This window comes from Aquarana catesbeiana, linkage group LG01 (assembly GCF_042186555.1).
Source record: "Aquarana catesbeiana isolate 2022-GZ linkage group LG01, ASM4218655v1, whole genome shotgun sequence".
Taxonomy (NCBI): domain Eukaryota; kingdom Metazoa; phylum Chordata; class Amphibia; order Anura; family Ranidae; genus Aquarana; species Aquarana catesbeiana.
In genome coordinates, this window is record NC_133324.1 from 41,705,203 (window position 1) to 41,993,560 (window position 288,358).

Below are 288,358 nucleotides of genomic sequence, written 5' to 3' on the forward strand. Positions count from 1 at the left end.
ACTATCATTTGGGTCCTGTGCTTCAGCTTGTAGAGGGATCCCATGAGTATGGTATGTGCATTGGTACATTGGTCCAAGCTACTATACTTGGAATTCTTTTTTAGGACACATTAAAACCAGTAATTGGGACTACTAAGTCTTTGTTTTCTTCTTGCACAAGGATACATATCAGTAATTTTTTGGATTGCTAGTGCACACGTTCTCCTCCTCCACCCTTTTTCTGTGTCCTGTACTACACAATAGCAGGTACCCAACCATCATTATTTTGACCCAAAGTTCAAGCCAGTGCCATTATTTTGCACAAAAGGCCATTCCATGTCCATGGCATGTGGAATGCCCTAAGTCAGCAGGAGGTAAAGGTGTAATATGAAGAGGAAGAGTGTTTGAGTGGAAAAGTGTTGCACTTGAAGGAGGATAAGTGTTGGGTGATGAAAGATTAGGAGGAGAAGTGTTGGAATGCTGGCAACAGCAGGAAATATAGTGGGACATTTCAAGGGAGATATTTCACCCCTTCTTGATACAAGGGGAAAACTCTGGTAGATCTCCTGTCACCATTCCAGAAGAAGCCCAAGTAGAACAATTACTGTAGGAAAAGAAAAACTGTTTCATGAGCATAAATACAGAAGACATGGAGAAGCAGGTATTCACACACTTAAACATGTTTGCAGTTAAGGGCCACAAAAAAAGGTAAGTAAAGACAGACTTCTTTTACAGGCCTTGCTTACTTTACAAGGTCAGAACAATATAGAACAGTTATGTGCATTGTTAATGTGAGCAGAAATCATTATAAAAAAAAAAATGGTAATATTTGGATATTTTTGCTCCTTGCTGAATAGGAGTTTATTTTAAAGAAATTATGTGTCTTGGTTTAGAGTTGTTAAAATAATATGAATAATAAAGGACTTAATTTAACCACTCACAAATAAACTACCTGCACAAACAACTAAAAGTAGATAGAAGATGATGTCAATATATTGAGAACAAAGAGAAATGTATGGTACTGAACTATATAAAAGGAGGGGAGAGAAGCCATCTCATTGTATTGTAATTGTGATACCCATGCTGCAGAGGTCTGTGTCACAATGGAGAATGATAGGCTTTAATTAAAGAAGAACCCAGTGATCGGAGCTATGGTCATATCATATACCTACATCTTCCTCTTCTGTGTGATCCTGCAATGTATGACACTCTGGAGATCAGGAATGCAGAGTCCGGCCTCTACTTTTCATTTCACTGATGTATTTGATGAGTTCCAATATTTTCAGGATGGAGATTTGATCATTGGAGGAGTGTTCACTGTGAGGTCAAAAGGAGAAGATCAATATTCACCTGAAAAAAAGACATACAGGTATGTAACTTATTTGATATGGAGAGAAAAAAGTGATCAGGGCGACAAAGAACAACAAATCGGATTTTACAAAATGATTGTAAGAAATACATGTGGTGGAAATGTTATAAGAATGTATATATTGGATATAAAATGCCTCTTCATTTACATGCAAGCCAAGCTGAAAGTGTCAGGGGGTGGACTACAGTGATATGGGGTGGGTGACAGTAACAGTGGTGGGTGACAGTAACAAACTATAACAGTGTCAGGGTGTTGGAGAAGTTGCTGGAAGAGTCTTTTCTTTAAAGCTGAAAAGTGTGGGGATTCCTCCATCCGCTCTGTTTGTGTGGATGGAGCGATGTGTAATTTTTCATTTGTTGTACCTAGGGTTGCACCGATACTAGTATCGTTATCGGTGCCAATACCGAGTATTTGCACAAGTATCGGAACTCGTGCAAATGCACCGATACCTGAAAATACTTTCAGGCTCAGTTCTTTGACCTGTCATTGGGTCTATTTACACATTTCACATTGAAAAAGTGCAAAAAAAAAATCTATTTATTTAATTTGTAAATAACTTTTCAATGCTTTGTACCATTGCTGACAGCTTAAGTGAAAAAAAAAAACAGTTGCGGTAGGTATCGGCAATTGGTATCTGCAAGTACTAAAAAAAAAGTATCGGTACTCGTACAAAAAATAGTATCAGTGCCTCTCTAATTGTAACAGTGATCACTTTACAGCTGTCCTTGGACGATTTTTTTTTTTTTTCATTCATCCAGGTAGATGGGGGAATCCTCCTTTTTGAGACATTGTATTCTGGAAGCGGGATTCTTCACTGTCAGAATACTCTGACTTTTGTTCTACTAGGCCTCTGCCTTCAGAAAATATATTATGTTCTGGGGATTTAGGTAATTTTAGAACCAAAAATGCAGATTTTAAAATGTATGCAAAAAATAAAATAAATGTTCATAGATGGGACATAAAATCTCAGGGGGAATTTTTGGGGAAAGTGTGATGTGCACTTATGCTTTAATCCCAATTGTTATGTTACCATTCTTTATAGCATCACACATACAATCTGTGCTGTTATTTCCCTTTTTTTTTACAAACTCCAGCACAGGGCACAATGAAGGGTTCATATACTAAAGTCCTGCTGTGGATTGGCCACTCAGATTGTTTTCATGTGGTTTATGACTTATGTATGCTTTAAAGATCTTAAATCTGAACCCCAGACAGATATAAAAGACGCAAATGAATGTAGCTCTGTACTGAATAGTACATCATTACATGTGTTAGTGCTGACATTTTACTTGGTATCAGACACTGTCTGGGGGAGGGATAAGACCTACAAGTGTGTCTGAACTGCAGCAGAAAGAAAACAGGTCTCCTGTACTGTTAGACAGAGCTGTGTGGCAGAGCTGTGTAAATATCAGAACTGAATGGACAGACATACAAATTCCTTGGCAGTTAAAACAGCTCTCATGTATGCCTATCTTCTTGTGTATTTCATTATTTGCTTGGATTTTGATTTGAATGCTTTCTCTGCCAGAGCAGTTTTAGTTATCGCACTCCTGGTAAAATGCACATTTTAGGGGGACGTACTAAACTGCATATTGAGATGATGGGATTATTGGCTGCAATACTGAGAACTCTCACTAGTTGTCAGTGTACTTTATACACATATATATGGTAATGACTCTCAAAATATGTTATTCTTTCCTGCAGAGCTTGATACAATGTTGCAAGGAGCAGTTGCTAATGTTTAACTGTTCACTTGCTAATAGAAAAAATACATTTGACCTTTTTTTGATGGGAATATGGGTAGAATTATAATTTCTCATGGGGTTTATGGTAGGAATATCATGTTAACACCTGACAATGAACATATTTAACACATTACTGATAATAATATGCATATCATTATTTTTCTACATGGGGATTATGGGTGGAATATTATAGTTAAACATACATAGGAATATATTTAATCCATTACTGATACTAATATGCATATCCATATGTCTGGGGCTTTTGAAAACAAAAGGGGTTTTATGGCGACCTAAACTTTAAATTTATTATTTATTTTTTTGCTAGAAAGTTCCTTAGAACCCTCCAGTTGGGTTCACACTGTTGCAAATTGGATGTGGGATTCCCCACATCTAATTCACATAGCAGAAGACTGTGACCAGCTCTCTATGGAGCTAGTTCACATATCTTCGGGGCGGCTCCAGTGCAAATTGTGTCTTCTGGTCTATTTCAGGTCCAAATTCAGCCAAAAATTTGGGCTGAAATCGGACCTGAAGTGGTGAATGGGGACACAATGGACCCGTGCTGTGAGCGGCTCCGGTGTGCAGTGTGAACCCACCCTCAAACATTTTTTTCTTTTTAAAGCTGAGGTACTAGAGAATAAATTGCTGGGTGTTACAATTTTTTATGTCACATGGTATTCACACAGCAGTTTTTCAAACACAATTTTTTGGGAATAAATATACTTTTGTAATTTGGATTAAGAAAAATACACAATATACAGTATCTCACAAAAGTGAGTACACCCCTCACATATTTTATTCTATATTTTCATGTGACAACACTGAAGAAATGACACTTTGCTACAATGTAAAGTAGTGAGTGTACAGCTTGTATAACAGTGTATATTTGCTGTCCCCCCAAAATAACTCAACACACAGCCATTAATGTCTAAACCGCTGGCAACAAAAGTGAGTACACCCTAAAGTGAAAATGTCCAAATTGGGCCCAATTAGCCATTTTCCCTCCCCAGTGTCATGTGACTCATTAGTGTTACAAAGTCTCACGTGTGAATAGGGAGAAGGTGTGTTAAATTTGGTGTTATCACTCTCACTCTCTCATAGTGATCACTGGTAGTTCAACACCTCATGGCAAAGAACTCTCTGAGGATCTGAAAAAAATAATTGTTGCTCTACATAAAGATGGCCTAGGCTATAAGAAGATTGCCAAGACCCTGAAACTGAGCTGCAGCATGGTGGCCAAGACAATACAGCAGTTTAACGGGACACGTTCCACTCAGAACAGGCCTCGCCATGGTTGAACAAAGAAGATTAGTGCACATGCTCATCGTCCATTCCAGAGTTTGTCTCTGGGAAATAAATGTATGGGTGCTGCCAGCATTGCTTCAGAGATTGGAGAGGTGGGGGGTCAGCCTGTCCGTGATCAGACCATATGCCACACACTGCATAGAATTGGTCTGCATGGCTGTCGTCCCAGAAAAAAGCCTCTTCTAAAGATAATGCACAAGAAAGCCCTCAAGCAGTTTGCTGGAGACAAGCAGACTAAGGACATGGATTACTGGAACTATGTCCTGTGGTCTGATGAGACCAAGATAAACTTATTTGGTTCAGATGGTGTGAAGTGTGTGTTGGGGCAACCAGGTGACCAGTACAAAGGCAAGTGTGTCTTGCTTACAGTCAAGCATGGTGGTGGGAGTCTCATTGTCTGGGGTTGCATGAGTGCTGCTGGCACTGGGGAGCTACAGTTCATTGAGGGAACCATGAATGCCAACATGTACTGTGACATACGGAAGCAGAAGCATGACCCCCTCCCTTTGGAGACTGGGCTGCAGGGCAGTATTCCAACATGATAACGACCACAAACACATCTCTAAGATGACCACTGCCTTGCTAAAGAAGCTGAGGGTAAAGGTGATGGACTGGCCAAGAATGTCTCCAGACCTAAACCCTATTGAGAATCTGTGGGTTGTCCTCAAACGGAAGGTGGAGGAGCGCAAGGTCTCTAACATGGACCAGCTGTGTGATGTCATCACGGAGGACTCCAGTGGCAACCTTTGAAGCTCTAGTGAACTCCATGCCCAAGAGGGTTAAGGCAGTGCTGAAAAATAATGATGGCCACACAAAATATTGACACTTTGGGCCCAATTTGGACATTTTCACATAGGGGTGTACTCACTTTTGTTGCCAGTGGTTTAGACATTAATGACTGTGTGTTGAGTAATTTTGAGGGACAGCAAATTTACACTGTTATACAAATTGTACACTCACTATTTTACATTGTAGCAAAGTGTCATTTCTTCAGTGTTGTCACATGAAAAGATATAATAAAATATTTACAAAAATGTGAGGGGTGTACTTACTTTTGTGAGATACTGTATATACATATTTTTGATAAAATATAAAAGATAATATTATGCAGAGTAAAGAGATACCAAACATGTCATGCTTTCAAATTGTGCATGCTGGTGCAACGGCTACAAATGGCGTAAATGTTATTAGCCATAGGGAACGCTTTAAAAGCCTTTACAGGTTACCACTTTAGATTTACACAGAAGGTCCGGTGCTAGAATTACTGTCCATGATCTGATGTTCATAGTAATACCTCAGATGTCTGAGTTGATCGTTGCTTGCTTGTGTGCAGCACCGATGCATGCATTTGCCTTTGCGCATAAGCATGTGGGGTGGGGGTGCTTTATTACATTGGTGCTTTACATTTTTTACTAATTTTTTTATTTTATGTTACACTGTCACTTTAAATCTTATTTATTTTTTTATCACTTTTATTGCTGTCGCAGAGAATGTAAACATGCCATGTGACAATAATAGGCAGAGACAGATACTCTTTATGGAGACCCAGATCTCTCCTCTGCCCTTAAAAGCATTTGATCCCACCAAAATCAGTGTGATCAAATGCTTTCCATTTTTAAAACTAGCGCCGGGGAAACTGGAAGTAATGTAAGCTAATTGCTTCATGTTGCCTTTATCATAGAGGCGGCCAGAGCTGTTCCGGTCTTTGGCCGCCTCTGTGATCAGCAGCTGGAAGTGCTGGCTGGTTAATTGAGTGTCAGGACAGCCCGCTGAAGGCAGTGGGAAGGGAGGGACGTCCCCTACTGCTACTTGTAAAAGGGATCAAGTGGCTAGTTAGCTGCTTGGATTGCTTTTACAAGAGAGCCGACTGTGGGCTTTAAACCTTGCTGCTTGCAGGGCTAAATGTAAAAAGGAAAAAAAAGAAAAAATTCTTGCCTGGCACCCAGAACTGTATGTCCTGGTTGTTTGGTGATAGGAATTGAACTTCCCTGCAAAAAACACATTTGGCCCAGATTTTGATAAGAATATGGGTACAATTACTTTTATATATGGGGATTATGGAGGGAAATCTCATGCTTAAAGGGGTTGTAAACCCTCAAGGTTTTTCACCTTAATGTATTCTATGCATTAAGGCGAAAAACCTCCTGTGATGCAATAGCTCCCAGAGCCCCCCGTTTACTTACCTGAACCCGGTGTTTCCAGTGACGCCGACAAGCACATCAGCTCCAGCTGGTGTTTTGAGTCCTGATTGGATAGAGTGATAGCAGCGCAGCCATTGGCTCCGACTGCTGTCAAGCAAATTCAATGACACAAAAGCGGTGGGAGGGGCTGAGTCCTGCTGTCTGTGTCAATGAACGCAGCAGAAGGACATGGGTGCACGCCTGCATGAGTTCACCGAGGGAGAGTGGCTCACCAAAGGGGCATTTAAGAAGAGGAGGAGCCAGGAGCGCCGCTGAGGGACCCCAGAAGAGGAGGATCGGGGCCACTCTGTGCAAAACCAACTGCACAGAGGAGGTAAGTATGACATGTTTTTTTTTTTTTTTTAAACAAACCTTTAGATATCCATTAAACTTAACGAGCAATATATTTATCCTGTTTCTGAAAAGATTATGTGTATAATTGTTTTTCTGCATTGGTATTATGGGTGAAATATCATGGTTACACAAGCCAAGGACCACATTTGACCTGTGTCTGATACGAATATTGGTATAATTATTTTTCTACAAAGGGATTAGGGGGTTAATATTATCACACATTCTACATAACATATTTGACCTGGTTATGATAGGAATATGGTCATAATTATTGTTCTACATGGAGATTATGTATGAAATATCATGGATACACTTAAAGCAGATTTCCATCAAAAAATGGAACTTCCGCTTATCCAGTTCCTCCCCCTCCACTGTCACATTTGGCACCTTTCTGGGGGGGAGGGGAGCAGATATCTGTCTAATGCAGAATCCGCAGCCATCTATGCCATGTCCAGCCCCTCCTCTGTCCCCCCGCAGTCTTCTGGGAGACACACAGGTCCCAGAAGACAGCAAGGACCAGCACGACTCACGCATGCACAGTAGGGAACCAGGCTGTGAAGCCGCAAGGCTTCACTTTCTGATACACTTACTGAAGATGCCGGAACCTGCACTGGGAGCCGAGGGACAGGCTGGCTTCGGGTGAGGACATTGCGGTCACCCTGGACAGGTAAGTGTCCTTATTTTAAAAGTCAGCAGCTGCAGTATTTGTAGCTGCTGACTTTAATTTTTGGCAGAACTCTGCTTTAACAACGAACAAATTTATTTCTGAAACAAATATGCACATAATTATTTGTTTACATTGGTATTATGGGTGGAATATCATATTTACACATTCCAAGTAAGATATTTAAACTCTTTCTGATAAGAATATTGGAATAATTATTTGTATACATTATTATGTATTATGGGGGAATGTCATGGTTATGCTTAACAGGGAACATATTTAGCCTGTATCTGAAAAGATTATTGGTATCATTTTTTTCTACATGGGGATTATGGATGGAATATCATTGTTACACTTGAAAAGAAACATATTTATAATGTTATTGATAAGTGAATGGATCAGAAATAGGTTAAATATGTTCCTATGTATGCTTAACTGTAATTTTCCACCTATAATCCCCATGTAGAAAAACAATTATATGCAAATTCTTATCAAAAATAGGTTAAATATGTTCATAGGTATGTTTAACTATGATATTCCACCCACAATCCCCATGTAGAAAAATAATTATATGCAAATTCATATCAGAAATAGGTTACATATGTTCCTATGTATGTTTAACTGTAATATTCCACCCATAATCCCCATGTAGAAAAATAATTATATGCATATTCTTATCAGAAATAGGTTAAATATATTCCTAGGTATGTTTAAGTATGATATTCCACCCATAATCCCCAAGTAGAAAAATAATTATATGCATATTCTTATCAGAAATGGGTTAAATATGTTCCTATGTATGTTTAAGTATGATATTCTACCCATAATCCCCATGTAGAAAAATAATTACCATATTTACTTGAGTATAGGCCGACCAGAATATAAGCCGAGGCACCTAATTTTACCACAAAAACTAGGAAAACATATTGATTCGAGTATAAGCCTAGGGTGAGAAATGCAGCAGCTACTGTAAGTGGAAAAGAGGGTCAATAACGCCCATCTGCAGCCTCACTGTGTCCATCTGCATGCCTCACTCTGCCAATCTGCATACCTCACTGTGTCCATCTGCATGGCTCACTGTGCCCATCTGCATGCCTCACTGTGCCCATCTGCATGCCTCACTCAGCCCACCTGCATGCCTCACTATGTCATCTGCATGCCTCACTCTGCCCATCTGCATGCCTCACTGTGTCCATCTCCCTGCCTCACTGTGTCCATCTCCCTGCCTCACTGTGTCCATCTGCAGCCTCATGTACCTTGATCTCCAGAACACCGGCGCTGTGACATGCAGTCTAGTCGGCGGCCGTCCAGTGTAACAAAGCCCGCCTCCTCCTCGTCTGTGACGGAACACTGATTCAGTTTCCCAGCAGTGAGTCAGTGTTCCACCTATCACGGACGAGGAGAAGGCAGTCTTTGTTATACTGGATGGCCGCCGACTAGACTGCATGTCACAGCGCCGGGAGATCAGGCGCATGAGGCTGCAGATGGGCACAGTGACACGAGTAAAAGCCAAGGGGGCTTTTTCAGCATAAAAAAAGTACTGAAAAACTCAGCTTATACTCGAGTATATACGGTATATGCATATTCTTATCAGCAATAGGTTAAATATGTCCCTACGTATGTTTAAGTTTGATATTCCACCCATAATTACCATGTTGAAAAATAATGATATGCATATTCTTATCAGAAATTGATTTAATATGTTCCTGGGTATGTATAACTACAGTATGCCACCCATAATCCCCATGTAGAAAAATAATTATATGCATATTCTTATCAGAAATGGGTTAAATATGTTCTTATTAGGGATGAGCTTCGAGTTCAAGTCGAGCATTAGTTCGACTCAAACATCGGCTGTTCGAACGTTAGACGAAGATCGAACATTATAGGATGTTCGCGCCAAATTCGAGCATCACTCCCCAAAATGTGCTGCGTCATAGCAGTGCATTACTGGCTGATGATTGGCCGAGCATGCACTATGATCTGCATGCTTTGGACAATCACAGCGCCATAAAGGCAGGGTGCCTTCAGCCAATTATGGCTCAGAGGGTTAAGTCCACGCCCCACACTATATAAGGCTATATAAGGCCTGCATGTCGGCCTTGTGTAGTGTGTTGCTGGTGGAGAGAGAGAGAGAGAGAGTGTCATTTCATTTACTTTGAGTAGGCAGTTTTCTCAGTTAGCTAGATTTCACTGCAGACCGTTCCTGCTGTACTGTTTCTCATCTACTTCAGGCAGGCAGTTGATTCAGTTAGCTAAAGTGTATTTTGTATATATATATACATACCGGCTTTGTATATATATATATATATATATATATATATATATATACACTGTATCCTGTGTAGCTAGATCTCACTTCCGGCCATTCCTGGTGTACTTATTCAAATACACTTTTAGGAAGGCCAGCCAGGCAGGTTATTCAGTGATCCGCAGTGCATAAAATATATATACAGTCTCCTACATATATATATCCACTGCATTCTAGTCTAGCCAAGCCTATATCTGACTGCAGGCCATTGCTGGTTTATGTTTCCAAATACACTTTCAGGCAGGCAGGCAAGTGATTTGGTGATCTGCAGTGCATAAAATATATATACTGTCTCCTATACTGCAGACTATTCCTGGTGTAATTTTTCTAGTAAACTTCGGGCGGTGTTTTGCTAATCCAATTTTACAGCATGTCTGGAAGGCCACCAAGGAAAGGCAGACACTCACAGGCCAATAAAAGAGGGCAAGCAGGCACTGTGTCTACAGCCAACAGTGCTGGTCACGGGGCACGCTTGTCCTTTTTTTCGGCAGCTAGCTGTGTTGAGCAACAACATGCAGAAGTGTTGGTATAGCAAAGCCTATATCTGACTGCAGGCCATTTCTGGTGTAAGTTTTCAAAATACACTTTCAGGCAGGCAGGCAAGTGATTCAGTGATCTGCAGTGCATTAAATATATATACAGTCTCCAACATATATATATCCACTGCATTCTAGTCTAGCCAAGCCTATATCTGACTGCAGGTAGTTCCTGGTGTACGTTTTCAAATACACTTTCAGTGATCCGCAGTGCATAAAATATATATATATATATACAGTCTCCAACATATAGATAGATAGATAGATAGATAGATAGATAGATAGATAGATAGATAGATAGATAGATATCCACTGCATTCTAGTCTAGCCAAGCCTATACCTGACAACAGGACATTCCTGGTGTACGTTTTCAAATACACTTTCAGGCAGGCAGGCAGGTGATTCAGTGATCTGCAGTGCATAATATATATATACTGTCTCCTACATATATATCCACTGCATTCTAGTCTAGCCAAGCCTATACCTGACTACAGGTAATTCCTGGTAAACGTTTTAAAATACACTTTTAGGCAGGCAGGCAGGTGATTCAGTGATCTGCAATGCATACAATATATATACTGTCCCCTACATATATATCCACTGCATTCTAGTCTAGCCAAGCCTATACCTGACTACAGGCTATTCCTGGTGTACGTTTTCAAATACACTTTTAGGCAGGCAGGCAGGTGACTCGGTGATCTGCAGTGCATAAAATATTTATACTGTTTCCTACATATATATCCACTGCATTCTAGTCTAGCCAAGCCTATACCTGACTACAGGCCATTGCTGGTGTATTTTTTCAATGACACTTTCAGGCAGGTGATTCAGTGATTTGCAGTGCATAAATATATACATACAGTCTCCTACATAAATATCCATTGCATTCTAGTCTAGCCAAGCCTATACCTGACTGCAGACTATTCCTGGTGTAATTTTTCTAGTAAACTTCAGGCGGTGTTTTGCTAATCCAATTTTACAGCATGTCTGGAAGGCCACCAAGGAAAGGCAGACACTCACAGGCCAATAAAAGAGGGCAAGCAGGCACTGTGTCTACAGTCAACAGTGCTGGTCATGGGGCACGCTTGTCCTTTTTACCAGCAGCTAGCTGTGTTGAGCAACAATATGCAGAAGTGTTGGTAAAGTGGATGACAAGGCCGTCCTCATCCTCCTCATCCTCTGTCACCCAGGCTAAGAGAAGTTTGGCTGCCAATGCAGCTGCCAAAGCAGCCTATTCCATCTGCTCAATGCCATCAGTCACTCCTTCCCTAGCCCCACCATCATGTCCTGAGGAGTACCCAGAATTGTTCGACCACAGTGTTGGATTGAGGATGAAGGCAGTAACGTGAGCCCAGAGAGAGGGGGTGCTCAAGAAGGACAAGAAACTGGCAGTCATGTTCCCCCAGCTGCAGCATACTACCAGGTTTGCTCCAGTGGGGAGGAGGGAGGGGATGATGAAATCACTGACTCTACGTGGGTGCCTGATAGAAGAGGGGAGGAGGAGGAGGCACATCTCCAACAAGGCAGGATGCCCTCCAGGGGCCAGCTTAAGGACAACCAACCAACTGCATCACACCGCAGAGCTCCGCATGTGCAGGGCGCTGCTGACTCCACGTGTTTTTTCAAAAGTTCTTTGGTGTGGGCCTTTTTTGAGATGTGTGCAGCAGATCGCACCGTTGCTGTTTGCAACATATGTCTGAAGCGTATCAAGCGTGACCAAAACAGCAGCCGCTTGGGCACCACATGCTTGACTAGACATATGTCGAGCTCCCATGCAGTCCGTTGGCAACAGTACTTAAAAGACCCACACCAAACAACAAGGCAGACCTCTCCTTGCTCCTCATCAGCTGGGATCTCCAACCCCACTATACCTTCAGTATTCTCAGAGACCTGCACTGAGAGGAATGAAGATGTAGAATTAGGTGTCCCAAGCACTTGCGGGCAATCTGCTAGCGGTACATCTAAATCCGATTGTAGCAGGCAAATTTCCCTACCCCAGTTGTTAAACCGGCAAAAGAAATTTGGTCCCAGCCATCCACATGCTCAGCGTCTGAATGCTAGTTTGGCTAAATTGCTAGCACTCCAACTGCTGCCTTTTCAGCTGGTAGACTCTGCCCCCTTTCGAGAATTTGTGCAATGTGTGATACCTCAGTGGCAGGTTCCCAAACGCCATTTTTTTCTCGGAAGTCCATTCCGGCTCTCTACCAGCATGTGGAAGGTAATGTCTTGGCCTCATTGGACAGGGTGGTCAGTGGTTAGGTGCATATTACTGCTGACTCATGGTCCAGCAGGCATGGACAGGGATGTTACCTTTCTTTCAAGGTGCACTGAGTAACTTTGCTGGCAGCTGGGAAGGATGCAGGACAGGGTGCAGTAATGTTGTTCCGCCACCATGCCTCCAAAATATTGGTAGTGGTGATTCTGCCACACCTCTCTCCTCCACCCCTCCTCTTCTTCCTCTATGGCCTCTTCCTGTGCAGATTTGTCCTCGGAACCAGCGGTACATAGGGGCTATGCAAGCACGCAGGCAAAAAGATGCCATGCGGTGCTTGAGTTGGTCTGCCTAGGGGACAGGAACTACACTGGGGCAGAGATTCTGGGAGCTCTGCAGGGGAAGGCTCAGAGGTGGTTGACGCCATGCCAGCTTCAGCCACGAATGGTGGTTTGTGACAATGGCACCAACCTCCTCTCTGCCCTCCGACAGGGACACTTCACCCATGTTCCATGTTTTGCTCACGTCCTTAATTTGGTGGTATAGCAGTTCTTCTGCAGGTACCTGGGCTTACAGGATCTCCTGAGGCAGGCCAGGAAAGTCTGTCGACATTTCCGCCGGTCATATAATGCTAGTGCTCGGCTGGCTGACCTTCAAAAGGAATGCAACCTGCCCAAGAACCGCCTCATCTGTGACATGCCCACCAGGTGGAACTCAACGTTGACAATGCTGCAGCGGCTGCACACACAGCCATCAATGAGTACCTGTGCAAGTATGGCATCAGGACAGGGTCAGAGAAGCTTGGCTTTTTTTCACCATGCCAGTGGCTAATGATCAAGGATGCATGCACTATCCTGTCATCATTTTAGGAGGCCACAAGGATGGTGAGCAGTGACAGTGCATGCATCAGTGATGCTGTCCCTCTTGTCTTCCTTTTGGAGCACACACTGCGTGGAATAATGGACAGGGCACTTGAGACAGAACAGAGGGAGGAAGAGGAGAACTTCCTTAACTCTGAAGGCCCGCTTTATCCAGACAGTATTCCTGCAGGCCCGCCTATCACACAGGAAGAGGAGGAGGAGGAGAATTGTGTCAGCATGGAGGTGGAGCCTGGCACTCAGCATCAGCAGAAGTCTTCATGGGATCGTTTTCAGTACCCAGAAAACCATGGACTTGTACGTGGCTGGGAGGAGGTGGCTGCGGATTATGTCGTCCTTAGTGACCCAGAGGACTCTGGACAGAATGCCTTAGCAAACCTACGCTGCATGGCCTCCCTGATCCTGCAAAGCCTGCAAAAGGACATTCAGATTCGTGGTATCAAGGAGAGGGATCAGTACTGGCTGGCACCCTTTCTTGATCCACGTTACAAGGGTAAGGTTGTGGAACTTATCCAGGCGTCGCAGAGGGAGCAGGGGATAAAACGTCTTCGGGAGGCCTTGCAGAAAGGTTTGTGCAATGTGTTTCCAGAGCCTGGGAGGTTAAAATTTCCTGGTTCTCCTGGATAACGCATTGCTGAGGCTTCGGTCAGTCACAGAAGGAGCAGTGGAGAAGTTGGCCACCTGACCGATGTGTTCAGACAATTTTTTAGTCCACAGCCCCAAGGTCTGATTGGTTCCACCAACCATCGTCAGCATCTAAATTAACATGGTGCAGGAATACCTTGGGGCAAGATCAGACTTGGAGACCTTTCCAACTGAAAATCCACTGGGTTACTGGGTCTTGAGGATGGATCACTGACCAGAGCTTGCACAGTATGCAATTGAGCTACTGGCCTGTCCTGCATCCAGCGTTCTATCTGAACGCACATTCAGGTCTGCTGGAGGCTTTTTAACCGATCACAGAGTGTACTTGTCCACAGACTCAGTTGATTGGCTCACCTTCATAAAAATGAATACATCTTGGATCACCAGCTACCAAGCACCTGATGCTGATGTAACTGATTAATTTTTTTATGAATGAATGTGAGATCTCTTGAAGACTGCCTATGCTGATGCTGAGTGACTATCCTGTTATGCTGACTGGCTATCCTATTCCTCCTCAATGTTCATGTTGATAACTTCTAAGAACATTTTTGGTTCTGGGCACCAACTAGAGTATCTGTGAGGGGTTGCAGTGTTGTGGCACCAGTGCCTAAAGCCCAAATTTTCTGCCCCTGTTTAACAGGGGCGTGTAATTACAACTTTTGCTGTAATATTTTGCAGCAGGGCTCATTCCTGCGCTCAACTAAATTTTCTGTGACGGGTTGTATTGTTCTGGCAGCAGCACCAGTGCCTAAGGCCCAATTTTTCTGCCTCTTTTTAGCAGGGACATGTAATTATAATTTTTGCTGTAATATTTTGCAGCAGGGCCTGTTCCTGCGCTCAACAAGAGTATCTTTGAGTATAGTGTTGTGTCACCACCACACCACCACCACCGCCGCCTAAGGCCCAATTTTTCTGCCCCTGTTTAACAGGGTCACATAATTACAATTTTGTATCTAATATTTCACAGCAGGGCTTGTTCCTGCGCTCAACAACAGAATCTGTGAGGGTTTACAGTGTTGTGACACCACTGCCTAAGGCTCAATTTTTCTGACCCTGTTCAACAGGGGCATGTAATTACAATTCTTGATATAATATTTCACAGCAGGGGCCGTTCCAGCACCCACCAAGAGTAACTGTGAGGGCTTACAGTGTTCTGGTACCACCAACACCTAAGGTCCAAATTTCTGCAGAGTATATACAGGCGGTCCCCTACTTTCAAACATCTGACTTACAAATGACTCCTACTTACAAATGGAGGGAGACAACAGGAATTGAAAAGAAATCTACCCCTAGGAAGGGAAATTCTCTCCTGTAAGAGTTAATATGGGAAAAAGATGTCTCCACTGATTTTCAAAATCCAATTATTATTGGGACAGAAAACTTTAATTTGCATTGATACATGTCCCCTGGGGAAGGACCTGGGTCCCCAAACCCTTTTTAGGACAATAACTTGCATATTAGCCTTTAAAATTCACACTTTTGATTTTTCATGTTCGAGTCCCATAGACTTTAACGGTGTTCGAATGTTTGCTCAAACTTTCGGTCCGTTCGCATGTTCTGGATGCGAACCGAACCGGGGTGTTCGGCTCATCCCTAGTTCCTATGTATGTTTAACTGTAATATTCCACCCATAATCCCCATGTAGAAAAATAATTATAGGCATATTCTTATCAGAAATTGGTTAAATAAGTTCCTATGTATGTTTAACTACAATATTCCACCCATAATCCCCATGTAGAAAAATAATTATGTCCATAATCTTATCAGAAAAGGGTTTAATATGTTCCTATGTATGTTTAACTGTAATATTCTACCCATAATCCCCATGTAGAAAAATAATTATACGCATATTCTTATCAGAAATTGGTTAAATATGTCCCTGTGAATGTTTAACTACAATATTCCACCCATAATCCCCATGTAGAAAATAATTATATGCAAATTCTTAAAAGAAATAAGTTAAATATGTTCCTATGTATGTTTAACTACAATATTCCATCCATAACCCCCATGTAGAAAAATAATGATATGAATATATTATCAGAAATGGGTTAAATATGTTCCTATGTATGTTTAACTACAATATTCCACCCATCATCAACATGTAGAAAAATAATTATAAGCACAATCTTATCAGCAATGGGTTTAATATATTCCTATGTATGTTTAACTGTAATATTCTACTCATAATCCTCATGTAGAAACATGATTATGCATATTCTTATCGGAAATTGGTTAAATATGTTCATATGTATGTTTAACTACAATATTCCACCCATAATCCCCATGTAGAAAAATAATTATATGCATATTCTTATCAGAAATGGGTTAAATATGTTCCTATGTATGTTTAACTGCAATATTCCATCCATAATCCCCATGTAGAAAAATAATGATATGCATATTCTTATCAGAAATGGGTTTAACCCTTTCATGACTAAGCCTATTTTTGAAATTTGGTGTTTACAAGTTAAAATCCATATTTTTTGCTAGAAAATTACTTAGAGCCCCCAAACAATATATATATTTTTTAGCAGAGAATCTAGAGAATAAAATGGCGATTGTTGCAATATTTTTTATCACACGGTATTTGTGCAGTGGTGTTTTAAACGCAAATTTTTGGAAAAGGGACTCTTTCATGAATTTTAAAAAATCCAAACAGTAAAGTTACCCCAATTTTTTTGTATAATGTGAAAGATGATGTTACGCCGAGTAAATAGATACCAAACATGCCACCCTTTATAATTGCACGCACTCGTGGAATGGCGACAAACTACGGTACCTATGAATTTCCATAGGCGACGCTTTAAAATTTTTTTACGGTTACCAGGTTAGAGTTACAGAGGAGGTCTAGGGCTAGAATTATTGCTCTCGCTCTGACGATCGCGGCGATACCTCACATGTGTGATTTGAACACCATTTACATATGCGGACGCGACTTCTGTATGCGTTTTCTTCGCTGCGCGAGCTCGCGGGGACAGGGGCACTTTAAAAATTTTTTTTTTTTTTTATTTATTTTATTTTTTTTTTTTACTTTATAAATTATGTTTTAAAAACTTTTTTTTTTTTTTTTTTACTTTTATTGCTGTCACAAGGAATGTAAACATCCCTTGTGACAGTAATAGGTGGTGACAGGTACTCTTTATGGATCCCTCCTTTACACTTCAAAGTATTCAGATCGCCGAAAATGGCGATTCTGAATACTGTGTACTTTTTTAAATTCGGCGCCATTGGCAGCCGAGTAAACGAGAAGTGACGTCATGACGTCGCTTCCGCGTTTACAACAAGAAGGCTGGAACGAAGCCGCTCACAGCTTCGTTCCAGCCCGCCCCCAGCCGCCGAAAGTACCCGATTGGACACCGGGCCTCCCGATCGCACGGGAGGCCCGGTAACAGCGGCGGGAGGCGGCGAGAGGATGTCCCCTCCCGCTCCTCCGGTATAACAACCGAGCGGCTTTTAGCCGCATCGGTTGTTATACATGGGTAGCCGATCGCCTGCTGTAAACAACGGTACCGGGATGATGCCTGCAGCTGCGGGCATCATCCTGGTATAACCCCGGAAAGACGAGTATGCATATGTGCGTACGGTCGGCAGGAAGGAGTTAATATATTCCTATGTATGTTTAACTGTAATATTCTACCCATAATCCCCATGTAGAAAAATAATTATATGCATATTCTTATCAGAAATGGGTTAAATATGTTCCTATGTACGTTTAACTTCAATATTCCACCCATAATCCCCATGTTGAAAAATAATTATATGCATAATCTTATCAGAAATGGGTTAAATATGTTCCTATGTATGTTTAACTACAATATTTCACCCGTAATCCCAATGTAGAAAAATAATTATATGCATTTTCTTATCAGAAATGGGTTAAAGTGGAGGGCCACCTGAAAAAAAAAATACACCAAAAATCCTAAAAAAAAATTTTAAAAAACATTTGAAAAAAAATTTAAACTTACCTAAACCTTTGTTGCTAGGCAGTCTTCCTAATCTGCCTCTTCCTTTTCCGCGATGTCTTCTGCTCCTCAGTGAGTGGCCCTATTGTCTTCTGGGAACTGTATGTGTTCCCAGAACACCACAGGGCCATTCACAGAGCACCACGCCACTCGCGCGTGCGCAGTAGGAAACTGGCAGTGAAGCCACAAGGCTCCACTGCCTGTTTCCCTTACCTAGGATGGCGGTGCCGGGACCCGAGAGCCGAGGGACGGGTTGGCCTCGGGTGGCCGACATTGCAGGGACCCAGGACAGGTAAGTACTTATTTAAAGTCAGCAGCTACAGTGTTTGTAGCTGCTGACTTTTATTTATTTATTTTTTACGGCCAGAATCCCGCTTTAAATATGTTCCTATGTATGTTTAACTACAATATCCCACCCATAATCCCCATGTAGAAAAATAATTATATGCATATTATTATCAGTAATGGGTTAAATATGTTCATTGTCAGATGTTAACATGATATTCCTTCCATAAATCCCATGAGAAATAATACTTCTACCCATATTCCCATTAAAAAAAGATCAAATGTATTTTTTACATTACTTCTGTTTAATTTACAATGATTCTTATCAGAAATGGGTTAAATATGTTCCTATGTATGTTTAACTACAATATTCCACCCATAATCCCCATGTAGAAAAATAATTACATGCATAATCTTATCAGAAAAGGGTTTAATATGTTCCTATGTAAGTTTAACTGTAATATTCTACCCATAATCCCCATGTAGAAAAATAATTATATGCATATTCTTATCAGAAATTGGTTAAATATGTCCCTATGTATGTTTAACTACAATATTCCACCCATAATCCCCATGTAGAAAATAATTATATACAAATTCTTATCAGAAAAGGGTTTAATATGTTCCTGTCTGTTTAACTACAATATTCCACCCATAATCCCTATGTAGAAAAATAATTATATGCATAATCCTATCAGAAATGGGTTTAATATATTTACATGTGTGTTTAACTGTAATATTCCACCCATAATCCCCATGTAGAAAAATAATTATATGCATATTCTTATCAGAAATGGGTTAAATATGTTCTTATGTATGTTTAACTACAATATTCCACTCATAATCCCAATGTAGAAAAATAATTATATGCATTTTCTTATCAGAAATGGGTTAAATTTGTTCCAATGTATGTTTAACCGCTTGCTTACTGAGCACGTAAACCCCCTCCTGCCCAGACCAATTTTCAGCTTTCAGCGCTGTCACATTTTGAATGACAATTGTGAGGTCATACAACACTATACCCAAATGAAATTTTTATCATTTTTTTCCCACAAATAGAGCTTTCTTTTGGTGGTATTCAATCACAACAGGGATTTTTATTTTTTGCTAAACAAACAAAAAAAGATGGAACATTTTGAAAAAAAAAAAAGTTTCATAGTTTGTTATAAAAATTTGCAAACAGGTAATTTTTCCCCTTCATTGATATGCGCTGATGAGGCGGCACTGATGGGCACTGATAGGCTGCACTGATGGGCAAGGATAGGCACAATTAAGGCGGCACTGATGGGGACAAATAAGGCGGTACAGATGGCCACAGATAAGGCGGCACTGATGGCCACTGATGGGCCCTAATGGGTGGCACTGATGGGTGGCACAGATGGGTGGCATGCATGGGTGGCACTGATGGGCACTGATAGGTACCACTGATAGGTGGCACTGATGGGCGGCACTGATGGGCACTTATGGGCACTGGTAGGTGACACTGATGGGCACTGATAGGTGGCACTGATGTGCAGCACTGTTGTTGAGGCACTGATTGTGAGTACTGATAGGTGGCACTGTGCGCACTGATGGGTGGCACTGTGGGCACCGATGGGTGGCACTGATGGGTGGCGCTGGTGGGCACTGGTAGGCAGCAAGGCTGCCTATTGCTAGGTGGCACTAGCAGGGGCACAGGTGGGCACTGAGGATATGCAGCAGCTCGCCATGAGAGGGACTGATGTCCCTCTCACGGCAGCCAGTGATCTGCTTTTTCTTTCCTCCTCACGCTGTCAGCGCGAGGAGAAAAAATAGCCGATTACCGGCTCTATTGATATCACATGATCAGCTGTCATTGGCTGACAGCTGATCACGTGTTAAGGGGTCAGGATTGACCCCTTACTCCGATCTGTGATCAGGCAAGTCTCATAGAGTCGAGGATCACAGAGCGCTCTGCGCACGCCCTGCAGGGGCCGCACAGGCCGCTCGTGTACGGGATGACGTCAATGGACGTAGTCCCAGCAAAGTAGGTCCACGCTGTAGCCATCATTCAGCTATAGCGTGGATCTCAAGTGGTTAACTGCAATATTCCACCCATAATCCCCATGTAGAAAAATAATTCTATACATATTGTTATCAGTAATGGGTTAAATATATTCCGATGTATTTTTAACTACAATATTCCACCCATAATCCCCATGTAGAAAAATAATTATATGCATATTATTATCAGTAATGGGTTAAATATGTTCATTGTCAGTAGGGATGGGCTGCCTGAGTCGAGTCGAACATCGGCCGTTCGCTTGGTCGTCAAATTTCGAACATTATGGGCAGTTTGTGCCAAATTCAAGCAGCGCGTCATGGCCCATAATACACTGCGTCATCGCAGGGTGCCTGTGGCCAATTATGGCTCAGGGGGTTAAGTACACGCCCCACACTATATAAGGCCACCAGCACGTCGGCCTTGTGTAGTGTGTTGGTGGTGTTTGTTAAGAGAGAGACAGAGAGAGTGTCATTTCATTTTGTTTCAGCGGGCAGGCAATTTCTGAAGTTCTGTTGCTAATATACTTCAGGCAGGCAGGCGAGACAGTTAGATAGTTGCAGTGTATTGTGTGTATATATATATATATATATATATATATATATATATATAAGCATCCTGGTTTTGTATATGTATATATATATATATATATATACATATATATATATATATATATATATATATATATATATATATATATATATATATATATATATATATATATATATATATATATATATATATACACTGTATATAGTTTAGCTAGATCTCACTGCAGACCGTTCCTGGTGTACTGTTGCTAATATACTTCAGGCAGGCAGGCAAGACAGTTAGCTGCAGTGTATTTAGTATATATATAATCCCGTCTTTGTATATATAAATATATATACACTGTATACAGTTTAGCTTCATCTCACTGCAGACCTTTCCTGGTGTACTGTCGCTAATATACTTCAGGCAGGCGGGCGAGACAGCTGCAGTGTATTTAGTGTATATATAGGCTTGTATATATATATATAGATATATATATATATATATCTATATATATATAGATATAGTCTAGCGAAGCCTATGACCTGACTAGGTCCATTGCCTGAGTGCATGTTCAAAAACACTTTCAGCCAGGCAGGTGACTCACTGAGCTGCCGTTCATATAATTTTAAATGTAATATTTCACAGCAGGGCTCGTTCCTGCGCTCAACAGAATCTGTGAGGGGTTACAGTGTTGTGGTACCAGCACCAGTGCCTAAAGCCCAATTTTTCTGCTCCTGTTTAACAGGGGCGTGTAATTACAATTTTTGCTGTAATATTTTGCAGCAGGGCTTGTTCCTGCACTCAACTAGAGTATCTGTGAGGGGTTGCAGTGTTGTGGCACCAGCACCAGTGCCTAAAGCCCAATTTTTCTGACCCCATTCAACAGGGGCAGGTAATTACAATTCTTTATATAATATTTCACAGCAGGGCCCATTCCAGCCCCCACCAAAAGTAACTGTGAGGGCTTACAGTGTTGTGGCAACACCACCACACCACCACCAAAGGCCCAATATTTCTGACCCTGTTCAACAGGGTCATGTAATTACAATTCTTGATATAATATTTCACAGCAGGACCCGTTCCAGCACCCACCAAGAGTAACTGTGAGGGCTTATAGTGTTCTGGTACCACCAACACCTAAGGCCCAATTTTCTGCAGAATATATAGGGCAGGCCCCAACTTTCAAACATCCAACTTACAAACGACTCCTACTTACAAAGGACCCCTACTTACAAATGACTCCTACTTACAAATGGAGGGAGACAACAGGAAGTGAGAGGAAATCTACCCTATAGGAAGGGAAGTTCCCTCCTGTAGGAGTTAATATGGGAAAAAGGTGTCTCCTCCACTGATTCAAAATCCAATTGTCTTTGGGACAGAAAGTGAGGTGAAATCTTCTGAACAGGGGCAAAGACAGCAAAACAAATGTTACAGGGGTGATAACCCTTCCCTATGTTTTCCAAAAATCTTTAAAATAGATTTTTTGGCTGGAGCTGCACTTACAAAATGTACCTGTTCCAAATTACAAACAGATTCTACATAAGAACAAACCTACAGTCCCTGTCCTATTTGCACCGCCTGTATACTGCTGTTCAGAGTATATAGGGCCTGGGGGCCCAACACCTTTTCTTTTTTTAATTTGGGTGTGGGGTTCCCCATAATATCCATACAAGACCCAAAGGGCCTGGTAATGGACTGGGGGGGTACCCATGCTGTTTGTCTCACTGATTTTCATCAATACTGCTGGGACCCGACACTACATTAAAGCCGTAAGCAGTTTTAAATGACTTTTATTCCTTTAAAAATGTCATTTTGTGCAGGGACTGTTGTAAGCACGGGAAAAAACATGCGCCACTTTACAGGCATACTATAGACACCCCCCAGGTACGATATTTAAAGGAATATTTCACTTTTATTTTTTCACTTTAGGCATCATTAAAATCACTGCTCCCGGAAAAAGGGCCGTTTTTAAAACTTTTTTTGCATTGATACATTTCCCCTGGGGCAGGACCCAGGTCCCCAAACCCTTTTTAGGACAATAGCTTGCATATTAGCCTTTAAAATTTGCACTTTTGTTTTCTCACGTTCGAGTCCCATAGACTTTAACAGTGTTCGAATGTTTGCGCAAACTTTCGGTCTGTTCGCATGTTCTGGTTGCGAACCATTTGCATATTCATATGTATGTTTAACTGTAATATTCCACCCATAATTCCCATGTAGAAAAATAGAAAAATAGAAAAATAATTACAGTCAGGTCCATAGATATTGGGACATCAACACAATTCTAATCTTTTTGGCTCCATACACCACCACAATGGATTTGAAATGAAACGAACAAGATGTGCTTTAACTGCAGACATTCAGCTTTAAAGTGGAGTTCCACCAAAAAGGGAACTTCCACTTTTTGGATTCCCCCCCCTCCGGTGTCACATTTGGCATCTTTCAGGGGGGAGGAGGGAGCAGATACCTGTCTAATACAGGTATTTGCTCCCACTTCCTGGCATAGATCACCACAGTGATTGCAGTGACCTACGCCACTTCCGCCGCCTACACCATCCTCCCCCGTCCTCCCCCGTCCTCCCCCGCTGTATTCTGTGAGACACAGAATACAGCAGGGACCTGAGAGGACGCGCAGTGCGACTCGCGCATGCGCAGTAGGGAACCAGAAAGTGAAGCCGCACGGCTTAACTTCCTTATTCCCTTACCGAGGATGGTGACGGCAGCAGCCGAGAGCTGAAGGATGAATCGGCTTTGGCTGCCGACACCGTGGGCTCCCTGGACAAGTAAGTGTCCATATATTAAAAGTCAGCAGTTGCAGTATTTGTAGATGCTGGCTTTTAATATTTTTTTTTTTCAGCAAACCTCCGCTTTAATTTGAGGGTATTTACATCCCAATCAGGTGAACGGTGTAGGAATTACAACAGTTTGTATATGTGCCTCCCACTTTTTAACGGACCAAAAGTAATGGGACAGATTAACAATCATCCATCAAACTTTCACTTTTTAATACTTGGTTGCAAATCCTTTGCAGTCAATTACAGCCTGAAGTCTGGAACGCATAGACCTCACCAGACACTGGGTTTCATCCCTGGTGATGCTCTGCCAGGCCTCTACTGCAGCTGTCTTCAGTTCCTGCTTGTTCTTGGGGCATTTTCCCTTCAGTTTTGTCATCAGCAAGTGAAATGCATGCTCAATCGGATTCAGGTCAGGTGATTGACTTGGCCATTGAATAACATTCCACTTCTTTCCCTTAAAAAACTCTTTGGTTGCTTTCGCAGTATGCTTCAGGTCATTGTCCATCTGCACTGTGAAGTGCCGTCCAATGAGTTCTGAAGCATTTTGTTGAATATGAGCAGATAATATTGCCCGAAACACTTCAGAATTCATCCTGCTGCTTTTGTCAGCAGTCACGTCATCAATAAATACAAGAGAACCAGTTACATTGGCAGCCATACATGCTTACGCCATGACACTACCACCACCATGCTTCACTGATGAGGTGGTATGCTTTGGATCATGAGCAGTTCCTTTCCTTCTCCATACTCTTCTCTTCCCATCGCGTTGGTACAAGTTGATCTTGGTCTCATCTGTCCATAGGATGTTGTTCCTGAACTGTGAAGGCTTTTTTAGATGTTGTTTGGCAAACTCTAATCTGGCCTTCCTGTTTTTGAGGCTCACCAATGGTTTACATCTTGTGGTGAACCCTCTGTATTCACTCTGGTGAAGTCTTCTCTTGATTATTGACTTTAACACACATACACCTAACTCCTGGAGAGTGTTCTTGATCTGGCCAACTGTTGTGAAGAGTGTTTTCTTCACCAGGGAAAGAATTTTTTGGTCATCCACCACAGTTGTTTTCCGTGGTCTTCCAGGTCTTTTGGTGTTGCTGAGCTCACCGGTGCATTCTTTCTTTTTAAGGATGTTCCAAATAGTTGATTTGGCCACACCTAATGTTTTTGCTATCTCTCTGATGGGTTTGTTTTGTTTTTTCTGCCTAATGATGGCTTGCTTCACTGATAGTGACAACTCTTTGGATCTCATATTGAGAGTTGACAACAACAGATTCCAATTAGGGAAAAAGCCTCTCTAAAGTAGAATATAAAGGTAGCAAAGGTGCATATGTACCATCATCCAGAAATCAATATCAAACAAGCGGTTGGAAGCCTGATCCCCAGTCAGGCGACCAAAAATGGGGCATATTGGACTATTACGGTACAGTAATTAAGGGTAACCATAGGAGCAAGTAACAGCAGTAATAAAAATTATAATTCATTTATTGATGCAAAGGACAGGACATGGTAATACAAGAACATTTAATAAAAGTACAGGCATATCAACAATGGATTCGATAGTATACAGTACAGCACAAGATCTCAGATATCATATTCCTCGACTAGTTTCGCGGACACAATCCGCTTCATCAGGAGGTTATCTGGAGATAAGTTTTTCTGACTAAACAGTCTGAACCTGACAATTAAAAATATACAAGATTTATAAAGATACATTATCATACAATTATTATTCCAGCATCAAATTATACAAATAGGTAAGAAAATAGGGGAGGGGGAGGGGGGAGAGAGCGAATCTGCTTACCCAGGTCCCAGCAGACCCCAGGCGCAAGGCCCCAACACCAACGAATGATCTCCCACGGCAGCCTGGGGGAGCTAACAAGATAACAGGATAGTAAGGATAAGTGTATATCGGAATTAAGGTAACCCGGGTTGCCATATACAAAAAGGAGGTGATATGTCAATTGGTGAGTATAAAGAGGGGGTGATGACAAGGGGGGTTAGGTGAAATTGTGGAGGATATCAATAATTGAAAGCGTATTATGTAAGGCATAAAAAATTACAGGGTGACCAACCAATTAGAAAAAGGCAATGGTAAACGAGGCATAAGGTGTTATATGGGTGGAAGGGTAAACAAGGGAGGAAATGGGACCGTGGAAAGGGAGGGGAGTGGGGGTGGAAAGGGGGATAGGGGAGTGAGGAGGAAGGGTAATGGGGGATGGGAAGGGAGTAGGGGGGGGGGGAGGGGGAAGAGGGGAAAGGGAAGGAAAGGGGAAGAGGGGGGAAAGGAGAGGGGGCGGGGAAAAAAAAAAAAAAAAAATGAAAGGGTAGAGGGGGATGGAGAGAGAAAGGGGGAAAAAAAGAAAAGGGAGGGGGGGGAAAAGGGGGGGGGGGAAACAAGGGGGAGGGAAGGCAGAGGGTGGGATGGAGGGTAAGAGGGGGGGAGGGAAGAGTGAGGAGGGGGGGGGAGTGCAACAATGTAAACATGGGTGAATAGGGGGCAAAAAGTACCTGATAATAGTCAAAGCATGGAAGGGTTCCCAAAGGGGACACCCTGCCAGGGACTGGTTCCATAATAAGGTAGAAGAGAGGATAATAATAAGGACTGCAAGCGATGGGCAAACACAAACCAAGGCATGTAAACCTAAGCCTAGGCCAACTGCAAGGTAAAATACAGTAGTTTAGAGATACATGATGTTGATGCCCAGGGGTATGGGACTTAGGTAGACGGGTGGATGGGTACTTACCATAAACTTGTACTAGGCTGGTTGAGGTAAAGGCACCCAAGGGCAGCAGACCGAACCGTCCGGCTAGCAGGCATAGCCCGCTATAAATAGCTCCCAACCCTGCGACGCTGCGCCGTACGTCAATGGGACGCCAGCGCATGACGTCACAGGGTCAGAGGTTCCACACGGCGCGCGCGCGAAAAGATCGCGCACGCACGCATGCGCACCGGCCGCAAGGCCAAGGGGACACCGTCCCAGCCAAGGCCGGTGCAAGAGGAGGGGGCGGTCCCGTGTAGGAGGCCGATCCCTCCACCAGGGACCTCACCAGGCCGCCGCGGGAGAACACAGGGGGAGGGGCCCGCGCCGGCGCTGGAAGCCAGGACCAGGACTGGGGAAGCAGAGGTCTCAGTAGAAAAAATTGTGAAAACAACAATATAGGGTTAATAAAGCATAATAAAGGTAGAAACAAAATTGGAAAAAACTGAGAAGCTTTATTCAGGTGAACTAGGGATGGTAATACCCTAGATGCCGGTGCAGTAATCCCACAGAGACATAAACCCATAACACCTAATTGCATAATATGCATATAAGTTAAGGAGGGCCAAGGACAATGCCACATGATTGGGTAAAACCATGTGGATAGAGGGCGGGTAGCCAGGGTAAGGGTGTCTGGCCGACCTATTGGGCATCTGTCTCGGAGGGTTGCATCGGGGCTAAAATTTAGCCATAAAATAATATCAAGGGGTAAAAATGCGTATGCTAGAGGCCCCCCCAACAACACACAAAATTGTGTGTCAGTGGGGGTTGATTAAAATTGAGGGGTGGAACAGATGGGGTCCGCATGGTGGGGGGCATTGGTGGCCCTTCCACTAAGACAGCCTACCCAGGTGTCCCACTCGACAAAAAGACGGGTGTGTTATCCACCCAATGTATACAATTAGGGAAAAGGCCTCTCTAAAGTAGAATATAAAGGTAGCAAAGGTGCATATGTACCATCATCCAGAAATCAATATCAAACAGGTTCAGACTGTTTAGTCAGAAAAACTTATCTCCAGATAACCTCCTGATGAAGCGGATTGTGTCCGCGAAACTAGTCGAGGAATATGATATCTGAGATCTTGTGCTGTACTGTATACTATCGAATCCATTGGTGATATGCCTGTACTTTTATTAAATGTTCTTGTATTACCATGTCCTGTCCTTTGCATCAATAAATGAATTATAATTTTTATTACTGCTGTTACTTGCTCCTATGGTTACCCTTAATTACTGTACCATAATAGTCCAATATGCCCCATTTTTGGTCGCCTGACTGGGGATCAGGCTTCCAACCGCTTGTTTGATTTGGAACAGATTCCAAATGCAAATAGCACTCTTGAAATGAACTCTGGACCTTTTATCTGCTCTTTGTAAATGGGATAATGAGGAAATACCTGGCCATGGAACAGCTGAGCAGCCTATTGTCCCATTACTTTTGGTCCCTTAAAAAATGAGAGACACATATACAAATTGTTGTAATTCCTACACCGTTCACCTGATTTGGATGTAAATGCCCTCAAATTAAAGCTGAAAGTCTGCAGTTAAAGCACATCTTGTTCGTTTCATTTCAAATTCATTATGGTGGTGTATAGAGCCAAAAAGATTAGAATTTTGTCGATGTCCCAATATTTATGGACCAAACTGTATATGCATATTATTATCAGTAATGGGTTAAATATATTCCTATGTATGTTTAACTACAATATTCCACCCATAATCCCCATGTAGAAAAATAATTATATGCATAGTATTATCAGTAATGGGTTAAATATGTTCATTGTCAGGTGTTAACATGATATTCCTCCCATAAACCCCATGAGAAATAATAATTCTACCCATATTCCCATCAAAAAAAGGTCAAATGTAATTTTTCCATTACTTCTGTTTAATTTACAATGATTCTGTTGTACATCTCCATATATATCAGCAAGTGAAGAGTTAAACATTAGCAAATGCTTCTTTCAACATTGTATCAAGCACTGCAGGAAAGAATAACATATTCTGAGAAACAACCATTACCATATATATGTGTATAAAGTACACTGACATCTAGTGGGAGTTCTCAGTAGCAAAAGATTTGACAGAACACACGAACACCGTTAAAGTCTATGGGACATGAACATGATTAATCATAGGGTGCTCATTTTAAAGGTTTTTATGCAAGTTATTGTCATAAAAAGTGTTTAGGGACCCGGGTCCTACCCTAGGGGACATGTATCAATGAAAAAAAAGTTTTAAAAACTGAAGTTTTTTCGGGAGCAGTGATTTCAATAATGCTTAAACTGAAACAATAAAAGTGAAATATTCCTTTAAATTTCATACCTGAGGGGTGTCTATAGTATGCCTGTAAAGTGGCACATTTTTCCCATGTTTAGAACACTCCCCTGCACAAAATGACATTTCTAAAGGAAAATAAGTCATTTAAAAGTACTCGCGGCTATAATGAATTGTCGGTCCCAGCAATACAGATAAAATAAGTCATTGAAAAAAATGGCATGTGATCCCCCCAGTCCATTACCAGGCCCTTTGGGTTTGGTATGAATATTAAGGTGAACCCCGAACCAAATTTTTTTTAAAAAATTGTGTGGGGTCCCCCAAATTCCATACCAGGCCCTTCAGGTTTGGTATAGATATTAAGGGGAACCCCATGCCAAAATTTAAAAAAAATGGGGTTTGGGTCACCTCAAAATCCATACCAGACCCTTAAGGTCTGGTATGGACTTTCAGGGGAACCCTGAGCCAAAATTAAAAAAAAATGGTGTGGGGGTCCCCCCAAAAATCCATACCAGACCCTTATCTGAGCACATAACCTGGCAGGCCACAGTAAAAGAGGTGGGGACAAGAACTCCTGAACTGTACCAGGCCACATGCCCTCAAAATGGGGAGGGTGCTTTTGGGTAGTCCCCCAAAGCACCTTGTCCCCGTGTTGATGGGGACAAGGGTCCCCACAACCCTTGCCCAGTGGTTGTGGGGGTCTGCAGGCGGGGGGCTTATCGGAATCTGGAAGCTCCATTTAACAAGGGGACTCCCAGATCCCGGCCTCCCCCCTGTGTGGAATGGTAATGGGGTACAAATATACCCCTACCATTTCACAAAAAGTGGCAAAATGGTACAAAAGACAAGACACAACTTGGGACAAGTCGTTTATTAAAAAAATAAATAAAAATGTCCCACGAAGTCCATTCATCTTCTCTTGCTCAGTGACAGACCAAAAAAGAAAAAAAAACGTGACTGACCCGCCTCCATGGGAGGCTCCCGCCATATGATGCATCTTTACTTTGGCAGTTCTTTTATAACTGAGGGTGGGGCCACACAGTGACGTTCCTGGGTGACCCCACCCCCCTCTGACGCTTGGGGACTTCCCCATGGCTTTCCCAGGGCATCAGAGGGGGCGGGACCACCCAGTTACATAAACGGGTGGCCCCCATCTGATGCCCCGGGAAAGCCACAGGGAAGACCCAGGAACATCAGGGTGTGGCCCCGCCCTCAGTTATAAAAGAACTGTCAAAGCGAAGATGTGTCATACAGCTGGAGCCTTCCATGGAGGTGGGTCAGTCACTTTTTTTTTCTTTTTCCGTTTGTTGGCGGAGCAAGAGAAGAAGAATGGACTTCGTGGGACATTTTTATTTTTTTATTTTTTAATAAAGGTCTTGTCCCAAGCCGTGTCTTGTCATTTTTACCATTTTGACACTTTTTTATGAAATGGTAGGGGTACATTTGTACCCTGTTACCATTTCACACAGGGGGAGGCCGGGATCTGGGGCTAACCTTGTTAAAGGGGGTTTCCAGATTCCAAAAAGCCCCCTGCAGATCCCCACAACCACCAGGCAAGGGTTGTGGGGATGAGGCCCTTGTCCCCATCAACATGGGGACAAGGTGCTTTGGGGGGCTACCCCAAAGCACCCTCCCCATGTTGAGGGCATGTGGCCTGGTATGGCTCAGGAGGGGGGCCGCTCCCTCGTCCCCCCTCTTTTCCTGTGGCCTGCCAGGTAGCATGCTCGGATAAGGGTCTGGTATGAATTTTTGGGGGGACCCCACGCCATTTTTTTACATTTTGGCGCGGGGTTCCCCTTAAAATTCTTTGGATTTTGAGGGAGACCCCGACGCCATTATTTTTTTACATTTTGGCGTGGGGTTCACCTTAATATCCATACCAGACCTGAAGGGCCTGGTATGGAATTTGAGGGACCCCCATGCAATTTTTTTTATTAATTTTGGTTCAGGGTTCCCCTTAATATTCATACCCAGACCCAAAGGGACTGGTAATGGATTGGGGGGATCCCATGCCATTTTTTCAATGACTTTTTTATCTATATTGCCGGGACCGACAATTCATTATAGCTGCGAGTAGTTTTAAATTACTTTTTTTCCTTTAGAAATGTCATTTTGTGCAGGGACTGTTCTAAACACGGGAAACATGCGCCACTTTACAGGCATACTATAGACACCCCCCAGGTATGAAATTTAAAGGAATATTTCACTTTTATTGTTTCACTTTAAGCATTATTGAAATCACTGCTCCTGACAAAATCAGCCGTTTTTAAAACTTTTTTTGCATTGATACATGAAAATGAGCACTTTTGATTATTTATGTTCATGACCTATAGACTTTAAAGGTGTTCCCGTGTTACATAGTTACATAGTAGGTGAGGTTGAAAAAAGACACAAGTCCATCAAGTCCAACCTATGTGTGTGATTATGTGTCAGTATTACATTGTATATCCCTGTATGTTGTGGTCATTCAGGTGATTATCTAATAGTTTCTTGAAGCTATCAATGCTGAGACCACCGCCTGTGGAAGGGAATTCAACATCCTTGCCGCTCTTACAGTAAAGAACCCTCTACGTAGTTTAAGGTTAAACCTATTTTCTTCTAATTGTAATGAGTGGCCACGAGTTTTATTAAACTCTCTTCTGCGAAAAAGTTTTATCCCTATTGTGGGGTCACCAGTACAGTATTTGTAAATTGAAATCATATCCCCTCTCAAGCATCTCTTCTCCAGAGAGAATAAGTTCAGTGCTTGCAACCTTTCCTCATAACTAAGATCCTCCAGACCCTTTATTAGCTTTGTTGCCCTTCTTTGTACTCGCTCCATTTCCAGTACATCCTTCCTGAGGACTGGTGCCCAGAACTGAACAGCATACTCCAGGTGCGGCCGGACCAGAGCCTTGTAGAGTGGGAGAATTATCATTTTATCTCTTGCGTTGATCCCCCTTTTAATGCATGCCAATATTCTGTTTGCTATCTTTTGTTTGTTCAAACACATTTTTTGCCTGTTCACATGTTCTGCTGCAAATTGAACCAGGGGGTGTTTGACTAATCCCTAATTGTCAGGTTGGATAACCATAAACTCGGGGAACTGACTATTCCTAAAGTGGATTTCTAGGGAACCAGGCCTCTCTTCTACCAGGTGGCATTGTCGTTGGGAATGGGGAGTTTGAAGTCTTTCATATTTAATCGGGAGTTGACCTGTTACCATATCACTTGATTCTTGATTCACACAGTCAACAATTGTGTTGAGCCTCTTAAGGAGATCCATTCCAATGATTATGTGATGGTGTGGGAGATTTGCAATAATAACAGGGTGCCTAATTTCCTTATTACTTAATTTGAGTTTAAGCCAGGCAGTACCCATGACTTGCAGTGGCTCTCCCCCACCCCGATTAGTGAGCAATCAAAGCTCCTAAGTTTTGGTTTGTTGGGCATTGAATTTATTGCCTCATTAAATTGTTCCTGCAACAGGATTGTGGCTTGGGATCCCGTGTCAGTTAAACCTGAAATGGGGTGATCACCAGGCTCCAGTACCTTTACAGTAGTGAAATATCTTCCACCAGATTCAGTCAACTCACACATGAAATTGGTGGGGTTGAGGATCTGTGGGCTTTCCAACAATTTACAATTGGCATTTATCTCTCAGCATTTCACAGCTTCTTTGTGCTTATAATTCCTGCAGGATGGCCTACGGAGCCTACTCGAGACGGAAGCACATGGAGTAGGAGACATCCCTCTCGATTGGTCATTTACAACGGCTCCTGGTGGCTCGGCTACATTATAGGGGTTAGAAGGATACTGAAAAACATGAGCAGAATTAACAATCCCACACTGATCCCCCCCTGTTTAGGGGCATGTCAGGGGTGTGGTGTGTGTCTCCTGTCATTGCACCAGGATTGTTCCCTGCTGGAGGACTGTCTGGGGTTCTAAGCATTCTATGACCCTGGGTTGGTCACAGGAGTGGCCTCTAAAAAAGACAGGTTGGTAGACTAGCAACTAATCAGATGTGTCATTTGTTCGCACATCTGATTAATTTGTGCCTCTATCTGTTCGATTTGCCTGCCCATGGTACTGTGGCAATTTGCCTGACCCGGTTGCGTCCAGGACGGGACTGCAGCAATGCATCAGATTCATCACCACTCCTCTGGTCTTGATGCTATGGCCTTTCTCTCGGGGGTTCCTGTGGTTCTCCTTGATTTTGGGGAATTAGGGAAGCTACACCAATCCTGGGGTGATTGACGTGATCCTGATTGGGAGATGCTCGACCATTATCGGGATTTTCATTAAAAATAGGGTCTCTTATGAAGTTGGGGTCTCTGAAATAACCAGGGTGCCCCTGAAAGTTGGGGTTTCTGTTAAAGTGTGGGTACCCTTGAAAGTTGGGGTCTCTGCTAAAATTAGGGTTTCTGCCAAAGTTGGGGTTTCTGTTAAAGTTAGGGTTCCTGTTAAAGTAGGATTACCTATTAAAATTGGGATCTCGATTCAAATTTGATTGTTGGTTGTTCCAGGACCCCTGCAGATATCTCCTCTGGCTATTTCTGTACCCAGGGCCCCTTTCACCCTCACTACCATGGCAACCTTTGTCTGTCCTCCATCATCTGCTGTGGCTGGGGTGAAATTCTGGGAGGTCCCATGGGTTTCCCATCTCGGACTGCCTCAGCATATGATTTCCTCTCTGTTTTGTAGACCAGGAGGTTAGGGGGTCACAGTAGTGGCTGCTATGGTTTTATGGTTAGGTTTGGCTTCTCTTTTCTGCCCATGTAAAGCTCTTTCTACTTCCTCCTCTGTACATTCTGGGGAGTATCTTTGCAGCTTAGGGGATGACCTGTCTTCTGACCCTGTCTCTTAGTAACCTACCTGTGTCCCCCGGAAATATAAATATTTCTGTTTTTCCATTTCCCGTTCCTCTAAGCGATTTCGGCCTATAGATTCATATTCTAACTGATTCGTTTTTCTATCTGTCCCTCCATTGCTCTCTGCTCAGATTTGAGTCTCTCAATTTCTGCTTCACACTCTTTATCTCTAGCGGCAGAGTTTGCTTCAGTGAGGCCTTTTCTCTCGCGTTTGTAATATTCTATTTCTTGTTTACATTTTTGATTTTTCTCTTGTAGTTTTCTAAGTAGGTGATGGGATTCTTCATATAAGGCCTGAGCATTTTGGATTTGGCCCACTAACTCTTCCTGACCTTCTTTAGATTGTCTGAGTCTACTCTCAGCCTGTTGGATTTCGATTGACAGGGATTCTATTGTCTCTGTTCTGTTATTTAAGGTGGTGCGGGTTTCCAACAATTCTCTCTTTAAGGCTGGCATTTGTCCGGCAATTTCATTACATAAGATTGGCCAAGACTCCATAATGAGCTGGTCTCGACTTTTTGTGTCTTTTGCGCTTGCAAAAGCCATAATCATTTGGTAAACCCAACCATCTTCAATAAAAAAATGATCACTTAACCTCTGGGCCTGTTCTTTCCCCTCTTTGAAAAATTCCTCTAAATTGCCTCCTAGGTCTGAACTTTTGTGAATACACTTGGTCACACCATAGTCAAGGACCCACTTAAGTTTTCCAGAGGCCCAGTGGCCTTTTTCTGGTTTGGGGTAGCTACAGCTGGGGCGGTATTACCATCCCGGTTGTTTCCAGATGCAGTCGATTCATTATCACTACCTGTCATGTTATTATACAACAGATATTTTTCACAATGTATATGTAACTACAATCACTAGTATGTTCTGTAATGTGGTAAGATTCCCTCTTACAAAATATCTCAGCAGTGCTTGCCAATTTTTTGTTGTGAGTGTGGTATGGAATCTTAAGCACTGCAATACAGGGCACTTATACACCTTCCTGCCCAGACCAATTTTCAGCTTTCAGCGCTGTTGCAGTTTGAATGAAAATTGCGCAGTCATGCTACACTGTACCCAAACTAAATTTTTATCATTTTTTTCCCACAAATAGAGCTTTCTTTTGGTGGTATTTGATCACCTCTGCGGTTTTTATTTTTTTCTAAACAAATAAAAAAGACCGAAAATTTTGAAAAAAAATAAAAGTTTTGCTTTTGTTTCTGTTAAAAAAATTTGTAAATAAGTAAGTTATCTCTTTCACTGATGGGCACTGATAAGGTGACACTGACAGACACTGATACGGCGGCACCGATGAGGTGGCACCAATGAGTGGGCACTGACGATGGGCACTGATATACGGCACTGATGGGCACTGGTAGGCAGCACTGATGGGTGGCACTGATATTCAGCACTGATAGGCATTGATAGGCGGCACTGATGGGCACTCATGGGTGGCACTGGTTGGCAATGATGGGCACTGATAGGCGGCACTGATGTCTCCGTCTCTGTCAGAGACTCTTTACCTAGATCGGAGTTACGGTGTGCCAGACTGACACACCGCAAACAACGATCGCTGCGATGCGCGCCCCCAGGGGCACGCAGCGGCTTAATATCCTGATCACGTCATATGTCAGGATATTGAAACCACTTTGCCGCTGTCATTTTGCTATATGGCGGGCGGCAAGTGATTAATTAAGATCTCAGTGTTTTGTTTTTCAGTGCCTCCAACCTTACGGTAAATTTGTGAACTTGGTTCAGATAATCAGTACATACCACAATGCTTTCCTGAGTTGGTTAATTTATGAGGATTTCTTACCAATATATAAATATCTCCCAACAAGATTATTAAGTAAATAATTTGACTTTATTAATTAACAAGTATAGTTATACAATTTCAGACAGAACTGGAATTTCTGGTGATTAATATTTCACACACACATTATCAAAACATCAACATAGCAATAAACAATATTTCTTATTATATTACAATTAACTCAGAGGAGCCCAAATTGTTCTATTATGAAAAATATGTGCGGTAATCGCGTTCAAGAACACAATATTCCTTGTCGCTCGGGGGAACAGTCCTCTGAATTTCTCCGGCCGGAAGGAATCCCAAGTATGGAGTCAATAGATAGATATTGCTAATTTGAAAGAAATACTGTATTTATTGGCGTATAACACTCCTTTTTTCACCCTAAAAATTGGGTGCAAATAGCATGTGCGTGTTATACGCCAATACTACAATTTTAGATGCCTCGGAGAGGACGGGGGGGGGGGGGGGGGCGGGACAAGCGCTGTCAGATTACATACAGTGAGAATCTCCTGTTTACTTGGCGGCCTCTATAAAAGGAAGTCCCGTCTCCTGGGCCGCCCCTCTCCCTGTCCCCTCTAGGCTGCAGATGGGCATCGATCAAGCTGCACTGATGGCAATGGTGAGGCTGCTGCATTGATGTGGACTAATGAGGTTGCATTAATGGCACTTGTGAGGCTGCAGATGGGCATTGATCAGGCTGTATTGATAGCAATGGTGAGACTGCAGATGGGCACTGACCGTTATTTTGCTTCAAAGTTCCTTATTTAAAATTAAATTTTTTTCCTGAAACTTCCCTCTTAAAATTAATGTGCATGTTATACACCTGTGCGTGTTATACGCCGATAAATATGGTATTAATCCAACAGAGCTACTAAATTGAATGGGGCAATAAGGTTTCCCTGGGACCACAGTAATTTAAATTGATGTAATACAAGTTTATGTCTGAATTTCCCCAAAACACGGCTTCAATACACACAGCCCAGACAATCAGTATGGGCAAAAGATTAATGATAAACTACCCTATACTCTGCACATGATAATGTTAACACATAAAATATACAATACAATCCCCTCTAGGCTGCAGATGGGCATCGATCAAGCTGCACTGATGGCAATGGTGAGGCTGCTGCATTGATGTGGACTAATGAGGTTGCATTAATGGCACTTGTGAGGCTGCAGATGGGCATTGATCAGGCTGTATTGATGGCAATGGTGAGACTGCAGATGGGCACTGACCGTTATTTTGCTTCAAAGTTCCTTATTTAAAATTAAATTTTTTCCCTGAAACTTCCCTCTTAAAATTAATGTGCGTGTTATACACCTGTGCATGTTATACGCCGATAAATATGGTATTAATCCAACAGAGCTACTAAATTTAATGGGGCAATAAGGTTTCCCTGGGACCACAGTAATTTAAATTGATGTAATACAAGTTTATGTCTGAATTTCCCCAAAACACGGCTTCAATACACACAGCCCAGACAATCAGTATGGGCAAAAGATTAATGATAAACTACCCTATACTCTGCACATGATCATGTTAACACATAAAATATACAATACAATCCCTACAATTTTGAGAGAAAAAGATAATTAATATTCGTCTGATCTGTATCTTACCAACAGTTTCAAAGGGAAAGATATCCAACAAATTTTAAGAACTTCTAGAATTTTCAGTCACAAGGTCCAGCAAGATGGGAAGTGGTCAAATATCAGCAGGCTTCTTGATCGTCTAGGAGTTCATCCGGCGTGTGGGTCTGTCATCCTCTCTCTATGGCCCTCACATCCTTTATACCATCTGGGACAATAAGCTCATAAAATTATCATAAGCTCAGCCCAGAAGGTTTGGCTTATTCTTCATTGGTTGGAGAACTGAAAATGATTTACCTGGTAAGCTCAGGTAATATCATCCTCAGCCACTAGGTGTGTCTGAGGACAGAAAATGTATTATAAACTATTTGTTAAAGTAAAAATATGTTTTCTTTTATAATTGGCATATATATATATATATATATATATATATATATATATATATATATATATATATATATATATATATATATATATATATATATATATATATGAATATATATCTATATTGTTCAGGGTCCCCGGCAACTGGTACAAAATATAATATACTTAGTATAAATTTGAATCACTATCACACAAAATGGATGTTTATATGGATAATTTCATGACTCCTGCCTATCCTATGAAAACCTATTTGTCTTGGGATAACACATGTAATAAGGGTATTTTTATGTAGATGTGGTCATGGTTTCTATGTCTTTACAACAATGATGGGTATCTAAACACAATTCCTCATTTGTTCTATATCAAAATGTACAGTATATTTTTACCCTATGGCAGATTACTCATGGGGTCAGTGGATATTAAGATGATGGTTGTATTTGTGACCTGGAGTTTTATATAGCATTTGAATCACTTATGATCACATATATTTAAAATATCACATGTATACAAGAATTTTTCCTAGAGCATTTGGAATGAACCTTGTACAGGCTCAATGAAGATTTAAGTCAGGGTTTAGCCGTCCAAACAATTTCTCCATTCAGACAATTTAGGCACATATTTATTATCAGCTGTTCAGATGCTTAACCTCATATCTCAGTCCTTGTCTGAGGGGAGGCTGAGTCAACATTGGGTTCTTATTGGTGAGGTGATCTCACCCTTTGAAACAATAGGGTTATTTACTCAAGCTTTTCCTTTAATTAAAGGCTTTGTTACTTTTATCTGAAAACACAAATTTGACCATTGTCAGCCAGTTTTGTGTAATGTGGCATTATTATTCAGGTTTACTTTGTTTCGACATAAGTTTTGTCTCTTGACTTCAGCTCTCCTAGAGTGATGATTTAATCAGCCTGTTCTGTTGGGAGGGAGGGAATGCTCTCCTGGAGTAATGACTCCTAAGCTGAAAGCTACATGAAAAATATAATATTTTGATGTATCTCAGCCATGACAACTTCTAGCATTTGTGTACATGTCTTTTAGTTTTGTACGAACACATATTTTTTCCTCCTTAGTACTAATGCCCCCAGTAGCACCCTCTGTCCTTTGCTCACTGCTGGCTATCTCTTCCTCTGATCCCTCCCCCATCACCTAGTTTAAAAGCTTTCATTTTTGGCCATCTTCACTCCCAGCAGAACTGCACCCTACCCATTTAGGTGCAGTCTGTCCCTACTCTAGAGCAGGTAACCGACCAAAAAGACAGTCCAGTTCTCCAGGAACCCAAATCCCTCTTTCCTGCACCAGTTCCTTAGCCAATTGTTCAGTTCCCTAATCTCCTGCTGCCTCTCTGTGGCTCAATGTACAGGCAGTATTTCCAAGAATACCATCATGGAGGTCTATTTCTTCTGCATAGCTCCTAAATCCCTGAATTTTTTTAGGACGCTCCCTCTTCCTCTAACTTTGCCATTGGTACCAATATGTACCATGACTGCTGCGTTCTCCCCAGCCCCACCAATCAATCAAGCCCGGTAAACAACATACTTTTCATCAAACTTTGTGACAGATTGCCCTGTCTGTCCTTCTAATAATTGAATCCCCTACCATCAGAACCATCAGAATCTGTCTATATTTAATCCTTGTCCCCATCCTCCCTGGAGGAGTTGTTCCCCGGCAGCTAGGAGATTCACTCTGTTCCAGCACTGCCACTCCTTTATGGATGTCCCCAATATCAAGTAACCGGGTGTATTTTTTGGGATGTGTCAGCTCAGGACTGGCTTCCCTTATACTTTTTCCTCTATCCCATCTAACTGTTACCCAACAGCTCTGGAGTTTTCACCTCCTTATCACCACCCAACTGTTGGGTATGGTCCAAACTCGCTTTCAGGCTAATGATGCTTTGCAGTGTTGCCAGCTGCTTCCTTAGTGATGGGCCAAACACCCCCCTGTTGGATTTGCATCAGAACTCCCGAACAGGAAAAAGTTCTGACTCGCAATCTCTATTACAGTCTATGGGTGGGACCCGAACATGAAAAATCAAACATCCCCATTTTGAAGGATTATATGCAAGTTATTGGCCATAAAAAGGGTATGAAGGCCTAGGTACTGCCCTGGGGGACATGTATCAATGTGAAAGTGTGTATATATATATATATATATATATATATATATATATATATATAAAATATATAAAGGAGCAGTGATTTTATTGATGCTTAAAGTAAAACAATAAAAGTGAAAAATCCCTTAAAATTTAGTGCCTGGGGATCCCCTTAGTCTGCCCGTAAAGTGGCACATCTGTACTGTGTATAGAACCTGCTGCAGAAAAACTGACCTTTGTAAAGAAAAAAAAGACATTTGAAATTGACTTTAAACAACAATATACAATTTTAAAAAATACCAAAAAATAGAAAAAACTGTGCTCCCCCTTTGCATACCAGGCCTTTTGGATCTGGTATGGATTTAAGGGGAACCCCATGGCAAATAAACCCCTGCCCCCAAAATCCATACCATATCCTTATCCAAGCACTCAGCCTGGCAGGAAGGGGAGGATGAGCGAGCACCCCCCCTCCTGAACCACACCAGGCCACATGCCCTCAACATAGTGGGGTGTTTTGGTGCAGGAGGCTCTACCCCCCCACCCCAAAACACCTTGTCCATATGCTAATAGAGACAAGGGCCTCCTCCTGACAACTCTGGGCTGTGGTTGTGTCTGTGGGTCTCAGCACCCTATGTGAATGAGTATGGGGTACTGCTCCATCCGTGATGAAGACTAACCGGCAAAAAACTACTCCGGCATGTGACAGTTCTTAAATAGGTAAGGGGCAGGGCCATCTGGTGATGTCAGCTGGTGGCACCACCCTCTTGTGATATCACCAAAACAGCATGACTTTACATGACCCAGCATGACCCACCCATGCAACTCTTCCCCACAACCCTGGGAGGTCGGCATTGTGATTGATGATGGATCTACATCACAGGACATTGTTCTTTTTTTTTAATAAAGGAATGGTCAAAAACTGCCTCGCTATGGTAGACCAAAGAAGTTGAGTGCACATGCTCAGCATCATATCCAGAGGTTGTCTTTGGGAAATAGACATATGAGTGCTGCCAGCATTGCTGCAGAGGTTGAAGGGGTGGGGGGGTCAGCCTGTCAGTGCTAAGAACATACACTGTATCTAATTGGTCTGCATGGCTGTCGTCCCAGAAGGAAGTCTCTTCTAAAGATGATGCATAAGAAAGCCCGCAAACAGTTTGCTGAAGACAAGCAGACTAAGGACATGGATTACTGGAATCATGTCCTGTGGTCTGATGAGATAAACGTATTTTGGTTCAGATGGTGTTAAGCGTGTGTGGCGGCAACCAGGTGAGGAGTACAAAGACAAGTGTGTCTTGCCTACAGTCAAGCATGGTGGTGGAAGTGTCTTGGTCTGGGGCTGCATGAGTGCTGCCAGCACAGGGGGGCTACATTTCATTGAGGGAACCATGAATTCCAACATGTACTGTGACATACTGAAGCAGAGCATGACCCCCTCCCTTTGGAGACTGGGCCACAGGGCAGTATTCAAACATGACAATGACCACAAACACACCTCCAAAAAAGACCACTACCTTGCTAAAGAAGCTGAGGGTAAAGGTGATAGACTGGCCAAGCATGTCTCCAGACCTAAACCCTATTGAGCATCTGTGGGGCATCCTCAAATGGAAGGTGGAGAAGCGCAAGGTCTCTAACATCCACCAGCTCTGTGATGTTGTCATGGAGGAGTGGAAGAGGACTCCAGTGACAACCTGTGAAGCTCTGGTGAATTCCATGCCCAAGAGGGTTAAGGCATTGCTGGAAAATAATGGCGGCCACACAAAATATTGACACTTTGGCCCATTTTGGACATTTTCACTTAGGGGCGTACTCACTTTTGTTGCCAGCGCTTTAGACATTAATGGCTGTGTGTTTAATTATTTTGAGGGGACAGCAAATTTACACTGTTATATACGCTGTACACTCACTACTTTACAGTGTAGCAAAGTGTTATTTCTTCCGTGTTGTCACATGAAAAGATCTAATAAAATATTTACAAAAATGTGAGGAGTGTACTCATTTTGTGACATACTGTACTGTATATCTGTATAACACACAGATAATATTATTTCTATCTGTCAAATAACTCTCCAAGAAGACAATATGCAGTTGAGTTTTGATCACCAATCCTCAGGAAATACATTACTGAATTAGAAAGAGTTCAGCTTAGGGCAAAACAAATAATAAGATGGGTAGAGGATCTCAGCTATGAGAATCTATTACAAAGATTACAGTTATTCTCTCTGAAGAAGAAGCATTTAAGCGGGGATAAGATTACAATGTACAAATATGTCAAGGGTGGCTCCAATAACTGTGAGAAATTGTTTATTCTAAGGTCCCTGAAGAGGACATGTGGCCATGAGCTGAAGTTAGAATAAAGGAGCAGTAAAAATGTGAAACTCCCTCCCCCAGGAAATGGCACCAGCTTAGGGTGACAACTTAAAAAAGATTAGAAGATGTCTTATAAGGAAGCAGAATATACAGGCTATGAGAATTGTTAGAGAATAAATATCATACACACATACTCAGGGTTGTCTTTAATATTGATTGGACCCTGGACAAAAAAAATCTTGGGCCCCCCCTCCCCCCCTCCATGCAGTTTCGCTCTCCACCTGCTTTGAGGCATACAATAAATAGCAGCTAGACTCAAAATCCATTTAATGAATCAGATCAGGCAGCGATTGTGATTGGTTGCCAGAGGTTATAGTGTATTGTTAAGACTCACTGATTGGTTGCTAGAGGTTACAGCACATGATTTATGCTTGATTGGTTGCTAGAGATTACTGTAAATCCATACTGCTCACTGATTGGTTGCTAGAGGTTACTGCACATCATTACTACTTATTGATTGGCTGCTAGAGGTTACAGCACATCATCTCCTCACTGCCTGCACACCATGGACTGAGGAGGTGAGGGGACCCATTAATAGATAGAAAACACCTAGGGATCCTAGGACTCCTGTGATCAGTGGCAGTGCTGGGGGGAGGGGTGGATGTGATCAGTTTCCAGCATGCCCCTTTATCTCCCCAGTGGCAGCATTCCATATAAGTGATGGTGGATATGACCTTAGGGGGGCATGATATACATATGAATACTGCCTCTATTTACATATGAATGCTGCCGGTCCGCCACTATTTACATATGAATGCAGCTGTTATTTACATATCAATGCTGGTATTTACATGTAAACACAGGGTCTGCAGGTGAGTCATCTGTACACAACAATAGGGCAGAGCTGGGTGGCATTAGTAACAGAACTTCACACTGAGATATCAGGACACAGCACTGGACTAAAACCTCAAGGGACGAGAGAATTTAAGCTGGGATAGTTGGCAAGTATGGGGCAGCTGCTTTGGGCCCCACAATAATGACAGGGCCCAGGGTAGCTGCCCCTTTTGCCCTGCCTTAAAGACGGCCCTGCACATACTTGGGAAACTACATTGTCTATCCACTGTCAGCGTCCCTTCTCATGTGAAATTCGTTTTGGTCCGAATCCAAATTCAGAGAAATTTTTGGTTATATTGAGATTCAAATGTCTGCGAATCTCCACATGAAATAGTAACAATTTTCACTAAAAATCAATAAAATTTGTTTTTTTTATTCACTTTCAAATGGATTCCAAAACGATTAGCATTCGGGTTGATCAAAAAATGAATGACCGATTCAAATTCTGTGTGAAGAATAGCTGGTTGTAAAGCAGCGGGCCGGGAAGCCCCCCCCCACCCTTAACAAACAATGGCTCATCAGCTGTCAGCTGGCTTTCCCACTGAAAGCTGAAATATAAACATAACAATGCTGGCAATACAAAAACGTAAAAAAAAAAAAAAAAATGGTGTGGAGGTACCCACAATTTATATCAGGCCCTTTCAGGTCTGGTATGGATTTTAAGGAGAACCCTATGCCAAAATGAAAGAAAAAATTGTGTGGGGTCCCCCTCCCCCCAAATCCAGACCCCTATCTGAGCAAGAGCGAGCAGCCCCCCTCCTGAACTATACCAGGCCACATGCCCTCAACATGGGGGGGGGGCTTTGGGGTGAGGGGATACTCATTCACCAGGGGGTTGGGACTCCTTGTTAAAGGGGGCTTCCAGATTTTCAGGGGTTTTAGGGGGGTCTGGTAAGTACAGTATATCCTGGGGAACCTAATGCCTTTTTTGTTTTTTATTTTTATTTTTTTGTGAAGTACCCTCTTAAAATCCATGTGAAACCTGCTGAAGTTTGGCTGATCACTACCTGCCAGACCTGCCAGACCTATGCAGAATATACCAAAACAGTCCACAAGTAGGTGTTCTGGATCTGTAACCACTTGCAGACCAGCCAGTTTTACTGCAGCAGAATGACACGGCTGGGCGAAACGACGTTATGTAATGTTGCTTCACCCTGTGGCCACTAGGGGTGCGGGTGCCCGCTGCTCGCCTCCCCGGAGCCGATGCGAGTGACCGGCAGTTGCGATGACCGCCGGGCTCCCGCGATCGCTCGTGACACACCAAGAACCGGCCCCGGTTCTCTGAGGGGAGAAAAGACTGATCGTGTTTTCATACAAAGTATGAGCAGTGATCTGTCATCTCCCCTAGACAGTCCCATCCCCCCTTCAGTTAGAACACAGAGAGGGAACACAGTTAACCCCTTGATCGCCCCTTAGTGTTAACCCCTTCCCTGCCAGTGACATTTTTACAGTAATCAGTGCATTTTTATAGCACTGATCACTGTATAAATGCCAGTGGTCCCAAAAATGTGTCAAAAGTGTCCGATGTGTCCGCCATAATGTCGCAGTCCCGATAAAATTTGCAGATCGCCACCATTGCTAGTAAAAAAAAAATAACAATAATAAAAATGCTATAAATCCATCCCCTATTTTGTGCAAACCAATCAATATACGCTTATTGCAATTTTTATTACCAAAAATATGTAGAAGAATACATATCGCCCTAAACTGAGAAAAAATTAGCTTTAAAAAAAAAAAATGGGGATATTTATTATAGCAAAAAGTACAAAATATTTTTTTTTTTCAAAATTGTCGCTTTTTTTTGTGCAAAAAGTAAAAACCGCAGAGATGATCAAATACCACCAAAAGAAAGCTTTCTTTGTGGGGGGAAAAAAAGACATCAATTTTGTTTGGGTGCAGCGCCGCATAACTGCGCACTTGTCAGTTAAAGCGTCACAGTGCCAAATTGCAAAAAATGGCCTGGCCATTTAGCAGCCAATTCTTCCGTGGGTGAAGCAGTTAAAGGCCACATGATTGGTTTAAACATTCAGTGGTGAGACTTTCATTTACAGACTTTGGCGTTGTGAAACGTAGCATTAACTCAACATTGTTTCTGCTGTTTTATTCATTCCCCAGAAAACATTGCCCAGAAGCTTTTCCCTCTGTATTTAATGTTGATCACATGTATGATCACAATAATTTTAAAACATTTGACATATCTGTATGTAGCACTAAATCACGGTGGAGCTGTTGGTTTAAGCAAGTCTGTTACCTACACCTTGCTTCCCTTGGTTTCACCGGCACCGGGTCTAGGGGTTCCGTTGAGTTTACTTCTGGACGACACATGCAATGCTTTTTCAATGCTTTATTGAACAAACAAACTTTAGGAAGTAGCAGGAAAGAGGAGGAAAAGGAAACTTTCAGGAGAAACTCAAATATCTTCTTATAGAATCTTAGCGACAAATGTCCTGGTAGAATTCAGATAATTAGGTGGAATGAACTACCCTTGTGGGACACACTCCTTGCTCGTCTGGATAGGCCTCTCTCACTTGTTCTAGCAGCCAGTACGCAGCACAAATCAAAAGTCTCTGCCACAGACTCATTTGGGGGGGGGGTAAATCTGTATGATCCTCTGCCACAGGATGTATCAGATTTTCTCTGCAGTGAAAGTCAGTCATAGTGCCTGAACCTTTAAGTCGAACCGGCAACACTATGCTGTATAGTTACTTCTTTTGGATACGTCCTTCGACCGAGTCACCAGGCCCCTCTATAGACCAGCATACTGCGTGATCTCTCCAAGACGGGTCCTCCCCTGGGATCTCCTCGGCCACCCAGCTTCGTCACACAGGAACGACAGCTCAGGACCATTCCTCGGCCACAGTGGTAGGCCCCAGACAAGCCTCTGGGCCCGCCCCTGCGCCGCTGCATCGTGGGCCTCCTGATCGGAGGACCACGAGGTAGCTCCTTAACGCATACCTGATGGCCAGGAGGGCCAGCAGGTGGCTGTAAAAAAAAACCCTAGAACATGGCGTCTGTCTCATAAATACCCTCTTCCCAGAATGCAACTCGGAGGACCACCTCTACCGAGCTTGTCTCCGAGAGAGAGGAGCATCTATACACTTCGACACGTTGCTTTTCCAACACTGACCAGTGGTAACAGCGACACCCACTGATTTAGCACGGAAGCACACACAATGTCAGCCAAGCTGGAACAGAGGCAAACTTTTAACCTTCCTAACACACAATTTACTAAATTTACCTAACCTGCGGTAGATTGTAAATCTACCAGCGCTACATACTCCCCCCACTACAATAGACGTTGTCCCCAACGTCTGTCCTGACACAGTAACAGTAACTCTCAAGCCTGAGAGTAGCATTTGAGTTTCTCATAACTTTAGATAGGCAAATAGAGAAAGAAAGGACAGTATAAAGACATTATGAGACTTATATCTTATAAAACATTATGTTCACAGCCGCGAACAAAACCACAATATAATTTTACACATCCTCACTAACTAACTAGCTGAAAAGCCTCCCAGCTATACATATGATCTGATGATCCCTGAAAAGGAAACACATTTAAACACACATATATACATCCTGCGCAACACCAGGAGCAAAGGCTCATTTAAAATGAGACTCTCTTCCTATTATTTATGTTAGAAAAAAAACTTTTGAAGTCCATCCCTGCATAAGAACTTTTCTTGTAAAAGAAATCCGGCTAGCAAACAGAAGTCCTTGGATTTAAACACAGAACAGGATCTGTAGATCTTGACCACGCAGATCTCTTTACCCTGTCGCTATCTAACTAGGTAACTTCAAAGTGATAGTGTCCATAATTACCAGTAAAACCGAGGATCTGGCAAAGTCACATATTTTCCTTCTTTATCCACAGTGGTAATAAAGTACACAGCATTGTCCTTTCCCGGTCTGCGGATTACCACTTTATCAGCATAGATATGCTGACCATAGTTCCAATGTACAAAGCATCCATTGAAACGTTCATCCATCCGGACAGAACATCCAGTCTTTCTAAAGGGCTTAGGCACAGACAAGTAGTCCCAAATAGCGTCACTATACCAAAGCTCCCGATTAGCTTCAATCTCCCACATGACATCCTGAGGCACATAGGTGAACTCCAATCCATACTCTGCGGCCACACGCTTGTTTAACATCCTTTGTAAGCGAGCAAGTTTTGGCAAAGGTCTGTCTCTCCCCATACCAGGTGGTACACACAGGGTGACGTCTTCCCAGAACCCATGGCAGTCCATTCAGGAAGGGTCATTGTGGAGGCAACATCCTCGCCTTGTGACCACAATAGCTCTTGCGACATGGTTTCAAACAAGTCATCATCCCCAGAAAGATCCGACGTGGATTCTATTTCCAAGTCCCTTAATTCTTCCGCTGGCAAATATTTATTTACAGTCCCCAACAGTGGCTTACCCGTCCCAGGCGTAGACTCTGGTAGCTCCGGCTCAGGTAACCTCTGGGGTAGGTCTCGACCATGGCCGTGGGAGGCCTTCACATAGCCCACCTTCTTCTGAGTAGGTACTACAGGAACAGACGTAGTGGACTCAGAAATCAAAGTAATGTGTCCTGATGAGACGGCAGCAACAGTGTCTCTTTCTGAAACATTTTCGGTGGCAACAGGTGAAGTAGTGGCCCGTCGCTCTCTCTCTGCAGTGGTAGCAGCTTCCACTGTAGCGATACCTGTCACCCAATCCATCCGATAGGCACGGGGTGGCATAGTAGACGGCTCCACCACAAACAAGTACTCTCCACACTGTGGACAATGGACGAAGATGTACGGCCAGTCCTCCACATCGATGGCAGGTCATGCCCAGTCCCTCAACATCTCCCGAGGTATACAGGCCAAACTTCCCTTGCGGCTTCATTCGAACTCCAGTATCCGTAAGCAGAGTTCCAGATTGCACAGTATTCATCATGGTGCTTGCAGGGAACACTCTGGGTCCCACAACCGATTGCAACGCCGGAAAGACATGGCCACACTCTAATCCTTCAGCACGATCACGAGGCCTCTCTTCTCCTCTGGCGCCAAGCACACTACACGCATCCCATGCGGTAGAAAGTAGGGTAACTCCTCCCACTTGTTCTTTCAGTCACGTAGCTCCTGGGCCTCTTCTGGCACCCAGCATCTACGCACTCAAAAGCAAAGTCCCGCAGTTTAACCTCTCCTCTTCCTGACAAGATTTTTTCTCAAATTCCATCTCTCTCTGTAAACTCCCGGTAAAACACTCCACTGGGTTGCGATAATTGTCGGTCAACAAATCCCGGACGATGCCCCCACATGTAGCAATAACTCACGGTGGAGCTGCTGGTTTAAGGGGCCTGTCCTCTTTGCTCTCCACCCTTCTTATATTGTTCACTCCCCTTGACACAACTGTAGTGCAGTGTTGAAACAATATGAGCATTAACTTTAACCCACAATATACACTTACAATTAGGGTTACCTCTACCTGGGTGCTGATAGCTCCACCTGTAGGAGAAATGACAACACTGCACACAAACTTCAATAATGACCAAAATAGCTTCTTTCTTTGAGTAAGTAATATATTTATATAAAGAGTTATTTCAAAGAATATACTATCACACCAACGTAGTGTGATAGTATAAGAAATGATTATGACAGTCAATAACAATCACAGAAATGTATATGTATAAGAGAGTAAACAAAATAAGTGTAGCGCTAAAACAACCCTAGATGTCCAATGTAAAAATGGAAATGGTACAGTCCAGGAACCAATAAATCTCTAGGTATAGATTGGACAAAAATATCCATATAGTTACATAGTTACATAGTAGGTGAGGTTGAAAAAAGACACAAGTCCATCAAGTCCAACCTATGTGTGTGATTATGTGTCAGTATTACATTACATATCCCTGTATGTTGCGGTCATTCAGGTGATTATCTAATAGTTTCTTGAAGCTATCAATGCTCCCCGCTGAGACCACCGCCTGTGGAAGGGAATTCCACATCCTTGCCGCTCTTACAGTAAAGAACCCTCTACGTAATTTAAGGTTAAACCTCTTTTCTTCTAATTGTAATGAGTTTCCACGAGTCTTATTAAACTCTCTTCTGCGAAAAAGTTTTATCCCTATTGTGGGGTCACCAGTACAGTATTTGTAAATTGAAATCATATCCCCTCTCAAGCGTCTCTTCTCCAGAGAGAATAAGTTCAGCGCTCGCAACCTTTCCTAATAACTAAGATCCTCCAGACCCTTTATTAGCTTTGTTGCCCTTCTTTGTACTCGCTCCATTTCCAGTACATCCCTCCTGAGGACTGGTGCCCAGAACTGGACAGCATACTCCAGGTGCGGCCGGACCAGAGTCTTGTAGAGCGGGAGAATTATCATTTTATCTCTGGAGTTGATCCCCCTTTTAATGCATGCCAATATTCTGTTTGCTTTATTAGCAGCAGCTTGGCATTGCATGCCATTGCTGAGCCTATCATCTACTAGGACCCCCAGGTCCTTTTCCATCCTAGATTCCCCCAGAGGTTCTCCCCCCAGTGTATAGATTGCATTCATATTTTTGCCACCCAAATGCATTATTTTGCATTTTTCTACATTGAACCTCATTTGCCATGTAGTCGCCCACCCCATTAATTTGTTCAGGTCTTTTTGCAAGGTTTCCACATCCTGCGGAGAAGTTATTGCCCTGCTTAGCTTAGTATCGTCTGCAGATACAGAGATTGAACTGTTTATCCCATCCTCCAGGTCGTTTATAAACAAATTAAATAGGATTGGTCCCAGCACAGAACCCTGGAGAACCCCACTACCCACCCCTGACCATTCTGAGTGCTCCCCATTTATCACCACCCTCTGAACACTTCCTTGTAGCCAGTTTTCAATCCATGTACTCACCCTATGGTCCATGCCAACGGACCTTATTTTGTACAGTAAACGTTTATGGGGAACTGTGTCAAATGCTTTTGCAAAATCCAGATACACCATGTCTACGGGCCTTCCTTTATCTAGATGGCAACTCACCTCCTCATAGAAGGTTAATAGATTGGTTTGGCAAGAACGATACTTCATGAATCCATGCTGATTACTGCTAATGATATTGTTCTTATTACTAAAATCTTGTATATAGTCCCTTACCATCCCCTCCAAGAGTTTACATACTATTGATGTTAGGCTAACTGGTCTGTAATTCCCAGGGATGTTTTTTGGGCCCTTTTTAAATATTGGTGCTACATTGGCTTTTCTCCAATCAGCTGGTACCATTCCAGTCAATAGACTGTAAAAATTAGGAACAACGGTCTGGCAATCACCTGACTGAGTTCCCTAAGTATCCTCGGATGCAAGCCATCTGGTCCCGGTGATTTATTAATGTTAAGTTTCTTAAGTCTAATTTTAATTCTGTCCTCTGTTAACCATGGAGGTGCTTCCTGTGTTATGAGGATAAATATTCATATATTCATATAGAGTAATGGTCCATAAATATTGCGTGACTTCATGTATGGAATATATCAATAAATACGTGACATCTGGCGCGAGGGGAACACCACCACCGACAAGAAAAAGGCTTACCAGATCGATTGGACCCGAAACAGACGTACGTCTGGTCAAGTCAAACAAGCTTGGGTGGTGAACCACTGTAGGAGATCCGGAAAAGTTGAACGGGTGGGGGTCTTTGAGATGAAACCCTGGACCGGTGTATCCCTCAAGATGATGTCAAAAAGCGGGTGGTGATAACGATAGGTGGGAAGGAAAAAGGAAAGGCCACATATTGTAAATCCATAAAATTATATAGCAAATTTTTTAAAAACCAGGAAATACACTCACATGTAAATCTTGAAAACAGCACTGTAAATTGTACAAATGGCGGCAGTGGGGTCCTCTCTGACGCGTTTTGTCCTCTTAGACATCATCTGGGGGGTCCCCCCACTGCAGCCAACCAAGTATATATAGATAGTATATCCACACTAATGAGAATCGACTCTACAATGCGTACAACTGGTGTCAAATGCGGACAAGATGGCCGCTGGGCGCGCGTTCCACGCCTCACTTCCGGCCCCTTGAGGGAACAGGAAGTGTGCTTGCTGTGATCAATAGTGTGTTAAATGTTGCTTAATTGTGGATGAAATTATCATAAGTGTAAAGTATCTAAATAAAAGATGGGAGAAATATGAAATAAAATACAATGAAAATCATTATGAATACGGGAGCTGCTCCCGGAGCTTATGCTCTGCAAGGGGATTCCGTGGTACGTGTGCGCCTTAACCATAACGGAGTGGGATGTGTCCCACTCGCTCACTTGTGAGTTCCAAGGAGACTCTGCGTTCCGCAGTGCACATGCGTCCTGACCACAGCAGAGAGGGGCACGTCCCAGCTACTCAACATGGATGCCTTCCCTCTCGCTGTGTCAGTATAGATAGGATAGAATGCGCATAGTCGACAGCACTTCACCAATGACAAGTGCCGTGGTGACGTGTGTTTAATCTGGAGGTCACGTGCTGGACCTCTGGCCAACTGGAAGCAGGGAACCAGCACAGCGTGTGCTCCAGAAATGGGTACAATGACCTCACACACGGTGGTTACGTGCAAATGTGAAAAACAAAAAAATTTGAAAAAATATAATCACAAAGCAATATATATGTGTTGTCCCTCTTTTGGGTAAGGAATATGCAAATACACGAAAGTGCATGCTGTATATGATATATATACAGATACATAAATGTGCGTACAAATGTATGTATGGTGATGATATTGTGTGTGTGTACAGTTGCATACCAATGTTCACACGTGAAGTGAACTTATACACCTATGTACAGGTGGAATAGTGTGAACATGGGATATTATATGGATATACACATGTAGAGTGGACTGGCTATACAATAAGCAAATTAATATCAGCATGTCAACTCATGACAGCCATGCGTATGGCCAAACACATGTGTACTATACTTATAAAAAACCATACCTATGGCTAGACACATGCATGATACAATGAAACACATGCATGTAGTGCATGTACGTGAAAATAATAATTAAAATCTATGCGCAAATACAAACAAGTGCATGTAAAAAACTAAAAACAAAAGTTAAAATTAAAATTAAAATTAAATGGAGTGAGAAGCTGAAAGGAGCTGTTGGAACAGGACATCATGCTCTATTTATAAAGACATTGATGTCTAGCTCCACATTCATACCCAGTGGAAAATGTGTGCGGAGCTCATGGATCCAGAAGGTCTCTAAACGAGACACCCCTCTGGTCATGGCGCCACCTCTCCAGGAAGGGAACATACCTGTCGTTCACCACAAATTGTGTCCCTTTAATTACGCGATTGTGGTGTAGCTTATAATGCCTAGGGACAGTATGCTTGGTGTCTCCGCTCTTAATAAGAGCTATGTGCTCAGCTACTCTAACTGAAAAAGAGCGGATGGTACGGCCCACATATTGTTTCCCGCAATGGCAGCTGATCAAATATACAATATAGTTGGTGGTGCAGGTACAAAACTGTTTGAGAGAGTATCGTTTGTGGGTAACCGAAGATGTAAAAGACACCGTTTTTCATCCTATTCCAGAGTTGTATTGGCACACTGTACATTTTCTACATGAGTAAAAGCCTTCCATCCCATGGAATAAAGGCTGGCGTATGGGGGGTTTGATGATATTTGGAGCTATTTTACTCTGTGAGGTAGGGGCTCCCCTGAAGATAACCTTTACTTGGTCCGGCAGAGCTGCACTCAGAACTCGATCGCTTTTGAGGATATCCCAGTGTTTGGAAAGCATGGCTCTAACTTGTTTATGTTGGATGGAAAATGAAGTTAGCATAGACCACCTAAAAGTATCTCCTTGTTCATTTTTGGGTCTCTCCTCTATTAATGACTCCCTATTTGTCTCAAGGGCATGTTGGAACTCACGTTCAACTAAATGGGAATCATAGTCTTTATCCAAAAATGTGGTTTTTAGAAGGTCGGACTGTGTCTTAAAGGTATTAATGTCAGAGCAGTTTCTACGTAGCCTAAGAAATTGACTCCGCGGAATGGAGTCCAGCCAGGATCGGTGGTGACAGCTATCTGTCGGTAGGGATAGAAGGATCTCGCGCATAAAATCTATCATATAAATAAATAAAATTCACATATAACACTAATAGTAAGTGGGTGTGAAAAAAACAAATCTTAGATAAAATGCATCAAGTGAAGTGACCGTGCTGAAAAATAATAATAATAAATCACAATAAATAGTCACATTCAAAAAAATAAATAAATAAATAAATAAATAAATGTGCAAAAATGCAAAACATATGCAACAAAAGGTGCAAAAATGCAAACGATGTAGTGTAAAAAAACTACAATCATAGGATATATCGGGAAAAAACAGTTCTTAGAGATGACCATATAAAGTTCGTGAACCGTGGTGGTCATAGAAGAAATAAGTAAATATGAGTAGTGGTGATAATGATAATCTTCATAAAACAAATGACGGATCAACCAGGCTCTCTAAACTCTCACCTCAGAGATGGAAATCAAAGGCATCAATATATGTCTTTCTCTGTTGTGATAGAAGAAGCAATCCCCTCTGTTTACTATCGGGCACCTCAAGGATGGAAACAACTGGCAACAATGTATGTCTTTCTCTGTTGTATTACAGGCAGCGTTCCCCTCTGTTTATTGTCAGGCACCTATAAAAATAAACTGGGAATATTTCCACCTAGGCTGTGACAGCCCGGTGGGAGGAGGGGGAGGAGAGAGGAGGCCTCTGATGGTGTAGTATTTTAAAATTCAATTTATTAGGTAAAACGATAGGTGGTCTCTTACATAAAAACAAAGTAAATACACATGAAAGGAAGGAGCGGCGTCCGAGGCGCCTCCTTACGTGACTTCCGGTATAGTCAACTCTCTTTAGCTATCTGTCGGTATAAAGCCATTGCGATCCGTGGGTTTGAAATACATCTGGAACTGGAACCGTCCGTTTCGTATTCGAATTTCTAGATCCAGAAAATTGATCCTATCTCTACTGGCTACATAGGATAGAGATATGCCTCTATCATTGTTGTTCAGTTGTTGAAAGAACAAATCAAGTGATTTGACACTGCCTCTCCATAGGAGGAGGATACCGTCGATGTACCTTGCCCACACAACGAGGGCAGGGTCTCTGTTGGTATAGACGACATCCTCCTCCCACTTTGCCATGAAGAGATTAGCGAGGCTAGGGGCAAATTTAGCGCCCATAGCCACGCCACGTAGCTGGAGGAAGTACTGTTGATTGAACCAAAAATAGCTTCGCTTAGTGGTGAAATCCAACAATTCCATAATAAAGGAGTGTTGGAAAGAAGCAATATTGGGTTCTTTTTCTAAAAAATAGTGGACAGCTTCTATGCCCTTTTCCTGCGGTATGCACGTGTACAGAGATGCAACATCCGCCATAGCGATGATGTAGTCATCCTGTACCTCCAAACCCTCCAATAGGCGGATATTGGCTCCTGTATCTTTCAAATAGGATGGCATATGTCTAACTAGAGGTTGGAGGTAAAAATCAATGTACCTGCCTATACGCGAGGTGACGGAATCTATCCCGCTCACGATAGGTCGGCCGGGGGGTTGCACTGGGTTTTTATGTACCTTAGGCAGGTAGTAGATAGTTGGAACTCTAGGTGCCAAAGGCACCAAAAAATCTCTCTCCTTTCTATTTAATATTTTTTGTTCATACCCCTTCTTCACTATATCAGACAACTGTCTTTTCTGTAAGGAGGTAGGGTTGTTAGGTAATATTTGGTAAGTGTCTGGTTCATTGAGAATTCTGTACCTCTCAGCTTCGTAATCTTTCTTGTCCCACCACCCTTGTCAGCCGGGTGAATAACTAAGTCCTTCTGTAAAAACACAGGGATCTGAGGCCCGTGCTTGACAAAGAATGGTGGCGTATGCATTTCTCTGGGAGTTCTGCCAAGTCTTTGAGGACAAGGTCCTTAAATATACTTATAGCAGGTGCTTCGGGAACTGGTGGATTAAACAATGAAGGGTTAGACAAACCGGAATGGACTGTTCCGGATGTAGCAGCACTACCTCCGCTCCTGTAGGGATTGGAGATGAGGTAGCGCTGGACATTCAGCTTACGTATGTACTTATGAATATCAATGAAAGTACCAGATCTGTCCAGTTTTTTTGGAGGGGCAAATTTGAGTCCCTTATCCAGGACAGAGAGTTCTTCTGTAGTCAATACCTTGGTACTTAAATTGAAAACTCCTTGGACCTTCAGGTTCTCCTTCTTTTTCCTCCTTTGTGTTCTCCTCCCTCCCCTTGTGCCTCTCTTAGGTCTGAGCCTATTTTCCGTGGTCTTTGGTCCTCGTGAAAAACCTGGCCACTATATTGGTTGGCATGAGATTGATGGTATGGTTGTTCATACATAGTTCTATGATCATGTCTATAGTCATTTCTGTATTCATCATGTCGTGTGTCTCTAAGGGGAGAATACCTATTATAGGTAACAAGGGGGGGTTGGCTGTGCTAGTAGGGGTTGGTGTGGTATATGTCGGCATATTCTCTGTATCTATATGAGGAAGCATCTCTATATCCAGAATGAGGTTCCGAAAGCTGCATACCTCGACTTCGTTGACCCCTCCCACCACGTTTGCCTCTATTCTGTCCTCTCCTTCTATTATTGACATAAGGGGTGTGTGGACTATAATGGCACACTCCAGTTCGTGATGGTGATTCGCACCTTAAGTCCCCTTTTCTTATATCACCAACTGGAGTGCGTATAGGTGGAACATCTGTATTTGTTATTTCAGATGTAGAGGTGATTGGGGGACCCACCGAAGAGGATGAAGTAGTGGCAACCACCGGGTTGGAAGAAAAAAGTTTTTGCCAACCAAACACATTTCCATTCTTGTAGTCCCCCATATCTCTAGAATACTTTTTTATTTTTTATTTTTTGGTCCTTGTCTTTCTTTTCCAGATAATTCTGGAGATTGGAAGAAAGAGTATTATACTCAGGGGAGTTCTTATGGGATAAAAGTTTATCCTTGATCTCTTTAATCTCCCTGTCCAGTAATGTATATGTATATATGGGTATGAAACTATACCCGGGAGCTCCCCTTAATCTAGACCTTAAAGTCACTATACTAAAATGCAGGGCCCTGCAATGAAAAGGTAGTCCTGATGTCTTCAGTCTTCGCTAGCTTTTGTAATTATACTCTGCAAAGGGGTTCCTCCTGGGTGTTGCATAGTGTAGTATAACACACTTAACCAATTGTAATCCAATAGAGTGACTAGGTGTCTTTATATGAAGAAACAACATCTAACATCCGCTCTTGAACACTGAAGTCTATTCGGATGTAATGCTCTCCAACTTAACTTGTTCCATGGGACTATCAGTCCCAGCAACACTCTGTACAGTTCTAAAGATGTGTGTGTAATACTCGAATAAACTTCTGGGTGTCAACCCTCTCACCACACAAGATCCAAGCAGGTGGATGTCTCTGGTTCAGCAGTTCTCAGTTCCGTATGGAGGCACCACCACGCCGTCACACTGCTCCGTTCACAAGCGACCGGGAGTCCTCGGTTACCACCCCACGGGTCTTCCGGAACAATCACGTCTCTTGTCCAGCTCACTGCGATGCGATGGCAGGATACTACAGCTGCTCTGCTCCTTCGCCAGGTAGGTCGCAACCCTGTGGGACACACACACCCACAGAGTTCTGCTGGCAGGCCACGCGTCCCAGGCACAAGAGACCTAAAATGGCCGCTGCTTACCCTTTTATATCCCCCCACAATGCAGTTCAGCTCTGACTTTGTCCAGGAGCATTGTGGGTGGGTCAGAGCTACAGTTCCAAAGTAAACAATGAATCACTTCCATGTTACTTAATCCTGGGATGTAAACTTATTGCACTTTATCAATTGTCCACAAGATGGCACTAACACAACTATTGTACTAAATAATACACATAGAGCTAGAAACAACAGTTGTCAGCATTACATGTATAGAAATTGTTAATGTACTGTTTTGGAAAAAAATCTTTTTGTAGCTCGTCTTTCTGGTATTACTTGAACCTCCTAGCTTTCCTTTACGCAATTGATAATATTAACCAGGATCCAGATATCTTACCCAATATCACTCTAGGCTTCCATCTATTTGATTCATGGCTGGAACCCAGGAAGGGTGTACAGAGTGTTCTGCAGATCTTATCTGGACCAAATGGGACATTTCCTAATTATTCCTGTAAAGGACAAGGCAAGCTGGCTGGTGTTATTGGAGATCACTATTCATCCACTACAATCCCAATCGCCCAAATCCTTGGACTATACAGATACACACAGGTGAGTGAAAAGTACTTGTATATTTGTAATAATATTCTAAATCAACAGAGAAAACAATATACATTTTACAAAAACATGACAGTCTGTGAAAGTTAAAGTGTATATAAACTCTAATGCTGTGTACACATGGTCGGATTTTCGGACGGGAAATGTTGGATGTGAGCTTGTTGTTGGAAAGTCTGACCGTGTGTAAGCTCCATCGAACATTTGCTGTCAGACTTTCCGCCAACAAATGTTTGCTAGTAGGTTCTCAAATTTCTCAAAAAGTCAGATCATGTTTAAACAAGTCTGTCACACAAAAGTTCACGCATGCTCAGAATCGAGCAGAAGGAGCCACACTGGCTATTACAATTCCTTTTTCTCTGCTCATTGTACATCTTGTATGTCACCGCGTTCCCATGTTTGGAATTGTTGGCCAACATTTATGTGACCGTGTGTATGCAAGACAAGTTTGAGCCAAAAACCTTCGAACAAAAATCCACGGTTTTGTTGGCGGAAAGTCCGATCATGTGTACAGGGCATTGCAATTAAAGTTTTTGTAAATGCAAAGTCAGTCAAACAAACGAAGACACACCTAGCACAATCACTAAGGATTTTGTCTCATTTTCCATCATTAGGATTCATGCACACCAGGAGCTAAAAAAAATGCTGGAAAAACACTGGACCAAAAAAAGCTAAAGCAGGTTGTTTTAACAATTTAAAAAAATAGTGAAAATAGGGACAAGGGCCTCTTCCCCACAACCCTGGCCAGTTATTGTTGGAGTCTGTGGGCGAGGGGCTTATCGAAATGTGGAAGCCCTCTTTAACAAGGGGGCCCCAGATCCAGCCCCTCTATGTGGATGATTATGGGGTACATAGCAGCCCTACTCATTCACCAAAAAAAAAAGTGTTGGGTAAATAAAGACAGGAGGAAACTTTTGACAAGTGCATTATTAAAAAAAAAAATTGTACCCCGGAGTAGATCCAACATCAATCATGATGAATGCCAGTTAACCCAAAATAAATAAATAAAAAAAGGTCTGCACCCGATGAAGGCTCCAGCCGAATGACAGCTTCACCACCTCCCACCGCTAAATACATTAAAAGGTGGGGCCACCCAATTATGTCACCGGGTGACCCCACCCCTTGGGATGTCATCGGCCCAGCATGCCCCAGTTGAAGATGAACAAAAAAGGCGGGGCCATACGGTGACGTCATCAAAGTACCTTGTTCCCATGTTGATGGGGACAAGGGCCTCTTCCCCACAACCCTGGCCAGTGTTTGTGGGGATCTGCGGGACCCAAAAGGGGCCCCCAGATCCTGGTCCCCCCTATGTGAATGAGAATAGTACTACTCATTCAGCAAAAACAGTGTTGTGTAAATAAACACAGGAGGCAGTTTTTGACAAGCCCTTTATTAAAACAAAATAAAAAACTGTCCCCAGGAGTAGATCCAACATCAATCACGATGAATGTTGGCTGCTGACCTGAAAAAAAAAAGCCTGCAGCCGACAAAGGCTTCCAAAGACTGACAGCTCTGCCGCAAAATAAATTAAAAGGCAGGGCCACCCAATGATATCACTGGGTGACTCTGATCCGTATGATGTCATCTGTCCAGCATGCCATAGTCAATTACATCAACAGGGGGCAGGGACATATGGTGACATCACTAAATCACCTTGTCCTTATGTTGATGGGTACAAAGGGCCTCTTCCCCAAAACCCTGGCCGTGGTTGTGGGGGTCTGAAGGCAGAGGGCTTATCGGAATCTTGAAGCCCCCTTCAACAAGGGGGCCCCCAGATTCTGTCCCCCCATGTGTATATAGTAAAAAATGATGTCACAAGGGGGCTATACAGTGACATCACTGGTTGCCCCTGCCCTTTAGTTTATTAGCGGTGGGAGGAGCTGTCAGATGAAAGGAGCCTTCATCGCATGGGGACTTTTTTTTTGGGGTGGGGGCGGCGACCAGCGTTCATCGTTATTGATGATGGATCTACACTGAGGGACATTGTATTTGTTTTTTAATAAAGGACTTGTCAAAAACTGTGTGTTCTGTGTCTAACCCATACTCATTTATAAAGGTGGCTGGATCTGGGGGCCCTCTTGTTAATGGGGCTACCAGATCCCGATAAGTCCCCCCCACACCCCCACAACCACTGGGCCAGGGCTGTGGGGAAAAGGTCCTTGTCCTCATCAACATGGAGACAAAGTGCTTTGGAGGGGAGCCGCCTACCCCAAAGCACCCCCCCATGTTGAGGGAATGTGGCCTGGTATGGTTCAGGAGGGAGGACGCTCACCCACCCCCTCCCCTTTCCTGGTCTGCCAAGCTGTATGCTTGGATAAGGTTTGGTATGGATTTTGGTTTTAAAATAATTTTTATTGACATATTTCACATAAAACATAAAATTGCGTATAATCAGTATACAAAAAGGTACTGAGACAGTTACATGCATTTGCATGCTAATGCTATACAGCCATCTGAATAGCACAAAACAAGACTGTTATTGAGGAAAAAGAAGAGAAAAAAAAGAAAAACATGTACAAAAAGGGGAAAAAATAGAAAACCATAAAATAAGGACTACCAAATTCTCAATAATGTCCTATAAACCCCTCCAGCCATTAAATGTGCCACCTTCTCTGTACCAAAACATCTCAGTAACTTTTTCTTGGGTAAATAAGGTGAACAGATAATGAACAGTCGAGAATGACAAAGAACTGTATAAGCAAGCAAAGGGGCATAGAATGGCTGCATGAGGGTAGTAATAAACTAGGATAACTTCTGAGGTAAATAGTGGCAAGCTCGAGGGGAAGAAAGTTAGGCCCAGTTCAGTAGATATATACATTCCGGTCAGAACAGTCAGAGGGAGCCCAACACTGCTGGAACAGGGTACAATGTTAAAATATGTGTCCCTAGGGGGTGTACACCAGGATGCCCCGGGGGCCCACACACACTACCCCTGTGGGATCTTCCTGTAGGTGTGTTAAGAAACTCCCCAGCATCCGTCGCCACCCCCAGGATCATTAGGTCTAAAAAGGAAGGGCTATAAAGGCGGAGCCCTCCATTTCCTGACCATTATGGAGGTGATGATTAAATTTATTGTGCTGTGAAGGGGTCCCTCTGACGCCCCAACCATCCGTCTCAAAGATTTCCCCCGCCTGAGGGGTTAAAGTTCTTAGTACATCAAAAGAGCCTAAGAGGCTAAGTAGTTCCAGAGAATAGGGAGAGGAAACGTGGGAAAAGATAGGATAGAGGAGTAGAAGGATAGGGAGTTGATCAGCTTAAAGCAGGAGCAGATCCGGAACTAAGCTCCATCCCTGGTATGAGAGTTATGTTATAGTACATGGCCCAAGGTTCCCATATAGCATAAAACTTCTCAATTTTGTCATTCAGCTTAGCTACTATTTGTTCCTGGGACATGATCCAAGACACCTTTCTCTTGCAACTGGAAAGAAACCGTGGTTTTCTGCCAGGCCTTAGCTATAGTAATTTTCGCCCCCAAAAGGACAAAGAAGGAGAGAGCCTATAGGTGCTTAGATATTTCGGGGATGGTGTGGTTAAACAAGGCAATGTAGGGGTTGGGGCCTACTGAAACCTTTACTAATTTGCTAATTGTGTGGAAGATTTTCCGCCAAAAGGTTCTAATGCGGGGACAAGTCCACCAGGTATGTAGCATAGAGCCCTCTAGACCACAGCCCCTAAAGCAAAGAGGTGAGGTTCCAGGATAGATCAAAGCCAGTCTAGAGGGGACATAGTACCACCTGGACAGCACCCTTTACATTAGCCTCGATAAGGAAGATGTTACATATACCTCTGAAGGAGCTTATCCAGGACCGGAACCATTCTGTTGTCGTCCACGTTCCGCCCATGTCCTCCTCCCAGGCCTTTGCATAGGTCGGCTTACCCAGATTCGTCTGTAATGCGGTATATATTAGTGAAATTCCTCCCTTCTGATCTGAAATCTTGGAGCACCAATGCTCATAGGGGGTTATTGAGGGAGGTTCCGGTTTGGTGATCCAAATAGCGTTTAGGAAGTGTGAGATTTGTGTGAATCTGAACTGTTCCGTATTAGGCATATCTAACTTACGCTTACAGTAGGATAAGGTAAGAGGGCCAGTTTTGGTAAGTCCAAGTTTGTGAAGTAGGGATTCAAAGAAAGCCCTCTGGCCCTTATTAGGTGAGTAGTAGGAAATGAAAGTATAATGAAAGTATATAATTCCCCATCTATGTTCTGTCGAAACCAATATATAACGTCCATGGGGATTTATAACCATCTCAGGTTGAGAGAGGTTAATATGTTTAGCAAAACAGATTGTGACCTCTTTTGTGTTGTTGGGCGCTGAGGATAGGAAAAATTGGGGATACTGGCGGTGAAGGAATGTGGTATTGTAAGAAATGGGTCTCTTGCAAGAGGAGGATATCCGCGTGCATAGACTGGTAGAGTTGAAATACTTTTCTCCTTTTGAAGGGGGAGTTCAGACCCTGGGTATTATGTGATATGATTTTGAGGGTGGGGGAGATGTTTAGTTGATCAGGCATAAAGTGGGTGGTGCGAGGCCCTGCTAGTGGTAAGGATCTTACCTGACCGGTGTGAGGAAGTTGCCTTGAGATCCCTGGGGTTGGAGCTTGCCGAGTACACGAGACCTGGGAAGAGAAGCCAGAGGCGGAAGCGGAGTCCAGACGTGCTCATGTGGAGAGAAAAAGAGAGAGAGTGGAGAGGGGTGAGAGAGAGTAGAAAAGTGAGAGAGAAGAGGTTACATAAATCTGAACCAATAAACATTCCTGCATGTAAAACAAACGAATAGTAATGAAACGGGGGTCCCTAGACCCCCCCCATACCCCGGGGGTCAGAGTCCAAGCAGTAGGACTTCCAGACAAGAAACCTAAGGCACTATCAGTGCTCCTGGTTTCAACTTGAGGTGCACTGGGTCCACCACGGCCCCACCACCTAAAGAACAGAACAACTGAAGACTGTAAAACAGTCTAACATTTCTCAAAAAAAAAAACTGAGCGTCCCCACCTCAAAAACAATAAGAAAAAATATACCGTCAGCCGGGAGCTAAACAAGAAATCCCACCCCCTCCCCGGATCCCCCATTTCCAACCCGGGGGCCCGGGAGGACCGGTGAACACATAACAGCGGGGTGACCATGGGCTTATAGGTCGTTAGGGCCACAGACTCCAAAGAAATAATGGGAGATGACATTGCATCGCCTGGGCCTTTTGCCTCCACAGCGGTGCAGTGAAATCTGTGCGATGGGGTAGCAAGCCCAACCAGTAACTAAAATGTAATTTGAAACCCTAAAGCTACCCACATGGGAAAAATAATTGTGGAGTCACACAGAGTGAGGGGTAACTCTCAGTGATGTTAAATTGAACATTCATAACGCCTCCAAACACGATCCAGAATTATTTAGGCAGAATTACTACCCTGTCTCTGACCCAGGTCTTTAGAGTCGTAGGAGCAGTTGTTATCGGACCTGAAAAATCAGGGAGCAGAAGTATGGACAGTATCATATAATAAAGGGATCAAACCCTTAATGTGGGAAATCTCAGACGTGGGACAATGAGAGATCAGGGAGATTCTCTGAAAACTTGAATATGACAGAAGGAGAGTTCTGGATCAGAGCCCTGATCCATGGATGTAGCAGGACATCATAGGGGAAGATTTTCTTTCGAACGTTTAGAGCTTTGCTTTAGCCAGGTAGGTTGTAGTGGACTCACAGGTGGAGGCCTTTTTGTGGATGAAGTGGAGCTCCTGCTGTTCGGGGAGGGCAATGGATCCAGGGGAAGCAGGCCCAATTGTAGAAGCAGGCGTTCTCCCTCTGTGAAGGAAGAGAAGCTGAAGTTTTTGTCTCTGTAGGAAAAATTCAGACACAGGGGGAAGGACCACCGATATGAGATTTCCTTTTCCAGCAAAAGTTGAAGTAATGGTTTGAGGGAGAGCCTTTTTTGTACCCTGTATGGCGACAAATCTGCAAAGATCTGGATCCTGTGACCTAGCAATTTGAGGTTGTCTGCGCCCCTGGATCTCCTCATTATTTCTTCCTTAACAGAGCTGAAATGGGGTTTCACAATTATGTCTCTGGGGAGACCATCTGAACCAGGGGGTTGCAGAGCCCTGTGCGCTCTGTCGAGCTCCAGGCGGTGTTCAGTGATGTCTGGTATGAGGTTCCGCAGCAGAGTTTTCACACAAGTATGTACCTCTTTTTCTGATTCGGGGAGCCCTCGGATGCGAAAGTCATAACGTCTTGATCTATTGTCGAGGTCATCGATTTTCGCAAATGCTGTTTCAAGTTTATCCTGCATCTCTTGAATCCTTGCTGAGTTTTGATTAATGCGTGAGACAGCTTGGTCAGCTTTCTGTTCATTTGTGTCCATTCTTAGCCCTATTTGCTGCAGATCAGCATGAATGGAGGCTGTAATTTGGGCTGCATTCAGGGCCAGGCTTTTAGAGAGAAGCTAGGAGAAGGCGTCCATTAGGGATGAGCCGAACACCCCCGGGTTCGGTTCGCACCAGAACCTGCGAACGGACCGAAAATTTGCATGAACGTTAGAACCCCATTGACGTCTATGGGACTCGAACGTTCAAAATCAAAAGTGCTCATTTTGAAGGCTAATTTGCATGGTATTGTCCTAAAAAGGGTTTGGGGACCCGGGTCCTGCCCCAGCAAACATGTATCAATGCAAAAAAAAACTTTTAAAAACGGACGTTTTTTTCGGGAGCAGTGATTTTAATGATGCTTAAAGTAAAAAAAAAAAAAAAAGTGAAATATTCCTTTAAATATCGTACCTGGGGGGTGTCTATAGTATGCCTGTAAAGTGGCGCATGTTTCCCGCACTTAGAAGAACAGTCCCTGCACAAAATGTAATTTTTAAAGGAAAAAAGTCATTTAAAACTGCTTGCGGGTTTAATGTAATGTCGGGTCCTGGCAATATGGATGAAAATCAGTGAGACAAACGGCATGGGTACCCCCCCAGTCCATTACCAGGCCATTTGGGTCTTGTATAGATATTAAGGGGAACCCCACACCTAAATTAAAAAAAGGAAAGGTGTGGGGCCACCAGGCCCTATATACTCTGAACAGCAGTATACAGGCGGTGCAAACAAGACAGGGACTGTAGGTTTGTTGTTAAGTAGAATCTGTTTGTAATTTTGAACGGGTACATTTTTAACGTGTTTAGCTCCAGCCAAAAAATCTTTTTTAAGCTTTTTGGAAAACATAGGGAAGGGTTATCACCCCTGTGATATTTGTTTTGCTGTCTGTGCTCCTCTTCAGAAGATTTCACCTCACTTTTTGTCCCAATGACAAATGTTTTTTGAAAATTTGGGTTTTTTTGTGAAACAAGGATTGGTGATAAAGCATCAGTGGAAAGGAGAAATGTTTTTCCCATATTAACTTATACAGGAGAGAATTTTCCTTCCTAGGGGTAGATTTCATCTCACTTCCTGTTGTCTCATTCGGTTTGCAAGTAGGAGTCATTTGTAAGTTGGATGTTTGAAAGTAGGGGCCTGCCCTATATACTCTGCAGAAATTGGGGCCTTAGGTGTTGTTGTGGCCACAACACTGTAAGCCCTCACAGGGCCCTGCTGTGAAATATTAGATCAAGAATTGTAATTACATGCCCCTGTTGAACAGGGGCAGAAAAATTGGGCCTTTGGTGGTGGTGGTGGTGGTGCTGGTGCCACAACACTGTAAGTCCTCACTCGCTCTTGGGCGCAGAAACGGGCCCTGCTGTGAAATATTAGATCAAGAATTGTAATTACATACCCCTATTGAACAAGGGCAGAAAAATTGGGCCTTTGGTGGTGGTGGTGGTGCTGGTGCCACAACACTGTAAGTCCTCACTCGCTCTTGGTGGGTGCGGAAATGGGCCCTGCTGTGAAATATTAGATCAAGAATTGTAATTACATGCCCCTGTTAAACAGGGGCTGAAAAATTGGGCCTTTGGTGGTGGTGGTGCTGGTGCCACAACACTGTAAGTCCTCACTCGCTCTTGGTGGGTGCAGAAATGGGCCCTGCTGTGAAATACTAGATGAAGAATTGTAATTACATGCCCCTGTTAAACAGGGGCTGAAAAATTGGGCCTTTGGTGGTGCTGGTGCCACAACACTGTAAGTCCTCACTCGCTCATGGTGGGCACAGAAACGGGCCCTGCTGTGAAATATTAGATCAAGAATTGTAATTACATGCCCCTGTTGAACATGCTGAAAAACTGGGCCTTAGGCACTGGTGCTGGTGCCACAACACTGCAAGCCCTCATAGATACTCTAGTTGGAACGCAGCAACATGCCCTGCTGCAAAGTATTGCATCAAAATTGTAATTACATGTAAATAAAAAGAGAGAGGGGCGCACCGGCCATGTGCATTATCTTTTGTAAAACATTTATTGAATAAAATGATAAAAGAAATTACTCACAAGCAGTTGTAAAATCTGGTGCCATAAAACTCGAGCAACAACAAGCAGCAAGTGGTAGTAATGATGAGCGAAGCCTTCCAAAGGTCTTAGAGGAACATACAAGCTTCACTACTAGCTGACGCGTTTCGAAGGGCACGTCCCTTCTTCATCAGAGCTCAGCAGTCATGTCCCTGTTAAACAGGGGCTGAAAAATTAGGCCTTAGGCACTGGGGCTGGTGTCACAACACTGCAACCCCTCACAGATACTCTAGTTTGAATGCAGGAATGAGCCCTGCTGCAAAGTATTGCATCAAAAATTGTAATTACATGCCCCTGTTAAACAGGGGCTGAAAAATTGGGCCTTAGGCACTGGTGACGGCGACCAGAACCAAAAATGTTCTTACAAGCTATCAACGTGATCATTGAGGAGGAAGAGGATAATTACTCAGGATTAGGGATGAGCCGAACACCCCCCTGTTCGGTTCGCACCAGAAAAGTTTGTTCGAACACGCGTACACCGTTAAAGTCTATGGGACACGAACATGAATAATCAAAAGTGCTAATTTTAAAGACTTATATGCAAGTTATTGTCATAAAAAGTGTTTGGGGACCCGGGTCCTGCCCCAGGGGACATGGATCAATGCAAAAAAAAGTTTTAAAAACGTCCGTTTTTTCAGGAGCAGTGATTTTAATAATGCTTAAAGTCAAACAATAAAAGTGTAATATCCCTTTAAATTTCGTAGCTGGGGGGGTGTCTATAGTATGCCTGTAAAGGGGCGCATGTTTCCCGTGTTTAGAACAGTCTGACAGCAAAATGACATTTTGAAGGAAAAAACCCATTTAACCACTTGCCGACCGCCTAACGCACATATACGGCGGCAGAATGGCACGGGCAGGCAGAATCACGTACCTGTACGTGATCTGCCTCCCGCGGGCGGGGGGTCCGATCGGACCCCCCCCGGTGCCAGCGGCGGTCGGCATTTGACTGGGAGCGTCGGGAGGCGAGGGGGAGACCATCCGATCGTGGCCCCCCCCTCGCGATCGCTCCCAGCCAATCGGAATCCTCCCCTGCCTGTGTGTAGTTTCACACAGGCAGAGGATGTGATGTCATCTCTCCTCGGCTTTGGCAGTTTCCGTCCAGCGCCGAGGAGAGAAGACATGTAAGTGCACAACACACACACACACACACAGTAGAACATGCCAGGCATACTTTACACCCCCGATCCCCCCCCGATCGCCCCCCGATCCCCCCCAATCACCCCCCCTTCTGTCACAAACTGACAGCAAGCAGTATTTTTTTTTTTCTGATTACTGCATTGGTGTCAGTTTGTGACATTTACAGTGTTAGGGCAGTTAGTATTACCCCCCTGTAGGTCTAGGATACCCCCCTAACCCCCCCTAATAAAGTTTTAACCCCTTGATCACCCCCTGTCACCAGTGTCACTAAGCGATCATTTTTCTGATCGCTGTATTAGTGTCGCTGGTGACGCTAGTTAGGGACCTAAATATTTAGGTTCGCCGTCAGCGTTTTATAGCGACAGGGACCCCCATATACTACCTAATAAATGTTTTAACCCCTTGATTGCCCCCTAGTTAACCCTTTCACCACTGATCACCGTATAACCGTTACGGGTGACGCTGGTTAGTTTGTTTATTTTTTATAGTGTCAGGGCACCCGCCGTTTATTACCGAATAAAGGTTTAGCCCCCTGATCGCCCGGCGGTGATATGCGTCGCCCCAGGCAGCATCAGATTAGTGCCAGTACCGCTAACACCCACGCACGCAGCATACGCCTCCCTTAGTGGTATAGTATCTGTACGGATCAATATCTGATCCGATCAGAACTATACTAGTGTCCCCAGCAGATTAGGGTTCCCAAAAATGCAGTGTTAGCGGGATCAGCCCAGATACCCGCTAGCACCTGCATTTTTCCCCTCTGCCCGGCCCAGCCCACCCAAGTGCAGTATCGATCGATCACTGTCACTTACAAAACACTAAACGCATAACTGCAGTGTTCACAGAGTCAGGCCTGATCCCTGCGATCGCTAACAGTTTTCTTGGTAGCGTTTTGGTGAACTGGCAAGCGCCAGCCCCAGGCAGCGTCAGGTTAGCGCCAGTACCGCTAACACCCACGCACGCACCGTACAGCTCCCTTAGTGGTATAGTATCTGATCGGATCAATATCTGATCCGATCAGATCTATACTAGCGTCCCCAGCAGTTTAGGGTTCCCACAAACACAGTGTTAGCGGGATCAGCCCAGATACCTGCTAGCACCTGCGTTTTGCCCCATCCGCCCGGCCCAGCCCACCCAAGTGCAGTATCGATCGATCACTGACACTTACAAAACACTAAACGCATAACTGCAGCGTTCGCAGAGTCAGGCCTGATCCCTGCGATCGCTAACAGTTTTTTTGGTAGCGTTTTGGTGAACTGGCAAGCACCAGGGGCCTAGTACACCCCGGTCGTAGTCAAACCAGCACTGCAGTAACACTTGGTGACGTGGCGAGTCCCATAAGTGCAGTTCAAGCTGGTGAGGTGGCAAGCACAAGTAGTGTCCCGCTGCCACCAAAAAGACAAACACAGGCCCGTTGTGCCCATAGTGCCCTTCCTGCTGCATTCGCCAATCCTAATTGGGAACCCACCGCTTCTGCAGCGCCCATACTTCCCCCATTCACATCCCCAACCAAATGCAGTCGGCTGCATGAGAGGCATTTTCTTTATGTCCTCCCGAGTACCCCTACCCAACTAACCCCCCCAAAAAAGATGTCGTGTCTGCAGCAAGCGCGGATATAGGGGTGACACCCGCTATTATTGTCCCTCCTGTCCTGACAATCCTGGTCTTTGCATTGGTGAATGTTTTGAACGCTACCATGCACTAGTTGAGTATTAGCGTAGGGTACAGCATTGCACAGACTAGGCACACTTTCACAGGGTCTCCCAAGATGCCATCGCATTTTGAGAGACCCGAACCTGGAATCGGTTATAGTTATAAAAGTTAGTTACAAAAAAAAGTGTAAAAAAAAAAAAAAAACACATACAAAAATATAAAATAAAAAAAAAATAGTTGTCGTTATTGTTCTCTCTCTCTCTCTCTATTCTCTCTCTATTGTTCTGCTCTTTTTTACTGTATTCTATTCTGAAATGTTTTATTGTTGTTATGTTTTATCATGTTTGCTTTTCAGATATGCAATTTTTTATACCTTACCATTTACTGTGCTTTATTGTTAACCATTTTTTTGTCTTCAGGTACGCCATTCACGACTTTGAGTGGTTATACCAGAATGATGCCTGCAGGTTTAGGTATCATCTTGGTATCATTCTTTTCAGCCAGAGATCGGCTTTCATGTAAAAGCAATCCTAGCAGCTAATTAGCCTCTAGACTGCTTTTACAAGCAGTGGGAGGGAATGCCCCCCCCCAACGTCTTCCGTGTTTTTCTCTGGCTCTCCTGTCTCGACAGGGAACCTGAGAATGCAGCCGGTGATTCAGCCAGCTGATCATAGAGCTGATCAGAGACCAGTGTGGCTCCAAACATCTCTATGGCCTAAGAAACCGGAAGCTACAAGCATTTTATGACTTAGATTTCGCCGGATGTAAACAGCGCCATTGGGAAATTGGGAAAGCATTGAGGGCAGAGGAGAAATCTAGGGTCTAATAGACCCCAATTTTTGCAAAAAAGAGTACCTGTCACTACCTATTGCTATGATAGGGGATATTTACATTCCCTGAGATAACAATAAAAATGATTTTTAAAAAAAAATGAAAGGAACAGTTTAAAAATAAGATAAAAAAATAATAATAATAAAGAAAAAAAAAAAAAAAAAAAAAAAAAGCACCCCTGTCCCCCCTGCTCTCGCGCTAAGGCGAACGCAAGCGTCGGTCTGGCGTCAAATGTAAACAGCAATTGCACCATGCATGTGAGGTATCACCGCGAACGTCAGTTTGAGGGCAGTAATTTTAGCAGTAGACCTCCTCTGTAAATCTAAAGTGGTAACCTGTAAAGGCTTTTAAAAATGTATTTAGTTTGTCGCCACTGCACGTTTGTGCGCAATTTTAAAGCATGTCATGTTTGGTATCCATGTACTCGGCCTAAGATCATCTTTTTTATTTCATCAAACATTTGGGCAATATAGTGTGTTTTAGTGCATTCAAATTTAAAAAAGTGTGTTTTTTCCCCAAAAAATGCGTTTGAAAAATCGCTGCGCAAATACTGTGTGAAAAAAAAAAATGAAACACCCACCATTTTAATCTGTAGGGCATTTGCTTTAAAAAAATATATAATGTTTGGGGGTTCAAAGTAATTTTCTTGCAAAAAAAAATTATTTTTTTATGTAATCAAAAAGTGTCAGAAAGGGCTTTGTCTTCAAGTGGTTAGAAGAGTGGGTGATGTGTGACATAAGCTTCTAGATGTTGTGCATAAAATGCCAGGACAGTTCAAAACCCCCCAAATGACCCCATTTTGGAAAGTAGACACCCCAAGCTATTTGCTGAGAGGCATGTCGAGTCCATGGAATATTTTATATTGTGACACAAGTTGCGGGAAAGAGACAATTTTTTATTTTTTTTATTTTTTTTTGCGCAAAGTTGTCACTAAATGATATATTGCTCAAACATGCCATGGGAATATGTGAAATTACACCCCAAAATACATTCTGCTGCTTCTCCTGAGTACGGGGATACCACATGTGTGAGACTTTTTGGGAGCCTAGCCGCGTACGGGACCCCGAAAACCAAGCACCGCCTTCAGGCTTTCTAAGGCCGTAAATTTTTGATTTCACTCTTCACTGCCTATCACAGTTTCGGAGGCCATGGAATGCCCAGGTGGCAAAACCCCCCCCCAAATGACCCCATTTTGGAAAGTAGACACCCCAAGCTATTTGATGAGAGGTATAGTGAGTATTTTGCAGACCTCACTTTTTGTCACAAAGTTTTGAAAATTGAAAAAAGAAAAAAAAAAATTTTTTTTCTCGTCTTTCTTTATTTTCAAAAACAAATGAGAGCTGCAAAATACTCACCATGCCTCTCAGCAAATAGCTTGGGGTGTCTACTTTCCAAAATGGGGTCATTTGGGGGGGGGTTTGTGCCACCTGGGCATTCCATGGCCTCCGAAACTGTGATAGGTAGTGAGGAGTAAAATCAAAAATGTACGCCCTTAGAAATCCTGAAGGCAGTGATTGGTTTTCGGGGTCCCGTACGCGGCTAGGCTCCCAAAAAGTCCCACACATGTGGTATCCCCGTACTCAGGAGAAGCAGCTAAATGTATTTTGGGGTGCAATTCCACATATGCCCATGGCCTGTGTGAGCAATATATCATTTAGTGACAACTTTGTGCAAAAAAAAAAAAAAAATTTGTCACTTTCCCGCAACTTGTGTCAAAATATAAAACATTCCATGGACTCAACATGCCTCAAAGCAAATAGCTTGGGGTGTCTACTTTCCAAAATGGGGTCATTTGGGGGGGGTTTATGCCATCTGGGCATTTTATGGCCTTCAAAACTGTAATAGGTAGTGAGGAGTAAAATCAAAAATGTACGCCCTTAGAAATCCTGAAGGCAGTGATTGGTTTTCGGGGCCCCGTACGCGGCTAGGCTCCCAAAAAGTCCCACACATGTGGTATCCCCATACTCAGGAGAAGCAGCTAAATGTATTTTGGGGTGCAATTCCACATATGCCCATGGCCTGTGTGAGCAATATATCATTTAGTGACAACTTTTTGTAATTTTTTTTTTTTTTTGTCATTATTCAATCACTTGGGACAAAAAAAATGAATATTCAATGGGCTCAACATGCCTCTCAGCAAATTCCTTGGGGTGTCTACTTTCCAAAATGGGGTCATTTGTGGGGGTTTTGTACTGCCCTGCCATTTTAGCACCTCAAGAAACGACATAGGCAGTCATAAATTAAAGGCTGTGTAAATTCCAGAAAATGTACCCTAGTTTGTAGGCGCTATAACTTTTGCGCAAACCAATAAATATACACTTATTGACATTTTTTCTACCAAAGACATGTGGCCGAATACATTTTGGCCTAAATGTATGACTAAAATTGAGTTTATTGGATTTGTTTTAGAACAAAAAGTAGAAAATATAATTTTTTTTCAAAATTTTCGGTCTTTTTCCGTGTATAGCGCAAAAAATAAAAACAGCAGAGGTGATCAAATACCATCAAAAGAAAGCTCTATTTGTGGGAAGAAAAGGACGCAAATTTCGTTTGGGTACAGCATTGCATGACCGCGCAATTAGCAGTTAAAGCGATGCAGTGCCGAATTGTAAAAAGTGCTCTGGTCAGGAAGGGGGTAAAACCTTCCGGGGCTGAAGTGGTTAAACCTACTCGCGGCTATTGCATTGCCGACAATACACATAGAAGTTCATTGATAAAAACAGCATGGGAATTCCCCACAGGGGAATCCCGAACCAAAAAAAAAAAATCACGTGGGAGTCCCCCTAAATTCCATACCAGGCCCTTCAGGTCTGGTATGGATATTAAGGGGAACCCCGGCCAAAATTTAAAAAAAAAAATGACGCGCCAAAAAAAAAAAAGGCGTGGGGTCCCCCCAAAAATCCATACCAGACCCTTATCCGAGCACGCAACCTGGCAGGCTGCAGGAAAAGAGGGGGGGACGAGAGTGCGCCCCCCCCCTGAACTGAACCAGGCCACATGCCCTCAACATTGGGAGGGTGCTTTGGGGTAGACCCCCAAAACACCTTGTCCCCATGTTGATGAGGACAAGGGCCTCATCCCCACAACCCTGGCCGGTGGTTGTGGGGGTCTGCGGGCGGAGGGCTTATCGGAATCTGGAAGCCCCCTTTAACAAGGGGACCCCCAGATCCCGCCCCCCTGTGTGAAATTGTAAGGGGGTACTTACCCCTACCATTTCACTAAAAAACTGTCAAAAATGTTAAAAATTACAAGAGACAGTTTTTGACAATTCCTTTATTTAAATGCTTCTTCTTTCTTCTTTCTTGTATCTTAATATATCTTCTTCTTCTGGTTCTTCTGGTTCTTCCTCCGGCGTTCTCGTCCAGCATCTCCTCCGCGGCGTCTTCTATCTTCTTCTCCTCGGGCTGCTCCGCACCCATGGCATGGGGGGAGGCTCCTGCTCTTCTCTTCATCTTCTTCATCTTCTACTCTTCTTCTTTTCTTTTCTTCTCTTCTTCTCTTCTTCATTTTCTTCTCCGGGCCGCTCCGCATCCATGCTGGCATGGAGGGAGGCTCCCGCTGTGTGACGGCGTCTCCTCGTCTGACGGTTCTTAAATAACAGGGGGTGGGGCCACCCGGTAACCCCGCCCCCTCTGACGCACGGTGACTTGATGGGACTTCCCTGTGACGTCACGGGGAATGCCACAGGGAAGTCCCATCATGTCCCGTTCGTCAGAGGGGGGTGGGGTCACCGGGAGGCCCTGCCCCCGTTATTTAAGAACCGTCAGACGAGGAGACGCCGTCACACAGCGGGAGCCTCCCTCCATGCCAGCATGGATGCGGAGCGGCCCGGAGAAGAAAATGAAGAAGAGAAGAAGAGAAGAAAAGAAGAAGATATAGAAGAGAAGAAGATCAAGAGAAGAGTGGGAGCCTCCCCCCATGCCATGGGTGCGGAGCGGCCCGAGGAGAAGAAGATAGAAGATGCCGCGGAGGAGATGCTGGACGAGAACGCCGGAGGAAGAATCAGAAGAACCAGAAGAAGAAGAAGATGAAGGAAGATAGAAGAAAGAAGAAGCATTTAAATAAAGGAATTGTCAAAAACTGTCTTTTGTAATTTTTAACATTTTGACAGTTTTTTAGTGAAATGGTAGGGGTAAGTACCCCCTTACCATTTCACACAGGGGGGGGCGGGATCTGGGGGTCCATTTGTTAAAGGGGGCTTCCAGATTCCGATAAGCCCCCGCCCGCAGACCCCCACAACGACCGGCCAGGGTTGTGGGGAAGAGGCCCTTGTCCTCATCAACATGGGGACAAGGTGTTTTGGGGGGCTACCCCAAAGCACCCTCCCAATGTTGAGGGCATGTGGCCTGGCATGGTTCAGGAGGGGTGGGGGGCCGCACTCTCATCCCCCCTCTTTTCCTGCGGCCTGCCAGGTTGCGTGCTCGGATAAGGGTCTGGTATGGATTTTTGGAGGGACCCCACGCCGTTTTTTTTTTTTTTTTTGGCGCGGGGTTCCCCTAAAAATCCATACCAGACCTGAAGGGCCTGGTATGGAATTTAGGGGGACCCCCACGTCATTTTTTTTTAAATTTTGGTTCGGGGTTCCCCTGTGGGGAATTCCTATGCCGTTTTTATCAATGAACTTCTATGTGTATTGTCGGACCGGCAATGCAATAGCCGCGAGTAGTTTTAAACGGGTTTTTTCCTTCAAAATGTCATTTTGCTGTCAGACTGTTCTAAACACGGGAAACATGCGCCCCTTTACAGGCATACTATAGACACCCCCCCAGCTACGAAATTTAAAGGGATATTACACTTTTATTGTTTGACTTTAAGCATTATTAAAATCACTGCTCCTGAAAAAACGGCCATTTTTAAAACTTTTTTTTTGCATTGATCCATGTCCCCTGGGGCAGGACCCGGGTCCCCAAACACTTTTTATGACATTAACTTGCATATAAGTCTTTAAAATTAGCACTTTTGATTATTCATGTTCGTGTCCCATAGACTTTAACGGTGTTCGCGTGTTCGAACAAACTTTTTTCCTGTTCGCATGTTCTGGTGCGAACCGAACAGGGGGGTGTTCGGCTCATCCCTAATCCTGAGTAATTATCCTCTTCCTCCTCAATGATCACATTGATAGCTTGTAAGAACATTTTTGGTTCTGGTCGCCGTCACCAGTGCCTAAGGCCCAATTTTTCAGCCCCTGTTTAACAGGGGCATGTAATTACAATTTTTGATGCAATACTTTGCAGCAGGGCTCATTCCTGCGTTCAAACTAGAGTATCTGTGAGGGGTTGCAGTGTTGTGACACCAGCCCCAGTGCCTAAGGCCTAATTTTTCAGCCCCTGTTTAACAGGGACATGACTGCTGAGCTCTGATGAAGAAGGGACGTGCCCTTCGAAACGCGTCAGCTAGTAGTGAAGCTTGTATGTTCCTCTAAGACCTTTGGAAGGCTTCGCTCATCATTACTACCACTTGCTGCTTGTTGTTTCTCGAGTTTTATGGCACCAGATTTTACAACTGCTTGTGAGTAATTTCTTTTATCATTTTATTCAATAAATGTTTTACAAAAGATAATGCACATGGCCGGTGCGCCCCTCTCTCTTTTTATTTACATGTAATTACAATTTTGATGCAATACTTTGCAGCAGGGCATGTTGCTGCGTTCCAACTAGAGTATCTATGAGGGCTTGCAGTGTTGTGGCACCAGCACCAGTGCCTAAGGCCCAGTTTTTCAGCCCCTGTTCAACAGGGGCATGTAATTACAATTCTTGATCTAATATTTCACAGCAGGGCCCGTTTCTGTGCCCACCATGAGCGAGTGAGGACTTACAGTGTTGTGGCACCAGCACCACCACCACCAAAGGCCCAATTTTTCAGCCCCTGTTTAACAGGGGCATGTAATTACAATTCTTCATCTAGTATTTCACAGCAGGGCCCATTTCTGCACCCACCAAGAGCGAGTGAGGACTTACAGTGTTGTGGCACCAGCACCACCACCACCACCAAAGGCCCAATTTTTCTGCCCTTGTTCAATAGGGGTATGTAATTACAATTCTTGATCTAATATTTCACAGCAGGGCCCGTTTCTGCGCCCAAGAGCGAGTGAGGACTTACAGTGTTGTGGCACCAGCACCACCACCACCAAAGGCCCAATTTTTCTGCCCCTGTTCAACAGGGGCATGTAATTACAATTCTTGATCTAATATTTCACAGCAGGGCCCTGTGAGGGCTTACAGTGTTGTGGCCACAACAACACCTAAGGCCCCAATTTCTGCAGAGTATATAGGGCAGGCCCCTACTTTCAAACATCCAACTTACAAATGACTCCTACTTGCAAACCGAATGAGACAACAGGAAGTGAGATGAAATCTACCCTAGGAAGGGAAATTCTCTCCTGCAAGAGTTAATATGGGAAAAACATTTCTCCTTTCCACTGATGCTTTATCACCAATCCTTGTTTCACAAAAAAACCCAAATTTTCAAAAAACATTTGTCATTGGGACAAAAAGTGAGGTGAAATCTTCTGAAGAGGAGCACAGACAGCAAAACAAATATCACAGGGGTGATAACCCTTCCCTATGTTTTCCAAAAAACTTAAAAAAGATTTTTTGGCTGGAGCTAAACATGTTAAAAATGTACCCGTTCAAAATTACAAACAGATTCTACTTAACAACAAACCTAAAGTCCCTGTCTTGTTTGCACCGCCTGTATACTGCTGTTCAGAGTATATAGGGCCTGGTGGCCCCACACCTTTCTTTTTTTTATATTTAGGTGTGGGGTTCCCCGTAATATCTATACTAGACCCAAATGGCCTGGTAATGGACTGGGGGGGTACCCATGCCGTTTGTCTCACTGATTTTCATCCATATTGCCAGGACCCGACATTACATTAAACCCGCAAGCAGTTTTAAATGACTTTTTTCCTTTAAAAATTACATTTTGTGCAGGGACTGTTCTTCTAAGCACGGGAAACATGCGCCACTTTACAGGCATACTATAGACACCCCCCAGGTACGATATTTAAAGGAATATTTCACTTTTTTTTTTTTTTTACTTTAAGCATCATTAAAATCACTGCTCCCGAAAAAATGGCCCAGGTCCCCAAACACTTTTTATGACAATAACTTGCATATAAGCCTTTAAAATTAGCACTTTTGATTTCTCCCATAGACTTTTAAAGGGTGTTCCGCGGCATTTGACTTTGCCGCGAACACCCCAAATTGTTCGCTGTTCGGTGAACTTGCGAACAGCCAATGTTCGAGTCGAACATGAGTTCGACTCGAACTCGAAGCTCATCCCTACTCACAATAGTCACTCAGCATCAGCATAGGCAGTCTTTAAAGGGATCTGAGATTTAAAAAAAAAAATTTGGTTACATCAGCATCAGGTGCTTGGTAGCTGGTGGTGATCCAAGACTGATTCATTTTTATGAAGGTCAGTTGATCGACCGAGTCGGTGGACAGACGCACCCTGTGATCGGTTACAATGCCTCCAGCAGCACTGAATGTGCGTTCTGAAAGAACGCTGGATGCAGGACAGGCCAGTAGCTCAATTGCATACTGTGCAAGCTCTGGCCAGTGATCCATCCTCAAGACCCAGTAACCCAGAGGATTTTCGATGGGAAAGGTATCCAAGTCAGATCTTGCCCCTAGGTATTCCTGCACCATGTAAAAAAGATGCTGGCGATGGTTGCTGGAAACTGATCATACCTTGGGGCTGCGGACTAAAAAATTGTCTGAACGCATCGGTCAGACGGCCACCTTCTCCACCGCTTCTTTGCCTGACCGAAGCCTCAGCAACACGTTGTCCAGAAACAGGAGTTTGTAACCTCCCAGTCTCTGGGAACGCATTGCACAAACCTTTCTGCAAGGCCTCCTGAAGATGTTTCATCCTCTGATCCCTCTGCGACGGCAAGATAAGGTCCGCAACCTTACCCTTGTAACGTGGATCAAGGAGGGTTGCCAGCCAGTATTGGTCCTTCTCCTTGATACCACAAATACGAGGATCCTTACACAGGCTTTGCAGGATCAGGGAGGCCATGCAGCGTAGGTTTGCTGAGGCATTCGGTCCGGAGTCCTCTGGGTCACTAAGGATGACGTGGTCCGCAGCCACCTCCTCCCAGCCATGTACAAGTCCATGTGTTTCTTGGGACTGATCCCTTAAAGACTGCTGCTGATGCTGAGTGCCAGGCTCCACCTCCATACTGACACAATCCTCCTCCTCCTCCTCCTCGTCCTCTTCCTGTGTGATCGGCAGGCACACAGGAACACTGTCTGGATAAAGGGGGCCTTGAGAGCTAAGGAAGTCCTCCTCTTCGTGCCTCTGTTCTGCCTCAAGGGGGACAGTGTCACTGATGCATGCACTGTCACTGCTCACCATCCTCGTGGCCTCCTCAAATGGTGACAGGACAGTGCATGCATTCCTTATCATGGCCCACTGACGTGGGGAAAAAAAAACAAGCTCCCCTGACCCTGTCCTGGTTCCATAGTCGCACAGGTACTCATTGATGGCCCTCTGCTATGTGTGCAGCCGCTGCAGCAGAATGGCCAACGCTGAGTTCCACCTGGTGGGCATGTCACAGATTAGGCGGTTCTTGGGCAGGTTAAACTCCTTTTGGTGGCATTATATGACCGGCGGAAATGCACACAGACTTTCCTGGCCTGCCTCAGGACATTCTGTAAGCCTGGGTACCTGCCCAAGAACTGCTGCACCACCAAGTTAAGGACGTGAGCCAAACAGGGCACATGGGTCATTTGTCCCTGTCGGAGGGCAGAGAGGAGGTTGGTGCCATTGTCGCAAACCACCATTCCTGCCTTAAGTTGACGTGGCATCAAGCACCTCTGAACCTGCCCCTGCAGAGCTGACAGAACCTCTGTGCCAGTGTGGCTCCTGTCCCCCAAGCACACTAGCTCAAGCACCACATGGCATCTTTTGGCCTGCGTACATGCGTAGCCCCTTGAACGCCTACGGAGCACCGCTGGTTCCGAGGACAAAGCACAGGAAGAGGCCATGGAGGAAGAAGAAGAGGAGGGGGTGGAGGAGAGGGGTGTGTCACAATCATTAGTAGTGGCATTTTGGAGGCGTGGTGGCGGAACAACCTCCAACACTACTGCACCTTGTCCTGCATCCTTCCCAGCTGCCAGCAGAGTCACCCAATGCGCCATGAAATTTAGGTAACGTCCCTGTCCATGCCTGCTGGACCATAAGTCAGCGGTAATATGCACCTTACCGCTGACCGCCCTGTCCAGCAAGGCCAAGACATTGCCTTCCACATGGCAGGTCAACATATGTCTGGTCAAGCATGTGGTACCCAAGCGGGAGATGTTTTGGCCATGCGAAAAACGCTTGAGACATATGTTGCAAATAGCAGCGGTGCGATCTGATGCACTCGTCTCAAAAAAGGCCCACACCAAAGAACTTTTTGAATAACGCGCAGAGACTGCAGCGCCTTGCACATGTGGAGCTTTGGGGTGTGATGCAGTCAGTGTGCTGCCCTTAGGCTGGCCCCTGGAGGGCATCCTGCCTCATTGGTGATGTGCTGCCTCCTCCTCCTCTCTCCTATCAGGCACCCACGTTGAGTCAGTGACCTTATCATCCCCTCCCTCCTCATCACCGGAGCAAACCTGGCAGTATGCTGCAGCAGGGGGAGCATGACTGCCAGATTGCTGTCCTTCTTGGGCACCCCCTCTGTCCGTGCTCACGTTACTGCCTTCATCTAGCTCAGTGTCATCATCAGTGCCTTCAAAACGCTGGGCATCCTCCTGGAGCATGTACCCAACACTGTGGTAAAACAGTTTGAGGGACTCCTCAGGAGGACATGATGGGGCTAGGGAAGGAGTCACTGATGACATTGAGCCGAGGGAAGAGGCCGCTGCTTTGCCAGACAAAATACCCTGAGCATGGGTGAGAGAGGATGAGGAGGATGAGGATGGCTTGGTCATCCACTCGACCAAGTCTTCCGCATGTTGCGGCTCAACACGGCCAGCTGCCGAAAAAAAAGGCCAAGCATGTCCCACGGCCACGTTCTGAGGAGGATGCACTGTTTCCACGACCAGCACTAGACACAGAGCCTGCTTGCCCTCTTTTATTGGCTTGTGACTGTCTGCCTCTCTTTGTTGGCCTTCCAGACATACTAATGTCCCGTAGCTGCACTAAGCTGGGCTATATATATCTATATATAGATATATCTATATATCTATATATAGATATAGATATATAGATATATCTATATATAGATATAGATATATCTATATATCTATATCTATATAGATATATAGATCTATCTATCTATCTATCTATCTATCTATCTATCTATCTATCTATCTATCTATCTATCTATATATATATAGATATATATATATATACTTATACTGCAGCTAGCAAAATCAACTGCCTAGGTAGCTTTAGCTGAACACTGTGCAGAGCTCGCAAAAAACTAACTTGTAGCTTATTTAGCTGCCTGCGGTAGTGATAGGATCAGGAAAACACCACCAACCTTCTACAGGTAGCTTTAGCTGAACACTGTGCAGAGCTCACAAAAAAATAACTTGTAGGTTTAGCTGAACACTGTGAGGAGGACGCACTACACTAACTTGTAGTTTTAGCTGAACACTGTGAGCAAGACGCACTACACTAACTTGTAGCTTTAGCTGAACACTGTGCAGAGGTCTCACCACACTAACTTGTCGTTTTAGCTGAACACTGTGAGCAGGACGCACTACACTAACGTGTAGCTTTAGCTGAACACTGTGCAGAGGTCTCACGACACTAACTTGTAGTTTTAGCTGAACACCGTGAGCAGGATGCGCTACACTAACTTGTAGCTTTAGCTGAACACCGTGCAGAGGTCTCACTACACTAACTTGTAGTTTTAGCTGAACACTGTGAGCAGGACGCACTACACTAACTTATAGCTTTAGCTGAACACTGTGCAGAGGTCTTACTACACTAACTTGTAGTTTTAGCTGAACATTGTGAGCAGGACGCACTACACTAACTTGTAGCTTTAGCTGAACACTGTGAGCAGGACGCACTACACTAACTTGTAGCTTTAGCTGAACACTGTGCAGAGGTCTCACTACACTAACTTGTAGCTTTAACTGAACACTGTGAGGAGGATGCACTACACTAACTGTAAATAGTCTAGCTTCCTGACTGTGGTACTAATAGGATCAAAAGAACACCAGCAATTTTATTCAGGTAGCTGTAAATACTCTAACAAGGCAATCCTGCCTGTCAGTAGGAAGATAACAGGAACGGATCTAGCTAAACTGAATACAGTGTATATAAATATATATATATATATATATATATATATATATATATATATATATATATATATATATATATATATATGCAACAACTAGGATGCATATATATATATACACAATACACTATAAGTGCAGCTAACTCACTGACTGTCCTGCCTAATCTAGCTAACTCAAATGAAATGACACTGTCACTATATAAGGCAGCCTTATATAGTGTGGGGCGTGTTCTAAAACCCCTGAGCCATAATTGGCCAAAGCCACCCTGGCTTAGGCCAATTACAGCTCTCTCTACCGATGGCGCTGTGATTGGCCAAGCATGCGGGTCATAGTGCATGCTTGGCCAATCATCAGCCAGCAATGCACTGCGATGCCGCAGTGAATTATGGGCCGTGACGCGCCACACGAATTTGGCACGAACGGCCCATATCGTTCGCAATTCGGTGAACGATCGAACAGCAGATGTTCGAGTTGAACATGGGTTTGACTCCAACACGAAGCTCATCCCTAGCGTTCATCATGGAGGGGGAGTCTGAGGGCACAGGGATGGCAGAAGTTGTCTCTGTTACAGACAATAAAAGACCTGTGTGGGGGTCCATCATAGGTGTGGGGGGAGACCAGGGCACATCCTACCCAGGAGGGACTCCGTGGATGAAGGAGAGGTGACCAGGGGTAGGGGCAGAAAGTCCATACCTGGGGACTGAGGAAGCTGAGTGTCCTGGTCCGCTATGGATTCTTCAGCTCCTTCTGGCTGGAACGCCGGCCGCCTTCATCTGGCCCTCCAAGTTCCTCCTAACGTGTGCCATTTTTTTTCTAATGGTTCCCGGGGGTCTCCCCTGCTAGTGTGTCCCGATTAAATGCTCTGGGGATTGCTCAGAACGCTCCGGTGGCTGCTACAGTGCCGTGGTGGAGCAGAGCGCTAGTAGCCAGCGGCATTGTTTTTTACATTCAGCTGTCAGCGGGGAACACCAGAAACATAAAGTAGGCTTCAACTAGGCTTTAAGCAAAATGAATACAAAGCTGTGCTAGAGTTTGTAATTATAAATATAAATTACATCTTTATGCATATATACTGAGAGAAATGTAGTTTATCTTTTGCTGACTTCTTTTTGAAAATGTGGGTAAACTGTTTTTTTCTGACTAGCCAGAATCGATGATCCAAAGCAAGCAGATCACAAGTAAAGCAAGATTGATGTTGGGTCTCCTGATTTGCATAGTTTTTCTGGGTATGTATAATTTAGCCTGAGTAGGGATGCCTGTCCCCTGCCAGCCTGCTGCAGAGAAAGGTCACTCTTCTCTATGTGAAAACAGTGGTCTCTCTGCAGAGGTCCAACATGTCCACTGATAAGCCCAAGCTATATCGTATAATACTTATGACCCTTACTGATTGGAGGGCCACAGATCTGACTTAACCGGGGACGTATCGTACCTCTGCAGGTAGACCACTGCTTCAACACAGAGAACAAGGATCCTTCTCTACAGCATGCTGGCAGGGTCCGGCTTTTCTACTCAGGCTCTGGCTGCATTTTACAGTATAAAGAAATACATGTTTAATTTTAATGCACCTGAAATGTATTTAATCTAAAAGATCAGTTGTATTTTTAAATATTTGTACAGTGCAGTCTCTAATTATAATTTTAGTGCCAACTGGATATGAATGTAACTTTGAAATGTAGTAACATTATAGTTAAATGTCAGGGCCGGTGCAAGGATTGATGTCTTCACAGGCAATATCATTTTGATGTCCTAAAGTGACTGTCTAAGCAGCCTTATGTTGGTGCCAGCCCTGTTAATAGTTAATCCTCCTCCTTTCAGGTCAGCTATGGAGCCACCGATTACTCATTAAGTGACAGACTCCTTTACCCGCATGTTTTCAGGACCGTTCAGAATGATTATGTCTATTATTTAGCAATTGCCAAACTAGTGAAACATTTTGGCTGGAATTGGGTTGGAATACTTTTTTCAGACAATGATACTGGAGAGAATGAAGCGCAAATTCTGAAGAGAAATTTGGCTTCCCAGGAGATTTGTGTGGCTTTTGAAAAAAGAATGACCGTGAATTCCGCTACAATGGATCAGTGGACAGACACACTTAGTAAAGTGCATTGTAAAGTTTTAATACTTTGTGGTTCCTTCACAAGCAATGCTCGGGGATACCTTAATGAATACTCTCAGTTCAATAGAAACAATATTCTTATCCTTCCCCCAGGCTGGACTTCAGGTGAAATCAAGATGATAACCCTTTTGACAAATTTTATAACAAGTTTGTCTTTACAGTTGAATGATCCGCAAATTCTTATTGATGAAAGTCCATTTGATGACAATCTATTGTCAAGACATTCACAAACTGAACAGCTGATGGATAATCTGATCATTACATTTTACAATATAACATCAACTCAAAATGGGAAAAATATTTATTTCCAAAACTTTACTATTTTTAGTCAGAGTTTCCTAAGAGTCCTTTTTCCACAAATTAAAGGAAGTATGCTTTGCGAAGAATCTCTACGAGTGTATATTGCAGTAGAAGCTATGGCTGAAGCTATACATTTTTTCAACAAGTTTAATCACAGTTTTAATATTAACAGATTTAAGCAGGTAAAATAGTATAGTGCAATAGTCTGTAAATTATTTTTCAGATTTTTTTTTGTATAAAAACGTAAGAAAGTACTTTGACCAAAAATTTGGGGTTTGTTATAATTATTCTACAGGATTTATATAGCGCCAACTGTTTGCACAGTGCTTTGAAAAATAACAATACAATATAATACAATGCAAGAGGTTTAGGAGGGCCTTGCTCGTGGGAGCTCACAATCTAAAAAGAGGCTGCAAGTGATACAAAAGGTAATAACTGTATTGGATGAGCTAATGAGAAAATAAAAGTATAGTTTTTAGGTGGTGGCAGGATAGGCTTCCCTGAACAGATGAGTTTTCAGGGATTGCTTGAAGACGGACAGAGCAGGAGATAGCCAGACAGATTGCATTAGAATGTTTTAAAGGATGAAAGAGTCTCTGAAGTAGTCTTGGACAAGACCATAGGAGAAGGTGATGAGGGAGCTAGAGAGCAGGAGGTCTTGTGGGAGCGGAGAGGATGGTTTGAATTATATTTTGAGATGAGGTTGTTGATGTAGCTCCTCAGGGCAGAGCTCTTGTTAGTAGTTAGAATTTTCATTGTTAGATGAGCGCAAGCCAGTGGAGAAATTGGCAAAGAGGGTTGGTGGTTAATGAGCTGATGGTAAGGTACATACATCTAGAGGGGGAAGGTGTTATAGTCGAGGTGAGGGATACTAAGAGATTAAATTTGTATTGTTAAACGAAGAAACTGCGCTATATGAGATAAAAAAAAGATGTAATTTCACAATTGGTGCTGCATAACCTGAATAATAGATTGCAATTAGATAAATAAATCACTATATTTCACAGTGTTCTCTCACAACAGTGTTGCAAATGATCGCATCACAAAGGAGATCACAACTTGAAGTAATATAAAGTCCATGTGAGAGTTATTAATTATAAAGAGAATTGAGCTGGTAATACAGTTGATCGATAATTGGTCACAATATAAAAGAGTCTCTCCTTCATATAAAATAGTGACATCAAACTGGAAAACACCAAAGAAAATAGTGATGTAAGATAAGAAAGTCCTTCCACCTGGGAAATCACAGCCTCTTACCAGCTGCCCAGATCTCTTATCAGGAGATCAATTCCGCTTTTTGGCTTATGACCCAGCCACAGTCTCTTAGTAAACCAATTAGATGCCACTTCTCCTTCTCTCCAGTCTTTCCCAAGAATCTCACAGTCAGCCATCAACCAGATGAGAAAAGAAAAAAACTCCCATAGTGCAAAACTGTAAATTTCGTTTTAATGGTAATAAAAGTATTGCACTTACATATAACACGAAAAAGGATAGCATCTGACAACCATTCGAGCCGGCCGGCTCACTCGAACTAACGCCCGTTGCTTCCGGGACCACACGCAGTGTTTGGTGGCATCAGCATGCCGCTCTCCCTACGCTGTTTCGTCAAAACTGACGTCGTCCAGGGGCATGTGGAAAAAGGTGCTCTGGTCAAATGAGCCCAAAATTTGACTTACTTACTTTGGCCTAAACGCAAAACATTTTATCATTTTCCATCCACTTCACAATTATGTGCCACTCTGTGTTGGTCTATCACATAAAATCCCAATAAAATACATTTACATTTTTTGGTTGTAACATGACAAAATGTGAAAAATTTCAAGGTTTATGAAAACTTTTTCAAGGCACTGCTTCAACCCTATCCTTAAAGGCGTTGTAAAGGTTCGTGTTTTTTCACCTTAATGCATCCTATGCATTAAGGTGAAAAAACACCTGTTAGTGACCGGCCCCCGGCCTCCCCCCCATTTTACTTACATGAACCCTCGAACTTGTCCCAAAGGGACATGCCATCTCTCTGCTAGGGGGTTCTCGGCTGTTGATTAGATAGATTGATAGCAGCGCAGCCATTGGCTCCTGCTGCTGTCAATCAAATCCAATGATGCCAGCGCCAGGGGGCAGGGCCGAGTCCTGCATTTGGCTTCTATGGATGCCAAATGCTGGACTCCTGAGCACGCTCCTGGGAGAGCGCTTCTCCCATGGGGCTATCCGATGTGGGGAGGAGCCGAGAGAGCTGCCGAGAGACCCCAGAAGAGCAGGTTTGAGGACACTCTGTGCAAAACGAGCTGAACAGTGGAGGTAAGTATAATATGTATGTTATTTAAAAAAAAAAAAATTAACATTTAGTGTCACTTTAACCACTCCTTCTGAAGAACGTTCGGGGAACGTCCACTCAGAAGGAGGAAGCTCCCACCCAGCCATTTATGTGCAGTGGCCGGGTGGGAGCTTCCTCCTTCTGAGTGGACGTTCCTGAACGTCCTTCAGAAGGAGTGGGACCGCGGGGGCATGCTCCTGCGCAATCCCGATGTGTGCATGTCCCCCGGACACGTCGCATCTCGGAACGGCAGGAGGGCACTGTGATTTGCCCTCCTGATCCACACGATGGTTGTGTCTAATCACAGCCATCGTAATATAAACACAGGGGGAGGGGTGACATATGACAGGTGATCGCACCGCTGCGTGCCCACACAGAGGCATGATCCCGATCTGCCTGTGCCCCCCAGAGACAGGAGAGATGTTCAAGACAGGAGGGCTCTGTGATTGGCCCTTCTGATCACATGATGACTGTGTCCAATCACAGTCATCATATAATGTCAATAGAGAGTGGTTGTAACTGCCAGTAAGAGCCTGTCAGTGAGGAGAGGAAGAGAGATCTGTGCTGCAGCTGGGAGGATCAGTGAGTTTTTTTAGCTGTTTATCTGCTGTTTACCCACTGTTCACTCAGCTAGTGTCCCCAAAACACAATGTCACCAAAACACAGTGTCCCCAAAACAGTGAAAACACCTGTCATACAGTGAACATCTGCCCGTCAACGGCTGGCACATCAGCCCGCCAACAGCTGACACATCAGCCCATCAACAGCTGGCACATTAGCTGCCCGCCATCATCAGTCACATCTGCCTGCCATCATCAGGCACATCTGCCTGCCATCATCAGGCATATATGCCCATCATCATATGGCACATCTGCCCACCAACATCAGGCACAGCCGCCCACCAACATCAGGCACAACCGCCCGCCATCTGGCACATCTGCCGCCCACCATCAGGCACATCTGAGCACCAACATCAGGCACATCTGCCCACCAACATCAGGCACAGCCGCCTGCCAACATCAGGCACAGCCACCCAACATCTGAAAATCTGCCGCCAACCTGACAGATTTGCGCCCACCATCTGACACATCTGTCGCCAGCCAACATCAGGCACATCTGCGCACCACTAGGCACATCTGCCCGCCAACATCAGGCACATTTATCCGCCCACCATCTGGCATGGTTGCTCACCATCTGGCACATCTGCCATCCCCAACTGACACATCTGCCATCCGCCATCTGACACATCTGCTGCCCACCACCTGGCACATCTGCCTGCCATCTGGCACATCTGCCTACCAACATGACCAAAAGATTGTACAACGCTGAGGAGGCTCTCCAGATACTCCAGATGTCGGACGAGAGTAGCGTGGAACTTTCTCCATCAGACTCAGATAGCGACTATGAGCCAGTGGAAAGCAATGGTTCAGAGATAGAAACCGAGGAAGATAGAATCTTAACAAGGAGAATCGGGAGATATGAGCAGGCGCAGACATTCACCAGCAGCGCAGCACTTCAGGGCATCCACCAGCAGGCATCCACCAGCAGCGCAGAACTCCAGGATGATATGCAGGCATCCACCAGCAGTGCTGCACTCCAGGACATCCACCAGCAGGCATCCACAAGCATTGCAGCACTCCGGGATAGGCAGGCATCCACTAGCAGTTCTGCAACCTTCCTAGAGGATAGGCCAGATGCTAGCAATGGAGCATCCCATCAACGAGGCACTGCCCATACTAGCCTCCCAGATGTTCTACTGTATCCAACATGGCTGCCCGATAAGTCAGTAGAACCTGTAATTCCCCTTTTTACAGCCCAGCCAGGCCCTCAGATACAGTCGGAAAATGTAACCCCAATGTATTATTTTCACTTATTTTTTACCGATGATCTCCTAAATTACATTGTGGAGCAATGTAATTTATACGCCAGCCAACATATAGCCAACAATCCAGATTCTTCATATGCCCATCCTTTTGTTTGTAAACCTCTCACCATGGAAGAATTTAACATTTTCCTTGACCTACCCCTCAACATGGGGCTGACAAAAAAAATGAACTCCATGCCTACTGGTCTACCCAACCTATCCACCACATGCCGGTCTATTCGTCATTGATGCCCAGAACCCATTATGAGATGATTATGAGATTTTTCATTTCAACAACAATGCCCCCCTCAAAATCATGCCAGCTATGATAAGTTATTCAAAATTCGGCCCCTAATCAATTTTTTTGAGCTAGCTTCAAGCAGATGTTTACCCCTATAAATATTTGTGTAGATGAATCCCTAGTACACTTCACCGGTAGACTTGGAATAAAGCAATACCTCCCCAGTAAAAGAGCCAGACATGGGGTAAAATTTTATAAGGCGTGTGACAGGGCCATGGGTTACACATATGACTTTATAATTTATGAGGGAAAAGACAGACAGCTAAACCCCCCTGGATGCCCTACCTACATGGGAACAAGTGGCAAAATTTTCTGGCAGCTGATTGAACCATTGCTTGGGAAAGGTTACCACCTATACGTAGACAATTTCTACACGAGTCTCCCACTTTTTCACCATTTGTACCAAAAGAAGACTGTGGCCTGTGGGACAACACGGACCAACCGCAAAGGCTTCCCACAGAGATTGGTCTATAAGAAATTGAAGCAGGGGGAAATGGCCAGTATGCTGACTGAAGAGGTACTAGCGCTGAAGTGGAGAGATAAAAAAAGAGATGTCTACATCCTTTCCACAATGTATGATGGCACCTTGGTGGAATTGCAGTGAAGAAAAGGCCCCATCCAGAAGCCAAAATGTGTCCATGAGTATAACCCCTTGCTGCCGCACATACGCATATATGCGGCCTTGGCTTTAGGGGGTTATATCGGGATGGAGCCCCCACTAGCAGGCATCATCCCTGTACCATTCTTTAGAGCGGACAATCGCCTATTTAGGGATAACAACTGATGCGGCTAAAAGCCACTCAGTTGTTATCCCGGAGGATAACCCCTCCCGACACCTTCCGCCGCTCTTACCGGGCCTCCCGTCCCACTGGGAGACCCGATCCTTGATCCGCCACTTCTGGTGGCTAGAGACAGACTGGCACGAAGCAGCTTCGTGCCAGTGTTCTCTCTGTAAACACGGAAGTGACGTCACAATGTCATTTCCTGTTTACTTGGCTGCCAATGGCGCCAGTTTTAAAAAAATATACAGTATTCAGAATCACCGTTTCCACCGATCTGAATACTTTGAAGTGCAAAGGAGGGATTTGGGGTCTTTTAGACCCCCGATCTCTCCATAATGAGTACTTGTCACCACCTATTACTGTCACAAGGGATGTTTACATTCCTTGTGACAGCAATAAAAGTGATCAAAATATTTTTCTTTTTAAAAAACACAGTGTAAAAAAATAAAAATAAATGAAATGAAATTTTTTTTTTTAAAGCGCCCCTGTCCCTATGAGCTCACGCAGCAAAGAAAACGGATACGGAAGTCGCGCCTGCATATGTAAACGGTGTTTAAATCACACATGTGAGGTATCGCCGCGATCGTCAGAGCGAGAGCAATAATTCTAGCACTAGACCTCCTCTGTAACTTTAACCTGGTAACCGTTATTTTTTTTTTAAATGTCGACTATGGAGATTTTTAGGCACCGTAGTTTGTCGCCATTCCACGAGTGTGCACAATATTAAAGCGTGACATGTTTGGTATCTATTTACTCGGCGTAACACCATCTTTCACAATATACAAAAAAATAGGACTAACGTTACTGTTTCTTTTTTTAAAATTCATGAGAATGTCTTTTTCCCCGAAAAGTTGCATTTAAAAGACCGCTGCACAAATACCGTGTGATATAAAATATTGTACCAAATGCCATTTTATTCTCTAGATTCTCTGCTAAAAAATATACATAATAATTGGGGGTTCTAAGTAATATTCTAGCAAAAAATACAGATTTTAACTTGTAAACATCAATTGTCAGAAATAGACTTAGTCATGAAAGGGATAAACTATACATGGGGGGGGTGGATATGAACGACCAGATGATGCAGCCCTACTTGGCCACCAGGAAATCACTGTTTTGGTACAAGAAAGTTGCCATTTATTTAAAGCAACTAGTCCTGTTCAATTCATGTATTATTTTTTCTAAGTGCACCCAAAGTTCCCTAACCTATCTAAACATCCAAGAAGATGTTATCACAGCCCTTCTCTATCCCCATGGTCAAGCCCCTCAACTAATTTGCTCCGATACATTAGCCAGACTGCATGAAAGGCACTTTCCCGAAATCCTCCCTCTTACCCAAACAGGTCGCAAACCCCCCAAAAAATGTTGTGTGTGTTCAAGTAGAGGAATTTGCCGTGACACCCGATACTACTGTCCTCAATGTCCCTCCCAGTCAGGCCTCTGTATTGGAGAGTGCTATTGGAACATACTTCACTACACTATCAATAAAGTGAAGATGATTTTTTTCCAGCTTCCACTATCTGCCATTTCTGTGAATGACCTGGACTGTTAACGACTTTGCCTCTGCCAAACATGTTTCTGCCTTCAACATGAATTGACCTCGGCCTGTTAAATCACCATGCTTTTTGCCTGCCTCCTGAACTGATGATTTGCCCTGCCACTGTACAACACAGGGGTCTCACATATGTGAGGGGCTCCAGAAAAGATTTTCAGAGTGGAGAAAACTTTTTTCTCTGGGTTTTTTGTTTTCTCAGATTAGGGTCTGGAGACTTGGAGACTTCATAGAGATTTGGGTGGGAAGAAGCCTCTACCCCTGTCCTCAGGTCTTACATGACCAAGGCCCAATGTTATAGTGCTGCCTGCTGCCACCTGAACTGGTCATGCCTCTTCCTGCCACCTGAACTGGCCATTCCTTTGCCTGCCACTTGACCTGGCCATGCCTTTGCCTGCCACCTGTACTGGCCATGCCTTTGCCTGCCACCTGAACTGGCCATGTCTTTGCCTGCCACCTGAACTGGCCATGCTTCTGCCTGTTACAAGAACTGCCTGCTAAACATTGGACTGTACTGAATCATGTTCATACTTTTCCATATCTGTATGCTGCCTGGACAATTCCTGGACATTTCCTTTGGCTGTCTGGACAAATGCTTTGACTGCTCTGGAACGGTATTCCTACCTGCTAAAACCACAGGTGAGCCTTTTTTTTACCCTTTGCTTAGCAGAATGTATTTTGGGGTGTAATTCTTGGTGTGTACACGCTATGTGTTAGAAGCCTGAAGGTGATACTTGCATGTTGGGCCTATGTATGTGGCCAAGTAGTGGAAAAGTCTCACACATGGGGTATTGCCATACTCAGGATGAGTAGTAGAATGTATTTTGGGGTGTCATTTTGGCTATGTACATGCTATGTGTTAGAAAGATCTTCTAAATTGACAACTTTGTGAGAAAAAAAAGTTTTCATTTTCTTTTCACATTTTACAAAAACTTTTGGAAAGAAATTACATTTTCAAAAGACTCATTATGCCTTATAGAATATACATTGGGGTGTTTTATTTCCAAAATGGGGTCATTTTGTGAGTAATTCCATTATCCTGGTGCTCCAGTGCCTTCAAAAATGTGATAGGTACTCATGAAATGTGTAATTTATGCCTTTAGAACGCCTGATGGTGCTACATGTATGTTGGGCAAAGTCTCACACATGTGGTATCGCCATACTCAGGACGAATAGCAGAATGTATTTTGGGGTGTAATTGCAATTACGCCTGCACCGTGTGTGAGAAATAACTTGTAAATATGACAATTTAGTAAAGAAAAAAAATATATATATTTCTTAATTTTCCAAAGCATTGTGGGGAAAAAAATTGCAACTTCAAAAAATTCACTATGCCTCTTAATAAATACCTCAGACTGTCTTCTTTCCAAAAAGGGGACATTTTGGGGGTAGTTTTACTGTCCTGATATTTTAGGGCCTCAATAAATGAGATAGGCCATCAGTGCATTAGGATTGATACATTTTCAATAATGTGTAGCATAGCTTGTAGACTCTATAACTTTCACACAAACCAATGATTATACACTTATCAGGATTTTTTTTACCAAAGATATGTAGCAGAATACATTTTGGCCTAAATTTTTGACAAAATTAATTTTTTTGGGTTTCTTTTAAAACAAACAGTAGAAATGTTTTTTTCAAAATATTGGCTCTTTTATCACAAAAAATAAAAAATTAAGTGGTGAATAAATACCACCAAAAGAAATCTCTATTTGTGTGAACAAAATGATAAAAATTTCATTTGGGTACAGTGTAGCATGACTGAGTAATGCCGCTTACACGCGAGCGGACTTTACGGCAGACTTTGCTCGGCGGACTTTTCGCCGGACTTTGTCCGCCAGGTGCGCCGAACTTTAAAACGGATGGACTTACCCACACACGACCGGACTTTCCAGCAGGCTAAGTCCGCCCATCTTTCCAACGGACTTTCGCCGGAGTTACGGCGGACTTTCAGAATGAACAGACTTGCCCACACATGGACAAGTCCGTTCATTTTGAACGTGACTCAGGTGCGACGGGACTAGAAAAGGAAGTCAATCTTGCCGCTTTTATCGGCGAGGTCATACCACGCCCTTAGGTCTAGTATGGATTTTAAAGGGAAGCCCCCTACGCAAAAAAAAACTGCGTGGGGTCCCCCCTAAAATCCATACCAGACCCCGATCCGAGCATGCAGCCCGGCCGGTCAGGAAAGGGGGTGGGGACGAGTGAGCGCCCTGCGGGGGGGCCCCCATCCCAAAGCACCTTGTCCCCATGTTGATGAGGACAAGGGCCTCTTCCCGACAACCCTGGCCGTTGGTTGTCGGGGTTTGCGGGCGGAGGGCTTATCAGAATCCGGGAGCCCCCTATAATAAGGGGGCCCCAGATTCCGGCCCCCCACCCTAGGTGAATGAGTATGGGGTACATGGTACCCCTACCCATTCACCTAGGGAAAAAGTGTCAATAAAACACACTACACAGGTTTTTAAAATAATTTATTAAACAGCTCCGGGGGGTCTTCCTCCGGCTTCGGGGGTCTTCTTCCGGCTTCGAGGGTCCCTCCGGTTCCTCTTTTCCCGGTGTTCCAGTTCTTCCGTTGTCTTCAAGCTGCTCTCTTGCCAGCGGAGGTCCGGACTTCTGGGCTTCTTGGCTTCTTGTCTTCTTTCCTCTTCTCTTCTCCAGATGTTGTCGGGAAGAGGCCCTTGTCCTCATCAACATGGGGACAAGGTGCTTTGGGGTGGGGGTCCCCCGCAGGGCCCCCCTCCCCCAAGGCACCACCCCATGTTGAGGGCATGCGGCCTGGTACGGTTCAGGAGGGGGGGGGCGCTCGCAGGTCCCCACCCCCTTTCCTGACCGGCCGGGCTGTGTGCTCGGATCGGGGTCTGGTATGGATTTTAGGGGGGACTCCACGCCATTTTTTCGGCGTAGGGGGGCTTCCCTTTATAATCCATACCAGACCTAAGGGCCTGATATGCCCTGCGCTCGCCGCAATAGGAAAATTAGTTTTTCCTATTGCAGCGAGCGCGAAATGCAATACCCTGCCCTCACGTCGTATCTGGTCCGTTGGACCAGCATACACATGAGCGGGCTTTCCGTCGGACCAGCACACAGACGAGCGGACTTTCCGCCAGAAACTGAGTCCGACGGAAAGATTTAAAACATGTTTTAAATCTAGGTCCGGCGGACTGTTGGGGAAAAAAAGTCCGCCGCAGCCTACACACGGTCGGATTGTCCGGCGCACTCTGGTCCGCCGAACCAAGTATGCCGGAAAGTCCGCTTGTGTGTACGCGGCATAATTGTCATTCAAAGTGTGAGAGCACTGAAAGCTGAAAAATGGTCTGGGAAGGAAGGGGATGTAAGTGTCCAGTATTGATGTGGTTAATTTATGTATAAATCAGTGTAACGGGAAATGAAACTTTATATGCTAATACTTGGCCAATTATACACCTTGTTGAATCTATGCCACGAAGAATGAAGGCAATTCTAAAGGCAAAACAGGGTCCAACCTGGTACTAGCAAGGTGTACCTAATAAAGTGGCCTGTGAGTGTATTTAAAGTGTTTTTTAATTGGAGGCATAAAAGTCTGTTACCAAGATGAGCACATATACACCAGAGTATGGTTTAAGAAAATATTATATTTATTTATTACATAACAAATAAAAAATCACATGGTCATAGATCATTTAGACCATGAGTTGATACTTAATACATGAACCAAGATGCTTGGATATGCAGAGGAGCCAACATGTTTCTCAGATTCCCGCTTCTTCACGGCACTGGATGCATTTATAGTTTCATCTAGCTTGTGGTTTTAAAAGATTTTTGGATGATTATGGCATCTCATTGTGCAAGGATCAGCCGTCACAAAAGCACCACCCACAGTGACTTCCTGGTGGAGGCCAAATCCACCAGGGCTCAGGGGGTTAAGTACAAGCCCCACACTATTTAAGGCCACCTGTTTGGCGGTCTTGTGTAGTGTGTTGTGGCGGCGGCAGAGAGAATTAGACAAATTAGACAGAGAGAGAGATAGTGTCATTTGCAGTGTATTGTGTATATATATGCCCAGGTGTTGTATATATATATATATATATATATATATATATATATATATATATATATATATATATACACACACACTGTATTCAGTTTAGCCAGATCCGTTACTGTTATTCTCTTTCTAATATACTGACAGGTAGGCAGGTGTTTTTACAGTATTTACAGTTAGTGTACTGTGTATCCTGCACAGTTGCACCTATAGCTACATGAAGACAAGTGCTGTTGTTCTTCCTCTGATCCTATTAACACCATAGGCAGGCAGGTTGAAGTATTTACAGTTAGTGTAATGTGTACACTGCACAGTTGCACCTATAGCTACCTGAAGACAAGTGCTGGTGTTCTTCTTCTGATCCTATTAATACCACAGGCAGGCAGCTTGAAGTATTTACAGTTAGTGTAATGTGTACCCTGCACAGTTGCACCTATAGCTACCTGAAGACAAGTGCTGGTGTTCTTCTTCTGATCCTATTAATACCACAGGCAGGCAGCTTGAAGTATTTACAGTTAGTGTACTGTGTACCCCTGCACTCTTTCACCTATAGCTACATGAAGACAAGTGCTGGTGTCCTTCTTCTGATCCTATTAATACCACAGGCAGGCAGCTTGAAGTATTTACAGTTAGTGTACTGTGTACCCTGCACAGTTGCACCGATAGCTACCTGAAGACAAGTGCTGGTGTTCTTTTTCTGATCATATTAATACCACAGGCATGCCGCTTGAAGTATTTACAGTTAGTGTACTGTGCACCCTGCACAGTTGCACCTATAGCTACCTGAAGACAAGTGCTGGTGTCCTTCTTCTGATCCTATTAATACCACAGGCATGCAGCTTGAAGTATTTACAGTTAGTGTACCCTACACAGTTGCACCGATAGTTACCTGAAGACAAGTGCTGATGTTCTTTTTCTGATCCTATTAATACCACAGGCAGGCAGGTTGAAGTATTTACAGTTAGCATAATGTGTACCCTGCACAGTTGCACCTATAGCTACCTGAAGACAAGAGCTAGTATTCTTCTTCTGATCCTATTAATACCACAGGCAGGCAGCTTGAAGTATTTACAGTTAGTGTACTGCGTATCCCTGCACTCTTGCACCTATAGCTACATGAAGACAGGTGCTGGTGTCCTTCTTCTGATCCTATTAATACCACAGGCAGGCAGCTTGAAGTATTTACAGTTAGTGTACTGTGTACCCTGCACAGTTGCACCGATAGCTACCTGAAGACAAGTGCTGGTGTTCTTTTTCTGATCCTATTAATACCACAGGCATGCTGCTTGAAGTATTTACAGTTAGTGTACTGTGTACCCTGCACAGTTGCACCTATAGCTACCTGAAGACAAGTGCTGGTGTCCTTCTTCTGATCCTATTAATACCACAGGCAGGCAGCTTGAAGTATTTACAGTTAGTGTACTGTGTACCCTGCACAGTTGCACCGATAGCTATCTGAAGACAAGTGCTGGTGTTCTTTTTCTGATCCTATTAATACCACAGGCAGGCAGGTTGAAGTATTTACAGTTAGTGTAATGTGTACCCTGCACAGTTGCACCTATAGCTACCTGAAGACAAGTGCTGGTGTTCTTCTTCTGATCCTATTAATACCACAGGCAGGCAGCTTGAAGTATTTACAGTTAGTGCACTGTGTACCCCTGCACAGTTGCACCTATAGCTACCTGAAGACAAGTGCTGTTCTCCTGATCCTATTAATACCACAGGCAGGCAGCTTGAAGTATTTACAGTTAGTGTACTGTGTACCTCTGCACAGTTGCACCTATAGCTACCTGAAGACAAGTTCTGGTGTCCTTCTTCTGATCCTATTAATACCACAGGCAGGAAGCTTGAAGTATTTACAGTTAGTGTACTGTGTACCCCTGCACAGTTGCACCTATAGCTACCTGAAGACAAGTGCTGGTGTCCTTCTTCTGATCCTATTAATACCACAGGCAGGAAGCTTGAAGTATTTACAGTTAGTGTACTGTGTACCCTGCACAGTTGCACCTATAGCTTACCTGAAGACAAGTGCCGTTCTTCTTCTTCTGATCCTATTAATACCACAGGCAGGAAGCTTGAAGTATTTACAGTTAGTGTACTGTGTACCCCTGCACAGTTGCACCTATAGCTACCTGAAGACAAGTGCTGGTGTGCTTCTTCTGATCCTATTAATACCACAGGCAGGCAGCTTGAAGTATTTACAGTCAGTGTACTGTGCACCCTGCACAGTTGCACCTATAGCTACCTGAAGACAAGTGCTGGTGTTCTTCTTCTGATCCTATTAATACCACAGGCAGGCAGCTTGAAGTATTTACAGTTAGTGTACTGTGTATCCTGCACAGTTGCACCTATAGCTACCTGAAGACAAGTGCTGGTGTTCTTTTTCTGATCCTATTAATACCACAGGCAGGCAGCTTGAAGTATTTACAGTTAGTGTACTGTGTACGCCTGCAAAGTTGCACCTATAGTTACCTGAAGACAAGTGCTGGTGTTCTTCTTCTGATCCTATTAATACCACAGGCAGGCAGCTTGAAGTATTTACAGTTATTGTACTGTGTATCCTGCACAGTTGCACCTATAGGTACCTGAAGACAAGTGCTGGTGTGCTTCTTCTGATCCTATTAATACCACAGGCAGGCATTCTGCTAGCTGCAGTATAATCAGTATATATATTCATCCCAGTTTTGTGCAGCTACATCTCACTGCAGGCCATTAGTATGTCTGGAAGGCCAACAAAGAGAGGCAGACAGTCACAAGCCAATAAAAGAGGGCAAGCAGGCTTTGTGTCTAGAGGCAACAGTGCTGGTCATGGACACGGTGCATCCCCATCAGCACATGGCCGTGGGACACTCTTGTCCTTTTTTTTCGTCAGCTGGCCATGTTGAGCCGCAACATGCGGAAAACTTGGTAGAGTGGATGATCAAGCCATCCTCATCCTCCTCATCCTCTCTCACCCATGCTCAGGGTACTTTGTCTGGCAAAGCAGCTACCAACGCGGCCTCTTCCCTTGGCTCAATGGCATCAGTCACTCCTTCCCTAGCCCCACCATGTCCTCCTGAGGAGTCCCCCGAACTGTTTGACCACAGTGTTGGGTACATGCTCCAGGAGGATGCCCAGCATTTTGAAGGCTCGGATGATGGTACTCAGCTAGAGGAAGGCAGTAACATGAGCCCAGACAGAGGGGTGCCCAAGAAGAACAGCAATCTGGCAGTTGTGTTCTCCCAGCTGCAGCAAATTGCCAGGTTTGCTCCAGTGATGAGGAGGGAGGGGATGATGAGGTCACTGACTCCACGTGGGCGCCTGATAGGAGAGAGGAGGAGGAAGAGGCACATCACCGAGGGAGGATGCCCTCCAGGGGCCAGTTTAAGGGCAGCACACCGACTGCATCACACCGCAGAGCTCCACATGTGCAGGCCGCTGCTGTCTCTGCGCATTATTCCAAATGTTCTTTGGTGTGGGCCTTTTTTGAGACAAGTGCATCAGATCCCACCGATGCTATTTTCAACATATGTCTCAAGCGTATCTCACATGGCCAAAACATCACCCGCTTGGGCCCCACATGCTTGACCAGATATATGTTGACCTACCATGCAGTTCATTGGCAAGCGTACCTAAAAGACCCACACCAAAGAACAAAGAGGACCTCTCCTTGCTCCTCATCAGCTGAAATCTCCAACCCCACTATACCTTCAGTCCTCTCTGAGACCTGCACTGAGAGGAATGAAGGTGTAGAATTAGGTGTGTCACAGCCAAGTACTTGTGAGCAATCCGCTTTTGGTACACCAACGTCAGATTGTACTAGGCAAATTTCCCTGCCCCAGCTGCTGCACCGCCGAAAGAAGTTCGCTCCCATCCATCCACATGCCCAGCAGTTGAATGCTAGCTTGGCTAAATTGCTAGCGCTTCAACTGCTGCCTTTTCAGTTGGTAGACTCTGCCCCGTTCCGTGAGTTTGTGGAATGTGCGGTTCCTCAGTGGCAGGTTCCCGAATGCCACTTTTTCTCACGGAAGGCGGTTACGGCTCTCTAGCGGCATTGGGGAAGGCAATGTCTTGGCCTTGCTGGACAGAGCGGTCAGCAGTAAGGTGCATATTACCACTGACTCATGGTCCAGCAGGCATGGACAGGGACGTTATCTATCTTTCACAGCGCATTGACTCTGCTGGCAGCTGGGAAGGATGCAGGAAAAGGTGCAGTAGTGTTGGAGGTTGTTTCGCCACCACGCCTCCAAAATGCTACTACTGGTGATCCTGACACACCCCTCTCCTCCACCCCCTCCTCTTCTTCTTCCTCCATGGCCTCTTCCTGTGCTTTGCCCTCGGAACCAGTGGTGCTTCGTAGGCGTTCAGGGGGCTATGCAAGTACGCAGGCCAAAAGATGCCATGCGGTGCTTGAGCTGGTGTGCTTGGGGGACAAGAGCTACACTGGGGCAGATATTCTGTCAGCTCTGCAGGGGCAGGCTCAGAGGTGGTTGACACCATGCTAGCTCTAAGCAGGAATGGTGGTTTGCGACAATGGCACCAACCTCTTCTTCGCCCTCCGACAGGGAGAACTGACCCATGTGCCCTATTTGGCTCATGTCCTTAACTTGGTGGTGCAGCAGTTCTTGGGCAGGTACCCGGGCTTACAGCATGTTCTGAGACAGGCCAGGAAAGTCTGTGTGCATTTCCACCGGTCATATAATGCCAGTGCTCGGCTGGCTGACCTCCAAAAGGAATTTAACCTGCCCAAGAACTGCCCAATCTGTGACATGCCCACCAGGTGGAACTCAACATGGCCATGCTGCAGCGGCTGCACACACAGCAGAGGGTCATCAATGAGTACCTGTGCAACTATGTCACCGGGGCACGGTCAGGGGAGCTTGTTTTTTTTACCCACGCCTGTGGGCCATGATCAGGGATGCATGCACTGTCCTGTCGCCATTTGAGGAGGCCACGAGGATGGTGAGCAGTGACAGTGCATGCATCAGTGACACTGTCCCCCTTGTCCACCTGTTGGAGCATACGCTGCATGGAATAATGGACAGGGCAATTGAGGCAGAACAGAGGCAGGAAGAGGAGGACTTCCTTAGCTCTCAAGGCCCCCTTTAGCCAGACAGTGTTCATGCATGCCCGCCAATCACACAGGAAGAGGAGGAGGAGGAGGAGGAGGATTGTGTCAGCATGGAGGTGGAGCCTGGCGCTCAGCATCAGCAGCAGTCTTTAAGGGATCATTTACAGTCCCAAGAAACCCATGGACTTGTACGTGGCTGGGAGGAGGTGGCTGCGGATCATGTCGTCCTTAGTAACCCAGAGGACTCCGGACCGAATGCCTCAGCAAACCTATGCTGCATGGCCTCCCTGATCCTGCAAAGCCTGCGGAAGGATCCTCGTATTCATGGTATCAAGGAGAGGGATCAATACTGGCTGTCAACCCTCCTTGATCCACGTTACAAGGGTAAGGTTGCAGACCTTATCTTGCCATTGCAGAGGGAGCAGAGGATGAAACATCTTCGGGAGGCCTTGCAGAAAGGTCTGCGCAATGCGTTCCCAGAGACTGGGAGGTTACAAACTCCTGTTCCTGAACAATGTGTTGCTAAGGCTTCGGTCAGTCAAAGAAGGAGCGGTGGAGAAGGTGGCCGTCTGACCGATGCGTTCAGACAATTTTTTGGTCCGCAGCCCCAAGGTATGATCGGTTCCAGCAACCATCGCCAGCGTCTGTTTTACATGGTGCAGGAATATCTAGGGGCAAGATCAGACTTGGACACCTTTCCCATCGAAAATCCTCTGGGTTACTGGGTCTTGAGGATGTATCACTGGCCAGAGCTTGCACAGTATGCAATTGAGCTACTGGCCTGTCCTGCATCCAGCGTTCTTTCGGAATGCACATTCAGTGCTGCTGGAGGCTTTATAACCAGAGGGTGCACCTGTCCACTGACTCGGTTGATCGACTGACCTTCATAAAAATGAATCAGTCTAGGATCACCACCAGCTACCAAGCACCTGATGCTGATGTAACCAAATAATTTTTTTTGAAAAGTCAGATCCCTTCAAGACTGCCTATGCTGAGTGACTATCCTGTTATGCTGAGAGACTATCCTCTTCCTCTTCAATGATCATGCTGATAGCTTGTAAGAATATTTTTGGTTCTGGGCGCCGCCACCAGTGGCTAAGGCCCAATTTTTCAGCCCCTGTTCAACATGGACATGTAATTACAATTCTTTATCTAATATTTCACAGCAGGGCCCGTTTCTGTGCCCACCAAGAGTAACTGTGAGAACTTACAGTGTTGTGGCACCAGCACCACCACCACCACCACCAAAGGCCCAATTTTTCTGCCTCTAATCAACAGGTGCATGTGATTACAATTCTTGATCTAATATTTCACAGCAGGGCCCGTTCCAGCGCCCACCAAGAGTAACTGTGAGGACTTACAGTGTTGTGGCAACACCACCATCACTACCACCACCACCACCAAAGGCCCAATTTTTCTGCCCCTGTTCAACAGGTGCATGTAATTACAATTCTTGATCTAATATTTCACAGCAGGGCCTGTTTCTGCGCCCACCAAGAGTAACTGTGAGGACTTACAGTGTTGTGGCACCAGCACCACCACCACCACCAAAGGCCCAATTTTTCTGACCCTGTTCAACAGGGGCATGTAATTACAATTCTTGATCCAATATTTCACAGCAGGGCCCATTCCTGTGCCCACCAAGAGTAACTGTGAGGGCTTACAGTGTTGTGGCAACACCAACACCTAAGGCCCCAATTTCTGCAGAGTAGGGATGAGCTTCAAGTTCGAGTCGAACATCAGATGTTCGCCAGTTCGCCCAACAGCGAACAATTTGGGGTGTTCGCGGCAAATTCGAATGCCGCAGAAATCAAAAGTGCTAATTTTAAAGGCTTATATTCATGGTATTGTCATAAAAAGTGTTTGGGGACCTGGGTCCTGCCCCAGGGGACATGGATCAATGCAAAAAAAAGTTTAAAAAAAACGGCCATCTCTACTGCAGAGTATATAGGGCAGGCCCCTACTTTCAAACATCCAACTTACAAACGACTCCTATTTGCAAACAGGAGACACCAGGAAGTGAGATAAAATCTAACCCTAGGAAGGGAAATTCTCTCCTGTAAGAGTGAATATGGGAAAAATGTGTCTCCTCTTCACTGGTGCTTTATCAACAATCCTTGTTTCACTAAAAACCCCAAATTGTCAAAAAACATTTGTCATTGGGACAGAAAGTGAAGTGAAATCTTCTGAAGAGGAGCACAGACAGCAAAACAAATGTCACAGGGGTGATAAACCTTCCCTATGTTTTCCAAAAAGCTTAAAATAGATTTTTTGGCTGGAGCTTCACCTTAAAAATGTACCAGTTCAAAATTACAAACAGATTCTACTTAGCAACAAACCTACAGTCCCTGTCTTGTTTGCACCGCCTATATACTGCTGTTCAGAGTATATAGGGCCTGGGAGCCCAACGCCTTTCCTTTTTTTAATTTGGGTGCAGGGTTCCCCTTAATATCCATACAAGACCCAAAGGGCCTGGTAATGGACTGGGGGGGGGTACCCATGCCGTTTGTCTCACTGATTTTTATCCATATTGCCGGGACGTGACATTTCATTAAAGCCGCAAGCAGTTTTAAATGACTTTTATGTCTTTAAAAATGTATTTTTAAAAATTGATTTAAAAAAATTTGTTGCAGGGACTGTTCTAAGCACGGGAAACACGCACCACTTTACAGGCATACTATAGACACCCCCCAGGTACGATATTTAAAGGAATATTTCACTTTTTTTTTCACTTTAAGCATCATTAAACTCACTGCTCCCGAAAAAATTGCCGTTTTTTATTTTTTTTTGCATTGATACATGTCCCCTGGGGCAGGACCCAGTTCATCAAATCCTTTTTAGGAAAATACCGTGCAAATTAGCCTTTAAAATTAGCACTTTTGATTTAGAACGTTCGAGTCCCATAGACTTCAATGGGGTTCTAAAGTTTGCGCAAATTTTCGGTCCGTTCGCAGGTTCTGGTGTTCGGCTCATCCATAGAAGACAGTAAATATCTAAATATATAAAATAAAAATACATTAAAATTCAGTACACTAAAAGTGTATTCCAAATCTCCAGCAGTGCTTTCATACTAGTGAACTTGTGCAACAAATTCAAGTTAATGAATAAATATTTATATCATACTACAATAAATGATGAAGTTTAATTTAATAAATAAAGTGATCTTTGTGATATCTTCAAAGTATAATCCACACACTGCTCTGTGCTCCACATTCATTATTAGCACTTCATCAGAGATACGTGCTTCCCTAATTCTTCACTTGAATTTGTTGTACACGTTCACTAGTATGAAAGCATTGGTGGAAATTTGGAATTCATTTTTAGTATTGTGACAGACCTAGCCAGGAGAGAGACTTTTGGATGGGACTGTATGCTAGCCTCTTGCCGATTGATCGTGGGCCCTGGCATTTGGGGGAACGGTGCTCTTTGTGAGCTGTATGCCTGGGGACCCTTGAAGTGGTATTACTGTGGATTTGGGTCCCGGTCCCCCAGGACACACAGACTCTGGGGACCCTGGATTTGCCATATTGGAATAGTGACTGATTCATACCGTTGGGACTCCTACTGTTAAATGCTAATGTCATCAATTACAGCTACCTGTCTGTTGCCTGCTAAAATGTGTATTGCAAATAAGTCTCTAGTATGGGATCTAAGAGTCATTAGATCCCCATTGTTGTTTGTGTTAATTAACTCTGCTATTTAATGTTGATTGGGTTTTCTGAGCTACAAGATGACCAGTCTGGCCTAAAGGTCATGTCTGAGTCATCTAGGCTGTCTAAAGGGATTAGTTAATTAGCTCATGTTAATTAGGTTAATTAGGTTACAGCTGTATTGTTAGAGTAATATGAGCAGGTCTGCACCTCCTCTTTTATTGTATAAAAGAGACTGTATTCCTGTCAATAAAGAGAGATTCCTGGTTGAACTTACATACAGCCTGCCTGGTGTTTGTTCTGAGCTATCACAACTGGGTTAGAACAGCACATAGCTGTAATTCTAATCCCGGAGCATCAGATGACTGAACAATCAGATGTTGCGATCTGCAATCTGATTCTATAGCTGCAGAGGAGTGTCGGGAGAGTGGAACCGAACGAGAAAGGGGCTCGTTACATTGGTTGGCAGCCATGGGATTTGCTCTCCAGTTACTGGGACACTCCAAACCAGCCTGCAGGAGAGCCACGCTGAAAGACTTACTTGAGGGCCGTGGAGGGAATGGTGGGATCGTGCTTCCTTGCCGTGAACACATCCAAACCATCACCTGGATGTAAGGTCCAGATAGCAGGAGAGGAGAGATACCAGCCACCATGGATGAGGAATTCACAAGGAGGTTGCGAGAGAAGCAGATACAGCACAGAGGACCAGTATCAGAGCAGATCCTGCTAGGATGGTTTGATTCTATCCGCTGCGAACTCTGGAAGGAAGCGCTAGCATGTGAGCAGCAAAACCAGGGAAAAGTTCTCCCCTCCATCCATGTAAGGTACTGGTCGGGAACAGCTGAATCAGGAGTGGACAGCTGAGTTAAGCAGGCTGATCTAGGCAGAAATGCAGTTGGACGAGAGCTACAGAGCCCTCCAGTGGTATGTAGCCCAAGTGTGCCCGTGGACAGCGGATGACAGCCCCACGGAAGGCTTTGACTACGATGGCCTGGGATTGTTGTACTGGAGGCTGTCCAGGGACCCTGACTTTGGAAGTGATCAGGAGTGGCGTTTGGAGGAAATAATGGAGCACAGAGAGCGAAGACTGAATGTCTCAGAAGTGCACTGGGCACAGGAAGATTTGGAGTTTCTGGCTGTTCAGGAATGGGAGCTGGAGATCGCCTACAGACAGCTGTTAGACTCTGCTCAGCATCAGGGTGGTGCTCCCTTTGCTTGGGACTATCAGGAAATACCAGTTCACAACTCTGAAATCCTGGCTGAAGAGTTGACAATGTGGTCGAGTAACAGTGTGCTTTGCCAACCTGGCCCCGCAGCTATGGAGGCGGAGGTCTTATGGCAGATGCAGCAAGTGCTGACTGACCTTGATGAACCTGTTTCTGCATTGAATTATCTTGGATGGAGGAATGTGCCTGTCCAGCAGCATGCCAGAGAGTCAGCAGTGGAAAATCTGAAGATTGCTGTCCCCAAGCCTGAGGTGCTGACAACAGGGCAGAGCTCTGCTAATCTCTGCCCAGCACTGATAGCATCTTCTGGGTTCTACAGAGAGGAGATGGTGAACCTTTATCCCCAGACACCAGTTGCAGAGAAAGGGGATTTGATAGACTTTTCTACTGAGGAAGAAAAACCTGGTGAGCCTCCAGCAGAAGAAGAGCTGTTATTAGGGCCAAACTTCACTGTGCTCTGCCCAGCACCAACAGAAGTATCTGTGAAGTTACAAGGAACTTCCCCAGCTGAAGCGCTGGCAACCGGACAGAGGGTCCAAGATCTCTGCCCTACACCTGCGGCGGTTCCGGAGGCACAGGGTGAGAAGGAGGTGGTCACTTCCCAGCAGCAGATCAGGATACAGGGGGAGAAGGGAGAGGAGGTGTTCGTCGTCCCTCCCCAACAGTTGGCCAGGGTGGAGGAAGTGGTCTTTCCTCCCCAGCAAAGATCCATGCACCTGGGAGACAGTACCACAGACATATCGTCCCAACATCCAGGTGAGGGAATGGAAAAGGAAGCAGCCGGCTCACCTCCCCAATGGCAGCTACACAGTTTGGAAGTGGAGGAAGCCAGCCTCCTGCCCCAACGGTTAGCTGGAGCAGAGGATGCGGAGTCCCCAGCCAAAGTGCTGGCAACAGGGTAGAGTGCTAACAACCTCTGCCCAGCACCGGCAACAACTGTGGAGCTCCAGGGAGGCAGGGCAGTCGGCCTCCCTCCCCAACAGTTAGCCGGAGCAGATGGTGTGGGGTTTCCAGTAGAAGGGCTGGCAACAAGGTCGAGTACTGCTGGACTCTGCCCTCAACTAACAGAGGATGGATTTCCTGTGAAGGTGGATGGGACTTCAGTCTCCACCTGTATACCCCAGGGATGCTGGGCAGTCGGCTCAGATCCCCAACAGCATGACGGAGTGAGCCCAGACACCCTGTCTTCTCTCCAGCGGCAGAAAGGACTCCAGGGAGAAGGGCCAGTCCAGGCCTCTCCCCAGCGGCAGATATGTTCTCTGAGAGAGGCAGAGGTTGGCTGGGTGAGTAATGCTTTGTTTGGAACAATTTGTTTGGGGTACTGAGTGGATATCAGCATTAGAGGACTGGAACTACTGACTAACTTCGGAGTCAACCCGTCGGGGGTCTCCTCCTGTGTTAGTCTCCTGCCGAAAGGGCGACAGACCTAGCCAGGAGAGAGATTTTTGGAGGGGACTGTATGCTAGCCTCTTGCCGATCGATCGTGGGCCCTGGCATTTGGGGGAATGGTGCTCTTTGTGAGCTGTATGCCTGGGGACCCTTGAAGTGGTATTACTGTGGATTCGGGTCCTGGTCCCCCAGGACACACAGACTCTGGGGACCCTGGATTTGCCATATTGGAATAGTGACCGATTTATACCGTTGGGACTCCTACTGTTAAATGCTAATGTCATCAATTCCAGCTACCTGTCTGTTGTCTGCTAAAATGTGTATTGTAAATAAGTCTCTAGTATGGGATCTAAGAGGCATTAGATCCCCATTGTTGTTTGTGTTAATTAACTCTGCTATTTAATGTTGATTGGGTTTTCTGAGCTACAAGATGGCCAGTCTGGCCTAATGTCTGAGTCATCTAGGCTGTCTAAAGGGATTAGTTAATTAGCTCATGTTAATTAGGTTAATTAGGTTACAGCTGTATTGTTAGAGTAATATGAGTAGGAGGTCTGCACCTCCTCTTTTATTGTATAAAAGAGACTGTATTCCTGTCAATAAAGAGAGATTCCTGGTTGAACTTACATACAGCCTGCCTGGTGTTTGTTCTGAGCTATCACAACTGGGTTAGAATGGCACATAGCTGTAGTTCTAATCCCGGAGCATCGGATGACCAAACAATCAGATGTTGCAATCTGCAATCTGATTCTATAGCTGCAGAGGAGTGTTGGGAGAGTGGAACCGAGTGAGAAAGGGGCTCGTTACAAGTATACTGAATGATTTTTGTATTTTATCCATACAGCGCTGCAATTGTTTGATGCATGATGTATAGGGTTGCTGACGTTTAATGCCGCTACAGTAAAATGTTGCAGTTTGTTTGCATGGTTTGCTTTATTTATCAATAAGTGCAAAGTATGTACAGTAAATCCCTACATATGTAATAAATATCTGTGATCATTTGCAAAGTAATATTAAAGGTTCAATGAAAAAACAACAAAAAATAAATAAAAAATGTGTTATATTTACCTGCTCTGTGTAATGGTTTTACACAGAGCAGCCTGCATCCTCTTCTTCTTGGGTCCCCCACCGATGCTCTTGGCTCTTCCCCTTTGACCAGCGCCCTGAATAGCAAGCCGATTACTATGGGAGCACTGGTGTGTGCTCGCTACTGAGCCCCCCACTCTATGCATCCATCAAACACATAGAGCCGTGGCTTGCCCCACCCCCCCACACTTTCTACTCATTGGCTCACTAGATGTGACTGACAGCAGTGGGAGCCAATTGAATCCTGTACAAAAACTGTACTGCGTCGCTTTAACTGACAATTGCGAGTTCATGCAGCGCTGTACCCACGCAAAATTTATGTTCTTTTTTTACCACAAATAGAGCTTTATTTTGGTGGTATTTGATCATGATTCGGTTTTTATTTTTGCGCTATAAAAGAAAAAAGACCAACAATTTTGAAAAAAAAACCAATATTTTTTACTTTCTGCTAGAGCTGCACGATTAATCGTCAAGAATCGTTATCGCTATTTTTTTCTCCGTTGTGATCTTGACAAAAGTGTTTCACGATTCTTAATATGCAAAGAATTTTCTCTGCTCCTCTGAAGCCACAGCCTCAAAAGAAAGGAAGAAAAAAAATGGGCCGTCTTCCAAGAATCACAACATTCTTTAGCAGTGGAACTAATTCTAAACATTGTAACAATTTATCAAAGGAATAGACTTTGTGTGTAAATGAGGAAAGTTTAAAGACTTAAACACTAAACCTTTTTCCGACATTTGTTAGTTTCAAGTCAAAATCTTTTTTTTTTTTGCTAGAAAATTACTTAGAACCCCCAAACAATATATATATATATATATATATATATATATATATATATATATATATATATATATATATATATATATATATATATATATATATATATATTTATTTATTATATATTATATATATTATATATATTTTAGTAGAGACCCTAGAGAATAAAATGGTGGTTGTTGCAATATTTTATGTCACACTGTATTTGCGCAGCGGTCTTTCAAATGCAATTTTTATTGGAAAAAATGGCTTTAATGAATAATAATAAAAAAAAACTAACCAATAAAGTTAGTCCAATTTTTTTGTATAATGTGAAAGATTTTACGTCGTGAGAATCGTGATCTTTTAATTCTAAGCAAAAAAATTCTGCTACATATTTTTGTTAAAAAAAACACTCCAAATAAGCATATATTAATTGTTTTGTGCAAAAGTTATCATGTCTACAAACTATGTGATATATTTTTGGCTTTTTTATTTTTACTAGTAATGGCGGTGATCAACAATTTTTAGTAGGACTGCGATATTGCAGCGGACAGATCGGACACTAAGTGACACCTTTTGGGAACCAGTGACACCAATACAGTGATCAGTGCTAAAAAAATGCACTCTCACTGTACTAATGACACTGGCAGGGAAGGGGTTAAAATCAGGGGTGATCAAAGCGTTAAGTGTGCTCCTTGGGGAGAGATTACTAACTGTGTGGGGGGTGGCTTAACTAGAGGAAAACAGAGATCCGGGTTTCTACTTAGCAGAAACACAAAATCTCCATCTTGCTCTTTGACAGAACGACGTTCTGCCTTGTATACATTGTGCAGACTGCCATTCTGCCTCTCCCATGAATGCTTGGTGTGTCACGGTGGACATCACATCCACCGGACAACACTGATCCCTGTCCTATCACAGCGGGAGCGGGTCGCGGGTCGCGGGCAGCGCACATCCCCAGACTCGGGAAGAAGAGACAACGTACAGTTATGTTGTTTTGCGCTGCCCAGGCCGCTGTAAATATGTGGCGGGTGCTCTGGAAGCAGTTAAAGAGGTATTAACCCCTTCCTGACCAGCTCCCATACATATATAGCAGCAGGTTGGCTCTCCTGCACAAATCACCGTATATGTACGGTGGCTCTTTTAAGAGACATAGCAAGCGTGCAAACGTGCCTGCTGCATGGCGGGTGGACCCGATGCGCGTGGCCGGCGGGTGCGATCGCGGGCATGAGAGAAATAGCGGGGATAACACACAGATCCCTCTGACAGGGGACAAGAAACAGATTATGTGTTCCTACTAAGTAGGAACAACGATCTGTCTCCTCCTCTAGTCAGTCCCATCCCCCCACATTTGGAAACACCCTAGAGAACACATTTAAGCCCTTGATCGTCCCCTAGTATTAACCCCTTCCCTGCCAGTGATATTTATACAGTAATCGGTGCATTATTATAGCACTAATCACTGTATAATTGTGAAAAGGTGCATGGGAAACACTGCGCTAACAAGTGGAAACAGGGGAAGCAGCTACATACAGTCTGACAAAAACAATGAATACATAAAATAAAAAATGTAGCGCATAATGAATAAGTGTGTAATCAAAGACAAAGCAATTCCTTGTTTGTACTTCAATCTGAAAAAAGTAACAGTGAAACATCAGCCAAATGGCATGTGATAAACAAAAAAAGGGGGTGTTTTTTATTTCTAAAAAAACTTTTTACAATACAAATGTGATCACAATGAAATAAAAAGAATGGGCAACATGGAGGATGATAAATGGGCCCCTGAAATAAAAAGAATGGGCAACATGGAGGATGATACATGGGCCCATGTATCATCCTCCATGTTGCCCACTCTTTTTATTTCATTGTGATCACGTTTTTATTGTAAAAAGTTTTTTTAGAAATAAAAAAACACCCCCTTTTTTATCTGCACCATGTGGAGGCATATTTTTTCTTTCCACATACCTTCTGAATGAGGTCAAGTGTTTACTACAGCTCCACAAGTGATGCCTTTGTCCGTCTGACCCACATCCCGGTTGCCTGCTGTGAGGGCCTACCTGGTGGTCTCTGGAGATCCATGTAGAGTCCAGCCTAGAGAACTGGAGTAACAGGATGTCCCTTTCCACACCCTTGGAGGCACACTGCTCATGCGATTCCCTGTCGCTGACACGGGAATCCATGGGATCTGGTAAGAGTTTTTACACACCATCCTTTCCATGATCGTCTCGTCTGGTTGATGTGTCCTTTCTCTGTGAAGTCAAACTTCTGCCAACTATTTGAATACCATCACCCTCTGGAGCACATCCATATTTTTGTACATTGGGACATTATATCCCATATATATATATTTATATATTTATTGATTGACTTTGTTTATCACATGCCATTTGGCTGATGTTCCACTATTACTTTTTTCAGATTGAAGTACAAACAAGAAATTTCTTTGTCTTTGATTACACACTTATTCATTATGCGCTACATTTTTTATTTTATTTATTCACGGTATAATTGTCAATGGTCCCAAAAATGTGTCAAAAGTGTCCGATCTGTCCGCAGCAATGTTGCAGTCCCGTTAAAAATTGGCATTACTCGTAAAAAATAAATAAATAATAAAAATGCCACATATCTATTCCCTATTTTGTAGATGCTATAACTTTTGCGCAAACCAATCAATATATGCTTATTGCAATTTTTTTCAAACAAAAATATGTAGTAAATTCATAAATTTAAAAATTCAGAATTCGTAAATTCGGAATTCGAAAATCTGAAAATTTTGAAAATCCAAAAATAAGAAAGGAAAATCCAAAAATTAGAAAGAACGAAAATCTAAAAATCAAAATGATAGCCAACTAACTAATAATTACTAAATATTAAAACATAGGTATTGGAATTTCCTTTCAAACTTGGCTGTTAGTGAATGTAACAAATATGAATTCATCCGAAGTTGCGAATTATCCAAAATAAAGAATGCCACATCTAAACAAATGGAGTGAAATTAAATAATAACAAATAATAATAATAATAATAATAATATGTTTGTATTATTATTATTATTGTTATTTATTATTATTAATTATTTACGTTCCATTTGTTTAGATATGGCATTCATTATGATGGATAATTTGTAACTTTGGATAAATTTGTAACAGCCAAATTTGAAAGGAAATTCTAATAACTATTACTAACTATTAAATTATAGGTAAGTTATTAGTTAGTTATTATTTTAGATTTTCGAGTTTTCTGGTTTTTGAATTATCAGATTTTTTATCTTTTTTTTTGGATTTTTGTACTTTTGAACTTTTGGATTTTCATTCTTATTTTTAGATTTGCAAATTTTTGAATTTCTTGATTTTTGAATTCCAAATTTACGAATTTTTAAATTTCAAATTTACAAATTTTCGAATTTACGAATTTACAAAATTTTGAATTTACGAATATTCTGAAAAATTCGACAATTCGGAAATTTGGATATTTCCGAAATAACGAAATTCATTAAAAAACTTATTTGGTACTAAATGAATTTCACATGTCTGGTATGTAATAGAAACAGAAAAGATTTATATAAAAAAAAAAAAAAAAAAAAAGACTCATGGCTGTATTAGATCAAAAGGGTGCTTCTAATAAATACTGAGCAAAGGGTCTGAATACTTAGGACCATGTGATATTTCAGTTTATCTTTTTTTAATAAATCTGCAAAAATGTCAACAATTCTGTGTTTTTCTGTCAATATGTGGTGCTGTGTGTACATTAATGAGGAAAAAATGAACTTAAAATAAACTTTACCAAATGGCTGCAATATAACAAAAAATGAAAAATTGAAGGGGGTCTGAATACTTTCCGTCCCCACTGTATATATATATATATATATATATATATATATATATATATACATACACATATACACATATATACACACACACACACACACACACACACACTGTATATTGCGTTGATAAAGGTAGATGGAGAAAAAAGGTAAAGCAACTTATAAATTGTTTAAACTTCAGTTTTAACTTTGAGGTTTTTTCTATCCTCCAGTTGCATAAATATGTGAAACAAATAAAAAATCCATATAAGACGGCAGAGAGAATGACCTTCTTTGATGAAAATGGTGAATTTCCTTTCCACTACAAAATAGTAAATTGGAAGAAGTCTAACCGCCACTTTAGAAAAAAGTCTACTGATGTTGGTTCATACACACCATGGGCTAAAGAAGAAGACCAACTTCATATTGACCCCGACAAAATAACATGGGATGAAGACAATAATACGGTGAGGAGGAGAACATGTGGCACTCACTTTTCATGACATTGGCCGCCGAATGGACAGTTTTCAGACAGGGGCGGATCCAGGGGGAGCAACGGGGTAATTGCCCCTCCCGAAAATATTAATAACTCCCGTTCCGAGTCTCTCTCACATCAGCAGCGGCAGCGAGAGAGAGACCCGGCTCTCTTCATGCCGCGCTGGAGCCTGGAGAAGATGGAGGGAGGACTCGGAGGTAGGTGGAGCCGCGCCACTGGCCTTGCCTCCCTAATGCTAGCAACCAGTGACGTCAAGTCACCATCAGTCACGTCCCAGCCGCTGCTGAGGGGAAGGAGAATGAGGCGCCGCATTCAGAGCCTTCTTCCTTCTCCGCGCCTAGTGTGAGAGCGTTGGCTTCACCCACCTCCTCCCTCCATGATCTTCTCCAAGTCTCCAGCGCAGAGTGAACATGAGGAGGCTGACAGGATGAAGAAGACATGAAGGCTGCAATGGCTGTGTGTCTTGTGAAGTGATGGCGATGCTGCCTTCAATCCTATTTATCTGTTTTGGTCCTTGGAAGCCCCTTCCCCCCCACCAGAGCACCAAAGTATAGGAAAAGTGAGTACAAAAAGTAATGGATTGTGTAAAATTGCAGAATACATATACATATATGCCAATTATTTATGAAGAAAAAAAAAACTGCTCTTTTAGTATTGACATTTTCATCTCGTTCAATCTTAACCACTTCAGCATCGGAAGGATTTACCCCCTTAATGACCAGGCCATTTTTTGCGATACGGCACTGTGTTGCTTTAACTGACAATTGCGCGGTTGTGCAATGCTTTACCCAAACAAAATTGACGTCTTTTTTTCCCACAAAAAGAGCTTTCTTTTGGTGGTATTTAATCACCTCTGTGTTTTTAATTTTTTTTTTGTTATAAACAAAAGAAAACCGACAATTTTGAAAAAAAAAAAAAAAAAAAAACAATATTTTGTACTTTTTGCTATAATAAATATCCCAAAGTTTTTTTTAATAAACCAATTTTTTCATCAGTTTAGGCTGATATATTCTTCCACATATTTTTGGTAAAAAAAAAAAAAAAAAATCGCAATAAACGTATATTGATGTATATATATCCATAGGATGGACTTGTGTCTTTTTTCAACCTCACCTACTATGTAACTATGTATAGTTGGATAGTTTGGGCAAAAGTTATAGCATATACAACATTTTTTTATTTTTATTTATTTTTTACTAGTAATGGTGGCAATCAGCGATTCTTAGCGGGACTGGGACATTGCGGCGGACATTCAAACACCTGACATTTTTGACACTTTTTGGGGACCGGTGACACTAATACAGTGATCAGTGCTAAAAAATATGCACTATTATTGTACTAATGACACCGGCAGGGAAGGGGTTAACATCCTGGACGATCAAAGGGTTAAGACCCTTTTCACACTGAGGTGATTTACAGGCGCTATAGTGCTAAAAATAGCGCCTGCAAAGCTCCTGTAAAGAGCCTCTCCTCTCACTCCAATGTGAAAGCCCGAGTGCTTTCACACTGGAGCGGTGCGCTTGCAGGACGTCAAAAAAACGTCCTGCAAGCCGCATCTTTGAGGCGCTTTAGGAGCGGTGTATACACCGCTCCTAAAGCACCCATTAAAATCAAGCGCCGACGCAGCGGCACTTTGCGGGCGCTTTTGAAACTTTTTCAGGCGCTAGCAGGGGTTAAAAACTCCCCGCTAGTGACCTAAAAGTGCCGCTAAAACGTCAGTAAACGCCGCTAAAAATAGCGGCACTTAACCGCCAACACCCCAGTATGAAAGTGCCCTTAGTGTATCCCTAGGGGGTTCTTGCTACTGTGTGGGGGATGGATTCACTAGATGAACAGAGTGCTCCATGTTCCTGGTTAGCAGGAACACAAGATCATTCTGTTCATCTCTGACAGAATGGCAGTCTGCCTCGTTTTCATAGGCAGACCACCGTTCTATCTCTGTGGGGAGCGATTGAGGGCGGACATTGCTGATTTTCTGGCAGTGCCCCTCCCGAGACTAGACTCAGGATCCACCCTTGTTTTCAGATGTGTATCAATTATAGTCATTCAATGACATTTCATGAGGTTACCCATGAACTTTATTGCTTCAAATATTATATTAGCCTTATCTGCCCCTCACATATAAGTACAAATAACACAGAAATTAACCACTTGCCTCCTAGACACTTTTACCCCTCCTGCCCGGGCCATTTGTCAGCTTTCAGCGCTGTCACATTTTGAACGACAATTTTGCAGTCATACAACACTGTACCCATATGAAGATGTTATCGTATTTTTAATACAAATAGAGCTTTCTTTTGGTGGTATTTAATCACCACTGTTTTTTTATTTTTTGCTAAACAAAAAAAAAAAAAAAAAAAACACATTTGAAAAAAAAAAAAAAAAAAAACACAACACAACACAGAGAGGAAAAAAAAAAACAACAATAGCACCAGACAATCTGTTCATACAGAGGTAAGAACCGATATGCAACATGTTCAAGCATATAAAAAAAAATAGACAGAAATCATTGCAAAGGGTTTAAAATAGGTATAATAGTATGGGGTACAGGTATACTAGCAGGGCATTACAGTAGTAGAGGACCAGATATTAGGGATCCCTGGGGCACGGCCTATCAATGGTCCATCAAGGGTACCAAAATCAGTGTTGATAGACGGACTAGCCAACCATTTACCCCAAATTTTGTGAAAGGTTTTATTCCGTTTCCGGAGTTCGAAAGTCAGTTTATACAGTGAAATAGAATCATTAAAGCGGGGTTCCACCCAAATTTTGAACAATATCTGTATGTATTCTCTTCCTTGCCTAGATGCTGACACGCCGTTTAAAAAATATTTAAATCGCCGTAATTACCTTTTATTTTTCTATTCTTCTTTGCACTTCCTGGTTCTCCTCCCGTGGGAGTAGGCGTGTTTCTAGCCTCTCCCAGACTCCTGGGAGCTAGTCTCAGGCTTCCCAGGATGCCACTGAGCATGTGCGGGAACGAGCGGTGAATGCTGGGAGCACAGCATTCACCACATCCTGGAAATAAATGCTTGTGGGCTTCAAATGCCCACAATGAAGATGGAAACCGCCTGCAGTGAATAATATAAGTTATTCTTTCCGGCGAAATCTGACACAGGCGGACATATTACACACAATATGTGAGTATGTAATGCTGAGAAGAAAAAAAAAAAAAACACACACACCACGATAGATAGGTGGACCCCCGCTTTAATAAGTTTTAACCAGAGGGATTTCAGAGAGGTCTGTTCACCCTTCTAGGATAGTAAGATAGTCTTTTTAACATAGATATAAAGTATGCGGAGCAGTCTCCTAGCATGGGATGGTATGAGTAAGCTACCAAAAATGCCTAAAAGGCAATTCTTGGGGTGAATTATGTTAGGAAGGCCTAACACTGTCGAGATAAAAGCACCCACTACTTCCCAGAAGTCCTGGACAATCGGGCACAACCAGAAGCAATGTAGGAAGTCAGCCTCCTGGCCACAGCCACGAAAACAGACAGCCAAGGGTGAGAGACCCATCCTATGCAGCCTAGCCAGAGTAAGGTGGGTCTGATGAAAAATCTTTACCTGTATGATGCAGTCTCGGAAAGCAATAACAGAAGTTTTATACGTGTCACTAAATTCTGACCACTCCTCATCTACCATGGAAATTCCATCAAGGTCCACTTTACTTGTGCTTTATGAAACCTAGGGTTAAAGTCAGACATTAGGGCTACATAGTAAGTGGAGACTAGTTTAGTGGGATTTGGCTGTCTGAGCATTTTTTCCAATGGGGGCAGGTCAGTGGGATCATCTAGAGAGCCAAATTGGGCATGTATAGCATGTCTGAGCTGGTAGTAATAAAATAAGTACGATCTTGGTAGGTCAAAGTCCAAACGTAGCTGGGAGAAAGTTTTAAAGCCCTGGGCATTATACAGGTGGCATAAATATTTAACCCCTTTGGAGTAACAATGGTTGGCATCTGGAAGGGCGTAAAATTCCTTCAGGTTAGTATTAAACCACAGAGGGTTGTTGGGGGACTTCAGCCAGGTATGTTTAGATACCTTCATAATAATGTATCTGATTAATGAAAGGGAAGTGGAGAGTATGGAGGTTCCGGGGCAGTCAGTTACCCGTCCCCTGTTTATTATATAATGTAGGGTTTCCAGGGAAGATGTGATGGCCCCCTCCGTGGATGTACAGGTATTAGCCGGGACTGGGCATAGCCAGTCATGTATGTGCACCAGCTGGGATGCCAAATAGTGTAGGAAGAAGTTGGGAAATGCTAGGCCCACCAAGTGAGCTGGTAACCTCAGCGTTTCAAGTGCCACCTTGGGGGATCCACCCTTCCACAGAAAAGTCGTACATATCATGTCTATGCGTTTGAAGATAGCTTTAGGTATTTTACATGGGGAGTTAGTAAGGATATAGAGCAATCTTGGTAAATAAATCATCTTAAGAATATTGGCCCTCCCCATGAGGTCCAGAGGTAAATCCATCAACTGTTTGGTCTGTTCCTGAAGGCGGACCAATAGAGGGTCTAGATTGGTGACATATCAAGATAAGGGGGTCTGTACCAAAACTCCGAGGTATCTAAAGGAGGACACCACCTAGAGCTTGGAGTCCGGTTGAATCTGGGGGGGGGGGGGGGGAATAGTCACACCTAAGGGAAAAAGGCTGGATTTGTCCTAATTCACCCGGAATCCAGAGTAGTCCCCAAAGGTAGTGATCTCCTCCAACAAGGCCCACAGTGACTCATTGGTATCAGCTAGATACACCAATGTGTCATCTGCATAAAGTGAGATGCGCTCCTCTATATTGGCAATCGGGAGTCCTTTAATTGAGAGGAAGGAGCAAATGTGAACTGCAAGCGACTCCATGGCCAGGGCGAACAAGAGGGGTAACAACGGGCACCCCTGTTGAGTGCCCCTAGTGATTGGGAAGGGATCAGTAATAGAGGAATTGACCCAAACCCGAGCTACCGGGGAGGTGTAAAGAAGTTTTATCCATGCTACAACACGGGGGCCAAAGCCATACATCTGTAACACTCGGACCCCTGTCGAGTGCCCCTAGTGATCGGGAAGGGATCAGTAACAGAGGAATTGACCCGGACCCGAGCTACCAGGGAGGTGTAAAGAAGTTTTTTCCATGCTACAACACGGGGGCCAAAGCCATACATCTGTAACACTCGGAAAAGGTATGGCCATTCCACACTGTCAAATGCCTTACAGGTGTCTAAGGACACAATGGCGCAGGTAGGAGGACAGTCGTGTGGATATTGCAGGTTGTGAAACAGTCTATGAATGTTCATTCTAGTGGACCTGCCGGGAATAAAACCTCCTTGGTCACTATTGACCAGGGAAGTGACTACATTATTCAAACAATTTGCTAATATTTTGGCCAGAATCTTAACATCCACATTGATGAGAGAAATTGGATGGTAAGATTCACATTAAAGAGGGTCCTTACAGGGTTTTAATAGGAGTATTATCAGGGCCTCCCGCATTGTTGGGGGGAGGGTCCCAACATCTAGGGCTTGGTTATATGTCCGCAAAAGAAAGGGGGACAAAAGGTCTTTGAATTTTGTATTCATGACACAACACAGGAAGCACCTCCATGGTTAACAGAGGACAGAATTAAAATTAGACTTGAGAAACTTAACATTAATAAATCACCGGGACCAGATGGCTTGCATCCGAGGGTACTTAGGGAACTCAGTCAAGTGATTGCCAGACCGTTGTTCCTAATTTTTACAGACAGTCTATTGACTGGAATGGTACCAGCTGATTGGAGAAAAGCCAATGTAGCACCAATATTTAAAAAGGGCCCAAAATACATCCCTGGGAATTACAGACCAGTTAGCCTAACATCAATAGTATGTAAACTCTTGGAGGGGATGATAAGGGACTATATACAAGATTTTAGTAACAAGAACGATATCATTAGCAGTAATCAGCATGGATTCATGAAGAATCATTCTTGCCAAACCAATCTATTAACCTTCTATGAGGAGGTGAGTTGCCATCTAGATAAAGGAAGGCCCATAGACGTGGTGTATCTGGATTTTGCAAAAGCATTTGACACAGTTCCCCATAAACGTTTACTGTACAAAATAAGGTCCATTGGCATGGACCATAGGGTGAGTACATGGATTGAAAACTGGCTACAAGGGCGAGTTCAGAGGGTGGTGATAAATGGGGAGTACTCAGAATGGTCAGGGGTGGGTAGTGGGGTTCCCCAGGGTTCTGTGCTGGGACCAGTCCTATTTAATTTGTTCATAAATGACCTGGAGGATGGGATAAACGGTTCAATCTCTGCATTTGCAGATGATACTAAGCTAAGCAGGGCAATAACATCTCCGCAGGATGTGGAAACCTTGCAAAAAGACCTGAACAAATTAATGGGGTGGGCGACTACATGGCAAATGAGGTTCAATGTAGAAAAATGTAAAATAATGCATTTGGGTGGCAAAAATATGAATGCAATTTATACACTGGGGGCGAGAACCTCTGGGGGAATCTAGGATGGAAAAGGACCTGGGGGTCCTAGTAAATGATAGGCTCAGCAATGGCATGCAATGCCAAGCTGCTGCTAATAAAGCAAACAGAATATCGGCATGCATTAAAAGGGGGATCAACGCAAGAGATAAAACGATAATTCTCCCACTCTACAAGGCTCTGGTCCGGCCGCACCTGGAGTATGCGGTCCAGTTCTGGGCACCAGTCCTCAGGAAGGATGTACTGGAAATGGAGCAAGTACAAAGAAGGGCAACAAAGCTAATAAAGGGTCTGGAGGATCTTAGTTATGAGAAAAGGTTGCAAGCACTGAACTTATTCTCTCTGGAGAAGAGACGCTTGAGAGGGGATATGATTTCAATTTACAAATACTGTACTGGTGACCCCACAATAGGGATAAAACTTTTTCACAGAAGAGAGTTTAATAAGACTCGTGGCCACTCATTACAATTAGAAGAAAACAGGTTTAACCTTAAAACTACGTAGAGGGTTCTTTACTGTAAGAGCGGCAAGGATGTGGAATTCCCTTCCACAGGCGGTGGTCTCAGCGGGGAGCATTGATAGCTTCAAGAAACTATTAGATAATCACCTGAATGACTGCAACATACAGGGATATACAATGTAATACTGACACATAATCACACACATAGGTTGGACTTCATGGACTTGTGTCTTTTTTCAACCTCACCTACTATGTAACTATGTATTCCATTTGGCCGGGAAGCCGTCAAGTCCAGGAGTCTTATGTGCGTAGCAATCTCCTCAGCTGAGATAGGTGCCTCCAACATATCACACCCCTCATCTGATAAGGAGGGAAGAGATATGTCAGTTAAGTAGTCAGTCAGCCGAGATTCATCATAGTCAACCCTAGAGGTGTACAGCCCTTTGTAAAAGCATAAAAAGGAATCCAAGATATCCCCTGGGTTATCACTAATGGTACCTTGGGCAGTAATGATACATGGGATGGAAATGGGAGAATGGTCAGATATGCCAAGAGACGTCTGGCTTTATTTCCATGTTCAAACGGTTTCTGAGAAACATGCAGCATGCGCTTTTGTGTGAGATCCAGCAGACGGTGTTCATACTCCCTGCGGCCCTGTAACCATGCCTCTCTCGTGTCAGAGGCAGGGTTAGAAGCATAAGCAGACTCTGCGTGCACCATAGCAGTCTCAAGTTCCTCAGTAAGCATATGTTTATTTTTTCATAAGATCCCTGTGATGGATATAAAGGTGCCTCTCAGAGTGGTCTTGAATACATCCCATTCTGTGGAGGGGTCCATTTTTCCCAGGTTATCTTTCCAATAATTAGTAATGCCTGTCCTGCATTATCTTGTCCTCCAGGCAGTATGAGTTCAGGCACCAAATAGCAAGCCCCGTCCCTGGAAGGAGGAGGAGGTCTACAGAGAGAGAGGCATGATCCGAAACTCCCCTGGGCAGATATGAAATGGCAGAGACAACAGAGAGGGTCTCCGCCAGAGCAAATGCCAAGTCCAGTCTGGACATGGTGTTGAAAGAGTCCGAATGGAAAAGTATGGCACATCCGGATGTTGCCAACAACACACTTCTATTAGGCCGTGCACTTGAACCGAGTCTACAAATCAGGGAAAGGGCCTATCTCAACCTCCCAGACGGTCCATTGCTGGATCTAAGACCACATTAAAATCCCCCACATAAAGCAGGGGGCCGGAAGGTCTATTCAGTAGTTGAAGTGACAATTTGGAGGGTACCTCCACTGAAAACGGGGGGGGGGGGGGAATATAAATGTTCACTAGAGTAAAGGTTACAGTGGAAATCTGTAAAGTAAGAACAATAAACCGCCCTTCTGGGTCTGTTTTAACTTTTATCATCTCAGCTGGGAGAGATTTAGCCAGTAGGATAGATACCCCCCCTGGAATAATTAGTGTAAGTGGCATGGTATGAGTTAGATAGCCACGGACATTTCAGGGCCCTCGTCTTGGAGCCCATAAGGTGAGTCTCCTGGAGGCATATAATATGAGGACAACATTTGTTTAACACAGAAAAAAACAGAGATCTTTTCTGGAGGTGCATTCAGACCTCTAGTGTTCCATGAGACTATCCTTAGGGGCTTCTCCATAGTAGAACATACAGTAATGAATAACTGTTCTGTGGCCTCACCACAAATTGGTAAGAGGGTAGTGTGGGATCAGGTGAGGCTCCCAACTGGTGGCAAAAAAAAATGATCATGTCCTGGTGTAGAATGCATGGCCTTGTCAGCCATGTGGAAGTGCAAAGTCCGGTGGCCTTCACTCCAGACAGGTCAGGATGGCAAACAGTACAAGTAAAGGATAAAGTCTAGAGATGAAGGCCTGGAGGAATAGAGAATAATGGAGAAATAATCACCGTAACTGGCACAGTAGGGTGCGAGTATCGCCATGCAAGGATGACAAAGTGGCGAAAACTACTGGCATTGTAGATTGCAGTAAAGGCACCGGGTTATACAGGGGTGCACGGGGGCCTGTATTAAGGCAACTGGTAAGTGGCGTCTTAGGTTAGTGGTTTCTTCAGTCACTTCTGCGTCTGTGGGCAGCTCCTTACTGATCATTCAGCCGCGCCATGGCTTCCTTGGGATTGGTGTAGAAATTAGCCTTACCATCATGAATGATGCGCAATTTGGCAGGGAAGAGCATGGTATAGGACAGGCCTTCTGTGGGCAGGCGAGATTTCACTGCCGAGAAGGAGATTTGTTGGCGTTGAACTTCATCAGAAAAGTCTGGATAAACAGATATTGTTACTGTTGAATTTAAGCGGGCCTTTTTCTCGTGCAACTTTATCCTGTAAATTGAGGATGCATGCAATAATGGAGCATGGTGGGGGGTGAGGAGGAGTGCGGTGCGCACGCTCTATAACATGGGAGAATGAGGGCTCATCTGCACCAAAAATGTCTCGCAACCAAAAATAAAGAAACTTTTCAGGGAGGGGGCCTTCTGCGCAGAACCCCACAAATCTTAAATTGTTCCTGCGAGAACGATTTTCCAAATCGTCGATCTTGGCGCGGAGTGCCACCATCTCGCTAGTAGTACACACATAGTTACAGACAGGGGATTCACAGTGTCCTCTAAGGTACTGATACGTTCCTCCGCATCTCCGGTTCTGTCAGAGGTTCTGGACATCTTGTTTTAATAATGATAAGTCCATGCGGATAGAGGCTATCTAAGTAGAGAGGGAGGCCTTGCAATCCTGAATAGCCAGCATAATGGTGGACAGTGTGGGCTCAGCAGGGGGAGAGTCCACAGGCTGACTATGCTCATCAGCCTGCTGGGAGTCCTGTGACTGCAGGGGGTCTGTTTGTGTGTGAAAGATAGCAGGGATTAAAGCACTCACCCCTGTAGCAGAGCTTTGGACAGCAGAGGAGGAAACCTGCAGCGTGCCTGTTTATTCTGCACATGTCCCAGTGCCATCTTGCCTCCAGAACCGCACCAGTTGTTGCGCCATGGGTGAGGTCCGGGGAGGCCCGAATTTCACCATGTCTACCAGCTAGGGTGACCAGGTGTCCTGGATTGCCCGGACAGTCCTGCATTCTGTGGGTCTGTCCCGGGCACCTTCACTCCGGGACAATACAGTGTCCCGGAATGAAACTGACCCAGCATGACCCTCTCAGAGCTTTATATGTGACACCCCCCAACTAGAGAAGAACTACAGGTCCCAGCATGAAACCATGAAATCTATGGGGTCACACCCTTAGATCTCAGGGGTTCATGCTGGGACTGGTAGTCCTTTACTTTTGGGGGATGTGACCTCCCCAAAGTGAAGGACTATAGGTCCCAGCATGAACCTCTTAGAGCTGAAGATGTGACACCCCTCGCCCCCCAAATAGTGAAGAACTACAGGTCCCAACATAAACGTGTGAAATCTATGGGATCACATGTTTAGATATCAGGGGTTCATGCTGGGACTTGTAGTCTTTCACTTTTGGGAGATGAAAGTGAAGGACTACAGGTCCCACAATGAACCCCACAGAGCTGAAGATGTGACCTCCCCCAGCCAGTGAAGAACTACAGGTCCCAGGATGAAATTTATGGGGGCACAAAAAAAAAAGTATAAAAAAAAAAAAAAAATCACATTTTTTTTTTTTTTTTTTTTTTTTTTTTTAGGAAGGGGGGGGGGAGGTGTCCCTGAATGGCAGTTTGGAAATGTGGTCACCCTACTGCCAGCCTGATAGATGCCCATAGCTGTGGGGAACAAAAGGTACCTTCCATGAGGAGATAGGACCAAGGATAAGGTAAGGATGGTTGATGAGAGCCAGAGCTATGAGTCTATGAGACTGCTCTCTTCACCATCAAGCCACGCCCCCTCCATAGTTTATTATTAACTACTTCAGCCCCGGAAGATTTTACCCCCTTCCAGACCAGAGCACTTTTTGCAATTCAGCACTGAGTCGCTTTAACTGACAATTGTGCGGCCATGCAATGTTTCACCCAAACAAAATTGACATCCTTTTTTCCCCACAAATAGAGCTTTTCTTTTGGTGGTATTTGATCGCTTCAGCGGTTTTTATTTTTTGTGCTATAAACAAAACAAAAAAAAAAGAGTGACAATTTTGAAAAAAAATGCAATATTTTTTACTTTTTGCTATAATAAATATCCCCCAAAAAAAATTATAAAAAAAAAAAAACAAAAAAAAAAAACTTTTTTTTCCTCAGTTTAGGCCGATATGTATTCTTCTACATATTTTTGGTAAAGAAAAAAAAAAAAAAACGCAAGTGTATATTGATTGATTTGTGCAAAAGTTAAAGCGTCTACAAAATAGGGGATAGTTTTTTGGCTTTTTTATTAATTTTTTTTTTTTTTTTTTTACTAGTAATGGCAGTTGCAATTTTTATCGGGACTGCGACATTATGGCGGACATGTCGGACAATTTTGACACATTTTTGGGACCATTGGCATTTTTACAGCGATCAATGCTATAAAATTGCATTGATTGCTATAAAAATGTCACTGGCAGGGAAGGGGTTAACCACTAGGGGGCAGTGAAGGGGTTAAGTGCGTCCTATTACATGTTCTAACTGAAGGGGGGAGGGGACTGTGTAGGGGAGATGACAGATCGCTGTTCATACTCTCTATGAACAGACAATCTGTCTGTTCTCCCCTCAGAGAACCAGAAACTGTGTTTACACACACAGATCCTGGTTCTCTGTGTGCCCCAAGTGCTTACGAGAGCCTGGCGGTGATCGCGACCGTCGGGCATTCACATCGGCTCCATGGGCAAGCAGGGCACGCGCTCCCTAGTGGCCCTCTATGGTACCGATGTACCATGACGGCGATTCGCGCAGCCGAGCCATGTTGCTGCAGTACAACTGCAGCGGCTGGTTGGCATGCGGTTACATTTTGCAAACAGGTAATTTTTCTCCTTCACTGATGTGCACTGATGAGGCTGCACTGATGGGCACTAATGGGCGACACTGGTAAGCAGCACTGATGGGCCCTGATAGGTGGCACTGATAAGTGACACTGATGAGGAGACACTGATGGGCACTGACTGACAGCACTGATTGGCAGCCCTGATAATAAATGCTGATGCCCCTTTAACACAAGCCAGTTATTGGCTCTCTTCTTCTCTCTTCACTAGGTCAGCATGAGGAAAGAAAAGCCCATAACCAGCTTGTGTTTACATCCTGTGATCAGCTGTCATTGAACACATGTGGAAAAGGGCCACTGTGATTGGCCCTTTATCCCATCTATGATCATCTCAGTCCCATGGACTCAGTGATCACAGAGGACGATCCCAGGAGGATGTCCATGGATGCCCTTCCAGCAAAGTAAGCCTGCGCTGTAGCCATCTATAGTGCGGGCAGGACGTGGTTAAAAAAAGAAAGTAAAATATTTTTTAGGCATTATTTCTTACTCTTCCTCATAGACTATGGGGTTCTCCATGGGGAATGACTTCTGTCCCTCCAGGTTAAAATTGTTAACATGTTTGTAAACCATAAGAGTCAAATTCTCTTTTTCCCTCCTCTTTGCTCTATTAAATATACAATTGCAAGCATTTTGTTATACCTGTTCAATATACAAGAAAAAAAAAAAAAAAAAAAGGCGCAAGTTTGACACCAGTCTACAATGCAAGTAAACCTGAGAGAGAGATATATAGGAGAAAAAAAAATAAATACTAATATAATACTAATGTGTGTGTGTGTGTGTGTGTATATGTATATATATATATATATATATATATATATATATATATATATATATATATATATATATATATATATATATATATATATATATATATATATATATATATATATATATATATATATATATATATATATACACACACACACTTTTATGGTCGTGGCCCTAAGACCAAGACAAATGTGGATCACATAAACATGCGACAAGACTCACAACATAAATAGACCTGAGGTGTGGCTTTTGGTCGTCTGGTAGGTATGGCAAGAAAAGGGGCCAAAAATAACCAGGTAGGGAAGTATCTTTATTGCCTCTAACCTCATTGAGTGAGCTTGGAGAAAGGGCCATCTTGAGGGAATATATATCTGGTAAAGCAGGCAGACTTTCACCTGCCTAGCTTCTTGGTCACATGGTCTGGTACTCCGTGCTGAGATGTGGCTGAGGCTGCGCCGATCCAAAGGAATATCTAGAATACCGCCCGGGGTCTAGGCCTAAGTTGACCAGTAGGACCCAAACATGTTTAATAAACCGATTTCCACTCAGGGGGTTGACCTGAAAAAGGCAGTAACGGGCTGGAGACTGGCTGGCTGGGTAGTTGAAAGAGCAGACGGTCAAAAGATCGTTGCTGGGCACCAGGCGTTGCTGGTTCGAAAGAAGTTTATATCCGCTCCGGGTCCGGTTCGTTACGTTTTGGAGACCGTAAGATAAAGGACATAGTGGCTTGGATACCGGCCAGGTACAGCCTGATAGGGGTATGAGGGAGAGCCAGCTGTGTGTGGCAATAAGATATAAAGGCTAGGACATGAGTGACGTCATCTACTGTGGTTCCGGGACAAGTGGCAAGGAACCTACGGTAGGTGTTCCAGGCCATGGGATAAGCCTTTAGTGTGTTGCTAGACAGTGAGTGGTTGATGAGCCGGGTTGCATTGGCAAGGTGTGGCTTCAAGCCATTGTTAGTTGAGACCAAGGTGGGATAGGAGTGGATGATGGGTCGGCTCCGGGTTCCTGCTGGAAGAATGAGACAAAATTGGAGCGGGACAGTGCATCGGCTGCGGTATTGCACTTGCCAGGGATATGCTTACAGTAACTGTTAAATTTGGTGATGTAGTGACAATTGCAGCAGACTGTGCAGGAAGGACATGACGAGGAGCAACTTGGATCTACCCTTATTAATGATGTCAGCTGTAACCTGGTTGTCTGTGGTGAAGAGCTCTGTCTGATCTGTCCACGTATGGCCCCAGACTTGGGCTGCTGCCACGATGGGGTACAGCTCGAACAATGACGAAGATCGAGGGAAACCAGGAATCAGGCAGATTTCCGGGGACCAAGGTCTGGCAAACCAGTGATGGCCAAAAATTGCAGCAAAGCCAGTGGAGGCTGCAGCTTCTGTGACTACCTGGGGCGACTGAGCTGATACTGAGGGAAAAACATTGATATGTCATTCCAGTTGAAGAGGAACTCGTCCCACATAGCCAAGTCTGCTATTGCTGCTGCGTCTAGTCTGAGGACTTGGTCCTGCACTCGGGCAAGAAAGACTAAGAGCCTTGAGATGAACGACCGCCCCTGAGGAATTGTTCTCATAGCGAAATTGAGCATGCCTATCAAGGACTGCAGCTGTCTTTTAGTACATTCCTTTGACCGGGTAAACTCCTGAATGACTAACCTAACACAAGCTAATTTGTCAGAAGGCAGGCTAGACTGCATGGCGTGCGTATCCAGGACGATGCCTGAGAAACGTATGAAATGTGTTGGGCCTTCCACTATGTGTTCATTGAGATTGTTGAAGACCTCTTAGCTTGTCTAGATCTACCGGGGGGGTATGTTTAGGTGTTCAATAAGCAGAAAATCGTCCGGATAATGGATAACCCTGTGACACTGGGCCTGGTGTGACAGGTTCAAGTGAGGGATTGGGCGAAACCGTCAGCTTTGTGGGCGAAGTGGTGACAAAAGAGTTCCGTGTCTGTGAGGCTCCTGTCAGAGCTTATCTGGAACTGGACAAGTCTCGCTGCTGCTTTGGCTGAAAATGACCGATGGTCGTAGAAGGCAAAACCTCCATATTTGTAAGCAAGATCTGTCACTGCATGAAGGTATAAGTCCCGCTCCTCCCTCCTGCTGAGGGTGGCTGAACAAAGTACATCTCTGAACATCCCAAAGGCCAGGGCGAACTCAGTGGCTGACAGCTTACGACTGAGGCTGGGGTCTCTCAACTTGACAACCACTGAGACATCCCCCCCAGGCGTATGATTTGTTGTCAGCTAAGTCATGGACTGAGATGAGCAGGGATGCCAATTGGCATCTTTGCCCTCCAATATATCCTCCCTGATGCTGGTCGGGACAAGATGAACGGGGAGGATGATAGGTGCAGAGCCTGGTGTACCTGCAGAAGAAGCTGTCATCAGGACCATGACCAGGTCCGGGAGGGCCATGGATGGGCGAACTTTCAATGGTGTGACTCTGGTCTGGACGTCCGAACTGTTGCGGCTAAGGGGGAGACCAAAGAGTGCAGCTGGGCCCCGTGGATGGATTGTAGGGATGCCTGTTGGGCCCAGCTGCAGCTGGAGGCGGGAAGAAGAGCCTGAAAAGCTTTGCCTTCCTGGGCGTTAGCAGGAAAGGGAATATCCCTGCGACTCAGCTATGAGTTTGGGGATGTTCCGTCCCCTGAGGGACTGCAGGCAGCCGCGCTCTGAGCCGCTTGGGGGGGTATCAGAGGGGCGGGTGCGAAGTCCTTGCTGCCAGAAGACAAAAAGGGGTCTTTTTGTCTCACCCATATGAGCTGGGTGCTCATATTTAAGAGGAGTTTAAGAGGAGTCACAGCCATAGGATAGAGAGCGGAGTGGTAAAGAGAAAACTCAGAGGAGGAAAAAGGAAGAAGTACAGAAAAGGAATGGATAGGCATAGGCATGAGCTGACAGAGTTCTGTTGTGCAGAACTTATGTTGAGTGGAAATTTAGAAAACTCAGGTGAGTCCGTGGGCCAGGAGGTGACTGGCCAGATAACCGATAGCTCGGATGCCTGTCTGTGGCAAGCAAAACCTGAAGACCGGAACCCCAGGGCGTACTGGGGCGAGAAGTAGAAGTCTGGTACGGCTTACGTAGCAATGTTGCGATCTATAGGGTGTGCTCGGCCTGCTAACACTTGTACTGCCAGCAAGTCTACTGTTAAGCGACCTTGTCTGCGAGGTGAAGGGTCACCCTTCGAAAACAGAGTGTCATGTATAGACATATGTGACAGAACTAACGCCTGGAGATCACGTCCAATGATGTATGTGAAGTAACGGTATAGTGAAAGGGTGCTGCAGAATGATGTGATAGAAAAGCCCATGAACTAGGCCCTGACTGATGCTCTAGTAGCGAGGTTCTGGTTATGATCGAAACTCGGTCGACCGGGAACACCTGCAGTAGGGGTGACATGAGTGCAACAAGATTTCTTTACTTTTTTATGTGTCCCCCTTGTATGCGACTGGCCCTGGTGAAGATGCAAACATTGCTTTTTTTTTTTTTTTATTTTTTTTTACCTGGGAAATAACGTCCAACCTGGTACTGGATGGAACCTGAACTCGACTGACCTGAGGGAGAAAAGATAGATGAAAACGACGAGTGGCTCATATGAATGCCACTGGAGACGAGTGACCGATTAAGTGCCGCTAAAAAATGAAGTGGGCTGTATGAGCACCACTGAGTGTGCTTGCAGCGATTGCAAGGAGTATATGTTGAGATGCATGTTTGCAGCGATTGCAAATGGGTATATGCTGAGATGCGTGTTTTTGCAGCGATTGCAAGGAGTTTATACTGAGATGCATGTTTTGCAGTGATTGTATACGGGTAAATGGTAAGATGCGTGTATTTGTAGCAATTGCAAGGAGTTTGTACTGAGATGCATATTTTACAGAGATTGCAAAATGGGTATATGCCGAGATGCGTGTTTTTTGCAGCGATTGCAAGGAGTTATGATGAGATGCATGTCTTGCAGCGATTGCAAGGAGTTATGATGAGATGCGTGTCTTGCAGCGATTGCAAGGAGTTATGATGAGATGCGTATCTTGCAGCGATTGCAAGGAGTTATGATGAGATGCGTATCTTGCAGCGATTGCAAGGAGCTATGATGAGATGCGTGTTCTTGCAGTGATTGCAAAATGGGTATATGCTGAGATGCGTGTATTTGCAGCAATTGCAAGGAGTTATCATGAGATGCGTATCTTGCAGCGATTGCAAGGAGTTTATACTGAGATGCATGTTGCAGCAATTGCAAAAATGGATAAATGTTGAGATGCGTGATCTTGCAATGATTGCAAGGAGATTATACTGAGATGCATGTTGCAGCGATTGCAAATGGGTATATGCTGAGATGCGTGTTTTGCAGCGATTGCAAGGAGTTATGATGAGATGCGTAGCTTGCAGCGATTGCAAGAAAGGTCACCTACTGATAGGCGAAAAATAAAAGGATAGCAGAAATTGTATATGTAGGAAGGAACTGCAAAGTGGCATACGTAACGAATCGGGGCTGTTACGTATTGGCGTGTGGGATACTCGTGACGCGAATCGTTGTGCCGCTTGTGCGACTAGGTTCAGAGTGGATTGTGATGCATGTAGCTGCTGAGGTGATGTGAATCGGACAAAAAATAAATAAAATAATGAATCGTAGGGTAAGAACCACTACAAATTGGTGTGCAGAATAAGACCGATGCAAACCGTTGTGCCGCCGAGGCGACTAGGCTTGAATCCGACTGATTCGTATGACATGAAAGCAATACGAAACAGTCAGTAAAAAATTACATAAAAAAAAAAAAATGAACCATTTGTGGGGTAGAACAGGGACTAAGAATCAGTGAGCGGGATGCATCCGATGCAAACCGTTGTGCTGCCGATGCGACTAGGTTCGAATCGGATTGTAGCAGGTATGCAATACGAATCGGTTGTAAAGAGATGGCACTGATACAAATTGGCTGTAAGATGTATGAAGTGAATCCAATACAAATCGGTTGCAGCGTGTATACCACCCCTTACTTCTAAAACCAAACACATACCAACCACCCAGCCCCCCAGGCTAATCAAAGTGCAGACAAGGCCCCATGTGGGTCTAATTACCACCTCAATCAGACACAAAACCCATGCAAATAATACATGCTGATCTCCAAATGGATTAGATGGCAACCCCATAGACAGTGAATCCTATGAGAAAATGAAGCCTGTATCGAGTGATATCAGAGAACAACCGACAATGGCTCAGAGGCTTGGATCTACGAACGAATCGTATGTTTGTGGATAGGATGACAAGCAAGGCAGAGCGAGCCTGCAAATCTAAGTTTGCAGGTATAGGAAACATATCCAATGGTAACATTGCATATGAACAAAAAGGTTTGAACCCTACCTGCAACAGCAAGCGAGAACCGCCGACGAAGACGCCGCAACCCACTTGTAATAGAACGCACAGACTTATGAACACAAGGTAAGCTGGGAAGAGTCAGCACAGTGACATGTAGTATCGTGCACTGAAACTGACAAAGAGGAAGGGGAAGTGGTCAGCTTAAATACCCTCCGGGCTCCTCCCATAAATTCAGGCCAGCATACTGGCCTTCTAATATATATATATATATATATATATATATATATATATATATATATATATATATATATACAGTTATGCCCTGTACACACTGTCGGACATTGAACGGACATTCTGACAAAATTCATGGATTTTTTCCGACGGATGTTGGCTCAAACTTGTCTTGCATACACACGGTCGCACAAAGTTGTCGGAAAATCCGATCGTTCTGAACGTGGTGACCTAAAACACATACGTCGGGACTATAAATGGGGCAGTAGCCAATAGCTTTCGTCTTTTAATTTATTCTGAGCATGGGTGGCACTTTGTACGTCGGATTTGTGTACACACGATTTGAATTTCCAACAGCGGATTTTGTTGTCGGAAAATTTTATAGCAAGCTCTCAAACTTTGTGTATCTAAAATTCCTATGGAAAATGTGTGATGGAGCTTACACACGGTCGGAATTTCCGACAACAAGGTCCTATCACACATTTTCCATCAGAAAATTCTATCGTGTGTACGGGGCATAACAGTTTTCAACACACTCTTATTTAACCTCCAATGTTATTTCACACAAGTACATTTTTTTTTCACTTCCTTTTAGAAGCTGGAGTCTCGGTGTGTGGACTCTTGTTTGCCCGGATACAGAAAAAAGCCAGGATCTTCAATCCACTCTTGCTGCTATGACTGTGTCCCATGTTCAGAAGGGCAGATATCCAATATGCCTGGTATACCTTATATTTCTATATACATACTGTATATACAGTATATATACGCATATACTATGTTTTTTATTTTAATTGTTTTTAACTTTAACATGAAATTCACAGATGTGCAAAAGCTGTAACATACATATATATATATATATATATATATATATATATATATATATATATATATATATATATATATATATATATATATATATATATATATATATATATATATATATATACTGTATATATAAATCTCACAAAAGTGAGTACACCCTTCACATTTTTGTAAGTATTTTATTTTATCTTTTCATGTGACAACATTGAAGAAATTACACTTTGCTACAATGTAAAGTAGTGAGTGTACAGCTTGTATAACAGTGTAAATTTGCTGTCCCCTCAAAATAACTCAACACACAGCCATTAATGTCTAAACCACTGGCAACAAAAGTGAGTACACTCCTAAGTGAAAATGTCCAAATTGGGCCCAAAGTGTCAATATTTTTTGTGGCCACCATTATTTTCCAGCACTGCCTTAACCCTCTTGGGCATGGAGTTGCCGCTGGAGTCCTCTTCCACTCCTCCATGACGACATCATGAAGCTGGTGGATGTTAGGGACCTTGCGCTCCTCCACCTTCCATTTGAGGATGCCCCACAGATGCTCAATAGGGTTTAGGTCTGGAGACATGCCAGTCCATCACCTTTACCCTTAACTTCTTTAGCAAGACAGTGGTAGTCTTGGAAGTGTGTTTGGGTCGTTTAGGTCGTTATCATTTTGGAATACTGCCCTGCGTCCCAGTCTCTGAAGGGAGGGCATCATGCTCTGCTTCAGTATATCACAGTACATGTTGGAATTCATGATTCCCTCAATTAACTGTAGCTCCCCAGTACTGACAGCACTCATGCAGCCCCAGACCATGACACTCCCACCACCATGCTTGACTGTAGGCAGGACACACTTGTCTTTCTACTCCTCACCTGGTTGCCACCACGCACGCTTGATACCATCTGAACCAAATAAGTTAATCTTGGTCTCATCAGACCTCGGGGGATGGTTCCAGTAATCCATGTCCTTAGTCTTCAGCAAACTGTTTGCATGCTTTCTTGTGCATCATCTTTAGAAGAGGCTTCCTTCTGCCTACAGCCATGCCTCAGACCAATTTGATGCAGTGTGCAGTGTGTGGTCTGAGCACTAACAGGCTAACCACACACACACCCCTTCAACCTTGCAGAAATGCTGGCAGTACTAATATGTCTATTTCCCAAAGACAACCTCTGGATATGACGCTGAGCACGTGCACTCAACTATTTTGGTCGACCATGGTGAGGCCTGTTCTGAGTGGAACCTGTCCTGTTAGACCGTTGTGTGGTCGTGGCCACCATGCTGCAGCTCCGTTTCAGGGTCTTGGCAATCTTCGTATAGCCTAGGCCATCTTTATGTAGAGCAACAGTTCTTTTTTTCAGATCCTTTAGAGAGTTCTTTGCCATGAGGTGCCATGTTGAACTTCCAGTGACCAGTATGAGAGAGTGAGAGCGATAACACCAAATTTAACACACCTGCTCCCTATTCACACCTGAGACCTTGTAACACTAATGAGTTTTCTTGACACTGGAGAGGGAAAATGGCTAATTGGGCCCAGTTTGGACATTTTCACTTAGGGGTGTACTCACTTTTGTTGCCAGCGGTTTAGACATTAATGGCTGTGTGTTGAGTTATTTTGAGGGGGCAGCAAATTTACAGTGTTATACAAGCTGTACACTCACTATTTTACATTGTAGCAAAGTGTCATTTCTTCAGTGTTGTCACATGAAAAGATATCATAAAATATTTACAAAAATGTGAGGGGTGTACTCACGTGTGTGAGATACTGTACATATCCAAAACCGTTATACTGTACTCACACCGTAAACCGTTAGAGGTACTCTTGATGAAAGTAAGAATTGGCCTTGCTTCCAAAATTAAAATTATATGCACATGTCAAATAGGTGAGGAAAAATTCGGGCCTTGGGTGTTAATTGTGTCTATGAAACCTATACCAAAAAAATTCTTGCAGATAAAATCAACACCCACAAATCTAGGCAGCGTAGACAGTCTTTCAGAGATTCCAGATCCATAACACACTTAATCATGGGCATCAGGGGCTGTCAGGAAGATCCTGCTAGTAACAGGCATCCTGTGCGTGCAGATGTGCGATCGCGTGCACCTATGCGCATGCGCGGGTGCGCACATGTGCGCGGGGGAGCGCTAGGGCCCATCAGCACCAGGCAGGCTATTTAAACCTAGCTGACACACTGGGATCTTGCTGTCTGCTCTACAGCGTTACGTGTGTTTTGATCCTTGAGAACCTGTTCCTGTACTAAAGACCCGGGTTGTTCCTGATTATCCTTGTTATCTGCCTGCATCTGATCCCGGCTTGTCTCTGACCATCCCTGTCTTCTGCCTGCATCCGACCCCGGCTTGTCTGACTACTCTTCTGCCTGACCCTCTGGCATATCCACTGTCCGCCTGGCTACCGATCCGGCTTGTCTGACTCTCCAGCCTTAGTGTCCTGACTTCAGTTCCAGTCTGCTATCCGGATCCAGTCTGCTGTCCAGTTCCAGTCTGCTGTCCAGTTCCAGTCTGCTTTTCGGCTCCAGTCTGCTGCCCAGTTCCAGTCTGCTGTCCAGTTCCAGTCTGCTGTCCAGTTCTAGTCTGCTATCCAGCTCCAGTCTGCTATACAGTTCTAGTCTGCTGTCCAGTTCCAGTCTGCTGCCCAGTTCCAGTCTGCTATTTGGTTCCAGTCTGCTGCACCAGTCTGCTGATCCAGCTCCTTCCAGGTTCCAGTCTACCTTCTGGCTCAGTCTGAAGTTCTACTGCACAGTGCTTCCTGAGTTCCAGACCCACCTCCTGCTGTTGATCCTGCCAGGCACTCATGTCACTCCTGACTCTTGTGCTTCCTGTACATCCAACCAGGGCTCTCGAGTCGGATACGCAAGAGAGGCCATCCCCTGCAAGTTGGGCTCGTCCACAAGGTATGTGACAGGGGCCTAATACCTGCTGCTAATCCAGGAATAATTAATTTTGATAAATGTCAGCCGGTCAACAGAGTTAGTGAACAGACACGCTCTTTTATCAGTCACAAAACTTCCACAGCACTGAATGACTGTTCAGAAAGCACGCTGGATGCAAGGCAGCCCAGTGCTCAATTGCATACTGGGCAGGTTCGGGCCAGTGGTTTATTCTCATGACCCAGTAACCCAGTGAATCATCAACTGGAAAGCTGTCCATGTCTGTTTTTGCCCATAGATAATCTCTCACCATATGATGCAGATACTGCCGATTGGATGTGGATGCTGACAAACCTTCTCCACTGCTCCTTTCTTGATCAACACAAGCCTTAAAAATAGCTTTTCCATGAGATTGTAACCTACCAGAGTCTGGAAGGGTGTTACATAAACTCCCTTTTAAGGTGTCCTCAAGATATGTCATCTTCTGCTCCCTCTGTGGGGATGGGATAAGTTCTGAGACTTTCCTCTTGTACAGTAACGATGGTTGAGGAGAGTTTCCAACCAATAGTGATCCTTCTCCCTGATGCCACAAATTCTCGGGTCCTTTCGCTGGCTTTAAAGAATGAGGAAGGCCATGCACTGCAAGTTTGCACCACATTCCTGGCTAAAGCTAAAAGAATCTTTACTCCGGTGTGGCTCCTGTCCCCTAGACAGACCATCTGAAGCACTGCATGGCATTTTTTAGCCTTACTCATTGAATAGCCCCATGAACACTTAGGGCAAGGGTCTTCAAACTATGGCCCTCCAGTTGTTCAGGAACTACAATTCCCATCATGCCTGGTCAGAGTTTTACAATGCCTCATGGGACGTGTAGTTCCGCAACAACTGGAGGGCCGTAGTTTGAGGATCCCTGACTTAGGGGGTAATATCTATCTATCTATCTATCTATCTATCTATCTATCTATCTATCTATCTATCTATCTATCTTTTTTTTTTTCTACTCTGTTCTATTGTTTTTCTATGCTAGTCTTTTTCTATGCTATTCTTTTCAATTATTTTCTATTCTATTTTAATCTTTTCTGTTCGAATTTGAAATCATCCTATACCAAATTTGAATGTATGTGTATATATATATATATATATATATATATATATATATATATATATATATAAAACCATTTTTGAATTTCATATAGAATGGAATAGAATTAGAATATAAAAGATTAGAATAGAATAGAAAACAATATAATATATATTATGTTTTATTCTATTCTGTTCTATTGTTTTTTCTATTCTATTCTTTTCTATTCTTTTACTTTCCATTGTTTTGCATTCTTTTCCAATCTATGCTCAAATTCAAATTTATACTAATCAAAATTTGAATTTCGGAAGACGGTAATATTCTATTTTATTACATTCTTTTAAATTCTATTCTAGTCTTTACTATTCTTTTATTTTTATTATATCGATTCATTATTTTATATTCTATTTTATAGTATTCTTTTTTAGAAAATCGATTTTTATTTTTTTCAAATTCCAATCAAATTTGTTTTTGAATTCTTTTCAAATGCAATTCAAATTTGTCTTTAAATTCTTTTCGAATTCGATGCAAATTTGTTTTCAAATTCGAATTTGGTCTGCTTTTTTTAATTCTAATCATTATTTCGGATTTGTTTAAATTTGTTACTATTGTAAATCGATATTGCGGATGCATCCTAATTTACAAATAATTAAAAATTTGTCCAAATTTCGATTTGGAACAAAATGAAATGCACATGTCTACTTTCAAGTGCTCTTGCCAACCGGCTGAGTGGTGAGAGATTAAATGCCTTGTCAAGCATGTGGTATCCAAATGGCTGATGTTTTTGCCATGCTTGATCTGCTTGAGGAAAAGTTTGCAAATTGCAACAGTGCGATCGGCTGCAAGTGTGCTAAAAAAGGCCCAGACAACTGAGCTGTGGCAAGTGGGCCAGGAGATAACAGCTCCACAATGTGATGAAGTAGGGTGGCTCCTCTCTGCTCTTCCATGGTGGCTGCTTTTGTGGACATCCTGCCTCTTTGGGGTTGTGCCTCACCCTTACTTTCCTCCTGTCCTCTATCCAGCACCCAAGTCATGTCAGTGACTTCATCATCATCATCCCCTTCATCCTCATAAATACTGGAGCCAACTTGGCAATACGCTGTGGCTGAGGGAACATGACTGCCAATTTGTTGTTTACCAGTGTTCTCCCCTCTCTGTAGGCTCATGTTCCTGCCTTCCTCAACCTCAGAACCAACATCAGAATCAAGTAATGGCTGTGCATAATCAGAGAGCAAGTGTTTCAAATAACTCAGCTGACTCCTCCATGCATGCAGCAGAACATGCGAACAGGCAAAAAATTTGGCAGAACACACGAACACCGTTAAAGTCTATGGGACACCAACATGAATAATCAAAAGTGCTAATTTTAAAGGCTTATATGCAATTTATTGTCATAAAAAGTGTTTGGGGACCTGGGTCCTGCCCCAGGGTACATGTATCAATGCAAAACATTTTGCAATTCATTACAGCTGTGATCAATTTTAAATGACAATTTTTCCTTTAGAAATGTCATTTTGCTGTGGTATTGTTCTAAACACAGGAAAAATGTGCCACTTTACAGGCATACTATAGACACCCCCCCATGCACAACATTTAAAGGAATATTTCATTTTTATTGTTTCACTTTAAGCATTAAAAAAATCACTGATCCTGGGGGGCAGGAGGCGGAGCCTAGCAGAACAGACATGCATTGTTAGAGCTCCACACCGCTGAGGAGAGAAGAGAAGGACAAAGCGGAGCCTGCAGGCTCAAAAGGTATCCATTTGAACCTTTTTGCCCCAGGGAACAAACTGTGAAAGTTTGGGCAGGAAATATGGTACTGGGAGGAAACCGTGGCAGAAATAAAAATCACCTCACAAAGAGCTCACAGGCACTCACTGCAGCTGAAGCAGCTCCAGTCACCTCACAAGATACAGCATCAGGGCGCCCTCACAGACAGAAAATGTCACAGCAAGACTCTCCATTTGAGTCAGATACAGAACAAATCCTCTCACAAACTTCTCCACAAGCCTCCTCAGTATCCCCAGTAATATTATTACAATTTGAAAAGATGCTTCATAAGGCTTTAAAACAAACCTCAGACCAAATAACAAAAAGCCTAACCAAAGAAATAAGAGAGCTGGGAAACCGCACCTCAGCCTTAGAAATAAAAATGGATGAAATTGAAATTACAACCCAAGAAAATATAACAGAATTGGAACAATTAAAAAAAGAGAATTTAATACTTCAAACTAAGCTCGAAGATTACGAAAATAGAGCCAGACGTTCAAACTTGCGCATAAGGGGAATACCTGAAACTGTGACAGACCTGCAATCTACTATTACTGCTCTATTACAAGAACTAAAGCCAGATATCCCTATTGAATGTTTAGAACTGGACAGAGTACACAGAGCCCTCACAGCCAAAAAGAAAGATGGACCCCCACGTGATATAATCACAAAATTTCATTATTACAGAACGAAAGAACAAATACTAATTGCTACAAGAGAAAAAAAGGAACTTAATTTTCAAGGACACAATTATCAAATTTTTGCTGACCTATCCCAACTTACTATTACTAAAAGACGATCCATGAAACCCCAACTAATGGAACTGCAACGCCACAACATTATGTATCAATGGGGCTTCCCCTTTTCAGTCAGATTTAACTACCAAGGTACAATTTACAGAAGCAGATCAGCAGATGAACTACAACAAACCCTTTTAAAATTAAATCTGACAGAACCCACAAGCAGCAACACTCCCACACGCAGAAGAATGGCATCATCTTCACCTTCAGGCAGCACCCAGAAAATTCCAGAACAAAATGGGAATCATCATTCTCACAAAAGAGGCCGTTATGCCACATCATCCATGGACCAAGAAGATTCAATGGACTGACATTAAAATTCCTGATATCTCTTCATTTATTATACTAAGAGATGGTTCTCTATAAAAAACCTGTATTTATAACTGAATGTAACTGCATTCTGATAGTCACACACTGTGTGGGATCATGTTACATTCCAGTTATATTTCTTATTACTTCTGATTCATATAGCCTTAGAATATATAAGTGAAATAAGGAAATTCTTGTTCAGTTATATATTATCAGGTAATAACAATAGATTTATTACTTTTTAGGACAAATATGTTCAATAATCCAGAAGTAATGGAAGCTTTTTCTTTCTTTTCTTAAAACAAATATATTATTACCTAACTAGTTCCTAGAATTATGTTTTTGTTTATTCTAATCTGAAGCAATACAACCTCAATTTTATGAGTTAACATATCTAAACAGTTACATATGAATAAAATATGTAATTGTTTACTCTGGAGGGGTTAAAGTCCCAAAATAATTCAAACTATCTTCATCAATACCAAAGTTATTAACAGTACCTTTCTAACTGAATTATTTAGCCTAGGGCAAGACTAACCATATACAACCACCCTGGAATAAATAATTTCAACAAAAACTATATTCTGCACTCCAATTAATGAAACATCATTTTGATGTCTTTTGACATAGCACTTCTCTCCTGTAAGCGGAAGATCCGTGTACCCCCATTAGCCCTCCTCATTCTCCCAACCATATTATGTGGGAGTGTGACGAAGGCACTTATTTCCCTGAGAGATATTTATTCTCTTTCACGGGTAAATTGTGATTACTTGCAAAAAATAATGTAAACAATGTATCATCTAATCTCATATGTTTTTTGTTTACTCTTTACTCCAGAATTCACTGGTTTCTTTTCTATCTATTCATCTCTTCAGTCCACACAGGTTGATCTGCGCAGTCAGCTCTGCATAACAAAAAGTAAGTCAAAACTATTTGATCTATTGCCATGGCACCACTAAATATACTTTCCCTGAATGTTCAGGGAATAAATGTCCCTCAAAAAAGGACCAAAGCCTTCCGTACTTTCCATAACAAGAAGGCTCATATAGTATGCCTCCAAGAAACACACTTCACCAAAGATTCTACTCCAAAATATATTTCTCCTTTTTATCAACAAATTTACACGGCTTCTGCCTGTACCAAGCAAAGGGGAACTCTAATTGCATTTCACCGATCCACACCATTCACCTTATCATCAGAAATTAAAGACCCAGAAGGTAGATACCTGATACTCATGGGTTATATAATGGATACAGCAATCACGGTGATTTCCTACTACGCTCCTAACAAACAACCTACACCATTCCTCTCACATATATTACAAGTGATTAATACACACAAAATAGGAACAGTGATAACGTGTGGGGATTCGAACCAGGTCCTCCTCCCATTTCTAGATAAATCACCTTTTACACCATCCAAAATAACCTCTAGATTACCTTTTTCTCAACTTCTTTCCAAATACAATCTGGTAGATTCATGGAGAGAAAGTAACCCAATGAAAAAGAAATTCACTTATTTCTCGCACCCTCATCAAACCTTCACCAGAATAGATCATATTTTTCTAACAATAGGAATTATACCAGAAATTATTGCATCAGATACAATTCCGATTCCGTGGTCTGACCATAATGCAGTATACACTACTATAGCCTCAGCCATACCAAAAGCGCATGACCCAACGTGGTACTTACCGGACATAATGCTCAAACACCCACTACATCAGATGGCCATTGAACAAGCTTTAAAGGAATACATATCAATTAATAATACAACAGACATCTCCCCAATAACACTGTGGGAAGCTCATAAGCCTGTCTTGCGTGGTACAATACAAAGACAAATGGCACTATTTAAACGGGAACGCAAAAATCTAGCAAAAAAACTAGAACTCAATTTTAATGCAGCATACATATCATTTCAAGATAATCCATCTCAGAGTACAAAATCTCATCTGGAAAAATCTAGATTGGAATACGATCTATTTCTCACTGAGTCAGTTGATAAATCCCTCAAACGCTCCAAACACAATTTCTACATGAATACAAACAAACCAGGTACATATTTGGCTCGGGCATTAAATTCAACTAACAAATCTTTCAAACCAATACGTTTGAAATTATCAAAAAATGTTTACACTTGTAATCCAGTTAAAATAGTCCATAAATTTCACTCACATCTCGCAACTTTATACAAGACAAACAATGAATTTAATCCTACAGAGGCTGAATCCTTCTTCTCAAAAATAACCTTACCTGAATTATCTCAGAATCAAAAAAGCAGTTTGGATGAGCCTATAACTATAGATGAAGTTGCTAACGCCATAAAAGACCTAAAACTTAACAAAAGACCAGGCCCAGACGGCTACTCGGCTTTATACTATAAAACATTCTCAGAAATACTCTCTCCCATTCTCACTGAAACTTTTAACAATCTTCTAGATGGACATTCTTTTCAGCAAGAAACACTAATGGCAATTGTTTGTATGATCCCAAAACCCCTTTCTGATGATACTTCCTGTGTGAATTATCGGCCTATCTCTCTGTTAAACCTCGATATTAAATTATTAGCAAAAATAATAGCAAAACGGCTCAATAGCATTATAGGAAAATTAATACATAGAGATCAAGTAGGCTTCTTGCCAAATAGACAGGCAGGCGATAATATACGCAGGGCAGTGTTATTGGCACATATTGCTAAAAAACGGAAAATCCCTTTATGTTTTCTATCTCTTGATATTAAGAGGGCATTTGACACAGTATCCTGGCAATATATGCAATATTCATTACAAAAATGGGGTTTTGGACCCCACTTTTTAACATGGATCAAAGCATTATATAATAAACCCAAAGCCTATATAAAATATGCTGGATACAAATCTGAAGCCTTTAATATCGAAAGAGGTACCCGACAGGGTTGCCCATTATCTCCCTTATTATTTGCCCTTATACTCGAACCCATGGCCCAATACATCAGAACAAACCAAACTATAACTGGCATTGAAGTAGGAGGTATTACACACAAATTATGTATATTTGCAGACGATATATTACTTTTTCTATCATCACCACAGGTCTCTGGTCCTAACTTAATACCAGCTCTTGATGGATTTGCAGCCCTATCCGGCCTTATGATTAATCCTAAGAAATGCCTAGTGCTTAATATTTCACTCACAAACATGGAATTGATCCCGGCTAGGGCTGCACTCCCATTCACATGGGCAGAAAAATCAATCCCATATCTTGGAATTCATTTAACAGCATCTCATTCTGACTTATTCTCAACCAATTATCCTCCTGTATTAAGACAGATCACAAATCTAATAAAACAATGGTCGCAACTTCCTTTATCCTGGATAGGGAAGATTAATGCAATCAAAATGACTATTCTACCCAAATTGCTTTATCTATTCAGAGTCCTCCCTATTCCAATTCCTTCCTATTTTTTGAGAATAGTACAAAAAAGAGCAACTTCGTTTATATGGGGCTCTTCTAAACCACGTATACCTATACACACACTACATCTTCCCAAAAATAAAGGAGGCCTGGGATACCCTAATTTTACTAACTACTACAGAGCAGCACATTTGGCCAGTCTGTCCAAATACCATGCAAAACAGGAAATCCCATTATGGGTATTTATAGAGGCTTCAGAAAATGACCCTCTATTAATATCAAATTTATTATGGCTTGATCCTAAAGACCGCTTTAAAATTCATAATCCCATAACTAAACACTTCTTATCTCTCTGAGATAAACTAAAAACCAAATATCAGTTACAATCTCCACACAATCCTCTCCTTTCTTTTATCAGAAATCCGGCCTTTTATCCGGCATGGATCTACCCAAATTCTTTTAAAGCTTGGACAACATCAGTCATTCAGACACTAAATGACTTCATAGCATCTAAATCATTCCTTTCATTCCCATCGCTTAGAGAAAAATATGATCTACCAAACTCTGAGATATTTAGATATCTCCAAATCAAAAATTTCTATACACCATTCCTAAAGGGGGATACACCATTATCCCAATTATCCATTTTTGAATCAATCTGTACAAAAGATCCATTTGCTAAAGGTACAATTTCATCACTTTATAATCAATTATATGGAGTAGCAAATCTTAATAGACCCTCTTACGTTCAGAGGTGGGAGGAGGACCTGGGACGAACTTTAGAAGACACGGACTGGTCTAACATATGGCTCACATCTAAGTCATCTTCACCCAACATCTTAGCACTGGAGACAAATTATAAAGTCCTAACTCGCTGGTACCCTGTACCCGCTAGAGTGGCAAAATATTCACCTAATACCTCAGCTCTTTGTTTTCGAGGATGCCCAGAAATAGGCACATATTTACACATATGGTGGACGTGCCCAGTAATCCAAACCTTCTGGAAGGAAGTCTTTGTGATTGCATCTAAAATATTTAAAAAAATAATACAACCAGATCCATATTTAACTTTACTTAAATTAAAACCGGAATGGTTAACACTCTCTCAATTCAAACTTATGATCCAACTAATAACGGCTGCAAAACAAACAGTGGCCAAGGCATGGAAATCTCCTACATTGGTACTAGCCGAAACAATTCACAGAATGAATAATACAATGTCCCATGCTAAGATGGTAGCCATCGATCAAAACCAAATTCCAAAATTCGAAAAACTTTGGCATCCTTGGATAAAACAACAGTTCCTGTCAAACTTCAATGACTCTGTCCTGTTGCCATGGTAACAGATTAAATGACTTACAGAGACACCCATTCTAAGGCTTCAAAGAGAACTAAAAATTTTTAATAAACTGACGAGCGGGACAACCTTGTGGACCATACCTCTACCTTTCAACCCTTTTTCTTCTTTCTCTTTCCTTTTCTCCACCTTACGATTAAAGCTCATTATCAGAATTTATTTGACCTATATACACTCTACTTGTAAACAATATGTATAGTAGGTATAAATCATTTAAATACCTACAAAAGTAACTAAGGAAATTATATATATCTTTAATTTAGGTTTACGTGAACCCAATGTTTAATATTTGAAATTTCATGATATTTACCTATATAAACCCTACTGTAAAACAATGAGCTTACTTTATAGATCCTTGTAAACTTACTTTATGTATCTTTATAACATTGTATACTCAATAAACTTCTTTTGACAAGGAAAAAAATCACTGATCCTAAAAAAACTTCAGTTTAAAAAAAAAAAAAAATGTATTGATACATATCCGCTGGAGCAGGACCCGGGTCCCCAAAAACTTTAAAACACAATAACTTGCATATAAGCCTTTAAAATTAGCACTTTTGATTTTTCATGTTAGTGTCCCATAGACTTTAACGGTGTTCCGGCAGCTTTCAAATTTGCTGCGAACATTGCATATTGTTCGCTGTTCGGCGAACAGTTTGAATCGTTTGAATTGAACATTGGGCTTATCCCTATGCATGATGCTGGGGCTATAGCAGCAGAGGCCGAATAAGCCAATCTGGCAGCTTCGGTGGACTGCACATTAGTCTCTGCTTGGGTGATAGAGGATAAGGAGAATGAGGATGGTTTAGTAAGCCAGTCCACCACCTCCTTTGCATGCTGTGGCTGGATAGCATGGGCAACATCACTAAACTGCCTGAGGTCAGACCAACGTCCACCTTTGCCTGTGGACAGAGATTCTGCTGGCCCCATCACAGTGCCATGGGAACATCTGCCTCTTCTTATTGGCCTCCCAGACATGATGGGGGGAGGACTTATTACCGAAATGTAATAGAGACGGGGAAATGTGTACTTGAATTCACTTTAGTCAATTGAAAGTGTGTTTGGTGCACTTTAACTTGAGTACTCACTACACAGACACACTCCACTGACACACTACAATATACTTCAGTAAAACTGCACTGACGCATTGCAATACATTGCAGTAAAAGTGCACTAACACACTTCAGTATACTGTAGTAAAACTGCACTGATGCACTGCAACACATTGCAGTAAAGGTGCACTAACTCACTTAAATATACTGCAGTAAAACTGCACTAACACACTTCAATATTCTGCAGTAAAAGTGCACTAACGCAATTTAATATACTGCAGTAAAACTGCCCTGACACACTAAACTGACACTACAGTAAAAGCAAATGGTCACACTACACTCACACTGCACTATCACTACATTCACACTACACTGATACTTTACACTCATAATAGAATCACAATGGCACACTATAGCACATTAACTCACTAGTAGCAATGAACAGAGCCCTGTTCTATCTCTCTCCAATTCAATATCACACTGCAAATGGCTGCTCTGGGAAGGAACCTTTTATAGTGTGGGGTGGGTCTATGAGTAATGAGCCATGATTGGAGAGAGTACAATCAGAGAGAGTCAATCAGAGTTCATAGCACATAACAGTGCTATGAACTCTGATTGAGCAAAGCCTTCACTGCTTCAGCCAATCAGGGCTTCCAATGCACTGTGCAGCATTTGATTTACAGGGGTGAATGTCAGGAAAGGGGCCATCTGCTGGTAAGATCTCATTTGGCGTGCAGTACTGGGGTCCACCAGCAGGTGTCTCCTGGCAGTTTGGAACTGTCAGGGGAATCTTTCCCTGCTGGTGTTATTTCATCTTTTGGCCGCAGTACTGACGTTCACCAGCGGATGGATCCTGGCAGTATGGAGCAGACAACACTCCCTGCGCTCAGGTGCTACATGAAGACAATTATTGTCAGTCCCATAAATGCCCCGCAAGCCCTCACATGCTTGCCTTGGTATCTCTCTCCTTGAGCCCTGACCTTGTTTGCCTGTTTACCGATCCTGAGCCTGCATCCGACCTTGTTCCCAAGCTTATCCTGACCTGGTCCCTTCTGTGTTCCTGTACCCTTCAGCTCGATCCATCCCCTCTCTGTCCCGTTGGTTCCCTGTCCCTCATTTACTGATCTTCCTGTGTATGACCTTGGCTTGACTAACGTTTATGCTTCTGGAATATCCCTTGTCCTGCTGACCTGCCGTGTATGACCCTGGCCTGGCTGACATCTGTGATTCTGGTACTGCCCCTTGCTGTATATATTGTTGTTGGTGGGTTTGTTGGGTTGGTTGTGCACTGTTTATATTTTCTGATTTATCATCTATTTTAATAAATATCATTATTCACTTTACATGCGTTTTGTGTATTCTCTGTGCAGTCCACACAGTCTGGTCTACTAATTCTCCTGACAGTGAATCTGTGAATTCCATACACTTGAACTTAGTATTTGATCTCACTAAAGTCTAGGGGGGAAATTCTTGATACTGCATTCTGCCTATTTTGTAGGTTAATAGGCTAATATGCTGTCAAAAAGGGGATGGGTGGCTGGGCACTGTAGCTGGGGACATGGGGACTAAATGCTTGAGAGATGCCTTTAGGCTGTATGTGATGTTGTGGAACACTACAGCTTTTTTTTGGGTATGACCAGCAACACTGTATGCTGCATTGGAGCTCATTCAGAGGGCCTATTAATGCCATCCCCATGCAGAGCCATTGCCATATGCATGTACATCCACTTCAACTGCATGTGCATCCACTTCCACTGCTCAAGTGTTGTACAGTGGATAGACAGTATGTAAGCAGCTTGGAAAGGCTCACATTTAAGAGGAAGAGATTCAGTGAGATCATCTTGAAAAATAAATGTGGGTTCAATATTTGAAAGGCAAAAGACACAAATATTGTTCAGTGGCTGGACAGTATGTTAGCAGATGGCAAAGTAGCAAATGAAAAAAGGCGGTGAGGCATGTTTTATCTTGAAATAAACATTACAATGCATTACATGAGTGCCAGGTCACCTGGGACCAGGTGACAGATGCACTCTGTAGGAGTCAGAAGTGCACCGCTAAGGTAATGGACCCTAGGACTGACTGCTGCGGATTGAACCCTGGAAGGTTCAGGAAGTGGGTCTACAGGATAACTAACATGGATCCCAGTGGGAGCTAGAGCATAGATTCCCCAGGGCGTGGAGTCTAAGAGCCAGCGGGTGTTCACCAGAGCCTCTAGTGGTGAGGATGGACTGCGCTGCAGTCTGGCTCCAGGTCACGGCCCCAGGGTCTCACAGCTCACGCTCACCGTAGACTACAGGAGAAGAGGAAGGAGGCAGCAGGCTGGAACGACAGGGAAGTAAGGGGTAAGCCAAAGGTCAGGGTGACTAGCAGACAAGGATAAACATAACACACCAAAGGTCAGGGTAACAAGCAGACAGGGAGAGTCGAGAACAGGCCAAAGTCGGTAACAGGAATCAGACGTAGGAAACACAGCAAGTACACACGGAGATATAATACAGAAAGTGCAGCGCTGGACATGTGAAGTGAATAGTGAAATTTGCTAAACCAATTAATAAACTAGTGAAAATTAATCAAAATCAATATATAAAGTGGTGACCTATATATATAGATTATAAATTATTTTTAAACGTGAACATATGAATTAAGAAAGAAAAATTAAGAAAAGTGAGAAAAAGTTCCTGTAAATGAAAACTTTTGTCTCATTTATCTTATATAAAACTGCGCAGAGCAAAGAGATTGCTACAAGACTTGCAATTAATGGACACTTGGAGGACCCTCCATGCACACGACAGATTATACTTTTTTTCAGCTAAACATAAGACATATACTAGAATTGACTATGTTTTTCTATCGCAGAACGCACTGTCATGCATATTGGAGGCTTCCATAGGCTCATTTACATTGTCGGACCACGCACCAACCAATTGTGTTTTAGAATGGGGTGATATAAGCCCCCGGGAATGGAACTGGAAGATGAATGAGACACTCCTGAAGGAACCAGAGTATGAGAATCAGATAGCTCAGGAAGTGGAATCCTTCTTTATAAACAATAAATCAGGGGAAACAACCCCATTTTGCAGATGGGAGGCGCATAAATGTTACATTAGGGGAATCCTCATATCTTTAGGAGCTCATAGGAAATGCTCTCTCGGCGCTAAGCTGGACACCCTGCTTGGAGAAATCCGTATACTCGAACAAGCTCACAAGAAATCTCATGCACAACAGACGGAGGAGAAACTTTCGGGCTTACGGGATGAATTAAATCTATTATTAATAGATAAAGCAAAAGCTAAGCTGGCCCGGTGTAGGCGTGTATACTATGAATACGGAAATAAGCCTAGCAGGGTGCTAGCAAATGCGCTCAGAGAGACAAGAGCTCGGAATCATATTGAGCGTATTAAAACGCAGGGAGATACGTTAGTTAGCTCCTCACAGGCAATTGCGAAGGCATTTAGGGATTATTATGCCAACCTATATCAGATAGAGGGCCAAATGCCTACTTCAAGAACATCTAATAGATGGGAGTCGGCAAAAGAATACATATTAGCTTCAGGAATGCCTAAGATACCTGAAGAAGGAGCAGGAGACATAGATGGCCCAATTACAATAGAAGAATTTTTAGAAGCCCTGAAATCGCTGAAGCCAGGTAAGGCCCCAGGTCCCGATGGGTACACCTTGCTGTATTATAAGACCTTCTCGGAAAAACTGGCACCTAAATTTCTAGCTGCTTTTAACTCAATACGTGATGGGCAAACGATGCCCGTGAAAACATTAATGGCCCACATAACAGTAATTCCGAAGGAGGGAAAGGACCCAGCCCTATGTGCTAGCTATTGTCCAATCTCGTTGCTAAATGTAGACCTCAAGATCTTTACAAAAATACTCGCTAATAGATTAGTGACATACATCCCCGCTCTAGTGCATCAGGATCAAGTAGGGTTTACCCCTAATAGAGAGGGTAAAGAAAACACGCAAAGGGTTCTAAATGCCATATATATATCTCAATATTATCAAAAACCCCTAGTGCTTATATCTACTGATGCAGAAAAAGCATTTGATAGGGTAGACTGGACATTCCTGAGAGACACGTTACAGCATATAGGATTGAAAAGTGGGATGCAGAACTGGATTTCTAGTCTGTACTCATATCCTAAAGCAAGGGTGAAGATAAATGATACAATGTCTGAATCATTCGCTATAAATAATGGAACGCGGCAGGGATGTCCACTCTCTCCTATCATATTTATTCTCACACTTGAACCCTTTTTGAGAACAATATGGGCCAACCCAGATATTAGGGGCATTTTAATAAAAGGGGAAGAACATAAATTGGCCGCATATGCGGATGACTTGCTATTCTTCATTACCTCTCCAGTTGTATCCCTACCATCTTTATTATCGGAGTTACGCATATATGGAGGGTTATCCAATTTCAAGGTAAACTATAGTAAGTCTGAAGCGATGGGTGTGGAAGTGAATACTGCGTTACAACATCAGCTTGCGGATCACATTGCTTTTAGATGGACGGATTCACATATATGCTATCTAGGGACTAAAATACCGAATAAGCTTAAAAGAGTGTTTGAACTCAACTTTGCCCCATTGGTACGACAGATTAAACTGGATTTTCAGCGGTGGGACAAAGAAGTTTTCATGTGGTTTGGTAGGATTAACATAATCAAAATGAATGTAATGCCGAGATTGCTATACTTGTTCCAGACCCTACCTATAAAGCTCCCCTCAGGGTTTCTGAGGGACCTGAGATCAAGATTTGTGAGGTTCATATGGGCGGGCAAAACAGCGAGAATACGTAGAGATATTCTGTCATTACCAAAGGAGAGAGGAGGGGTGGGATTTCCGGACCCGGTGGGTTATTATGAAGCATCACATCTAGCCCGGGTAGCGAATTGGTGTGTACTACATAAGGAAAAGCATTGGATACATATGGAGCAAGCAACGATCGATATACCCCTGGAGGGATTAGCATGGCTTTGGGAGGTAGAGATACCTCAGGCGGCGAGAAGACACCCCATTGTGGGTGCTACACTCCAATCCATCAAAAAGATATTTAAGAAAACTAAGATGTCGACTCATCCAAGTCCCATGATACCAATCCTGGGCACCTCGGCTTTTAAGCCAGGTCTTATAGACCAAGGTTTCAGGGATTTGAGGAGAAGAGGCATTAGCAGGATCATACATTTTTCAATTGACAATCATGTGATGACTAAGGGGGAGATTGAATGGGTGTTCTCATCTGACCTAGATCCATTTAAGCAAATACAGCTTAATGCCTTCCTTCAATTAATTAAGCAACAAGTGCCGATGGTACGTAATCCATCTAGGTTTGAACAGATATGCCTAAAGGGTGAAACATTGAGACATTCACTCTCTTTTATGTATGCATTGTTGAAGGAGTTAGAAGCCCCACAAGAGTTGGCCTTTATACAAGCATGGGAGAGGGACCTCGGGGTTAGGTTCTCTGAGACACAGAAAAATAAGATCTTTATGTTTACGCACAAGGCGTCAATGGCAACCAGATATCAAGACCAGGTGGTATAGAACCCCGGAAGTACTGAATCGGATATTTCCACAAATATCCAATTTATGTTGGCGCTGCCAGGGTGCGGAGGGCACCATGTTACACATATTTTGGGAATGTAGTGGACTGAAAGAATTTTGGAAAATGGTCTCTGAAACAGTTAAAGAAATTACAGGTGTGTCTCTTGGTGAAAACCCGGCAGCTTTTTTGCTGCATGATATTCCGTTATCTATTGATAAATATAAAAAATCTCTCTTAAGGCACCTGCTTACAGCAGCAAAAGCTTGTATCCCGGAACTCTGGAAAAGCACGGTAGCTCCGACCAAAATACAATGGATTAGCAGAATAACAGAGATCCAACAAATGGAAAATCTTACTATGACGCTGAGAGAGCAAGAAGACAGGTTTCGATAAGTCTGGACTCCCTATATTACATACAGGGAGCAGAATCCCTAAATAAAATTTCTAGCGGGGTGGAGGGGTGGACGGTATGATGAGGCATAATATTAATATTAATTTTTAATTAATTTTTTTTTTTTGTAGTTCTCTTTTTTCTTCTTCTGTGTCTTTTTTTTTTTTTTCTTTTTGGGTGTTTTGTTTTTTGGCTTTGGAGGATAACCAGGGCTATCCTTGGTTAAGGAAAATGTAATAAAAGTAGGAATTATTACGGGTATGTATTAGCACAATAAGAAGGCAAGATGAAATGATACGTTTTTTGCCGAAAGACAACATAATTTCGTCATAAAGGTGATAGTAATTGGCGATTTTCAAGAAGATAATATTTGTAAAATAGAATATGTAGGTGGTGATGTACTCATATGTAATATTGTGCTATTATTATTGTGGAAAAAATGAAAATAAAGAATTTATAAATGAAAACTTTTGAAGGTCTTCAAAAGTTTTCATTTACAGGAACTTTTTCTCACTTTTCTTAATTCATATGTTCACATTTAAAAATAATTTATAATCTATATATATAGGTCACCACTTTATATATTGATTTTGATTAATTTTCACTAGTTTATTAATTGGTTTAGCAAATTTCACTATTCACTTCACATGTCCAGCGCTGCACTTTCTGTATTATATTTTGGTTTTTGTGCCCTTGTATCGGGGTTACAGTGCACAGCAGCAGAAACTTTTTTTCATCTTATCACAATTTTTATGCACCTAGCGCAATTTCTTTTTTCTTTGAAGTACACACGGAGGCTAACACACAATGGTTGATCAGCCCTGCTGGCTTGCAGTGCACAGGTTAATATAGAGTTCCCTGATAGGGCCTGGGGTGGGGCCATGCTTAGGGGAGAGGTTATAAAACCAGTCTGGTGAGAGGCAGCTGGTCTTTAGAGATGAACACATGGAGACAGGTAAGCTGACAGAGAAAACTCTATTGCATAACCATGACAGTACCCCCCCTCTTATGAGGCCTCCCCCACTTGGGCCCTGGCTTAAAGGGAAACTCCAGATGAAAACTCCTCAACAGACAAGGTGCAAAGATCTCAGATGCAGAGATCCAAGACCTCTCCTTAGGACCAAACCCTTCCCAGTGTACGAGGTACTGAAGAATGCCTCTATGGCACTGGGAATCGAGAACTTGACTAACCTCGTACTTAAGATTATCCTCAGAGACCGAAACCGAGGTAGGGAGAGGACGAGAGGACTTATTGAGGGCTAAAGGCTTCTTAGGAATGGGTAAAGGCATAAGAAGACCATCAGGAGTCTGAGCAGGTCCCCCAGACCCTTAAAGATGAGCTGGAAATCCAACACAGGATCATCAGACTGGGCAGAAGTCAGTGGATCCCTGAGACCAGGTTGGTTAGAAAGTGATGTGTCACAGAAGTCAAGCTGGATAGCTTCACTGGGCATAGGCTGAACTGGTGCAGAGGCCGACTGAACAGCATTGCCAGGTGCAGCGACCACCAGAATCGCATCACAGGGTGTAGCGACTGTGGAACTGGTAGACGAGTCAGCCTGTGTGTGCGTCCCAGGGGGTCCAGGAACAGGCAAAGGTAAATGACCATGCAAACTGGAGTGAATGATCGGCTCAAGTTCACAGGTGGGCTCCTCATCCAGAGTGCCACATGACCCAGAGAGTGCCTCAGCCCGACTATTGCAGGAGACATTTCAGAAATCACTATATGCAGCGGGAAGAGCAGAAGATACTGGGATGGTGGCAACAGGAAGTTTCTCTTTTGGGGTAACCTTGAGTAGGCAGGAAGAGGAACAGGAGGAACACCAAGCCAGGATCGGTCCAGCAGTCCAGTCAATGTGTGGAGAATGGAACTGTAACCAAGGAAGACCTAATATGATAGGAGATGAAGCTTTAGGCAAGACAAGGAAGGATATCCACTCCTGGTGGAGTGTCCCTACCGACATCTTAACAGGAAGGGTCTGGAAGCGGATAGGACCCCCTGGGAGAACAGTGCCATCAATCGCCAAGACCACCAATGGCGTTGAAAGGGGCAAAAGGGTAAGTCTCAGGGAAGATGCAGTTTCCCAATCCATGAAATTGCCAGCGGCTCCGGAATCCAGATGTGCCGAGACCGAACGAGAGGATGTGCCGACATGAAGGAACACAGAAAGAAGAAGACGAGAAGTTGAAGGTGATACTTCAGGGTCTAATACTCCACCTTCCAGATGTATTAGCCCCGATCATTTTTCCGGACGAAGAGAACAAGTGTCACCAAAAATGACCTTTGGCCCCACAATAGAGGCACAGGCCCAGAGTTCTGCGCCTAGCATGTTCTTCAGGAGACAACTTGGTCCAGCCCAGCTGCAAAGGTTCCTCAGCGGGCAGGGGGTGCTCTTCAGATCGAAGAGAAGGGACTGGGAGCTCAATCTGCCTAAGGAACGGGGAGTGCTGGCGTCTTTTTTGCAGTGCCCTCTCCTAAAAGCGAATATCGATCTGGTTACACAAAGTGATGACACCGTCCAGATCAGCAGGAAGGGATCTTCCTGCTAATTCATCCTTCACTCTATCAGAGAGGCCATGTAAAAAGGTTGCAACTAGGGCCTCATTATTCCAGCTCAATTCAGCTGTGAGGATAAGGAACTGAAGAGCATACTGTCCCACAGAAGCGGACTCTTGACGGAGACCTAAAAGAGCGCTAGCCGCTGAGGAGGCAAGAAGATATCCCGAAAAAGTTTCAAGATATCAGACAGGCTAGAAACCACTGGATCATTCAGTTCCCACAGAGGGGCAGCCCAAGCTAGCGCCTCGCCGGACAGGAGGGATATAATATAGGCTACTTTCGCCCGATCAGACAGGAAGTTTTGGGGCTGAAGTTCAAAATGAATCATGAATGGGCTAAGGAACCTCCTGCAAGCCTTGGAGTCCCCAGAGAAATGGGCTGGAGCTGGCAGTTGTAATGAATGTGTGGCTGTGACTGGTGCGATAGGTGCAGCAGCAGATAGCAGTTGAGGTTGTTGAACCGGTGGTCCTAATGAGGCCTGAACCTTTTCGAAACGGGATGCCAAATCCTGAAGGAATCGTATCACTTGTGTCTGACGCGATTCCTGGGTCTCAAGTCTGCGAACTAAGCCCTGCAACGGATCATCTGCGGGCAGCGGCACATCAGCCGGGTCCATGGCTGATCAAACTGTCAGGTCACCAGGGACCAGGTGACAGATGCACTCTGTAGGAGTCAGAAGTGCACCACTAAGGTAGTGGACCCTAGAACTGACTGCTGCGGATTGAACCCTGGAAGGTTCGGGAAGCAGGTCTACAGGATAACTAACATGGATCCCAGTGGGAGCTAGAGCATAGATTCCCCAGGGTGCGGAGTCTAAGAGCCAGGGGGTGTTCACCAGAGCCTCTAGTGGTGAGGATGGACTGCGCTGCAGTGCAGTCTGGCTCCAGGTTGCGGCCCCCAGGGTCTCGCAGCTCATGCTCACCGTAGACTACAGGAGAAGAGGAAGGAGGCAGCAGGCTGGAATGACAGGGAAGTAAAGGGTAAGCCAAAGGTCAGGGCGACTAGCAGATAAGGATAAACATAACACGCCAAAGGTCAGGGTAACAAACAGACAGGGAGAGTCGAGAACAGGCCAAAGTCGGTAACAGGAATCAGACATAGGAAACACAGCAAGTACACACGGAGGCTAACACACAATGGTTGATCAGCACTGCTGGCTTGCAGTGCACAGGTTAATATAGGGTTCCCTGATAGGGCCTGGGGTGGGGCCATGCTTAGAGGAGAGGTTATAAAACCAGTCAGGTGAGAGGCAGCTGGTCTTTAGAGATGAACACAGGGAGACAGGTAAGCTGACAGAGAAAACTCTATTGCATAACCATGACAATGAGACACTTGCCACATGTATTGTTCAGTGGCTGGTCAGTTTGTAAAAAGTTTGGCAAAGTTGAAATGTAAGTGGCAGAAGCAAGCTATACTGCATCTTGAAATAAACATTAGATTTTATTCTCTGATAGTTGATAGCCACAAATATTGTATAGTGGCTCAACAGCTTGGTAAGGCTGCAATGTAAAAGGGAGAAATGAAGTAGGTTTTATCTTGAAAGAAACATTGTAATGTATTATTTGAGAGACAATAGCCACAAATATTGTTCATGAGAGACAATAGCCACAAATATTGTTCAGTGGTTGGACAGTATCAAGCCGCATCTAAGGTTGCAATGTAAAAGGGAGAGATGAGGTGTTTTATTATCTTCTAATAAACATTAGAGAGTAATCTTAGTAATACAACATCCACAAATTTTGTACAGTTACTTGACAATATGTAAATAGCTTGGTTAGGCTGCAATGTAAAAGGGAGAGACATGGCAGGTTTTATCATGAAAAAAAATTAGAGCATACTATTTGAGGGACACTAGCTGCAAATATTGTACAGTTGCTGGATAGTATGTAAGCAGCTTGGTAAGACTGAAATGTAGGAGAGGTAAGGCAGGTAGTATTTTAAAATAGATAATACAGCGGGTGTTATTTACTAAAACAGCAGCACACATAATCTGGTGAAGCTGTGCATAGAAACTAATTAGATTGTAAGCTCAGCTTGTTCAATTAAGCTTAACCACTTAAGCACTGGAAGGTTTTGCCCCCTTAATGACCAGGCCATTTTTTTGCAATACAGCACTGCATCGCTTTAACTGACAATTGCGTGGTCTTCCGACGCTGTACCCAAACAAAATTGATGTCCTTTTTTTTTTTCCTTCAAATAGAACTTTCTTTTGGTAGTATTTGATCACCTCTGTGTTTTTTATTTTTTGCACTATAAACAAACAAGCGACAATTTAATTTTTTTTTTTTCCCTTTTTGCTATAATACATATATTAAATAAATAAAAACATTTATTCATTAGCTTAGGCTGATATATATTCTTCTACATACTTTTGGTAAAAAAAAATGCAATTGGCATATATTGATTGGTTTGTGCAAAAGTTATTGTGTCTACAAACTATGGGATAGATTTAGGGACTTTTTTTATTTTATTGTTTTTACTAGTAATGGTGGCAAGCTGCAATTTTTAGTGGGATTGCGACATTGCAGCGGACAAATCTGACAATGACACTTTTTGGGGACCAGTGACTTTATTACATTGATCAGTGCACAGATCGATGTATAAATGACACTGGCAGGGAAGGGGTTAACACTAGGGGGCGTTCAAGGGTTTAACTGTTTAACTGTGTTCCCTTAGCACAGGGGTCCTCAAACTTTTTAGACAGGGGGCCAGTTCACGGTCCCTCAGACTGTTGGGGGGCTGCACTATAGTTTAAAAAAAATATGAACTAATTCCTAAATTCCTATGCACACATCTTTTTTGTAGTGCAAAAGAATAAAAGAATGAATAATAAATAATAATATATATAGGGGATGGACAGGGGGACAGAGGGATGGACAGAGGGGTGGACAGGGGGACAGAGGGACAGTGGGGTGGACAGGGGGACAGAGGGATGGACAGGGGGACAGAGGGATGGACAGGGGGACAGAGGGGGGGACAGGGGGACAGAGGGGTGGACAGGGGGTGGACAGAGGGACAGAGGGGGGGACAGTGGGGTGGACAGGGGGGCAGTGGGGTGGACAGGGGGACAGTGGGGTGGACAGGGGGACAGTGGGATGGACAGAGGGATGGACAGGGGAACAGAGGGATGGACAGGGGGACAGAGGGATGGACAGGGGGACAGAGGGGTGGACAGGGGGACAGTGGGGTGGACAGGGGGACAGTGGGGTGGACAGGGGGACAGTGGGATGGACAAGGGGACAGTGGGGTGGACAGGGGGACAGTGGGGTGGACAGGGGGACAGTGGGGTGGACAGAGGGGTGGACAGGGGGACAGTGGGGTGGACAGGAGGACAGAGGGGTGGACAGGAGGACAGAGGGGTGGACAGGAGGACAGAGGGGTGGACAGGGGGACAGAGGGGTGGACAGGGGGACAGAGGGGTGGACAGAGGGGGGGGGGACAGAGGGGGGGGACAGGGGGACAGTGGGGTGGACAGGGGGACAGAGGAGTGGACAGGGGGACAGAGGGGTGGACAGAGGGGGGACAGAGGGACAGGGGGACAGAGGGGTGGACAGGGGGACAGAGGGGTGGACAGAGGGGGGACAGGGGGACAGTGGGGTGGACAGGGGGGGACAGGGGGACAGAGGGGTGGACAGAGGGGGGACAGGGGGACAGAGGGGGGACAGGGGGACAGTGGGGTGGACAGGGGGACAGTGGGGTGGACAGGGGGACAGAGGGGTGGACAGGGGGACAGAGGGGTGGACAGAGGGGGGACAGGGGGACAGTGGGGTGGACAGGGGGACAGAGGGGGGACAGGGGGACAGTGGGGTGGACAGGGGGACAGTGGGGTGGACAGGGGAACAGTGGGGTGGACAGGTGGACAGTGGGGTGGACAGAGGGGTGGACAGGGGGACAGAGGGGTGGACAGGGGGACAGTGGGGTGGACAGGTGGACAGTGGGGTGGACAGGTGGACAGTGGGGTGGACAGGGGGACAGTGGGGTGGACAGGGGGACAGAGGGGTGGACAGGGGGACAGAGGGGTGGACAGATGGACAGAGGGGTGGACAGAGGGGGGACAGTGGGGTGGACAGGGGGACAGAGGGGTGGACAGGGGGACAGAGGGGTGGACAGGGGGACAGTGGGGTGGACAGAGGGGGGACAGGGGGAAAGTGGGGTGGACAGGGGGACAGAGGGGGGACAGGGGGACAGAGGGGGGACAGGGGGACAGTGGGGTGGACAGGGGGACAGAGGGGTGGACAGGTGGACAGGGGGACAGAGGGGTGGACAGGTGGACAGTGGGGTGGACAGGGGGACAGTGGGGTGGACAGAGGGGGGACAGGGGGAAAGTGGGGTGGACAGGGGGACAGAGGGGGGACAGGGGGACAGAGGGGGGACAGGGGGACAGTGGGGTGGACAGGGGGACAGGGGGACAGAGGGGTGGACAGGTGGACAGTGGGGTGGACAGGGGGACAGTGGGGTGGACAGGGGGACAGAGGGGTGGACAGAGGGGTGGACAGGGGGACAGTGGGGTGGACAGGGGGGACAGGGGGACAGTGGGGTGGACAGGTGGGAGGTGGGGTGGACAGGGGGACAGAGGGGTGGACAGGGGGACAGAGGGGTGGACAGGGGAACAGTGGGGTGGACAGGTGGACAGTGGGGTGGACAGGGGGACAGAGGGGTGGACAGGGGGACAGAGGGGTGGACAGATGGACAGAGGGGTGGACAGAGGGGGGACAGTGGGGTGGACAGGGGGACAGAGGGGTGGACAGGGGGACAGGGGGACAGAGGGGTGGACAGGGGGACAGTGGGGTGGACAGAGGGGGGACAGGGGGAAAGTGGGGTGGACAGGGGGACAGAGGGGGGACAGGGGGACAGGGGGACAGTGGGGTGGACAGGTGGACAGAGGGGTGGACAGGTGGACAGTGGGGTGGACAGGGGGACAGTGGGGTGGACAGGGGGACAGAGGGGTGGACAGGGGGACAGAGGGGTGGACAGGGGTACAGAGGGGAGGACAGGGGAACAGTGGGGTGGACAGGTGGACAGTGGGGTGGACAGGGGGACAGTGGGGTGGACAGGGGGACAGAGGGGTGGACAGATGGACAGAGGGGTGGACAGAGAGGGGACAGTGGGGTGGACAGGGGGACAGAGGTGTGGACAGGGGGACAGAGGGGTGGACAGGGGGACAGTGGGGTGGACAGAGGGGGGACAGGGGGAAAGTGGGGTGGACAGGGGGACAGAGGGGGGACAGGGGGACAGAGGGGTGGACAGGGGGACAGAGGGGTGGACAGGTGGACAGGGGGACAGAGGGGTGGACAGGTGGACAGTGGGGTGGACAGGGGGACAGTGGGGTGGACAGGGGGACAGAGGGGTGGACAGAGGGGTGGACAGGGGGACAGTGGGGTGGACAGGGGGGACAGGGGGACAGTGGGGTGGACAGGGGGAGGTGGGGTGGACAGGTGGACAGTGGGGTGGACAGGGGGACAGTGGGGTGGACAGGGGGACAGAGGTGTGGACAGGGGGACAGTGGGGTGGACAGGGGGACAGTGGGGTGGACAGGGGGACAGAGGGGTGGACAGGGGGACAGTGGGGTGGACAGGGGGACAGAGGGGTGGACAGGGGGACAGTGGGGTGGACAGGGGGACAGTGGGGTGGACAGGGGGACAGAGGGGTGGACAGGGGGACAGTGGGGTGGACAGGGGGACAGAGGGGTGGACAGGGGGACAGTGGGGTGGACAGGGGGACAGAGGGGTGGACAGGGGGACAGTGGGGTGGACAGGTGGACAGTGGGGTGGACAGGGGGACAGTGGGGTGGACAGGGGGACAGTGGGGTGGACAGGTGGACAGTGGGGTGGACAGGGGGACAGTGGGGTGGACAGGGGGACAGTGGGGTGGACAGAGGGGTGGACAGGGGGACAGTGGGGTGGACAGGGGGACAGAGGGGTGGACAGGGGGACAGTGGGGTCCTCACCTGTTCGTAGGCTGTTGCTTGAAGCCTCCGCTCTCTGTCACTCTTCGCGCCTCCTGTCTCCGTGCGGCGTGCGGGACTGTGCTGGGAACTACACTTCCCAGCATGCAGCGCAGCACACGGAGCCCTCCATTACTGGTGTGGGGGAGGCGGCTTGAGCGGAGCGGATATGCTCCCTGCTGAAGCCGAGCCGACCTGGCCCCGGCCCAAGCCTGGATTGTCAGGAATCCAGCCCTGGGCCGGGTAAATGTCCTCGGCGGGCCGCATGTGGCCCGCGGGCCGTAGTTTGAGGACCCCTGCCTTAGCATGTTCTAACTGTAGGGGGATGGGCTCACTGGGACATGACAGAGATCACTTTCCCCAATCACTGGGAACAGAAGATCTATGACATGTCCCCTGTCAGAACTGGCATCCACCTCGTTTACAAAGGCAGATCCCCATTCTGCCTCTGTACTAGATGATTGCGGATCGTCGGCTGACTTCGAGTCCTGTTGACCTACGGGCACGCTCCCGCTGCATGCAGCAGGAGCAAAAGCATGAAGCCCGCAACTATGCCTGCGAGAGCCGCCGTACAGGTACAGCGATGCACACAGGACAGCCGACCTTCCACCATATAATGACGATGGCTGGTCGGCAAGTGGTTAAACAATAAAACCTAGAAGCTGATTGGTTTCTCTGCGGAGCTGCACCTAATACTGTTTTTGAAAGTACCCCCCCCAGTGTATATTTTGAGATTACAAAGAAATTCATTATGCATGGATTCCATAGACTTTACATCATGGGGTGTACCAACATTCTTGGTATATTGTGTAAAAATAAAAAAAAAATGGGACTTTACAGGTACAAAGACTGATGTATGTTAATGTTCTATATTATATGATACCTCCATGTATACCCTATTATTCAAAAACAATGACCATTGCTAATCTGTACAATACTTTCTTACCTCAATATATAATATCACTGCATGGATCAATGAAGGGAATACAATAAATTCGCAACATGTTTTATGAACCAAGAATCTACTTCTTGGTGAGAGCACAGTATTTGTACAATCATACAATACATTAATAGAAAAAAAAACATGAAGATGAAAAACCTTAATTTAATATGATGGAAAAGTTTACATGTATAACCTTGTAATAAGCCACAGCCAATATAATAAAATCATTAACACCACTCCTCTATGCAAAATTCCAACTGTCTGCAAGGGGGCTACGGGAGATAGATGAGATAGTCCACTGCACTCCACATTAAATCTGTGGGTATAATAATAATGATAAATTGAATCTGTTAAGAACAAGATTATCTAGTAACTTAAAGTTATAGCGAACTTCCCAAAGATATCTACCTAAATGAAAGAAAGGGGTAAATCCTCAGTTACAATATATTCTCTAGCCCAGGGGTCTTCAAACTACGGCCCTCCAGTTGTTCAGGAACTACAATTCCCATCATGCCTACTCATGTCTGTGAATGTCAGAGTTTTACAATGCCTCATGGGATGTTTAGTTCCACAACAGCTGGAGAGTAGGGATGAGCTGAACACCCCCCCTGTTCGGTTCGCACCAGAACATGCGAACAGGTAAAAAGTTTGTTCGAACACGTTAAAGTCTATGGGACACGAACATGAATAATCAAAAGTGCTAATTTTAAAGGCTTATATGCAAGTTATTATCATAAAAAGTGTTTGGGGACCCGGGTCCTGCCCCAGGGGACATGGATCAATGCAAAAAAAGGTTTAAAAACGGCCGTTTTTTCAGGAGCAGTGATTTTAATAATGCTTAAAGTCAAACAATAAAAGTGTAATATCCCTTTAAATTTCATAGCTGGGAGGTGTCTATAGTATGCCTGTAAAGGGGCACATGTTTCCCGTGTTTAGAACAGTCTGACAGCAAAATGACATTTCAAAGGAAAAAAAGTCATTTAAAACTACTCGTGGCTATTGCATTGCCGGTCCGACAATACACATAAAAGTTCATTGATAAAAACGGCATGGGAATTCCCCGCAGGGGAACCCCGAACCAAAATTAAAAAAAAAAATGATGTGGGGGTCCCCCTAAATTCTATACCAGGCCCTTCAGGTCTGGTATGGATATTAAGGGGAACCCCGGCCAAAATTTTTTTTAAAAAAATGACGTGGGGGTCCCCCTAAATTCCATACCAGACCCTTCAGGTCTGGTATGGATTTTAAGGGGAACCCCACGCCAAAATAAAAAAAAAGGGGTGGGGCCACCCGGTGACCCCGCCCCCTCTGACGCACGGTGACTTGACGGGACTTCCCTGTGACATCACGGGGAATGCCACAGGGAAGTTCCGTCATGTCCCGTGCGTCAGAGGGGGCGGGGTCACCGGGTGGCCCCGCCCCGCATTATTTAAGAACAGTCAGAAGAGGAGACGCATCACACAGTAGGAGCCTCCCACCATGCCAGCATGGGTGCGGAGCGGCCCGGAGAAGAAGATGAAGAAGAGAAGAAGAGAAGAAGAGAAGAAGATGAAGAGAAGAGCGGGAGCCTCCCCCTATGCCATGGGTGCGGAGCGGCCCGAGGAGAAGAAGATAGAAGACGCCGCAGAAGAGATGCTGGACGAGAACACCAGAGAAAGAACCAGAAGAGCCAGAAGAACCGGAAGAAGAAGAAGAAGAAGATGAAGGAAGATAGAAGAAAGAAGAAGCATTTAAATAAAGGAATTGTCAAAAACTGTCTCTTGTCATTTTTAACATTTTTAACAGTTTTTTAGTGAAATGGTAGGGGTACTTTTGTACCCCCTTACCATTTCACACGGGGGGGCGGGATCTGGGGGTCCCCTTGTTAAAGGGGGCTTCCAGATTCTGATAAGCCCCCCGCCCGCAGACCCCCACAACCACCGACCAGGGTTGTGGGGATGAGGCCCTTGTCCTCATCAACATGGGGACAAGGTGTTTTGGGGGGCTACCTCAAAGCACCCTCCCAATGTTGAGGGCATGTGGCCTGGTACGGTTCAGGAGGAGGGGCGCTCTCTTGTCCCCCTCTTTTCCTGCAGCCTGCCAGGTTGCGTGCTCAGATAAGGTTCTGGTATGGATTTTTGGGGGGACCCCACACCGTTTTTTTTTATTTTGGCGCAGGGTTCCCCTTAAAATCCATACCAGACCTGAAGGGTCTGGTGGTATGGAATTTAGGGGGACCCCCACGTCATTTTTTTAAAAAATTTTGGTTCGAGGTTCCCCTGTGGGGAATTCCCATGCCGTTTTTATCAATTAACTTTTATGTGTATTGTCGGACCGGCAATGCAATAGCCGCGAGTAGTTTTAAATGACTTTTTTTCCTTTGAAATGTCATTTTGCTGTCAGACTGTTCTAAACATGGGAAACATGCGCCCCTTTACAGGCATACTATAGACACCCCCAGCTACGAAATTTAAAGGAATATTACACTTTTATTGTTTGACTTTAAGCATTATTAAAATCACTGCTCCTGAAAAAACGGCCGTTTTTAAAACTTTTTTTTGCATTGATCCATGTCCCCTGGGGCAGGACCCAGGTCCTCAAACACATTTTATGACAATAACTTGCATATAAGCCTTTAAAATTAGCACTTTTGATTTCTCCCATAGACTTTTAAAGGGTGTTCCGCGGCATTCAAATTTGCCGCGAACACCCCAAATTGTTCGCTGTTCGGCGAACTTGTGAACAGCCGATGTTCGAGTCGAACATGAGTTCGACTCAAACTCGAAGCTCATCCCTACTGGAGAGCTGTAGTTTGAAGATTCCTGTGCTAACCGCTTCCCGCCCGCCGTACTCCAAATGACGTCCTCAGCTTTGAGCAGGGATATATGCATGATGCCTGTAGCTACAGACATCATTCAAATATCGTCTTTTAGAGCCGGCGATTCTGTGCACCATAGGAATGATCATAGCAGCTGTTCCACTGCTTGATCATTCTTACGGGAGGTGAGAGGGGATATCCCCCCCCCTCCCGCCACCCTCTGTTGCTTCTACTGACTCACCGCTACGATCGGTGAGTCGGACATGATCCGCTGGCCCCGGATGTTCATCATAGAGATTTCCGGTGGACCAGATGTTATGACGTCACGCCCGGCCTCTGCATTCAAACGAATGGTGCTGATTCAGCTGGGAAGCCAGGATCGTTTATTTATTTTTTTTTATTTCAGGCTTCCAAGCCTAGAGGTGAGATGTGGGGTCTTATTGACCCCATATCTCACTGTAAAGAGGACCTGTTATGCCATATTCCTGTTACAAGGGATGTTTACATTCCTTGTAATAGGAATAAAAGTGATGAAAAAAAAAAATTGGGGGGGGGGAGTGTCAAGCTAAAATAAATAAAGTAAAATTAACAATATTTTTATTTTTTTTTTTTAAAGTGCCCCTGTCCCCATGAGATCGCACGCAGAAGCAAACGCATACATAAGTCAAGCCCAAATATGAAAACGGAGTTAAAACCACACATGTGAGGTATCGCTGTGAACTTTAGAGTGAGAGCAATAATTTTGGTCCAGACCTCCTCTGTAACTCAAAACAAGTAATCAGTAAAATTTTTTAAAGCGTCGCCCATGGGGGTTTTTAAGTAGCGAAGTTTGGCACCATTCCACGAGCGTGTGCAATTTTGAAGCATGACATGTTAGGTATCTATTTACTCGGCGTAACTTCATCTTTCACATTATGCAAAAACATTGGGCTAACTTTACTGTTTTGTTTTTTTAAAGCACAAAACTGTTTGTTTTCCAAAAAAGCGCATTCGAAAAATTGCTGCGCAAATACCGTGTGAGATAAAAAGTTGCAATGACTGCCATTGTATTCTCTAGGGTCTCTGCTAAAAAAACATATATAATGTTTGGGGGTTCTATGTAATTTTCTAGCAAAAACATGATGATTTTTACATGTAGGAGAGAAATGCCAGAATTGGCCTGCTAGGCAAGTGGCTAGAGACTGCATTATTCAGTTTTAAATTTTTCATCATTCTCACCTTACTCCTGCCAAGTTGTATAAAATTGGGTTTTCCCCCTCCACAGAATGTTTTAGAGGATGTGGCCAAACTGCTGACTTCATACATTGAGACCCGCAAGAGAGCTATAACATTCCAACAATTTGGGGCAGGTGGATAACCAGCCCTCTAACTCTTATTTAGGGGTCAACCTGTTCCCCCATCCATGAGTCTTCTCAACACATCAGAGTCCACCCATCACAAAGCCCCCCAATTCACAGAGCTCCCCATCACACATTTCCCCCAGCACACAGTTCCTCCTAATCACACAGTCCCCTCTTCACATCAAAGCCCTCCAGCAGTGTGGTAGAAGGCGGGAAGTGGAGCAGGTCTGTAGGAGACATTTTTGCGGGAAGGCTGGCTGCCAACATCACAGGAAATAACAACTCCATACCTACTGCCCTAGAGCATTATTGGTTGTTATGGTGCAATAAAAATAACTGTTTTACTCTATATAATCAACAAGGAGTACCAAACTCAGTACTGAAAAACACCAGTAAATGTTAATGTAAGACTCTGCAAGTAAAAACGAACTAACCTACACAAAACTGTCATGGTACAGAAAGTCCCAGAATGTCCATGCTGAGCAGGTGGATTATGGGATGTGTAGTTTCATCATCATTAGGTGGAACTGCTCTCTGTAGAGTAAAAAAATGACAGCTCCCTGCAACTGTGGAGGAGCTGAAGAGAAAACTTTTACAAAACTGCCTGGGAAGATCCAGGGCACTTGGCACCAGACCAGGAAAGGAATGTTGGGACAGAGTTCTGAGTCTGTTAACAGCTGTCTGCCAGCCTATTCCCTAGACACAGAGTGGAATCGCTAGTCTATTCTCAGCTGTTCCAGAAACACAGAGCAGAGTTGCCAGTTCAACCTCAGCTGTACCAGAGACATGGGAACCACCAGTCTATCCCCAGCATTCAAGGAACACAGAGCAGGATCACCAGCCCATTCTTGGTGTCCCATAGACACAGAACTAGATCTCCAGTCTGCCCCAGCTGTTCCAGAAGGGCCAAGTGGGTTCTCCGGAATCATCACATTAGTGTATGAGGGGCCCCTCCACTGTCTGTATCTACAACTGAGTTTGGTAAGAGGGTTGTTTACCCCCATCCTTGTACTGTATAGCAGACACTGACACTTCAGTTCATTATTGCCTTACCTACAACACTTTAGGTGTCATCCATCAAATCCAGATCATTCTCAAAGCTATTGTCTTAACACCCCGAGGCTGCACTTCTTCCTACAATACTACTCCTTTACTAATTTCCCCTTCCTTCCCAAACATATTGTAGATCTGTGACTGATTAGAGTTCTTCTTTGAGTTAAACCCCTCCAGTTACCTCTTCTACAATTACTGTCTTTAAACAGGTAAGGATCATTGAGATCATTGTCAAAAACTAAATTATTTTCTTCCTCTTTTCCTGGGAATCTGTATATATATATATATCCATAATTAACATAAATATTAAAAATATATATATATAAACATAATTTTTAGCTTTCTGCTATAAAACATTACCAATACAAAAATGAAAAAAATTAAATGTCTTCTTAAATTTAGACCAATATGTATTCTGCTAAATATTTTTGATAAAGAAATCCCAATAAGCATATAGTGATTGGTTTGTGCTTACATAATAGCATCTAAAACAATAGTATATACACTGCAATTTTTTTAAAACTTGTAATACTAGTAATGTTGATGATTAGCAACTTATTGCAGGACTATGATAGTATGGTGGGCAGTCAGACACTAATGCCCCGTACACACGGTCGGACTCTTCAGCTACAAAAGTCCGACAGCCCGTCCAACAGACTTTCAACAGACTTTCAATGGACTTTTGGCGGACTTTCAATGGACTTTCTAACGACTGGACTTGCCTGCACACGATCACACCAAAGTCCGATGGATTCGAACGTGATGACATACACCGGACTAAAATAAGGAAGTTGATAGCCAGTAGCCAATAGCTGCCCTAGCGTCGGTTTTTGTCCATCGGACTAGCATACAGACGAGCGGATTTCTGGGTCCGGCAGAGTTACGACGTAAAGATTTGAAGCATGTTCCAAATCTAAAGTCCGTCAGATTTGCGGCTGGAAAAGTCAGCTGAAAGTCCAGGGAAGCCCACACACGATCGGATTGTCCGACGGACTTGGTCCGTCGGCGTCCGTCGGACTTTTGTAGCCGAAAAGTCCAACCGTGTGTACGCGGCATTACTGACACTTTGTGGGAACCAGTAATACTAATACAGTAATCAGTGCTAAAGATTTACACCAACACTGTACTAATGACACCAGCTGGGAAGGGATTAACATATAGGGCGATCATATGATTAAATGTGTGCCTAACAGAGCCTGGTACATTCACTGTGAGATACTTTTACTAAAGGATGTGCCGGTTTTTATTCCCTGCTTTGCTGAGAAACAAAAACTGGCACATCCCCGATGACAGGACAGAGCTCTGTATTGCTTACAGTCAGAGAGCTCTGTCCTGTCATCTTCTTCGCCGATCAGCAGGTGTCAAATGTCATCCATTGGCCGGGACCCACTGATCGGCTTGTGCTGTGACTAATGACAGAATAGCCGGCGTGGTTGTCATGTGCTCGCACGGCCCATACCCGGAAGTGCTGGATTATGTATCTAATAACATGATCCAGTGCAGGAGAGCCACTGTGCCACCATACCCCTACGTGAGGTGGTCGGCAAGCGGTTAAGTCTGATCTGAGTGGTTGGTGGTAAAATAACTACAGATTCAACTCAAGTTGGTGTCTTCTAACTCATTGTCAGGAGTGTGGCAGAGTGGTTAAATTGATAATATGAATAGTCCATACACCAGATTAGTCTCAGGGGGCTATTTCACTCAGTAGCTCCTTCAGGAGTGTGCTGCATATGTACAAATTACATCCTGTAAAATACTGTTTAATTAATTAGAATAAAAATTAATCTGTGTTATATGTATTACTCTTGGCAGACAGTGAGAACTGTATGAATTGTCCAGAGGAAGAATGGCCCAATGAGAAGAAAGATCAGTGTATTCAAAAACACCTTGAATTCCTTTCCTACACTGATGGCATTTCTAAAGTATTCCTAACAGTTTCTGCTGTACTCTGCATTGTGACTGTTTTAATAAAGTGGATTTTTGTTTCCTATCTGAACACCCCGATCGTCAAAGCTAATAACAGAAATCTGAGTTTTGTTCTCCTTGTCTCCATTTTGTTGAGCTTCCTCTGTGTGTTCTTGTTCCTTGGTCAACCACTGGATATAACCTGTATATTGCGTGTCATGACATTTGGAGTCATCTTCTCCATAGCTGTTTCCTCTCTTCTTGCTAAAACAATCATGGTTTATATCGCGTTCAAAGCCACCAAACCTGGCAGCTACTGGAGGAAGTGGCTTGGAAGCAAACTGGCCAATTTTATAGTATCAGTATGTTCATCCATTCAAGTAATAATATGTATTAATTGGTTGTCCTCTTCTCACCCTTTTAAGGAAATGGACACTCACTCTTATCAGGACAAGATCATTATTCAGTGTAATGAAGGGTCCGTTATCGGGTTCTACTCTGTGTTGGGTTATATGGGGTTTCTGGCAGCTGTGAGTTTTGTTCTGGCTTTCATGGTGAGGACATTACCGGACAGTTTTAATGAGGCCAAATACATCACCTTCAGCATGCTGGTTTTCTGCAGTGTCTGGATTTCCATGATCCCGGCCTATCTGAGCACTAAAGGGAAATACATGGTGGCTGTGGAGATATTTGCCATATTGGCCTCAAGTGCTGGACTTCTAAGCTGTATATTTTTTCCAAAATGTTTCATTATCTTATTTAAACCTGAATTGAATACACAATTATGTTTACTTGATAGCAAAAATGGACATGAATAACTACTCTTAGGAATTTGTTTATAAATGTTTTCACACAAGATTCAAATAGCTTTCACCCAAGTTTAATGAATTTCAAATGTTGTTAATCCTCTGTCAAAGTTGTGTAAATCTCGTGCAATTTTTTGTTTTTAAAGGTAGATGGAGATGAAGCCTGGGGCTGGAAGTGGGTGATGGTTTTCAAATTAATGTCATTGTTATGTTGGTGTATTCCCTGTAGGGCATTTGATTAGTAAGTAGGCAGCTTCTGCAAGTCAAGCATATCCAAAATGAAATTTTTTTTTCAAGGTTAATTAGGTACTGATGAATTAATATGTGTGTGTTCTCGCTGCAAATAACTTAATTAATTAGTTATGTCCGAGTCACCAGACTGTCAACCCTATATTTTGCTAAGTTTTGGTGAAGGGGCTGATGTTGGACTCCTAAAATGTGTTGGCTGTTTTACCCATTTAATTTTTGAATTAAACCTCATATCAGACATAAACTATTTAGTGTGGCACTTCAATATTCAGATTAGGATTTTAGAACAAACCCCCCAGTAACCTTTTTGTCAAAGTTCTCCTCCCCTTACAAAACCTGCCTCTGAAATTTGCCCATACTAAACCCAAAGTGTCTTTTCGTAAAACATTTGATTTTTGAATGTTCAGTCAATGTTCTAGTAGTAAATGGAGTCAAATAAATGTTTTACTGTAGCAATAAAAAAAAATCAAAGGAAAAGGATGGACATATTTTCTCCAAACAAATACAATTCTAATAATGATTGTGGTTTCCATTTTCATAAGCAAATGTTAAAAGCAAATTAAATGTTGAAGTATTTTTGAGTGACATTTGTCAAGTTTCTGATGGCAGTATCGAATGATACAACAAGAATTTTTCTGCAAATGTTCATATAGAAATCTATTTCTGTATAGCCAGCTTATGAACCAACAATGTAAAAGGAGCCAAGAGCTTCACTTGCTGGCTGGAACTTTAGGTGTGGGGAAAAATATTCTAAAAAAAAAAAGCATAAATAAAGTTAACAAATCAATATAAAACATTATACATTTCCATCCATACATTTAACAGGCAAATCAATAGAAAGCTAAAGACATCCCTAGACTTGTCAAGTGGAAATGATCTTGTTTAGGGCTCTTCTAAACTAATTTTAATTATAATAAAATGATTCTCAAGTTTTTTAGAGATATAAATCACATTTAAGTGAACCTGTGTTTTTCCCCAGAAGAGTAAATAGTTATCTTAACTGCCCACTCCCGGCTTGATCATATTCACATTCTCCTTGCTTGCCACCTTTCCTTTTACTACTAAAAGTGAACACTAATACCTTATACTTCCAGGTATGGGGGCATGTGGTTTACTCCCCTTCCTCCCAGGTGACAACACTGGTACTTGGTGATTGGTTGCTCGAACATCTGGCACTGTCTTGTCATAGAGAGATGCTTGCCTTGTGTAAACCTCAAGTCAGGTTGTGTAGCCAGGGTCGTCTCTCTCCCCTTTTCTGGAGGATGAATAATTAGCAGTTATTCAACAATAAGCATTTACATACACAGATATTTAAAATGTAAAAGGTTCAATGCTTCATTTTAATATGTAAGGAAATTTAGCAATTATTCCCAAGCATAGGAGATGATATGTTCATATGTATGCAACCCCCGACTAGGGTTGTCATCCTCCAGAAGTGAAAAGTACTCACACGACACAAAAAAATTACTGTAACGTGATGCCTCAATCTGAAAGGTATATAGAATTAGGGGTGGGTACTACCATCCTTGAGCTTAAAGTGATGAAGGAATATGGGATGTCAGAAGCTACTCCAAATGATGCCCCACGACAATAAGGAATTATTTAAGGATTATCTCGGTACCCAGGGAATGGACAATTGAGTATAAAAATATTTTTATTATAAGGAACAAAAATTGAAACACATAAATACAAGCAATGTATAAAAAAGTGGTTGCATACTATGACAGAATAGTATAGACTAAACAGTGTGAACCCCACACTTTTTGACCCCAGATCTCTCCATAAAGAGGACCTGTCATCTTTATCTCTATTACAAGGGATATTTACATTTCTTGTAATAGGAATAAAAGTGATTAAAAAATTTAATTGGACAGTGTAAAAATAAAAAGTAAAATAAATAATAGAAACGAAAGTGTCGCCATCCCTCCGTGCTTGCGCGGAGAAGCAAATGCATACGTAAGTCGCACATGCATATGTAAATAGTATTCGAACCACACATATGAAGTATCATCACAAATGTTAGAAAGAGAGCAATAATTCAAGCACTAGACCTTATCTGTAACTCTAACATTAATTGATGTTGTAAAGGAAATGTGTAAGTTCTGTATATAATTGTATTCTATTTTATATGTATTGCAGACTTCCCTCACTGTGCACATGGCACTAATAATGTTTTCATTACATGTTTGTATTCTTTTGAGTCCTGATTAGAATTAGTCTGCCTATGTTACGCTCCTTGTTACCATACAAGTACAATTGTAATATTAATGTGATACCTACGTAACCATATGTATAAAAACCTTCAATTGTGTCATAATAAAACAAAACAGTTATTTGGAAAGAAGCGGAGTATATCTTTTTTGTCTGTTCCCTACTGCAGTAGTTATTCTTAATTTGGAACCACTAATCAATGTGAGGATAGGAGTTGCCTATCTATAAATTTCCATGTCAGGTGGCGAGCTTTGCCTAGGAGGGGATTTACAGGTGACCCTGAGAATCCGAAACGAGGAGCTTGAGACAATGTGGGAATTTCTGATAAATCAGCCAGCTGAGGTAAGCCTTTCGCTTACATTTGAGTTATCAGACTTCCTTGATCAGTAAGGCATTTTTGGGACCAAGGGTACTTATTTTACTCTCCTTAATCAAACTGTATTGATTGGTGGTTATATGTTATGTTGTCACTGTCTACTGTCCATCAGAGTGTTATATATAAGAAAGGGAAGAATAGTGCTGTTCACAGGTATATGTAGTACATCTGCTAGATGAAGTAGTTTGGAGGCAAGAGGGTATAGGCACAAGTAGAGAAGACTGTCCAGTCATTATGGGCATTAAATTAAGTAAGGGAATAAAGGGTAAGAGACCCTCAAAAATGCCCAGTGCAAGAGGAGCGCTATAAAATAAATAAACCGAAGGTGCGGTTCCGCCTATACTGAGCTCCTAGATAAAGGGTTAGAGTCGACAGGCTAAGAGTATGTGAAGTATGGGATTACAATACATGGGATGCAAAGGATATCAGAACAAAATAAGGAAAGCAGAATTTAAGCAGGGACATATTATAGAGTTAAAAGAAAGTGAGAGAATGATATGCATGTGTTGTGTACAAATGGGAAAAATGTAAGCGATTTTAAAAAGATATTCGTGTATGTGTGTGAATGCTGGAACCTTTAGTTCTATCTCTTGTGTGTGTCATGTATGCAGATGTGACCCCCTCCTTTGCGCTCTCATGAAAGAATGTAGCTGGGATGAGAGATCAGTAATAAGATGGAAGGACACCATGCCAATTTCAGTTTTTTAGACAAAACATTAATAACAAAATGTGCCGGGTTAATTAATCTAATAATAAACAATGTGATCAAAATTATTTTGAATCTGTTTTCCAAACATGGTAAAATGAAGGTTACATTTAAACATGTATTGCACAAATTGAATATCTCTTCATAGTGGAAACAGTGCATTTAAAAAATGGAATCTAAGTAAAATGTCCTCCTTTAAGGAAATATGTCTGTGGATATATATTAGTATTAGGGTGTGATATTGAGATTATCACTTGAGTATTAATTTATTAATTGAGTTTAACAATATTATTAATAAATATAGATATATTGTAACTGGTTTGGACAACCTTTGGTTGGAAATGAAATCCAGGTTATTGGGGAAATTTGTAAAATGGGATAATTTAGATTAAGATAACAATTTTGTAATTTTACATTTATACAATAATCCCTTACTGAGAGAAAAAAAGATTAAGGTGAGGTTGTTAATTGGAATACAGCTGCCATAATGTTTAACAAAGCCAAGATGGATAGAATACATAAGAAGTTTTTCTACAAAAATGAAATCTAAAGGTCTGATAATAACGTGATGTGTAGTCCATGATGTGAGAGCAATAATAAATAAAATGTAAATATAACAGACCCATCACATAAAGTCCACACACCCTGATAGGACAGATGCCACCTACAGCCAGTTGTTTTATAGTTTTTGATCTGGCTGAGAGCTTTCTGTTCTGTCATATACAGATTGTTGGTCCTTTTGTTTTTATTTATTTTTATTTTTGAAATCCAAAGCAGAATATGTGGATTGTGAAATGATGTGCCCCTTTTTCTTGTAAGTGCCGTGGTATAAGCAGAAGAATATTTTGTATTTATTGGACATCTCTGCATGACCGCAGGGTATTGTTATCATTTATTATGTTATGACATCAGGAAAATAATGTCAGATGGAAACTAAGGACTTGTGTTATCTAGCTAAAACTAACAACAGAACAAGCAATGAGAAATTATAATATTGCCAGGAAAAAGTTGTCGTTTTGAAACATGAAACTGGAGTTCTTACACAAACAGAATGATAACAAACAAGCCACTGTAATATATTTATGCAAGCTGGAACCAGTAATGAAGGGTTGTAGCTTTATACAAATGTGCTATTAGACAAAGTTAGACATTATTTTGGTCAAATATTTAATTTTTAATGGTCCCACATTCTGCGTAGCAAATATACAGCTAGCTAAATGTTTGGCTAATGAAAGGTTCAAAATATGAATTTGTTTTGTTTGTTTATGTACAAATCTAACAATGAAACATGCGTACATTTGAATCCAGCCACATTATTGCCTCTATAGGAGGAGGCTGGAGACAAAGAAAACCACATATGTTAAATTGATGACGTAGGAATCAGCTGCTGTGAGCCCAGTGCAGGACACAATCCCTGAAGACCCAGATATTTCATTTTTTTGTAGATTTGATCCCGGTTTTATACTGAGGATGGCAATACCCATACTGAGTATGCAGTTTATCACCCAGAAGCATACTCTGTATTCAGAGTCATTGGATCCTTTTTCCCCAGCTCAAGAAGCAGAGCTCCATGTTTTAGCAAAGCCTGAGAGCTATAAAAAGAATATATACTTATATAGATAGTCGAGATATAGAGAGCTTTTGGTTCTATTTGAAGGGCCTGAAGTTTGTTTTTACTTCAACAGGTAAACCAACAAAGCATGCCAAGTTAATTGATTGGCTGTTTTCATCCTTCCAGCTTCTTGCTGAGGTAGCCATATTAATTTTAAAATTCACACATGGAAGCAGACCAGGCTACTAAGGATGCTGCATTATAGCCCCAGACACTTGCTGGGTCTGTGCAACTCACAGATTCCACCCTAGTTCTGGTCCAGTATAGCTGGGATTAATAATTCAACTTTAAGGACCCCAGAACTAGAAGAACAAGTTGTCCACAGGGGACAACTTCTTATGAAACAGGACTTTGGAAAAATGTGATCTTTTATGTCTGCCAGTCATTCTTTTCCCTCCAACTTGACAGATGGACCATGTCATTCAGTCACAAGCAGTTATGGCTGCCTTAGTAAATGAGCATGGGATAGAGACAGGGTTCTTCAATTTTTTTTTTATAACATACCACTTCTTGTTTTACCTGTTACCAAAGGTGTTACCAAAAGCTGAACATCCCTTCCAGAGATTACAAAAGGATATATCCAGATGCCCAAGTCAGGATCTTACGAGTATGCATTTTGTCTGTATGGACATGTTTTCTGGATGTCCAGTGGCAAATGCTACTGCAAAGGCCACGGGAAAAAGTGTTATCAGAAGTAGTTTGTAAGTACAGAGTGCAGAATCTACAGATAGTAACAGAGGAAATCATTTTTTATAGGAGAGTCCTTACTAGAAGTTTTGAGTTTTTATTCTTATGCCCCCTACTGTCTACAATGTAGTGGAAAAAGTAGAGTAAGAAACTAGAAAACTTTTGCCTGAATGTTTTCTTATATTTTATCAAGCCCCTAAGGGGATGTTGGACTCTCTCCCTATGAGATTTTGTTTGGGAGTGTGTTGCTCACTTGCTTATATTTTGCCTCAGCAGCTGAAGTCCTCCATTTGGATCTCGCAGAGAATGTTGCTGATCTTTTAAGGCTTTTGACAAACTCATTTATGTGTTTTCTCCCCAGTTCCAGATCCTAAAAGTTTGGAAGGATCTAAAACTAAAGCCAGGTGACTTGTGGATTGTTAAGAGACATTTATATATAAGGAAATGTTTGGAGACTCAATATAGTGTCTATTCCATGTACAAGTTGTGCAAAACTTGAAGGAAAAGTCACCTGGATCCACACCAGACACTGCACAAATGACTAAATTAAAGACATCTCTGTGTTTGATTTGTTTCCCCTTTTGAAATCACAGTCTAGGGTACTATTTATTCAAATACTAATTGTAAGAGATATAAATATGTGTGTATAATGTGATTTGAAAAGTAGTTTAGCCATGTTGAAGTCATATTTGTCTTTTGTATGTCTTCCATTTTATATAGAATTGTCTGTGTTTACATATGCTGATAAGTCAGCATGCCAACAATTCAGCTAGAAGGCTATTCTGGCCACAGGAGTGTACAGCCAGTGCTCTGTAAATATATCTTATCAATCATTTGTTTTTCACAATGAAAAGTAATTTTGCAATGAAAAAGCTGCTCAGCTATTATATTCTCCACAATAGAGTTTTTTGCCTCTTTGGCCAGGACTACCTCCACCTAAGAGTGTGGAGGTTCCAGGTTAAAGGTGATAGCAGGTGTGGTTAGCGATCAAAATAATGATCAAAAGAGAGGAGACTGTAAGGAAATGTGTAAGTTCTGTATATAATTGTATTCTATTTTGGATTTATTGCACGCTGCCCTCACTGTGCACACGGCACTAATAATGTTTTCATTACTTGTTTGCATTCTTTCGAGTCCTGATTAGAATTAGTCTGCCTATGTTACGCCTCTTGTTACCATAAACGTACAATTGTAATATTAATGTGATCCCTACGTAATCATGTGTATAAAAACCTTCAATTGCATCATAATAAAGCAGAACTGTTATTTGGAAAGATGCGGAGTGTATCTTTTGTGTCTGTTCCCTACTGCAGTAGTTATTATTAATTTGAAACCACTAATCAATATGAGGATAGGAGTTGCCTATCTATAAATTTCCATGTCAACGGGATGTTCAGGTACAGTGTTGAAAACATTTTTTTAAAATAACAAAATTTCAAAATAGGTATTGTTAATTGGTATCGACGAGTACTTGAGGAAAAGTATTGGTACGCGTACTCTGTCTTAAAAAACTGGTATCAGTGCAACCCTATTTGTTTTTTGTTTTTTTTTTTTAAATATAATTGTAACACTTTCTAGTTAGGTAGGTGCTACAGTGAGGATTTTTCTAGCAGAGTAGGAAAATTTAGGCCTGCTTGTTTTCATTCTGGGCTGAGAGTGGCTCAGGGCAGGGCTGGGTGACTCACAGGTAGCATCAATATAAAATATGTTGCTGCGCTTATCAAACTATCCCCATCTTTTGGAGTGGTGCTTATATATAAAATCCTAAACCATAAAAATACCCTGATATCATAATCAGTAAAGTGAATAAGTGCAAATAAATAATCAATCAATAAAGTGAATAAATGCAAAAAATGCATCAAAAAACATATACCCTGATATCACAATCAGTAAAGTGAATGAGTGCAAATAAATATATCAATCAATAAAGTGAATAAATGCAAATAGATGCATGAAAAAACATATAAGGAAAGACACATCCCTAGATATATGTAGATGAAAAAAAAAAAAAAAAAAGCAATAAATAGTGTCTGTTTGTGTTAATCCAGCTGAGGTCTAAATGTCCAATCAATTGCCTTTGAGGAACTTGCTTGTATTACAATTCTCACAGATCACAATTGCATGATGAATTACATTTGCAAGGTGATGATTCACATAAAGATAAAAGAAAAACCATCATTGTGCAGTGTTTTTAAATGCTACAAGACTGGGCAAACAATGTAATCCACTCACACATTTGCAGTAGCTGAATCGCTTTTGTTATAATGGTCAGACAGCTTCACCGCCTATACAGCTATCGGTGTGTTTGCCGAACACTATGCAAAGACATCACTGTGACGTCTTCGCATAGCAAACACAGCGATAGCTGTATGGGAGGTGAAGCTGTCTGACCATTATAACAAAAGCGATTCAGCTACTGCAAATGTGTGAGTGGATTACATTGTTTGCCCAGTCTTGTAGCATTTAAAAACACTGCACAATGATGGTTTTTCTTTTATCTTTATGTGAATCATCACCTTGCAAATGTAATTCATCATGCAACTGTGATCTATGAGAATTGTAATACAAGCAAGTTCATCAAAGGCAATTGATTGGACATTTAGACCTCAGCTGGATTAACACAAACAGACACTATTTATTGCTTTTTTTTTTTTTTTTTTTTCATCTACATATATCTAGGGATGTGTGTTCCCTTATATGTTTTTTCATGCATCTATTTGCATTTATTCACTTTATTGATTGATATATTTATTTGCACCTATTCACTTTACTGATTGTGATATCAGGGTATATGTTTTTGATGCATTTTTTTGCATTTATTCACTTTATTGGTTGATTATTTATTTGCACTTATTCACTTTACTGATTATGATATCAGGGTATTTTTATGGTTTTGGAATTTTTATATAAGCACCACTCCAACAGATGAGGATCGTTTGATAAGCACACCAACATATTTTATATTGATTTATAGCAACAGGTGTCACAGCACTAATTGGTTGGTTGCAGATTACACATTTGTTTTTAGGTGTTTTGTTATTTTATAGAGAATCCACATCAGTGCTTTAGTTTTCTTTTTTCACAGGTAGCATCACTGTCACCTCCCTCTTCTTTTTAAAAGGTGTTAGAAAGAGAGGAGGAGAGATAAAGCTGCCTGGGGTATATTGAGGCGCTTTGACCATTCCCCAACTTGGATTAGCAGGGGACAGGCCTCCTTAAATACCCAGGGTCAGCCCAGCTGGGGAGGAGTTATCGGGTGGAAAAGCTGGAGTGAGAGAGTGTGGAGGCTGTTGGGGCCCATGGGGAGCTCCCCAGTCTGGGAGTGGGTGACCCCGGGTTGGGGCTCAGGTGCACTCAGAAGGAGAGGCACACGAGAGAGCAAGGAGAGGACAGCTGGAGGGAACACTGCTAAGAGTCTCCAGGGAGGACAACTGGCCACAGCCAGGAGGGCTGGTGAGTGGAGCACAGTTGGGAGGACTGGGGAGGCACACCTGAGAGAACTAGGAGATTGCAGTTTGAGATGGGTGCAGAACCATAAGAGAAGACTGTGGGAAGGGCAGTGGAGAGAGGTCTTTGCAGCCATGCTGGCTGGCAGGGCCTGAAGAGAGCTATCGGGTATTGGTAGCTGAATATAGGACAGTTAGCACCTGAACTATTTCTACACCATAGGGGCCCAAGGTCCCTGCCCGCAAAGGGCAGGTAACTGAGGCCTGGCTAAATTAGTGTCATGCCTAACCATTCGGTGCTAGCTAGTCTGAAGGAGTAACAGTCTGCAGCAAGTGAAGTGCTGGAGAAGTGAAGGATAAGAGGTCTTAAGCTAGAGTTTGTGCTGGATAGAAGATTGGAGTGTATATACAGAAGTGTAACGTGGGGACGGAAAGTATTCAGACCCCCTTACATTTTTCATTCTTTGTTATATTGCAGCCATTTGCTAAAATCATTTAAGTTCTTTTTTTTCCTCATTAATGTACACACAGCACCCCATATTGACAGAAAAACACAGAATTGTTGACATTTTTGCAGATTTATTAAAAAGAAAAACTGAAATATCACATTCAGACCCTTTGCTCAGTATTAAGTAGAAGCACCCTTTTGATCTAATACAGCCATGGGTCTTTTTGGGAAAGATGCAACAAGTTTTTCACACCTGGATTTGGGGATCCTCTGCCATTCCTCCTTGCAGATCCTCTCCAGTTCTGTCAGGTTGGATGGTAAACGTTGGTGGACAGCCATTTTTAGGTCTCTCCAGAGATGCTCAATTGGGTTTAAGTCAGGGCTCTGGCTGGGCCATTCAAGAACAGTCATAGAGCTGTTGTGAAGCCACTCCTTCGTTATTTTAGCTGTGTGCTTAGGGTCCATTGTCTTGTTGGAACGTAAACCTTCAGCCCAGTCTGAGGTCCTGAGCACTCTGGAGAAGGTTTTTGTCCAGTATATCCCTGTACTTGGCCGCATTCATCTGTCCCTCAATTACAACCAGTCGTCCTGTCCCTGCAGCTGAAACCCCCACTGCATGATGCTGCCACCACCATGCTTCACTGTTGGGACTGCATTGGACAGGTGATGAGCAGTGCCTAGTTTTCTCCACACATACCGGTTAGAATTAGGGCCAAAAAGTTTTATCTTGGTCTCATCAGGCCAGAGAATCTTATTTCTCACCATCTTGGAGTCCTTCAGGTGTTTTTTTAGCAAACTCCATGCGGGCTTTCATGTGTCTTGCACTGAGGAGAGGCTTCCGTCGGGCCGCTCTGCCATAAAGCCCTGACTGGTGGAGGGCTGCAGTGATGGTTGACTTTCTACAACTTTCTCCCATCTCCCGACTGCATCTCTGGAGCTCAGTCACAGTGATCTTTGGGTTATTCTTTACCTCTCTCACCAAGGCTCTTCTCCCCCGATAGCTCAGTTTGGCCGGACGGCCAGCTCTGGGAAGGGTTCTGGTCGTCCCAAACGTCTTCCATTTAAGGATTATGGAGGCCACCATGCTCTTAGGAACCTTAGGTGCAGCAGAATTTTTTTTTGTAACCTTGGCCAGATCTGTGCCTTGCCACAATTCTGACTCTGAGCTCTTCAGGCAGTTCCTTTGACCTCATGATTCTCATTTGCTCTGACATACACTGTGAGCTGTAAGGTCTTATATAGACAGGTGTGTGGCTTTCCTAATCAAGTCCAATCAGTATAATCAAACACAGCTGGACTCAAATGAAGGTGTAGAACCATATCAAGGATGCTCAGAAGAAATGGACAGCACCTGAGTTAAATATATGAGTGTCACAGCAAAGGGTCTGAATACTTAGGACCATGTGCTTTATAAAAATAAAATTTCAGTTTTTCTTTTTTAATAAATCTGCAAAAATGTCAACAATTCTGTGTTTTTCTGTCAATATGGGTTGCTGTGTGTACATTAATGATGGAAAAAATGAACTGCAATGATTTTAGCAAATGGCTGCAATATAAAAAAGAGTGAAAAATTTAAGGGGGTCTGAATACTTTCCGTCCCCACTGTATATAGAAGTCCCGAGCAAGTTGCACTAAATGTTCCTGGGCATCCCACAATTTCCCATTTCCCATCCAAGCTCAATTCCCTCAATAAAAAAACAAAAAAAAAACAAAGCTTATGGACTATTCTATGTCTCCGAGTGACTGAGAGATGGATGCAGGGGTGGGCAGGGGGACAGGTGAACCACTACATTCAGCAAACCATAAGAGGGCATGGCTACATATATTTGTTTTTTCTTGTTCAGATACAGTGTCTAACAAAAGTGAGTACACCCCTTACATTTTTGTAAATATGTTATATCTTTTCATGTGACAACACTGAAGAAATTATACTTTGCTACAATATAAAGTAGTGAGTGTACACAGTCATTAATGTCTAATGTCTTTTCAGTTGGCAACAAAAGTGATTACACCTCTAAGTGAAAATGTCCAAATTGGCCCCAAAGTGTCAATATTTTTTGTGGCCATCATTATTTTTCAGCACTGCCTTAACCCTCCTAGGCATTGAGTTCACCAGAGCTTCACAGGTTGCCACTGGAGTCCTCTTCCACTCCTCCGTGACAACATCACGGATCTGGTGGATGTTAGAGACCTTGTGCTCCTCCACCTTCCATTTGAGGATGCCCCGCAGATGCTCAATAGGGTTTAGGTCTGGAGACGTGCTTGGACAGTCCATCACCTTACCCTCAGCTTCTTTAGCAAGGCAGTGGTCATCTTGGAGGTGTGTTTGGGGTCATTATCATGTTGAAATACTGCCCTGCAGCCCAATCTCCGAGAGGAGGGGATCATGCTCTGCTTCAGTATGTCACAGTACATGTTGGCATTTATATTTTCCACAATGAACTGTAGCTCCCCAGTGCCGGCAGCACTCATGCAGCCCCAGACCATGATATTCCCACCACCATGCTTTATTGTAGGCAAGACACACTTGTCTTTGTACTCCTTATCTGGTTGCCGCCACACACACTTGACACCATCTGAACCAAATAAGTTTATCTTGGTCTCATCAGACCACAGGACATGGTTCCAGTAATCCATGTCCTTAGTCTGCTTGTCTTCAGCAAACTGTTTGCAGGCTTTCCTGTGCATCATCTTTAGAAGAGGCTTCCTTCTGGGATGACAGCCATGAAGACCAATTTGATGCAGTGTGCAGCATATGGTCTAAGCACTGACAGGCTGACCCCCCCACCTCTTCAACCTCTGCAGCAATGCTGGCAGCACTCATACATCTTTTTCCCAAAGACAACCTTTGCATATGACGCTGAGCACGTTCACTCAACTTCTTTGGTTGACCATAGCGAGGCCTGTTCTGAGTGGAACCTGTCCTGCTAAACTGCTGTATGGTCTTGGCCACCATGCTGCAGCTCAGTTTCAGGGTCTTGGCAATCTTCTTACAGCTCAGGCCATCTTTATGTATCTTTATGTATCTCTCATTGAATGCTGTCTACATACACAGGAAGGGTCGGAGGTAACAAGTAAGTGCAATACTGGATATGCCAAACCAGCTGCAGCTTATATTGCATGAAATATTTCATTCACATATTTTTCATCATTTAAGTTTCTTAAACATTACTATTATACCGATATTTCACATATATAGTCTAACTTTCATTATTATTTTTATTATCTGTTCATATTGCAACATATCTCCACCTATCAGGCACTTAACATTCATTTTTATTCACCTCGTACGGGATTTTCTTCACCATCATACATCACAATGCATTCACCAAATTTTATTTTGCACACGTTTGGCACTTTTGATGTTTTTGCTTTTTGTTTTTGAACACATGATTTTTTTTTAATGCTACACCCTTTTTTACACACCCACACCCCATCACTTATTTATTCCCACATATCACTTCACCATACAGCACCATCATGTGTGTAATTTCATAGGAACATATGACAACGTCCATTAGGACAAAACGTACGTCGGAAGGCAGACGTGCTGACAGCATCATTTCCATACCACTGTGAACGGGTGTATGCAGGCCGGCCGGCTGTTTTGTATACATGCTTTTAATCCTACTTCCTATGTAAGTGCAATCTTTCTTATTTTAATAAATTGAACATACGGATTCACACTATGGAGAATGTATTTTTCATTTCCTTGGGCTCCCCTTGCTGACCATTCGCTTTCCCTGGACGGAGAGTTCCTGTCATCCGTGTGCCTAGATGATACAGATGGTGGTGTCCCCGCTCAGTGGATTTGCAATATAAGCTGTCTAAAAAGCTTACTTCTGGTAAGCGTACATCTGTATAGGTGGTGGATCTAACTGGGTGTTTATTGATTAATTTTAATCACCTTCTGCGGATTTCGCTCTTCTCAGAGACTGTCATTTAAGACACTATTCTAGTTATTTTTACCACCATTCACTTTTTAAAATTTTTTTCATGTCACGTATGGTATCCTGGTATCCTTATCTGGGTCGGATACACACTGTGTTTTTGTTATTTTTTATACTTTATTTATGGATGTAATTTTTCATATTGTTTAGATCACCGTTTTTATTCACATTATCTGCTAGCGCGGTTCTGTTGATTATCTTGCATCGAATTACAGGTGCCTCGCCCTACACCTTCCCCACGGGGTCCAAGTGCGTGGCTCTTTGCAAGCCCCGTGGACTATGGACACACCTGGAGGGGATGGAGGGAATGGGCAGACATTGTGGGACCACCGAATGCAACCGTTTTTAAATAACTCTGGTTATGCGATACATTCCTACTTTCCCATCCCCAGAATGGTAAATACTTCACCTTATGTGTGGATATATACTTTTTCAAAAAAACATTATTAAAAAACTTAAAAACTTTTTTTACCATGAAATGACCAGTTATGTTTTGTATACTAATAGTAGAAAAAATGTAGCGCATAGTATATATGTGTATAAACAGAAATAAAAAGAGTATTGCTCAATTACATTTCAGTCCAAAAAATATTGGTGTATCATTGACCAAATATCATATAATAAACACAAAGTCAATAAACCAATAAATGGTGAGTAAGGGGTGTAATGTCCCCCTGCATGGAAATATGGATGAAATCCCAAAGGGAGATGATGTTCCAACAGTGGCAAATGGTATATAGATCCGTGGAGAGAAGACACATCAACCAAACAAGGACATCATGGAAAAGGTGTGGAAAAGGTATGTATAAACTCTTACCAGATCCTATGGACTCCCTTGTCAGCGACAGGGAGTCTGGAAAGCAGTGTGCCACCCAGGGCATAAGGAAGGATATCCCAACAATCGAATCCTCTCAGCTGAACTCTGCGTAGATTTCCGGGGGTCACCAGGCAATTCCCCGCAGTAGATGGCCAGAATATGGATCCGGAAGATAGAGTATCCCTCATGGAACTGGAGTAAACACTCACTCCCATTCAGATGGTATGTGAAAAGAAAAAATATGCCTCCACATGTTGCAGATAAAAAGGGGATGTTTTTTATTGCTAAAAAAACTTTACAATAAAAACGTGATCACAACAATATAAAAAGAATAGGCAACATGAAGAAAGATAAATGGTCCGACGCGTTTCGACCTAGGGGTCTTTTACTGGGGCATGTTTTGTATACTATAGAAAATTCTTAATAGAACTTTTTGATGTATCTCTTTAGAATAACAATTCCCCCTGAATAAGACCATAAGTGAAAGGGTCGAAATTCATTGGGGTATTCATGGGGTACACATGTGAATAGCAAAACCACAATGCAACTGTATAATTGGAATTTTTTTGATGTATTGATTGCCATCAGTGATGGTTCTTTGTTGTTGTCTGTGTCGCCAATCAGAAATTTTATTGAATATTGATTGTACAAATGTAATTTATTTCCTGTCAAATTAAATAATAATATTTTTTTCATAATACGGTTTTCAGAAATACTTTGCTGCTAAAAAAACCCCTGGGGAAACTATTTCCACTATTTTGCCTTTTTTTGGGGGTGGGTAGCTGTATCTACTCATGCATGCAATTTCCATTTTGTTATCTTTGTGTAGAGCAACAATTATTTTTTTTCAGATCCTCAGAGAGTTCTTTGCCATGAGGTGTTGAACTTCCAGCAGTGACCAGTATGAGAAAATGAGAGCGATAACACCAAATTTAACACACCTGCTCCCCATTTACACCTGAGACCTTGTAACACTAACAATTCACATGACACCGGAGAGGGAAAATGGCTAATTGGACACAATTTGGACATTTTCACTTTGGGATGTACTCACTTTTGTTGCCAGTGGTTTAGACATTAATGGCTGTGTGTTGAGTTATTTTGAATGGGGAATTTACATTGTAGCAAAGTCTCATTTCTTCAGTGTTGTCACATAAAAAGATATAATAAAATATTTATAAAAATGTGAGGGGTTTGCTCATTTTTGTGAGATACTGTAGCCTATTGGCACAGAAAACAAGGTAACATACAAAAAGGGACAACTCTTGAGGGTTAACCCCATAAGAAAAAAGTTGAAACAGGGTACATAATAAGACACTGGTTAAGTCGGAACGCAGCCCATAGAGGTATGATAGGTAAGGTAACAATAGCTGAACCGTTAAGTATGAATGCCTATTGTGCAACATTATATGGAAATATGCAGTACATTGCGAAAGTTTAGCTGGGTTGCGGGGTGATATAAACTGAATATACCATCTGGCCAGCAACCCCCCCTCGCCCTGTACCGGAAGGCCTATGGATGGAAAGGGCTAAACGCTCAAGAAAAGGAAGGAGAAAAGGGAGGTTAGGAAAGAAGCGCGGAAAGAGGAAGTAGGATTGAAGGAGGGAGAGAATGCCAGGAGGCGAGGGCAGAAAAATATAGAGCAAAAGAGAGCATACAGGGAAGGGGGAGACAACAAGGAGGAGAAGCAGATCCCGGGGTGGGTATAGATGGAACTGAAAGATCCACAGTAGGGTGTCTCTAGTATGTGTATATAGGGGACTCAAGGGGGCAATAACGTCTCATTCAAATCAGGAGGGAGGTAATGAACTACACAGGGCTTCCACAAGCGATCATATTTTTTAGTTCTGTCTAAGAAGACTGCTTATATTTTGGCGTGAATAATATAATATTTGTTTAACTTTTGCTCATCTGAGTCAATGCTGCTGGCTCCAGTTCTAACCATGTTGTCTCCCTGAACTTCTGGTTTTCACAAGAAAGAGTTAAAAAGTAAACAATGTATTCTCTTAATTTGGAGAAGGGAGAGGGGAGGAGGAGGAAAGGCAGGGGAGTGAAAGGGGCTGTGTGTTTCTATTGATACATGTAGTGTTGTGGATACACAACTCTAGTTCCTGCATGCAAGGGTGGCTCCATAGGATACTGCAAGAGAAACCATATAGGTTTACACAGGACCTTAGGGCCATAATCAGCCTTAAAGTGCCCAGTGCACTCATTGTTCCTGACATGCCATCACTAATTACTTTGATACCTCATGACACACAGTACTATGTGGTCATTGATTTAACAAATGCATTTTTTGCTGTGGCGGTAAACGAGGGGACACAACTACTACTGGCATTCACATTTGAAGGGAATCAATGCCACAAGGCTATTTTGATTCACCTGCGGTGTACTCAATGGCACTCCAGACTTACCTTAAAGACTGGTAACCCCCCTCTGGTTCAGTGTTGCTTCAATACTTGTTGTTGTGCAGCCCAACTGTTATACAGTTACATAGTTAGTCGGGTTGAAAAAGACACAAGTCCATCTAGTTCAACCAAAAAAAAACAAAAAAAACCAGATACAATCCCGTATACATAATCCTTCACCCACAGTTGATCCAGAGAAAGGTGAAAAACCCCAGCAAAGCATGCTCCAATTTGCTACAGCAGAGGAAAAAATTCCTTCCTGATCCCCCAAGGGGATCCCCCTGGATCAACTTTACCTATAAAGGTTAGTACCCAGTTATATTATGTACATTTAGGAAAGAATCTAAGCCTTTTTTAAAGCAATCTACTGAGCTGGCCAGAACTACCCCTGGATGGAGTCTATTCCACATTTTCACAGCTCTAATAGTAAAGAAACCTTTCCGTATTTGGAGTTGAAATCTTTTTTCCTCTAGACGTACAGAATGCCCCCTTTTCCTCTGTGATGACCTTCAAGTGAATAACTCAACACCAAGTTCACTATATGGACCACTTATGTATTTGTACATGTTGATCATTCCCCTCTTAATCTCCTCTTTTCAAGAGGGAAAAAAATTCAGTTCCTCTAATGTTAAACAAAGTAATGGACCCACGCTTAGGGCAAAGGGGATTTAGGTGTGCAGCCTACCCCAAAGGGGACTAGATTGATAAAATGTGTAAGCAGGGCTTTTTTTCTTAGAGAATAGGTGCAGGAACTCAACCATGCCCGCCACACTCACATACCTGCCAAATGGCATCAAATAGTAGGTCTTCCCTCTGCATACAACCCCTCCCTCCACTGCCCTCATTTTCTCCCCCCTCCTTAAAAGCTCCACTATCTGTCATATATCTTACCTTTGTTGCAATATTAAGCTGAAACACCTATCCGGCTGTTGTACCTCCCAGCATACTATACTATACTATACTATACTATACTACAGTCACTTGCAAGGGAGATTATGCAGTAGGAGCATCAACAACTGGTCACCAGGGAAAAAATGGAGACCACAGAGGGTGCAGCCTACCACACACCCTCTCCTGCCCATGACTGCACTGAACCCTGGGCACCTGTTCTGCATCTCCCTTGTCCCTGTCCGGCACTCAGTGGGATCTGTGCAGGAGTTCTGACCTGTGGGAGCTACTGGGAGATAAGCTATCACTTGTAAATGCAGAAGCTGGACTTCAGTGTTACCAAGTGATAGTGGTGAGCAGGGAGCAGAAGACCTGAGCCAGAGGTGGTGGAACTGAGTTCTCCCTAGTTCCTGCTGAAAAAAAGCCCTGTGTGTAAGTTTGAGGGTAATTGGTGCTCCCTATAAAATGAAAAGCGACAGACCCTGATCATTTGTAAGGTGCTATGTGCCTCTAATGTGACTAATAAATGTGCATAAACCAATGGTGCAATAACCAATGTGTATATAACAGTAGTGCAAAACCTCACTAAATGCCAAGTTAATATGAACTGTGATGATAAAGCAAATTATTAAGGCAAAATATATAAAACGCGATGTTTCCAATAACATAGATGCAGGTATAGAAAATGAAAATGAAAATAAAAATAGAAAAGGCCAGTCCCAAATGTGTATGAAAAATATTAAATGAAAGCGTACCCAAAAAAATTATTAACGTGCTAGAAAATGTTTGTGATATTTGAGTACTTGGTGACGAAAAACACAGGAACAAATCCAGGTGACTATTAGATGCTCCCCCACTTGGGTCCCCACTCACCAGCTCCAATAACCTCTACAGGGGTGTCTCGCATAACAGGTAGGCTTGATGTACCGATACTGTATCCAAAGTTAGATCATGCAGCCAGGCTCCTCTCCAACCATTCCATTCTGTATCCAGCTCCTAGGGGCCTCCCAAGGATGTCCCGCAGCTGGATCAAATTATATATGCAAAAAATCTAATCTAATCTCCTAATCCTCTCTCTGATATCCAGTATGGGTAAAGTTTTCATGCAAAAATATAATATAATCTTTCCTCCTAGCTGAGCTCCTCTATGCCTCTTATCAGTTTGGTTGCCCTTCTCTGCAATTTGTTCAGTTTCCCGATATCCTTTTTGAGAACTGGTGCCCAAAACTGAAGTTCATTAAGTCCAACCTATGTGTGTGATTTTATGTCAGTATTACATTGTATATCCCTGTATGTTGTGGTCGTTCAGGTGCTTATCTAATAGTTTTTTGAAAACATCAATGCTCTCCGTTGAAACCACTGCCTTTAGAAGGGAATTCCACAACCTAACTGCTCTTATGCCCCGTACACACGATATGACTTTCCGACAACAAAACTGTGGATTTTTGTTCGAAGGATGTTGGCTCCAACTTGTCTTGCATACACACGGTCACTCAAATGTTGGCCAACAATTATGAACGTGGGAATGTGGTGACATACAAGATTTACGATGAGTAGAAAAAACGGAAGTTCAATAGCCAGTGCGGCTCCTTCTGCTTGATTCCGAGCATGCGTGAACTTTTGTGCGTCGGACTTGTGTACACACGATCGGAAATTCTGACAAAAAAGTTTTGTTGGCGGAAAATTTGAGAACCTGCTAGACAATTTTTGTTGGTGGAAAGTCTGACAACAAAGGTTTGATGGAGCATACACACGGTCGGACTTTCAGCCAACAAGCTCACATCCAACATTTGTTGTTGGAAAATCCGATCGTGTGTACGGGGCACTACAGTAAAGAACCCTCTTTGCAGTTTAAGGTTAAACTGCTTTTATTCTATTAAATTCCCTTACACAGAAAAGTTTTATCCCTATTGTGGGGTCACCAGTACCATATTTGTATATCCCCTCTCAAGCGTCTCTTCTCCAGAGAGAATAAGTTCAGTGCTCGTAGCCTCATAACTAAGGTCCTCTAGACTGTTTATTAGTTTTGTTGCCCTTCTCTGGACTCTCTCCAGTTTTAGCACATCCTTCCTGAGGACTGGTGCCCAGAACTGGACAGCATACTCCAGGTGCGGCCGGACCAGAATCTTGTAGAGTGGGAGAATTATCGTTTTATCTCTGGAGTTAATCCCCTTTTTAATGCATGCCAATATTCTGTTTGCTTTGCTTGCAGCTGCTTGGTATTGCATGCCATTGCTGAGTCTCTCATCTACTAGGACCCACAGGTCCTTCTCCATCCTAGATTTCCCCAGAGGTTCTCCTCCCAGGGAATAGATTGCATTCAAATTTTTGCCACCCAAATGCATTATTTTACATTTTTCCACATTAAACCTCATTTTCCATGTAGTTGCCCAACCCATTAATTTGTTCAGATCTTCTTGCAAGGTTTCCACCTCCTGCAGAGAAGTTATTGCCCTGCTTAGCTTATTATCATCTGAAAATACAGAGATTGAACTGTTTATCCCATCCTCCAGGTCGTTTATGAATAAATTAAATAGGATTGGTACCAGGACAGAACCCTGGAGGGCTCCACTTTCCACCCCTGCCCATTCCGAATACTCCCCATTTATCACTACCCTCTGAACTCACCCTTGTAGCCAGTTTTCGATTCATGTACTCACTCTATGGTCCATGCCAATGGACCTTACTTTGTACAGTAAATGTTTATGGGGAACTGTGTCAAATGCTTTTGCAAAATCCAGATACACCACATCTATGGGCCTTCCTTTATCCAGATGGCAGCTGACCTCATCATAGAAGGTTAATAGATTGGTTTGGCAAGAACGATTCTTCATGAATCCATGCTGATTGCTGCTAATGATACAGTTGTCATTGCTAAAATCTTGTATATAGTCCCTTATCGTCCCCTCCAAGAGCTTGCATACAATTGATGTTAGGCTAACTGGTCTGTAATTTCCAGGGATGTACCTTGGCCCATTTTTAAATATTGGTGCTACAGCTGATTGGCTTTTCTCCAATCAGCTGGTACCATTCCAGTCAGTAGACTGTTCGTAAAATTAGGAACAATGGTCTGGCAATTACTTGACTATGTTCCTTAAGGACCCTCGGGTGCAAGCCATCTGGTCCCAGTGACTTCTTAATGTTAAGTTTTTAATGTCTATTTCTAATTCTGTCCTCTGTTAGCCATGAGGGTGCTTCCTGTGACGTGTCATGAGGATAAACATTGCAGTTTTGGTTACTGAAGCCCCCCCGATTCCCTTGTGAAGACTGAGGAGAAGAATAAATTCTATACCTTTGCCATCTCTCCATCCTTAGTAACCAGATTCCCTTCATCATTCTTTATGGGACCAATATGATCTGGTCTCCCTTTCTTACTATTTATGTACTTAAAGAATTTCTTTGGATTTTTCTTACTCTCCTCGGCTATGTGCCTTTCATGTTCTATCTTAGCCACAATGATTGCACCCTTAGGTTTCTTATTGTATTCTTTGTAAAGTTAGAATGCTGAAGATTAACCTTCAGCCTTGTAGTTTTTGAAGGCCTTCTCCTTTACTTTTATATGCATTTTTACATTGGAGTTAAGCCACCCAGGACTTTTATTAGCTCTTTTAAATTGGGATGCACTGACTAATGCCCTTATTTAATATGCTCCTAAAGCATACCCATTTCTCCTTTGTGTTCTTTGTTCCTAAGATGTTATCCCAATTTGTATCTTCTAGCAAGGATCATAGTTTAGGGAAGTTGGCTCTATTGAAATTCAGTGTCTTTGTATTCACCTTATGTTTCCTATTAGTTTAATTTATCCTGAAACTAATTGACCTGTGATCATAGTTTCCTAAATTGCCCCATTTTTACACATCCGTAATCAGGTCTGAATTGTTGGTAATCAGTAGGTCTAGTAACACTTTGTTTCCAGTTGGTGTGTTTACCATCTGACCCATGAAATTGTCCTGCAAGACATTTTGGAACTGACGAGCCTTAGATGAATGCGCCTTCCACCCAGTCTATGTCTAGATAATTAAAATCCCCCATTATGATGACACTTCCCATCCTTGCCACGAATCCAAATTGTGATAGGAGGTCCGCCTCCACCCCCTCCCTCTGGTTAAGGGGCCAATAGCATACTCCCAGTATTACTTTCTCCTTAGTTTCATTCCTTTGCAGCTCTACCCATAAGGATTCCACCTCCTTGCTTGCTTCCTTAGCGATGTCATCTCTCACATTCACTTATACATCATTTTTGATATACATACCCCTCCCCTTTTTTTAATGATTTGTACAAGGGTGAAATGATATATCTCTCTCTGTAGTCCATACCTCTCTTAATACAAGAAAATACTTTGCTCGCTTTGGAACCTGCAGCTTGGCATTGTATGCTATGATTGAGCTTGTGATCTACCAAAACCCCCAGATCCTTCTCCACCATTGATTCCCCCAGTTGTACTCCTCCTAGTATGTATGATGCATGCATATTCTTAGCCCCCAAGTGCATAACTTTACATTTATCAACATTGAACCTCATTTGCCACTTAGTTGCCTAATTAAACAGTGCACTGAGGTTGGCTTGTAAATTGGAGACATCCTGTAAGGACATTGTTCCACTGCATAGCTTAGTGTCATCTGCAAAGACAGAAATGTTACTTTTAATCCCAGACCCTTTATTACTTATAAATATATTAAAAAGTAAGGGTCCCAACACTGAACCTTGGGGTACACTGGTGATAACCTTAGACCATTCAGAGTAAGAATCATTTACCACTACTCTCTGAATTCTTTTAGCCAGTTTTCTATCCATTTACAAACTGATATTTCCAAGCCTGTAGACTTTACCTTACACATGAGCTGCATGTGGGGAACTGTGTCAAACTCTTGAAAAATTCAAGTATACCACCTCCACAGCTACCCCTCTGTCCAAGGTTTTACTTACCTCCTCATAAAAAGAAATCAGGTTTGTTTGACAACTTCTGTCTGTCAGGTCACCTTGTGGCTAGGGGACAGATGCACACCGCTAGGATCAGGAGTGCACTGCAAGGCAGTGGACCCTAGAACTGACTGCTGCGGATTGAACCCTGGAAGGTCTACAGAATAACTAACATGAATCCCAGTGGGAGCTAGAGCATAGATTCCCCAGGGCGCGGAGTCTAAGAGCCAGCAGCTGTTCACCAGAGCCTCTAGTGGTGAGAATGGACTGCGCTGCAGTCTGGCTCCAGGTCGCGGCCCCCAGGGTCTCACAGCTCACGCTCACCGTAGACGTACAGAAGAAGAGGAAGGAGGCAGCAGGCTGGAATGACAGGGAAGTAAGGGGTAAGCCAAAGGTCAGGGCGACTAGCAGACAAGTATAAACATAACACGCCAAAGGTCAGGGTAACAAACAGACAGGGAGAGTCGAGAACAGGCCAAAGTCGGTAACAGGAATCAGACATAGGAAACACAGCAAGTACACACTGAGGCTAACACACAATGGCTGAGCAGCCCTGCTGGCTTGCAGTGCACAGGTTAATATAGAGTTCCCTGATAGGGCCTGGGGTGGGGCCATGCTTACAGGAGAGGTTATAAAACCAGTCAGGTGAGAAGCAGCTGGTCTTTAGAGATGAACACATGGAGACAGGTAAGCTGACAGAAAACTCTATTGCATAACCCTGACAGTACCCCCCTCTTATGAGGCCTCCCCCATCCCCTGCCTGGGCCCTGGTTTAAAGGGAAACTCCAGATGGAACCTCCTCAACAGACGAGGCGCAAAGATCTCAGATGCAGTGATCCAATCCTCTCCTCAGGACCAAACCCTTCCCAATTTACAAGGTACTGAAGAATGCCTCTACGGCGCTGGGAATCGAGAACTTGACTAACCTCGTACTTAAGATTATCCTCAGAGATCGAAACCAAGCTAGGGAAAGGACGAGAGGACTTATTGAGGGCTAAAGGCTTCTTAGGAATGGGTAAAGGCATAAGAAGGCCATCAGGAGTCTGAGCAGGGTCCCCCAGACCCTTAAAGATAAGCTGGACATCCAGCACAGGATCATCAGACTGGGCAGAAGTCAGTGGATCCCTGAGACCAGGTTGGTTAGAAAGTGATGTGTCACAGAAGTCAAGCTGGATAGCGTCACTGGGCATAAGCTGAACTGGTGCAGAGGCTGACTGAACAGCATTGCCAGGTGCAGCGACCACCATAATCACATCACAGGGCATAGCGACTGTGGAACTGGTAGATGAGTCAGCCTGGGGGTGCGTCCAAGGGGGTCCAGGAACAGGCAAAGGTAAATGACCATGCAAACTTGAGTGAATGATCGGCTCAAGTTCACAGGTGGGCTCCTCATCCAGAGTGCCACATGACCCAGAGAGTGCCTCAGCCCGACTATTGCAGGAGACATTCCAGAAATCGCTATATGCAGCGGGAAGAACAGAAGATACTGGGATAGTGGCAACAGGGAGTTTCTCTTTTGGAGTAACCTTGAGTAGGCAGGAAGAGGAACAGGAGGAACCCCAGGCCAGGATCCGTCCAGCAGTCCAGTCAATGTGTGGAGAATGGAACTGTAACCAAGGAAGACCTACTGTGATAGGTGATGACACCTTAGGTAAGACAAGGAAGGATATCCACTCCTAGTGGAGTGTCCCTACCGTCATCTTAACAGGGAGGGTCTGGAAGCGGATAGGACCCCCTGGGAGAACAGTGCCATCAATCGCCAAGACCCAATGGCGTTGAAAGGGGCAAAAGGGTAAGTCTCATGGAAGATGCAGTTTCCCAATCCATGAAATTGCCAGCGGCTCCGGAATCCAGATGTGCCGAGACCGAACAAAAGGAAGCGCCGACATGAAGGAACACAGAAAGAAGAAGACGAGAAGGTAAAGGTGATACTTCAGGGTCTAATACTTCACCTTCCAGATGTATTAGCCCCGATCGCTTTTCCGGACGTAGAGAACAAGTGTCACAAAAATGACCTTTGGCCCCACAATAGAGGCACAGGCCCAGATTTCTGTGCCTAGCATGTTCTTCAGGAGACAACTTGGTCCAGCCCAGCTGCATGGGTTCCTCAGCGGGCAGGGGGTGCTCCTCGGATCGAAGAGAAGGGACTGGGAGCTCAAGCTGCCTAAGGAACAGGGAGCGCTGGCGTCTTTTTTCCAGGGCCCTCTCCTGAAAGCTAATATCGATGTGGTTACACAAGGTGATGACACCGTCCAGATCAGCAGGAAGGGGTCTTCCTACTAATTCATCCTTCACTCTATCAGAGAGGCCATGTAAAAAGGTTGCAACTAGGGCCTCATTATTCCAGCTTAATTCAGCTGTGAGGATACGGAACTGAAGAGCATACTGTCGCACAGAAGTGGACTCTTGACGGAGACGTAAAAGAGCGCTAGCCGATGAGCAGACACGATCCGGTTCCTCAAAGATATTCCAAAAAAGTTTCAAGAAATCAGACAGGCTAGAAACCACTGGATCATTCAGTTCCCACAGAGGGGCAGCCCAGGCTAGCGCCTCGTCGGACAGGAGGGATATAATATAGGCTACTTTTGCCCAATCTGACAGGAAGTTTTGGGGCTGAAGTTCAAAATGAATTGTGCACTGGCTAAGGAACCCCCTGCAAGCCTTGGAGTCCCCAGAGAAACGGGCCGGAGCTGGCAGTTGTAATGAATGTGTGGCTGCGACTGGTGCGATAGGTGCAGCAGCAGATAGCGGTTGAGGTTGTTGAACCGGGGGTCCTAATGAGGCCTGAACCTGTTCAAAACGGGATGCCAAATCCTGAAGGAATCGCATCACTTGGGTCTGATGAGATTCCTGGGTCTCAAGTCTGAGAACTAAGCCCTGCAACGGATCATCTGTGGGTAGCAGCACATCAGCCGGGTCCATGGCTGATCAAACTGTCAGGTCACCTTGAGGCTAGGTGACAGATGCACACCGCTGGGATCAGGAGTGCACCACAAGGCAGTGGACCCTAGGACTGACTGCTGCAGATTGAACCCTGGAATGTCTACAGGATAACTAACATGGATCCCAGTGGGAGCTAGAGCATAGATTCCCCAGAGCGCGGAGTCTAAGAGCCAGCGGGTGTTCGCCAGAGCCTCTAGTGGTGAGAATGGACTGTGCTGCAGTCTGGCTCCAGGTCGCGGCCCCCAGGGTCTCACAGCTCACGCTCACCTTAGACTTACAGGATAAGAGGAAGGAGGCAGCAGGCTGGAACAACAGGGAAGTAAAGGGTAAGCCAAAGGTCAGGGCGACTAGCAGACAAGGATAAACATAACACGCCAAAGGTCAGGGTAACAAGCAGACAGGGAGAGTCGAGAACAGACCAACGTCGGTAACAGGAATCAGACGTAGGAAACACAGCATGTACACACGGAGGCTAACACACAATGGTTTAGCAGCCCTGCTGGCTTGCAGTGCACAGGTTAATATAGGGTTCCCTGATAGGGCCTGGGGTGGGGCCATGCTTAGAGGAGAGGTTATAAAACCAGTCAGGTGAGAGGCAGCTGGTCTTTAGAAATGAACACATGGAGACAGGTAAGCTGACAGAAAACTCTATTGCATAACCCTGACACTGTCCTTCATGAATCCATGCTGTCTGTTGCTTAAAATATTTTTTTCCAGCAAAAACTTGTCCCATTATAGGGACTCCAGATTGATTTTACACACATACCGAGAGGACAAAGAAGTAAAAGTAAGAATCTATTAGCAATAGTGAAGTGAAAAAGAAAACCGAATTCCAACACAGGATGGGTCTGTGGGAATTTTCTAGGTAGGACAGTGCCACGTCCTAAATATTGATATATTTTAACAAAGAAAGGGGCGGAAAAAATGGACTTTATAGGCACCAATCATAAAATTATGTATATAAATTTTTATTGTACACATAATACAAAAAGACACCAACATATTAAAACATTGCAATTAAAGTGCAAAAAGCTAGCTAGGTCTTTCTCATAGAGGTCATAGACTCCAAAGAGACATACCCTTAGAACAAGTACATAATCCTCTAATAAAGTATAAAAGACACCAAACTTAATAAGCTCTACATGTTTCACAATTGAATGCTTCTTCGGGACCTCGTTTGATTAGTCTATAGGAAAAAGAGAGAGAAAAAAAAAAAAACAACACAAAGGCAAACAGTACATACAATTAATATTGAACTTGAACAACTTGGTAGAATGTCTCAATCATTAGCGGGGAGTGCCACAAAGGAATCAGCGGGTGGACCTCACAAAAAACATGCAACAGGTGAAACAGCTAACATGTGGGGGGCGTGCCTGGTAGCAGAACCATAAGAAGTGTAAAAGAAAGGAAAAAGAAAACAATAGCGACAGAGATAAAAAAGAGGTTATATATCTCCACTGCCAGAAATGAGGGGAAAAAAACATAACAACCCACCAAGGGTTAGTTGGGGTATAGTGAAAAGTTTCACTATACCCCAACTACAGGTACGGTGATAAAATACAAACATATATACTGTATTTATCGGCGTATAACAGGCACTTTTTTCCCTTTAAATTCAGGGGAAAATTGTGGGTGCGTGTTATACGCCGATCCCCGCTATTTTTGTGATCTATCGGAGCGATCGCCGCCGACATTCACATAGCGTGTATTTTTAAATATGGCGCAGAGGAGTTCAGAGGGACTCGGCGGCGCTCGTTCAGCTGAACGAGCTCCACCGAGAACACAGTGACTGGGCGGAGCCGAGATACACATAGCCGAGGGTTCTCGGCTCTTCTCTGCGCCATTTACAGTCCCGCCCAGTCCCGCCATTGGACCTCTGTTATGTCCATCATAGGGACTGGGCGTGACTGTGAACGGCGCCGAGAAGAGCCAAGAACCCTCGGCTATGTGTATCTCGGCTCCACCCAGTCACTGTGTTCTCAGCAGCACTCGTTCAGCTGAACGAGCGCCGCCGAGTCCCTCCGAACTCCGCGGCGCCATATTTAAAAATACACACTAAACTTGTGTATGTCGGCGGCACTGGGGACAAGGCTGCACTGACCACTGGGGACAAGGCTGCACTGACCACTGGGGACAAGGCTGCACTGACCATTGGGGACAAGGCTGCACTGACCACTGGGGACAAAGCTGCACTGACCACTGTGGACAAGGCTGCACTGACCACTGGGGACAAGGCTGCACTGACAATTCTGCACTGGGGCAAAGCTGCACTGACAATTCTGCACTGGGGCAAAGCTGCACTGACAAGGCTGCACTGGGGCAAAGCTGCACTGGACACTGGGGCAAGGCTGCACTAACAAGGCTGCAGATGAACACTGATGAGGCTGCATTGATGGGCATTTAAATGTAAGTTTTTTTTTCCTTAAATTTCCCTCCTAAAAGTTTTTTTCCTTAAAATTCCCTCCTAAACTTGGGGTGCGTGTTATACGCCGGCGCGTGTTATACGCCGATAAATACGGTAGTTAAGCCTTCCTTAGAGGGAGTGATTAAATATTGCTTCTAGATGACTGATGAATGCTCAATAAAAAGTGAGCTTTTAGGTGGTGAGACTATGCTTGATGATAGACATCACTGCTTCTAAACAGTATATAAATGTATATATAAATATGATAATAAAAAACAATTTCAGTAATAGTGGTCTAATTATCAGATAAGTGAAGTGAATTGTATTATGTGTACAATAAAAATTTATATATATCATTTTATGATTGGTGCCTATAAAGTCCATTTTTTCTGCCCCTTTCTTTGTTAAAATATTAGCAATAGTGGATAAGCTAAGCAAGTGGCCAGAGGCATTTGAAACAAACAAGGAAGATGCCAAAACAGTTGCCAAGATTCTGTGCAAGGTAATGATCCCAAGATGGGGATGTCTGGTGAGTATTGACTCAGACAAAGGACCAGCCTTTGTCTCAGCAGTTACTCAGCAGATAGTAAAACTGATGGCCATAGAATGGAAGTTTCATATCCCATGTCACCCCCAAAGTTCAGGGGTCGTTGAATGGATGAACCGGACCATTAAGGACAAACTTAGAAAGGCCATGGGAGGCACGTATGTAAAATGGGAAAGTTACCTCCCTGGAGTTCTCGCTGAAATTAAGATGTCTCAAAAAAAATTAACTAAAAAACGAATTGTCACCCTTTGAAATTTTGATGGATATACCATTCTCCACCCCTTGGACCAGACAATCCATGGGCCTAATGCCTGGTGATCTGGAATTGATAACAGAGGAATATGTGGTAAATTTAATATGTGTTTTGAACGGCATCTATGGTGATGTATCTGTCTTCTTTCCTTCACCTTCACAGGAACCGACACACTCGTTCCAACCAGGAGACAGAGTGCAGGGACATGCAGTCAGGGGAGTCAGGGGAGGCATCCCTATGTACCCCTATAAACATTTCTCTTTCAGCTTCTTTGTACCATTTTAAATAATTATATTTATTTATAACAAACCCAACACAACAAGATATTATTCTTGTTTCTAAACAAATAGTTTTTATTCATACTGTAATTAATGAAAGAAAAAGAAAAAACTAGTCTACATTTATCAAGATTAAAAGAGTATAATGTACTAATTATTGTTTTTGATTCCAAGCAAACATGCCTAAGTATTCAATTTGGGCTTGAACAGAATTATGAAACATTTTGGGAAAAATATGCAATCTAGAAGACCAGCACTTGAGGCCAATATGGCGAATATCTCCACAGCCACCATGTATTTCCCTTTAGTGCTCAGATAGGCCGGGATCATGGAAATCCAGACACTGTAGAACACCAGCATGCTGAAGGTAATGTATTTGTCCTCATTAAAACTGTCCGGTAATGTCCTCACTATAAAAGCCACAACAAAACTCACAGCTGCCAGAAACCCCATATAACCCAACATAGAGTAGAACCCGATAACTGACCCTTCATTACACTGAATGACGATCTTGTCCTAATAAGAATTAGAGTCTATTTAATTATATGGGTGAGATACAGACATCCAAATAAGACATATTATTACTTGAATTGATGAACACACAAATACTATGGAATTGGCCAGTGTGACCCCAATCCATTTCCTCCAGTAGCTGCCGGGCTTGGTGGCTTTGAAAGCAATGTAAACCATGATTGTTTTAGCAAGAAGAGTTAAGATGGCTATGGAGAAGATGACTCCAAATGTCATGACACGCAATATACAGGTTATATCCAGTGGCTGACCAAGTAACAAGAACACACAGAGGAAGCTCAACAAAATGGAGACAAGGAAAACAAAACTCAGATTTCTATTATTAGCTTTTTTTTTTTTTATCAGAAAAAAGTTGTTTATTTTGTTTGTTCATTGAGTCAAATATACATCAGTACAAAGCATGGTAGTACATGCATGGTAGTACATGGTAGTACAAGATAGTACAAAGCATGATATGAAGCAATAATTGACACTACTCCGTCAGATTTTTTAAACATGCACTTCAAATATATGGCAGAACTTACAGATAATATATAATGATACCTGAGACAAGGTACAATGAATATAAAGAAACAAACCAATTAAACCATCAAAGATTTAGTTTAGAGAAAAATAAAACCGTCAAATATCTTGGACGGGTTCTGCATGCCTTCAGAACCCTGTAGGCAAGCCGTTCTCCAACATTCTACTCAACCCACCAAAGTTATGACTGCTATCACACTTCAGAATTGTGTCAGTTCTTTTTCTAACCATTTAAAGCAGCATTTTTTTAAACGTTAGCCCTGTAAACGTCTATCTTTGACTAATTGATATGGTGCTAACCCAGGGACCTCCAACCAGGCCTGCCACATTGTAAAACATTTTGCGGGGTGCATTTCTGTGCTGGTATGTCAGTTTCTCTCTGATTAACATTTTATTGATCTGCTCAACCCATTGACGCCTAGTGGGAACCCTGGAAGTTATCCAAAGTTGTGCAATTAGTTTGTGAGCCATATATAACAGGCGAAGAATCGCTGTGCGTGTGGATGGGGACAACAGCTCTTCATCCAGGGCACCCAGTAGGTATGTCGTAGGGTCTTGTGAAATGGTAAAAGTATAAACCTGAGAAATTGTGTCAAGGACTTTTTTCCAATAGCGAAAACGTTTTTTGGCACTTCCAGAGCATGTGCAAAAGGTCACCATTGTCCCTCTGACATTTTGGACATAGAGTTGTGTCACGTACTCCCCATTTGTAGAGACGTGGCCGAGTCCTGTATGCCTGGTGTAACAAATAAAGGTGGGAACGTTTTTGAGAGGCAGACACTGAAACCAGGGAAGCAGATGCGAGGCAAAGGTTCCAGGTCTCCCCATCCATGGCTCCCACATCCTCCTCCCATTTGTGTCTACATGGTAAATTGTCTGGGTCTTGAATTGGGTTAAGAAGCATATTATAACATCTAGAGATCATGCCCTTTTTTTCACCTTCCATTAGGATCCCTTGTATTAGTGGGTGGTCTATCAGTCTAAGTTCTGTTTGTCTTGACTGTGTCTGTAGTGCGTGTCGTAGCTGCAAATACTTTAAAAATTAGTGCGTGGTATGTCAAATTCCGTTTGTAGCTCCATAAATGATTTAAGGATAGTCCCCTTATATATTTGTGCAATGTATCTTATGCCTGCCCTTTCCCAATTCCCGAAGCCTTTAAGTTTGTATAGCTCTTTAAAGTTTAGGTTTCACCATAAGGGAGTATGGGACAAATAGCCCTTTATCCCCAGCATCTTTTTAATGTAGGGCCGTTGCGTTTTTAAAAGGAGTATTGTTGGAGCCCCAGTATTTAAATATGGATAACCCGCCTCCAGACACGTCAGCGCCATTGTATTATCATCAGCTGTGGGATGGAGGAGCCTGCTTATTGGATCTGATGTGTCCATTAGTCCCCAGCTTCCCAGTTGTTGCAGCTGGGAAGCAAGGTAATAAGCTCTAGAGTAAGGTGCCGCTAGTCCCCCCACTTCTTTGTTATGTTGTAGCGTCAATAAGCTGATTCTTCCGTTTTTTTACGCCATATAAGTTCCCTAAACTGGGAGTCTATTCTATCAAACCAGCGTCGGGGGATCCAGATCGGGGCGTTATTAAAAATGTACAGTAATTGGGGAACCCATACCATTTTTATTAGATTAATTCTTCCTACTACGGATAGAGGCAGTTTACACCAGGCATTAGATTTATCCCGAAATTTAGAAAGCAAAGGAAGCAAGTTAAGGGATATGTATTGAGAAACATCCAGAGATATTTGGATACCTAGATAGCGAAAAGAGGACACTACCTGTACCATTGCCACGCACTCCGGTAAGTAACTTGTAATAGGGTCTATTGGCATTAGTACCGACTTATTCCAATTAATGGAGAAGCCAGATAATGCACCGAAAGCCTTAATGAGATTCATCACAGCACTCAGTGAGTTCTGCGTGTCGCCTAAATATAGCAAAGTGTCATTAGCATATAATGACACTACATCAGTACCCGTGGTACGTTGGAATCCCACTATGTCACTGTCCCCCCTTATTCTTGATGCAAGAGGTTCCAAAGCCAGGGCAAACAGCAGGCGTGACAATGGGCACCCCTGTCTGGTGCCCCGGAACGGTGGGAAGGATTCCGATAGTTCCCCATTTACCCTAATCCGAGCCAATGGTTGGGCATACAGCAATTTAACCCAGCTAATAAAGTTGGTGCCCAGTCCTAAATGATCCAACACCTTCCACAGGTAAGGCCACTCAACACTGTCGAAGGCCTTAGCTGTGTCCAATGAGAAGATCGCCCTATTTCCTGTGTTATTAACAGGAATCTGTAAATTTAGAAAAAGTCTCCTGACATTTTAAGCCATGGACCTGGTGGGTATGAACCCTGACTAGTTCCTGTGTATAAGTTTATGTATCACTTGCTCCAATCTAGTGGCCAGCACCCGGGCCAGTAGCTTGACATTGGTCGTGAGAAGAGAAATGGGCCTGTATGAGTCAGGTAATGTAGCTTCCTTGCCTGGTTTCAGCAGTAGAATAATAATAGCCTCGTTCATAGAGTTGGGCAATGTTCCTGCCTTCAGTGCCTCATATACCTTCAGTAGTGTAGGTAGTAATGTGTCTGCATATCTTTTGTAGACCTCGGAGGGAAGGCCATCAGCCCCCGGAGATTTGTTATTATGAGTTTGTGCTATTGCCGTGGCTAATTCTTCCTCCGTCAGTGGGGTGTTAAGTAAGGCTGTGTCCGAGGCCGACAAATTAGGTAATGTACATTTTTCCAAAAAGCCCTCTATTTCCTTTTCTGTAGGTTGTACTTTAGATGAGTAGATATCCATATAAAATTTCCTGAAGATTTGTATTATTTTGGCAGTTTGTGTGTGAATGACACCCTGCTCATCACGTATGGCCGAGACCACAGAAGTGGAGCTCTTTGCACACCCTAGAATAGCCAGCATGTGCCCAGTAGATTCCCCCTCTTCAAAATGGGTTTGGTGCAAGAAAAAGCATTTGTTCTCGGCCAACTGCAATGCCAGTTGTCTGGACATAGATTAAGCACCCAAACAAACACTTTTTGTATCCTCTGTAGGATTGGCAATATATTTATCTTCAGAATCTTTAAGCGTTTTGCAGACCTCGGTCTCTCGTGCTTTTGCGTTAGTTTTGATCTGATTGATTGTGGTAATAAACTTCCCTCTTATATATGCCTTGGCTGCATCCCATACCACATTTAAGTGAGTTGAATGGACATTATCCTGAATAAAAAGTTTCAGGCATTCTCTTATGGGATCTGGCTCAGGAAACAGTGAGAGCCAGAAGGGGTTAAGTTTCCAACCTTTACGTTTGGCTACATTGAGCAGAGATATCGTTACCCATAATGAGGAATGATCGGAGACATGTCTATCATTTTACCCTGATTCTTCTATTATTAGCTTTAACAATGGGAGTGTTCAGATAGGATATAAAAATCCCCATTACTAAGAGAGTCACAATGCAAAGTCAAACAGAAATTCATATAAATATTATAGAGATATCATCTGTGTAGGGGAAAAATTCCAGAAGTTTTGGAATACACCAATCCTTTTTCTCATTGGGCCATTCCTCTTCTGTGCATTTCATGCAGTTCTCACTATCTGCCAAAGAGCAACAAAATATTATCATTTGTGTTAAATAATGAAATTGTAATTCTAAGGGGGGAAAACACTTCTTCTCTTTGGATCAGTGCAAAATTAATTTTGATATACAGTGGGGAAAATAATTATTTGCTCCCCTGCTGATTTTGTAAGTTTGGGAGAGAGATACACAGCGCCTTCTAAGTGTAGCATTAAAAGAAACCTTTTATCAACCATATGAATATTACTCACAAAGGGAGTATAGCAAAAGGCATGTAGATACTGTGGAGGAATCCTATGTCTCATCAATCTGTATGGAAAGCTGCCAGAGGGAACTGATCGGGTAAGTAGATAAAGGGCACCGGAGGATGAGTCTACTTCCTGGTGCCAGTGGAACGCATGGTCGGTTAGACGTGTTGTCATCCATCAGAGATAATGCAGGACGTGGGAGGCGACGCATTTGCAGAGCATATGCTCCTTCTACAGGCCATAGGGGTGCCATATTGGAAAAGGCTATTTATGGGCAAATACATTTTTTGCGATATTATTATTATACAGTGTGACAGACCTAGCCGGGAAAGAGACTTTTGGAGGGAACTGTATGCTAGCCTCTTGCCGATCGATCGGGGGCCCTTGCATTTGGAGGAATGGTGTTCTTTGTGAGCTGTATGTCTGGGGACCCTGGATTTGCCATATTGGAATAGTGGCTGATTCATACTGCTGGGACAGATACTGTTAGGAAATGCTGATGTAAATTCCAACACCTGTCTGTCTATTGTCTGCTAAAATGTGTATTGTAAATAAGTCTACTATGGGATCTAAGAGTCATTAGATCCCCATTGTTATTTGTGTTAATTAACTCTGCTATTGTGTGAAGAAGAGTCTATGATGATTGTGATAATGTTGATTGGATTTTCTGAACTACAAGACGGCCAGTCTGGCCTAACGGTCATGTCTGAGTCATCTAGGCTGTCTAAAGGGATTAGTTAATTAGCTCATGTTAATTAGGTTACAGCTGGATTGTTAGAGTAATATGAGCAGGAGGTCTGCACCTCCACCTTGAGTGTATAAAAGCCTGTATTTTGTCATTAAAGATAGATTCCTGGTTGAACTTACATACAGCCTGCCTGGTGTTTGTTCTGAGCTATCACAATTAGACTAGAACGGCACAACGCAAGGGGCTCGTTACATACAGGTTTTATATAGCGCCAACAGTTTGCCCAGCGCTTAACAAAATGAAGGCAGACATTATAGTTACATAACAATTTGGTACAAGAGGAATCAGAGGGCCCCGCTCATTAGAGCTTACAATCAAAAAAGGGAGGGTCAATTGATACAAAGGGTAATAAATGTGGGGGATGAGCTGATGGAGGAAGTAAAACAGTGTATTAGTTGGAAAAAAGGATAGGCTTCTTTAAAGAGAAGGGTTTTCAGGGATTGTCTAAAGATGGATAGATTAGGGGACAGTCGGGCAGATTGGGGTGGGGAGTTCCAAAGGATGGGAGAAGCTCTGGAGATGAGCATGGGAGGGGGTGACAAGGGAGCTAGAGAGCAGGAGGTCTTGGAAGGACCGAAGAGAGCGGCTTGGTTGGTATTTAGGGACTAGGTTAGTGATGTAGCTGGGGCAGAGTTATGGATGGCTTTGTAAACTATTGTTAATACTTTATATATATATATATATATATATATATATATATATATATATATATATATATATATATGGAAAACACAATAGGGGAGCCCCCAAAGCTGCACAACCCAAAAGCCTACACAAAACACAGGAAAGTTTCCCCAGGGTTTTTTTTAGCAGCAATGAATTTGTATAGAAATGGTTGATGTAAAAAAAATTGTTTATTTTACAGACAATAATAATTTCAAATGAACAATAATGAATCATACATATGGGTGGTGACACAAAAACAGACATGGAACACTCATAGCAAAGAACACCCTATAAACAAACATGGTTTGCCAATTGTATTATAGCATATGTATCCACATAAAAAACCCTGATGCATTTTGACCCCTGTGATTTTGGGTCTCTTCAGGGGGATTTATATTCTAGGAAAATATCAAAATATCTAATTAAAGACATTGAACAGTATAAAACGTATAGGTATAGCATTTCAAATTGAGCAAAATTATATCTCCATACACATAGAGGTATAATTACCAATGGGTGAATGAAGACACGTATCGCATAAACCAGCCTTGCAGGATAAAGTTGTCCAATGATCCCATTAACGCACGTCCCCCCCCGAGTCCTCCGGGTGGGCTCATAGTTCACCGAGCTTGCAGGGGGCCACGTTCTTGGACCCGGAGAGGAGGATGGGGGGTGAACCACCTGCAGATGGACATGCAAAGACTTTTTGTAAGTCATCATTAGTCAATAATGGATTCATATTATAGGAAAATTAGGTTATGCATAACATGGCGTAATTTGTTCGTTTGTGAAGTGAAAGTGCATGATGTGAGGTGACTGATGATGGGACAATAAAGGTGTAAAAGTGAAAACAATGTGGCTACTACAAACTGAAAAACAAATGTAAAAGTGTAAACATGAAATGTGTGGAGGACTGGGGGATGAGTGTAAGTGTGGAGTGCCTGTATTGATTGGGGGGAAAAAACATAGATGTGCTGTGAAAAGGGAAAGGGGAAATGATGAAATGAAATGATGAAAGTGAGATAGGTTTAGGTGCCAAACAACAAGTGATGTGACACTGAATATTATATACATAAAGTGAGGGGATGGGACTAAAGTTATACTACATAGGGATAGTAGTGTATAGATTAAATAAATCACAATGTTGGAAAATGAAAGTGAATGGGTGTAACACGAATACAAGGATTAGCAAGTCAAAAGCGTTCCAAGCACTTCATCAGTCTTGTATTAGTATATGACAGCCTTAGCAGGGAACACCTCAGGATCTCCTGAGAGCTGTGGGGTTTTAAAGTGTCTGCATTAATTGTCTATTGTCTGCAGGTGTCAGGCCCCTCCCCATCCACCCTCCCACAGGTCTGCGGCGCCAAAATGGCATCGTCCGCGTGGTCCCCCTGGCGTTCCGGACGGCATTGCCCCGGCAAAAGCCATTACCTCCGATGCAAAAGCGCGACGTCACCGACAGTCCGTGGCGATCAAGGGATGCCGCCGGCATGGAAGAGGCCCCCTACAGTGGCCTAAGGGGAGGACTCAACTGCAGGGAAACACACATTGTGGAGAATGGCAGATCAATCCACGTCTCCTCACCGTTCCGGGAAGCAGGGAGGAAAAGAGGCACCCAACCAGTGCCGCGGGGCTGAACGCAGCGGCCCGTGTCGGGAGGATGGACAAAGTGAAACACTGCAATGCATGCAAAGTGATAAACAAAATAATTAAATGGTTTACAAATAATCATATATTGTATATAGGTGTATTGTTGGTTGAGAGAGCCAAAGGCATAAAACGTGCCGTCAATTTGATGAAAAAAGGGTGGGGGGGAGTTATGTTATTACACCCCAAGAAAAAGGATTTGCTCCTATGCTCAAACAGTGATTCCACCTGTCTGAGCCAAATGCAGGAGCCTTTACTTATAGGCTATTAACGCTTAGTAGACGTCCCTTCATTGTCACCTCAAGGGTGACTGGAGGAAAATACCTGCATTTTAATTGTTCAAAAATTGGCAACATGCTGTGGCTCATGTCGGGGCTCACATGTGTTAGAGGGGGAAGAACGGGTGTTTTGTAGTATAACTTTAGTCCCATCCCCTCACTTTATGTATATAATATTCAGTGTCACATCACTTGTTGTTTGGCACCTAAACCTCACTCACTTTCATCATTTCATTTCATCATTTCCCCTTTCCCTTTTCACTCCACATCTATGTTTCCCCCCAATCAATACAGGCACTCCACACTCATCCCCCAGTCCTCTACACATTTCACGTTTACACTTTTACATTTGTTTTTCAGTTTGTAGTAGCCACATTGTTTTCACTTTTACACCATTATTGTCCCATCATCAGTCACCTCACATCATGCCCTTTCACTTCACTAATTACATCACCACACCCCATCCCCCACCCAACCTTTTTTCACTGCCAGCTAATCCCTCTTATAACCAACCCAACAAACGAACAAATTATGCCATGTTATGCATAACTTGATTTTCCTATAATATAAATCCATTATTGACCAAGTAACAACCAGCCTACAACTGCCAAGCACTTCTAGACACTCTCTTAATATTTACTAACGATGACTTACAAAAAGTCTTTGCATGTCCATCTGCAGGTGTTTCACCCCCCATCCTCCTCTCCGGGTCCAAGATCGTGGCCACCTGCAAGCTCGGTGGACTATGTGCCCACCCAGAGGAAGCGGGGGGGACATGCGGCAGTGATGGGATCATTGGACAACTACAATCCTGCAATGTCTTTAATTAGATATTTTGATATTTTCCTAGAATATAAATCCCGCTGAAGAGACCCAAAATCGCAAGGGTCGAAATGCATCAGGGTTTTTTATGTGGATACATATGCTATAATACAATTGGCAAACCATGCTTGTACATAGGATGTTCTTTGCTATGAGTGTTGTTCCATGTCTGTTTTTGTGTCGCACCACCTATATGTATGATTCATTACTGTTCATTTGAAATTATCATTGTCTGTAAAATAAACAATTATTTACATCAACCATTTCTATACTAATTCATTGCTGCTAAAAAACCCCTGGGGAAACGTAAAAAAAGTAAAAGTAATCCAATAAAGAGGGAGTTGCTGTAGTCGAGGCAAGAGATAACCAGGGAGTGAATTAGAAGCTTGGTGGTGTCATTAGTTAAAAAGGGGCACTGTGTCGCTTTTACTGACAATTTGCACAGTCGTGCAACGTTGTGCCCCCACAAAATGTATGTCCTTTTTTACCCACAAATAGAACTTTCTTTTGGTGGTATTTGATCACCTCTGCAGTTTTTATTTTTTGCGCTATGAACAAAAAAAGAGCGACAATCTTAAAAGAAAAAACAAACAATATTTTTTACTTTCTGCTATAATAAATATCCAAAAAACAAAATGTAAAAAAAAAAATGTATTCATCAAGTGAATATTGATTGGTTTACGCAAAAGTTATTGCATCTACAGTACAAAATAGAGGATAGATTTAGATATTTTAAATTGTTTTTACTGGTAATGGTGGCGATCTGCCATGTTTAGCGGGACTGTGACATTGCAGAGGACAAATCTGACCCCAAGTGACACTTTTTGGGGACCACTGACATTTATACAGTGATCAGTGCTAAAAAAAATGCACTGATCAACGTATAAATCACACTGGGAGGGAAGGGGTTAACACTAGGGGGCGATCAAGGGGTTAACTGTGCTCCCTGGGTGTGTTCTAACTGTGTGGGGATGGGCTCACTGGGACAACACAGGGATCGCTGTTCCTGATCACTAGAAACAGCAGATCTCCATGTTGTCCCCTGTCAGAACAGGGATCTGCCTTGTTTACATAATGGGTTCCAGAAACATGCTTGTAATCCAAAGCACTTGTATATCAAAACAAATTTCCCCATAAAAAATCATGGAAACTCAAATGATTTGTTCCACAACCATTTTTTCATAGGTCCTTCAGTTTATAGTCCATATAAAAAGATTATAGCAATGTGACGGGTTGTGTAACCATAAAATCTCCATCCACAAATGGAAGCCTCCACAAGGGGATTCGAAGCAAAATCCAGCAGGAGCTACAGAGTATAAAAGAGAAGAGAGGCACCTCTAAGTGTAGCAATATGTTTCTAAATGTTTTACCTTCAATAAATGTAACCATATTGCTACACTTAGAGGCACCTCTCTTCTCTTTTATACTCAGTTGTGACATGAGGCTACTTGTATATCAAAACATCTCTTGTATATCAAGTCAAAATGTATTTAAACATTGTGCTTGTCTTGCAAAACTCTCTCAAACCAAGGTTTTACTGTACGTTGTTTCACACAGCCGGGCCGCCCTGCCACAGTATATGTGTGGTGGGGAGTCCGGAAGTGGTTAAATGATAGAGACAGAATATCAACCACAAATCCAGAAAAATAGATACATAGATTAGTCCTGTCAGTTTAAGAAGGTGCTCCTAATGACAACTCATTATGTGTATAAAAGGCACCTGTCCACAGAATCTCTTTCTTCTATTTATTTTGAAGGCTAAGTTCACCTTTTTTTGGGCAGAATTTCACTTTTAATAATAAATAGAATTGTTTTCAAGAGTCATTTTTGGCCAAATCATTCCAATGTGCTTAACGTTCACTTACCTCACCTATGGAAACTTTACATTTTCATCTGTCTATTTAGATTTTTTTTTTAATGTTTTTTAAATCCATCATATACTGTAGATCACCTCCCATTATGCACTGCCTTGCTGCATCACAGAATAGGGCTTGGTAGGGCGTGTTTACTGCTCTGGACCACACCTCCCTCATTACCATACCACCTCTTCTTTTATTTCCACTTACTTTCTGTACAGTGTGATTGTACAATCTCCTTTAGATCTATCATCAGCTATGTAGGACAAGGGTCTGCATGATTTGATACAAATTGAATGGATTGTTCAGGTGGGTCCATTTCAGTTTACATTCCATTCCATTTCTATCCAGGTTTAAAATAGTAAAAAATAAGTTGCGCTAAATATGAAGAGTTCACAAGTCAAGTGACATATAGCGCAAGTAAATAAATAAACAGTGAACGTTCAAAAATTCATAAACACATAATACATGTGTACATATAAAAGACTTGATAATGAGTGATAAAAAAAAAAAACTAAGTTAATGAATATATAAAAATTCAAAAAAATGAATGAAAAATAAATAAATAAAAAGAGTCCATTGAAGTAATCCAATGATAAGGGAAAATTCGTTGAGGTACAAAGTTCCAATGGATATCCACCTTCACCAACAGGGGAGGAGAGGGGGGAAAAGGAAAGGATCCCAATCTGAAGAGAAGAACCCACTGTATAAGTGGGAACCCTTACCAGAACAGATGGCCCTGAAAAGAGGCAAGGCTTCAGGTCGGAGTGTATTCCCCCAGCTTGGAGTGCCTGTTGGTCTGTTCCTGCTGAGTGGCTCCCGTCCACACTCGGAGGACCCCGGAGGTATCGGATACTTATTAGTCCCCGTAGAGGACTTAATCTGCCTGCGCTTATGACCTCGCTCTAGAGGGGGTCCATGTCTAATGTCTAAACCGCTGGCAACAAAAATGAGTACACCCCTAAGTGAAAATGTCCGAATTGGGCCCAATTAGCCATGTTCCCTCCCCGGTGTCATGTGACTCATTAGTGTTACAAGGTCTCTGGTGTGAATGGGGAGCAGATGTGTTAAATTTGGTGTTATCGATCTCGCTCTCTCATACTGATCACTGGAAGTTCAACATGGCACCTCATGGCAAAGAACTCTCTGAGGATCTGAAAAAAAGAATTGTCAATCTACATAAAGATGGTCTGGGCTATAAGAAGATTGCCAAGACCCTGAAACTGAGCTGCAGCATGGTGGCCAAAACCATACAATGGTTTAAGAGGACAGGTTCCACTCAGAACAGGCCTCACCATGGTCGACCAAAGAAGTTGAGTGCACGTGCTCAGCGTCATATCCATAGGATGTCTTTGGGAGATAGACGTATGAGTGCTGCCAGAATTGATGCAGAGATTTGAAGGGTTGGGGGGGTCAGCCTGTCAGTGCTCAGACCATTCGCCACACACTGCATCAAATTGATCTGCATGGCTGTTGTCGCAGAAGGAAGCCTCTTCTAAAGATGATGCACAAGAAAGCCCGCAAACAGTTTGCTGAAGAGAAGCAGACTAGGGACATGGATTACTGGAACCATGTCCTGTGGTCTGATGAGACCAAGATAAACTTATTTGGTTCAGGTGGTGGCAACCAGGTGAGGAGTACAAAGACAAGTGTGTCTTGCCGACAGTCAAGCATGGTGGTGGGAGTGTCATGGTCTGGGGGTGCATTTGTGCTGCCGACAATGGGGAGCTACAGTTCATTGAGGGAACCATGAATGCCAACATGTACTGTGACATTCTGAAGAAGAGCATGATCCCCTCCCTTTGGAGACTGGGCTGCAGGGCAGTATTCCAACATGATAACAACCCCAAAACACACCTCCAAGACGAACACTGCCTGGCTAATAAAACTGAGGATAAAGGTGATGGACTGCCCAAGCATGTCTCCAGACCTAAACCCTATTGAGCATCTGTGGGATATCCTCAAACAGAAGGTGGAGGAGCGCAAGGTCTCTAACATCCATCAGCTTCATGATGTCATCATGGAGGAGTGGAAGAGGACTCCAGTGGCAACCTGTGAAGCTCTGGTGAACTCCATACCCAAGAGGGTTATGGCAGTGCTGGGAAATAACGGTGGCCACACAAAATATTGACACTTTAGGCCCAATTTGGACATTTTCACTTAGGGGTGTACTCACGTTTGTTGCCAGCGGTTTAGACATTAATGGCTGTGTGTTGAGTTATTTTGAGGGGACAGCAAAATTACACTGTTATACAAGCTGTACACTCACTACTTTACATTGTAGCAAAGTGTCATTACTTCAGTGTTGTCACATGAAAAGATATACTAAAAAATTAACAAAAATGTGAGGGGTGTATTCACTTTTGTGAGATACTGTATATGTGTGTATATATATATATATATATATATATACACACACACACTGTACGATAGATAGATAGATAGATAGATAGATAGATAGATAGATAGATAGATAGATAGATAGATAGATAGATAGATAGATAGATAGAAAGAATATATATATATATATATATAAATAGATATATATGAGAATACAATATACTGGTGGTATTGGTTATCTCGTGGGACACAGTCATAGCAACAAGGGTGGATAGATTTTCCCGGCATTTTTCTGGTTCCTGGTTGACAATTGACCGGGCATTGAGATTCCGGCTTCTAAGTATCAGTAAAAGAAAAAAATTGGTTTAAAACTTCATTCATCTGTATCATTCACTCCTTCCAGAAAAACTAAGATAATAGGGGCTGACTAAAAAATAAATAAAATGTTCACTCTGCAAGACAAGTTGCACATTGCAAGGGAGTTTCCCCAAATATAGCGAATGTGGTGAAATTTAAAGAAGTGAAGTCTAAGCTCATTTGGCTCTACTTTTCTTTTGATTCATAGGAGCCAGGTCCCCAGTAAAACAACAATAAAGTGTGTAGCCTCTGTCACCTGTCCCAATGTCATCAGTGCTCATGCTGCCACACACCATACCAACTTCCTAATCACCATCATACCAGCACCACGATCACCACCATACCCCATACCACCACCCTGATCTTCACCATACCTCATATCAGCACCATGATTACAGTCATACATCATATCAGCACCCTGATTACTGCTATACACCATACCAGTGCCCTGATCACCACCACAACATACCAGTATCCTGAACACCATCATATGCTATACCAGCGTCCTGATCAACCGCATACGCCATACCAGTATTCTGATCACCACCATATGCCATGCCAGCGTCCTGATCACCGCCATACTCCATACCACCATCCTGATAACTAGGGATGAGCCCGTTGTTCAAGTCAAACAGCGAACAATATGCGGTGTTCGTGGCAAATTCAATAGATGCCGGAACACTGTTAAAGCCTACTGTATGGGACACTAACATGAAAAATCAAAAGTGCTAATTTGAAAGTCTTATATGCAAGTTATTGTCATAAAAAGTGTTTGGGGACCCGGGTCCTGCCCCAGGGGACATATATCAATGCAAAACATTTTTTTTTTAAAACGGCCGTTTTTTCTAGAGCAGTGATTTTTTTTTATGCTTAAAGTGAAACAATAAGAATGAAATATTCCTTTAAATATTGTGCCTGGGGGGTGTCTATAGTATGCCTGTAAATTGGCACATTTTTCCCATGTTTAGAACAGTACCACAGCAAAATTACATTTCTAAAGGAAAAATTGTCATTTAAAACTGATCGCAGCTGTAATAATTTGTGGAGTCTCAGAAATATAGATAAAACTCATTGAAAAAAGAGCATGGGATCCCTCCCAGTCCATTACCAGGCCCTTTGGGTCTGGTATGAATATTAAGGGGAACCCTGAACCAAAATGTAAAAAAAAATTGCGTGGGGGTCCCACTAAAATCCATACCAGACTCTTCAGGTCTGATATGGAAATTAAGGGGAACCCTGCGCCAAATTTTAAAAAATGGCGTAGAGGTCCCCCTTCAAAATCCATAAGAGACCTTTCAGGTCTGGTATGAATTTTAAGGGGAACCCTGTGCCAAAATAAAAAAAAAAATTAAATAATTAAAAAAAAATTAATAAAAATCCTTGCCAGACCATTATCTGAGCACGCAACCAGGGGGATGAGAGAGCCCCCCCTCCTGAACCGTACCAGGCCACATGCCCTCAACATGAGGAGGGTGCTTTTGGTGGCATTTGATCACTTCTGCAGTTTTTATTTTTTGCTCTATAAACAAAAAAAGCGTCAATTTTGAAAAAAACACAATATTTGGTACTTTTTGCTATACTAAATATCCCCAATTTTTTTTTTAAAAAAAGCTTTTTTATTCTCAGTTTAGGCCGATATGTATTCTTCTACATAGTTTTGGTAATAAAAATTGCAATAAGCGTCTATTGATTGGTTTGCGCAAGTTATAGCGTCTACAAAATAGGGGATAGATTTATGGTATTTTTATAATTATTTTTGTTTTTTACTAGTAATGGCGTCGATCTGCGATTTTTAGCGGGAATGTGACATTATGGCGGACACATCGGACACTTTTGACACATTTTTGGGATCATTGACAATTATACAGCGATCAGTGCTATAAAAATGCACTGATTACTGTATAAATGTCACTAGCAGAGAAGGGGTTAACACTAGGGGACGATCAAGGGGTTAACTGTGTTCCCTGACTGTGTGTTCTAACTGTAGGGGGAGGGGACTGACTATAGGAGATGACAGATTGTGGTTCCTAGCTATTAGGAACTCACAATCTGCATCTCCTCTCAAAACAGAACAGGGATTTGTGTGTTTATACACACACATGTCCCTGTTCTGCCTCTCGTGCCCGCGATTGCTCATGGCTGGCTGTCATTGCGACAGCCGGTCATGAGCATCGGCACCCCCGAAGTGCGGCGGGGTGCAGGCGCCTGCTATCCTGCTTAAAGGAGCCAATGTATAGCTACAACGGCTCACGGGATCATGCCGACCTGCCGCTGTATAATGACGGCAGCTGGTCGGCAAGTGGTTAAGCTGCAATAAAAGACCCACTCCCCGCTGAATGGTATTTTCTTTTTCATTGGTACGTGTCTGTTCCCCAACATTAGGAAAAGGCTACTTTTCAAGGAGGGGAAAACTTGCTGCCCTCCTTTGAAAGGTTACCTGATGTTGAAACGCAGATGGCCTGGTCTGGTATAGGAAGAGGGGGTTACATTCTTGCTGTTGTTCCTTTCCTGGCCACCAAGAATTCATGCCTGGATAAGGGTCAGGCTGGAGGATTAAGGGGAATCCCACACCATTTCCCTTAGGGAAACTACTGTGTATAAGCCAAGCTAAATATGAAAAAAAAATCCACAACCAAATATGCATTGCTAGTGTGCGCAGTTGCTAAAACTACTGGGACTGAAAATTGTCATAATAGTAAAAAGAAAACTGCGCTATTATCTCTAAATGACCAAGCTGCAACTCAAGGCGTTATACACCAAACAGAAATGTAAAAAAGATGAAGCTGCGCTAAAGATTAACTTGTGAGACACAAACCATTGAAAATAAACCAATGCGCTTAACACTGGCAAACGGTAATGTGAAAAAATAAACAATAAGTGCAAAAAGCTGGTGAAAACCAGTGTGTATTATGTGAATGTAAAAGAGAAATACCTATTAAACAAATTAAATAAATACAAAAAATGTATATAAAGGCAAGAATCACTGAGTATCTATATAAATAGGTTAATGAAACCCAATTGCGTGATAATAAAAAGTAATAGCAGATAATAATCACAAACATATGTGACAATAATATAATAATCAAACAAATTGATAATAATTGTATACAAAAGCAAACAGTGAAAACATATGACATGTGATAGCGGATAAAAAAAAACAGATCAAAAAAAGTCCATGCACAATATGTCGGTAACTTGTTAGCGGTGACATGAATCCAAACACCCCAGAAACTTGTGAAAAGAATAAAGAAGTGCCTCCACCTACAGACACACTACCGGAAAAATAAGGTCCCTTACTACAGGGGACCCAGGAGCACGAGTGGCTTATAACCCAGCCTGGGAGTCTCAATGGCATGCACAAAACTCCTCATCCCAATGGAGCCAGATGGTTAAATCCCCATAAAATAAGAAAAAGGCTTGTAGTGTAAAACCTTCAGTATTTTATTAATCATTAAAAGACGAATGGACACTTACCATCATGTAGAATAAAAACAGCAAACAGAGAACAATCGAGCCAGCTGGCTCTCGACAGCAGCCCGTTCCTTCTGGGACTAGTGCAGCACGTGGTGATGTTAGCACGCCGCTCCTCCCTGCGCGTTTTGTCACTACAAAGGACATTGTCACGTCCATAATACTACTTACAGCTTTTAGGTATCCCCTAAGCATGCCAGTTAGAGAATGTGTGCTTTTCAATTTTGATTATGCACTCAAAGCTGCATGAGAAGACCCTTTCCCTATTGTACTATAAGTATTTTATTTTTTTGCATCGGTACATGTACCTCATGAAGGGAACCTTTATGACAATAGCCTGTCTTTTAGCCTTAAAAATAGCAAGAATTTAATATCAACATTCACCTCCCATAGACTTCACTAATGTTGGAAAAACATGGAGAATCGCTGGGTGTCAGAGAGTTATGGGCACCACATCCATAAACGATCAAGACATACTGTATATGGAATGAAAAAATAGGATTTTATAGGTGCCAAAACACAGATTTTTAAAAAAAATATCAAAATTTTATTTTACACATTTTTTAAATAATCAAAGATATAATATAAAAAACCATCATACAGCATCCATGTGGCTATAATACAGGTGCAGTAACTTCAGCTCTACATGTTTCACCAGACTATGGCTTCTTCAGGAGACTTTTATAAGTACTGCATGAATAATCACTGTAATCACTGTATTGTAACAAAGAATGTAATAAAGCCAATACAATTAGCTATAAATCCACAGGATGTTTCAGGAAGATATCAATGGACCACAGGAGAGAATACAGGAACCAAAATTAGTCTGCCACTAATTAGGATCTGAGATCAACCCAAAGGAGCATCAGCAGGTTCTTTAGAAACCACCTATAAATGTATTTTTGGGGTTATCCAACGTTTAACCCGAGAAGGGCTGCTAAGGGACATCAAGCCCTTATAATGGCACCAAGTGAACTTACGGACATCTCATCTCTCCCAGGACAAGCCGTGGCCAATGTTGGAATTTGCAAACTTCCCACAAACTGAACCCAAGCAATATGTTTTTGCCATTGTGCAAAAAATTCAAAATTTTATCAAGATGATTTTTCAAAAAGAAAGCATATTTATTATCAAAGAAGACTGTAAAAAAATAATTAGTAAAAAGTAAAAAGCTATATGTGGAGCATATTGAACTGCTCGTGCATGTATATTTATTCTATACACTATAAAATCCCCTTCCCGCCGACTGAACGCATATATGCGTCCTCGGCTTTCCGGGGTTATACCGGGATGATGCCCGCAGCTGCAGGCATCATCCCGGTACCGTTGTTTTCAGCGGGCGATCGGCTACTCGAGTATAACAACCGATGCGGCTTGAAAGCCACTCGGCTGTTATACCGGAGGAGCGGGAGGGGACATCCCCCCCTCCCGCCGCCTCCCGCCGCTGTTACCGGGCCTCCCGTGCGATCGGGAGGCCCGGTGTCCATTTGGGAATCTCCGGCGGCTGGGGGCGGGCTGGAACGAAGCTGCGAGCGGCTTCGTTCCAGCCTTCTAATTGTAAACGCGGAAGCGACGTCATGACGTCACTTCCCGTTTACTCGGCTGCCAATGGCGCTGAATTTAAAAAAGTACACAGTATTCAGAATCGCCGTTTTCGGCGATCTGAATACTTTGAAGTGTAAAGGAGGGATGGGGGGTCTTTTAGACCCCCCATCCCTCCATAAAGAGTACCTGTCACCACATATTACTGTCACAAGGGATGTTTACATTGCTTGTGACAGCAATAAAAGTAAAAAAAAAAAAAAAATTTTTAAACACAATTTATAAAAGTACAAAAATAAATAAAATAAATAAATAAAAAAAAAAAAAATTTTAAAGCGCCCCCGTCCCCGCGAGCTCGCGCAGCAAAGAAAACGCATACGGAAGTCGCGCCCGCATATGTAAATGGTGTTCAAACCACACATGTGAGGTATCGCCACGATCGTCAGAGTGAGAGCAATAATTCTAGCCCTAGACCTCCTCTGTAGCTCAAACCTGGTAACCGTAAAAAATTTTTAAAGCGTCGCCTATGGAAATTCATATGTACCGTAGTTCGTCGCCATTCCGCGAGTGCGTGCAATTATAAAGGGTGACATGTTTGGTATCTATTTACTCAGCATAACATCATCTTTCACATTATACAAAAAAATTGGGGTAACTTTACTGTTTGGATTTTTTAAAATTCTTGAAAGTGTCACTTTTCCAAAAATTTGCGTTTAAAACACCGCTGCACAAATACCGTGTGATAAAAAATATTGCAACAATCGCCATTTTATTCTCTAGACTCTCTTCTAAAAATATATATATAATGTTTGGGTGTTCTAAGTAATTTTCTAGCAAAAAATACGGATTTTAACTTGTAAACACCAAATTTCAAAAATAGGCTTAGTCATGAAAGGGTTAAGCACTTATATATTTGTTGCCTTTTTTTCTATGACAGCGCAATGTACAGGATTTTTTCTGAGATGTCATTTAGCTTTGCACATGCACAATTTACTACACAGAAAGCCACTCACATTCTTTTATTTATTTATTTATTTATTTATTTTTGTAATGAATTCATCTTAAGTGAAGTGTTGATCTGCATTATGTACCGCACCTTATAGGATTGGATAATTGGATGTTACACATTACTAGCAAACTAGGGCTGAAATGTACACATTAAACATCACTGTACACTTGTATCAATACTTTGCATATTGCTAGCTATAAAATAATAATAACATTGCTTTTACTATTATTTCATTTATTAATTTCTATTGTATTACTATTAATCTAAAGTCATGAATAGTTAAAGTGAAGGAGACATAGTAAGACTTGTATGATGACAGTTTGTATTAGAAAGCAGATGATGATCAGTAAATTCAGCGTCTGTTTCCTGGGGGAATCCGGCAGAAACTTTCATCCAATAAAATATCAGGTTTGTTGTTCTTTGGTGACTTAATTGTTCTTTTGTACTATTTTGAATGGAGCGGTCCCACCACTATAATCATGTGGGGGTCTTGTGGTGTCTCTATTGAGCGCTCAGCTCAGGTGTCAGTAGTCCCAGGAGAACGACACACAGAAGGTTTACAATCACTCTAAAAATGAAGGATGATGTCACCGGCTTTACTATTCTCTACAATCTGCTGCAATGTGTGAAATATTGTCATCATATGGTAACCAGCCTCCAGAATATCACCTATCAGGGGAATCCAACTCAACAGTGATATTAAAAGATACAAAGAAGTACAAAAGTCTAAACTTTCATCCAATAGAATAAACTCTGTCTGTTCTCTGGAGAAGATGTCTAATAATGTTTAACTAAAGGACTGCTTTCCAGTATCAGCAATACAGAGAGAAATAAAAGTTATAGCATGTAGTAGTTTCTTTTGCTAGCTATTCAGTATCTATTATATTTAACATTTAGATTCAAATATACAAAATAATTAAATTGTTAATAGAATGTAAAATATTAAGAACCTGCATATAATAATTAAAGATAAAATGTACTATTCAATAAAATATTAATAACAATAATGATTACAATAAATACTATAAATAATGGATTTGTGAATAAAGGTTATGTATTGTATATGGATGTTTTGCTCATGCAATGCATCTATAGGGCCACATTATTTATATATATATATATATATATATATATATATATATATATATATATATATAAAATTTGGCTTGTTTGTGAAATTTACCTACAGGGCCAAAATACCTTGCTTTTATCTTTTTAACCACTTCAGCTCTCACACTTGTATACCACCTATGGACCAGATCAATGTTTACATTTCACTATGAATCTATTGATTCAGCAGTAACTTTGTAATAACAAAGTAATACATATATAATTTGTCTTAGGGCAAAAAAATCTTTTTTTTTTTTTTTTTATAGCCTTCCAAAAATGTTTTTTTTTTTTTTTATTGCAATAAGTAGACAAAAAAATAACCAACCATGAAGCCCAACTCCAGGATAAATGTATTGAAGCAGTAGAAATACCATTTCTATATATGGTGCTTGTTTCCCACTGAACTCAATGGGCAAAGGTTCGGGCATTTGGACAAACACCCAAACAGCCAAAGTTTGGTTTGAACCTAGATTTGGAAGAAACATTCCTCAACCATAAGCCTATCTCTGCTGTCTTACATCATGTGGAAGGTATGTCGCTTCACCATGTGGTCAGCATACACACATGATCCAACAAGTAATTGTAGAGATGTTATATATCATTCATCGTCCACTGGGTAACTCTGCTGGCAGCTGGAAATGATGCAGGATGGCATCAAATGACTACAAACTCTTCTAGTCTGCCTCATAAGATTTAAACAGCATACCTATTTTGGAATAGCTGCACCATCAGGTTGAGGATGTGTGCCATGTGTGTGAACTTTCCTTGCCATGCAGGTCAGTACTGTTGTCATACACGACCTTTCCTGGCACAAGATGGAGTGTCATCTTTGGGCATGTCCCTTCAGAGCTTAGAATTTATGCTCCGGGGTGCATCCTGTCCCCTAGACATATTAGCTGCAACACCGAATTACATCATTTTCCCTAAACCCATTGTATAGTCTCTTGAACACTTGTGGGGGACTTTTGTTTCAGAAGACAACTCACCTGATGCAATCTGTTTGTTCTGTAGCCAACATGTAGTACCCTGTCCAGGCAGGCTTAAAAGCTGTGGTTTAAATTTGTTAAGATGTACCACTTTTAATCATTTTTGTAAATAAAATAATATTTTTTTATTTCTAGCTGCAGTCTGCTTGCTCTCTCTTTAGAAAAAAGTGGCCTAGCCAAAAAGGATTACACGCTTAGCATCAAATCTGTTGAATTGATCTTTTTTCAGTCTGTGAAAAAGAAAGACAATTTTTCAGTTGTTGATGCAATCTGCTTACTCGTGCCCTCATAAATTGTGGCCTATCCGTTGAATGCTTGAAAAGTGTGGTGCAATACTGCTCCTGTGTACTGTTCCCTGAGCACACTACAGCAGCTTTGTAAGCACAACACACAGCTCCCAGTGGCAGGGGTGGGGAGAGTGGGGGAAAAGTCTTCACAGATACCCACAGCCCATCCTGTCACACACACTGCTGTCAGCTGTCCCTGTGGGGGGATGAGCGGGGGATCTTCTAGTCACACAGCAATTCCTCTCTTCAAACAACAGCCCCTGGGGGGGTGTGATCAGCTGCACCAAGGTATTCACTCCCCTCTTTAAAGAAACATTGGTTCCCAAAAGAGAAACTGGGTCCAGTACCATATATAAATGTCAATGTCAGGTTAGTAAGCATAGAAATTCAACAGTCAACAAATACACCAAAGTTTGGCAAGAGAACATCTCATCAATTGTACAAGGGAGGGGGGTTACGTTGACTAAAGGCCACTGAAACTGCTATGGCCCACCAAAGTATGTTAGGGGGTGAGCCAGAGTTGCCCTCCACAGAAACTGGAGTGGTGAGAGTCAGCATTGTGGGTGTCCTTTGGGTGGTGATTACAGCTTCTTTAGAACTCTCACCCAGAATGTCATATGTCAGTCTCTTAGGCAGGCAGATGGGCCTCTTGAGTCTCTGCTTCTTAGGTGCAGAAGGTCATTCTCCAGAAGATTCTTCTCTCAACTCTAGAGGTGATTGGACAGTCTCTGTTTCATAGGAACCCAGTGGGACTGACACGTCTCCCTGAATTTGATGACCCTGTGGTACAAATTCTGGTGTTTCAGGCCTGAGAGTCGCTGATTCAGTCTCTGCAGGAGGATGAGGTGGAGTGACATCTGTTGATGTAGATGGTCACAACCAGTCTGTGTAAACCTCCTCTTCCTCACTGCTTCCTCCTTCATCCATATCAGACAGTGGAGTCTATGACCGTCTGGAGCTCGCCTGGAAGAGGATGGACTGTGTGCTGGCACAGGCATCCTGACAGCTTCACTCAAACAGAGACAGTAAGTGATTCCAGTGCCAGGTTTTCAGAGGCTATGTTCTCGTGTCTGAGTGGATTTGATAGAAAGGGAAACCAATCAGCTGTTTACAGACAACATATTGCTGTGAACTCCACTTTTTGGCTACTTTATGCTTTCCAGCTGGTCACAGGTTTCTTGGTGACACCTCCTGGTTGGAGGTCATGGACCCAAACTTGCAGATCATAAGTTCTTTTGTTCCTCTGCCTCTGCATCAGAGGCTTTTAATGCTTTTTCATAGGCTGTCTTTAGGTTTTTGCAAAGCATTTCCATGTTGTCTCTGTGGGTTGCAGCTGCCATGACATCTAAGGAGATACCAAAGGCCAAATCTACTGGAAGGAGAGCTTCTCTCCCAAACATAGGTTTGTATCGAAAATAGCCGGTGTCATCAATCTTCGTGCTCTTGCAGGCATGCACCACTGTGGGGATGCACCTGCTGAAATGCTGCTTTTTCTCTGTAGGAAGAGTCCCCATGATGTCAAGGTGTTTAAACCTTTCCAGCTATGGATCCTCTTGAGGGTGATATGGTGAAGTTCTTGATTTTCTGGATGACCAGAATTTCAAGTGTCTCCCTTGATTGGAGTGAATTCTTTGAATCAGTCTGTTGTGTACAAAAAAACCTTATTTCGCAACTGTGACATCTCATTGAGCTTTCTTGGGATAGACTTGGGTGGAACATGTGAAGTGACCAGTCACTACCAGCATGTTCCCTTGGCCACTAGTGTCAGGGTCCAAGTTCAAGAAGTCAATGCACACCAAATCAATGGGACCTTGGCTCTGAAGAAGCCCCATTGGGGAAAATTTGGAGGGCAAGGTTTTCATTTGGATGCAGTGGAGGCTGGTGTGGCAGTAGCTTTTGACTTGAGGGGCCCATTCAGTGGACCACCCCTTCCTGCAGCCGTAAATGATCCCACTCTTTATGGATTAGCTATGCTTCTTTTTAAGAGTCTGTAGCTAGTAGACACCCTTTATCAGCTTATGCACAACTACCCACTTCAAGGCCAAGAATTCTAACTTATAAGTTTGGTATTTTCTCTCAGCTGAGGTAAGGCTTCGGCTCATGTAGGCGACAGGCCTTAGACGTCCTTCATGTTTTTGGCACAGTACACCTCCCAACCCATCTAAGCCTTCTCTACTGGTGTCAACATCCAGTTCATAAGACTTAGATGGGTTGGCATGGGTAAGTTCTGGGGCATTGGTTAGGCTCCACTTCAACTAAAGAATAGCTTGCTCACATTGATCAGAACATTCTCCTTCTACGGACTCTTGAGACTTTTGTGGTCTTTTAGGCTGACAAACTCTCTCTGGGATCTCTTTTTCTTCTTCACTCTTTTCCGTCTGGACTAGCTCAGTGAGGGGTTGGGCTATCAATGTAAACCTTCAACGAACCTCCTGTACTAAGAACAAAGCCAAAAGAATGATCAAAATTCATTTACAGTTTGGGGCCTGGGCCAGATGGTGACAACTTCCAACTTTTTGGAGTCAGTAACTATTCCCTCAGTGGAGACAAAATGACCAAGATACTATAGGTAACTGATGACTGGAAGAATTGGCACTTCTCAAGTATAGTTTCATCTCCTCTTTATAGAGACACTTAAAGATTTTCTATAACTATTCCTCATGTTCTTCTAGGGTCCAACCAAAATGATGATGATTGATTGATGATTTTGTCTAGGTACAAGAGCACTTCAATGAGGTTCATGTCACAAATGGTCTTCTCCATAAAGTGCTAGAAAGTTGCTGGTGCTCCCAACTGTCCTTGTGGCATTTGGTTAAACTCAAAAAAATCCCAGATTGGGCAGATGAAAGTGGTTTTCTCTATATCGTCCAGGTGCAGCTGGATCTGATGGTACCTGCTTCTCAGGTCCAGTACGCTGAACCACTTGGCCCTGGACAAACAGTGTAAAGCATCTTCGATGTGAGGGGTGTTGTATTGGTCCAGAATATTGCTTTTGTTGAGAGTGTGATAGTGAATGCAGATTATTAAAGACTCATCTTTTCACCACCATGATGGAAGAGGCGTATGGACTTCTGTATTATTCCTGTCCTTTTCAGCTCTGCAATGTGTCATGAGATCATCTAATTATGCTACTTGGATACGCCTTGACCTTTCTATGAAAGGCTTGTCATCTTGTAAATGGATGCGATGCTGAAAACTTTTTTTGCACATCCCTTGTTGCTCATTGCTAATTCCAACTCATTGCTGGAGAAGGCTTTTTTCCAGGATTTTGGCCATTCTTTCCATTCAGATGGCAAAGAGGGGTTCTCTGAGTGGAACCTATCTTCAAGTCTTCAGGTTTTTCTCCAGTACACTTACTGAGGAACTAGTAGCGTTTCATACACTTACTAGGATTTTGAGATGAGTACTTTGTAAGGCCTTCAGCAAAACTATTTCTATTATCAATTCCAGTCCTGAATCTTTCTCTTGGGGAACAATCTCAAGAATGACATAAGGGCTGGGCTGATTCCAAATTAACTTGAAGCCTAAAGACACATTACTTCACCTGGCTGTAGAACTTTGTCCATTCTATATAGCTTCCAGACTTTTCCCACCCTTTCAGTTGGGGCTTTCTATTCTTGAGCCATGCCCTATTACACTGTCCACAACATGGGATGTATGCTTTCAGGGGTGGCCTCACTTTGAGATGTGAGGGGTGAGGAGCCATCGAACTAGGTTTATGTTGGTCCCCACTAACTTGGAACTTCGACTGGCTTCTGGAGTTCGGGATCACACGAGAGTTAGAAGGTTCATGTTGTCCTACCACCGATGGGCCAAATTCAAGCTTGACTGAAAGGTATCCATCATAGGGGAGTTTCTGGGTTCCTATACCCCAAATCTCTAAGTCTTATAGTTTATGTAGGGCAAGTAATTTAGGTGCTTATCATAAAAATCACAATATATTCTGGTTACTTGAGTCCCTGAATTTAGGAGGGTTTTCATGCAAACACCCTCTACCTGAACAGGCACTATCAGAGAAGGGTCTACAAGGTTGATAGTAAACTTTCTGGGAGGAGCAACAGCAACTTGTCCAGTAGTTTGAACTTGAATTCCTCTTTTGGTGGCAGGTGGTTTTCATTGCTGTTTGGACTGATGGCTTGAAGCTTGGTGTGAATCAATCTCTCTTGAGCTGGGGCCTGAGATTGATGGTAATTTGGGCAGTCTAATCGAGGCTTTAGACTTGGCTTGATATGAAGGCCCAGGCCTCATCTGCCCTCTATTTTGGGTCTGGGAACTGGGCTGGGCTGATTTTATTGAGCACCAAGTTAAGTCCATCACTGGGGCCCTCTAGAGTTTTTTGCTGGCTTTCCAGAGAGTATCTATCTGTAATTCTTCTAGAATTTCTTCTGCAGTATTAGGCAGAATCCTTCCTCTTGGGCACTGTGCTCTGAAGTGTCCAGCTTCTCCATAGCCATAACATTTCTTTTCAGAGGGAGGTATTGCTTCGCTTGACTCAGGCCTAACTTAGTGTCTTCCCTTCTGAGGCAACCACTGCCTGTTGCACATCAGTAAGAGATTTCTGCATTCCTGCCTAAGTCTGTACCATCTGCCCAACAGTCTTCTGAACTTCAGAGAAGGCTTGGGCTGCCTGAGCTATAGTTTGAGATAAATCCTCAAAGGCTGGGAGCATTCCATTCTCATCTTTTTTTTCTTCACCTGTGCTGATCTGAACTGAGTATATGGAGATGCCTTGCCTTACCTTTGAAGAATTCTAAGACCTTACCTTTGAAGAATTTGAATTCTGGTTCTTGGCTGCAATCCAAGCTCACTCTTCCCGAATAGTTTTTTATCATTTTGGAGTACTGTAAGTAAAATGATCACTCTGGACTCTGGTCCGGAGCTTGAGCATTATAGGGTCTAGAGGTAGTGCCCCTTTGAGGTCTTGGGCTTTTTTCGCAACCTCACCTCCATTCCACCCTTTGGGATAACTTGAAGAATTTTGTCTAGTCATGTAATGCTTGAAGAGGTATGTCAGCTCCACACAGTTCTCCACTCTTCCATTCATCTCTCTAAAAGCTTCCAAGCACACTGTGGTAGTGCATCCTGGTTGGTTCCTCATCAGGTTCATGATGACATCAGAAATAGGCTTTTGGAGGGGGTGTGGCCTAGCAATGGAAGAGTGAGGACGCATGTTGCTGTAGCTCCGTCCCACTGCCATAGAGGGAAATATCGCCGCTAGCCGACACCTGACATGTCTCAGAGACACCAGGCATCCTCACAGCCACTGCAGAACGACCGATCCAGGCAGGGGCAGCTGGATTCGTTTCTCTCCGGGACCCGCGGGCAGAGTCGCGAGGCTTCAAAGATGGCACCGGCCAGGAAGGCCCTGAAATCTAATAAGGCATCACAGAGCGCTGCCGTTCAGCCGCAACAACCCACCAGTTCTCCCATACCGTCCCCGAGGCCGGTAAGTGATTCGGCCCCCCCTCCCTCTCCAGGCTCCTCCACATCCCTGGACAGAGGCCCTGAAGTCCTTGAAGCCCCAGACCCCCTGGAAGATATGGATATCAGACGCCATATTTGGTCTCTCCCTACTAAAGATGATCTGGAGAGATTTGCAGACAGGGTAGAAAAGGCCCTTAAAGAGGATATAGCACAACTAAAAGCTGATACCTCACACCTGGGGGGCAGAATAGAATCCTTAGAGCACAGATTTGAAGACACTCTCCCTGTTATCTCTGTGCTGCAGGACAAGTGCACGGCACAGGACCATCAGATTGAGGCCCTGCTCTGTCAACTGGATGACATGGAGAATCACAGCCGCAGGGCTAACATCAGGATTAGAGGCTTGCCTGAAGCGATGGGAGCCAAAGACATTGTTCCAACCCTGGAGGGCATCTTCAGGGAAATACTGGGTCTACCAACTACAGCTGCCATTGAGATAGATCGGGCACATAGGGCCCTTAGACCCCCATCTCAAGATGTGAATAATCCCAGAGACGTTATATGTAAGTTACACAAATACACGCTAAAGGATCGCATTATACAGAAAATGCGTGGCAAGCCCTATTTCTATTTTGATGGTGCGCAGCTAACATTTTACCAGGACATTTCCAGGTGCACTTTTATGCATCGCAGAGCACTTTGTCCGCTTTTAGAAGCCATACAAGATGCAGGCTTGCTGTACCACTGGGGTTTCCCGTTCTTTCTTCAAGTAACCAAAGATGGCAAAGCTGTTACACTACGCACCAAAGATGACCTTCCAAGCTTTCTGTCCTTCCTAGGGCTGGATCCTGTGGACTTTCCGGACTGGCTAGGAGCATCAGACTTTCCAGCACCCAGGCTTCCGTTACCCCAACTATGGATACCTGCTCAACGCAGAAATCGCAGAAGGGACTGGCGGCGCCAATCCTCTGATTCCTCACCAAGCCCAACATCCACGAGGGTCTGATGACTCACTTCGGCCTGTTTCACTGTACAAGCTCTGCCTCTTTCCGGAGAGGAATTTTCATACCTACCATACACGATATTCCAGGAGAAGCTGGAGACGAACCTGGTCTAATTCCACCTTCCCTACTTGGAATCCCGGACTTCGGTTTTGTTTAATTCATTGGCTGAGTTGAACGGAGACTTGTGCATACTAGTTGCAGACTCACTATTTGCACTAGATCTTGCTAAACCCACCTTACCTGGGACATTGCTCAAAATAAATCACTCTAGATTTCCCTCCTATACCGCACACTGTTAGATGTAGACGGGAGCGGTCACACCCTCTCACCTTCCCCCCTTGTTGGCTTACGTACCCCACATAGGCCAACCTTCATTTTTTTTTCCCAGGTTTTGATCCCTATTGGGATTCTGGGTCGGTGGTCGGATCCGCCCCTCTATAAGAGACAAGGTTCCGAACATAACCCTTAGATGCCGCATATGTTGAAGTGGCCCCGGCCATTTTGTTTGTTATGCTCTGTGTTTACTATTTGTTTCTCATGTCTTCGTCTTTCTTCCCCACTTTTCTTCTCCTCCCCTTCCTTTTCCCTCCTTCTCCCTTTCCCAGGAGTGATTTGTCGTATCGTTTCCCACGCCGAGCACACCACCTACCTGACTAATCTGAACGTCTCCAGATCTATACATGGCTACTCTGCAGGTAAGCTCATATAAAGTCAGGGGCCTTTGCTCCCTGTACAAACGTAATAAACTATGGGGGAACTAAAACGATTGAAGACTCAGGTGGTCTTCCTACAGGAGACCCACTTCACATCCCAGTCGCTTCCCAAATTACCCACTCATCTTTTTAATCAGTGGTTCCTTAGCAACTCTCCTGTTTCTAAATCTAGGGGAACAGCCATTGCCATACACAATCGCGCCCCTTCCAGCCCACTAATAACAAAATTGATCCACTGGGTAGATATGTCTTTTTGAAGGGCAAAATAGCTGGTCAAACATATACGTTCGCGACGATCTATGCCCCCAACGCCAACCAACTCACCTTTATTGACTCAACCCTGGAACAACTGGCCGACTTTAGAGACGGCCTCTTCATCATGGGGGGAGATTTTAATATTAGCTCAGACCCTCTACTTGATACATCACACGCGAGACCCCCACACTCCTATACTTTTCTTAAACACTTTCGTAAGACACTTCAATCTCACCGGCTGATAGATGGCTGGAGAGTGTTACACCCTTCAGATAGAGATTTCAGTTACTATTCCAAGGTACATGATGTGTATACACGCATAGATCATATATATGTGGACTTGGTTACCCTGGAACTCCTGCAATCAGCGTCCATTGGCAATATCACCATCTCCGCCCATGCCCCAGTCACAATTGCCATTGCCTTACGCTCAGGCACTCAGAGGGCCTGGACATGGAGGCTGAACGAAAACTTGCTTGATGACGTGGTAGTGGTGAAAGAAGTAACTAACACCTTAACCCACTATTTTAGAGAAACCCCCACAGACACCAGAGAGGGAGTAGTTTGGGAGGCCCATAAAGCGGTGATTAGAGGAGAACTGATCTCCCAGGGGGCTAGACTTAAGAAAGCGCATTGGGCAGACTTTCAAAGAGTACATGCAGCTCTCCAGAAGGCTGAACTCCAGCATAAGGCAACTGGGGGCTCCGAGGCGCTGAAGAAACTAACTGAGCTGCGGGAGCTGTTCCTGCGCCTTATAGATCGCCAAACCCGTGAACAGTTTAGATACATGTCCCACAAATTTTATGAACAAGGGCATAAATGCGGTCGTATGCTCACTAGAGTGCTTAGGAAGAAACAAACACAGACATATATACCGAAACTACACTCGGCCTCTGGGGATTTGATGGTGCAGTCTTCTAAGATTGCTGCAGGCTTTCGAGACTACTACGCTAAATTGTATCATTTAAATCCTGAGCTTACTATTAATACCCACGACACCAGAGAAAAAGCAATACAGGAATACCTAGCCTCGGCTGGCATCCCTCCCCTTAGGGAAGACCAATGTTCCGCTTTGGAGCTACCGATTACCCCGATTGAGCTTGGTGCGACAGTGAAGTCCTTGCCCAATGGGAAAAGCCCTGGTCCAGATGGGTTTACTAAGGCATATTACAAAACCTTCTTCTCACATCTAGCAGCCTCCATGTGCAAATATTTCAACTCCGTAGAGGGAGGCAGGGCCATCCCCTCGGAGGCTCTCTTGGCCCATATTACTGTGATCCCGAAGGAAGGAAAGGACCCCACTGTCCCCCAAACTTACCGCCCCATCTCCCTCCTCAACATGGACATAAAAATCCTGGCAAAAATCTTAGCCAACAGACTTAAACACCTCATGCCTGAGATTGTTCACCCCGACCAAACAGGTTTCATTGTAGGTAGAGAGGCGCGGGTTAACTCCCTCAGGGCAGTTCAACTCATACATTGGGCCCGTACCCGCTCAGATCCCCAACCATATATCATACTATTGACGGACGTGGAAAAAGCGTTTGACCGCGTTGATTGGTCATACTTAAAAGCGGTGCTCCAGTCCCTGGGGCTAGGACCGAGGATGACGTCATCGGTCATGGCCCTATACTCTACACCTTGCCCGCACGTAAAAGTAAATGGGACGCTCTCACCCAGCTTCCGAATCAGGAATGGCATGAGACAGGGGTGTCCCCTCTCACCCCTGCTATTCGCCCTAGTGCTGGAACCGCTGCTACGCACCGTGCGAACCAGTAAAGATATTAAAGGCTTGCAGGTTGGTAATACAGAACATAAGCTTTCGGCTTATGCCGATGATGTTTTATTCCATCTCTCGGACCCCCTGATCTCACTGCCTAACCTGATGAAGGAACTTAAACATTTTGGGAATCTTTCCAATTTTAAAATAAATTACACAAAATCCGAAATCCTACCCGTACACTTGCCCCCCCCCCCTTATCCACAAGTCTCTGAGCTGCTTTCCCCTTTGTCTGGGCCGAATCATCTCTGCGCTACTTAGGGATACAACTAACGGATCGCTTTGACACCCTATATGCGGCCAACTTCCCCTCACTGCTTAAGACGATCAAAAAAGACCTATCACATTGGACTCGGACTGCCTTTACGTGGTTGGGACGGGTAAACATAATAAAAATGAACATATTACCCCGCATACTCTTCTTCTTACAGATGTTACCAATTCCCCTACCTAGATCTTTCTTCGATCGGTTGTCTAGCATGCTGTCTGAGTTTGTATGGCATGCATGGAAACCTAGATTAGCCCTAAAGGTGCTTAGGTACCCAAAACGTGAAGGCGGCTTAGGACTCCCTGACATAAGACAGTATTATAGAGCTATAGTCCTCCAGAGGATACTCAACTGGCGTTTTCACACCCACTCAAAACTCTGGGTTTCCATAGAGAAATGCCTGGCAGGAAGGAACTTATCCTATGCCCCGTGGTTTCCGAGGGTGCACAGGAGGCTGTCGGAAACGACCTCCCCACTGACGGCCCAGATGCTTTCAGTATGGGACTGGATCAATCCGCTCTTCAAAATCGCACCCCCTGTGTCCCCGCTGGCTCCACTGGGTGGATTCCTATGGTTCCTCCCAGGTGAACAGATGGCCTTTTTTGAGCCTTTTGGTGATAGATGGAGATGCCAGTTGTGGTAAATTTATGAAAGATGGTAAGCTCTTGAGCTTTGACGCCCTGCAGGTTAGGAATTGAGGCTCTCAAATTAACTTTTGGAGATATAGACAATTACACCATTTCTTCAAGATACACGGTCACACAATTAGAGATCCTTTGTCCCTAACCCTGTTTGAATGACTTTTTGTGCAGGAAGAACCCATCCCCCATATGGTGTCAGAACTGTACAGACTTTTGGGCTCAGCTGCCCAAACCTACTTACATTTGGAGGTGGGAATGAGACCTAGGGCTGGAATTCACTGACTTGCAACTGTCCCACCTGTACCATCTTACATACTCGTCCTCCATAGACTCCAAAGTTCAAGAGACAAATTTTAAGATAACGCCCCGCTGGTACCGGGTACCAGATGACTTAGCCCGCATTTATCCTGCCAGGTCAGAGCTCTGCTGGTGAGGTTGCGGACATAGAGGAAAGCTTATCCACATATGGTGGGACTGTCCTCGCATTATGCCCTTTTGGAAAGATATAAAAGACCAGATAAAGACTATAACAGGAATAGAAGTTCCTCTCTCTCCGGTGCACTTCCTCCTGCATATTCCCCCGATCCCACTCAATCAATATAAAAAAATATACTGCCCCATCTTTTGAATGTGGCAAGACGACTGCTTCCGATTTATTGGAGGCAGTCCAAAATCCCCACCCGAGAGGAGTGGATCAGCGGGGTGAGTGCAGTCCGAGAGGCTGAAGACTGGATAGCAACCTGCAGACCAGTTTATTGGCATCTGGACACCCTGGACTGAATACACCACAGACTCTAGAGACATACCCTCTAGCTTAGATGTGGCTTTACTAGAATTGGCAGACCCAACCCTTCGGACACGTAGGTTGTCCAGAACCTAGAAGATAGGGAACTACCCCACTAGACACACGGTGGTTCCTGGGGACGTTTGGAGCAGTTTGATTTCTTCAAAGGTGGTGTGCTTGGAGGAGACATGACTACGGCCGCTTTCTGGATTGCAGGTACGCCTGGATCGCTCCCTCCCCTTCCCCCTTCTTTCCTTTTCTCTTCTTCCTTCTTTCTCCCCCCCTGTTCTTATGTTTATTATCTGATGGGTTGAACTAATCCTACACTACTTTTATATATAGAGGACAAAAACAATCAGCCATTGGCACCACATCCCATAAAGAAATATATAAAAGAGAAGGGAATGGGGTAACATTACCCCAGGGACTTTAAAGGTGCATAAGCATTATGGTAATTGGAGTAAAGAAATATGTATGCAAAATCTATCCATGCAAAGAATTTATTTATTTATTATATTTAATACATATTATCAAAAGTTAAAAACAAGTTTCACAATATCCATATCTGGCTTTACAGAGTCAATAAAACCACTTAGTAGATACCACTCGACATGTTTCGCTCTTTTTGAGCTTCATCAGGAGTTCTGGTATATATGTGGTATACTAGGAATGAGAAACACAAAGTAAATATCATATATTATGAAAATTGTACATAAAATCACACGGATAGGGTAATTGCTGCATACATAAGTAGCAAAATTCAATCCAAGAATCTCACAAAAGTATTGAAATCATAACCAATAAATCACTGAGAGATGAAATAAATTTAACATAACAACAAAAGAAGAATAAATGATTATAATATAGACTATCTTACCAAGCCAAATAGTACAAAAAGGTAAAACAATTGTTGTAGTTTGTATGAACGCAATGAATAGCATTCACAGGATTGGATAAATCTCCTCTGCCTAAGCCTCCCACATTGTTGGTCACAGAGGGGCCAAGTATAAATATATCCTTGCTGGAAAATGAAAATAAAAATAGTAATTACAAAAGGTGGTCTGCAAAACGCTCAGGATTGAAGATCCAGAGGTCAGATAAAAATTACCTTGAGTTGAATCAAAAGTAAATTGCTAAAGGCTATTAAAGCCTTATTGCAGAATGAAAACAGGAGCTTCACGTCTCCCTGATGAGAGATTTGACAATGACTGGTTGTTAGCAAATCACAGACTACAAGGGGATGTTGAAGGATATATGTACACTGCAAAGAAAAAACAATGAAGGAGATCCATATCAATAGGTGTGCTGGCCACAACAGTGAATCGCTTTGGTGTCAAGCAGAGTCAGTGTGTGGAAGCAATTACCTGAAAATGAAGTGTAGGCAAGCATACAGTGGAGGGGAGAGAGAAAAACCCAGCCTCCCCTATTCACAGAAGAGCCATCGACAGAGGGTAGTGGCCGATTGCAGCGTACTTATAGTCCCTCCATCCCGGTGGTGACGTCAGATGATGCGGACGTGTATTGAGGCATTCCACGTGTGGGCGCATAGGTCGGGGCCGAGACGAGAATGTAGCGATACTTCAATGCCGGTACCGCGCATGCGCCAAGGATCATGTCGCTGTCCATCCATGTACCCATAGTGCGCATGCGTCGGAACAAAAAAACAAACAACAAGGAAATGCCCAGCTGCAGGAAGAGGCCGGTGTCACCATTTTGAAAGAGGGAAGGAGGGACTAAGTGGTATATGCAAGTCCCCCCTAGTGACCAGTATCATCATTCTAAAGGAAAAAGAGAAAGAATGAAATACACTCCTATCTCTTGTATAAATAGGGAATAAACTAGTGTCATTGAAATCGACCTAAATATTATAGGTACCAAAATAACCATACTGATGAATAATGAATAATAGATATATGGCATATTAGAAAAATAAAAAATAGATAATAAAAATACAACCCCTATGGGAAAACAGACAAAGAACAAAAGACCCCGTCCAATAGAGTAGCCCCCCGTGGAACTAACGCCTCTAGGGCTTCCATAGGTGAGCGATTGATTACTCACGCATCCCATGGGTACCCCTGGCGTCCGTGTGAACCAAAGAAGGGAGTCCCAGCAAGAGAGATATCCAATTCTATTCTTTAAATGTTCAAAATCTTGGTAATAAGGAATAAAAATGAAATTAAATGAAAAAATAATGAATGAAGCTTGGGAAGAGAGTCATTTCAAACAATGCGGAACCATAAATGTACATAGACTATACATATCTGTACCATATATTGACAAAAGTTGATCACAACTCGTTTGTATGTATACAGAGCATGTATACATTTACTTAAAAAGAGAGAAAAAAGAAAAACAAAAAATCTGAGTCAATGTCTAATGTAATTAGAGAAAGGATTTGAAGCTGAAGGTATCGTTAAGGCCAGGATATTTTAAAGCCGATAGATCGTGTATCCAACGAGCCTCTCGTTGTAACAATAGCTTATCATAATTCCCACCTCTATCTCCAGGGGGAATGTGCTCAAGAGCAAAAAAGTGCATTTTGCTGCTATCAATGTTATGATACAGACCTATATGCCGACTTATTGGGGTTTCCATTTTCTTCTTCTGTATCAGGGACACATGGCCCCTGATTCGACAGAAGAAGGGACATTTGGTCTTGCCAACATAGAACATTTGGCATTCGCATACCATGATGTAAACAATACCAATAGATTGGCATGTGACAGAAAAGTTTGGTTTAAAAAAGCGACCATTGGAAAGCATAATTCCTCATGCGGCATAGATAAATCTACAAAACTGACACTTATGACAGGGCCTACTACCTTTTCTTGATTCAACAGGTGTTTCAATTGAAGAGTTTCCTTGCTGCCAAGCCAAATAAAAAAAATATTGTCAATAAAACATCTCCAAACTGGAATTTGATCAAAATGAATTTGCATATTGTCCCTGAAGGACAGTTCACACTCCTACCCCCCCCCGATACAGGTTGGCATAAGAGGGGGCACACTTGGTCCCCATAGCGACCCCCTGTATCTGGAGGTAGTGGGAGCCACCAAACAAAAAAAATGTTGTTGGAAAGAATGAAAAGAAGCAAATCCAGAATTAATTTATTGTACTCACTTGACACCTCAGAATTTTCAGAAATGAAGCCCTCCACAACTTCCACCCCCAGTGTGTGGGGGATGGAGTTGTAGAGGGCTTCTACGTCGAGGGCCACCAGCCAAGAGCCAGCAGGAATGGAAATACCGTCAAGAATATGGAGAAGGTCACCCGTATCATGAAGGTAAGATGTAAGACCCTCCATGTGGGGTCTCAAAAAATCGTCAATCAATTGGCTAGCCATTTCGGTAAGGCACCCGTTCCCAGATACTATTGGCCTGCCGGGGGGTCTCTTGGTATCTTTATGTATCTTGGGGAGTGCGTACAGGGTAGGGGTTCGGGATGAAGCAACGTTGAGGAATTCCCAGGTGTTTTTGTTTATGAGGCCTTTCTGATATGCTGAGCCTATTAAGTGTTTGTATCTAGTAACCATCAGAGTGAGATGACTGGAAGAAACCTTCCAATACCATTTGTGATTTTGGACAATGGCCAACACCATGGTCTCGTATTGGCTCCTGTCCATGATGACCAAGTTTCCGCCCTTGTCAGAGGGCTTAATCACGATATCTTTATTTCGTTGTAGAAGTTTAAGGGCCTCTAATTGTGGGTCAGTTAGATTTGATAGAGACAGATCCTTCTATTTAGTCTGAGTAATCTCTCTTGTTACTTGATTAGTAAAGGCCAATACATCGGGATTCTCCATATTCTTGATGGTATTTCCATTCCTGCTGGCTCTTGGCTGGTGGCCCTCGACGTAGAAGCCCTCTACAATTCCATTCCCCATGCACTGGGGGTGGAAGTTGTGGAGGGCTTCATCTCTGAAAATTCTGAGGTGTCAAGTGAGTACAATTTGCTTCTTTTCATTCTTTCCAACAACATTTTTTTGTTTGGTGGCTCCCACTACCTCCAGATACAGGGGGTGGCTATGGGAACCAAGTGTGACCCTCTTATGCCAACCTGTATCTGGGGGGGTGGGAGCGCGAACTGTTCTTCAGGGATGATATGCAAATTCATTTTGATCAAATTCCGGTTTGGAGACGTTTTATTGACGATATTTTTTTTATTTGGCTTGGCAGCGAGGAAACTCTTCTTTCCTTTGTAGACAGCCTAAGGACTAACAGATACAACTTAAACTTTACCTTTGAGCTTAGTCAACATTAATTAACCTTTCTGGATGTTCAGATTATAGTAAACGAAGATGGAAGCATAGGGACTACTTTATACCATAAGCCATCTGTAGGCAATTCTTTGCTTCACGCTACCAGTTCCCACCCTGTTCCTCTTATCATGAACGTACCCTATGGACAATATCTAAGAATCAGACGAAACTGCAGTGCAGATTCAGATTTTGAAAAAGAAGCGAAGTTGCTACGGTCCCGACTTCTCAAACGAGGCTATAGCAACAAATGCTTAAACAGAGCCTATTGGAAAGCCAAAAATCAAAATAGAGCTTCACTCATACATAATGTGAAATCCAGAAAGGTGGATTCAGGTGTTCGGATAATTACTAGGTTCTCGGGCCAACAACATCAGGTACGAGATATAATCAAAAAATACTGGTACCTCCTAATGGGAGATGATAGAGTTTCCAAACACCTCTAGCCTTAACCAGAAATTACTTTCAGACGTTCCCGATCTCTTCGAGATACTTTAGTGCATAGCCATTATGATACTTCAATTGAAACACTTGTTGAATCAAGAAAAGGGAGTAGGCCCTGTCATAAGTGTCAGTTTTGTAGATTTATCTATGCCGCACAAGGAATTATGCTTCCCAATGGTCACTTTTTTAAACCAAACTTTTCTGTCACATGCCAATCTATTGGTATTGTTTACATCATGGTATGCGAATGCCAAATGTTCTATGTTGGCAAGACCAAACGTCCCTTCTTCTGTCGAATCAGGGACCATGTGTCCCTGATACAGAAAAAGAAAATGGAAACCCCAATAAGTCGGCATATAGGTCTGTATCATAACTTTGATAGCAGCAAAATGCACTTTTTTGCTCTTGAGCACATTCCCCCTGGAGATAGAGGTGGGAATTATGATAAGCTATTGTTACAACGAGAGGATCGTTGGCTACACGATCTATCGACTTTAAAACATCCTGGCCTTAACAATGCCTTCAGCTTCAAATCCTTTCTCTAATTACATTAGACATTGACTCAGATTTTTTGTTTTTCTTTTTTCTCTCTTTTTTTCTTCTTTTCTTCTCTTTTTAAGTAAATGTATACATGCTCTGTATACATACAAACGAGTTGTGATCAACTGTTGTCAATATATGGTACAGATATGTATAGTCTATGTACATTTATGGTTCCCCATTGTTTGAAATTACTCTCTTCCAAAGCTTCATTCATTATTTTTTCATTTAATTCAATTTTTATTCTTCATTACCAAGATTTTGAACATTTAAAGAATAGAATTGGATATCTCTCCTGCTGGGACTCCCTTCTTTGGTTCACATGGACGCCAGGGGCACCCATGGGATGCGTGAGTAATCAATAGCTCACCTATGGGAGCCCTAGAGGCACTAGTTCCACGGGGGGCTACTCTAATGGACGGGGTCTTTTGTTTTTTGTCTGTTTCCCCATAGGGGTTGTATTTTTATTATTTATTTTTTATTTTTCTAATATGCCATATATCTATTATTCATTATTCATCAGTATGGTTATTTTGATACCTATAATATTCCATGACACTAGTTTATTCCCTATTTATACAAGAGATAAGAGTGTATTTCATTCTTTCTCTTTTTCCTTTAGAATGATGATACTGGTCACTAGGGGGGACTTGCATATACCCCTTATTCCCTCCTTCCCTCTTTCAAAATGTTGACACCGGCCTCTTCCTGCAGCTGGTCATTTCCTTGTTGTTTGTTTTTTTGTTCCGCGGTTTGTTCATGCGCGGTACCGGCATTGACGTATCTTACGTCATGCCGCTACATTCTCGTCTCGGCCCCGACCTATGCGCCCACACGTGGAATGCCTCAATACACGTCCGCATCCCGGTGGTGATGTCAGATGCCGCTGGGATGGAGGGACTATAAGTACGTGGCAATCGGCCGCTACCCTCTGTCGATGGCTCTTCTGTGAATAGGGGAGGCTGGGTTTTTCTCTCTCCCCTCCACTGCATGCCTGTCTACACTTCATTTTCAGGTAATTGCTTCCACACACTGACTCTGCTTGACACCAAAGCGATTCACTGTTGTGGCCAGCACACCTAGTGATATGGATCTCCTTCATTGTTTTTTCTTTGCAGTGTACATATATCCTTCAACATCCCCTTGTAGTCTGCGATTTGCTAACAACCAGTCGTTGTCAAATCTCTCATCAGGGAGACGTGAAGCGCCTGTTTTCATTCTGCAATAAGGCTTTAATAGCCTTTAGCAATTTACTTTTGATTCAACTCAAGGTAATTTTTATCTGACCTCTGGATCTTCAATCCTGAGCATTTTGCAGACCACCTTTTGTAATTACTATTTTTATTTTCATTTTCCAGCAAGGATATATTTATACTTGGTCCCTCTGTGACCAACAATGTGGGAGGCTTAGGCAGAGGAGATTTATCCAATCCTGTGAATGCTATTCTTCGTGTTCATACAAACTACAACAATTGTTTTACCTTTTTGTACTATTTGGCTTGGTAAGAGTCTATATTATAATCATTTATTCTTCTTTTGTTGTTATGTTAAATTTATTTCATCTCTCAGTGATTTATTGGTTATGATTTCAATACTTTTGTGAGATTCTTGTATTGAATTTTGCTACTTATGTATGCAGCAATTACCCTATCCATGTGATTTTATGTACAATTTTCATAATATATGATATTTACTTTGTGTTTCTCATTCCTAGTATACCACATATATACCAGAACTCCTGATGAAGCTCAAAAATAGCGAAACATGTTGAGTGGCATCTACTAAGTGGTTTTATTGACTCTGTAAAGCCAGATATGAATATTGTGAAACTTGTTTTTATCTTTTGATAATATGTATTAAATATAATAAATAAATAAATTATTTGCATGGATAGATTTTGCATACATATTTCTTTACTCCAATTACCATAATACTTATGCACCTTTAAAGTCCCTGGGGTAATTTTACCCCATTCCCTTCTCTTTTATATAATCCTATGCTACACTACAACTGGTTCGAATCTTAAGTGATACACTGGTGTGGGGTTGACTGATAAACATACTTAAAGCTGTCGCACTCACGAGATGGGTCTCCCATCTTCAGGGAGACACTTGAGGGTACGCTTGATTGGGTGGTGTGTGAATATTTGGTGCCCCTAGGTATGCGGGGGCCGGAGGGAGGTTAGTTGGTGGCTACTGGGCCCCCCTCCCTCTGCCTTGACCACAGGCTTGGGAGCCATACCCTTAATATGACCCTGTTGGCGGTCCACCCCGGGTCTTCACTGTTGCCTGGGGGGACTATACATATCACCTACCCCACTCATCCATTACTGGCGCTCACAACATCGCCATCTGGGTGATGTTGATAGTTAATTAACCAAATATAATCGTCTCAGTCAACCCACACAAAACCCGTTAGATGTTTACTTTATTTTACTGTTGTTTTTTTTCTTTCTTTCTTTTCTTTTCTGTTCAACTGGTTAAACTGTACATGGTGGACATATGGGTCAGCGATTTCATCACACTGTGAATTTCTGGACATGTCTTGTTCTACGGATTTTGATAACTAAAATAAAGATTATTAAAGCAAAAATTAAATAGGTTTTTGACTATTTACTGTCTCCTTATGGCATCAGATACTTCCCATTCTTCTATGACCTGTACAGCCTGATCTATCAAAGTGTCAAAGTCATCTTCCCCCAAGGATAACGGAGTCTTTTCGGAGGAGAACTGCAACTTTCAGTATCCATAGTTGGATACATTCTTCATGAAATCAGTTTCCCCACATTGGTAAAGAAGAAACAGGAGGAAACCCTGGGGGAGAAACTGGCACTGTAGCAACCCCTTCAGGCTCTGGTAGTGCCTGGATGGAACTTCAGTCTCATTATTAAGCTCATTGTTAACAGTCAGGAACTCCCCTTCTCCACTCTAACAGAATATACATGTGAGGAGTTTCTGGGTTTGTTTTTAAGTGCAGAATAACCCCCTTCTGTTCACAGAGTAGTGATTCTGAGTCTATGGCCAGGTCTGACTCTGTTGAAGGAGCATCACTAGAAAACATGCCAAAGTCCTCAGTTGGGGAAAGGGGCTCAGTACCCTCCATCTTACGTTTTAGGGAGCTTGGGCCTTGTTCCATTTCCACCTTCTCCTCAATGGACTCACCTGTCTTCCTCCTCAGCCAGAATGGTCTCTGGGATGCTTCCCTCCAACAAGCCAGGGCTTCCCTCATTTGCTTTAGCAACATTGGGGTCAGGACCACGTACACCTTCTGGCGGCTCACAGACAACGCCATCATGGAGAGGCACCACAGGCCCATCACTTTTAGCAGCTGGGGAAATACCTTCAGCCACTTCAGCATAAGACAGTACCCTGGACTCAATGGCCTTCTCAGTCCCAACCATGTGCTCCACCTCAACTGCCTCCACCACTAGATGCTGACTGGCAAAGTTGTTACGAAATGTAAGACCTGTCTCACACTGCTCTTTGTATGAGAAGCATTGCCTGAAAAAGGGATTGGCCTGGGTACCAGAGATATCCCCTGTTATTTCCTAATGAAAAAGCCTGGGGAGGGTTCTGCACAACTCTCACACCCACCTCATTAGGTTTCAGGACCACCCAAAATCTTCTATTGCCATTAAATGTACCAAAAATATTTGTCAGTTTGACTCCCTCAGACACAGATGCCTAGACAGGAAGGCCCTTATTTCCTCATCATGAACAGACGCATTATACATGTGAACTGTGATGGGTACTCAAAGACGTGTCTCGCTTCCCAAAAATGTCACACCCTCTAGTTTCTCCTCATCAATCTTCTCTATTTTTCATACTAAACATATTTGCAGGTTTTCTTTTTTCCAGAAGTTAACATCATACCAGCTAAGTAAGCACTGCACACAAAAAATACTCTCCCGTGGCATACTGAACAATCCCTCGATAACCTCCTTCTGCACAAAATACAGTCCCATGGATCTATGCTTTGGCTCAGCAAACACCAGCCTAACCATATTTGGAACCTCCAGAGCTTTCACCTCCATCCCTCTGCCTAGAACTTACCCACCACCAATGGATGGTGTGGCCAGGGATTGCTCCTGTGCACTCCCAGTAGCAACCCACCCAATAGCAGCATGGGGTGCACCCGCAGGAAGCACCCCAAGGGTGAGTGGTTCAGCAAACATTGACAGGGATGTTACATATAGTTCATGGCCAACTGGGTAACTCTGCTGGCAGCTAGGAAGGATGCAGCTCAGGGCACTCTGTTGGAGCTAAATGAGCTGCCCCCTATCCATACAGCTGGTGATGCGGACAGCGCAGTCACCATTATCTCTTGCTCCTCCTCAATACCCTCTTGGGATGAGTCATCCTATGAACCACTGGCCCTCTACCTCTGCTTAAGCAAAACAATGTCATCCAGTGTTGTAGTATTCTCCTAGAGAATATGTTAGATAGGATATAAGTCACACTGAGGAGGAGATTATGTCAACCCTGCATGGGCAGAGCCAGAGGTGGTTACCCCATGCCATTTTGTGACCAGAAAAGTTGTGCATAACAATGCTGTCCACTCTTCAGCAGGGAAAGGTAACACACATGTCATCTTGAGTGACCCCAAGAACTCAGGTCCCTCTGAATTAGGTAACTTGTGGCACCTGGGCTCGTTCATACTCCATTGCCAGCAAAGGGACCCTAGGATTTGTAGCATTAAGGAGAGGGATGGTTACTGGTTGGCAACTGTCCTGGATGTCAGGGCTGGGCTCAGCCCTTCTTTCTCTGAGCTGGCCACTCAGCTGTCGCATAATTGCCAGCTCCTATCTCTCCACAGTTACTCAGCTGTTGATGATATCCTGCTCGTCAGTCCTGCCTACTTAAGCCGTCCAGTCCAGAGGAGCTCTGCCTTCACCTTGGTCAACATCACAGAAACTATCTCCTGTGATCCTGTTCAAGACTTGCTTTGCTGACATCTCTTCTGGCTCCAGATCCTGCTTGCTGTTCCACTACATTGATCCCTGACTTCTGGCTTGGCTGACTATCTGTTCCGGTTACTGAACTTTGGCTATGTTTATATTTTTTACTTTTATTATTAAACAAGTGTGATTTAACTGTACTTCTGTCTCTGCCTGATTTCCTGATTTCTGACTGTATGCGAAGGCCATGAATTCAGAAGATGCAGTCAAGCCACTTGTTGGTATTATTTTTTCCAGATTGGATGAACTGGATCACGGCATGGATCAGTTTGCCATGGCATTCCAAATGCTCCTGAGTCTCATGGCTTACCTGGAATCTCTCACTGTGGCCGCCCTGGTACAACCTATGTTGCAGGCCGACCCTGCTGCTGCTCCAGTCTCTGTGCAGGCATCCGCCTCGAGTATTACCTCTATAAGAGGTATGTCTGGTTCCGCTCCAATACCCCAGTGATTTGGGGGCAATCCAGTCCAATGTAGAGGGTTTCTCAACCAGGTTGAGATATACTTTGAGATGCTGCCCCAGGTGTTTCCCACGGACAGAAGCAAAGTAGGTTTTGTGATATCTTTCTTTCTGAGAGAGCATTGGCCGGGGCAAATCCTCTATGGGAGACGCAAAAACCTGTTGTCTTGAGCTACCCTGAGTTTGTGGCTTTGTTTAAAAGGGTATTTGACGTCCCCTGCATGCTCCACTTCTGCTGCCATGTGCCTCATGTCCATCAAATAGAGTACGAGAACTGCGTGGAACAATGAGGCCCTCCTGGCTGCTTTTTCTCATGGTCTCTCGGATACCATCAAGGATGAGATAGCAGCCCGAGATAGACCCACTAAGCTGGAGAAGTTGATCACGTTTGCCATCCTCATTGACTCCAGACTCAGAGAAAGACTCTCTTTTAAGGAGCACTTGCGGAAACCTCCTGTACGTTTATCTCTGAGCTTTGCAGTCCCACCCATGCCTCCCTCACCTCCCATGCCTCCTGGTACCGAGTTGGTCAGTGAAGGTGAACCCTTGCACTTGGGTTTCATGCGTCTCTCTGCGGATGAGAGAACCTTTAGGAGGAGGGAGAGATTGTGCCTTTATTGTGACCAGGCAGGTCACTTTTTGAAGTCTTGTCCTACCGTCCAGGGAACACCCAAACCTTGAGGTCCTGTCACAGACGTTGTTTCAAACCCAGTTATCCAGAAGGGTAAGCCCCTGGTTTCAGTCACCCTTTCTTGGGCTGAGTCATCCATCGAGACACAGGCTCTAATTGACTCTGGGGCTGCAGGCCTGTTCATTGATGCTGCCTATGTATCGAAGCACTTGATTCTGCTGCAGCTGCGTGACACTCCACTTGCCATTGAAGATCTTGACGGGACACCTCTACAGCCTTCCTATGTGATTCATGAGATGGTTCCATTGTCAATGGCCGTAGGGGCTCTTCACCATGAAATAATCCAATTCCATGTTATTTCCTCACCTAAGTTTCCGCTGGTTATTGGTTAGCCTTGTTTACAGAGGCACAACCCCTCTTTTGATTGGTTCTGTGCTGAGGTTCTCTCCTGGTCACCACAATGCAGTGAGACATGCTTCCAGAAGGCAACCAAGGTCCTGTGCACCTCTTCACTCTCCTCCCTGCCGAAGGAGTACCGTGATTTTAGCAATGTCTTTGACAAAGGTCAAGCCTGTAGTTTGCCTCCACACCGGCCATATGATTGCGCAATTGACCTTCAACCTGGCGCCATACCCCCTCATGGCCGGGTTGACCCTTTGTCGGTCTTGGAGGATAAGGCCATGGAGTAGTATGTTGCAGATGCACTTTCTCAAGGTTTCATCCGCAAATCCTCGTCTCCTGCTGGTGCTGGTTTCTTCTTTGTGAAGAAGAAGAGTGGTGAACTGAGACCTTGTATTGTTAATAAGGGTCTCAATTATTTCACGATTAAGAATACTTATTTGATTCCGTTGATTACGGAATTATTTGACTGCCTCAAGGGAGCAACGGTTTTCATGAAGCTTGATTTGAGAGGGGCATACAATCTTGTGAGGATTAAGGAGGGCGACGAGTGGAAAACTGAATACCAGAACAGACCATTATGAGTACCTCGTAATGCCTTTTGGCCTTTCTAACGCCCGGGCAGTTTTCCAGGAATTTATTAACAACGTCCTCCGAGTTTTGTTGCAGTTATGTGTGGTGGTTTATCTCGATGATATCCTCATATTTTCCAAGTCCCTGGAGAGCCACCACACAGATGTCTGTCGTGTGCTTCATAAAATAAGAGAGAACAATCTCTATTGTAAACTGGAGAAGTGCGTGTACCATCGTGAACAGGTTAAATTCCTGGGTTATGTCATTTCTACTGCTGGTTTTTCGATGGATGTAGAGAAACTTTCGGCAGTTCTACAGTGGCCCCGACCTGTGGGTTTACGTCCTCTGCAGCTTTTCCTGGGCTTTGCCAACTATTATCGGAAGTTTATTTGTAACTTCTCATCTCTGTTCAAGCCCCTGACTGACATGACCAGAAAGGATGGTAACCCACAGAGATGGTCTCCGGAGTCCATTAAGGTCTTTGAGAGTCTTAAGGCTGCCTTTGTTTCTGCTCCTGTGTTGGCACATTCTGATCCTATGTTACCTTTTATCCTTGAGGTTGATGCTACTGAGACTGGTGTTGGTGCCCTTCTGTCTCAACGTCCTACCTCTGAGAGCGCTATTCATCTTTGTGGCTACTTTTCCAGGAATTTGTCACTTATGGAGTGCAATTACTAGATTGGTGACAGAGAGCTGTTGGCGATAATTTTAGCCCTGAAAGAATGGAGACATTTCCTCAAAGGTACCACTGTGTTGGTTCTCATTCTTACTGACCATAAGAATCTCACATTCTTGTCTGAGGCTAAACTCCTCTCTCCCAGAAGGGCGCGATGGGCTCTTTTCTTGTCTAGTTTCAATTACATTGTCTCATTCTTACCAGGTACTAAGAATGTAAGGGCTGACGCCTTGTTACAACAATTTTCCTCCACTTCCAAGTTGGTGTCAGTTACGGTTCCTGTGATTCTTCCTGATCGTATTCTGGCTACGGCTCGCATCAGTCTCACTTCTCCTTTGGATGACAAAATTCTTGCTGCTCAGGTCCATGCTCCTCCTGAGAAACCTTGTGACCGCTGCTTTGTCCCAAAGAGTCTCCGTACTGCTGTGCTTCAGACTTACCACTCTCCCAAGGCTGCTGGCCACCCTGGGAAGAATCAACTCTTTTGGGCCATTTCCCAACCATTCTGGTGGCCTAGTCTACATGCTGATGTAACTGCCTTCGTAGATGCCTGTTCCGTGTGTGCTCAGAGTAAGACTCCACGACACCTTCCAGTGGACCTCCTACAACCCATTCCCAATAGAGAGAGGCCCTGGACCCACCTTTCTATGGATTTCATAGTGGAGTTACCCAACTCCCAGGGCAGCACAGTTATCCTTATGGAGGTAGACCGGTTCTCAAAGATGTGTCATTGTATTCCAGTTAAGAAGTTGCCCACTTTTAAGAAACTGGCTTCCATTTTTGAGATTTTTCGCTTACATGGGCTACCCAAGGTGATTGTCTCAGACAGGGGTAGTCAGTTTGTGTTCCAGTTCTGGCGAATCTTTTGTGCACAGTTGGGAATTCAGCTTGCTTTCTCCTCTGCATATCACCTGCAGTCTAATGGGGCCGCAGAATGAGCCAACCAGTCCTTGGAGCAATTCCTACGTTGCTATATTTCTGACCATCATAACAACTGATCAGACCTATTACCGTGGGCAGAGTTTGCTCACAACAGTTTCCCCGTTTATGGCGACTTATGGTTTCCAACCTTCCATTTTGCCTGACTCGTTTGTTCCACAGAATATTCCGGCGTTAGAGGAACATTCTCCGTGGCCTTTGTTCCACTTGGACACAAGTTCAGGAGGCTTTGCGACATGCTAATGATAGGTAAAGACTCCATGCTGACCGCAGATGCCTTCCTGCACCTTCCTACCTGGTTGGGGACAGGGTCTGGCTGTCATCTCGCAACCTTCGACTTTGTGTTCCCTCACTGAAGTTTGCACCACAGTTTATTGGGCCTTTCCGTACTCTTCGCAGGATTAACCCAGTGGCTTACGCATTAGACCTTCCTTCTAATATGTGTATTTTGAATGTATTTCATGTCTCCTTATTAAAACCTTTGGTCTGCAACCGCTTTACCACCTTAGTGCCATATCCTCACCCTATACAAGTTGAGAACCATGAGGAGTATGAAGTACAGTCCATTGTTGACTCCCGTAGGTTCCATGGGCGCATACAGTACCTGGTGCATTGGAAAGGGTATGGTCCGGAGGAACGCTCTTGAGTCTCATTCTCGGACATACATGCCCCTGTCTTCCTCCGTGATTTCCATAGACGTTTTTCCCCTCTGAAGTGGTCCTCCAAAGGGGAGGGGTCGTTGAGGAGGGGGTACTGTCAGGGCTGGGCTCAGCCCTTCTTTCTCTAAACTGGCCGCTCAGCTGTCAGCTAATTGCCAGCTCCTATCTCTCCACAGTTACTCAGATGTTGATGATATCCTGCTTATCAGTCCTGCCTACTTAAGCCATCCAGTCCAGAAGAGCTCTGCCTTCACATTGGTCAACATCACAGAAACTATCTCCTGCGATCCAGGTCAAGACTTGCTTTGCTGACATCCCTTCTGGCTTCAGATCTTGCTTGCTGTTCTACTACATTGATCCCTGACTTCTGGCTTGGCTGACTATCCGTTCCGGTTACTGTACTGAACTTTGTCTATGTTTTGACTACGTTTGTTCCAATTACTTTTATTATTAACCACTTAAGGACCGCCTCACGCCGATGTACGTCGGCAGAATGGCACGGGCAGGCAGAATCACGTGCATATACGTGATCTGCCTCCCACGGGCAGGGGGTCCGATCGGAGCCCCCCCGGTGCCCGAGGCGGTCCGCTTCTGACCAGCGGCAATCAGAGATGAGGGGGAGACCATCCGTTCGTGGCCCCCCCCTCGCGATCGCCACCGGCCAATCAAATCATTCCTTCGCTGCTGTATGCTAAACAGCAGCAAAGGAAATGATGTCATCTCTCCTCGGCTCAGTATTTTCCGTTCCGGCGCCGAGGAGAGAAGACTTTTTTTTTTCTGATTACTGCATGGTGTCAGTTTGTGACAGTTACTGTGTTAGGGCAGTTACTGTTAGCCCCCTTTAGGTCTAGGATACCCCCCTAACCCCCCCTAATAAAGTTTTAACCCCTTAATCACCCCCTGTCACCAGTGTCACTAAGCAATCATTTTTCTGATCGCCGTATTAGTGTCACTGGTGACGCTAGTTAGGGACGTAAATATTTAGGTTCGCCGTCAGCATTTTATAGCGACAGGGACCCCCATATACTACCTAATAAAATGTTTTAACCCCTTGATTGCCCCCTAGTTAACCCTTTCACCACTGATCACCATATAACTGTTACGGGTGACGCTGGTTAGTTCGTTTATTTTTTATAGTGTCAGGGCACCCGCCGTTTATTACCGAATAAAGGTTTAGCCCCCTGATCGCCCAGCGGTGATATGCGTCACCCCAGGCAGCGTCAGATTAGTGCCAGTACCGCTAACACCCACGCACGCAGCATACGCCTCCCTTAGTGGTATAGTATCTGAACGGATCAATATCTGATCCGATCAGATCTATAATAGCGTCCCCAGCAGTTTAGGGTTCCCAAAAACACAGTGTTAGCGGGATCAGCCCAGATACCTGCTAGCACCTGCGTTTTGTCCCTCCGCCCGGCCCAGCCCAGCCCACCCAAGTGCAGTATCGATCGATCACTGTCACTTACAAAACACTAAACGCATAACTGCAGCACTCGCAGAGTCAGGCCTGATCCCTGCGATCGCTAACAGTTTTTTTGGTAACATTTTGGTGAACTGGCAAGCACCAGCCCCAGGCAGCGTCAGGTTAGCGCCAGTACCGCTAACACCCACGCACGCAGCATACGCCTCCCTTAGTGGTATAGTATCTGAAAGGATCGATATCTGATCCGATCGGATCTATACTAGCATCCCCAGCAGTTTAGGGTTCCCAAAAACGCAGTGTTATTGGGATCAGCCCAGATACCTGCTAGCACCTGCGTTTTGCCCCTCCGCCCGGCCCAGCCCAGCCCACCCAAGTGCAGTATCGATCGATCACTGTCACTTACAAAACACTAAACGCATAACTGCAGCGTTCGCAGAGTCAGGCCTGATCCCTGCGATCGCTAACAGTTTTTTTGGTAGCGTTTTGGTGAACTGGCAAGCACCAGTGGCCTAGTACACCCCGGTCGTAGTCAAACCAGCACTGCAGTAACACTTGGTGATGTGGCGAGTCCCATAAGTGCAGTTCAAGCTGGTGAGGTGGCAAGCACAAGTAGTGTCCCGCTGCCACCAAGAAGAAGACAAACACAGCCCCGTCGTGCCCATAGTGCCCTTCCTGCTGCATTCGCCAATCCTAATTGGGAACCCACCACTTCTGCAGCGCCCGTACTTCCCCCATTCACATCCCCAACCAAATGCAGTCGGCTGCATGAGAGGCATTTTTATGTCCTCCTGAGTACCCCTACCCAGCAAACCCCCCCAAAAAAGATGTCGTGTCTGCAGCAAGCGCGGATATATGCGTGACACCCGTTATTATTGTCCCTCCTGTCCTGACAATCCTGGTCTTTGCATTGGTGAATGTTTTGAACGCTACCATTCACTAGTTGGGTATTAGCGTAGGGTACAGCATTGCACAGACACAGGGTACACACTTTCACAGGGTCTCCCAAGATGCCATCGCATTTTGAGAGACCCGAACCTGGAACCAGTTACAGTTATAAAAGTTAGTTACAAAAAAAAGTGTAAAAAAAAAAAATATATATATAGAATAAAAAAAAATTGTTGTCATTTTATTGTTCTCTCTCTCTCTATTCTCTCTCTATTGTTCTGCTCTTTTTTTACTGTATTCTATTCTGCAATGTTTTATTGTTATTATGTTTTATCATGTTTGCTTTTCAGGTATGCAATTTTTTATACTTTACCGTTTACTGTGTTTTATTGTTAACCATTTTTTTGTCTTCAGGTACGCCATTCACGACTTTGTGTGGTTATACCAGAATGATGCCTGCAGGTTTAGGTATCATCTTGGTATCATTCTTTTCAGCCAGCGGTCGGCTTTCATGTAAAAGCAATCCTAGTGGCTAATTAGCCTCTAGACTGCTTTTACAAGCAGTGGGAGGGAATGCCCTCCCCCCACCGTCTTCCGTGTTTTTCTCTGGCTCTCCTGTCTCAACAGGGAACCTGAGAATGCAGCCAGTGATTCAGCCAGCTGACCATAGAGCTGATCAGAGACCAGAGTGGCTCCAAATATCTCTATGGCCTAAGAAACCGGAAGCTATGAGCATTTCATGACTTAGATTTTGCCGGATGTAAACAGTGCCATTGGGAAATTGGGAAAGCATTTTATCACAACGATCTTGGTGTGGTCAGATGCTTTGAGGGCAGAGGAGAGATCTAGGGTCTAATAGACCCCATTTTTTTCAAAAAAGAGTACCTGTCACTACCTATTGCTATCATAGGGGATATTTACATTCCATGAGATAACAATAAAAATGATAAAAAAAAATGAAAGGAACAGTTTAAAAATAAGATAAAAAAGCAAAAAAAAAAAAAAAAAAAAAAATTTTTTTTAAAAAGCACCCCTGTCCCCCCCTGCTCTCACGCAAAGGCGACCGCAAGCGTCGGTCTGGCGTCAAATGTAAACAGCAATTGCACCATTGCATGTGAGGTGTCACAGCGAACGTCAGATCGAGTGCAGTATTTTTAGCAATAGACCTCCTCTGTAAATCTAAAGTGGTAACCTGTAAAGGCTTTTAAAGGCTTTTAAAAATGTATTTAGTTTGTCGCCACTGCACGTTTGTGCGCAATTTTAAAGCATGTCTTGTTTGGTATCCATGTACTCAGCCTAAGATCATCTTTTTTATTTCATCAAACATTTGGGCAATATAGTGTGTTTTAGTGCATTAAAATTTAAAAAAGTGTGTTTTTTCCCCAAAAAATGCGTTTGAAAAATCGCTGCGCAAATACTGTGTGAAAAAAAAAATGAAACACCCACCATTTTAATCTTTAGGGCATTTGCTTTAAAAACAATATATAATGTTTGGGGGTTCAAAGTAATTTTCTTTACAAAAAAAAAAAATCTTTTCATGTAAACAAAAAGTGTCAGAAAGGGCTTTGTCTTCAAGTGGTTAGAAGAGTGGGTGATGTGTGACACAAGCTTCTAAATGTTTTGCATAAAATGCCACTACAGTTCAACCCCCCCCAAATGACCCCATTTTGGAAAGTAGACACCCCAAGCTATTTGCTGAGAGTCATGTCGAGTCCATGGAATATTTTATATTGTGACACAAGTTGCGGGAAAGAGACAAATTTTTATTTTTTTTTGCACAAAGTTGTCACTAAATGATATATTGCTCAAACATGCCATGGGAATATGTGAAATTACACCCCAAAATACATTCTGTTGCTTCTCCTGAGTACGGAGATACCACATGTGTGAGACTTTTTGGGAGCCTAGCCACGTACGGGACCCTGAAAACCAAGCACTGCCTTCAGGCTTTCTAAGGGCATAAATTTTTGATTTCACTCTTCACTGCCTATCACAGTTTCAGAGGCCATGGAATGCCCAGGTGGCACAAACCCCCCCAAATGACCCCATTTTGGAAAGTAGACACCCCAAGCTATTTGCTGAGAGGTATAGTGAGTATTTTGCAGACCTCACTTTTTGTCACAAAGTTTTGAAAATTGAAAAAAGAAAAAAAAATGTTTTTTCTTGTCTATCTTTATTTTCAAAAACAAATGAGAGATGCAAAATACTCACCATGCCTCTCAGCAAATAGCTTGGGGTGTCTACTTTCCAAAATGGGGTCATTTGGGGGGTTTTGTGCCACCTGGGCATTCCATGGCCTTCGAAACTGTGATAGGCAGTGAAGAGTGAAATCAAAAATTTACACCCTTAGAAATCCTGAAGGCGGTGATTGGTTTTCGGGGCCCCGTACGCGGCTAGGCTCCCAAAAAGTCCCACACATGTGGTATCCCCATACTCAGGAGAAGCAGCTAAATGTATTTTGGGGTGCAATTCCACATATGCCCATGGCCTGTGTGAGCAATACATCATTTAGTGACAACTTTGTGCAAAAAAAAAAAAAAAAATTTGTCACTTTCCCGCAACTTGTGTCAAAATATAAAATATTCCATGGACTCAACATGTCTCTCAGCAAATAGCTTGGGGTGTCTACTTTCCAAAATGGGGTCGTTTGGGGGGGGGTTTGTGCCATCTGGGCATTTTATGGCCTTCAAAACTGTGATAGGTAGTGAGGAGTGAAATCAAAAATTTACGCCCTTAGAAATCCTGAAGGCGGTGATTGGTTTTCGGGGCCCCGTACGCCACTAGGCTCCCAAAAATTCCCACACATGTGGTATCCCCATACTCAGGAGAAGCAGCTGAATGTATTTTGGGGTGCAATTCCACATATGCCCATGGCCTGTGTGAGCAATATATCATTTAGTGATAACTTTTTGTAAATTTTTTTCAATCAATTCAATCATAGTTACATAGTTACATAGTTACATAGTAGGTGAGGTTGAAAAAAGACACAAGTCCATCAAGTCCAACCTATGTGTGTGATTATGTGTCAGTATCCCAATCACTTGGGACAAAAAAAATAAATATTCAATGGGCTCAACATGCCTCTCAGCAATTTCCTTGGGGTGTCTACTTTCCAAAATGGGGTCATTGGGGGGTGTTTGTACTGCCCTGCCATTTTAGCACCTCAAGAAATGATATAGGCAATCATAAACTAAAAGCTGTGTAAATTCCAGAAAATGTACCCTAGTTTGTAGACGCTATAACTTTTGCGCAAACCAATAAATATACGCTTATTGACATTTTTTTTTACCAAAGACATGTGGCTGAATACATTTTGGCCTAAATGTATGACTAAAATTGAGTTTATTGGATTTTTTTAATAACAAAAACTAGAAAATATCATTTTTTTTCAAAATTTCGGTCTTTTTACGTTTATAGCGCAAAAAATAAAAATGGCAGAGGTGATCAAATACCATCAAAAGAAATCTCTATTTGTGGGAAGAAAAGGACGCAAATTTTGTTTGGGTACAGCATTGCATGACCGCGCAATTAGCAGTTAAAGCGACGCAGTGCCAAATTGGAAAAAGTCCTCTGGTCCTTATGCAGCATAATGTTCCGGGGCTAAAGTGGTTAAACAAGTGTGATTTAACTGTACTTCTGTCTCTGCCTGATTTCATGGTTTCTGACATTCATTTTCTGATAGGGGAAAAATAAGATCAAACGGAATTTCAGAGCCTGGGAGCAATTCAATTGGACAGTCATATGGACGATGAGGTGGAAGGGCGTCAGCTCCTTTTTTGTCAAACACGTCCAGAAAATCTTGGTAAGCAGGTGGTATATGTTGACGGGCACTGGAGACAGGTTGTAGGGTCCAAAAGCTAGTACAGTCTCTAGAAAAAGGAGCCAGGCAATGCTGCTGGCAATATGTAGATGAGAACAGGACTTCGTTCCTGAGCCAGTCGATATGGGGATTGTGTACTGGTAACCAGGGAACTCCCAGAATTACCTGAAACATGAGGGAGCACAGTACATCAAAACGTATCAATTCTTTATGGCCGGAATTGGCCATTGTGGGGATCGGTAGTGTTTCATGAGTAACCAGTCCAGAACTGGGCAGGGAGCCATTGGCCAGTTGTACTGTTAACTTCTGCTTCTTGGTAACAAGGGGAACTTCAAGTTTTTTGGCTAAGGTTAAGTCTAGGAAGCAGCTACAGGCCCCTGAGTCAATGATAGCTGAGAGCCAGATCTTCTCTTCTGCCACCAGTAGATAAACAGGGAGAACAAGGTGAGATGAGGATAATCCTAACACTCGACATTACATTGGAAGTTTATAGGATGGCTTACTCGGCCCGATGGAGCAATTCTGTAGGAAATGTCCATTTACTTCGCAGTAGAGACAGGGATTCGCTTGACGGCGACAGAGCTTTTCTTCTGCTGAACGGACCTAGCTTATCTGCATGGGCTTAACTTCAGATTCGAGAAGGCTGGAAGGACTGGGCACTGGAAGGAAGGAGACCTTAGGTAACATCCAGGTTGGTTGGAAGGTCTGGGATCTCTCAGAACGATGTTCTCACCAGTGTCTGTCCAGCTGTATGGTCAACTGGATGAGGCCCTCCAAGGTAGCCGGGGTTGCTACTCTGGATAATTCATCCTTGAGGGATTCAGACAAGCCCAGTGGGTATTAGTACTCTAGGGTTGCTTCATTCCAGCATGTTCTGCAGCCCATGTGCGTAAGTCCACTGTGTAATCTTCTGTGGGGTGCTGCCTCTGCTGCAAGGTGTGCAGGACGTTTTGGTCATGGCCATACCTTGGGGGTCATCATATATCTGGGCCATGGCTTCGAAGAAAGCATCAACAGAGTGAGTAATGGGACTTCTTTGTTCCAACAGGCCATGGGCCCAGACCTGAGGTTTGCACGAGAGTAAGGATATGATGAATCACGCTTTTATGTTTTCTATGGAGAAAGTTCTTGGTTGAAGAGCCAGGTATAGCATACAGGCATTGTTAAAGGCCCTAAATTTTCTTCGGTCCGGAGAACCGTTCAGGCGTTGGCACTCGTGGTTCAGGAGGTAGGATCAGCACTGTGTGGGTGGAAGTGGTGCGCTCCCGAGGTGCAGCAGCAGAAGAAGCACTGGCAGAAGAGGATCCCAGATAAGGAGAAGCAGGAGAAGGGGACAAATGTTGCAGATGACCTTCCAGCTGGATGTAGCTGTCTTATAACCTCTGTACCGCTTGGGTTAATGCAGTAACCTGCTGGCACACAGCCCCTATAGGAGTAGCACATCTGTCGGTCTCTGACATGGCTGGATTATACTGTCAGGTGCGAGTATGGAGAACGAAATGCTAAGAGGGCTCCCCTTATGGCTAAGCACAGCACATCCCTGGAGTTGGGAACAGGGAGCGCGGTGCTCAAAGAAGCATGGTTTGCCAGGTGCTTGCTTGTAGTCAGATGAGCTGGTCACTGAGGGATTACTGTAGCAGACTGTTAGCAATAGCTGTACTTGCGGTGCTTGGTTAGAGGAGAAACCAGGAGCCAGGCCAGAGGTCATACAGGGTAAATCAGTCCAGAAGCATAAACAGGCAAGCCAAAGGTCATACACAGAAGACAGGAACAGAAGCAAAGCCCAGATGCATGCCAGAGGTCAAACAGGGATATCAGGGAGGGAGGTCAAGGCAAGCCGGGTCGATAACAGGTAGGGATACAGATCAGGATACATGAATCACAAGGGACACAGAGAAGCTGAGATAATCCAGCAATGTCATGTCTTTAGGTGCTGGTTTAAATAGGGTTGTTGGCGCCAGCGTCTGTCACGCCACTTGCTCGCTGCCTCTCACCTATCGTATTGTGAGTGCGCTGATCTGCAACACGCACTTCCGCATGCACCTGGACTCTCTGTGGGTGCCCATGTTGGATTTGGGTGACATTGCCAGTCCTGTGACGGCCATGATCCCTGACAATATTAAATAAGGGCATTAGCCAGTGCATCACAATGGGAAATACATTTAAAAGAGCTAACAAAAGTCGTGAGTGGCTTAACTGCAACGTAAAAATGCATGTAAAAGCAAAAGAAAAAGGCCTTCAAAAAATACAAGGCTGACTGGTCATCATCAGCATTTCAACTTTACAAAGAATGCAACAAGAAATGTAGAGTGCAATCAGGACGGCTAAAATAGAACATGAAAGGCACATAGAGGAGGAGAGTAAAAAAAAAATTCTTTAAGTATAAAAATGGTGAGAGAGGGAGGTCAGAACATATTGGTCCCATTAAGAATAATGAAGGGAATCTGGTTACAAAAGATGGAGAGATGGTGAAGGTTTTATAATCTTCTACTCAGTCTTCATAAGGAAAATGGGGGCTTTCAGTAAATAAGACTGCATGGTTTATCCTCATGACACACCACAGGGAGCACCCTCATTGCTAACAGAGGATACAATTAGAAATAGACTTGAAAAACTTAACACAAAGTTAAAGTCACCAGGACCCGATGGCTTGCACCTGAGTGTCCTTAAGGAACTCAGTCAAGTGATTGCCAGACCATTGTTCCTAATTTTTAAGAGCAGTCTACTGATGGGAATGGTACCAGCTGATTGGAGAAAAGCCAATGTAGCACCAATATTTAAAAAAGGGCCAAGATATATCCCGGGGAACTACAGACCAGTTAGCCTAACATCAATAGTTTGCAAGCTCTTGGAGGGCATAATAAGGAACTATATACAAGATTTTAGTAATAAAAATGGTATCATTAGCAGTAATCTGCATGGATTCATGAAGAATCCTTCATGCCAAACCAATTTATTAACCTTCTATGATGAGGTGAGCTGCCATCTAGATAACGGAAAGCCTTTGGATGTGGTGTATCTGGATTTTGCAAAGGTATTTGATACAGTTCCCCATAAATGTTTACTGTACAAACTAAGATCTGTTGGCATGGACCATAGGGTGAGTACATGGTATGGAAACTGGCTACGGGGGCAAGTCAAGAGGGTGGGGATAAATGGGGAGTACTCCAAATGGTCTGGTATGGTAAATGGGGTCCCCCAGGGTTCTGTCCTGGGACCAACACTATTTAATATATTCATAACGATCTGGAGGATGGGATAAACAGCTCAATCTCAGTGTTTGTGGATGAAACTAAGCTAAGCAGGGCAATAACTTCTATGCAGGATGTGGAAACCTTGCAAGAGGAACTGAGCAAATTAATGGGGTGGGCAACTACATGGCAAATGAGGTTTAATGTTGAAAAATGTAAAATAATGCATTTGTGTGCAATTTATATGAATGAAATCTACTCACTGGGGGAGAACCTCTGGGGGAATCTAGGATGGAAAAGGACCTGGGGGTCCTAACAGATAACAGGCTTGGCAATGTCATGCAATGCTAAGCTGCTGCAAGCAAAGCCAACAGAATATTGTCATGCATTAAAAAGGGGATTCATTCCAGAGATAAAACAATAATTTTCCCACTCTACAAGACTCTGGTCTGGAGTATGCCATCCAGTTCTGAGCTCCAATCCTCAAGAGGAATGTGCTGGAAAAGGAGAAGGTCCAGAGAAGGGCAACAAAACTAAAAAAGGGACTGGAGGATCTCAGTTTGGGGAAAGACTGCAAGCATTGAACTTATTCTCTCTGGAAAAGAGATGCTTGAGAGGGGAGATGATTTCAGTGATTTCACTTCATTACAAATACCGTACTGGTGACCCCGCAATAGGGATAAAACTTTTCCGCGCAAGGGAAGTTAAAAGACACGCGGTCATTCACTAAAATTACCCGGATATAAAGGGGAGTCTATAGCTATTGTGGGTCTAGAGGGGAGAGGGAGAGAGGTTTAGGTTTAGGTTTTGAGTAGGGTTTTTTTTTTTTTTTGTGGGTGGTTTTATTTCTTTGTTGGTACCTGTATCTGGATATTATGTTGAGTTTGTTTGTATTGTATTGTAATTTTTCTGAGTATGTATGTAAAATCAATAAAAAAGTTATTGGATTAAAAAATTTGAAGATAAGCGGTTTAACCTTAAACTGCATAGAGGGTTCTTTACGGTAGGAGCGGTAAGGATGTGGAATTCTTTTTCACAAACAGTGGTTTCAGCAGGGAGCATTGATAATTTAAAAAAATTTATTAGATAGGCTCCTAAATGACACAACATATAGGGATATACAATGTAATATTAACATAAAAGCACACACACAGGTTGGACTTGATGGACTTGATGTCTTTTTTTCACCCTTACCAACTATGTAACTATGTAAAACCCTGATATAAACAGTATATCTTAAAGACACATGTAGCTTATAAAACAGCACAGTTCAACCACTTCAAATGACTCAAGTGTGGCCAATGTGCTCAGACATAAAGGAGGAACAGAGGTGACTTTGTGTAGGCCAGTCTGTCTCCCTGAAATCCTGAAATCACAGGCCCTAACTTTATAAACGTAGCACCATAGGCAAACAATATTAATTTTAGTATACTGTAGAAGTTAGAGTTCCTCCATAGTGAGTATAAGTGCAGTTCTTGATAAACAGAGCAGAGACATGGAAGTCCGCACAGTGGATATGCCCAGTACCTTCAGCTAGCTCTTTGTTGGTGCACTTTAGGTGTTCTGTTAAGCAGGGTGAAACAAAGTAGGTTTAACACTTACCGACCGGCTCCTGTACATATACGTCAGCACTCTAAAGATGGATATCTCGGTAACGGCAGCAGCTGCTGCCACAACCGAGGTATCTATCTTTTCAGTTGTGTTTACGATAATGGTGGTCTCTGCGGTGGATTTACCGCGAGATTACCATTATCGGCAGTGGGAGAGGTGCCACCCCCCTCCCGCCGTTCTCCCGCACCCTCCACTGCTTACCGGAGCCGTCGGTAGTGGCAGAGGCAATCAAGACCTGTCATGTCTGTGGTATGGAGACAAGTGAGGAGAAGATGGCCCCCACCCGTCTCCATACCATAGGAGGGTGGAAGCGAGGTCATAACGTCAGCTCCGCCCATTCGTCTTAAAGGGCCATTTTTATGTTGTCATTTTTTCAAATGACAATTTTTTTTTTTTTTTTGCATTTTAGTCCAAATATGACATCTGAAGACTTTTTGACCCCAGATCTCATATTTAAGAGGACCTGTCATGTTTTTTTCTATTACAAGGGATGTTTACATTCCTTGTAATAGGAATAAAAGTGATCCAATTGTTTTTTTTTTTTTTGTTTTTAAACAGTGAAAAAATAAATAAAATAAAGTAAAATAAATAAGAAAAACATTTTTTTTGAAGCACCCCATCCCGACGAGCTCGCACGCAGAAGTGAACGCATATTTGAGTAGCGCCCGCATATGAAAACGGTGGTCAAACCACACATGTGAGGTATTGATGCAATTGTTAGAGTGAGAGCAATAATTTTAGCCCTAGACCTCCTCTGTAACTCAAAACATGCAACCTGTAGAATTTTTTAAACGTCGCCTATTTTTAAGGGTAAAAGTTTGAGGCCATTTCACGAGCGGGTGCAATTTTGAAGCGTATCAATTTGGGTATCAATTTACTTGACGTAACATTATCTTTCACAATATTAAAAAAATTGGGATAACTTTACTGTTGTCTTATTTTTTTTATTCAAAAAAACTAATTTTTTCCAAAAAATGTACTCTTGTAAGGCCGCTGCGCAAATACGGTGCAGAAAAAAGTATTGCAATGACCGCCATTTTATTCTCTAGGGTGTTATAAAAAAATTATATAATGTTTGGGGGTTCTAAGTAATTTTATAGCAAAAAACTGTTTTAAACTTGTAAACACCCACATCTCAAAACAAGGCTAGTCCTTAAGTGGTTAAGATGCCCTGGCAAACAGGGTGATGTAAAGTGTACTTGGGGAGTTCTGGCAAGCAGGAGAAATACTATTGCTGCGATGTACCAGGGGTCCCTCCACTGGCAAGATGTCTGTGACCGACTGTGGAGCTGTTGGCAGGGTAGTCACACAAATGGTGAAGCAGTAATACCCTCTCCGTGCGTCTGATCTCTATTTTGCCTTGTGGTTTCTCCCCCTGCTCCCAGGCAGCCTCATGGTGTCCTTGCTTCCTTTTCCTCCCTGCTGAGGTTTGTGATCTACCCTCAGGCAATTGCAATGGGATCCCTGGTAATTGGTCCTTCTTTCCCCTGCCAATGAGGGAACAAGGGAGGGAGCAGAGCAGCTGCTTGTGCAAGCGCCACTCTCCTGTGTGTCTGTGAAGAGGATAGGAAGGGGAGTGGAATCCCCTGCATCTGCTGACAGGCTCTGTCACCCTAGGAGCTTGTCAGTATCTAGGCACTGGTGCCTGGGTCCGGCGGCACGATTAGCGGGAGGGGGGGGGCACCTGCTACATTTGTTTTGTATAATTTATTTATTTTTATTTTTGAATATTAAGGTGAACCCAAATTAAAAAAAAATGTGTGCAGGAGCCTCCTATGGAGGTGGAGCTGTTGTGTTTTTTTCTTTTCTTTTTTCAGTTCGTCGGGCAGCGCGAGATGGATTTACATCGTGGGACATTTTTATTTTTTTATTTTTTAGTAAAGGACTTGTCCCAGAGTGTCTCCTGTCATTTTTACTATTTTTGACACTTTTTTTGTGAATTGGTAGGGGTACACTGTACCCATTACCAATTCACATAGGGGGGCTAGGATCTGGGGGTCCCCTTGTTAAAGGGGGCTTCCAGATTCCGATAAGCCCCCCACCCGCAGACCCCCACAACCACTGGGCAAGGGTTGTGGGGATGAGGCCCTTGTCCCCATCAACATGGGGACAAGATGTTTTGGGGCGACTCCAAAGCATCCTCCCCATGTTGAGGGCATGTGGCCTGGTATGGTTCAGGAGGGGGAGGTGCTCTCTCGTCCCCCTCTCTTTTCCTGCGGCCTGCCAGGTTGAAAGCTAGGATAAGGGTCTGGTATGGATTTTAGGGGGATCCCTACACAATTTTTTTTTATTTGGCGCAGGGTTCCCCTTAATATCCATACCAGACCTGAAGGGCCACAGTATATAGTGGCTGGGGCACTCACCACGCCATTTTTTTACAAATTTTGGTTCGGGGTTTCCCTTTATATTCATACCAGACCCAAAGGGCCTAATAATGGACTGGGGAGAACCTATGCCATTTTTTACAATGAGTTTTACCTATATTGCCAAGACCCGACAACTCATTACAGCCACGATCAGTTTTAAACTTTTTTTCCTTTAGAAATGTCATTTTGCTGTGGTATTGTTCTAAACACAGGAAAACTGCACCACTTTACAGGCATACTATAGACACCCCCCAGGAACGATATTTAAAGGAATATTTCATTTTTATTGTTTCACTTTAAGCATTATTAACCTGTTGCCGCCCGCCCACCGTCATGTGACGGCGGAACAGTGCAGCTCTTGTTCTGGGCCACCGTCGGAGGCTGATTCACACAGGGCATGTGCACAATCGCGGGCACGCAGCCCTGCTCTGTCGGTGTTGCCGTGTCCCCGGGACACAGCGCATCACAGACAGGAGTGAACAGCCTTTGGGCATGGCTGTTCACCATGTGAACGGCGGCGATTAGGTGACAGCTGATCACAAATTGATATACCCCGCAATCGGGAGCACACAGCGCGGTAACGTCAGTGGCGGTATGTTCCCAGGAACACTGCTCTTCACTGACAAGGGTAAACAGCCAATGGGTGGCGGCTGTTTACCACATGATCGGCTATGATCCATTCACAGCCATCACTAAATGTAAACAAAGCCCGTTTACTAGCTGTTACCGGCTCTTCTCTCCTCACACACCGTTTCCAGTGTGAGGAGAGAAGAGCCAGGAGCAGTGAGTTACTGATCTGTGTTTGTACTGTACTGCACCAACACCACAAATAAAAGAGAACCTGTCACATCGCCCCCCCAATACAGCTGTCATCCAACAGTCACAACAGTCACCACATCAGTGCTTACAAAAGTGCACCTGTCACCCATCAGTGTCCACAAAGTGCACCTGTCACTCATCAGTGCCCACAAAGTGCACCTGTCACCCATCAGTGCCCACAAAGTGCACCTGTCACCATCAGAGACTGCCGTCAGCGGTGCACCTGTCACCCATCAGTGACCATCGCCAGTGACCGCCATCAGTGACCCATCCGTGACCCATCCGTGACCCTCATCTGTCACCTATCAGTCCCATAAAGTGCACCAGTCACCATCAGAGACTGCCATCAGTGACTGTCACCTGTCACCCACCAGTGACCATTACACGTCACCTGTCACCCACCAGCGACCATCGCACGTCACCTGCTACCCACCAGTGACCGTCACATGTCACCTGTCACCCATCAATGACCATCACCTGTCACCCATCAGTGACCATCGCCAGTGACTCTCATCAGTGACCCATCCGTGACCCTCATCTGTCACCTATCAGTCCCATAAAGTGCACCAGTCACCATCAGAGATTGCCATCAGTGACTGTCACCCATCACCTGTCACGCAGCAGTGACCATCGAACGTCACCTGCTACCGACCAGTGACTGTCACACATCACCTGTCACCCATCAGTGACCGTCACCTGTCACCTGTCGCCCATCAGTGACCGTCACCCCATAACCTGTCACCTATCAGTGACCGTCACCCATAACCTGTCGCCCATCAGTGACCGTCATTTGTCAACCATTGCACAGCCCATCAGAAAAAATGTCCAAAAGATTCTATACAAGTAAGGAGGCGTTCCAGATCCTCTCCATGACTTATGAGAGCAGCGGGGAGTTCTCATCAGATTCAAATGCCAATTCCGATTGTGAATCAAATTCAGCATTTGAACCGATCGATAGTAATGGATCAGCAAATGAATCAGAGGAAGAATGGATCCCTCCTAAAAGAGCACAGTGCTCTGGAAACCAGGCAGCCACCAGCAATATACCCCAGGATCAAATTCCCAGGCCCAGTATCAGCGCTGCTGCCAGTGATAGACCTCAAAACCAAAGGCCCAGTACCAGAGCTGCCACCAGCGAAAGGCCACAAGAAATGCCCAGTACCAGCACTACCACAGCATCATGCCCAAATGCCAGCACAGGAACTCCAACTACCAGCACTGGAGTGCCACGTCAGCCAAGAGCCAAGGCCACTACATATCTCCCAGATGGTCTTGCCAATCCAACATGGCTGCCTTCCGACTCAGAATCAGCAAGAATTCCCCCTTTCGCCACACAGCTAGGTGTGCAGGCCAATACCCAATTTTTTTCTGAAATTGATTGTTTTCATTTATTTTTGCCTAACACTTTGCTGCAACTCATTGTGGACCAGACCAATTTATATGCCCAGCAGCATATTGCCAACAACCCCCAATCTTCATACGCCTGTCCATTTGAGTGAAAGGATTTGACTCTGGAGGAGTTCAAAGTGTTTATGGGCCTCACCATAAACATGGGGCTTACAAAAAAAATGAAGGACGTGCCTATTGGTCCACCAGCCCCATCCACCACATGCCCATTTATTCTTCCGAAATGTCCAGGTCCCGATACGAGATGATAATGCGCTTTCTATATTTCAGTGACAACACCCAGTGCCCTCCCCCACCAAATTATAATAAATTATATAAAATTCGCCCACTCATTAATTTCTTTTCCCAATGATTTGCAGAACTCTATGTCCCCGATGAGCATATATGTGTAGATGAGTCCCCTGGTACCCTTTTCAGGCCGACTAGGAATAAAACAATACATTCCTAGCAAAAGGGCCAAATACGGAGTGAAATTTTATAAGCTTTGCAAAGGAGTGTCACGGGATATCTGTATGCGTTCCGCATATACGAAGGAAGAGATTCCCAGCTTCAGCCCCCCGAGTGCCCGGCCTACATGGGCACAACTGATAAAATTGTATGGTACCTGGCATACCCACTGCTGAAGAAAGGTTACCACATATACCTGGATAACTTCTACACCAGCCTGCCCCTTTTCAAACACCTATACCTCGCACAAACCCTGTCCTGTGGAACCTCCAGAAAGAATAGGAAGGGCTTCCCACAAGCCATAGTAAATAAGAAATTGCAAAGGGGAGAAAAAGCACCTTTGAGATGCAACGAAGTTCTGGTCTTGAGGTGGAGGGATACCAGGAATGTGTACATGATGTCCACCATCCATGACAACACTACAGTTGAAGTTCAACGAAGACGAGGTCCCATTGTAAAGCCAACATGTGTACAAGATTACAATCTGTACATGGGGGGTGGATTTCAACTACCAAATGCTTCAGCCCTATTTAGCAATTAGGAGGTCCAGTTTCTGGTACAAGAAAGTAGCACTCTATTTAATTCATTTGGCCATTTATAATGCCTACATAATTTACACCAAATCCACCAAAAGCCCTGCCCACTTCCTAAAATTCATAGAAGAAGTTATTACGTCCCTCATCTACCATCAAAGACCCCCCCCAGAAAACCTTTGCTCTGATGCTGTTAGCCGACTTCATGATCGCCACTTCCCGGACCACATTCCACCTTCTGAAGCAGGCCGAAGATGCCAAAAAAGATGTCGAGTATGCAGCAATAAAGGAGAGAAGAGATACCAGCTACCATTGTCCCCAGTGTCCCTCCGAACCCGGCCTTTGCATTGGTAAATGCTTCAGACTATATCACACATTCCTAAAATATTAGCCTATATTCTTAACCATTTCCCCATTTCATCATCTGTGCTGACCATTTCCCATGCTTCCTCAAATAACCATGCCACTGCCTTTGTGAACTGACCCTGGCCTGTTTTTTGACTATGCCTCTGCCAACCGTTTGGGCTGCTTACATGTGAACTGACCCTGGCCTGTTTTACCAACTATGCTTCTGCCTACTGCTTGGACTGTTTCCATGTGAACTGACCCTGGCCTGTTTTATCAACTATGCTTCTGCCCACCGCTTGAACTGCTTGTACATCATCTGATCCTGGCCTGTTTTATGGACTATGCTTTTGCCTACTGCTTGGACTGATCTGTTGCCCTGCTACTGTAGGACACAGGGGTATCACATGTGAGGGGCTCCAGAAATGTTTTTCCGGATGGAGAAAACAATTTTTATGTTGTCTCCGGGTTTCGTAATTTCCTGATTAGGGTCTAGAGTCCGGAGGCTTCATAGAGATTTGGGTGGGTCGAAGCCTCTACCCCTGTGCCCCTGTGCACAGGTCTTACCTGATTGCGGCCCTCAGCCTGCTGTTGACTTACTGCCGCAATCCCCCTGTCTGCAGCCTAAACTGACCACACCTCTACCTGCTACCTAGACTATGGAAATAATTAGCTGTAGCAAGAAGCAGTATGTTTATGAAGGGCTGGAGAGCAGTACAATAATGAATGCAGGGAGGTAACTGTGCACCAGGACCAATATTATGGCTGTGCTGGCTGTCTCTGTCTGGACAATTTCTATGGACAAATGCTTCAGCTGTTCTGACGATATCCTTGTGCTGACTATAGACAATATTCCTGCTTGCTGCCTGCATAATTACTATTGTTTCTAAGCACATTCCTGCCTGCTGCCTGCTGCCTTGCTGCCTGCACCAATTCTCTCCTCTGGGGACACTACTAAAACCACAGGTAATACTTTTTTTTTACCCTTTCCTCAACAGAATTTATTTTGGAGTATAATTTTTGGTATGTAAATGCTATGTGTTAGAAATATAAGGGTCTTCAAAAATAATAGGTTGTCAAGAAATTAGATGTGTAATTTATGCTTGTAGAACGCCTGAAGGTGCTACTTCAATGGTGGGCCTCTGTATGTGGTCAGGCTATGTGAAAGTCTCACACATGTGGTATTGCCATACTCAGGAGGGTAGCAGAATGTATTTTGGGGTGTAATTTTTGCTATGTACATGCTATGTGTTGGAAATATCTTAAAAATTGACAACTTTGTGGAAAAAAATGCGTTTTCATTTTTTTTCCACATTTTCCAAAAACGTCTGGAAAAAAATGAACAGTTAAAAAGACTCATTATGCTTCATAGATTATATGTTGGGGTGTCTGCTTTCCAAAATTGGGTCATTTTGTGGGTATTTGTACTTTCCTTGCTTGTTAGTGTCTCAAGAAATGAGATAGGTCTTCAGTACATCTGGTGTGATCAGATGTGATCAATTTTCAATGATTTGCACCATAGTTGTAGACTCTAAAAACTTTCACAAAAAACAAATAATATACACTAATTAGGGTTATTTTTACCAAAGATATGTAGCCGTATAAATTTTGGCCAAAATTTATGAAGAAATATTACTAATTTTCAAAATTTTATGACAGAATCAAAGAAAAAGGCATTTTTTCACCAAATGTTCAGTCTTTTTTTATTTATAGCACACAAAATAAAAAAACCCACTAGTGATTAAATACCACCAGAAGAAAACTCTATTTGTGTGAAAAAAAGGACGCAAATTTCATTTGGGTACAGTGTTGCATGACTGAGCAATTATCATTCAAAGTGTGAGAGCGCTGAAAGCTGAAAATTGATCTGGGCAGGAAGTGAAAGTGCCTTGTAGGAAAGTGGTTAAAATCACTGCTCCTGAATAGGGATGAGCCGAACACCCCCCCGGTTTGGTTCTCAGCAGAACATGCGAACATTCAAAAAGTTTGTTTGAACACACGAACACCGTTAAAGTCTATGGGACACAAAAGTGAAAAATCAAAGTGCTAATTTTAAAAGCTTATATGCAAGTTATTGCCATAAAAAGTGTTTGGGGACCTGGGTCCTGCCCCAGGGGACATGAATCAATGCAAAAAAAATTTTAAAAACGGACGTTTTTAATAATGCTTAAAGTGAAACAATAAAAATGACATATTTCTTTAAATATCATGCCTGGGGGGTGTCTATAGTATACCCGTAAAGTAGCACAGTTTTCCCATGTTTAGAACAATACCACAGCAAAATGACATTTCTAAAGGAAAAAAAGTCATTTAACACTGTTTGGGGCTGTAATGTATTGTAAGGTCCCGGCAATATAGATGAAAATCATTGAGAAAAATGGCATGGGTTCCCCCCACAACCTATTATGAGGCTCTTTGGGTCTGGTATGGATATTAAGGAGAACCCCGCACCCAAATAAAATAAACATGGCGTGGGGGGCCCCCAGGCACTATATACTCTGAACAGAAGTATATATACTATACGGTCTGCCCTATATACTCTGCAGAAAATTGGGCCTTAGGTGTTGGTGGAACCAGAACACTGCAAGCCCTCACGGTTACTCTTGGTGAGCGCAGGAATGAGCCCTGCTGTGAAATACTATATCAAAAATTGTAATTACATGCCCTTGTTAAACAGGGGCAGAAACATTGGGCCTTTGGTGGTGGTGGTGGTGCCACAACACTGTAAGCCCTCACAGTTACTCTTGGTGGGTGCAGGAATGGGCCCTGCTGTGAAATATTAGATCAAAAATTGTAATTACATGACCCTGTTAAACAGGGACAGAAAAATTGGGCCTTAGGCAGTGGTGGTGGTGCCCTAAACCAAAAATATTGTTGGAAGCTAGCATCATCAAGATTGAGGAGGAATAGGATAGTCACTCAGCATAGGCAGTCTTCAAGGGATCCCACATCCATAGAAAAATCAATCAGTTACATCAGCATCAGGTGCTTGATAGCTGCTGATCCAAATGATTCATTTTTATGAATGTGAGCCTAGCAATGGAGTCTGTGGACAGGCACACTCTATGATCTGTTACAAACCCTCCAGCAGCACTGAATGTGCGTTCAGAAAGAATGCTGGATGCAGGACAGGCCAGTAGCTCAATTGCATATTGAGCAAGTTCTGGCCAGTGGTCCATCTTCAAGACACAGTAACCCAGTGGATGCTCTGTTGGAAAGGCCTCCAAGTCTGCTCTTGCCCTTAGATATTCCTGCACCATGTAATGCAGACGCTGGCAATGGTTGCTTGAACCGATCAGACCTTGGCGCTGAGGACTGAAAAAAACAAAGCAGCCAAGAGGTCCATGGTAACTCTGGAGCAGCTGCAGAGATCCACAGCTCAGGTGGGAGAATCTGTCCAAAGGACAACTATTAGTTGTGCACTTCACAAATCTGGCCTTTATGGAAGAGTGGCAAAAAGAAAGCCATTGTTTAAAGAAAGCCATAAGAAGTTCCGTTTGAAGTTTGCGAGAAGCCATGTGGGAGCACACAGCAAACATGTGGAAGAAGGTGCTCTGGTCAGATGAGACCAAAATTAAGATTTTGGCCTAGGAGTAAAATGCTATGTATGGCAGAAAACTAACACTGCATATCACCCTGAACACACCATCCCCACCATGAAACATGGTGGTGGCAGCATTATGTTGTGGGGATGCGAAAGACTTGAGACTGGGGCGGAGGTTCACTTTCCAGCAAGACCACGACCGTAAACATACAGCCAGAGCTACAATGGAATGGTTTATATCAACGCATATAAAAGGGTGAACAAATATCTGCGCTAACTAAAAAAAGGATTAGCAGCCAGCATAGTTTGTTGATTCATCAAACACAAATATAAAAGATCAAAATGCAGCGCTAAAGTAAAAGAAAGTTAACAAGTAAATATAATAGTCCATAGAAAAACAATGAAGAGTAGAGATGACGTGAAGCCTCCACCAAACTTCAGTGTGCAAAAGAAAGCACACCACACCCACGTGCTACCAATCTGCTTACCAGAAAAATATGAAAAACATGCGATGTAATCATTTGATGCAAAGGCTCAATAGTAACTCCGAATGGCACACTCCATCATAGACAGCCAGAAAATGGGAAAAGCCAGGTAGTCACATATCATCAGGACATCAGGATTCACATGAGAAGATGAATGGATTGTGCAGTCATCAGCAGGATAACCCAGTAAGGAGAAAGCAATAATAGTGAAGCTCGTATAGGTAAAACACACATGTTTATTGTAGTCTACTTACAGGTAAAAAGTGTACATCATCACAGAAAGGAAATAATTTGCGACTCACAGCGTGCTTGTATCGGCCAGCCTGACATGTTTCATCCTATGTGGATATCATCAGAGGCGTGGCCAATGATGCAAGCACGCCCACATAAATAATAAACATCTCAGGTCACACTGCCCACTGATAGGACAGTGTGACACATATAGCAGCTGTTTTAGATTACACCTCCGGCCGCACATGCGCACTGCAAGCGCACTGTATGTGAAGCAGGAAGTGAAAGGTAGTTTTACTCGGCCACACATGCGCAGTGCGGCCGTGCGGTTCACAGAGACAAGAACATATAAAAGAAAGCCATTGTTTAAAGAAAGCCATAAGAAGTCCCGTTTGAAGTTTGCGAGAAGCCATGTGGGAGCACACAGCAAACATGTGGAAGAAGGTGCTCTGGTCAGATGAGACCAAAATTGAAGATTTTGGCCTAGGAGTAAAATGCTATGTATGGCAGAAAACTAACACTGCATATCACCCTGAACACACCATCCCCACCATGAAACAGGTCAACAGATCCTTGCAAAAGAGCGGAACGCCGTACGTGACAACGTCATTCCTCAATTAAGCAAACAACACGGCCTCGCATGCGCGCTGCGGTCGCACCACACAGAAAGCATGTATTGAAAAATAACATCATGTGGCTGCACATGCGCAGTGCGGCCGAACAGTTAAAAAACGAAGACACCAACCAGCATAGCAGTTTCTCACTTGCGGTAGGCGGAATGAGATCACCGCCGGCCAAAAGTGATAACAGCACTTCAGGAAGCCGCCCATACAACAAAGGCACACTCCAAACATGCTGGTGTCTCTTATTGATACACAAACACCTAAAGAATGCAATATAATGTAAAATAGGTAAAAAATTAATTGAACCTACATATTATTTAAAATAGGAGAATATTAAAAATATATCCTTAAAGGGCAATTAACTGTATTGAAGAGGGGATATGGAGGCTCTCAAACAATGCAGCAATCCAACAATATTAGCCGCCCAGAAAAATATATGATCATGAAAACTAAACATGACATTCAAAAGGACTGATAAAATAAACATATATTAATAAAAAGAAAAGATATGAAAAATAAAAAAATAAAATATGAAAAATAAAAAATGTAAAAATGAATAAAATAAAGGGAAAAAAAATAGAGATAAAAATATGCAAATACTGCCCCCTAGTGTTCATACAAATGAAAAATGTTTTTAACTATTATTAATAAAACAATTTATATCCCAGTTGACATTCATGCCGAATGTGGTATAACATTTTAAATCATATATCCAACTGGTTTCAAGTTTGGAAATTTCTTGTTTGGACGAACTACCACGCCAGTGTGGGTTGAACCTGTCAATGGCCACAAAGGTGGTTCCCTTGGGATTCTGATTATGACATTCCAGGTAATGTCGGGAAACAGTGTGTTTCAGAAATCCCTTCTTAATATTTGTGATATGCTCATTAACCCTAACGTGCATGGCCCGTGTCGTGCGGCCCACATATTGCAAGCCGCAAGGGCAAATCAATAAGTATACCACGTTTAGTGAAGTACAAGTGATAAAGGTGTTAATGTCAAAAATTCTACCCGTGGCATGAGATTTAAATTGACATATTTTTCTACTCTTGTCATTATTGATGGCACAAACATTACAACCACGGCAAGGGTGATAGCCTTTAGATTTTTGAAAAAATGACACTCTATTGGGGCATCCAAAATGTTGGGTGCTACTTGGAGTTTAAGGGGGGGAACTCCTCTAAATATAACCTGTGGCCGATCTGGGAGCACTGGACCCAAAAATGTATCATTTCTAAGAACTCCCCAATGTTTAGTTCAAATTTTTTTGATGTCAAAATATTGTTGGGAATAAGTAGTGATCATTGAGAAATTGTAATCAATCCCACTTGGTGAGGGTTTTTTCCTATTCTGTAAAATGGAGGCTCGATCCATACTCCCCACTTCATTAATAACTATGTTCAAATCTTTGGGTGAGTATCCTTTCTCAATGAATCTTTCTTTCAGAGTGGCAGCCTGTATAAAGAAGTCTTCCTTAAGAGTACAATTCTGCCGCAACCGGAGGAATTGACTTCTGGGCACCGATTTAAATCATGAAGGGTGATGGCAGCTACCCTGTCCAATATACCCATTTCTATCAGTACTCTTGAAGAAAGTGGACATATTATATACGCCATCTTTAACCTGTATGATTAAATCCAAAAAATTAATTTTGTTGGTGCTACTCTCAAACTGTAACACAATCCCCAGTGAATTATCATTGAGTTGGTGCATGAAGGTGGTAAGTGACAGCATATCGCCATCCTACAGGAGGAGGATGTCGTCTATATATCTACCCCAGAAGATCAATTTTGGTCGTCTGTTGGAATAGACGACATCCTCCTCCCATTTGGCCATAAATAAATTGGCCATACTTGGTGTGAATTTTGAACCCACAGCGACCCCTCTGTTTTGGAGGTAATGAGTACCCCCAAAACAGAAGTAATTACGGGTCATGGCATATTTCAATAGGTCTAAAATGAACTCTCGTTGAGCAGAAATCAACTCAACATCTCTCCTCAGGAACAGATCCACAGCTTCTAAACTGTCTAAATGGGAAACAATAGTGTAAAGGGACGCCACGTCGGCAGTGGCCATAATGTATCCCTCTTTCCACTCTAAATTCTCAAAACTGTGAATCACTTGCGCAGAATTTTTGATATAGGAGGGGGTACCAGATACCAAGGGTTGTAAAAAGCCATCAATATATTTACTGATTCTGGAGGTAATAGAGTCCAGCCCACTTATAATCGGTCTTCCCAGGGGGTTAACTAAACTCTTGTGTACCTTCGGTAAAAAATAAATAATTGGCTTTCTGAGTGACAACGGGATTAAGAAGTCCCTCTCCTTATTGAGCAATTTGTTACGAAAACCAGCATTGACAAGTTCAATAAGTTCCTTTTTGTATTTAAAAATGGGATTATGACTCAATGGGATATAGGTTTCAGTATCCGACAAGATTCTATTCATTTCTGAAAAGTATGAGCTCTTGTCCATCACCACTATCCCCCCCCTTATCAGCGGGTCGGATGATAATATCACTCCTTTGTTTCAAAGATTCTAATCCCTCATGAAATCTCAAATTTTTATGATTCCTCCTTATTTTTAACTTGTCTATGTCCTTTAGGACTAGTTCTTTAAACACAGATATAGATGGTGGCATAAACCCAGGTGGGTTGAAAAGAGAAGCATTAGAAAGGCCCGAATGTCTCACTTCATCCACCTCTTTAAGAGTAGTGGTAGCGGTTTGGGATAGAAAATATTTTTTTATAGTGACCTTTCTAATGTATTTTTGTACATCTATTAAGGCCCCAAACTTGCTCAAGGGTTTATCTGGAGCATATTTGAGTCCATGTTCAAGTACAACTTTCTCATTCTCAGTGAGTGTGCTTTTGCTGAGGTTGAAAATCCCAGCATCTCTTATATCCTTCGCCTTTTTCGATCGGTTCCTCCTCCCCTCTCTGGTCCCTCTCTTGGCTCTTCCCCCCTCTTGTTTTTCTGTGGGGCCTTGAGAAAAAAAGAGGAAGCAGAAGTAGATGGGCCAAAGTGGTACGGGGGACCTTGATTAAAGTGTTGGGGTCTTCTGGGCGGATAATAACCAGGGCTGTCCCAACCTGGTCGTTTATAACCAGGATGAGTATTACCCGGAATACAGACCGACGGGTGTTGGACAATATATCGGTCATCATAACCATGATCATTATATTCATGGTAGTCATCATGATGCTCTCCCAGAGGTCCATACCGATTATGTACTGGGATAACCTCTGAATAATCATAAGAAGAATGATCATATTGTGCATGATAGGGATGAGCCGAACACCCCCCCGGTTCGGTTCGCACCAGAACCTGCGAACGGACCGAAAATTTGCACGAACGTTAGAACCCCATTGACATCTATGGGACTCGAACGTTCAAAATCAAAAGTGCTCATTTTAAAGGTGAATTTGCATAGTATTGTACTAAAAAGGGTTTGGGGACCCGGGTCCTACCCCAGGGGACATGTATCAATGCAAAAAAACATTTTTAAAAACGGCCGTTTTTTCTGGAGCAGTGATTTTAATGATGCTTAAAGTTAAAAAAAAGTTAAATATTCCTTTAACCACTTCAGCCCCGGAAGGATTTACCCCCTTCCTGACCAGAGCACTTTTTACAATTTGGCACTGTGTCGCTTTAACTGCTAATTGCGCGGTCATGCAATGCTATACCCAAATGAAATTTGTGTCCTTTTCTTCCCACAAATAGAGCTTTCTTTTGATGGTATTTGATCACCTCTGCGTTTTTTATTTTTTGCGCTATAAACGGAAAAAGACCGAAAATTTTGAAAAATAATGACATTTTCTACTTTTTGTTATGAAAAAATCCAATAAAATCAATTTTAGTCATACATTTAGGCCAAAATGTATTCAGCCACATGTCTTTGGTAAAAAAAAGTCAATAAGCGTATATTTATTGGTTTGCGCAAAAGTTATAGCGTCTACAAACTAGGGTACATTTTCTGGAATTTACAAAGCTTTTAGTTTATGAATGCCTATGTCATTTCTTGAGGTGCTAAAATGGCAGGGCAGTACAACCCCCCCAAATGACCCCATTTTGGAAAGTAGACACCCCAAGGAAATTTCTAAGAGGCATGTTGAGCCCATTGAATATTATTTTTTTTGTCCCAAGTGATTGAATAATGAAAAAAAAAAAAAATTACAAAAAGTTGTGACTAAATGATATATTGCTCACACAGGCCATGGGCATATGTGGAATTGCACCCCAAAATACATTCAGCTGCTTCTCCTGAGTACGGGGATACTACATGTGTGGGACTTTTTGGGAGCCTAGCCGCGTACGGGGCCCCGAAAACCAATCACCGCCTTCAGGATTTCTAAGGGCGTAAATTTTTGATTTCACTCCTCACTACCTATCACAGTTTTGAAGGCCATAAAATGCCCAGATGGCACAAACCCCCCCAAATGACCCCATTTTGGAAAATAGACACCCCAAGCTATTTACTGAGAGGCATGTTGAGTCCATGGAATATTTTATATTTTGACACAAGTTGCCGGAAAGTGACACTTTTTTTTTTTGCACAAAGTTGTCACTAAATGATATATTGCTCACACAGGCCATGGGCATATGTGGAATTGCATCCCAAAATACATTTAGCTGCTTCTCCTGAGTATGTGGATACCACATGTGTGGGACTTTTTGGGAGCCTAACCGCGTACGGGGCCCCGAAAACCAATCACCGCCTTCAGGATTTCTAAGGGTGTAAATTTTTGATTTCACTCTTCACTGCCTATCACAGTTTCGGAGGCCATGGAATGCCCAGGTGGCACAAAACTCCCTCAAACAAACCCATTTTGGAAAGTAGACACCCCAAGCTATTTGCTGAGGGGCATGGTGAGTATTTTGCAGCTCTCATTTGTTTTTGAAAATGAAGAAAGACAAGAAAAAAAATTTTTTTTTCTTTTTTCAATTTTCAAAACTTTGTGACAAAAAGTGAGGTCTGCAAAATACTTACTATACCTCTCAGCAAATAGCTTGGGGTGTCTACTTTCCAAAATAGGGTAATTTGGGGGGGTTTGTGCCACCTGGGAATTCCATAGCCTCCGAAACTGTGATAGGCAGTGAAGAGTGAAATCAAAAATTTACCCCCTCAGAAAGCCTGAAGGTGGTGCTTGGTTTTCGAGGTCCCGTGCGCGGCTAGGCTCCCAAAAAGTCTCACACATGTGGTATCCCCGTACTCAAGAGAAGCAACAGAATGTATTTTGGGGTGTAATTTCACATATTCCCATGGTATGTTTGAGCAATATATCATTTAGTGACAACTTTGTGCAAAAAAAAAAAAAAAAATTTGTCTTTTTCCCGCAACTTGTGTCACAATATAAAATATTCCATGGACTCGACATGCCTCTCAGCAAATAGCTTGGGGTGTCTACTTTCCAACCAAAATGGGGTCATTTGGGGGGTTTTGAACTGTCCTGGCATTTTATGCACAACATTTAGAAGCTTATGTCACACACCACCCACTCTTCTAACCACTTGAAGACAAAGCCCTTTCTGACACTTTTTGTTTACATTAAAAAATTTTTTTTTTTTGCAAGAAAATTACTTTGAACTCCCAAAAATTATATATTTTTTAAAGCAAATGCCGTACAGATTAAAATGGTGGGTGTTTATTTTTTTTTCACACAGTATTTGCGCAGCGATTTTTCAAACGCATTTTTTGGGGAAAAAACACACTTTTTTAAATTTTAATGCACTAAAACACTTTATATTGCCCAAATGTTTGATGAAATAAAAAAGATGATCTTAGGCCGAGTACATGGATACCAAACATGACATGCTTTAAAATTGCGCAGAAACGTGCAGTGGCAACAAAATAAATACATTTTTAAAAGCTTTTAAAAGCCTTTACAGGTTACCACTTTAGATTTACAGAGGAGGTCTACTGCTAAAATTATTACCCTCGATCTGACCTTTGCGGTGATACCTCACATGCAATTGCTGTTTACATTTGATGCCAGACAGACGCTTGCGTTCGCCTTAGCGCGAGAGCAGGGGGGACAGGGGTGCTTTTTTTTTTTTTTTTTTTCTTTATTATTTTTTGCTTTTTTATCTTATTTTTAAACTGTTCATTTCATTTTTTTTTAATAATTTTTATTGTTATCTCAGGGAATGTAAATATCCCCTATGATAGCAATAGGTAGTGACAGGTACTCTATTTTGAAAAAAATTGGGGTCTATTAGACCCTAGATCTCTCCTCTGCCCTCAAAGCATCTGACCACACCAAGATCGGTGTGATAAAATGCTTTCCCAATTTCCCAATGGCGCTGCTTACATCCGGCGAAATCTAAGTCATGAAATGCTCGTAGCTTCCGGTTTCTTAGGCCATAGAGATGTTTGGAGCCACTCTGGTCTCTGATCAGCTCTATGGTCAGCTGGCTGAATCACCGGCTGCATTCTCAGGTTCCCTGTTGAGACAGGAGAGCCAGAGAAAAACACGGAAGACGGTGGGGGGGGCATTCCCTCCCACTGCTTGTAAAAGCAGTCTAGAGGCTAATTAGCTGCTAGGATTGCTTTTACATGAAAGCCGATCGCTGGCTGAAAAGAATAATACCAAGATGATACCTAAACCTGCAGGCATCATTCTGGTATAACCACTCAAAGTCGTGAATTGCGTACCTGAAGACAAAAAAATGGTTAACAATAAAACACAGTAAATGGTAAAGTATAAAAAATTGCATACCTGAAAATCAAACATCATAAAACATAATAACAATAACAATAAAACATTGCAGAATAGAATACAGTAAAAAAGAGCAGAACAATAGAGAGAGAATAGAGAGAGAGAGAAAACAATGAAATTACAACTTTTTTTATTTCATATTTTTTTTATGTTTTTTTTTTTTTACACTTTTTTTTGTAACTGTAACTTTTATAACTGTAACCGGTTCCAGGTTCGGGTCTCTCAAAATGCATCTTGGGAGACCCTGTGAAAGTGTGTCTAGTCTGTGTAATGCTGTACCCTACGCTAATACTCAACTAGTGTATGGTAGCGTTCAAAACATTCACCAATGCAAAGAATAGGATTGTCAGGACAGGAGGGACAATAATAGCGGGCGTCACGCCTATATCCGCACTTGCTGCAGACACGACATCTTTTTTGGGGGGTTCGTTGGGTAGGGGTACTCGGGAGGACATAAAAATGCCTCTCATGCAGCCGACTGCATTTGGTTGGGGATGTGAATGGAGGAAGTACGGGTGCTGCAGAAGTGGTGGGTTCCAATTAGGATTGGCGAATGCAGCAGAAAGGGCACTATGGGCACGACGGGGCTGTGTTTGTCTTCCTGTGGGTAGCGGGACACTACTTTTGCTTGCCACCTCACCAGCTTGAACTGCATTTATGGGACTTGCCACGTCACCAAGTGTTACTGCAGTGCTGGTTTGACTACAACCAGGGTGTACTAGGCCCCTGGTGCTTGCCACTTCACCAAAACACTACCAAAAAAACCTGTTAGCGATAGCAGGGATCAGGCCTGACTCTGCGAATGCTGCAGTTATTCGTTTAGTGTTTTGTAAGTGACAGTGATCGATCAGTACTGCACTTGGGTGGGCTGGGCCGGGCCGGGCGGAGGGGCAAAACGCAGGTTCTAGGAGGTATCTGGGCTGATCTCGCTAACACTGCATTTTTGGAAACCCTAAACTGCAGGGGATGCTAGTATAGATCTGATCGGATCAGATATTGATCCCTTCAGATACTATACCACTAAGGAAGGTGTACGGTGCGTGTGTGGGTGTTAGCGGTACTGGCGCTAACCTGATGCTGCTTGGGGCTGGTGCTTGCCAGTTCACCAAAACGCTACCAAAAAACTGTTAGCGATCGCAGGGATCAGGCCTGACTCTGCAAACGCTGCAGTTATGTGTTTAGTGTTTTGTAAGTGTCAATGATCGATCGATACTGCACTTGGGTGGGCTGGGCTGGGCCAGGCGGAGGGGCAAAACGCAGGTGCTAGCAGGTATCTGGGCTGATCCCACTAACACTGCGTTTTTGGGAACCCTAAACTGCTGGGGACGCTAGTATAGATCTGATCTGATCAGATATTGATCCGTTCAGATACTATACCACTAAGGGAGGTGAACGGTGCGTGCGTGGGTGTTAGCAGTACTGGCGCTAAGTTGACGCTTCCTGAGGCTGGTGCTTGCCAGTTCACCAAAATGCTACCAAAAAAACTGTTAGCGATCGCAGGGATCAGGCCTGACTCTGCGAACGCTGCAGTTATGCGTTTAGTGTTTTGTAAGTGACAGTGATCAATCGATACTGCACTTGGGTGGGCTGGGCTGGGCCGGGTGGAGGGGCAAAACGCAGGTGCTAGCAGGTATCTGGGCTGATCCCACTAACACTGCGTTTTTGGGAACCCTAAACTGCTGGGGACGCTAGTATAGATCTGATCGGATCAGGTACTATACCACTAAGGGAGGTGTACAGTGTGTGCATGGGTGTTAGCAGTACTGGCGCTAATCTGACGCTGCCTGGGGCAATGCATATCACTGCCGGGCGATCAGGGGGCTAAACCTTTATTCGGTAATAAACGGCGGGTGCCCTGACACTATAAAAAATAAACTAACTAATCAGTGTCACCCGTAACGGTTATACGGTGATCAGTGGTGAAAGTGTTAACTAGGGGGCAATCAAGGGGTTAAAACATTTATTAGATAGTATATGGGGGTCCCTGTCGCTATAAAACACTGACGGTGAACCTAAATATTTATCTCCCTAACTAGTATCACCAGCGACACTAATACAGCGATCAGAAAAATGATCGCTTACTGACACTGGCGATGGGGGGTGATCAAGGGGTTAAAACTTTATTAGGGGGGTTAGGGGGGTATCCTAGACCTAAAGGGGGCTAATACTAACTGCCCTACCACACTAACTGTCACAAACTGACACCAATGCAGTAATCAGAAAAAAAAAACTGCTTGGTGTCAGTGTGACGGGGGGAGGGGTGATTGGGGGTGATCGGGGGGGGGGATCGGGGGTGTATTGTGTGCCTGGCATGTTCTACTGAGTGTGTATGTGTTGTGCACTCACAGCGAAGTCTTCTCTCCTCGGAGCCGGAACGGAAAATACCGAGCCGAGGAGAGATGACATCATTTCCTTTGCTGCTGTTTAGCATACAGCAGCAGAGGAAGAATCTGATTGGCTGGGAGTGATCGCGAGGGGGGGGCCATGAATGGATGGTCTCCCCCTCACCTCTCATCACTCCCAGACACAAGTCGACTGCCTTGGGCACCGGAGGGGGTCTGATCGGACCCCCCGCCCGTGGGTGGCAGATCACGTATCAGGTACGTGATTTGCCTGCCCGTGCCATTCTGCCGCAGTATATCTGCATGAGGTGGTCGGCAAGTGGTTAAATATCATACCTGGGGGGTGTTTATAGTATGCATGTAAAGTGGCGCGTGTTTCCCGTGCTTAGAACAGTCCCTGCAGAAAATTTAATTTTTAAAGGAAAAAAAGTCATTGAAAACTGCTTGCGGCTTTAATGTAATGTCGGGTCCTGGCAATATGGATGAAAATCAGTGAGACAAACAGCATGGGTACCCCTCAGTCCATTACCAGGCCCTTTGGGTCTTGTATGGATATTAAGGGGAACCCCGCACCTAAATTAAAAAGGAAAGGCGTGCGGCCACCAGGCCCTATATACTCTGAACAGCAGTATACAGGCGGTGCAAACAAGACAGGGACTGTAGGTTTGTTGTTAAGTAGAATCTGTTTGTAATTTTGAACTGGTACATTTTTAATGTGTTTAACTCCAGCCAAAAAATCTATTTTAAGCTTTTTGGAAAACATAGGGAAGGGTTATCACCCCTGTGACATTTGTTTTGCTGTCTGTGCTCCTCTTCAGAAGATTTCACCTCATTTTTTGTCCCAATGACAAATGTTTTTTGAAAATTTGGGTTTTTTTGTGAAACAAGGATTAGTGATAAAGCATCAGTGAAAAGGAGAAATGTTTTTCCCATATTAACTCTTACAGGAGAGAATTTCCTTTCCTAGGGGTAGATTTTATCTCAATTCCTGTTGTCTCCTTCTTTTTGCAAGTAGGAGTCGTTTGTAAGTTGGATGTTTGAAAGTAGGGGCCTGCCCTATATACTCAGCAGAAATTTGGGCCTTAGGTGTTGTTGTGGCCACAACACTGTAAGCCCTCACAGGGCCCTGCTGTGAAATATTAGATCAAGAATTGTAATTACATGCCCCTGTTGAACAGGGGCAGAAAAATTGGGCCTTTGGTGGTGGTGGTGCTAGTGCCACAACACTGTAAGTCCTCACTCGCTCTTGCTGGGCGCAGAAACGGGCCCTGCTGTGAAATATTAGATCAAGAATTGTAATTACATGCCCCTGTTAAACAGGGGCTGAAAAATTGGGCCTTAGGCACTGGTGCTGGTGCCACAACACTGCAACCCCTCACAGATACTCTAGTTGGAACGCAGGAACGAGCCCTGCTGCAAAGTATTGCATCAAAAATTGTAATTACACGCTCCTGTTAAACAGGGGCTGAAAAATTGGGTCTTAGGCACTGGTGCTGGTGCCACAACACTGCAACCACTCACAGATACTCTAGTTGGAACACAGGAACGAGCCCTGCTGCAAAGTATTGCATCAAAAATTGTAATTACATGCCCCTGTTAAACAGGGGCTGAAAAATTGGGCCTTGGGCATTGGTGCTGGTGCCACAACACTGCAAACCCTCACAGATACTCTAGTTGGAACGCAGAAACGAGCCCTGCTGCAAAGTATTGCATCAAAAATTGTAATTACATGCCCCTGTTAAACAGGGGCTGAAAAATTGGGCCTTAGGCACTGATGGTGGCGCCCAGAACCAAAAATGTTCTTACAAGCTATCAGCGTGATCATTGAGGAGGAAGAGGATAATTACTCAGGATAGTCACTCAGCATCAGCATAGGCAGTCTTTGAAGGGATCTGAGATTTCAAAAAAAATTATTCGGTTACATCAGCATCAGCTGCTTGGTAGATGGTGATGATCCAAGACTGATTCATTTTTATGAAGGTCAGTCGATTGACTGAGTCGGTGGATAGACGCACCCTGTGGCCGGTTACAAAGCCTCCAGCAGCACTGAATGTGCGTTCCGAAAGAACGCTGGATGCAGGACAGGCGGCCAGTAGCTTAATTGCATACTGTACAAGCTCTGGCCAGTGATCCATCCTCAAGACCCAGTAACCCAGAGGATTTATGGTGGGAAAGGTGTCCAAGTCAGATCTTGCCCCTAGGTATTCCTGCACCACGTAAAACAGACGCTGGCAATGGTTGCTGGAACTGATCATACTTTCGGGCTACGGACGAAAAAATTGTCTGAACGCATCGGTCAGACGGCCACCTTCTCCACCGCTCCTTCTTTGACTGACCGAAGCCTCAGCAACACGATGTCCAGAAACAGGAGTTTGTAACCTCCCAGTCTCTGGGAACACGTTGCACAGACCTTTCTGCAAAGCCTCCCAAAGATGTTTCATCCTCTCCTCCCTCTGCGATGGCAAGATAAGGTCCGCAACCTTACCCTTGTAACGTGGATCAAGGAGGGTTGCCAGCCAGTATTGGTCCTTCTCCTTGATACGAGGAGATAATACGAGGATCCTTACGCAGGCTTTGCAGGATCAGGGAGGCCATGCAGCATAGGTTTGCTGAGGCATTCAGTCCGGAGTCCTCTGGGTCACTAAGGAAGACATGGTCCGCGGACAGCCACCTCCTCCCAGCCACGTACAAGTCCTTGTGTTTCTTGGGACTGATGCCTTAAAGACTGCTGCTGATGCTGAGTGCCAGGCTCCACCTCCATACTGACACAATCCTCCTCCTCCTCGTCCTTGTCCTCTTCCTGGGTGATCGGCGGGCACGTAGGAACACTGTCTGGATAAAGGGGGCCTTGAGAGCTAAGGAAGTCCTCCTCTTCCTGCCTCTGTTTTGTCTCAAGTGCCCTGTCCATTATTCCACGCAGCGTGTGGAAGGGTTCTTTACTGTAAGAGCGGCAAGGATGTGGAATTCCCTTCCACAGGCGGTGGTCTCAGCGGGGAGCATTGATAGCTTCAAGAAACTATTAGATAATCACCTGAATGACCGCAATATACAGGGATATGTAATGTAATACTGACACATAATCACAAACATAGGTTGGACTTGATGGACTTGTGTCTTTTTTCAACCTCACCTACTATGTAACTATGTAACTATGTGTGCTCCAACAGGTGGACAAGGGGGACAGTGTCACTGATGCATGCACTGTCACTGCTCACCATTCTTGTGGCCTCCGCAAATGGTCACAGGGCAGTGCATGCATCCCTGATCATGGACCACTGGCGTGGGGAAAAAAAAAAGCTCTCCTGACCCTGTCCTGGTGCCATAGTCTCACAGGTACTCATTGATGGCCCTCTGCTGCGTGTGCAGCCACTGCAGCATGGCCAACATTGAGTTCCACCTGGTGGGCATGTCACAGATTAGGCAGTTCTTGGGCAGTTTAAACTCCTTTTGGAGGTCTACGAGCTGAGCACTGGCATTATATGACCGGCGAAAATGCACACAGACTTTCCTGGCCTGCCTCAGGACATCCTGTAAGCCCGGGTACCTGCCCAAGAACCGCTGCACCACCAAGTTAAGGACATGAGCCAAACAGGGCACATGGGTCATTTGTCCCTGTCAGAGGGAAGAGAGGAGGTTGCTGCCATTGTCGCAAACCACCATTCCTGCCTTAAGTTGGCGTGGTGTCAACCACGTCTGAACCTGCCCCTGCAGAGCTGACAGAACCTCTGCCCCAGTGTGGCTCCTGTCACCCAAGCACACCAGCTCAAGCACCGCATGGCATCTTTTGGCCTGCATACTTGCATAGCCCCTTGAATGGCTACGGAGCACCACTGGTTCCAAGGACAAAGCACAGGAAGAGGCCATGGAGGAAGAAGAAGAGGAGGGGGTGGAGGAGAGAGGTGTGTCACAATCATTAGCAGTGGCATTTTGGAGGCATGGTGGTGGAACAACCTCCAACACTACTGCACCTTGTCCTGCATCCTTCCCAGCTGCCAGCAGAGTGACCCAATGTGCGATGAAACTTAGGTAACGTCCCTGTCCATGCCTGCTGGACCAAGAGTCAGCGGTAATATGCACTTTACCGCTGACCGCCCTGTCCAGCGAGGCCAAGACATTGCCTTCCACATGCCGGTAGAGAGCCGGAATCGCCTTCCGTGAGAAAAAGTGGCATTTGGGTACCTGCCACTGAGGAACCGCACATTCTACAAACTCACGGAAGGGGGCAGAATCTACCAACTCAAAAGGCAGCAGTTGAAGTGCTAGCAATTTTGCCAAGCTAGCATTCAACCGCTGGGCATGTGGATGGCTGGGAGCGAACTTCTTTCGGCAGTGCAGCAGCTGGGGCAGGGAAATTTGCCTGGTACAATCTGACGTCGGTGTACCGAAAGCAGATTGCCCACAAGTACTTGGCTGTGCCACACCTAATTCTACACCTTCATTCCTCTCAGTGCAGGTCTCAAAGAGGACTGAAGGTATAGTGGAGTTGGAGATCTCAGCTGATGAGGAGTAAGGAGAGGTCCTCTTTGTTCTTTGGTGTGGGTCTTTTAGATATGCTTGCCAACTAACTGCATGGCAGGTCAACATATGTCTGGTCAAGCATGTGGTGCCCAAGCGAGCGATGTTTTGGCCACGCGAGATATGCTTGAGACATATGTTGCAAATAGCAGCAGTGCGATCTGATGCACTCATCTCAAAAAAGGCCCACACCAAAGAACTTTTTGAATAACGCGCAGAGACTGCAGCGCCCTGCACATGCGGAGCTTTGGGGTGTGATGCAGTCAGTTTGCTGCCCTTAGGCTGGCCCTTGGAGGGCATCCTGCCTCATTGGTGATGTGCCGCCACCTCCTCCTCCTTCTCCTCCTCTCTCCTATCAGGCACCCACGTTGAATCAGTGACCTCATCATCCCCTCCCTCCTCATCACTGGAGCAAACCTGGCAGTATGCTGCAGCAGAGGGAGCATGACTGCCAGATTGCTGCCCTTCTTGGGCACCCCCTCTGTCCGTGCTCACATTACTGCCTTCATCTAGCTCAGTATCATCATCAGTGCCTTCCAAACGCTGGGCATCCTCCTAGAGCATGTACCCAACACTATGGTCAAACAGTTTGAGGGACTCCTCAGGAGGACATGGTGGGGCTAGGGAAGGAGTCACTGATGACATTGAGCCGAGGGAAGAGGCTGCTGCTTTGCCAGACAAAGTACTCTGAGCATGGGTGAGAGAGAATGAGGATGAGGATGGCTTGGTCATCCACTCGACCAAGTCTTCCTCATGTTGCTGCTCAACACAGCCAGCTGCCGAAAAAAAGGCCAAGCGTGTCCCACAGCCACGTGCTGATGAGGATGCACCGTCTCCACGACCAGCACTGTTGCCTCTAGACACAGAGCCTGCTTGCCCTTTTTTATTTGCTTGTGACTGTCTGCCTCTCCTTGTTGGCCTTCCAGACATACTAATGGCCTGTAGCTGCACTAAGCTGGGATATATATATATATATATATATATATATATATACATACTGATACTGCAGCTAGCAAAATCAACTGCCTGCCTGTAGTATGAGAACACCACCAACCTTCTACAGGTAGCTTTAGCTGAACACTGTGCAGAGCTAGCTCTACACTAACTTGTAGATTATTTAGCTGCCTGCGGTAGTGATAGGATCAGGAAAACACCACCAACCTTCTAAAGGTAGCTTTAGGTGAACACTGTGCAGAGCTCGCACTACACTAACTTGTAGCTTATTTAGCTGCCTGCGGTAGTGATAGGATTAGGAAAACACCACCAACCTTCTACAGGTAGCTTTAGATGAACACTGTGCAGAGCTCGCCAAAAAATAACTTGTAGCTTATTTAGCTGCCTGCGGTAGTGATAGGATTAGGAAAACACCACCAACCTTCCACAGGTAGCTTTAGGTGAACACTGTGCAGAGCTCGCCAAAAAATAACTTGTAGCTTATTTAGCTGCCTGCGGTAGTGATAGGATCAGGAAAACACCACCAACCTTCTACAGGTAGCTTTAGGTGAACACTGTGGAGAGCTTGCACTACACTAACTTGTAGCTTATTTAGCTGCCTGCGGTAGTAATAGGATCAGGAAAACACCACCAAACTTCTACAGGTAGCTTTAGGTGAACACTGTGCAGAGCTTGCAAATAAATAACTTGTAGGTTTAGCTGAACACTGTGAGGAGGACGCACTACAATAACTTGTAGCTTTAGCTGAACACTGTGCAGAGGTCGCACTACACTAACTTGTAGCTTTAGCTGAGCACTGTGCAGAGGTCGCACTACACTAACTTGTAGTTTTCGCTGAACACTGTGAGGAGGACACACTACACCAACTTGTAGCTTTAGCTGAACACTGTGAGGAGGACACACTACCCTAACTTGTAGCTTTAGCTGAACACTGTGCAGAGGTCACACTAAACTAACTTGTAGTTTTTGCTGAACACTGTGAGGAGTACGCATTACACTAACTTGTAGCTTTAGCTGAACACTGTGCAGAGGTCGCACTACACTAACTTGTAGCTTTAGCTGAACACTGTGAGGAGGACGCACTACACTAACTTGTAGCTTTAGCTGAACACTGTGCAGAGCTCGCACTACACAAACTTGTACCTTATTTAGCTGCCTGCGGTAGTGATAGGATCAGGAAAACACCACCAACCTTCTACAGGTAGCTTTAGGTGAACACTGTGCAGAGCTCGCCAAAAAATAACTTGTAGCTTATTTAGCTGCCTGCGGTAGTGATAGGATCAGGAAAACACCACCAACCTTCCACAGGTAGCTTAAGCTGAACACTGTGCATAGCTCACAAAAAAATAACTTGTAGGTTTAGCTGAACACTGTGAGGAGGACGCACTACACTAACTTGTAGCTTTAGCTGAACACTGTGCAGAGGTCGCACTACACTAACTTGTAGTTTTAGCTGAACACTGTGAGGATGATGCACTACCCTAACTTGTAGCTTTAGCTGAACACTGTGCAGAGGTCACACTAAACTAACTTGTAGCTTTAGAGGAGGACACACTACACTAACTTGTAGCTTTAGCTGAACACTGTGCAGAGGTCTCACCACACTAACTTGTAGCTTTAGCTGAACACTGTGAGGAGGACACACTAAACACACTTGTAGCTTTAGTTGAACACTGTGAGGAGGACGCACTACCCTAACTTTTAGCTTTAGAGGAGGATGCACTACACTAACTTGTAGCTTTAGCTGAACACTGTGCAGAGGTCTCACTACACTAACTTGTAGCTTTAGCTGAACACTGTGCAGAGGCTGCACTACACTAACTTGTAGTTTTTGCTGAACACTGTGAGGAGGACACACTAAACCAACGTGTAGTTTTAGTTGAACACTGTGAGGAGGACTCACTACCCTAACTTGTAGCTTTAGAGGAGGATGCACTACACTAACTTGTAGCTTTAGCTGAACACTGTGCAGAGGTCTCACTACACTAACTTGTAGTTTTAGCTGAACACTGTGAGGAGGACATGCTACACTAACTTGTATCTTTAGCTGAACACTGTGCAGAGGTCTCACTACACTAACTTGTAGTTTTAGCTGAACACTATGAGGAGGATGCACTACACTAACTTTTAGCTTTAGATAAACACTGTGCAGAGGTCGCACTACACTAACTTGTAATTTTAGCTGAACACTGTGAGCAGGACACATTACACTAACTTGTAGCTTTAGCTGAACACTGTGAAGAGGTCTCACTACACTAACTTGTAGTTTTAGCTGAACACTATGAGGAGGATGCACTACACTAACTTTTAGCTTTAGATAAACACTGTGCAGAGGTCGCACTACACTAACTTGTAATTTTAGCTGAACACTGTGAGCAGGACACATTACACTAACTTGTAGCTTTAGCTGAACACTGTGAAGAGGTCTCACTACACTAACTTGTAGTTTTAGCTGAACACTATGAGGAAGGAGGACGCACTACACTAACTTGTAGCTTATTTAGCTTCCTGCGGTAGTGATAGGATCAGGAAAACACCACCAACCTTCTACAGGTAGCTTTAGGTGAACACTGTGCAGAGCTCGCCAAAAAATAACTTGTAGGTTTAGCTGAAGACTGTGAGGAGGACGCATTACACTATCTTGTAGCTTTAGCTGAACACTGTACAGAGGTCACACTACACTAACTTGTAGCTTTAGCTGAACACTGTGCAGAGGTCGCACTACACTAACTTGTAGTTTTCGCTGAACACTGTGAGGAGGACACACTACACCAACTTGTAGCTTTAGCTGAACACTGTGAGGAGGACACTCTACCCTACCTTGTAGCTTTATCTGAACACTGTGCAGAGGTCATACTAAACTAACTTGTAGCTTTAGCTGAACACTGTGAGGAGGACATATTACACTAACTTGTATCTTTAGCTGAACACTGTGCAGAGGTCTCACTACACTAACTTGTAGTTTTAGCTGAACACTATGAGGAGGACGCACTACACTAACTTGTAGCTTTAGATAAACACTGTGCAGAGGTCGCACTACACTAACTTGTAATTTTAGCTGAACACTGTGAGCAGGACACATTACACTAACTTGTAGCTTTAACTGAACACTGTGAAGAGGTCTCACTACACTAACTTGTAGTTTTAGCTGAACACTATGAGGAGGACGCACTACACTAACTTGTAGCTTATTTAGCTGCCTGCGGTAGTGATAGGATCAGGAAAACACCACCAACCTTCTACAGGTAGCTTTAGGTGAACACTGTGCGGAGCTCGCCAAAAAATAACTTGTAGGTTTAGCTGAAGACTGTGAGGAGGATGCACTACACTATCTTGTAGCTTTAGCTGAATACTGTGCAGAGGTCACACTACACTAACTTGTAGCTTTAGCTGAACACTGTGCAGAGGTCACACTACACTAACTTGTAGTTTTAGCTGAACACTGTGAGCAGGACGCACTACACTAACTTGTAGCTTTAGCTGAACACTGTGCAGAGGTCTCACTACACTAACTTGTAGTTTTAGCTGAACACTATGAGGAGGACGCACTACACTAACTTGTAGCTTTAGCTGAACACTGTGCAGAGGTCGCACTACACTAATTTGTAGTTTTAGCTGAACACTGTGAGGATGATGCACTACCCTAACTTGTAGCTTTAGCTGAACACTGTGCAGAGGTCACACTAAACTAACTTGTAGCTTTAGCTGAGCACTGTGAGGAGGACGCACTACACTAACTTGTAGCTTTAGCTGAACACTGTGCAGAGGTCTCACTACACTAACTTGTAGTTTTAGCTGAACACTATGAGGAGGACGCACTACACTAACTTGTAGCTTTAGCTGAACACTGTGCAGAGGTCGCACTACACTAATTTGTAGTTTTAGCTGAACACTGTGAGGATGATGCACTACCCTAACTTGTAGCTTTAGCTGAACACTGTGCAGAGGTCACACTAAACTAACTTGTAGCTTTAGCTGAGCACTGTGAGGAGGACGCACTACACTAACTTGTAGCTTTAGCTGAACACTGTGCAGAGGTCTCACTACACTAACTTGTAGTTTTTGCTGAACACTGTGAGGAGGACACACTAAACCAACTTGTAGCTTTAGTTGAACACTGTGCAGAGGTCACACTACACTAACTTGTAGCTTTAGCTGAACACTGTGCAGAGGTCGCACTACACTAACTTGTAGTTTTTGCTGAACACTGTGAGGAAGACACACTAAACCAACTTTTAGCTTTAGCTAAACACTGTGAGGAGGACGCACTACCCTAACTTGTAGCTTTAGAGGAGGATGCACTACACTAACTTGTAGCTTTAGCTGAACACTGGGCAGAGGTCTCACTACACTAACTTGTAGCTTTAGCTGAACACTGTGCAGAGGTTGCACTACACTAACTTGTAGTTTTAACTCAAGACTGTGAGCAGGACGCACTACAATAACTTATAGCTTTAGCTGAACACTGTGCAGGGGTCTCACTACACTAACTTGTAGTTTTAGCTGAGCACTGTGAGGGGGACACACTACACTAACTTGTATCTTTAGCTGAACACTGTGCAGAGGTCTCACTACACTAACTTGTAGTTTTATCTGAACACTATGAGGAGGACGCACTACACTAACTTGTAGCTTTTGATAAACACTGTGCAGAGGTCGCAGTACACTAACTTGTAATTTTAGCTGAACACTGTGAGCAGGACACACTACACTAACTTGTAGCTTTAGCTGAACACTATGAGGAGGATGCACTACACTAACTTTTAGCTTTAGATAAACACTGTGCAGAGGTCGCACTACACTAACTTGTAATTTTAGCTGAACACTGTGAGCAGGACACATTACACTAACTTGTAGCTTTAGCTGAACACTGTGAAGAGGTCTCACTACACTAACTTGTAGTTTTAGCTGAACACTATGAGGAAGGAGGACGCACTACACTAACTTGTAGCTTATTTAGCTTCCTGCGGTAGTGATAGGATCAGGAAAACACCACCAACCTTCTACAGGTAGCTTTAGGTGAACACTGTGCAGAGCTCGCCAAAAAATAACTTGTAGGTTTAGCTGAAGACTGTGAGGAGGATGCATTACACTATCTTGTAGCTTTAGCTGAACACTGTGCAGAGGTCACACTACACTAACTTGTAGCTTTAGCTGAACACTGTGCAGAGGTCGCACTACACTAACTTGTAGTTTTCGCTGAACACTGTGAGGAGGACACACTACACCAACTTGTAGCTTTAGCTGAACACTGTGAGGAGGACACTCTACCCTACCTTGTAGCTTTATCTGAACACTGTGCAGAGGTCATACTAAACTAACTTGTAGCTTTAGCTGAACACTGTGAGGAGGACATATTACACTAACTTGTATCTTTAGCTGAACACTGTGCAGAGGTCTCACTACACTAACTTGTAGTTTTAGCTGAACACTATGAGGAGGACGCACTACACTAACTTGTAGCTTTAGATAAACACTGTGCAGAGGTCTCACTACACTAACTTGTAGTTTTAGCTGAACACTATGAGGAGGACGCACTACACTAACTTGTAGCTTATTTAGCTGCCTGCGGTAGTGATAGGATCAGGAAAACACCACCAACCTTCTACAGGTAGCTTTAGGTGAACACTGTGCGGAGCTCGCCAAAAAATAACTTGTAGGTTTAGCTGAAGACTGTGAGGAGGACGCACTACACTATCTTGTAGCTTTAGCTGAATACTGTGCAGAGGTCACACTACACTAACTTGTAGCTTTAGCTGAACACTGTGCAGAGGTCACACTACACTAACTTGTAGTTTTAGCTGAACACTGTGAGCAGGACGCACTACACTAACTTGTAGCTTTAGCTGAACACTGTGCAGAGGTCTCACTACACTAACTTGTAGTTTTAGCTGAACACTATGAGGAGGACGCACTACACTAACTTGTAGCTTTAGCTGAACACTGTGCAGAGGTCGCACTACACTAATTTGTAGTTTTAGCTGAACACTGTGAGGATGATGCACTACCCTAACTTGTAGCTTTAGCTGAACACTGTGCAGAGGTCACACTAAACTAACTTGTAGCTTTAGCTGAGCACTGTGAGGAGGACGCACTACACTAACTTGTAGCTTTAGCTGAACACTGTGCAGAGGTCTCACTACACTAACTTGTAGTTTTTGCTGAACACTGTGAGGAGGACACACTAAGCCAACTTGTAGCTTTAGTTGAACACTGTGCAGAGGTCTCACTACACTAACTTGTAGCTTTAGCTGAACACTGTGCAGAGGTTGCACTACACTAACTTGTAGTTTTTGCTGAACACTGTGAGGAAGACACACTAAACCAACTTTTAGCTTTAGCTAAACACTGTGAGGAGGACGCACTACCCTAACTTGTAGCTTTAGAGGAGGATGCACTACACTAACTTGTAGCTTTAGCTGAACACTGGGCAGAGGTCTCACTACACTAACTTGTAGCTTTAGCTGAACACTGTGCAGAGGTTGCACTACACTAACTTGTAGTTTTAACTCAAGACTGTGAGCAGGACGCACTACAATAACTTATAGCTTTAGCTGAACACTGTGCAGGGGTCTCACTACACTAACTTGTAGTTTTAGCTGAGCACTGTGAGGGGGACACACTACACTAACTTGTATCTTTAGCTGAACACTGTGCAGAGGTCTCACTACACTAACTTGTAGTTTTATCTGAACACTATGAGGAGGACGCACTACACTAACTTGTAGCTTTTGATAAACACTGTGCAGAGGTCGCAGTACACTAACTTGTAATTTTAGCTGAACACTGTGAGCAGGACACACTACACTAACTTGTAGCTTTAGCTGAACACTGTGAAGAGGTCTCACTACACTAACTTGTAGTTTTAGCTGAACACTATGAGGAGGGCGCACTACACTAACTTGTAGCTTATTTAGCTGCCTGCGGTAGTGATAGGATCAGGAAAACACCACCAACCTTCTACAGGTAGCTTTAGGTGAACACTGTGCAGAGCTCGCCCCAAAATAACTTGTAGCTTATTTAGCTGCCTGCGGTAGAGATAGGATCAGGAAAACACCACCAACCTTCCACAGGTAGCTTTAGCTGAGCACTGTGCAGAGCTCGCAAAAAAATAACTTGTAGGTTTAGCTGAAGACTGTGAGGAGGACGCACTACAGTATCTTGTAGCTTTAGCTGAACACTGTGCAGAGGTCACACTACACTAACTTGTAGCTTTAGCTGAACACTGTGCAGAGGTCGCACTACACTAACTTGTAGTTTTCGCTGAACACTGTGAGGAGGACACACTACACCAACTTGTAGCTTTAGCTGAACACTGTGAGGAGGACACTCTACCCTACCTTGTAGCTTTATCTGAACACTGTGCAGAGGTCACACTAAACTAACTTGTAGCTTTAGCTGAACACTGTGAGTAGGACGCACCACAGTAACTTGTAGCTTTAGCTGAACACTGTAAAGAGGACGCACTACCCTAACTTGTAGCTTTAGAGGAGGACACACTACACTAACTTGTAGCTTTAGCTGAACACTGTGCAGAGGTCACACTAAACTAACTTGTAGCTTTAGCTGAGCACTGTGAGGAGGACGCACTTCACTAACTTGTAGCTTTAGCTGAACACTGTGCAGAGGACGCACTATACTAACTTGTAATTTTTGCTGAACACTGTGAGGACACACTAAACCAACTTGTAGCTTTAGTTGAACACTGTGAGGAGGACGCACTACCCTAACTTCTAGCTTTAGAGGAGGATGCACTACACTAACTTGTAGCTTTAGCTGAACACTGTGCAGAGGTCTAACTACACTAACTTGTAGCTTTAGCTGAACACTGTGCAGAGGACGCACTACACTAACTTGTAGTTTTTGCTGAACACTGTGAGGAGAACACACTAAACCAACTTGTAGCTTTAGTTGAACACTGTGAGGAGGACGCACTACCCTAACTTGTAGCTTTAGAGGAGGATGCACTACACTAACTTGTAGCTTTAGCTGAACACTGTGCAGAGGTCTCACTACACTAACTTGTAGCTTTAGCTGAACACTGTGCAGAGGTTGCACTACATTAACTTGTAGTTTTAGCTGAACACTGTGAGCAGGACGCACTACACTAACTTGTAGCTTTAGCTAAACACTGTGAAGAGGTCTCACTATACTAACTTGTAGTTTTAGCTGAACACTATGAGGAGGATGCATTACACTAACTTGTAGCTTATTTAGCTGCCTGCGGTAGTGATAGGATCAGGAAAACACCACCAACCTTCTACAGGTAGCTTTAGGTGAACACTGTGCAGAGCTCGTCAAAAAATAACTTGTAGCTTATTTAGCTGCCTGCGGTAGTGATAGGATCAGGAAAACACCACCAACCTTCTACAGGTAGCTTTAGCTGAGCACTGTGCAGAGCTCGCAAAAAAATAACTTGTAGGTTTAGCTGAAGACTGTGAGGAGGACGCACAACACTATCTTGTAGCTTTAGCTGAACACTGTGCAGAGGTCACAATACATTAACTTGTAGCTTTAGCTGAACACTGTGCAGAGGTCGCACTACACTAACTTGTAGTTTTCGCTGAACACTGTGAGGAGGACACACTACCTTAACTTGAAGCTTTATCTGAACACTGTGCAGAGGTCACACTAAACTAACTTGTAGCTTTATCTGAACACTGTGGGGAGGACGCACTACACTAACTTGTAGCTTTAGCTGAACACTGTGCAGAGGTCGCACTACACTAACTTGTAGTTTTTGCTGAACACTGTGAGGAGGACACACTACACCAACTTGTAGCTTTAGCTGAACACTGTGAGGAGGACGCACTACCCTAACTTGTAGCTTTAGAGGAGGACGCACTACACTAACTTTTAGCTTTAGCTGAACACTGCGCAGAGGTCTCACTACACTAACTTGTAGCTTTAGCTGAACAGTTTGCAGAGGTTGCACTACACTATCTTGTAGTTTTAGCTGAACACTGTGAGCAGGACGCACTACACTAACTTGTAGCTTTAGCTGAACACTGTGCAGAGGTCGCACTACACTAACTTGTAGTTTTTGCTGAACACTGTGAGGAGGACACACTACACCAACTTGTAGCTTTAGCTGAACACTGTGAGGAGGACGCACTACCCTAACTTGTAGCTTTAGAGGAGGACGCACTACACTAACTTTTAGCTTTAGCTGAACACTGCGCAGAGGTCTCACTACACTAACTTGTAGCTTTAGCTGAACACTTTGCAGAGGTTGCACTACACTATCTTGTAGTTTTAGCTGAACACTGTGAGCAGGACACACTACACTAACTTGTAGCTTTAGCTGAACACTGTGCAGAGGTCTCACTACACTAACTTGTAGTTTTAGCTGAACACTGTGAGGAGCACGCACTACACTAACTTGTAGCTTTAGCTGAACATTGTGCAGAGGTCTCACTACACTAACTTGTAGTTTTAGCTGAACACTGTGAGGAGGACACACTACACTAACTTGTAGCTTTAGCTAAACACTGTGCAGCGGTCGCACTACACTAACTTTTAGTTTTAGCTGAACACTGTGAGCAGGACGCACTATACTAACTTGTAGCTTTAGCTGAACACTGTGCAGAGGTCTCACTACACTAACTTGTAGCT

At 43.5% G+C, this 288,358-nt stretch overlaps 1 protein-coding gene across 1 annotated transcript; it reads left to right on the plus strand.

The window, feature by feature from the left end:
- Positions 1-1,130: 1,130 nt before the first annotated feature.
- Positions 1,131-165,946, plus strand: LOC141141162 (vomeronasal type-2 receptor 26-like). The gene is made up of 6 exons (XM_073628884.1): positions 1,131-1,348; positions 56,699-56,990; positions 82,093-82,875; positions 110,718-110,951; positions 129,774-129,897; positions 165,036-165,946. Exons 1-6 carry the CDS (start codon positions 1,131-1,133, stop codon positions 165,944-165,946), a joined length of 2,562 nt encoding a protein of 853 aa, XP_073484985.1.
- The last annotated feature ends 122,412 nt before the right edge of the window (positions 165,947-288,358 follow it).

Coding starts and splice junctions, on each gene's coding strand:
- LOC141141162 (XM_073628884.1), top strand. CDS start 1,131: ATGGTCATATCATATACCTACATCTTCCTCTTCTGTGTGATCCTGCAA. Junction 56,991..82,092: donor GACTATACAGATACACACAG/GTGAGTGAAAAG, acceptor TCCTCCTTTCAG/GTCAGCTATGGAGCCACCGA. Junction 82,876..110,717: donor ATATTAACAGATTTAAGCAG/GTAAAATAGTAT, acceptor TCTATCCTCCAG/TTGCATAAATATGTGAAACA.